This window comes from Ictalurus furcatus, chromosome 25 (genome assembly GCF_023375685.1).
Source record: "Ictalurus furcatus strain D&B chromosome 25, Billie_1.0, whole genome shotgun sequence".
NCBI classification, from domain to species: Eukaryota; Metazoa; Chordata; class Actinopteri; order Siluriformes; family Ictaluridae; genus Ictalurus; species Ictalurus furcatus.
Genome location: NC_071279.1, coordinates 13,284,681 through 13,573,038, shown reverse-complemented (window position 1 = coordinate 13,573,038; position 288,358 = coordinate 13,284,681). Strand labels below are relative to the sequence as shown.

Genomic DNA, 288,358 nt, shown 5'->3' with positions numbered 1-288,358 from the left:
GAAATCTCTAACGTAAGTAATCAATTGAGAGCCACAAGAACGATAACAAACTACTTACATTTGTAGACGAAGTTGGGTGAGAGTTCGTCCACCATTTTTTGAGCGGCTTCAGAAAATATGACGCCATTTCCAGTAAGGGAACATAGTGAGCATTGATGCTCGCTGGTTTTTGTGGTGCATTGTGGGATCTTTTTAGGGAGAAAACGTTCCAGTGGACTAGAAATATTTTGCGATTGAGACAGCACTTAAAATGTCCGACTCCCTGACTACTGAGCACTGGTTGAGACATTCCATACCCATTCCCTTTCCTGACAATCTTATTCTACATTCTCTCGTTCTTACTTAAGTTCATTTTATTTTTTAATTTTTTTCCAGTTTCATTTTTATTGAACATTTTTGCTGTACATTTCTGCTGAACATTTCTGCTGAAACTTTATTTTATTCACAGCTCAGTAGATGCGAGTGAAGAAGTTTATACTGCTGCAGTACACCAAGAGGTGTGATACCCCTCCATCACTCCATAACCCAGACCTATTTTCTACTTCACACTCAGGCTACCATCTAATAACCTCACATCCTCTATGAATGCTTTCTTAGTGTTCTTTTCCCACAAACTGTGCGCCACAATTATGTGTACATTAATCAAAATAACAACTTAAGTCTCTGCAGTCAGCAGACTGTGACTGTAACTAAAGTGCCCTGTTTAGTCGCATCACTGCCACGCCACAATCGTGCCAATCTACTTATAAAACAGACGAACAATCAGACTCTGAAATGCAGAAATCTTTGAATGCCATAACAAGTTTTCCTCATTGCAGCTACAAAAATCATTTGTTAGAGTTGAATCACACAGATAATCTACAACACACCCCTCTCTCTTTTCACTGCTCCATAAACACAGACATGGGAAAGTCTCTCTCAGCAGGAGTCAAACACACACACACACACCAGCTGTGAAATCATTTCCCCTGAAAGGTTCCGTCTATAACATTAGATTCAGGGACAAGCCCATCTTTTCAGTTCCAAAGCTTATCTGACATCAACAGCCAGACAGCAGCCAGTAACCACAGTGATCTTTTCCTTTCATTATTAAAATATCTTTGAGAACCAGAAAGCTCACTGATGGTGTGGTTGCTCTTTCCTCCAACAATCATCCAATAATATTACTACCAAGCAAATCATGGGAAGTTCCTCACCAAGTTGTTCTCATCCTGGAAGGCGTAATGTAAAGTGGTGATCCACTGGCTGTCCCCGTTCACCAGAACGTCCCGCTCCTCCCGAAAACACGCCGTCTGAGAAAGGAAGGTGAAAAACCATGTGAAAGTCCATTTTCACAGTGCATTTCTGAACCCAGAAAAAACCCAACGATTCCTTGTTTCTTCATCTGTGTAAAATGAAGTCAAAGAATGAAAACCTTTATTTATAGCTTATGTATTTATTACTGTTTTGAATACGTTCCAATAACATGAATCAAGGATAAGGATAAGTTTAGTGCTGATCTACAAGGTTGAGCAACTCCTAAACACTCCATGACCACTCCAGTCTCAGGCTAATAATGAAAAGGTCATTAGATTTAGGTCCAAAACCCCGAACCCATTGTAGTGTAGTGTGCATCGTGCTGGAAAAACGAAGCTTGGATTCTAAAGCCATGCCCACCTCAGCCCTCTTCAGCATCTTCCATTTGTTTAGGATCTTCATGGCAAACACTTTGTCTGCGTTCTTCACCTTCACAACAGCTACCTGTGAATGAGAGCATTTTCTGCATTGGCAATGATAATGACAACAATAAAGCATAGTAATCTTCATAATTAACACGTTTATCTTTTTTCACTTTGATCCGAGATTTCCTTCATTAGCCACAATACCATTTTTATTTAATATTACACAGTCCATACAGGATTTCGCAGAGTATTTTGTGATCTTTGTGGCCAAAAGTGCTTGATTTTGTTGCAGCTTTTTTTCAAAATTTGTGATGCAACTTGTGGAGTTTTTTTTATGCTTTTTTTCGCAAAAAACTTTTTGAATTGGCGAAATTGCAATCACACAAAATTCTTTCACAGTGATGTTTGTTGGTAAATGAGACCTTTTAATTGTACTCATGTTCGATGCACGTGTTGTGATTATGTCACATGATGCGTCTTGGCCCAAATCTACGGTAATTAAAAAAAAATTGCAAGCTCCTCTGAATATTGTGGAGTTTGCTTGATTTTGCATTAATTTCTGTGATAACAACATCCTGGAGGGACTGATTATCCCTCGCTTTATCTCTACAGGGAGAAATGCTTTAGTGCACCTTTGTAATCTATCCAGCTTTCTCATCTCCCCATTTGTACACTCTGCTCAAAGCTCTAAAGCTTCAAAGTTCATTCTAATACCATCTTAAACATTATCCTGCTTGTACAGTAATCTTAGTAACTAGAAATCATTAACTGAGGCTGAATCTCTGCACAACTGCAACGTATAACTTTGAGCTAACAATGAAACTTGACCATCATTCTTTATGCTTGAGATTGTTTAAAATGCACCCCCACTCAACGCCATTCTAACTACACTAGCCATGCCCCCCTGTGAGCTGCAGACAACCACTCACTTCTCACAGGAATAATCCATTGAATTAATGAATTATTAATTTAAATCATTTGAAATTAAAATCTTTCCAAAGCCCAAAGACAATTCACAAAGTTAAGTAAAAAAAGCTGTACAAGCAACTCAAGAAAATGGAAATACAGGACATATTTTTACATTTGCCTGGTACTTTTACCCAAAGCAACTTCCATCCATACATCCATTTTCTGTACCGCTTATCACAGGGCTGTGGGTAAGCCTGGAGCCTATCCCAGGAAACTTGGGGCGCAAGGCAGGGGACACCCTGGACAGGGCACAATCACACACACATACACCAAAAGCAACTTACCATTGAGAAAGGATATAATTAAGCAGTTGAGGATTAGGGGTCTTGCTCAAAGACCCAGCCATGGTGGACTGGTGGTGCAAGCATTTGAATTCATGACCTTCATGAGTGGAGAGTCCCACCACTACCCTTTTTCCCACATGTATGAAAATAAAGTATACTGAAATATTCTCAACCATACAAAAGGCCAAAGAGAGGACTTGGTGTCAGAATTTTGGCCAGGGCTTTTTAAATTTTATTTAATTTTATTTCTTCCTAAGCAGATTTAAATGACCCGAATACATTGTTTCAAAACAGAAACACATCATTTTTACTTTTAAAATGCAAGCTTCACAGAGGAATAAAAATATTTTATCCATCAATTGAAGCACCAAATTATACACTGCCCTCCACTAATTTTGGCACCCTTGGTCAGGCGCGGACTGGCCATTGGGAAGTTCGGGATTTTTTTCGGTGGGCCAGTCTTGTGCAAGCCGGTCTTTTTTTACAAACCCCAGCAGTATATAGCCTATGTACAGATATATACACAATAGATTTACACAAACAATGCAAATGAACAGATTGTGTGTGTTTTTTAAATCAATGATTCATTGATCGAGAAACATGTTGTGTCAGTTCAAATTTGGTGTAACAAATTGGGGCTGCTTGACAGCAAATTCCCGGGCTGCTTTTTGTTGCCAGTCCGCCCCTGCCCTTGGTAAATATGAGCAAATAAGGCTGTGGAAAATTGTCTTTCTTGTTTAATCTTTTGATCTTTCATTCAAAATATTCACAAAAATACTCTGCTCTCATGCATACCAAACAATTGCAAACAAAGCACAGGTTTATAAAAAAAAAACAACTTTGTTAAATATATGTGTGCAACAATTATTGGCACCTCTATGAATTCATATGAGAAAAATATATTTGAAGTATATTCCCATTTATATTTTCATTTTTAATTTTTAATAAACCTGTGTTGCGTTTGCAATTGTTTTATATCCATGAGAGCAGAGTATTTTTGAACCTTTTGAATTTTTTAAAGAAAAGATCAAAAGGTTAAACAATAAAGACAATTTTTCACAGCCCTCTCTGCTCATATTTACCATGGGTGCCAATATTAGTGGAGGTCACTGTACATTAAACAGGTTGCACACATGGATAAATGTGCACCGACTGCATCCATTTAATGAAAATGTGGGTTAAAATTGACAGGAACTATGTTAAGATACTGGAAAGAAATTCTTACCTGACTTGTAACTAAGCTTTAGAGAAATGACATGGGACCTTAAACTACAATTGACAATTTTTTTTTTTTTTTTAAAGAAAGAAAGAAAAATCTCATGAACAAAAAGGTGTGAACAAATTTTGTGATTTTTTTCTTCTTCTGACAATCAACTTTCACGCTTGCTTCTTTAGTGCACACCTCTACATCAACCAAACAACAGACCGCAGACACTAAATGTCACGTAGTGTGGGATTTCAAAAGTTGTGCAGTGCCCACTAGGCATACGGTAACACAATACTAATTCTTTGGCAGTGTTTTTGTTCCCTACATGGTGATTTGATCAGGGAGGGAACACGCTGCTCTTGGCCTCTGGCTTTACTCGTGGTGGACTAGCTTTCACAGTTCTCTTTGCTCCCTAACATTTAAAATGCCAGTTCCTCAGTCTGAGGCTTTCATCAAGCCACTCCTGTGCAACAATTAAAACATAGAAAACTTTATAAAAACAGAAAAATTACGACCACTGGTGTGTGTCAGTTCAGGATTTGCATGGCCACACTGAGCAACTTATGAACATTTTGTCTTTGTAAATGACTCCATGTTTAATCTCTATTTCACCTGTAGTTCACTCCAGGAGTCCTGTTAGTCTTGGTAGGTATTACAATTAGATGGCTTTGGATGGCTTGCTAGTAAATAAGCAGTAATATAATGTACAACACCTGCTGAAAATAGAATCCTGTTCCAAACATAGGGTCACTCAAATATCCCAATCCCACTGAATCCCCCTGGAGCATGAAGATAACTTGTCCCAAACCGTTTCCCTGTCCAATTCCCCTCAGCTTCACTTCCTTGGAAAAGGCTTCATAATATAAAACAAGTGCTGTATTTATTTTCATATGCTGCTGGTTCCAGCTGTGTCTGACAGGAAGGGCGAGATTCAGAATGCGCCTTAGCACAAATGAATAAATTGCCTTGTTAATTTGCGACAGGTTGCCAAATCATTTTGGCAGAGTCATTTTTGACTCTGGCTTAAGAATGTTTTCCATGTGTTAAAGCAATACAGGCTATTCTGGCACAGGCTGAGAGACAAAGCAGAGATACTGTGAAATAAAACCCCAATAAAAACAACCAGCCATGTGGGCTTTAATGCTGGGCCTCTCTCCAGAGCCCTCTAGTTCACAGGGCCAATGCTCAACAACCAGGTCTTGGCAAAAAAGCGTTGGCTTTCTTGGCATACCTGTCTACCACACATTCCACAGTGAACGCATCATGTTTAGTGACATTACCAGTTATTCTACAGAAGTATCGAAGAGAGCCCTTTACCCATCTTCTGAGTATAATAAACATTCTTGCATGCTTACAAGGAATCTATGATAACAAAATCTGCACCCTTTAAGTTCTTGACCAAATAGGTTTTTTGGACTCTAGAAGCTGATATTACAGTGTAAACATGCTCCATATTTCTGAATCATGATCCCACTGGCTATTGCTGAGAATTAAAAAAAAATTATATTGAAATACATTGAAGAAATTTATATGGAGGAGCAGACTGTTGCCTATCCTCTCTCCTCACCAACTTAAACAAAAAGAAAATGTGAAGACAGATACACTTTTATGTAATTAGATTTATGATTATCCTACCGCACTTTTTGCTTTTTTTTTCGCGGCATATTAAACCATCCTCTGAGGCAATTCAAAATGGTTTTATACGGACAACTCCTTCCGCTAAAATGATATGGCGGGCTTTATGGGGCAAAATGATATAACTCATTACACGAGCTACATGCGTACCTCTCCAAACGCTCCTCGACCAATCACCTTCAGGATCTCAAAGTCCTCCTTGTGCAGGCGCATCTGCTTCACTTTGGAGGTGAAGGGTTTGGCTATAGAGAGACAAGATATGATCAGATAAGCATCAATTCAAAGGGTAGAAATACCTCAGTAATAAATGCTAACACTGCAAATAATGGGAGGTAAATTTCCAAAGGCACTGATTACATGTATAAGATATACCTAATCACATATGAGGAGCTGGGATTAAAACAACCTGATCCACAGGATAACAAGGACTTCATAAATTCTGCATCAGAACTGCCGTTAATGTTCAAGCATCAGAATGGGGGAAAAAAGTCCCTTGTCCCATGACTATGGCATGGTTGATGGTGTCAGATGGGTTCATTTAAGAATTTCAGAAACTCCTTAGATTTTCACGCAACATTCTCTAGAGTTTACACACACACTCCACTAAGTGACAGTTCTGTGATTGGAAACACCTAGCTGATCAGAGAAGTCAGAGAAGAATGGCCAGACTGGTTCAATCTGACAGGAAGAATATCGTCACTTTAAGAACAACCCTTTACAATCATGGTGAGCAGAAAAGCATCTCAGAACACACAACATGTCAAACCTTGAGGCAGATGTGCCACACAAGCAAAAGATCATCATGTTCCAGTCCTGTCAGCCAAGAACAGGAATCTGAGGCACAGTACAGTGAGTATAGCAGGTTTTCCTTGTCCTATACACCGTGAGGATGATACAAAAATCAATCCTTTGAGTATCTGAGCAGCACAACGTCCAAAAGTGACACTGCATTTAAACACATTGCTCTCCAAATTGGCTGTCACACTGGTACAACAGACACAACAATTATTATTGCTGTTGAACGTTATAACTGACTTGTCTCCAGTGTTACAGTACATCTAGGATGAAGGAGCTCAACTCTCTGAGGAGCAGCAGAAACTGGAATCTGAAAAGGGCAGACGCAGGATTTCAGGCCAGCACTCTGATAAAGAAGTGGGTCGCCTTTATCCGCATCATGAACACGATCACACCACCTACACCTCTCGTTACTACTTCTGTTTAAAATAATCCTGAATATATATATATACAGTATTGTGAAAAGGTATTTGCCCCACCCTGATTTCTTCTGTTTTTGTGTATATCTCATATTAAATTGTTTCAGACAAAATCTAAGATTAAACAAAGGCTACCTGAATAAACACAAAATACACTTTTTAAATGATAATGTTATTATGTAATTTATTGAAGCAAAAAAGTTATCAATTACCAGCTGGGCCTGTGTGAAAATGTATTTGCCCCCATAGTTACTAATTCTATTTTTTTAATTTATTTTTTTAATACTAATTTGCTAAATCTATTGGAACTTTTCCACTGCATGGTACGGCTCGACTCGACTCTGGTCGCTTTTTGGGGGCTTTCCAATGTGGATAGCACCTGGTACTTTTATTATTACCACCCCGGTCGAGGTTCCAAGTGGGCCGAGCCGACACTAAATGCGAGCCACTCACTGAGGGAGTAGGGAATTCTCCTTAACGAGTGGTTCTGTATTTTGCCTGAATAAATTTGTGCCATTTAATGTATACTTTGTGTATGGTAATATTCTATTAATTGAAAATAATGTATTATTTATCTCATTACAGATAAAATTACAACAAAGGATTCTGTCTTAGATTTTTACCACGCTTTACCAGAATTTTACGCATGTTACCAATTTCCAAACAGGCGTTTATCGAAGTCACTCCTGTCACAGATGAATCTAACTTAGTCATTTCGAGCACTACATAGGGTCTAGACTGCCGTTATTTTACATCCTTAATAGGGTCCATGTTCAGTGAACAGGAAAGGCATTTGGAATACAACATTATTCCTGCGTGAAGGCGAGTGGAAAATGGCACCTACGTTGTGGCGGCACTAAACTGCAGTGGAAAAGCAAGCTCACAAAAGTAAAGCAAGCCGAGTCGAGTCGAGTCATACCGTGCAGTGGAAAAGTGGCTTATAAAACTGCATTCATAATGGGGTTTATCTGGACTAGACACAACCAGGCCTGATTACTGCAAACCCTGTTCAATGAAATCAACACTTAACTAGAACTTTTTCAACAGCATGAAGTTGGTTAAAAGGTCTTACCCTTACAAAGCTATTTCAAAGGTTCTGGGACTCCGAAGAACCACTGTGAGAGCCATTATCTCCAAATGGAAAAACTCGGCACAGTAGTGAACCTTCCCAGAGGTGGACGACCTTCCAAAATTCCTCCATAAGCACAGCAACTACTCATCCAGGAAGACACAAAAGAGCCAAGGACAACAAGAAAGGCCCTACGGTCTCTCTTGCATCAATAAAGGTCAGTGTTCATGACTCCACTATCACAAAGACACTGGGCAAAAATGACATCCATGGAAGAGTGGTGAGGTGAAAACCACTGCTAACCCAGAAGAATATTAAGTCTCATCTGAATTTTGCCAAAACACGCCTTGATGATCCTCAAACCTTTTTGGAAAATGTTCTGTAGATTGATCAGTCGAAAGTGGAACTTTTTGGAAGACAGGGGTTACATCTGGTGTAAACCAAACACAGAATTCCATAAAAAGATCATCATACCTACGGTCAAGCATGGTGGTGGAAGTGTGATGGTGTGGGGATGCTTTGCTGCTTCAGGGCCTGGGCAACTTGCAATAATTGAGGGAAACATGAATTCTGCTCTCTACCAGAAAATCCTAAAGTAGAATGTCTGGTCTTCAGTCCATAAGCTGAAACTCAAGTGCAACTGGATTATGCAGCAAGACAACGATCCCAAGCATAGGAGTAAGTCCTAGTCCTAGAAGTAAGTGGAAGTCTGATCTCCAGTTATCAGAAGCATTTGGTTGCAGTTATTTCTGCTAAAGGTGGCCCAACCAGATTTTAAATTTAAAGGAACAATTAGTTATTCACATGGGTGATAGGTGTTGGAGAACTTTTTTTTTGCTTCAAAAAGGTCAAGCTAGGCCTCTCTACACTTCCACGCTGACTCAGCTCACATGGAAGCACTTGAACAGTGGCTACATCAACACTACTTAGGCTTTTAATAATGACATGCTATGTAATTTGTTCCAGTTTGTGGCCACAGCACAATTTTTCCGAATTCACAGCTAGTCATTTAAAGTGTTTTTTGTTTTTTTCATAAAAAATGAGACATCCTAAACAGAAATATGATCACTTTAGTACCACAGATTCTTTCTTGACTTTGATATATATATATATATATATATATATATATATATATATATATATAAATGATATGATATTCTTTTGAAACAATTCTTATGTCATATGTCAAGAGACACAACTTATCCAGAAATAATTTGTTTTTTTATTATTTACATAAGAGTGGCACCGTATGTCATTATACTGGAGTACTGCCCCATCCCGACTGCAATTATCATGGACTACTGTATCCACCTCTCAACAGAATAAACACACTCAGATACATATATCAGTGTCACGATCCACATCACAGACCGTCCTGATACACAGTTTAGCATTTATGTATATTTCTCTCTTGAAGTTTATAAGACAAAGAAATTGAGCTTCTCACAAAGCGCCAAAGTCCACAGTACAGAAGACTTTCATTTTTTTAATTTGTTTATTATGAGGATTTATTATGGATATATTAGGATATATTATGAGTTCATTAATATAAACCTGGGACTCTCCTTTCAGGTGAACTACTTTTGAAGAAAATCAACACCTTCTGACCAATCAGAATAGAGAGTTCAACAGCACTGTAAATTATAGAACAGTACATGAAATGTCACTAAAACATAGGTGTAAATCATGGAAAACATAAATAAATTACTTAAGGCAAAGAGCAACCTTGATCATGTTCTTTCTTGATCAAGTTTCCCAGCCCAAATAAACCTACATTTACACTGCCACTGTTGTAGATCAATTATGTCATCTATTCTGAAAATTTGCAGTCGTAAGAAACCCAGTATATGCATTTAGGTGCCCTGATACACAGAATACTGTGATACTGGACTGATCATTCAGTCCCACCTGTATTCTGTACAAAAGTGACTTGTTGCACTGAGAGAACTTGTTGCAGTGTGAGACTGTAAAAACATGTTCATGGCTGGCTGAGAGAGTGTGAGGGGTTTGTAGGCTCATGAGAAACAGTGAGCGCTGATATAAACTTGCTTTTCTCTCAGTTCAAGATTGAGGGGTGTGCAGCAAAGGATGTAGAGAAGTCTACGTATATAAGTAGTGGTATATAAGTATATATTTGTGTGTATGTGCTCTGTGTGTGTTGTGCTGCAGATCTGGCAATGGGACATCTGGAAGCCATAAGAGAAATTATTTATGGCTGCGGTGAGGTAAAAGCACAAAAATGCCTCCTCGAGGAGAATGAAGGACCTGGGAAACGGCTTCCCCTGCCACCTTCCAAAGTGTAGAGGCATTTAGCAGTGCAAAAACATCCCAATGACTCCATGATAATATTAAGACAACATTTCACGTGATTGAGTAACATAGTGTATGTGTATATATATATATATATATATATATATATATATATATATATATATATATATATATATAGATAGATAGATAGATAGATAGATAGATAGATAAATATACGTATATATGTATATGTATATATATATATATATATATATATATATATATATATATACACACACACACACACACATATGTTACATACAGTAGCACTTCTCTGGGATCGGATCAGATGGTCTAGCCTTCACTCCCCACTTGGGCGCCCATGAACCAGTTGTCCTTCCTTGGACCACTTTTGGTAGGTACTAACCACTGCATACCGGGAACACCCCACAAGACCTTCCATTTTGGAGATACTCTGACCCGGTCATTTAACCATCACAATTTGGCCCTGTGAGAACCAGAATTCACACAGTGCTGGCACTTTTACATCTGGAACAGAAACAGGATGGAGGGAAGGACAGAAGGAAGGAAGCAAGGCCATCCATCCATCCATCCATTTTCTATACTGCTTATCCTACTGGGTCGTGGGGGGTCTGGAGCCTATCCCAGGGAGCATGGGGAACAAGGCGGGGTACACCCTGGATGGGGTGCCAATCCATCGCAGGGCACACTCACACACACGTTCACTCACCCATTCATACACTACAGACACTTTGGACATGTCAATCAGCCTACCATGCATGTCTTTGGCCTGGGGGAGGAAACCGGAGTACCCGGAGGAAACCCCTGAAGCACGGGGAGAGCACGCAAACTCTGCACACACAGGGCAGCTAACCACTAAGCCACTGTGCGCCCGGAAGCAAGGCCATGCCCACTTAAATCCGAATACTGATACCTAGATTTTTTCCCCAAATTGGCAAAATGTAAATGTAAATAGCATACATGGCTTGAGAGCAGCGACAAGGGTGATAGACTCTCCCTAGTGGTTAACATTGTCTCGAATACACTGTGGCACTGCATCGATAAATTACAGATGGAAATTGTAGCTGTGGGCTTTCATTCATGGGCAGAATGTGATCTGAAGGCGGATGGTGATATTAAAAGAGAACAGCTGGCCAAAATCAAATACAGAGTAGAAGGCCTGTAATTCATGCAGTTTGTGGGGAGTGACACACATACACACACACGCATCAGGGACAGGGGAAAGCTGTAAATCATTCACACTATCCAAACGTAGTGAAATGTGCGCGAGAATCACTTTCATACTGAATACACATGCAGTGGGGCGTTAAATTGGGTTTACAGCTACATTGAACTTCAAAAGCAATGTTCTTCTGCTTTAAAAAAGTTCCGCAGTCTTCTAAAGAACAAAAGGAGTAGCATACACACAAGGACAGGACGGTCTCAAAAAGACACAGCCATACAGAGAAGGTCTAGACAGTGTTAACACAAACACAGTCCATACCAAAGACCAGGGATGTATGATCCAGGAGTCTCAGAGCCTCAGATGAAGTGTTTTAACACAGAGCTTGTGGTAAATCCCCACTGCTATAGACATCCTTTAACAGAAATCGAAATGCAACAGTGGGATTTATTTCAGAGTGAAAAGGCGTATTTCGTTGAAAATAATGATTGGCTGCCACCTTCACAAGGAAATGACACAAATAAAGATTATGCAGACTGTTTTTTATGTGCAGTGTAATTATGTGTAACAAACTCACCAATAATGACAAACTCTCTTTTACTTACTGTTGACTTACACTCGTTGTGTTCAACACTTCAGTTTTATTATGTCAGTCTGCACTTGCTTGTTTTGTTGCTTTGTCTAGAAATATAAGTATATGGTTAAGTATTAGCATTGTTAGCAGATTAGCAGTGTGTGCTAGCTACTAGCAACGTTGATTGATTGATCGATTGATTACTAGTGAAACACAAATTAAATAACACGCTAATCGTGTGAAAATTTGGTTGTTTGTTTTTCGTGCCAGGCTTCATATAACCTATTTGCTGATTAGCAGCGGAAACTTCATGCACTTGTATTACAAACACTCTCCAAAGACACCAACAATCTCCGCTACTTCCTTCCAAGCTTTATTTTTCTTTGTAACGTCTCTAGACACCTTTAACAAGAGGTCACACACACATATATATAAAACAGGATAAGATGAAAACATGGAAGTTTTACTTCCATTTTTTGAGTCAAGAGACAAGTAGCTTTTCGCTCTCACTGGAATCACAGCTTTGCGTGTCACATATGTACATAAATAATGAATGGTCTCCTGTCACTTTGGCACTTGCTAGTGAGAACGCACATTAAAGCGATTTTTTTTTATTGCTGCAAGTCACCAGTCGCTGTACTATGAAGTCACCAGTAGGTGTTCCTACCAGTAGGTTGCCATGGTAACATTTATCAGTAGTGGCACAACTAGCATTCCACTTTTGAAAACACATCAGTTTTCTTGCCACTAAAATGAAACACTCTGGAGGGAGAGAGTTTGTATATAAAATTCACCAGTGTATATATTCACCATATCCTACGAGATGAAGGAGAAGCAGCAAAAGTGCAAGCACCAGACTGTCCACAAAATAATTCAGACTTGCAGGGAGCATGGCAGCTCACGCATCATGTGCGCTCTACTGTCTTCACTCCCATTGGTATTCGCTGCTCCAAATTTGCATAAAGTTCAACTTTTCTCAACTCTGTCATGTCGCTGGACACGGTCACATCTAGTCACCAACGGTCGCTGTCGCTCATGTCGCCGGAAGTTGCTAGCTCTTGTTAAAAATGAATTGTCTCCGGTCACTCTGTCGCTGCGAGTCACTGTATGTGTGAAAGTACCTTTAGTCTGTTCAGACTTTTTGTGCTGGTTTACTAAGGGTGTTTTCACATATGTCCCTCTTTAAAAGAACCAAACTCAATCCACTTAAAGGGGACCAGAAAGTGGGCCGATAGAAAGAAAACAGCTTTCTTTGCATTCATACTGTCTCTGGCCTTGAAAGCGCTCTCAGCTCACTTCCTGGTTCAGCTCTTATAAGGCCTCGGTCTATTTCCAATTCACACTTGTTCCTTTTTGGACTGAAGCTCTTCACAGTGTATGACCCACAAAGCAGACTTGAAACGAACCGTACTCAGACCACGTCCTGAACTGATCCCGCATTCACAATCGGTCCAGCTCAAGGGGGCAAAGTGCGTGAAAAGTCACTGCTTCAAATTCCATTGTACAAATAAACAGATTCTGATTTATTTTATAATTTTATAAATTGAAAACATATGACATACAGAGAAATACAGTAGTTTCAATGAAACAGGAAGTCCACGTATCATCTATTTGTATGTATCTCTTCTTCTATGCACCAACAAACCTATCACTATGCCACTAAACAAATCCAGATGTTAGATCAACATTTCTACTTCATTAATAAAGGCTGGGAATCTCCCTTTAGAGAGCCCGTACAAAACATTGAATCCTGGTCTAGCTGGTCATGATGTTTTCAAAGGAAAACAAACAGCAGGAAAGCATATAGAAAAACTGGCATACTTATTAACCAGATAATGAGAATGAAGAGAAACGAAAATGGATTCCAAAAAATTTTAATACTGGGATGCTCCAAAATTTGACCATGTTCTCCGGCAAAAAGTGACCATAGGTCAACTTCACGCTTTGGCTAAGAGGAAAATACTACACAGATTGATACATCAGCTGTCCAACATATCAGGACAATAGTGTTTTATTCTCCCTTGATATTCAAGCATTAGCATCATCCACTAAAATGAAAATCCCATTCTCTGCCATCATGCAGAAGACGACGGCTTCCCTTTGGAGTCTGGTTTCTTCCTTGTGCTCTCTTCGGGAGTTTTTCATGGCAATTGTCACCGTGTGTTCCCAAGAAGAAGTTTATTCATTTACGTATCGTATACCTTAAAATAAAGCTTTAGGAAGAATCACAGTAAGATCTGTGGCAATAAGGGCTGCTTGTGTTTTATATATATATATATATATATATATATATATATATATATATATATATATATATACATACATATATACATATATATGTAATGTATGTATGTATTGTGTATTTTCCCTCCACATCACAAAGTCTGTGAAAAAAATTAACTTCTGAAAGGCATATGAATAAAATAAAAAGATAAGTAATAAATATACACAAACAGCATGTAAACAGCATGTTTTCTCTGCAGTGTTCCAGAACAGACACTTTCTAGGCCACAGCTGATCCCACAGGCTGGGAAACAAAGCACTAATTATAACCTGCAGAAGAAAGGTGTCATGGCTGGGTCATAAACCCACAGCTATCCTGAAAATATGCATCATGGCAAAACATGTCCCGACGAGTGTAGAGAGAGGATCAGCTCACAAAAGAGATATTGCAAAACATCTGGCCTTGTGAACAGATAAGCAGTAGAGGATAGGAAAGAGAGCGAATCATGTACTTCCAGCACAGGAGGAGAGAGTGTATACACACACACAGCTTGATTTGTTCTGCATAACAAAGCATGATACTGTTACAGGACCAAACTGTTAACACCACAGCTCAGTTAAATTTGCCAGTTTTGTCACACTGCATGAATGACACACAGGCTGGTGGATGCTTTAATCCCCTACTACTATTAAAATTCCACCCCCCTCCATCTTCCTCCAGCAGGTCAGAGACTCACTCAGCACTCATAATGAGATGGAAGCTGTCTATGACCTTCATATCACTAATATGACAGGAGCCAAACCTGCCCTTCGCTGGTTAGCCTGCAGCCTGCAGGAGGCCAGTTAGCCTGCAGCCATCTTGAACTAAATCTGATCAAGGTGAACAGTAAATGTGGCACAATACCACTTTTTCTCACAAATATATATATCGTTATTGAAACCTTCAATATCAGCCAATACTGTTTGTTTCAATCAATCAATCCTTACATTATTGAATAAGCCATGTTCTACTACAAAAGGAATTGCCTTACCATTTAAGGTACATTTTGAGAACTTGTGATACATGATTTCTTTCATTTGTAACACCTCACAAATCAGAGATTTCAGACGTACAACTAGTTGGAAAAAAAAAACTATACCAGCTATAGTAATAGCTACGAACATTTGAAAGCGATAATGTGTTTTAGACGGCTAAAGCATGAAAAAAAAAATCTAGACACACAGTGGGGTCCAAAAGTCTGAGACCACTTTTTTTTCATTTAAAATTGGACATAAACAGAAGGTTTCAGAATTTTTAAATATTTAAAACAAAGACAGTAAATGTTCAATATCTTGAATATTTCATATTCAAGATTTTGCACTATTTCTAAGTCCTTATTTAAATGTAAGCAAATGTGTGATCTTGACCATGTTAACTGCTGTGTACAAAAGGTCAGATTTTCCTCATGTCTAATCTCTTCTATTGAAGCATATGATCAGACGACACTCTTATTAAAGCCTCTATATCTCAAATATAGAGACAAGTCTGACATTTTGCACAGTATTTACTGGGAATAGTGGCATCAAAGTATGAAGCAAATCTAAGATAGTCAGTCAGGCACATTTTTAAAAAATATGATAATTCAAATCTCTGATCATTCAAAAAAAAAAAATCTAATCTCTTTTGATGTAAACTTTTCCAAACCCAATTCCAATCTTTGCAATTTGTTACAGGATCCGATCTCTGATATGTTTTCTCTGAGGTCTGATCCACTATTTCTTGCTGGTATCGGACAACATAACACTGTTCAATATTAGAACAGTTAACAAGCCATACACACATGCACCATGCACTTCACTTTCACAAAAGACAGCTGATGAACCACAGTGATCTTCATAGTAAGTTTTTATGCAAGTGATAAGTTTACGGTGGCCAGCAAACGCAAAACACATTAACAAATCAGAAAATGCCCCAACAAGTGTGAAAATGCAACAAATTCAGAACATCAAATGAAAACGGAGAGGGTAGGTCCTTGCTTCACATCACATGCTCGTTGCTGATTGGGAACAGCGTCCAGCACTCTGAGAGATCACAGAAAACAGAGAGGTGGAGGATGTTTACAGTAGGAAGATTTCCACTCATATTTATGAGACAAAATAAATCTACCTAAGTTTTTATGCATGCCTATTTTGATCAAGGGTATTCGTATGATGTTCATTTAGATATGTTGTCAACTAGACTGAAAAAGTGCAATTTATTTTCCTTGTGATAGTCATATGGTATGTCCAATCAGCAGCGAGCAATAAAGATCTACACTTTTCATTTCGAGTTCATGTGTTGCTGAATTTGCTGTTGTGTTTTCTTATTTTCTACCAAGTTTTTTGCTTATTAATCAGTTTTGCATGTATGGGCCAGCGTAAAAATTGCTATTTGAACCCTTATTTTGCTGTTCAAAACAAACTGCTCTATAAAATGTGACGAGAAGGATCTCAGTTTGTACAGACATGAAGAAATCATTAGAAAGTTTGTTGTGCACTACTGCATCATTTTCATATTTACACCGGATTAAAAATGCTGCACAGCATGTGTTCAGCTTACTGCACACTACATGATTTTAGCTCCAATTTCCCACTCGCTGACTTATCATGGGGCTCGGTGACTAATCCCGTCACTGTGCACTTCCACTGCAACTGCTCATGTAGTGCAAACAATTCAGCGATGCGATTTTCTCAGCTTACGAGCGATGCCTGAGGCTTGAACATTTTCAATGATGTTTGATTTTCTCAGCGATGATTCACCTAGTGTGAGCGCCTCTGCAATTAGGTGCAAGTGCAAAGTGTGATAAGAGAAGAACAATGAGAGTCTGAGAGGAAATCAAATTCCTCTGAGCTCATGTGCAGCAGATCCCTGATTCCAGTTTAACATCCATCTGTTTGTGTGGAAAGGTGAGGACAAAATGTGATAACAATAATAATGCTTCTATAAGAAATCATTCAGCATGTCAGACCTAGATGGCTGTTAGAAGCAGTAAAAAATTCAAACAAACACCACATGATTCCTGGTTGTGCAGTAAAAATAAATACTTCCGGTTCTCTTTGCAGAACAGACAACCCTCACTGTCTGTGTCTCCCCAACCAATATTCCTTCTACATTTTCTTTTATGTCTCTTTTTTCTTGTTTTTGTGTAAAATGGAGACAGTCACAGGATAGACAGCTCGCAGTTTTATTTTTCTGGGAAAGTGGGATTTGGGGTCCGGGCACGCTTCGGCACAGTGAATGATTGTGTAGTGTGTGAGCCTCGCCTGCAAGCGATCATGTAGTGCACTCCCTTAAAACACCAAACAATTAATCACAAGCAATTAAAATGATGTAGAATGAAAGGGTCAGCGATTCAGAGATTTTGAGAGTTGTGTAGCGTGCACTCAGCCTTACGAGTGAGACAGATACTGAGGATGCATTAATGAGGGTGGTGCTAAGCCTTTTTTGTGTTAAAGGGGTCATATGACGCTTTTTAATGTTGTCCCTTTCCTTTAGTGTGTAATGTATCTGTTAGTGCACGTATAAGATCTGCAAAGTTACAAAGCTCATTGACTATGTTTACATGGACAGCAGTAATCTAAATATTGACCTTACTCTGAGTAAGACAATATTGTGATTCAGGTGTTTACATGAGTCGCTTTTAGAATACTCCTTTCATGTACCCGTTTTACATGTTATAAAACATAGATCGATTAACAGCACACGTCATACGTCACCACGCAGCACCGTCCGATGTTCCCTACAGAATTTCACGTATCGGCATAAAGTTCATCTTCGTTATGGTACCGTATACAGTTTTGGGTGTTTTTATTAAAAACATTTACGAACGCTTCAAGTGCATTTAATTATTTGTCATGCTATACGTGCAAATAGACGACTGCTTGAAGTCATGGGCTGCATCCCAAACCGCGTACTTACCGTCTGTATAGTAGCCAAGATACATGTATTTTTACCCACTACAGACCTATAGTAGGCAAGTACATGGTTTGGGATGCAGCCGTGCTCCCTTGTTTGCCGTCAGATGGTTGAGCACTGCCGTGTGTGTACGTGTCCTGTCGCAAAATGCGGTGAAAAATCCCACACGATGTTAATAGTGTGATTAAGGTGTGTACATGTCTGTAATGCACGTCGATAATGCGACTAAAACTGGAGTATTCCACATGTCTTAGTTCGATTTGTGTTTACGTCGAGTATGACTTTAGTCGGATTAAGGTAATTAAAAATTGCTGTTTATATGCTAGTTTCTTAATCAGAGTATTGTCTTAATCAGGTTAATATCGGATTATTGTTGTCCATGTAAAAGTTCTGATAGTCTCTAGGGATTTATTCTATCTAACAGAGAATACTGCTCTAGACCTGCCTAAAACACCTCGATTGAAGTTCAGATATTACTTCTGCAAACGTCTACGTCAGAATTTGAAAGATCAGCATAAAGCCGCATTAATTTGTTTAACTTTTAATTAATTAAATTTGTTTTAAACTGTATTTTATGTTGTCACTTCAGGACATAAAGTTGTTACAGTGAAGAAGACAACTTAAACCATTATAACATCGTATCTGAAAGGTAAGAGAGTTACAGAATAAAAACTTACCACTATGAAACGTTTTTGCTCAAGTCGTGTTTGCAAAGTTGCTTCCGATTGATCTGCTCGATCATGCACATTTTCAGAATCTGATTCGGTCTCGAACTGATACGGTAAATCCCTCGATATTATTAACTGTGCTTATAATTGCTTTAGAAGCCTTGGAAGCTGAAGCTCGCGATTATGCTAAGGGGCGTTACATTTCCGACACACCACTCGCACCAGTTTCCCAAACCCCTTGCACATAGTGGAAGTTTGTGCTTGTGCATCAGTGTCGTGTGTCCGTGCTACACAAACTCGGCTTTATAAAGTTTGCAGATTACAATGTTCTTCAATGTATTTAATATAAAATGATCCCCTGCCTTAGAGAACTTGGGTCACACGCTTTTTTTCCGTGGTCACTTGATGATTACACCTCCGTCTGATGGTGAGTGAGGTCATGTTGGGTATAAAAGGTAACGTTGACATAAAACAGTAAACTGAAGAAAGTTATTGTCGTTCATTCTAGAGATTCTGCTAAAGCTAGCGGTGTCGCATTACATGTGTTTGACATTATGCGCCATCGACTGGGAAACGGCTTATACTTCCGGTTAGTGAAAAACTGCTAGTGTTCCATTTGAGATTATATTACCTTTCTAAAATTCCTATGCTAGACAGTAGAGTACATAATGCATAATGCAAATGTATAGTACGTTATTTTGGGACACAGCTTTGTACTCTCCAACGCGTGTTTTGGGAACAGAAGTAACGTCAAGACAACGATTTTCATAATCGATTATTATGGATTTTATCGATTAGTTGTTGCAGCTCTGGTTCTAAGTCATACATATCACATGAAAGTCCAGCAGATAGGACACAGTTTGGATTTTTTTTCTCCATAGAAAAAGTCATGTCTTAATTGATAATATGGAATAATCGGGGTCACCTAAAGGTTGGTTCACACACTGATGACAACAAATCCTACACGCAGTTATGACTTCGGGAAATAGCACGCCACACTCACACGTTCATCCCCTCTTTGCTTGGCAACATGAATATGCTTCAGTGCTGAAGTATTTACCAACCCTATCAGATAAGCCTCCCTTTATGCTGCATGCTCTATGACCGCCATCTTTATCATAGACATAATGATAATACCGAGCTCTACTGCTATCTACTGATCTACAGCTATCTCAGTGACAACTGAGACATGTAATAATCCAACAGGCTGAAAATAAAACGATCACCTCATACTAGATGATAAATTGTGTCTGCCTTCAGCAAGAGGGAATTATTTAGGATGCAGCCAAGCATCGTTCTGCAAGCGGTACAGCATCCCCCAAAATAGACCGGCTGACCCTGTATTGCAGCAATGCACTAAAAAGAAGGGCATAGCACTAAGAGAACTGCAAACACGCACACACACACACACACACACACACACTCACACACAGTATTCAGATCAATCAAATGACAGCACAGCAAGCTGATCCTTTCCTGCACGATACAGCAAGTCAGCAGAATTAGAGGACATCGAACAGCACCTGCTCTTCAGTACTGTCAAGACTGCTCACTAATGTAGACCTGAGACAGTCACAAAGACAAACAGACTAAACCAAGCATATACACCCATATGAATATGAAAAGAGAGAGAGAAAAATCTAAATATATATTGATGAACATGTAGGCAAATCTGTCTATATATGATTCATATGTATATAGTTATATCTATGTAAAACTCAGCAATAGAGAGAGGGAAGCGAATCCAGCAGCTGTGTGTACCGTGCATGTCCTTATTCTGCAAACTGGAGCTCTGAGTCAGCGATTTCTTCTCCCCCACCCCCCATCCAGAGCCGCTCATGCCTGAACTGGATGCAGTGATGCTTCACCTACAGCTATGCCTGAAGGTTCAAACGCACCACCCAAACCCCAAACCAGCCCGTGTTTGTCAGAAATACTTTCAGTATTTACAACACACATGCACTTTGCACACTGTAGATAAATATGTCTGTAAAGGCACTTGAAAGAGCAAATCCACTTTAAACTATACTATTACCACCGGGCCTTGGGTGCCAAGTCCTCTGGAGGAAACTGATTGTGTCTGGTAAAGTTATGTCCAGCATGTAAAGTTAAGTCTCTAGGTATGTTTACATGCGCCCATTTTACTTAATTGAGACTCCTTCCAAATGTTAAACAAAGGTCTCTTAACTACGGAGGCCCTAAGCAGCCATGTAATATCATTTTTTTACCTTCTTGTTTTCTCGTGATTTCGACTTAATTTTCTTATGATCTCAACATAACAAGATAATTGTTTTCTCCTGATCTCGACATAACAGAAGTTGTTTTCTAACTACCTCATTTTATCCTGAGAAAATCTCGCGCCTTGTGAATGGGACTGGTGTTGCATGCACGTTGGCATCTATGCCATCACCAACATAAAAGTAATAAATGCCCACTGTAGAGATTTTATCTCCGCATTAAGAGAGATGGATGTCCCCTTCTCAAGTGCCGGACTCTAATGTGGAAGTTGTCGGTCACTGACAGACACAGAGCTATTTCAGCTTGAGGGAGTGCCTGATCAAAGTAACAAACTTATTTGTTCCTCCATAATGCTGCAGCATTCCGCTCAGCTTTTGCTGCCTCCAGAACAATAAAAACAACGTTATGTCGAGTACACAGTAGTCATCAAACAAAGTCGTCATCACGAGAAAACATGTCATGTCGAGATGAGAAAATTAAGATTCAACCTCGCTGTGGTATAAAACAGATTTAACCATGTGACTGTCTTAAAAAAATGCTAAACAGAAAAGACTATGTTATATCTGTAAACTTGCATTCGTAAACATACAGTCAAGGGTAAAAGTTTCCCAATAGCTTCACCCCATGACTTTTAAATAGTCATATGACTATTTAAAAGTCATGGGGTGAAGCCATTGGGAAACTTTTACCCTTGACTGTATGTTATATATATATATATATATATATATATATATATATATATATATATATATATATATATATGATATAAAAAATTCACACTATGATTTTGGAGATTTCATGGATATTGTGATATCTTTTCAGAATTTTTTTTTAATGATTTTTAAAAAAAAATTTTAAGACATTTAATTGCAAACTGACAGAAAGCAGCTAGTGTAAAAAATGTAAAATGAAAAAATGCTAAATGTAAATTGTTTAATATATATAAGTATTTTTATGTATTTTTGTTGACATTAAATTATTATATTATATTTTAAACAAGCTTTCTTTAAATGCATTGCATTCCTCAAAAAGGTTTGTGAGCAAATGTTTATATCATGATATAGTACTTATTTATTGTAGAAACGCCTCAGAGAATTGTGCTATGATGTTGTTACATCACCAAGCCCTAGCTCATTGTGCTTCAACTCAATCCCTTCAAAAGGGATTCAGTCAAAACAAGCACGTAAGCAATATTGGAATCTGGATGTAGATCCAACATTAAAAAGCTACACCATTCGTCCATTCATTTATTTTCAGTGGACAGGGTCGTGATGGATCCAGCCTGCATGAATTCACCCTTTCAGAAGTGAAATTAGAATCAGGACCAAAAGAGATAGCTAGAGGCTGGATTTGGTTAGCATAGAAAGGAGCAAATTGGGAATGAATCATTCATCATGCGTAGTTTAAGCCTGGGCGTCTGTTTACTGACCGTTTACAGCATTCCACAGAGTTCTTCACTTAAGCACAGAATAGTAGTCTCTTCTTTGTGTACATGTGACTCCAATTTTTCACTATGAGCGTTTCAAGATTCCACTTAACCCAGACCCTGTCCTTAACTGCACTATTATTATGTAAGGAATAAAGCATGATGGTGCAGGCTGTTATAGAAAAATAATCAGCGATGGGGTGGTGTGGTGTGGCCTGATGCGAAGCAGACTTACTCTTAACACCCTAACGTTGATTATGCTCCGATAACAGCACATCTGAAAGTGTTTAATTCCTCTTATACCACAGATATTTAATGTTGTGGAACATCCAAAAGACAAGTTAGTTCCTGTTATGCTACAGCAGCTATAAGCAGTTGTTCCCACACCAACCGCTCTTTTTGTCTCTTTCTTGGTCAATAAAAAAAAACGCACACAGAAACCGGAAAAGCTTAAATTCCTCTGTCTTACTCTTACAAAGCCCTGACATCAGAGACTCCTTATATAAACAGTATAGAAGGATCTGTACAGGATTTCACAGGGTTTTTTTGTGATTGTTGCGGCCAAAAATTTTTGATTTTGCTGCAGTTTTTTTTCAAAATTTGTGATGCACCTCGCAGAGTTTTTTTTTTTCTTTTTGTAGGAAACTACTTGAATTTGTCAAGTTTGCAATTGCACAAAATTGTTTTCTCTTTCACAGTGATGTCTGTTGGTAAATGAGACCTTTTAGCTGTACTCATGTTCGACGCTCATGAATCGAAGAGGGCTCGGGCTGAATGTGTGCTGTGATGATGTCACATGAAACTACAAGATCCTCAAAATATTGCAGAATTTCCTGATTTTGCGTTCATTTCTGCGATCGCAAAATCCTGGAAGGACTGTATAAAGGTTTAATAATTGTCTACTTACAGAAAGCTTTACCAAATCGATATTAATACGATTCTCGCTTCTGGCCAATCACAATCAAGAATGCAGCAGCACTATAGTAAACAAACACTTATTAAACGGCAAATCCACAGCAAAAAATATCTTATAGCAAGTGAAAACATCTTGAATATAGTCACATTTATCTAGTATTTCCCATTATACAACTGCAATGAACCAAATACAAGATTATTTATATTATCTATTTCTAGATTTCTTTTTTTTTTACTCATTTCAAGCTTCTTGACAGAAGCAGGGGAGTTGAGTTGGCCTTATGAGCTTGCTTCAGGAAAAGAGTGAAGCAGGATGGTGGTAAACTGGAACCAGCACCCACTGTCCACAGAAAGGACTAATAAACTGATGTCCTTTGGGAACACATGATGAGGAAGAGCAGATGTAGTACTAAGGCTTTCCTTGACTAGGGAAACCAAAACTAATCTCTGGCTTCCTTCTCTATGTTCCTGAACCCCTGAGCAGGTTGACTGAAATATTATGGATGTTAAATACATGTTGTAAATGTGGTGTTGTAAAGACACAGGACACAGAGTCCCTGGTGAAGTCACCAAACCTCCATGGCCTAAGGACATTCATTCTGGAGTGAATGGAAATGTGTGTGTGTGTGTGTGTGTGTGTGTGTGTGTGTGTGTGTGTGTGTAGGTCAGTTAATGAGCTCACGAGCAAAGGATCTATCCGGAGGCTCTTTAAATAGTCGTGCACACAAAGAGGACAAACACAAAGTGCAGCCGTTTCCCTGTATGACATCACCGTGTGTCCAGTGGCTGCTGGCTGCTTCCTGCCTCTGCCCTGGCGAGCTTCCCACAGGAAAAGGGCACACAAATACATTCAAACCCTCGTGCACACACTCTATCCTGAACTTTAGGCTGAAGAGTAGCTTTTACACCAATGTCCTTCCAGCTGGCCTCCATAATGATGTAGTTCATAAAGATATGACAGCTTTACAAACTAATCTTACTATTTAAAATGTCTTCCTATATATGTATAGATAAAGATTTCAGTTTTCTTGTCAATAACACCACTTCCTGGGAAGTAGGTACTGGTCAAACCCATTGAAGAACATCTCAACTAACTAGATCAACTAACTTTAACTTACGAGGACACAAATCCAACAACCTCACAATGTGAGACAGTGAAGAGAGCCTGCGGTACATTCTGTTTACAATCTTAAACCTCTGTTAGTAGCCTTTTTTAAATTTTCATTTCATACAGACAAAAATGCACCAATCAAACCAATCTGGCCATTTTCCTCTGATCTCTCCTATAAACAAGGCGTTTCCACCCACTGAACTGTTTCGCGCTCACTCAATGTTTTTTTGTTTATTTTCACACCATTCTGTGTAAACTCTAGAGACTGTTGTGTGCGAAATTCCCAGGACATCAGCGGTTTCTGAAATACTCAAACCAACCCATCTGGTACCAACAACCATGCCACAGTTAAAATCACAGAGATCAGACTTTTATTTAAATTTTTATGTTTGATGCGAATATTAACTGAAGCTCTTGACCTGGATCTGCATACAGCTACAACAGGCTAATGCTGCATTCGATTAAAACTCATAACTCAGAATCCCCAACCTCCAACTAGGAAAAGCAAAACATAAACTCAAGACAGTCTCCTCATCCCTGAATTCGGGAAGTGATGTCAAATCAACATGGCTGCTCACAGCATTAGCAGTAAACAAAGTAACACTTGTTTACCTTTAAATGAGTTGCACTGTTTATACAAGTATTTACTTTAGATCAATCAACATACAGACATAATAGCTTGTTCAATCTATAACACTGATTCTACAGTTTACTGTTTTGAGGAGGAAAATATACATCACTCATCAGAGTTAGCAGGCTAGGTTGTTGCTAAAAAAAAAAAAGGTGAACATTGAGGCACCCATGCTTCCCACAAAAAACACCCCCCACCCAATTTGTAGCTCGAATGCATAGAAGTAGAACATTATGTAACTTCAGGTTCTGACATCCCACTCAGTATGTCAAGGTAAGTCAAATACCACTGACACAGCAAGTTATAAAGTCAAGTCAGCTCCTCTTTACATACTTTATCTGATTTGTAGGCATCCACCATTAACTGACATCATTAAAAGCGTCTAAGGCATACATCAACAGTAATATATCTTAGAATAAGTGCTATGGTGGCTTGTGATTGGCTGTTGACGTCAGTGCTACCTGTCAGGCCCTGTTCACACCTGGTCTCAACATCCATCTCAAGTGATCCAATCTTAAATGAACAGCTGAAACACACTGCTTGTTGTGCACATTTATTACATCAGTCATATCCTATCTTAACTGTTCGAAACGTTTCAATTGCGTGATGTGCTAAAAAAAAATTGCATAAATGGACGGGAGATGAGATGTCGAAAGATATTTCGTTAGTGTCACCTTTATCCATTAGACTAGCGGTGGAGAACTCTACAGTTTCCAAACTGTCTTGCTACGTGTACGCATTTTCCAGCTAGGGCAATGACGTAGTCGATGAGGCGGTCCTTCGTTACTGTCCAGGATGCTTTTGCGTTCACACTACTAATAGTACGTGGTCATGTGCGTCCTATAGGTAGCTTGCGTGATCAGAGACATTGGACACCTGAATTCAGCGCTGTCCACTAAGGACACATGTTTAACACCATCCAGCTTTCTGTCCTTGTTTAGGGCCAAAACACTGGGAGCAGGCAGCTGGGTTAAAGAGAAGAACCTTTTACATTCCACTTTCATGCACAAACCAGCCAGTTGATGATGTCATGTCATTTTTTCCCCCTTTTCTGAAGTGGTTTGTGTTGTCTGAGCTGGGTCACACACATTTCCCTGAGGTTACCGAACATGCAAGCGTAACAAAACAGATATCACTCTACAGGAATAAAGGTTATTTACATGCTCAGCTACTGAGTTATTGTGTAACAGCTGTAAACAAAACAAAAAACATTCTGTAACAACATGAGAGATATATATATATATATATATATATATATATATATATATATATATATATATATATATATATATATATATATTTCTTTTTACCCCAGTCAAGAAATTCCAGGATGTTTTTCTCTCGTCTGAGGGGAGAGTTGTTGCACTCGTCGAAGAGACAGACGAGGACATCGAGCAGCGTCTCCACGCTGAGACACTGACCCCCCGCGCGAGCCGGTCCGGCCAGCACCAACTCCTCCAGCTGTTTTAAACGCACCTCTCCCGACATGACGCACAGCTGCTTCTGGTGTGTGTTTGGTTCAATATCCAGCTTCCAAACTCGATTGGACTACACGGGTGGCACGTCCGAGTAGCCTCGGCATTTAAGAGCTGAAGTGCTGCATAGCTAAAACAGTTCAGTCATGATCCCACACACACACACACAAACACACACACACACACACACACACACACACACAAATACACACCTTGATGTAACGTCGGTGTGGCACATAATATAATTTTCCCAACATCTATTTATACGCATTAAAGAGGATATGCTAGCCTGCCTTGGCCGGTAGATTTGACGTCTCCAGAGACTGAAGTGTCTTCTTTCCTATTTACAATCAGACCCATCCGATCCTTTTTTCTTTTGAAGGACAGTGCTTGCAACAAAAAGGCGACCTCCTCAGTTCTCGATATAGCCTATATATATATTATATATGCGCTCATCCGTCATGTACTAACACACACACACACACACACAATGAGTATGCATCAGTCCGGGATCTGCAATGCTACAAAAGCGCGTACGCCCCTCCTCTGCGAAAAGGCATAACCGGCTCGTTTAGTTTTTGTCCCCTTCAAATTGCAGCTGCAGATGAAATGTTCCTCTGTGGGACACGATTTTATTTATTCCTAGGAAATACAGCCCTGCTACAAACAGCTCCATTGAAACACGTCCTTGTTCTTGCTCTGGCTTTTTCTCCTCTCTCTCTCTCTCTCTCTCTCTTTCTCTCTCTCTCAGCAGTAGCGTCACTGCAGGATCCGGCAACATCATGGCCGACGTCATCATAATATCGCTGCCTTGACATTATGACGTAGAGGGGCCATCAGTTTTAATACATTTTCAATACATTATCAATACATTTTATTGTTTTGTTTTTTTGTTTGTTTTTTGTTTTTTGTTTTTTGTTTTTTTTTTGCTTGGTGGAGGAGGGCATGCATATAGCACAGACACCACATAATCAGTAGTAAAAAAAAACACAAAAAAAAACAAAGTTAATGCAAAGCAAAAGTATTTTGCATCGTTTTAAATCCAATAGCCTGCACATCTTGAGGGTTTCAAAGTCAGTGAATATCTATTTTATTGTTCAATCCCCCCCCCCCCTTCTATTTTTCTATTTTTCTATTTTAATTTCTGTACTCTCTATTCCACTGGTCACCAACCCTATTCCTTGAGATCGACCTTACTGCAGGTTTCATCTCCAACCAAAAATCTAACACACCTATTTTAGTTGCTCAAGAACTTCTTAAGGCGATGATTAGATGGTCAGGTGGGCACAGTTATGGTCGGAGCTAAAGTCTTCAGGAAGGTAGAGCTCCAGGAACAGGGTTGGTGACCACTGCTCTATTCTATATCCATTTCAATTCGCCTTTTCGTTTGAAACCACAGCCATCCATGGTTGGGAATCCAAGCCTTATTTAACTAAAGAGAGCAAAATTGGCTGTACTCTGTGGTTGGAAGGGATGGCATACTTTTGTCAGTCAGTAACCAATCATGGGTGTCTGTGAGATTATCCATGTGGAAGGGGGTGGATAGGCACTTGGAGCTTTCCTCCAAGGGTTTTACACAGCCTGTGGCACAGCAAGTTCGAAAAGATGATGGATGCTGGCTTCAAATGTCTCGGAGGAAGCATGAGTGCACCTTCACACTGCCAGATTGGTAGCTGTCGTATGATGGGTGGAAATTGGCCAAGACTAAATTAGGGGGAAAATCAGGGGGGTGAAATGTTTGCTATTTTCCATTTTTATATTCTGCCTAGCGTTTTCTGAGTTTTCCTTTTTTTTAAACTGCAAGCTGCAAAGGAAAAATCATTTCAAATGATGGAGACAGGCTTCACCTGTTCATCCCAGCAGATACAGTACAACACTTCTATTCACTAAAACTGCTGGGTTAAAAATAAACTGATTTGAGTCAAATTGAAAGAAAGAAAGAAAAAAAAAACAGGGCTAGGTCCAGTATGGGTCAACCCAGAGAGGGTGGGTTAAGATGCTGGCCCAGCACACTGGCTTGCATTTTGATCCCAACTTGTGGGGAAAAAATGACAAAATATTTATTAGTACAAAAGAAGCTTCAGGCAGTGCTTTCCCTCTATAGTCTAGCAGCTCCTTTTGAGCAGCACCTTTGTTCAGCTGTGTTCGCAGTAACCAGGGTTGAAAGGTTTCAGCAACATTTCCATCCCAACAACATCTCAAAAAAGACCTGAACGTAGCCCACAAAATTGGCTAAAGGAGAGATATTTTCTTCTTTTTCTCAGCCTTTCTCAGAGTGTGAAATACTTATTGTCCACTCCATAATCCCTCTTTCTCTCTCCCTTCTGTGTAAAATATCTCACAAGAGACATGGTTCTGTACATTACAGACACACTGTGTGCACATACACCGTGTTTTTTTTTTGTGAAAATTAGATTTAATATGAGATTTAATAAGATTAGATTTAATAATGATAGGCTATAAAACCAGATCTTGGCAGTCACAGAGTATTTAAACTACTCCACTGAAACGCAAGCACAGGGCAACGTGATTCTTCCCTCAATGGGCCTCTATTAGCACTTGCTGCAGTTTCCATTTTTGACCACTAGGGGCCTAATAACTCTATGGAAGCCAAGTGGCGGTGCATCTAGAAAAGAACCTAAATTAACAGAACATCGGCTTATATCTGTCAAATAGCAGCAGTTTTTTTGTTTGTTTGTTTTTTTTTTTGTTTGTTTTTTTTTAAAAAAGCCGGTGGTCACTCAAAAAAAAGATAGTATTTAATTGAAGTTTCAAATGTATGGACTTTATGGAGATTAATGTTTGAAAATATGGGGCTCTGCCCCACCTTCCCTTATAGAAATACCACCACAAGTAACAGGTCAAAATTAATTATTATCAAAATTAAAGGTGACTGTAAATATGATTATATAAGAATTAATTCTCATCTTTAAAGTTTTCCTCCAAAATATTAATTTAACTTATCTATTACCTTAACCCAACATCAGCCATATTAAAAAATAATAAAAAAAAAAAAGTTCTCTAGTATATATTTTCTCTGCAGGATAACATTTGGCTATCAAGCCAAAGTACATGTTAAAATGTTATGTTTATAGAAATATAATTATAACATACAGTATACTATATAAATAAAATACATCATAATAAATAATGTTCAACTAAATTATAAATTAAGTGTGAAGATTAAAAAAAGGTTAAATCTGAACAAAAATGTACATTTCTTACAGTTGCTGCCACTCAACAGTCACAGTGGAAATTTCCAGAAAATGAATCTTGATGTAATATTCCTGTCCCCTTAAAAGTCTGTATCACCAATCCCACATATTGGTTATCCCATTATAAACCCAATCTGGGTCATGTCAAACCTGACCCACCAAGTTAAAACCAACAACTATAAAAAAAAAACATCCTAGCTTTTTTTTATACTGGAGCTTTGCCAATAGAGACTGAGTACAGAAAGTACCATAGTACACTGTAGAAGCACAGAATTAATATGAGCGAGCTTAAGACAGGCTTTGAATGATGTTATTTACCTTTATTTAGCATTATTTAAGTGGTTGGTGGGTTGTATGTATTTTTTTGGTATTATATATAATATATTATACTTGAATAAGAACACCTGCTCATTCCTTCAGTTATTCAGTAAGCCAATCATGTAGCAGCAGCAATGTATAAATACAGATACAGGTCAAGCGCTTCGATTAATGTTCACATCAAACATTAGAATTGTATAGTTCAGTTGTTTAAATGAGCCTCAGTTGTATAAATGAGATAACTATAAGTCACTGTGGATAAGGGCGTCTGCCAAAATATCATAAATGTAGAATTGGGAAACGTGATCTGAGTGACTTTAATCACAGCACTGTTGTTGGTGCCAGACTGACTGGTTGGAGTTCAGAAAACAAAAAAGCATGCAGTGAGTGACAAGGGCAGAAATGCCTTGTGAGGTCAGAGGAGAATGGCCAGACTGGTTCATGCTGACAAGAAGGCTACAGTAAACCAAATAATGGCTCTCAGTCATTTTACAAAGAATTACAACCATGCTAAGCACAAAAGCATCTCAGAACACACAACTTGCTAAAACATGAAGTAACTGGGCTACCTCAGCAGAAGACCACATCAGGTTTCACTCCTGTCAGTAAAGAACAGGAATCTGAGGCTACAGTGGGCACAGACTCACTCACATACACTAGATGGCCAAAAGTATTTCCACACTTGACCATCACACCTGTATGTGGTTCTTCCCTAAACTGTTGCCACAAAGTCTGAAGCACACAATTGTATATCATGTATATTACAGTTTCTACTCACTGGAACTAAGAGGCCTAAACATGTTCCAGCACGACAATGCCCCTGTTCACAAAGCAAGCTCCATGAAGACATGGTTTGTCAAAGCTGGCATGGAAGAACTCGAGTGTCCTGCACAGACTCCTGACTTCAACCCCACTGTACACCTTCGGGATGAACTGGAACACCGACTGCACCCCAGACCTCCTCAATACAACATCAGTACCTGATTTCACTAATGCTCTTGTAGCTGAATGAACCCACAGCCACACCCCAAAATCTAGTGGAAAGCCTTCCCAGAAGAGTGGAGGTTATTTACAACAACAAAAGGAGGACTAAATCTGAAATGGGATGTTCAACAAGCACGTATAGGTGGCCGTATAGTGTACATAAATTGGAAAAACTGGTAAAAATGGTATTCTTAGCCCATGACCTAGTGAACCAGTAGTAGGATGTATTTATTGACAATGATGTCAAAGCACTTCTGTAAGTTGTACTGGATAAGGGTGTCTGCCAAATGCTACAAATGTAAATGTAGTGTAAATGTTAAAGAGTGCTACATAACACAGCATCACCAAAATCTCCTATATGTGCTCTCATAATCATCAAAGCATCTAGTGACCTCTCATGCCCTGTGACTAGGGACAATGTCATCCTGGAAGATGCCGATCACAAAAAAATGTATACATATAAAAGAGAATGGGGCATGGTGGATTAGTTATTAGCACGTTTGCCTCGCACCAGGGTTGGGGGTTCGCTTCCTGTCTCCACCCTGTGTGCGTGGAATTTGCATGTTCTCCCCGTGCTTCACTGGTTTTCTCTGGGTACTGCAGTTTCCTCCCCCTGTCAAAAACATGCGTTGTAGGCTGATCGGCATTTCCAAGTTGTCTGTAGTGTGTGAATGTGTGTGTGATGGTGACTGGGTCGGCACCTTGTCCAGGGTGTCCTCAGCCTCGTACCCGAGTTCCCTGGGATAGGCTCCAAGCTCCCCGCAACCCTGCATAAGGTAAGTGGTACAGAAGATGGATGGATGGATAAAAGAGAACATCATTGTTTTGTTATCCTAACATTTGCGAGTCCACAGGCCACAAACACAATCTAGTTACATGCTAGAAGTTATGGGTTATTTTACTGAAAAAATGAGCATTACTGCCATCTTCTGGTCACAGCTGGTTAATACATTTTAACATGCATAATAATAATAATAATAATAATAATAATAATAATAATAATAATAATTTGAAAAAATAACAATATATACACATAAGACCCTCTGATGCTGTGTTTTGGCTTTTGCCTTCATTTTTACATTTGTAGCACACTAATTCATAGCATCAATAAATCAAATGTCAATAATAGAATTAGAAAAAAAAATCTCCAAATCTTCTGTTCTCTGACCCCAACTTCCTAACAAGCTGGGATATGTGAAAAAAATAATGTGACAAATGAAGGCTTCTTCTTCTTCTTCTTCTTCTTCTTCTTCTTCTTCAAATTCATCATCACCATATTCTACTATTAGGCTATATGAAGACAATAGATGTTGGCCCGAGTAACATTCTCACATTTCTCACAGCAATAACAACAATAACTGGGATTGGACAATCTTTTCTAAAATTCAGTATGAACATATCACATTTAAAAAAAACAATCACTGAAGCATAAGTAACATTTTATAATTTATTTCTTGCAGTAGCAACATAATACTGGACCATAAAAAAAATTACCAACACCAATCTCTTTAACTCTATGTCTGTAATACAATAAGTAAAATATACCCATACTAAGTAGTAGGCTTGAGTAATGTTCTTTATCTCCCACACTACCTTACGCCCCTGATTATTAAGATCTTTCAAAAACACCACTGAATTAACATAAAAGTCATCAGTGTATCATTTAACCAAAACTGTGGAGTGATTTGTTCATGCAGCCATTCAGTCCCTTCCTTTCAAACCATTATGTCATTTGGGAGATCTGGAAAACGATTCAGTTCTACACGATTCACACTTTATTCCACATGACACTGTATGTTATGCCACATGACACTGTATGCATATACCTTATTTATCAACTTACAAATAAGTGTGTCTTGGGAATAGTCTGTAATGTCATGTTTTATGTCTGTCTGCTGTGACAAAACCATTTCCCTCAGGAGTCAAAAAAGTACTCTGTCTACCTGTCTATCTATCTATCTGTCTATCTATCTATCTATCTTATTTTACTAGAACATGCATATATGCATCATAAATATGTGTAAAATAAACAACAACAAAAACCCCTACATACAGTAGCACATGCACTCTAAAGCCATTTCTTGATGTTCATGTAAAGGTTCTGTGCACCATGTGAGGCAGAACCTGTGACAAGAGCTCTTTTGAACTTTTATGGAGGTATTCAAGCAAATTTAGATCAAACCCAATACCCCCCCCCCCACCCCACACACACACACAGCGATTAACAAGGTGCTAATCATGCCTTTCGTGTCAAAACATTTGATGTAAGATCCCATGTAAGAGACTAAACCGGAAGTATATTTGTTAACCTGTAATCACGTCTAAATAGTATGTACTGAAATAGTAGCTTGCGCTGAAGTTAGAGAGGCGCGTGCTACATAGTATAGTGGGATACTGTGGTGTGCTGGGGGTTTTGGGGGATAAACCACGTGAGCAGCTTGTGTTAAGGTGGGTCAGGACCGATTTGTAATCTGTTTTACGTCGTTACATTTCACTGGAGCGGCATTGTTTGTTGTTTTACGAACCAGAGGCGGGGATCCGTATAAACAGAATTGCTTTTCATATGCAATAGCTAGGTGCTAATTAGCACGTGTTTTGTTGATTGGGACTCCTCTCTGTCCTTTGATTAAGGGCTGTGGCATCCGCGAGTTCCCCCGTGTTGTGGATAATTGACAAGGGAAGGGGAGAAGACTGACATATCACACAAGGGATTCAGGCTTTCTCATTTGCTGAAGTGTGTGTGTGTGTGTGTGTGTGTGTGTGTGTGTGTGTGTGTGTGTATTGTACAACAGAGACTAAGATGTGGTTTTATTGTCAGAATTCACAACATGAAAAACATTGCTCCATTTATTCTTCATCATGTAGAATATATATATATATATATATATATATATATATATATATATATATATATATATATATATATATATAATGGAATTGTATTATATGCAACAATTTTATATGCATTTGGCCTGACCCTACAGTGTCATTCTTGAAAATCTTTTTCTTAAGCCCTTGAGGTTTGCATGTATGTATGTATGCACCAATGTGTCCTATATTTAAATATAAATAAAGTCTAACACACAAATGCCATTCCTCGGTCATGTCAATAAGCTTGTGTCTACATGTGTGTTCCATTCATTCCAAGTCATCTGCCCTTCCTTTGCTGCAAGCTACCACAGTCTGTCTGACATCTCAGAGCAAACAGAGGGGCCAATACACAAACTCAGACAGTGGCCCCTCACTACCACTAGGCCCTTTTCTTATGTTGGTGTGACCAAACAAGGCATAGCAAATTTGGCAATGGAATCAGATGATCACCAACCTGTGAAGAGCTCCCCAATCCACATCCACATGGCCTCCCTGGATTAACTGTCTGTTTGGCTAATAATTTTAATCTGGGGATGTAGAAACAGGGTGGTAGTCTTGGAATAAACATCCAATTTCCCCAACCGCCTTCAAGACTTATCAGTTGATAATGAGCCTTATGGTTAAAGTTAATCACCAGAATTGGCTGTCAGGCACATAAATTGAGATGTCCACTTGCCAGACTAGGAATGTTTTACAATGTCCAGGGGAATGTACACATGAAGAAAGAGGGTGGTACAGCGACACTCGAGCAACCTGGACAAGAAAGTGAATCCAGGGTTCACTGTGTCTGGATAAGTATGTAATCAATAATCAGAGATTAAATGGATGTTGAATAGCATTTATTTGTCAGTAATTGGTTTAGAACACATGCACCTGCTTGTGTCCTTTCGTAGTTGAAGGAGTATTTTTCATTAGTGAATTATTGTGATATCAGACTATTGGATAGGTATGTTCCAAAACCCTTGAAGACATGGAGGCAGAAATGTGTGTATATTTATATTCCTTGATTTCATTTTTGCCAGCATTTTTATAAGATCCAGGTCTGATATAACCTACTGTAGGTGCAAACATTTTAAAGGAAGATTGTGCCAATAGATCACCTTTAAATGATCATATACAGTATGTTGTTCAAGTTATGGCTGGTACTACAAAGAAACTAATAAAGGGTTACTAAGAGCTAGTAATTGGTCACAGTGGGAAACGATTAGATTTGAACTCCAGGGCATTCAGTGACTGACTGAATCCTGGGCCAATTTTAGACGTTTAATTTAAGCATTTTATATACATGGCTGCTTTTATGTCGCCAACTCTCTCCAAACACCCACCCCCCCCCCCCCCCCCCCCGATTTCAGACACACACACACACTCTCCCTTTTCACCTTTGTCAGCGCGTGCACAGTTGGGGGTCGCGGGTGCATTTAAGTGCGAAGCTCGCTGTCAAAGCGCCAGTGTTTCACTTCCAGTCTGTGCTAGAAGGACTAAGAACTTCAGAACTTCTTCGGAGCTAACCATGACTTCTGTTTTTGCCTCCTGCTTCCTCTGCGCGCTCATTCTGGCACTGACAGAAGCCTTTACGCACGACGACATGAAGGATTCCCTGCTGAAAAAACTAGGACTCAGCGAAGTTCCTCAGATTCATAAACGGGACCTGGAGAACCTGGTGGTACCGGCGCACATTAAGAACAAGTACGTGTCCATGCTGAAGCTGCACCACGAAAGGAGGCGCCGCTCTCTTCCCAGTTTGGCAGGGATTTTACGCGGCATCCCGGGTAACGCAGGTGGGTTTATTTATTATTATTATTATTATTATTATTATTATTATTATTATTATTATTATTGTTGTTGTTGTTGTTGTTGTTCCTTTAGAATAGAATACCTATAGAATATAAATATGCGCGCAATGTTTAATCTTATTGGCAACACGAAGTTGATTAGGTCGTTAAGTTAATAGGTGTTATTTCTTTTAGACATCTCTGGGGAGTTCGTGTATTCTGACACGACCCGTCAGCGCGTGGTGTTCGAGATGAACTCAAGGATTCCGGACAACAGCGAGGTGACCATGGCCGAGCTGAAGCTGTATAAGAAAGCGTCGCACAAGCGATCCATGCCCGAGAGGAAGGGTCAGAGGCCAGTAAACAACGCGCGAGTCAGCATTTACTGGGTGGATGTGCTCGGGAACGGCTCGAACCGCACTTCCCTCGTCGATTCCAGGTAGGCCAAGAGCGCACACGCCATGTGTCGCTATGAATCATTTCCTATCACTAGTGCACACGTTTTCTGTCACGCGCACCGACGCTCACTGTGCGCGCCCACGTTCTCTCCAGGTTGATTCCCATCCATGAAGCGGGCTGGAAGAGCTTCGATGTCACGCAGGCTATACATTATTGGTCCAAGAGTGAGCGGAACGCACCCATGCACCTGGAGGTGTGGATCGAGGGCGAGAGACCCGGCAGTTACGCGGCGGAAATGGCCAAGAACGTCCAGTTTACCACTCAGGAGCCGAGCGACATCCTGGGGAAACCCGAACTCGTCCTCTACACACTTAACCTTGAAGAGTTTGGGTAAGCATGGAAACATTTCTGTGTGTCAGTCTCAAGAAAATGTGTGTACTCTACCAGATTGCTTTAGTCTGAATTATAAACTGAAGTGAGCCTCTGAAAAAATAATGCTAAACTATAAACCTTTCCTTGTTGCTGGTTTGGTATCCTCACGTGTATATTCCCTCTGCCTTCCACGTAGAAGTACGCATAGGTAAAATATACAGAAGATAAAAGTACAAAAAGTGTACCTATTTACATCCACAATTTTGTTATATTTGAATGCAATTATGGTATATTACATTATTACATAACCAAACATTTAACCAACTTCATATTGCTTAAAGAATTTATATTGCCATGTGCAGCTTTTTTTTTTACGCATTTATTTACTAGAGCTCTTTACTTACATATGTAGACTACATATTCTTCATTATTATTATTATTATTATTATTATTATTATTATTATTATTATTATTAATGTCTAAAAATATGAATGCACAATGATCTATTGATCAAATATTCACTTCCCTCCTTTCTCTAGTTCACACGGCGACTGCGAGCCAAACAAACATAAGGACGTGTGCTGCCGTGAGGAGTACTTCATTAATTTCCGCGCTCTGACCTGGACGCAGTACTGGGTGATCGAGCCTGCGGGGTACCAGGCGTTCCGCTGTGCGGGGGGCTGCAGGCAGCCACAGCGAGGGCTTTACACTTACGGCCAGAGGAAATGCGCGGTGGTGGAAAGCTCCCCGCTGCCGATGATGTACCTGGTGAAGAAGGGCGATTACACCGAAATCGAAGTGGCCGAATTTCCGAACATGATCGTGGAGAAGTGCGGCTGCGCCATGGACAACACCTCCCTTGTGTGACCCCAAAACCCCCGTTCCAGACGCACAGTACTTACAGCTTCTATTAAGCTTGGACTTTTTTCTTTTCTTTCTTTCTTTCTTTTTGTATGAACATTGGCCTCTGGCCTGGCTGAATGACATCAAGCACTTTGTATTAACTTTGTATGTATTTGGTGTAATTAAACGTATTATTATTATTATTATATTTTTTAATTATTATTATTTTTTGCATTGGCAACCGGTACGACGCCGCATTAAACACTGGAATTAATTAGAAGTTATATTTTGGACTGCGTTTTCACTGTGTTGGTGTATGAAGTAAACTATTTTTCACTCTGTGTGTGTGTGTGTGTGTGTGTGTGTGTGTGTGTGTGTGTGTTCATTTGGATTACAGCTTTGGTTATTGCAGTGTTTGTGTTTGCATGGAGCGCAGACTGTTGGCACACAAGTCCATCACAGCTTTGTTTACTCTGTTTTGCATACACGACCTGCACAGCGTGCACCGGAGCACTATATTTGACATTTGAAGAGGGAAAAAAATGTCAATTGTCTTTTAAAACTCTGGCAAGAGGACTATGCTCGACGTGAGTGACGTATAACGACGTGTAACGTAAGAGTTGAAGTGAATGCACACGGGCTTCAGGGTGTAGGCTGCGCGTCAGAAGGATCCGTTCAGGCTAGTTCTCTCCAAGTGTGGTGAATTTGCGCACATACGTAGATAACTAAATGGAAACGCTAGCAGCATGCTGAAAACAGGGCCAAAAACAGCAAAGTTTTTGCGCTTGAGAAAAGTATGAAGGTTGGCAATACAGAACATAGTCTAACAGCAACTCATTTATCAAAATGAAAACCACTATTTTTAATCATACCTTAAGAGACTCGGAAAATAACATGTTATTTAATATCAGATGTGTCATATAAGATGAATTCGGGTACACTATACTGTATGGGCAAAAAGTATGTGGACACCTGATCATCACACCCATAGGCAATGTGGTTTTCCCCAAAACTTTTGCCACATAGTTGGAAGCACACAACTGTATAGAAAGTCTTTGTATGCTGTAGCTTTACAATTTCCCTTCACTGGAACTAAGAGGCCCAAACCTGTTCCAGCATCACAATGCCCCTGTGCTCAATATGTTCAACAAACACATATGGGTGTTGCTGGCCCAAATTTAGCCTATTACCCAAAGACACTTAAAATTCAACATAGAAGCAAATACTCACATCTGTAAACCCAGTTGTAGATAGAAAAAAAGACACCAGCCGTGAGTGAGAAGAAGCAAGGGTCCAGATTTTATTTCCACCTCACGAGATCCACACCAATGAGAATTCTCAGAAGTGATCTGACACCTGGAGCTCAAGCTCCAGTATTTATACTGTATTTACACAGTAAATAACCAATATAGTTTAGAAAGACTATGATATCAATACCAATAGGGTTAAAAAGAGCTCATGTACATTACCATGATGTTTAAAAAAAGGCTTATCAAATTTACCATGATGTTTTGAAAGAGGACTTTCTGACTACCATTAGGATTGAAAGTGGGAGAGAGAGAAAACAATTGAGAGAGACCTTGGTCTCATGTTGTTATCTCATAATGTTGTGTGTGTGCGTTGGGGCCTTTGGGTGTGTTATGTCTGCACGCCCACCCTTGACTGTACGAGAATGTGTGTGTTTCTCAGCCTGCACTCCTCAGCTCTTATATTTCTCTGTGACTAATAAACCATTGTGTGTTACTCTTAAAGATCTTAAAGTGTGAATCCAATTCGTCAATATCCGCCTAATACCGCTTCTGTGTGTCTAGGTGCCCGTCGTCATTTTTCCTTCTCTCCTTTACTGGAGGGGCTGGATTTGGATCTGAACACTCACTATCAGCTCACGCATCTCACTGCTGACATCATGGTGCTACTTGACGTTCTTCGCAGCACCCCCTCTGGAAATGGAAATGCGGGGTCCCCCCTCAGATACAGAGTTCACCCCGCGAATGTGTGTATTGACGCCTCTACACAAACAGACCCTCTGCCTGACCCTCCCTCCAGCTTTCAGTCTGAGGATGATATCGCCTTCTCTGATCTGGGCTCTGACCATTCTTCCCTCTTCTCACCTGTCAGTCCGCCGTACTCTCAGTATTCTCCTTATTTCACCCTTGCTGGCTATCCCATGTCCCCAGGACACCCCCCATTTTCTTCCCCCTACCACTCTCCTCAGGATTACACACCCACCAGTCCTGTGAATTTTCAATAAAATTACATACTACTCATACTAGGTCTCCCTCATGTTTATTTCATGCCATTTTTATCCACAACAGTGTGATGGTCAGGTGTCCAACATTTGGGCATATAGTGTATATTGGGAAAATTGAACTTAACTGTATGCTACTAAGCCCTTGTGGTGGAACTGATGATAGAAGTGGCATGACTTAATTCATGTAGCATCATATGAAAGGGTGTGGTCAGCATGAAACAAAGGTTAATCCTATGCTAATGACATATGTTATATGTTATTTCAAATAAGGCATGTTTTTATAATTTATTGAGTTTCAAAATGTCCTAAATTTGGCACAGCATGGTACAGTTTAATACAATAAGCGGAGAGAGCTAAAGTGAAGTGAGATGATGGGTTGCCAAATTTCAGCAAAATGTTCAGCCCAACTACATCTCAAAAACCACACAAAAGACTGAAACTAGCTCAGAAGATTCAGCCATTGGATAACGGATAAATGTTTTTCTCAGCCTATGTTCTGACATAATGAACTCCATAATCCCCCTTTCCTTCTCCTGGTCTTTGAAATATATCTTACAACAGAAATGGTTCTGTACATCATAGACAGACTGTCTGCACTTAAACTATGCCAAATGTATTATATTTGATTCCAGTCATTTGCTATAAAACAGTATCTCGGTGGCCGTCGAATATTTTTAAAGTATCCCAATTTGGCTAAAAACCCATAACCCTGTAACGAACTGTCCTGTCTACTGCTTCTCCACCGAGCATGGGGCACAGCAAGTCCTGTCCCAATGGGCCATAACATTTTAGAGACTGATGTTGATGTTTATTTTAAAATCGTTTTATGCCACTACTGTAAGAAAGAAATAACAAAATGTTACTTGTAAAACCTTACAGCGGTGGTGATTTTTAATGAGTCTGTTCATACTGAATTTAAGGGGAAAATTGCCTATAAATTAGGAAATTAGTGAAGAAACATGGGGCTTACCAGAAACACAGTGGGTATTCAGTCAGTTAGCCCTACTATCTGGGGAAGGCCAGGAGAGGAACCTGATGTGGTCACCTCAAGGTTCGATGCGTTGTGCTTTCTGATACTTTTCTGCTCACCACAGTTGTAAAAATGAGTGAGTTAATATAGACTTCAAATCAGTCTGGTCATTCTCCTCTGATGTCTCTCATCAACAAGGTATTTCAGCCTGCAGCCCCTCTGCTCACAGGATGTCTCTCACACCATTTTGTGTAAACTCTAGAGACTGTTGTGTGTGAAAATCCAAGGAGATCTGCAGTTTCTGAAATACTCAAACCAACCCATCTGGTAACAACATCCATGCCACCATTAAAGTCACAGAGATCACACTTGGTCTCTATTCTGATGTTTGATGTGAATATTAACTGACATTCTTGACCTGTATCTGCATGATTGTTCTGCATTACACTGCTGCCACAGAAGAGCATAAATGTTCCTAAGAAAGTCTATGGTGCGTGTACATGAATAGTGTTCTATTTTCCAGCAAGCAGTGATAAAGGGTTTCTCAAACATTTGGCCAGCTCCCCCAAATGCCCCCAAACTACATTTGTTAAATTTTAGATTTACAAATTTTAGCAGTACTGTAAACAGCAAGTGACAAAAACCAAAGGACAACTCCTTGCAGAGGTTTACCAGTCTAGTACAGCATGCATGCATAACTTCTCCAAGTCAAGTTGTTGTTTGAATAAATGCATCTCTTTCTGCTGTCAAATGATACATAAGGAATAAAAGGAGATCATGTTATAGGAAATCAGCCTGGCTGCAAGCAACATCGTTCACACACTTGACTGGGATTTAAAAAAAACAAACTGAAAACATTGACCGTACACACACATACAAAAATAAAAATCCAGAAGACTGTTCTTAAAACCGTATGCAAATACCATAGTGAAAACGCAGGCATGCTTAAATTAGTGTGGTGCAGAATGTGACCTTCATCCTATAGAAGGTGCTGCAAATAACTCCCATATGAACGTTTCACTATTCAACTGGTTTTGCCTAAAATGCATAAACATTTGGAAGCACAGGAGGACTGGTGAAGTAAGGCAAACAGCACCACCGGAAACCTTTTCATATGTTTATTACAGCCTTTAACTCCATGGACACTGTTGCAATATCAAACTAGAACAGGTTAACCTTGTAAGATAAATAGCACAATACAAAACTTTATAAGTAAATCAAAGGACACTTTTAATGCATCAAGCCACAATGCCTTAAACCCACTCATGTAAGATTCTCAACTCTCATGCTCTTCCAAAAGTATATTAATACAGTATTTATAGGGAAAAGGCCTAATTTAAAGGGGAAAGAAATGCCAGTGTGATATACCTGTTTAGAATGCGCAATGGTTAAGCACAAACTTGAGTATGGTGCGAGTTTTCTAATCAGTTAATAAAATAGCTGCCAAGATATTGGTGGTCTTTTTCCACCACATACCGAGAATTGCACCACTCAAAGACAAAAACATTCATACATAAAAGAACAAGGCTGCTAAGTAACAAGATCTTGGTACTGACAGACTTTTGTTCATGATAAATTTTTGAAACCAGCTGCAAAAGAAATAATATTCCATCAGTGGCTACATACTGGGCAGTTCTACATGTTCTACTCCTCCCTGTACACACTCAAAATAAAATGGTGTAATGGATCTGCACTGATATGGACACTCAATAGATCTTTATATATCAATTGGAGTGTAATGACATGCTTGACGTTTCTATAAAGCAGGTAAAACTTTGCTTGGCCAGTCAGAAGAAATTGTTTCCTACAACTAGAAGCATGTAGGCCTATAATACACTTAAGAAGTTGCAGTTTGTGTAACATATTGCAAGGTTACTAATAAAGTAGTGCTTGCACTAAAAATATCATTACGGGGCTTATGAACAGACCTGATCAATGTGGTGTGAGTATGTGACAAAAACCTCCAATATGAGTAGGATCAGTGCCTCTGTACAAGGTATCTTTCAGAGATAACCAAGTTTAATAATAAGCTCAGAATTTCTCTTAAGGTTTCATATTCTAAAGCCCAGAAGGGCTGGAGATAAGTGAAATCAACTTCTTCAAAAGACTAACTTATTTGATGTAGCTTGTAGAAGTGGAAGAAAAAACAAAACAAAACAAAAAAAAAACCACCCAAGTTGTACAAAAGCAATAACCCATTTATTGTAAACCTATGGAGTTTAACTTGTACATATTGGACTGAAACACAAAATGACAGGAAAAGTAACGAGTTATGGGTAAAATAGAATGTTTTTCTGACGAACAAATAGGCTTTCTGCTGCTAAATCACTACAACTGCCTATAATAGCCTCTAAAATGTGACCATGATATCTGCCATGATCCTTAAACGAAAACATACTTGCAAAATAATAATTTACATTGAGTAAAAATGACAATAAAATCCACAACTCTGAAATTCAAAAGCATCCCATGCAGAACAAACAAAACAATGTGGTTCTTGCATCAATATATCAAAACATGAGGTCTAAAATAAGGAGAGAGGGAGAACGTTTTTTACAAACAGGTATGGAAAAGGGAAGCCCTCACATCTACAGGGGACCTGATGTTGGGATGTGGAATGCATGTCCACGTGTAAATTATCTTAAAACACGTTTTATTCTTTTCTTTTTTTTTTTTAAAAGACAGTAAAAGTAGATAATTTGGGGCTCTGCAAGTCCTCCACATGCCACCAGTCTTTAATACAAAAGCCCGCTTAGTAATATCCTGGGTGGTACTGCTGACTCCATGGCTTCTGGTTCCAGAACTAAGGGATTAAGAAAGGGATCTAGTTAATCGTAATCATAAGAAAGAAGATCAATACAGTCAGTTATTCTTCTGGCTCGAATTGAATTTACTAGTTAAGAATCACAGAGGCTCTCATTTACAAAGCAGTCCTTACAACAGGTATGCTTTTAAATGCTTACCCCCTGCTGCCAGCTCTGATTGAAGGCTTGGGCTTTATTCATGCCAAAGTTTCCATTCCTGTTGCCAAATCCACCACGATTCTGCTGGTTTCCTCCGCGTCCACGGAATTTCTACAATCAAACAGTTACACCTTACATATGTGCACATGAAACTAGTTTACTTTAAGATAAACTACAGAATGGATCTCTGCATGTTAGCCAGACTTACCTGGTTGAAATTGCCCCTGCTGGGTCCACCACCGTGTCCACCCCCACGGTTCATGTTGCCCCTGTGCATTGGCTTTCCACGGTTCATGGCTCCACCTCTGTTCGAGATGCCACCCATGCCACCTCTTGCAGGAGCTCCTCTAGGCACCATGCTTCTGTTGGGGGGTCCTCCAGCACCTCGGCCAAAGCTGCCACGGCTTGGGTAGCCACCTCTAAAGGCAGGAGGTGGCAGAGCACCTCGGGGCGGCCGATGGAAGCCTCCACGGGGACCAGGCACTAGCAGAAAACAGTAAATCAGTATCCTGGAAGAACAAGGTATTCAGACCTTGGGTGCAAGGAGATAGCACTGGCTGAGGAACCAAAAGTCCTGGGAGTGGAGTTGGACCTGATCCTATAAACCTAACCTAACCCCTGAGATGATGCACAAACAGACTTCATCCCCTGGACATCTGGTTCTGCACTGATGGGCACCAAAGTAAAACAGCTCTGCCTCATGAAGATAACTAGAACCCTAACAAGTGTCTCATTTAAACCCAAGCGACCTCATTTGTTACTTTTGGAAAGCATTTCTCCCACCACTCATGTGACCTGAGTGTCATTATGAGAACAAAGAACACTTCTGTTTTGGGTCAATTTGACACATTTCCACATTTGAGATGTCTGAAATACTGGTGAATCTCTTTCTGGTTGAAATTCTTTGATTTCCTCATTTAGGGTCATAAACTTATATGCAAATATTTCTTCTTATGGCTTGTCTCGGACAAGCCATACAGTTTTAAGCTGTTCTTTGTGTGTATTTAAAGTGTGGAAGTAATTTTGACCCATAACATAATGGATGAACCCCCACCCCCCGACATAATAGGAGGGTTAATATTAACCCTCAGGAGTATAAGAATTTTGGAACATTTTGCAATAGATGTGCTTTTGCAGTATTATACCGCCTTAAACATGTTTTTACCTCAAGTGTTTGGTAAAGCTCAGCTTTCAGAAAGTATATTATAAAGCAAACAGCCCATGACTACACACTCATGGTGTAAGAGATGTAATGCTCCAGCAGATGTCAGTATAGAGGTCGGTATCAAATGCTTCAACTTAAGCATTGTTAATCCTAAAGTAGGGATGTCACGAGAACCGATACTTTGGTACCAAGTCGCTACCAACATTCTTAAAACGTGACAGTACTTGTTTTTCTGGAGCAACATTGGAACCGATTCTAATGGCGGTATCGTGGTTGGAATTCTTCCGGACCTGAAGGGGGCAGCAAATACGCGCAAGTGTTTTAGTCGGTCCACAAGTGGTGAAGAACACCTACAAGCACACAGGAAAAACTACAGAAGTTTAGCTCCACCACAACTCGTTGAGAAGAAAGGTGTTATGGAATATAGAAATACTTCACATTCGAGGTGGAACACAAATATAACTAGTGTTCTGAAGCCGGTGTGCAACCTATGCAATCATTCATTTAAAAAAATGCAAGGAAACACCTGAAAGACGGTCCTATATTATGTTTGTTTGAGGCAGCTGGCATTGTGGCCATGAAACCAGCTAACGTTATGCTCCATGTAATGTTTGCGATAGCCAGTTATTTGTTAACGACGCTAAAGCATTGCATTGTTATAAACTACCTCCTAATGGGCCACCATGCATCGGCATTCAGCCCGTGTCCTGTCAGCAAAATGTAGCCTAATGTCACTAATGATTATTCACATGTTCATGCTTTTAATAAATCTTTCGGCCTGCCACCATATCAGCGAATTTAAACTAATGCTTGCATTTAGAGTATAAGGGGTGTGTGCGCGCTTAGGAGTGCACCTCCACTCATTGTCAGACAGTGTTTGATAACTAAAATACCACCTCTCTCTCTCTATTTTTGCCAGTATCAGTCAGAGGAGGATGTCCTCCAGGAGAGTTTTTAATGAAATTTTTAAATTTATTTTATATTTAAACCACACCGTGGTATCGACTTTGGTATCAAGTACCGTGTACTTTTGGTGGTATCGGTACCGACTACTAGATTTTTGGTATCGTGACATCCCTATCCTAAAGTAACAGGCACATGGCAAGTAAATCATTTCCATAATATTTAAGAAATCTCCACTTCTGCATTGTATACCTACAGAGAGAGATCAAATATGCAACCGCAACTCCTGCTCTGTTTTCCACATTTGTTTCTACATAGGATTATACCTTTCTACTGCACAGAGTTAAAATATCTTCTAGATAAATCCAGCCGCCTTCACTAATGGCCATACTGTCCTTAATATTCACAAGGCTATAACTACATTCAATAAAGTGTATTAAATATCCAGATGCCAGGCCGCACATGGTCTAGTATCTACATTTAAAACATGGCTACAAATTTGATCATACATCAAGAGGAGAAATGTATGCTTAGGAGAAGGTGATGTCCTTACTTCCTCTGAAATTGCCACGATTCTGGAAACCTCCTCTGCCCCCTCGTGGAGGGCCACCACCCCTGTTGAACTGGCCTTTGCCCCCTCGGCTACGAGCACCACCTTTCTTGGGTGTGCCTTGGTTAGGCTTCTTCTCTGGAGGCAGGGCACTCTTGCTCTCCTCTTTGTATTGCTCCAAGAGCTTGGCAGCCTCCTCCTTCTGCAGCTCCACATACGTGACCTCTGAGAAACAGTCGCCCACTTCTGGCAGTGTGTATATGCCTGTATAAGATAGGCATCAAACTCAATTTCAGCTTGGGCCACATCAGCCTTTGAAGAGCCAAAAATCAAGGGCATTTTGTTAACTAGTGCTGGACACTTCTTTGTATTTTAACACTCACACACCCCCTTTTCTCAGAAAATTTAACTGTCACAGAAATATGGCATTTTTACCTTACAGTTTTAAAAACAAAAGAACACACCAATGTAAAAATTGTTATAGTGATTAAAGACCACGCCAGACTACAGCGTAACTGACTGGTGACTACTGGACATTGTAATGCCATGCACTAGGTAGATTGTTCACTGTCAACTGTTTTATTGCTGCACTGCTTGTACAGTTTTATTTGAGCCAATAAAAACAACCACAAGCCATGTCATTATAAAGGTATAATACGGTTTTATCCGAGTTAAGATTGAATGGCAGGTAGAACCTTATAATACTATGGTCACGAATGGTCAACCTGTATAGTTGTATCCCATTAGTGCAAATGCATATGGTTTTATTTCTGTTTTCCATTGCACTAATGAACATTATCGGCATATGTACGCGTCAAGTGAAGAACAAGGGTCTGCCAATGTCGACGTTATGGCTCATCTACCACCACTGGAAAATACCTATGTGAAGCATTGTTTTTTATATATATATATATATATATATATATATATATATATATATATATATATATATATATATATATATATATATATAACTGTACTGAAAATTTACAGTGCTTATTTTTGTCTATTTCAAAATAGAGGAAAAAATAAGCACTAAATTTTCAGCACAGTAACAACCATGCTTCACACAGGTATTTTCCAATGGTGGTAGTGATTGGGAATCAATAAAATTCCTGTCCTTAAACAGTTAGGTGTTTTTTCCATGATTAAGAAAACGAATCAGAGATATAGTAGCTTCTTTATTCAATAAAATTTCAAATGCAGTACCCAGAACACTCCTTGTATTCAAATTCTGTACAGCTCACCCTTCATCTTTAGCACAGCATGTTCAGGGACATCTTTGCCATCAGTTTCGGCTTTCTTCTGAGTGCGCTCCTTGTAAGCCTCATCTGTGGGCAAGAGCACAACAGCTTTGCGCTGGAAGCCAGCAAATAGGCACATCTTCCTCCTCTGGGCAGCAGCAGAAACGTTGGTCTTGCAAGGGAGAAAGGCATGGAGTGGGTGAGCAAACATTACTACGCCAATAAACACACACACACAAAAAAAAGAAACCTACACAACCCTCAAACCTCTTGCCATCCATATGGGAACAACATGCCAACAGGCTCTTACCTGATCCAAAATGTAGTTCCTCTTCTTGCGGGCAGCAATCTCAATGAACTTTCCAAGGAAGAGAGGTGCACTTTGGGAGATGGCAGTGAGTTTTGCTGTGTCTTTGTTCTGTCGCTTCAAACTGTTAATCTGTAGATGGACAGAGTTGTTTAGCCATATGCTTTACAATTAGTTCAAATAAAAAGATTGCAAAAGTTGCAGCAGTGCAATAGGAGAGATTGCTCACCATCATCTTCTCCACAATGGTGTTAGTTCCCAGAATTGTGTATTTCCCAGGGTTCTCCTCGACATGTTTCGTCACCCATGTGGTCTTCCCTGATCCAGGAAGGCCAACCATGACAATAACCTAGACGATCAAATTGAAATAATATTAATAGATACATAATGGCAGCAAACATTTCAAATTAAAAAATAAATTACATTTTTTTAACAAATTGACTTGCTGGGCTGTCGAAGTTACCTCGCAGTCTTTCTTGGTCTCGGGCCCCTTGGGTCCACGCACACGCTCATCCACAGCGATTTGCTGGAGGAAGGTGAAGCCCTCTGGCTGAGGAAAATACGGCGTCTCCTTCTGCCCAAAGTTAAACTCCACAGCACAGTTGTGGCAGAGGACATGGGGGAACAGAGCACGTCCAGCCAGAGCCTCTTTACTGGCTTTGAATGCCACGCCAAGGTCCTTCCCATTCTTAGAATATGAAATTTCGACTTCATCCCCATCAAAATTCTGCATGGAGTAAACGGATAAACGTTCAATAAAAGCATAGACAAGAGGACGGTGCATTCTCGTAGTCTATGTTTTGAAATATAAGGTACAAATCTTACAATAAGGCAGCCAACAACATCATTTTCATCAAAAGCCTCGCCGTAGTCTTCAGTCGCACAATTTGTCGTCTTCTTCCCCTTGATAGCGAATGAATAAGAATGCTCCTCCTCACCTAGTGAGGATCAAAGACATGTTTCACCAGCCAGATAAATCACACATTAAAGTGGAGTAATACACTGGGGAAAGCACAGAATGGATCTGTTCTTTTCATGGCACACAAACCTAAATACTAGGCTTGGCACGACTAACAATAGAATCGGGAATCGCCGACAGAGCCCAACTAGAGATGCACCGATGTATCGACCGATAAAGGCAATCTGTCACGCTATCTGCCAATAGTTTAAAAACAGCCGATGATCAGAGTCTGTTATATCCCGTCAATCAAAAGAGGGCGGGAAAACACATCGATTTCGTGCTGTGTGTAAAGATGACGTCTCGTGTGGAATGACGACAAAACTGCAGTTCGTAACCTCTATACTGCTAAAATTTTACGACACAGAAGTTTCAGAATCAAGACAATTCCCCCCAAATTAAAGGGCCAGTACACCATTTTGACTTAAGTTGAAGATACATTGACAAAAAAGTGTATGTATATATATCACACAAGAATATATTTGTAGAGTAGTACATTTCATATACAGTTAATGCTAATATATAAAGTTTATATTATATTTTACCAGTTTGATGTTCATTGATGAAGTAGAAACGCTTGTTTGTGCTGAGTGAGTGTGAGACTAACAGGTTTTTTTAAGAATTCAGTCAATGTTAATATGAATTAATAACATTCAATAAGTTAATAAATCTTACTTTAATCTTCAGAATTTAGTTCATGTTAATTTGAGTAATGTGTGTTCTATTTATGAGACCAGTTACTGTGAAACAACTTGTTCAAATGGAGAGAATAAAGTTATTGGAATTTCTTTCAGAATTCTTTTAAATTAATCATTATTATAAGCTGAACATATAAAGCTGTGAATGTCTTCATTTGCAAAACATGAACAGGGGATTAAATGAAGAAAAATTAGAAGTTTATCAGGATGACTTATACAAGAACTGAATAAGTATCTCTGCTACTGTTCACCACAGAGCACATGCAAGTATACATCATTTTATTCCAATTGTACAATGGCTTAGTTACAGCTAATAACTCATTAGATTTGTTTACGGTCCTTGTTTTCGCACTAATGATGCATTACACACACCTGGCTACAGTGTTCTGGTCAGCTACTTACCTAGCAGTAAACTGCCATTAGCCAGGGACCAGCCAATCTGCACATCATGGACATCCATGTTTTTACTCTTCACATGCTTCACAGGGATCTTCTCAAGAATCTGCAGGTTTCACAATTACACGTCATTCAGATGCTCAACTTACTCTACAGAGAGATCGTGCATATGCAGTGTATGAACTGATGCGATTCCCACCTTCATTTCAATGCAGACTTTGCCTTTGCTCACACCATAGGAAGCTCGGCCACCTGCCCAAAGGTAGGCAAAGCTCTCCATCGTGAGTGAAGTGGCGCTGTAGCGGTCTCGTGACACTTTGAAGTGTAGGTCACAGTTGTCTATGCAAACAAAGAGATATAAAAGTCACGAATGTGCACACACCTCTACACAAAAGGTGTTGAGTGCGCATACAGAAACATAACTCACATGGGTCCAGACACACCAGAGTATCATCAAACTCCTCATCCTCTTCCTCCAGAGGTGGCAGGGGAGATTTGGCCCTGAAACAGACGAGGCAGAACCATTAAACACATGATACAATGGGCTAACCAGCCCTGACTGGAGTGCACTGGCACAACAATCCAGGTAAAAGGACTGCCTCTGCCACAGCAGGGAGATTTAAATTATTATTATTTTTTTTTAATATGGACATCATTATGGCGGGACACAAGACTTAGCTTGGTTTTGCACAGGAAGGGGCTTTAAGGGCTAATTACACAGCATGGGTTCTTAAAAAAAAAAAAACCCTGTTGTGCTTCGTTGTTACAGAAACAAATAAAACAGATAAAGGCTTTCATCACTGATCAGCATAAACATGATTTTCAATGCCGTTACATTATTAAAAAGCCCTCTGGTATATTTATATACCCAAGCTGTGTCTCATGTAGGTCACGATGAGCCAAATACTTACACAGGACTGGACTCCTACAGAAGGTAGGTGTGAAACGAATCAATTTTAAGAACTAAGCATTGCAATGGAGGAAAATGTGTACAATTCTAATATGCCGTATAAATCAAATATCATACTCACCCGTTTAACAAGCAAGAAATAACCTACCACCTTACCTTCCTTCCTTCACGCACACAAACGCACACACCCAAATTAAAAACGAAACCAATACCAAAAAATACAAAGACAGGGAACGCAATTACAAATTTAACGTCCAGAGAAAAACATACAAACAAATTTTTTTTGAAGAAACAATCCTGCAAGAGAACATTAAGTCAGAGAACAACTAAAATGTGCAATGCATGCAAGCCACGAAGAATGAACGCGGGAACATTGCTACAACGACCCCATCCCGCTCGTTATCTCCTGCATGTGGTTCATTACCAGAACACCTCGATCGCCACAAGGCATGCGTTCGGCTACATGACACGCTGAAATCTGGACATAACGCCCCTCGTCCCTTTGAGCCAAAGGGGTGCTTTCACAAATGCGTACAACAATGTCCCTGCCAAACAATATGAGGAACAATGACATGGTTTTAAAACTTAAATCCAAATAAAGATATAGATTCTGCAGTCTTCAGACATATTACACAAAAGTACTGCAAGGTAAGGTTTTTTTTTATAAAAAAGAATAACCCTCGAATTATTTATAAGTTATTAAAGAGGGTGTTTTTTATTATTATTATTATATTATTAGGTAAGGCATTGGCTCTTAAAGCCAATACAGATTAAAAGTGGCACTTCGGGGATAATGAAGGCCATTACTCCCATCCTTACCGGCTGTATTTGCTTTCTTCAATAAATTCAAAGTAGCCCCTTCCATGTTCCTCTCGGCGTCTCTTAACACCCTTCTTATTCTTCTGATCAGCACTGATGTCTTTGTCCGCATCTCCTTTGAAAATAAAACAAACAGTGATGAAATGCTCAGGCGTGTTGGACCCTGGTTAAGGGTGGTCCACACATCCGGGAGCTCTCAGAGGCCTCCTTCCCACCCCTTTACTTAAGTATTCAGATGACCACCTCTGATGAGTTAAAACAAACAAACAAAAAAAAAAAGATAAAGAAAAAAGTGTATTCATGCTCTAGATATAGCAAGGTGAGAAGCCCATTCTGGTGAAATAAACCAGAAGAGAAGCTTGACATTACATTTCAGATCAAATGAGCAATGAGGAAGAATAGTTTCATATTTACACTTAATCTTACACTGTGTCCCCCTCCCACACAAAAGAAAGGGAGAATTATACACGTGTATGAATACACCTGTAAAAGGTTTTAGTTTCATGACCAGTTACTTACATGCTGATCATTTTTCCAGCTCAATCTGAAGAGACGCGTTACCTAACGTGACCTCGCAAAGGAAGCGGTTAGCTTTAGCTTGCTAGCTGATCTGCTTAATCAACATACCCGCATTATATAAATATACTTATACACGCACACACACAGAAAGAGAGCTAACCACTTGGAGGTAAACTCGAGGCTACAGTCCTGCACCAAAACCGAAGTAACACGTTTAAATCCTCCAAGTGGTCTATGCATAACAAAATAGCAAGTGATGCTAGACAAAAAAAAACCAACAAAAAAACCCACCATACAGGTTCCTCACCAGCACCGCCGCATAATTATGAAATAAGCGCTCTAGTGACCGAATAAATCTCTTTAAAACGATGAAAAATAACCCGTACAAGAAAGTTCATTAATAGCCTGGCCAAAAACAAGAGTCCAATGGCCGCCATTGCGTTAGCGCTCTCTCCCTCTTTCTCTCTCGGTCCATTGTCCCGGGAGCACGGCTAATAAACTAGCCTAGCATAAACCTGACCGCATCCGAGTTAACCTTACGAGGCTCGCTAATAAAGACTGCGCCAGAAACCCTGCTCAATAAGCGCAAGAAACTCACCTAATAAAATAAAACACGACACCAGTAAACTAAAGTTAAACAAAACCTCCGAGAAGCCGCCTGTCATATGCTAAGCTAAGCCTTTTTCATACACCGAGCGACAAAGCCGCTAAACCAATCATAGCGTTAATCATAGCGTTCGGTAGCAGCTTTAAACACATTTCACAGGCACTCACCCTCAGTCGGCTGCGACTCTTGCTCACCATCTTCTTCATCGATTTTGTCGGCGGCGTCGTCGTCGTCTTCCTCCTCGTCGTCGAACGCTTTGTCTATCTCAATCCCGGCGTCTCCATCTTCCTCCTCTTCGTCGGCCATTTCGTCGTCCTGCCCAAGGTCCTCCTCGCAGTTGCCCTGTGTGCTCTCCGGCACGCCGCCGCCTCCATTTTCCTCCTCGGCCTCCATGTTCTCGCCCGCAGGCTCTTCGTCCTCCTCCAACTCTTCGGCCATGCATTCTTGTTCGACCTCAGCGGCATGCCCCTCGGCGCCATTTTCCTCCTCTTCATCTTCCGCATCGAGCGCGGCGTCTCCGGCTTGGGCCTCGGCATCGAGCGCGGCCTGTAACCGGTCCATGAGCTCGGCCTTCAAGCCCTTGTCCGAAAGCTGACGCTTTTTCAGCTCATCCTTAAGCTCGTTCACCTTCAGCTTCTTCACGTTAATTGAACTCATGTTCTCCGTTGCTTTAGAAGTAGAAATGATTGTAGTGGTTCGAACGTAAAATGTTTCTTTCGCGCCTCAGGATAACAATGAACAGCCTGCTACAGTATCTACAGCGCCGAGCCGCGTTGATCCTCGACCGCGCCAATGGTCGTAAAATCCGCTCCCGCTTTGGCAGCGCTGGGCGGAGCCACACTGTTAAACACGCCCACAATTACGTCATCTCCCTCCTCAAGGCCTGAATACTGTTTGCCGTGGTCCGCTCGTGCACACGCAAATGAGAAATTACTTATTCATATGTGTAGTTTTAGGTTTTTTTCTGGGTTTTAGATACATGAAAAATATGACTAAGAAGACCTGCATATTATACACATTCATGTCGAAATTTCTGCTGCTGATGTTATATCTACTTAGCGATTTATTTTGCCTTCTGGTCTCTTTATTTGTTTGTTTGTTTGTTTGTTTGTTTATTTCTATTTTTTGCCTCGTTTTGTATCCTTAGCCTATATTACCTGTTCAGAATGTCTTATTGTCAGATTGTATGCTGCCTATTTTTGCTGTGTGTATTTGAGACGCAAACAGAGGCGAACCTAGATTATGTGGGGGCCTCAGGCAAAATAAATGCATGGGGCCCTTCTGACAGATTTTTGCTGTTATTATGTCTTCAAGTTATGCAAAGATATAATTATACAATGTACATTTAAAAGTGGTCAAAACACATCTAACAGAAAATCTAGTGTTCCTTTTTTACAGCTTCATAATGTGTTTTACAAATAGGAAATCAAACCTCAGTGAGGAAACAAAATGTCCATCATTAAACATTTAACAGTACATTATCATCTTAAAAACTCTGCTTACGAGCCTCAGCTAAAGCGAATGCTGCCACTACATCCTCGATAATCAAAACTTGCTAACCCTAGCTAACTATTAGGCCTACCAATATTTCATCTTGCAAATAATAAGGTGAAATTAAACTGAAATTGCTCAACAAGATGTGGGTTTGTTTGTCTTTAGTTATCCTTAATTCATTCATCATTATCTCCATCTATTGCCTTTGTCCTGTTTCCTCTTTTCCTCCTCTTGTTTTGTCTTGCACTTCTGGCTGCCAGATAAATAAGTCATCTTCATTTTCAGGAATAGACCCTTTTCACATGACATCACGCTACTTCCATTCTGACTCAAAGCAGTGTACGGTTACTTCCACCAGCATAGTGGAACTATGGAGTTTACCCAGTCTCTTCTACATCTGCCAGAAATACATCTAGATCATGTACAACGACTTGTAATTTTCACTTATGACACGTTCTAAACTGATATAGGATACATATTCTTCATTGAGCAGTACCTGTTTGATAATGAAAGGAAGCATTTTGGTATTGTCCAGCCCAGCTTACGTTAGCGGTGGAGTTTGGATAACGGTAGTTGTTAGCTTTCTCTTCTGCAAATAGAAAGTCTTTAAGTCCTTATTCTTGATTTAATTTACTGTAATACAGACAGCAAACTCTTGCTGCAATCAAGCAAAATCCCAGTGTAGCTCCTGTCTTGGATGAAGTGTCCGACTTGTCGCTGCTTCGGCGCCCGAGAACGAGCAGCACCGAGCCGGACACTTCACCCCGGAAACACTGCGGTCCGGCTCCTGGTCACTATTGAACATATAGTGAATGACATCCTGATGGTGATGCTGAAATAGGATTTTGCTCAGTTGCAGCAAAAAATGAGTGCTTCATTATTATTATTTTGCTTTAAACACGCTAAGACCATAAGCTAAGCTAAGCTAATTAGCGCTTGTGTTTTGCCACAGGTAGATAGCCCCGCACACACTGCTTCTCCTTCATCTTGTAGGATTTGATGCATATATACACTGGTGAATTTTATTTAAGATCATCTCCCTCCAGAATGTTTAATTTTAGCAGCAAGAAAACTGTTTTGTTGTCAAAAGTGGAATGTTAGTTGCACCACCCATGGTACTATGGCAACCTAACGTGAAACGGAAGTATGTATACACTGCTTTGCGGAAAGGTGGAGGTTTTCTGACGTCATCCTTTAGGATTTTCTGGTAGAGAGCAGAATTCATGTTTCTCGCAATTATTGCATGTTGCCCAGACCCTGAATCAGCAAAGCATCCCCACACCATCACACTTCCACCACCATGCTTGACCGTAGGTATGTTGTTCTTTTTGTGGAATTCTATGTTTGGTTTATACCAGATGTAACAGGACCCCTGTCTTCCAAACAGTTCCACATTCAATTCATCAGTCCACAGAGCATTCTCCCAAAAGGTTTGAGGATCATCAAGGCGTGCTTTGGCAAAATTCAGATGAGCCTTAATGTTCTTCTGGCTTAGCAGTAGTTTTCACCTAGCCACTCTTCCATGGATGCCATTTTTTGCCCAGTGTCTTTGTGAAAGTGGAGTCATGAACAGTGACCTTTATTGATGTAAAAGAGGCCTGTAGTTCCTTTGATGTTGTCCTTGGCTCTTTTGTGACCTGCTGGATGAGTCTTTGCTGTACTCTGAAGGAATTCTGGAAGGTTGTCCACTTCTGGGAAGGTTCACTACTGTGCCGAGTTTTTCCATTTGGAGATAATGGCTCTCATAATGGTTCTTTGGAGTCCCAGAGCCTTTGAAATAGCTTTGTAACCCTTCCCAGACTGATGTATTTCAATTACCTTCTTCCACCTAATTTCTGGATTTTTTGTTCAATTTTGGCATAGTGTGTTACTGGGTAAGACCTTTTAACCAACTTCATGCTGTTGAAAAAGTTCTATTAAAGTGTTGATTTTATTGAAGAGGGTTTGCAGTAATCAGACCTGGTTGTAAACACTCCAGCTGAACCCCATTAGGAATGCAGTTTCGTAGATTTGGGAAATTAGTAACTATGGGGCAAAAACATTTTCACACAGGCCCAGATTATTTTTTTTGCTTCAATAAATACACCATCCTTCAATTTTATATATATTTTTTATTTATCAGGGCCTAAATAACAAGTGTGTGTGGTCCTCACCAACTTCTATAAACAAACAAATAACCCCAGGTGGCTTCAAAAAAGACAAAAAGTAAACCCACATTCAGAAACCAGATGGGAAAAAACAAGTACACCCTTCCTACTTCCACAATCATTAGCAGCCAGGTGTTACTAATGAAACACACAAGATTTCAAGATTTCATTAAGAAGTGTGACTACCTCTATATGAGCTGAACCTTTGGCAGTTTGGTGTTCTGGATCATTCAAGTATGTATCTACATCATGCCAAGAAGAAAGGACATCAGCCATGACCTCAGAGAAGCAACTGTTGCTGCTCATCCATTTGGGAAGGGTTATAAGGCCATCTCCAAACAATTTGAAATTCACCATTCTACAGTGAGCAGGATGATGGAGACAAATGGACAAATGGAGAGCCACTGAGACAGTTGCCAATCTTCCCAGGAGTGAGATTCCCAGCACATTCAGTCCAAAGACAGACTGTTTAATGCTCTGAGATATAAAGAAAAACCCAACATCATGACCTACAGACCTCTGTAAGCACATTAAATGTTTATGACAGCTCAATCAGAAAAATAATAAACAAGTATGGCTTTCTTGGAATGGTGGCTAAAAAAAAGCCCCTTTTCTCCAAAAAGAATATGGAGCATGACTTAGGTTTGCAATATTGCGTTTGAATAAACCACAAAGGTTTTGGAACAATATCTTTTGGACTGATGAGACCAAGGTGGAGATGTTTGGTCTTAATGCACAGCACACAGTGAAACCCAAACACAGCATAAATGAATGCCCTTCAACCTCAATGAACTGAAGCAATGTTGTAAAGAAGAAAACTCTTACAGAAAACGTTTACTTCAAGTTATTGATGCTAAAGGTGGTTCTACATGTTCATTATTTTTTACTTATTATATCAGGCATCGAATGCTTTCTAAGCGGTAGCAATGTCTGAGACAGTGGAGACAGAGAAGCAGTAGCTTACTAGCTTGAAAGGACTAAGTTAGCCACAATGATTAATGTTATCTCACTATTTAACAATATCTCATAAACCATTTATTTAGAAGTACATGTACAACTGTGCTTGACTCTTATTTTTTGCATATATCTGTGTAGTAATGTGCCAGGAGTGGTTGCTATGTTATGTTCTCCAAGCTAGCTGCCAACAAACGGCAATTATCATTAACCAGCAAGTTCGTATTAGCTTATCCACAATCGAGCTAGCATTAATTCACTTCTGGCTTGCTCATTATGGATAAATGTATTAATTAAAATGTATATCCTGAATTTATATGTTTCTGTAAACCTGCTTTGAGACAATGTCCATTGTTAAAAGCATTGTACAAATAAAATGGACATTAAATTTGAATTAATTGGCATTCACAAATGAACGGAAATTATATTGTTTGTCACAAAGAGCAAAATTTCTCTTATATTAAATATCACACTTTTTAATGTCATGTCCACTGTGCCAGTAATGGCCAGTGTGCCAAAAAAATCACACCGAAATACTGAACCAGGGAGAACCGGTTTCCTTCGGCATGGGTTGTGATTAATGCCCATGTCTGTGGCTGTAATTTAATTGGGTACATTTTAATGAGGCTTTTGAATGTGGTAGTTTTTACTTAAAATTTTGTACTACATAATATGCAGAATGCTAAGTTTACTCGCATTTCTCAAGGGTCTTTTTATTGTAGAAAATTAGGTAACTGGTGTCGATTTTTACCCAAAATCACAGATAACTGCAGTTGATAACTATATTATTACTATTATTATTATTATTATTATTATTATTATTATTATTTTAAATAAGTTATGCAATTAATGTGTTATATATTTATCGACCCCAGAAATAATTTTTTACAATGAAGAAGAGAGGTAGCCAACGTCTCATTGTGAATGAGCATCTCATACCGCATACCATGCGGTAACCAAAACAGACAAATCCAGATATAATATATTAATTTAGTATTAATTGTTGACTAATTGTTGTTAGCTAATATTTAATTAACTTCTGATTTATAAAGTACGTGTTGTTATTTTAAGATTTAAAATTCAGAGAAATGACATTATTATTATTATCTGTTATCTATTATATCTATCTGATTGCTGAATATACAGTCAGTTGTATATAATAATGCTATAATAATATATAATAATGTAGGCTACTTGTGTGTCCTGTATGGGTGTAATGAGTTGGGCTCCAGATAGTCTGTGACCCTGACCTGTATAAAGCAGATACTGAAAATGAATGAATGAATGTTAAGAATAGATAGTATATAATAGATAGATAATAGATAATAATGTAATTTCTCTGAATTTTAACTCTTAAAAAAACCCCAATGACACGTATTATAAATCAGATGTTACTTAAATATTAGCTAACAAAGTCAACAATTAATAATAAATTAATACATTATATCTGGATTTTTCTGACAAGACTCTTACAGGAGGTTTGTTGCGATTTCAGTTTCTAATAACTTTCTTTGGAATACTTTCAACACCACAGAATCTACAAAAAGTACAACAGTAGATTTGATTGAGATTAGTCTACAACAGGTGATTGACAGCAAACTGGTATGGTGGTCATATTTTCTTACCCATATCTACCTGTCGATGGGGGGCGCTATTTCTATGTGCTAATGGTTGTAGTGAAGGGCACAAGGACTCACTGTACTGAATCGATTCTTTTGAACTACCAGTTTAAGTGAATTGAAATTTCCGACTTTGCATCATCAGAGTAGCACCTAGTGACATCGTGTATTATCTACATGATTTCCAATTCAGTAATCTACATTTAAAGCTTCATATTGTCACGTTGTGTAGGTCACATAAAATAATTGAGATGATTTATAGTATGAATCTTGCATTTATGTGATAATAGAGTGATGACAAACCAAGTTCACGCTTAAACCTGTAAAAAGGAGATTAACCAAAGTTTAATTTTTAAAAGCATGCCATATAGCCACACTGTATAAAACATAATGAAAATCACAACTTGGGCAGAACCTTTGCTTTGCAAATCGAAAAGAATCGTTTAAATGAATCGATTCTGTTTGTGAATCTCCCTTCAGTATGCTATCTCACCATGCGGTAACCAAAACAGGTCCCAAGCTTCAGGTCTCCTGACAATAACTGGGTGGCACCCTTCTTCTGTACGGACTTGGAAAAGACAATGAAGGCGGAAAAACAGCGCTTCTTCTTCTTCGTTTTGTTTTGTTCACAGATTATTCACAGCTAAACAAGCTAGTCCAGGGAAATTTATTACGCCCATCAATTTAATAATTAGCCTAACACAGTTCATTTGAGTTAAGTGAAGATAAGGCGAGTCTCCGGGACTTCTCCTGGGGGGTCATGCAAGAGACTGATCACTGGAGTCTTCGAGTGAACACTTGAGTGCTTTTTTGGAGCTGGATGGAGCGCGTGCATCAAGGCACCGAGCGCAGGTCACTTTAAACACAGTTTCCGTGTTGACGCGCGTGCGGCTGCACCCACAGCCTTCTTCACATCACTCGAACTGAATAACCTACAGGTTACTGAACGGTACTTTAAAAGGGCGTCGTTGTATACAATGGGGTCTTCGGAAATAGCTCGGAAACAAAGATACGTAAGTATAAAGCTACGTGACGGGCACACGTGAATCTAACGCACCTAGTACGATAATGCGCATAAAACGCAACCACAGGTGGTGTTTCATACGGTTTTTTGTTTGTTTGTTGGTGTTGTTTAATGACGCATAAGTGCATCCAGGCATGCACAAACATGTGGCTGTCTAACTTGGCTGGAGTGATGATGTGTCCGATCTTGTGCATGTGATTGCCTCCAGCTTGCGCAGATGACCGGCACTAAGTCGCTCTCTCAGGCTCAGTTCAGCGCTGTGTGTGTCCCGCGCGCCGAGCGACTCTCTCCAGAAGGCGCAGGAGCTTCAGGAGCTTCCGGAGACTCAAAATCCCTCACGACCAAAAGCGAGAGACCGGTAACACCAGACGTGGCTCGTTTGTGTGAAGAATGCGTCGCTCGAGTGCTTGTTTTACAGGAACAAGCTCTGCGAGTGTTAAAGGATGGTCACTTTTCCCCCAGAGTAAGGACATCCCCACTATACCTACTCTCAATCGGTGTATTTGAGACACTATAACGTGAAGACATGGCTGTGCGTCACGGCTTTGCGCACACTGACAGTCCTCATACAACAGTTTCATGTGACATGGGACTGACACACACTTTGTAATTTAATCTCCATTACACATTACACGCACAGGCTAATCTCTCTCTCTCTCTCTCTCTCTCTCTCTCTCTTTTTCTCTCCCTTGCTCTCTCTCAAACGAGTTTAAATCGATTAAGCTCTGCAATAGAGCCCGTGACTTCATGTCTCCCCCCTCTCCACCTCTCATTACACAGGGAAGATGGGAAATAATGGGCGGAATATAAAAAACCCAGTTCCTACTGAGAGGATAAAATGAAAATGTAATGTATTTAAAAGACAGCGATGCACCAGTGGGCAGCATTTGTCTCAGTCAATACAGTATGTAGTAGATTAAATGGGTTAGTGGACCACTCCTTAATGTAAGCCAGTCACACTCATAACATCTTGGACTTGTAGACTCTGCATGCTTCATATGCACTAATTAAATCTGATGTCTACATTTTCTGTAGTTGTGCAAGGAAGGATGTGACTTTACATGCAGAATTCATCTTGGTTTATGACATGAATGTATTCTCTACTACACAGAATTTGCAGTTTAATTCACATGCATAAATAATAATAATAATAATAATAATAATAATAATAATAGTAATAATAATAATAATAACATTATGCATCTATGTTAAATGACAAGTTATTTATGCCACAGCCTTGCATTCTTTCCCCTCTCCTTTTACATCAGGATCCAAAACTCTCCATCCTTCTCTATGAGAGCTTGCGAGTGCCTACTTGGATTGGCCTTGCTGGTTGCTGTGACGTCTGCTTCACTCACCTGAGCCAGCTCAAGCGGGAGGCCATCCACATGCTCCTAAAGCAAAACCGGACCATCTGGCCCAATTCTCCCCCTGCCAGCGTCTCACCCGGCTACGATGCCTTGGGTTCTCACACTCTGCCTAGAGCCATCAGTGCTCGTTCTCCAAGCCCCAATAAACGGCAGAAGTTCAGCAACCCGAGAACGGAAAGCTGGGTCAGAGAACACTCGCGCTTTGAGACCCTGTGGGGTGCAAATAATGAAACATCACCTTTTGCTGACACGGTAGGTGGCTCTGTTTAAATACATTTAATCCATTTTTTTATCATTGTAAAATGCTGACTATTCGCATTGATTGCACAAATTATTAGAATATTATTTTTTAAAAATGTAGAACCCTACAACTGAGAATTTGCCTACCAGACAAGGTTCCAAGTAGAACAAACCTTTAGTTATTTCTTTAGAACCTTTTATATATAACCTCCCAACTGAAAGAACCCAGACCCTGTTTTCTAATGTTTATCCATTGCATTTCTGTGCACTTGATATGAACTATGAACCATTAACCCCAGTGTATGATGCAATCCCCGTGCATTTCGTAATGACATGTCACTTTACTTTCATTTTATGCGTGCACTGATGATGTCCAGGGCACGTGTGTGTGATTCACAACCTGCTCTAACCAGTCTCAATTAGAAACCAAGAAATTGGCTGTGTGCCTTATATAGTTACTGGCAAAGTGCTTTAGTGATTTATTCCTATCATACAGTAGCCAGTCAGAAATAAGGACATGATCAATATCATGGTAATATTTAATGACTAGTGGAATATTCATACTCTCACTGTGCAGGGCAATAAATAAAGACGAAATGGAAAGCTTTCTACAGTAATAATGTTTCTGTATAGCACTTGCTCCTGTATTGCTGATGTGGGGTGGGCTAGAGGCTCAGCTGAAGAAGTGCATGTATGTGTAACTAAATCTCACCCCTCCCAGTGGAGAAGCTAAGCGCAAAGTGAGAGTAGACAGAGGCCAAAGGAAAGAAAAAGCGAGCAGAGGGAGTATCAGTATGATGTACAGAGACCTCAGCACATCCATTCTCCCAAATGAGTCACAGGATCCCTCTCAGCAGTAACTGGCATTACAGAATGGCATTATTTTCTTGTTCGAAAAGCATGGAGCGGGCTCCCGTTTCACATAGCTGGAATACAACATCGATGAGGCATAAAGGCAGACCTTGTTATACATAGTGTTCCCCACCACTGTGTTCATGAATGTGAGTGACCATAATCAAGATCAAGCTGATCTGAGATCTGATTTGGAGAGACGGGCCACAGACTGATGTCTGAAGGGCTGAAGAGCTGACTGAAATGAAATGAAGCTCAGAGCTTTTATAGTCTTTCAGGAACAAAGGAGGATTTTATGCAGTATGTCCATCAGACAAGGGGGTGGCTAGTAAACCGCAAAGTGCAATATGGAAAAGCACAATTTTATTGTTGTGTGTTCAAATAAAATGGCAACTGCAACCAGGATGTTACTGTTTATATTTCTGAAAAGGTCATAAAGAATCAAATAAAGGATTGGGAAACATTTATTTATTTACTTACTTTGATTTTTACCTCATTTTCTCCCAATTTGGTCATTTGCCAATTCACACTCTCATTCAACCCACTCTCCTAGCGACCAACTGGGAAGGGTGAGGGCTATTACATGCTTCCTGCAAGACACGTTAAGCCAGCCAACTGGATCTTTTCAAACTGCTGCTCATGCTAAATCACAGGGAAGCACAACACACTCTGACAGTCCTGTCAGCTCATACATGTCCATCATTGGCTAATGTTACTCTGATTTACAGAGGAGTGAGTAGTGCTCACAGATGCCCATCACTGGCTAGTGTTACTGTGATTGACAGGGGAATGAGTAGTGCTCTAAAATGCCCATCATTGGCTAGTGTTACTCTGATTGACAGGGGAGTGAGTAGTGCTCTAAGATGCCATCATTGGCTAGTGTTACTCTGATTGACAGGGGAGTGAGTAGTGCTGTCCCTCCCACCCAGTCATGCTCTAAATATAAACTGGCTCCACCCAATGAACTTGTCATTGAGTGAGTAGTGGAGATAAACATCGTTTCATATTTATTGTATGTTTCTGTTTTTTTTTTTCCATTTTTTTTTCTTCATTTTTTCATGTTCATCCATAAGTTAAAAAAATACTTAGTATACGAAGAAAAAAAAAAAAACAGCATTTGTCTCTGCTATTGGGTCAATAAAAGAGTTTCACTATTTAGAAGCTGCTTTCTTTGAGAGGAAGAATGTTTCCTAACTGAGAAATACAGTTAGGTTCACTACAACCAACACTTTTTGTGATAAACACATCTGAGGAAAGGGTGTGAGCTCCCACTGGTTTCACACATCTCTACTGGCCAATCACTTATTTATTCACACCCATCTACCAGCCAATCACAGTGGATGTGGACAGGTACTGTCGGTTGGAGACAGTCCATCCACTGTGCCTTCAGTGTGTATGATTTCTTGTATAAATGGGTCACAAATCTTCAGACAGTGTCTGTAGCCACTGGCAGCCATTTTACATTCATTCCAGCATTCATGACCTCATCTAACCATATGAATCAGGTTGTGCTCCTTCTGTGATTTTGACTCAGCTCCTCTGAATGTAAACCTACATACAAAAATAAGATGGAGTGATCAAGCCTGTACAATTGTGATCATGGGCTGCCACTGTGAAAATACAGAAAAGCATTTACTTGAATATAACATTGCTGTTGTCAAAAGATAAATTCATCTGCATAAGCCTAATGTATGACTCAGACATTGTTTAATAAAAAAGAATTAAAAGAATAACTTAATATTTGAGTAGATAAATTAAGTTATGTTATATTCTGTAGGTTTCTCAGGATGGTATGAAAAAGAAAAAAGACGATGAGGCCACGGTTCTCTGCCGCTTCAGTGGTCCTTTGACATTCAACACTTCCAAAGTTGCCGCGATGCTGCCTGCTGGAACCTCTGCAGCTTTCTCTTTCATCGTCAGGTAACACAGGTGTTCTTAGCACGAGGAGAGAGGATTGTTTTTTTTTTTTTATATCAGACAGTAAATATAATTGATGATCATTGAAAATATATTAGGATGCAGAGTTAATTATTAATAATTATAAAAAACTGTTGCTGAATCCTTTATAAATGGGAGTTTGCATTGTTTCCATTTGAAGTACACTGAAACGCGATGGACTGCTGAAGTGAACTCGCAGACAAAATAGTATTAATGTGTCAACTTCTTTTAACAACACCAAACCACATGTCCCCAGGGCTGTCCAGAAGTTGCACTTGACCTCAAGAAGGAAGAAGCAGAGCTCTGATAATGATTGCTATCCCACAAACTTCTGTGGTCTTCTCCAGAAGGACCCTCCTCCTGTACCGTTAAACCTTTTACAGACTCACAGCAAGAGCAGAGAGTTACCAGAGATGGCAAAGGTACCACTGACCTGTTTTATTTGTCGTCTAAATCGCTAAAATAGAATTAAAAATGATGAGAATTAAAACGCTTGAAACTATTTAATTAATATTTAATCTATATATGGTAATATAATATTTGATATAAGATTTGATTGGATTTGATCCTGGATTTCTCACTTGTTCACATCCACACAGCCCTTAAACCTTTTACTGTCCCTTTCTCTACTTTGTGGCTTCTCCCAAGAGTAGGAAAATCGATTCAGTTTAATTGAAGCATACGCTGCTTTCACGTCTTCTAGTTCACACCGCTGGAGGATCTTCTTGAGTTTCACAGTAGATAGCTCTCACAGTAGCACCTGCTGGTGAACAGGCACTTAGTCTGGCTGCACCAAGAAAATCTGCCCGAGCAAATGGACTTTTAAATAATTCATCTCTCATAAACGTAATGTAAAAGGACACTCAGAAGACTTTTTGCTAGTCATTGAAGAAGTGCATTCAATATCAGACTCAAGTTTAGTGAGCTAGCGATTCGATCATATAATTCCTTGAGACAGGTCATCTCAGGGCTTCAGTAATGGGTAATCAATTTTTATCATCACATAGCCACTCAGGAGATCAGGAACATTACCTTTCCAGAAATCTATGAGTGACCTTCATATTTAGCTTATGGACAAAAAACCCCCCCAAAAACCCAACAAAACAAACAAACCAAAAAAAGATTGATGTATTTGTCACAGTTGTTGATTTCTTGCTTAAAAATGGAATATCAGTTTATGCTGTGATTTTTGAAAAAAAAAAAGTAATTATTACTTAGTCCATAAGTAACAAAGTAACACTTTTTTACTCCTCATTTACTTAAATTATTATAAATGCTAATATAAATAATCATGGTAACACTTTCCATGAAGGTTATATCTACAATAAACCATGAACACATACTGTATGTACTGTTATGCTATAATGTAGTGCACACATTTTTAGAATTATCTATGAAAATGCAGTATACTTCATAGCTATCGTTATGATGCATTATGAATTGTTAACATAAGTGTGAAGTGTTAATGCATTAAGTAGTGTTTAATAAATGTTATACTGTATATATCAGCAAGCCCTACTTTCTGAAATCCATTATGAGAAGATATAATGGTGATGTAGTGTGTTATAAGCACTACTTATAAAGTATTCCTTTAAAAATGAAAAAAAAAACAGTGCTGCAAACTGCAATGCCTTTTCAAAAATAGTTATGATGATGCATACAGTATAATGCCTCATTATGAGTGCATTATAATGTGTTACAAATGTATTTGTAAGTCATTATACATGTGGCCTTCATAAAAAGTGTTAACTCTTGTATTAGAAAGTTGGACTGGTTTTTCATAAACTCCACACTGGCTGACATTTATTTATGTTTTGTCATGTTTCCAGGTCAGAGTTATGCTGAGACTCAACCCGATTCTGACGGCAGACATGTCTCAGTCCCATGCCCTTAAAGTGGACCTACATAAGAAACAGGTCACAGTGTTGGATACTGTCACACAAAACCCACAGAGATCAGCATCAGGCACCACTTTCACTCCAAAGACGTTCACATTTGATGCTACTTTTGGCCCTGAGTCATCCCAGGTACTAATCACACTGTTTTTCTTACTTCTGTCAAATCATACACCTTTACCATGCAATCTTCACAATAATCATGGTCCTAATTCCCATTCTCTATTATTTTAACATAGGTTACCAGTGTGTGTGTGTGTGTGTGTGTGTGTGTGTGTGTGTGTGTTAGATTTATACTACAATTGATTTATATTCATCTCGCATGAAAACGTGGCATCAATTAAATCTGTCAAGATGCCACACCGTAAAACCGTTGCCAGCAAAGCACTTATTTACAAAGTATTTTACAAAGTACTGGAATATCTTTACAGATAATTCCTGTAATTCTATCTACAGTATATTACTGCATGTTTCCATTTTGACAGTAAAATCAATATAAATATAATTATAGTATATAATAAAACATAATCCAGTACATTTGCTAATGTGGCTCATGTAGGACACAACCGAGCTGAAGGTTAAACCTCTTGCTCAAGGACCCAACCATGGCAGCTTTGCAGTGCTGGGATGTGAACATATGAACTCAAATTCTTAACCACTGAGCCATCATAACTAACGCACAGTGGTAAGGGACATGGACAAAATTGCATAGCATGTATCAATATATTGCTCATCAACATCAAATGGAATCTGTAGCCATGAGCTAGATATGCAAATTTCAAATACTCCAAAGGTGTTATAATACTATGGGGAGTTTTACTGTATAATAGCCTACAAGTAAATCTCTTTGGAAGAGCTTCCGCTTTGTACTTTAGTGCAATCGATTCAGACTAGGATAGAAAAGAAAAAAAAACAAACAAACCCGAATTCTTTTGCACAAACTACATTAACTCATTTAATATTTTCACTAGGCAAAGGTCTGTGAGAAGAGTTTGTATGAGGTTCTCCAGTCTGTTGTTGCTGGAGCAGATGGCTGCATCTTATGTTTTGGACAAACCAAAGTGGGTATGTGTAAATGTGTATACTACTGTATATTAAAGCCTGCTGCTGAAAGCTGTATTTAGTAGAAAAGTATTGCTCTTCTCTCTGCCTTGCATCTAGATCTTTAACTTTTTCATTTTCCCACTTAAAGCTAAATTAATAAATTATACAGAGCAAAAACACAGTATAGTGTTTTAGACCACTATGCGCCAATTACTTTATCAGCACATAGAGGCTGAGATTCAACTCTGAAAATGTCAGTGGTAGTGACTTGGAGTGATGCTTAATGGATGTGCATTAATGTTGTCCTCTCTTTAGTGGGGTCTCTATATTGGAGGTCATCGTGGTCTATCCACTTAGAGGGTTATTAATAGTTATCCACCTAAAATCATGAATACAATTCTTCCTTGCAGCAACCTTGGAGAATTACATCACTGGCTATTAACTAATTGAATTTGCAGCCTATCAGTCATGATTCCTGGCACAGAGACAGAAGTTATAAATCTTTTAAAGCAGATTGCAGTTATGTTTGGCTAATGGTGGCTTGCATTTTTATTGGAGATGACATTCTAGGAACATATTTTACATCATATGTAAATTGATATTGAATTGAATTGAATTAATAATAATTGAATTGACACAGCTGTGACACAAACATACTTGTATATTCTGTTTTCTCCTTATATCTTTCCTGATCACTCTATTTGTTATTTACAGGAACATCTTACACAATGATTGGATGTGATGATGGGACACCAAACCTTGGGATTATCCCTTGTGCCATTTCTTGGCTTTTCAAGCTCATTAACAAGAAGAAGGACAAGACATGGGCAAACATCTCGGTATCTGTGTCAGCTGTTGAGGTGTGCGGGGAGACTGAAGTGATCAAGGATTTACTGTCTGGTTTTGAGGCTGGTGATCACACCCATAAGCCAAATGTTTACCTCCAGGAGGACCCTGTTTGTGGAATACAGGTAAGGCTTGTGGAATACAGGTAAGATGCAGTTTTGAGACCCGGATATGTCAACTGAAAAGATTATTAAGAGATAACATATGGTAGAGCGGCAACAAACGGCCAAATAAATGCATTATTCATTGACTATGTCATATGTGAATATTTATAAGGAAGCAAAAATCATGTTGAATAAATCAAATCCTCATTAATATTATAATTCAGACATTATAATTGTGTTAATTAAAATTTCATGTCAAAATTTCCTTTTAGCTTTACAACAACAGGGTGGTAAGTGCTCCTACAGCAGAAAGAGCAGCCTGCCTATTGGATACCGCCTTAGCATCTCGCAACAAAGGCATGGCAGGGTGCAGAGGGACTTTTCATCATCACTGCCATATGTTCTACACTCTGCATGTCTGCCAAAAACACATAGAGAGCAGCCCCACATCTGGGAGTAAGTAGCACTGATTCTATTGATTTCTATTGATTCTATGTCTGATGTGTCTGATTCTGATATCATGCTTTCTGTGACCAAAATAATGCAATAAATGCATATCTACGCCATATATAATTTATAAAATAAAATAAATGGGTTTGGTTTTAGCCATTCTATTGTTGTTGTGTCACTCTAAACTCTTCCTCAGTGTATGTAGAACAAAGCAAGCTGAGCCTAATTGACTTAGGAAGCTGTACCAGAGAGAGAAGTAAGAACAACACAGAGGTCTGTCTTCTTGACCTGGGCAATGTTATTATGGCCAAGATAAATGGGCACAAACATGTCCCTAACAAGTACGTCAGTAAAATATTTTAGTTACACACTGACATCAAATATGTGTATGGAAAATCTGGATATGAGCATTGTCACATTGGGGTTTTTTTTTTTAACAGGGGGAGTAAACTGGCCATGCTCATGCAAGACTCTCTTGGAAATGTAAACTGCCACACAACGATTGTAGCCCATGTCTCCACCTCTCATGAAGACCTGTCTGAAACTCTGTGCACCATCCAGATTGTCTCTCGCATTCGAAGATTACAAAGGATCAGAGTGTGTCTTTTAAGCTTTTATGAGATTTAAATACAAGCATTTATTGCTTATGATAAAAGCAGTTAATTCTATGTATGATTGAGACAGTCCTCTTAAATCAACAAAAGATACTGAGTGATCTTTTTTTCCCATTATTAGAAACAAACCTGCAGCTCACCTGGATCAAGAAGCTTGGGCAAAGAAAAAAAAGCAAACGACTCCTCTAAGCTAAGAGCGTTTCGCTATGCAGGTTCATTGGAACATACTTTTTCGTTGCCTCACCTCTTTGACGATCTAGGAGACTATTCCGAGAGTGATAAGTCATGCGACACTGTGTTCTGTGTGGATCCAAAAGGTGTCCTTCATGATAATAAAGGAGTCAGAGGGAATCAAGAGTTTGTGCCAATAATTCCATCTTTGCAAAGGAACAAGGCAGACTTAAAAAGCTCTTTCTCTATAAAGCACAGTGATATCATACAGTCGAATCAAAATTCAAAAGAAATGAAAAAACTTCCTGCTCAACAAAATTCTAGTACTCCTGATTTGGAGTGTTTCAAGTGCAACACCTTTGCTGAACTACAGAATCGACTGGGATGTATTGATGAAAGTGAAATGGTGGGCTTGCATTCTTGCAAGATACAGCCTGCAAATGCTATCGTTAAATCTGAACCTCTCTCAAGCAAAGTTGTGAAGATACCAGCTGAAAAGCCAGAGATTCAACAATTTCCATGTAAAAAACAGGCTAATAACCAGGAACAAGGACAACCTACTCAGAGAGATGCCTTTATGAAGGACATTAAGGAAATACCTTGTGAGTATAGTGGTCAAGACAAAATTACTCAAAATATTCTCCCATGCTCACCCAGATTTCGCATGTCTAGTAGCTCTGTGCAATGTGAACAAGTCACTGAATCCCAAAGCCTTACTAAAACAATGGACACGACTCCTTCTGTACCTTTTCCAGTGGAAGGGCTGTCATCTGATAAGTCCACATTGCCCCCCAAGATTCGGATACCTCCTGTGGGCAAAAGCTCATCCTCCCCGTCTACTGCCCTAGGGACCCCAGTTTCTTTCCCTATTACCCGATGTGAAGTTATTCCACAGTTTCCTATAGAGAACCAAGGAGAGAAAGCAACCATCACTGTAACAGTTCAGCAGCCACTGGATTTGAATGGACATGATGAACTTATATATTCTGTGGTTAAGGAAGTGGAGGTCAATAGCCCAGTTAATAAAGGCAAGGCTGCAAAAATAGCAAATATTGCTGAGCTTGATTCTCTTAAGAACTTGCCACTAGGGTCTCAGCCTGTGAAGATCATTGGCAATATTGGAAAGGAACAAACTGCTGTTGATTCTGTATCCGAAGTTCAGGCTTTAAATACAATTGGTAAGACATCATCAGATTTATCTGCAGGCAAGACCATTTCTATGGGTCAAAACCATGCTGTCAACTTAAAGACTGATAATAATCCCTCTCAACTTGACGTTAGGTCAAAGGAATCCCAGTCTAAGACTGTCACAGAGGTGGCCAAAACTGATTTTGGCTCCACTTCCCAATATGAGGTCTCAGGGTTCGAGGAGTATGCATTTGAGATGGCAGCAGAGCAAGAACGTGTTAAGAGAAAGTGTAACCAAAGTAGTGGGCAGCTTTGTTGTGAGTTCAAAGACAAGATTTCTCCAACAAATCAGACGAAATTAGAATATTTTCCGATGAAACCAGAAGAAAATCTAGTCAGTAGTTATTCAACTTATGACACAAGCAGTCTTACAAGAGCTTGGCTTGGTACTGACAAACAGCATGCCTGTAAGGACCCCCTTTATCCCTGTACAAGCTGGAAAAATGAGACGTCATATGATCCAAAAGCAACGCTAGAAAAAAAAAATTATGTTGCGAAACCAAGTCTTGTAGAATGGGCAAAATATAGTAAATCAATGCCTTCAGTGCCAAGATCAGATAACAACAGTCCTAAGATAAACATAAAACATGTGCAGCCTACTATGACCCAGACAAACTCAGAGAATCAGCTCAAAACTGCAAGACCCAAATCCCCTATTGATGAGAGCACTAAGCTATTTAGTGCAAAATTGGAGCAGCTAACAAACAGAAGCCGATCCCTAAGTAGACCACATGTAGAGTGTGTTGCTGTACAGCCTTTTGAGCAGAGCAATGCTGTGTTCATTCAGGGTTCTTCAAGGAGTATGGAGGGCAATTGTACCCCACCAAGGGTCAACAGACATCTTGAAAAGCAAAATTGCCAGGATTTGGGTTCTAAAGGACGTTTGGAAGGACAATATGCATTAGCTCATGCCAAAAGCACTGCCTATCCTGGTTTGCTGACAGTTTCTGAAGCAGATATCCTCACTTTGTCTCAGGCTAATCATAGTCTTAGAAGAGTTCCAAGGTTTTTCCCACTTTATGATGTTGATGAACATGACACTACTCAGCCTTGCAAATATAGTCAGCCCAATATGTCAAGTGTAAACAAGGTTTTGTCTAGCCCAGCAGTTCACACGTTGTCTGGAACAGCCCCCAATACATGTGTATCACCAAAATCTAACAGACGCTCAATAAATAGAAGCTCAAGTCTGACATCTGATGGATTTTCCAGAAAACAAATCTCATGGTCATCCCAGTCTTTATCCCGAAAGCAGGTGAAAGCGTCTATCTCCTCCAAATATCCAAGCAAAATATTGAATGGACGGGTTGAGTTTCTTAGAGCAAGTGAGGACTCTCTCTCTAGCTCTAGCCAAGGTAGCTCAGATATCGACGATCTTGAGGAGTCAAAAAGAAAAATGAAACTGTTGAGCCACACCTTACCTTCCCCATACAGTAGGATTACAGCGCCACGTAAACCAAACAATTGTAGTGGACATGCCAGTGATAACACAAGTGTTCTGAGTGGGGAGCTTCCTCCTGCCATGTATAAGACTGCATTGCTGTACAATCGCAACAGTATGGTCAGCAGTGGTTATGAAAGCCTGAAGAGGGACAGTGAAACCACATATAGTAGTACTTCAATACATGACTCAATCAGCGATCAGAGCTGCTTCTACAGTACTCTAAAGGATGCCAGAATTTCCAAGAAAAGAAACAACACAGGTAAGTCATCTATCAGGCAAAATCTTTATAGATACAGTGCATCCGGAAAGTATTCCTTAACATTCTAAAAACAATACCCCATAATGACAACATGAAAGAAGTTTGTTTGAAATCTTTGCAAATTTATTAAAAATAAAAAACAAAAAAAGCACATGTACATAAGTATTCACAGCCTTTGCCATGACACTCAAAATTGAGCTCAGGTGCATCCTGTTTTCACTGATCATCCTTGAGATGTTTCTACAACTTGATTGGAGTACACCTGTGGTAAATTCAGATGATTGGACATGATTTGGAAAGGCACACACCTGACTATATAAGGTCCCAGAGTTAACAATGCATGTCAGAGCACAAACCAAGTCATGAAGTCCAAGGAATTGTCTGTAGACCTCCGAGAGAGGATTGTATCAAGGCACAGATCTGGGGAAAGGTACAGAAACATTTCTGCAGCATTGAAAGTCCCAGTGAGCACAGTGGCCTCCATCATCCGTAAATGGAAGAAGTTTGGAACCAGCAGGACTCATCCTAGAGCTGGCCGCCCGGCCAAACTGAGCGATCGGGGGAGAAGGGCCTTAGTCAGGGAGGTGACCAAAAACCCGTTGGTCACTCTGACAGAGCTCCAGCGTGTCTCTGTGGAGAGAGGAGAACCTTCCAGAAGAACAACCATCTCTGCAGCACTCCACCAATCAGGCCTGTATGGTAAAGTGGCCAGACGGAAGCCACTCAGTAAAAGGCACATGACAGCCCGCCTGGAGTTTGCCAAAAGGCACCTGAAGGACTCTCAGACCATGATGAAACAAAGATTGAACTTTTTGGCCTGAATGGCAAGCGTCATGTCTGGAGGAAACCAGGCATCAGTCATCACCTGGCCAATACCATCCCTACAGTGAAGCATGGTCGTGGCAGCGTCATGCTGTGGGGATGTTTTTCAGTGGCAGGAACTGGGAGACTAGTCAGGATCGAGGGAAAGATGAATGCAGCAATGTACAGAGACATCCTTGATGAAAACCTGCTCCAGAGCGCTCTGGACCTCAGACTGGTATGAAGGTTCATCTTCCAACAGGACAACGACCCTAAGCGCACAGCCAAGATAACAAAGGCGTGGCTACAGGACAACTCTGTGAATGTCCTTGAGTGGCCCAGCCAGAGCCCAGACTTGAATCCGACTGAACATCTCTGGAGAGATCTGAAAATGGCTGTGCACCGATGCTCCCCATCCAATCTGATGGAGCTTGAGAGGTCCTGCAAAGAAGAATGGGAGAAACTGCCCAAAAATAGGTGTGCCAAGCTTGTAGCATCATTCTCAAAAAGACTTGAGGCTGTAATTGGTGCGAAATGTGCTTCAACAAAGTATCGAGCAAAGGCTGTGAATACTTATGTACATTCTGCTTTTTTTGTTTTTTATTTTTAATAAATTTGCAAAGATTTCAAACAAACTTCTTTCATGTTGTCATTATGGGGTATTGTTTTTAGAATGTTGAGGAAAATAATGAATTTAATCCATTTTGGAATAAGGCTGTAACATAACAAAATGTGGAAAAAGTGAAGCACTGTAAATCATTTTTATTTTAAATGTTAATTAACACCTTTTTCACCACTAATTCTCAGTTATTTGTTAACACTGATATTTTTGTTTACAGTATCCCATCAAAGACATCCATCACAGGACACCCTCTCATCTTTAAGAAGGTCTGTGAGTGGGTCCAAAATACACTGGGTAGATCGTGGTACCACAGATGCATATGAAATTAAAGTTTATGAGATCGACAGTGTGGATAGTTTGCAGAGGAGAGGAAAGGCAGGGAACAAGGTAATATCTAAAAATACTGTAAATATATAAAGTTGTCATTTGGTGGATCTGTGGATCCATCCACATCCCTCCTTAGTTGTTACAGTATGTTATAATACTGGTCCCTATACCACTACCCGTGAAGGTAATAATGAATTAGCTATATGGGCACATTGGAATTTCAGTTCAAATTTGGCATACATTCATAGTCTTGGCTGTGGTTAATGGGACTTTATTTTGGCCATATTGTCAGAGTGTTGTCTGCTTCAGTGCCAAGCTGAAATTCCTGGAGCATCGACAACAAAGGATTGCAGAGATGAGGGCCAAGTACAACACCCTAAAGAGAGAGCTGGAACTAGCCAAACAGCATCTGATGGTGGATCCAGAGAAATGGACCCATGAATGTGAGTGACAAAAGTAAATTTATAATGTTTTACTTTGGTCATTGCTCTTTTACAAGTTTTGCCCAGAAACACACTGATTTTTCAAGACAGTTTGTTTCAATTAGCATTATGATGTAAAATATTTAGACATGGATCACCATTCCAGTAAAGTTCCTAATTTTTTTAAAAAAAACTCTGTCTTGGACCAGTATGTGTTTTAATATTAGTTGTATAATGATACCATGAAACAAGGCATTATAGTTTTATGACATGCTTTATGACTAATGTCTTTTTTCCCTTACATATAAAGTAGAGCACACTGATAGTTTGAAATGGGCAATATTCCATCAATTTTTCCTCAGTCCTTTGTAACAAAGTTATCATACAAACCATTTTATACCAAATTAAAGAGTCAATTTGACATGCTAAAGTATCAACAAAATGGAAATACTTTAGCACATCAAATTGACTCTTTCATTTGGTTACTAATTACTAAGTATTATAACAGACTGTTGTAGATAATATAAAAAGCAAGTGCTGTACAATTTTCAATAATTAATTTCTGCTCTGGTTATCACAGTTGACCTCTGGCAGACATTTGAAGTAGATTCTTTGGAGCACTTAGAGGCCCTTGAGCTGGTCACACGGCGTCTGGAGTGCCAAGTCTTCCGCTGCAAGGCGCATGTCATGATGGTAACCAGTTTTGATGTGTCACCAAAGCGAAGACAGAAGAAGAAGTACCGATCACCTGTCAATTATAAGGGGTTCATAGGAATGTAGCATACCAAGAGTTTAAATTAATTTGACCTTTTACTTTTAATGATGTACAAAATGCTAGTTTCATATAGTGTGTACATTAACTGTGGTTCTATGAATGCTGGATAACTGCCAACATTGAAACTATCAGGTGAGAAATACAGCTCCTTCTATGCATGTGCATGCATTCAAGGACCTTCCTGTAATGATGTATGATGTAGTATTTGCAATAAATACCTGTACCTCTGTCATGCAGCCATCTTTCCCTGAAACCTTCTCTTCAAGCCAATAACTGTATAAATAGAACCAGAGTTACGTATTGTATGTAACTGGCATGCTATTTCACCCTTCCTAACCACAGCAACAATGTCATGAGGAACTGGACTGTCAAGTCTGCCCTGAAAGGTGCTCAGAGATGGCCATCATAGTCACAGTACTGAAATGAGCAAAGATAACCTTGTTGAACCTGTTGAAGGTGTATGGTAATATCGAGTAGCAATAAGACAGACTTCCTGGAGCAGCCCACCTAATTAATGCCCATTAGAAAGGACTACAACTTTTAGAGGTGCACTTATTGGGGGGCCGGAGCATGCAGCCCAACAAGTGTTTTAGCTAAAGTGATCCCAAGCAAAATAGAGAGCAGGCCATTTCAAGACATCATGGGCTCATTAAAGATGGAGGTCTTTCACTCCTTTTCGAGACCACACTGCTGTCTTGCAGTCCCTGAAGAAAAAAGCCAGGTTCTTGGCAGTTGGGCTGGGTTCACACAATGCGGTAAACATCACTTGCAGAACAGCTCCCACCTAATGGCATAAAAAACCTGTGTGCTAGGGGCTCTTGTGTACAGGAGTGTTTCCTGGACTGCTCGGTTGCAGTCCTCAGTCGGTGATTCAGTACAAAGGCTAGACCCACAGACAAATGCCATATTTTGCTGTCTATTATTAACAGCAGATTTGCTCATGGAGGAAAATGCCAGGAAGTGCTGACCACTAGTGAGAAAAGTAGTGGAAACTAAGCTCTTGCTCAACACTTCAGGGACACAAACAGGACTCTGTGGCCTAGTTGCTGAGTTCTGAACAGAGTAACAAGAATCAGCAATTGAGGAAGAATGGCATAGGTATGTTGTGTGCAGTGGTTGGCCAAAGTATCCTATACTAGCAGGTTGTTCAGTTTTTCAGAGGAAAACCACACTCTGTAATGGTTACCTTGGTGAAGAGGTCCACCTATACCTTGCCAAAAATTTCCCAGATCTGGGCTAACACTTCTGGGTGCAGACACTACTCTCCTGGACAGTGTACCTGCTGCATTATTGTACAGTCCTGGCAGATGAATTGGTCTCAGTGAGGTTAGTTGTGGATGGACCCACCTGAGGAGATTCTCTTCAAGGTGTTGAGAGACATTTGACCTTGTGCCATCCTAATGGTTGATATAGCTGATGTCACAACATTGCCTGAGCTGACCAATATGTGGCAACATCTCAGAAGCAATAAGAACTCAAGGGCCGTATGGCTCTTCCTCAATTCCAGTTGGTTTATGTGTTTTTACTAGAGATGCACTGATACTAAATTTCTCAGCCAATACCGATAACCGATTATTCAGAGTGATATGGGTCGATACCGATAACCGATACCGATAGTTCTGCATTTTATGCCTTCTTTTAAATTATATAATAATAATAATTATTAATAATAATTAATTCCACAGTTCTGTAGGAAATGCAAATAAAAGCTTTAATCTCTCCATTTGAACAAGTTGTTTCACAGTAACTGGTCTCATAAACAGAAAACTTACTCAAATTAACATTAACACATGAACTAAATTCTCACGATTAAAGTAAGATTTCTTAATTTATTGAATGTTATTAATTCATTTTAACATTGACTGAATTCTAAAAAAAAACAACAACCTCCTATCAGTCTCACATTCACTCACCACAAACAAAAGCATTTGTGCTTCATCACTGAACATCAAACTGGTAATATATAATATCAACTTTTTTTATATATTAACATTAACTGGATATGAAACATACTACTCTACATTATATTTTTTCTGTGCAATATATACTTTTTTGTCAACTCATCTTTATTTAAATCTTTCAACAGTGTACTGGGAGTTTAATTCAGCGCGAGCAGCGTGGCAAATTTAAAAAAAAATTTTTGACTCGACGCCAAAACTCCCGCTTCACCGCTGATCACTTCCGGTATAAAATTTTAGCAGTGCAGAGATTACTGAGATTACAAACTGCAGTTTTGTCGTCATTCCACACAAGAGACATCATCTTTACACACAGCACGAAATCAATGTGTTTTCCCGCCCTCTTTTGATTGACAGGATATAATCGGCCCTGATCATCGGATGTTTTTAAACGATTGGCTGATGGCCCATAGCGTGAAAAATAGCCTTTATCAGCCGATACATCAGTGCATCTCTAGTTTTTACCTTACAAAAAGGGACCACATATCCACCATTTCCTTGTGGCACCACACCACTTCCCAGCCTATAACAAAGGCATCTGTAGCAATTATCTCTCACCAATGGGCAGACACTGCATCCTTGAGAGCATACTGTATAATAAGGCAACTTGCATAAAGTTGGTGCACAGCTTCCAGAGAAAGAAGAAAGGAAAAATGAAAGATGGCTGTATGAAGGCTGTATTAATTGCAAGTACTTCATCATAAGTATGTGACTTTATGGAACATCTCAGCATATGCGCATATGCACAAGGAAGTATCCAGGCGTTTCTTACTGCAAGTTAGGTGGGGTAAAATAGAAGAGAAATGAAACCATCTTATATGCCTCTAAGGCAGGGGTTCCCAAACTATTTATTTACAAATGGGGTCACGAGAGAAACTTATCATCTCTTCTTCCATTCAATAATTTTACAGTTTAATATTAGAAATACCAATGACCGATACTGTGTGCTAATATTTTGAAATGTTACTGGGAGTCATATTCAAACAAGACACATTAACATGAATAAGGTACATGTTATTTTAGTCTTCTTCACTATCCTGACATGCATCACTGGCGTAGTTCAGCAATAAAAATGGACAAATTTCCCTGTCCATCTATCTCTGCTAAACAAACTAACATTGGCTCTCAAATCCCATACTTACGTACTATTCTAGAGCACTTTTGAATAGTAACACTGACCAGGTTTCCTATTACAGTTTTTGAAGTTTGGATTTTAAAAACCTCACATGTGGCCTTTGAACCTACTGAAAGGTCTGTTTTATGTACCAGTATTCTGGATTTTCTAGATTAGCAAATACCTTTGAACGTAAGGTTAAGAGTTTTTGATTTGAGATGTTGATCATGATAACAGTCATGATGACAGCTGAAAATTTAAAGACACAGTGCTAGTCAGTGTGTTTAACATAGCTTTGCATGAAAACGCAAAAAGGTTTTACAGTTTTGCTTCTGCAAGTGCATGCAAAGTAATGTGCCACGTATAAACCAGAGTCCTCAGGCCATATTACATGACCCTGGCATGGATTACTTTCCTCTAACAACAATAATTCCCGCTAGAGTGGTAAGTCAGAGCAAGAAATAATCATTTGATTTTTAGTCACTTATGATACACATACGTATGTTACAAACAAAAAATGTTCAAATGTTACTATAGTCCTAAACCCTCAATCAAAGATTAAAGAAAGTCAAAGCTTGGGGTCACAGAAAATTTATAATGTCCTTTTGGGGTCATTTCACCAGCCCTCTGAAAACAAAAATGTTTGGGAACCTCTGCTCTAAAGTACCACTAATGTATGTAGCTATTACACACTGCTGCTGGTCATGTCAGACTTGAAAACAAATGGCCACTTTGGCGACAGCTAATGCTTGGATACAGGTCAAAGCAACATATTGGAGAGCAGAGATACAAATGACCCTGGCAGATGGAGGTCCTAAATCAAGCTGGCCAATAAAACCAGTTTACAAATGCCTTTGCTCCTAATTTGCTTCCCCAACCATGCAAACAACATCCCAAATGCATCACTTTGAAAATTTATCTTCATATATCATATATATGTATGTTTAAAAAAAAAAATCTAGTTTGTAGTAAGGTTTTTTATGTGGTAATACAAATGTTTTCCAACTGGTCATATTAGTTCATACATATTTATTTGCAGTGGTCTTATTTACAGTGCCCTCAACTAATATTGGCACCCTTTCTAAATATGAGCAAAGAAGGCCGTGAAAATTTGTATTATTGTTTAACCTTTTGATCTTTTGTTAAAAAAAATTCACAAAAATACATGGCAAGGGATCTGAGATCATTCCTCCATACAGAATCTCTCCAGATCCTTCAAATTTCGAGGTCCATGCTGGTGGACTCTCTTCTTCAGTTCACCCCACAGGTTTTCCATGGGGTTCATGGGACTGGGATGGCCATGGCAGGACCTTGATTTTGTGGTCAGTAAACCATTTTTGTGTTGATTTTGATGTATGTTTTGGATCATTGTCCTGCTGGAAGATCCAAACATATTTGATAGAGTCCATGATGCCATGTATCCTAAGAAAATGTCCAGGTCCTCTGGCAGAAAAACACACCCATAACATTAAAGAGCCAACATATTTTTAAAATGTGGACACGAGGTACTTTAGCATATGGCTGCCTCTCTGTGTGTGCCAAAACCACCTCTGATGTTTATTGCCAAAAAGCTCTATTTTGGTTGAACCCGATCCCCTATGAAGTTCCAGTAGTGTCTGGCAAACTGAAGATGCTTGAGTTCCAAACAACTTGTGGTGATGTTGGTGACTTCGGATTGTAGTTTTGGAGACTTTCTGACCCCAAGACTAATTAACTTCTGCAATTCTCCAGCTGTGATCCTTGGAGATTTTTTGGCCACTCAAACCATCCTGTTCACAGTGTGTTAAGACAATATAGACACACGTCCAATTCCAGGTTGATTCATAACATTTCCAGTTGACTGGAACTTCTTAATTATTGCCCTGATGGTGGAAATGGGCATTTTCAATGCTTGTACTATTTTCTTATAGCCACTTCCCATTTTGTGAAGCCCAACAACCTTTTGCTGCACATCACAGCTATATTCCATGGTCTTAAACGTTGTTATGAATGAGTAAGGGAATTAGGCCTATGTGTTACCTCATATTTATAAACATTTGAAACACCTATGTCACCCAGGTGTACTAAAAAAATTTAAAATATCTACATATATAATGTATATATGGGAATATACTCCAAATATATTTTCTCATATGAATTCATAGGGGTGCCAATAATTGTGGCACACCTATATTTAACAAAGATATTTTTGAATAATCCTGTGTTGTGTTGGCAATTGTTTGATATCTATGAGAGAAGAGTATTTTTGTGAATTGTTTTAACAAAAAATCAAAAAGTTAAACAATTTTTCACAGCTTTCTTTGTTCATATTTACCAATGGTGCCAATATTAGTGGAGGGCACTGTATATAAAAATTTAATCAGTATATAATATGGGAACTGTACTGATCCTCATGAAGTTCTCACAAATATACACTAACAAATAACCTTATACTGTTTGTAGGATACTTCACACTGTAATTAAACATACTCATTTTGCTTACTACATATAGTATTCATCATTAATTTTAATGCTTTTAATACAATTTCTTCATGCACTCATTTATTTAGCACTTTACAACAGATTTGTTCATCCATCCATCCATTTTCTATACCGCTTATCCTGCTGGGTCGCGGGGAACCTGGAGCCTGTCCCAGGGAGCATGGGGCACAAGGCGGGGTGCCAGTCCATTGCAGGGCACAATCGCATACACATTCACACACCCATTCATACACTATGGACACTTTGGACATGCCAATCAGCCTACCATGCATGTCTTTGGACTGGGGGAGGAAACTGGAATACTCGGAGGAAACCCCCGCAACACGGGGAGAACATGCAATCTCTGCACACACAGGGCCACGGTGGGAATCGAACCCCTGACCCTGGTCGACTGCTCTCAAGAAGATAAAATTGATTCATAAAGATGTCTCATAATTGTTGTCATTTCTGGCCAGTTGCTTCTTGTGTGAGGTGTGAGGCAAATGTGGTAACCACTAAGCCACCATGCGCCCCTATAATGGATTTGTGTAGTGTTTAATTATTTTTTTTAAAACAAATTTACTGTGAATTTTTTTTTAAATAATAAAACTGGAATGTCATCACATACTGTGAAAAATATATTTCAAGGTCACTGTAAACTGTAATGCACAAAGTGACTCACCTAACCAGCCCGTTATCCTGTCAGAAAGAATATGTCTCATCTAAGATAAAACAGGGAAAGCAGCTCTGTGTAGTCATACTCAGTAAGACCTCAGAATTCCTTTTTCCAGGGTAGTGTTTTGTTTCTTTTTCTGCTCCAGTTCCTACATTTGAGCTGATAACAGATTTAATTCCACTCTAAGATGTAAATGCACAGTAGATAGGGAAATGCTATCTGCATATACTATCTACTATCATACTATTTTCATTTATTTTTATTTATTTATTTTATAATCTATAGAAACAAATACTTGGAGAAAGATTATGTATTGCAGGCTTTTAACTGTTAATTGTGCACCTTTTGACTTAATTTTTTTTTGTATGTAAGTGCATAAAGCTTCATTTATTTAATTAATGTAAAACAGTGTATTATTCTTGATTTAATTATTATTATTATTATTTACATATGCATATATTTTTTTTCTTTACATACTCTTTTCTTTACATTCTTTACATACAGTCTACAGAACCCAATTGTTGCCTCTGAGTATTTTCTTGGGGTATAAATGAGGTTTCAGACATGCAATCACTAAGGGGAAAACCAAAGAACACAAAAGAGATATATAGTTGTTGACCTGCACAAATCAGGTAATGGATAATATAAATACATTTAAAAAAGTTACCAGGGAATACTATCAGGGCCATAATAAGTAAAAAAAAAAAAGAAAGTCTGGAACAGTTGGACTAAGACAAAGGAGGAGCAGTCTTCCCTATACACACTGATGAAGATGTGCAAATTTAAGAATATTATAGAGCTTGAAATGCTCTGTATGAAATCCAAGATGTCTCTACTAGTGTCTCCAACCTTAGACATTAGAAGAAGAGGCTCAGTACTGTTATTTTCAGCACCAAATAGCCTATTAATTGTAGGGTCTTGAAAATCACACCATGGTAAAACTGTGTTATCAAAAAATACAGAGTCTATAAAGTGTGTGATTCATTTTATATACTCATTTGTTTCATTCATGAGGGGGTGCCAGTATAGGTGTTTCTATATTTCTATAGAAAACATCTATAGAATATATAGATATATCTACAGAAATATCTATAGGTCTTTCTGTATTTCTCTTTTTTTATACTTATTAAAAAGAACAAAAGAATTTTATGTTACCGGTAGATGAAGACTGATTCAGAATAAGGGAGACACAATGACATAACCAGTACTTGTGGAAGGTAAGAACATTTTACTTCATTAACCTGGATATTCATATTGTTTAAAGATAATGTGGATAATGTGTTATCCAGAACGTGTTATGAGGTTCAGAACAAAGTGTGCAGCTTATCCACGCCCACTCACAAACCTGTCGTCCAACATGGTGGACGAATCTGTAATGAGTGCTCAGAAGAAGATATGGCTTTCCTGAAATTGCAGTTAGTAACCCATGTAGTTATATTCAATAATCACTTTTATAAGAAAGATGATTAGTCCCTATTTTATAATTACTGCTTCTGTAAATACTATGTAGTTTGTGAAAAGTAACTCTCCTTACAGTGCTTAAGTACATGGTTCACTGTAATGGTACTCTTTTGAGTATAATCAAATCATATTACTTTTACTTGATTTATTATTTTATTTTTTATATATATTTTTTTCCAAATAAAATATTAAACTTTGCTACAATTATTTTTGATTACTGCTACAAAGTAAAACAAGTAGAACTCAACACACCAACAGACAAGTCTAGTTCTTCTTGTTACCAAATTTTATGCCAGAAATACCCTTAAAATATAATTCAGGAAGGAAGCTATTGAAGAAAATCCAAACAGTGGCCCTGTTTGAATCAATTCCAAAATCGAATCAGTTCATCTACTGGTTACAATGATAATTCCATATAAATCCTACAGACATTCAAGCACTCGTTCTTGAGATATCGTGCTAACGGGAATCTCTGGTGGATGCACGGATGAATGGATTATTATTGTGCATTTAATAATGAATAATGCATTAATACTGCAGACTGTAAGACACTTAAGTGAGACAGTATGTGCTTTTAGTTAAATAATTAAAATTGCAAAGCCAATCAAATCAAAGCAATCGCCTGAACAAATTCTACACTTCATGTACCAAATGCTTAGTCAACAGTGAAACAGTGGAGATGCCAAATATATCAGGCTCCTTCAGTTTTTAAATGTTTATTTATTTTTTAAAAATTATTATTAAGAAAACAAAGGGGAAAGAAAAAAAGAGAAAGGAAGTTAAAAAAAAAATTATGCAGATGTACATATACTTATCCGTAAATCAAAAAGCACCCTTTTGCAACAGGAAAAAAACAAACACTTAGGAAACACACACACACACACACACACACACACACACACAAATAAACAAAAGCTATACACCTACAGTATATTCATACATATTCACAAATATTTCTAAATATATATTTACCCCTCACACTCTCAAGAACGTCTGGTTTACTCATGTAACCCTGTTCCATGAGAAGGGAACAAGACGTTGCGTGAGCTTCATGCCGTGGGAAGCGCTCTTGCGCACGAACTGTATCTGAAGCTTGTGTAACATTATGCCTATTTATAGGCCTGCTGTGATCAGGTGACATTGCAATTAAGTGAATCGCATGATATAAAACCAGCACCTGTGAACCGCGCTGTCAGCCTCTATTATTTAAAGCGAAGACACAATTCACAGACATGCATCAGTATGACAAAGCTATGCAACGTTCAGTTCCCTTTGAAAGGGAACATTTGTGTTACGCATGTAAGCCTGTTCCCTGAGAAGTGAACGAAAGCTAATTGCGTGAGCTCCACGCTGTGGGAACGAGAATACCCACTCCATCATACTGAGTACAAGGCCTGTACAAAAGGTCACTGCAAGACACTTGAGCCCGAGGTGGAACGTATATACAGGTTATAATATTGAATGAAAGTGTGTGGCATAGACCACCCTGCTGCAGCACACACATCCTGTAAGGGTACCCCTTTGGACAAAGCCTTCGAGGAGGTGACCCCCCTAGTGGAATGACCCCGTAGGCCCTGAGGCGTAGCGAGACTGCGCACCTCATATGCGATAGAGATTGCTTACACTATGCAATTAGAGATGCGCTGCTTCGACACAGCATCACCTTTACTGTCAATGCCAAAGCAGACCGGAAGCTGCTCCAACTTACACCACTGGCCGGAGCGGGTGGACATACAGATAGCCCTTACTGGATAGTATGTGCAATTTCTCTTGTTCTGGTGTGGGCAGCAGATGTAGGTACTTTAGGAATATAATCCGGCCTAGGATATAGGAAGGCCTTGGCTAATAGAGGGGGAAAGTGAAGGCAGGAAGGTGCAACAGAGAGAGCTTGTAGATCTCTTACTCACTTGAGAGATGTCAGGGCCAGCAGAAGAGCTACCTTTAGAGTCAGAAGCTTCTCTGAGACTGACTCTAAGGGCTCAAATGGGGCACCTGACAGAGTTTCCAGGACCACAGAAAGGTCCCAGGAAGGTATACATGATCTGCAGATGGGCCTCAGCCGCCTGACACCACGCATAAACCTCGAAGTTAGAGGATGTTGCCCGACAGATGCTCCATCAATAGGGGCAAACTCTAGCTAGAACTTGTGGGAGCAGAGCGATCAGTTGAAAGCATACAGATATGATCTCGTCCACGTGTGCACCGTGGTTCCCAGCCCCAATGGTGCAGGAGTGAGGGCAAATCACAGCACTGCTTGTGTGTTGTCTTGTATAAAGTCACTGGTTGACATGCAGCCTAATAATTCGTTAGTAACATGACTGAGAACAGAAGTAATGTAAACATGTCATTGGCTATGTTTATATGCAAAGATTTTTGTGAATTTGGATTAATTAATGCCAGTTCAGATCCAGAATGAACTGTTTACATGTTTCCTAAACTGGACTTCATAAAATTTGTGCTTATCTCTATGTTAGTTGTAATCCAATCCTAAATTATGCACATGTACTGAGCAAGATTTAGTGACCACTTTATCATAATAACATGGAGTGTTCGAGTCAGATCAGCTTTTTCCTTCTCACTGTAGTCATCCAAGTGTGATTATTAAACAGAGGGTGAGAAGAAGAGTTCACAACCACAGAAAAGTTAAAAAGCTTTTAATTCATTAATTCATATTTTCTGGACATGTGTATGGATGCTCTGGTGGTTGAAAGTAACAAAGTTACTCGTTGTCTAACGTTAACAATATTAACAATAGAGAAAGTAAGGCTTTATATCAGGGTTTTTCTTTCTTGTTTTACCATTTCTACATCCTCACTAAATGGCTGATGAAAACGCTGAACTTTACTTTGTCCTGCATCTGCCTCCGAATGTTAGTTGAATGTCCATCACATAACCGATCCATCCTCACAATTATTTTAAATAGATTATCTGAATGATGAACTGTGTTTTCTGGGAAGCATTTAGCCATATGGTGCACTTCTGCCAGTGAGCCAGCAAGTGGCACTAAAAACTTACTAAAACCATGGAACAAGGGCTCAAAGAATATACGCCCCTGGTCCGCATGGAAAACAACTGCACAGCTGTAAAGGCCAAACCCAAAACCTGATTCCAGATGTCTGTGTCAACCAGGCAAAGCTTTGTATACAGAAAACCACTGGACTACGAGTACAGCTGCAGGTCTTATCATGTCCACTTTGCAATACAAATGTAAGTAGACCTATACTTTACGAAACACTGTTTAGCTCTGAAATGAAACACTGAAGAGCAGGCACAGGCTGTGTGACAGAGTGAAGGGACATACCATGCAATAAATAGAGCAACGGAATATACTACATAGGCTGTCTAGATAATGTTGAGAGCTTACACATTAATTATGTACTGTATGCACAGATTTCATGTTTCATCAGGAAGCCAAAAGAGCATCTTTTTATAGGTAAAAATATCATTTTTTAAGCCTAGTACATTAAATATGTCCATAACAGGTTGCAGCATGTATAAATGGCATTTTATGGTACAATGTGAATTTGAATGTAGTTCACTCTATATATATATAGTTCATGGGACAAGCCGACTTAATTAACATTAAAACCCATTAACATTAGCTTGTGTTCAGTATGAGTGAACTGACTTCTTGTAGCCTAACATATTATTTTCAGTACTACAAAATAAAGATGTAAAAATGCTCTAGACAATACAGAAGCTATCAGGTAATTGTAAAGCAAGTAATAAAACTGCTGAATTAATATGCATTTGAAGTGAGACTTTTGAGCAGCTATAAGACGCTTTGTTTTTAACAGCATTATAAGAGCAGTAATGTGAATGATATCTTTATTCCATCAGTTAGGATCATGCTTTGGAGTGGTGTGCAACGTTGCTATATACCATAATGTACAGTATATTTAAACATAAAGTCTATATTGGTTTATATTAGCTGTGTTTACAAAAATAGTAAGTTTTTTATGATAGAGAATAAATAAATAAAAAAATTCTGATTGGCAGATTTGAACATTGAATAAGGAATAGTCACCTGCAAGAATATGGGAGACCCCAAAACAAAAGAGGACATGATCAGACATGATGAGCATATCACTCTCTGGCCCAATGGTATTGAAGCCATCATCAGCTCAGACCTCTCTGTTTCTCATCAGAACCAGCACAAGTTGATGATGAGAGGAACTATGGATTGGCCAGTGGAGAAACAACACTTGATTAATAACAACCCTGAAGAGAAATCTGAGAACGACACCATAAGGTTCTCCTTAGATGGCAGTGCATCAGGTAAACTTGTCTGTGCACTGCAGTGAACAGGCCTTAGGCTTTCCACTCCAAGCTAAAGAGCCTCTTGACGCTAACTTTCTGAAAGGTTAGGCTAGGGTCAGCTTTCATTCCTATTAATGCACATGAATGTATGGCACACATTTGCAACTGCAGTCTGTCATAACATGTCTCAAGTATGTCAGAATTTTTATGCCACGTCATATCCTATTTATAGCCTAGCAATTTTTTGTTGATGGGCTGAAACATGAAGCAGTGTTTTGTCCATTACCATGTTATACTCTCAATGTACAACATTAGAAAACTGAGTAAAATATTAGACATTTCTTATTGAAAATAAATAATGGAATTAGGTGGCATGCTGGCACAGTGAGTAGCAGTGCCATTTCACAACCCCAGGCTCCTGAAGCTTGGGTTACTCTCAGTGTGGAGTTTCGTCACCCCCCCCCCCCTAACCCCCCCCCCCCCCCACTAAGGGGAGAAGTCATGTGGTGACTATATGATGTAGTAATTTAAGTAAAATTCCATTGTTGTTGTCTATTTGTCCCTTTCATCTTCTCACTTTGTACATGGTCTTGTATGTCTTGGAGCTATCTTTGCAACAGCTTGTGGCTACAGTTGGAGCTGCAGGCAACCTGTCCTCCGAAGCTGCCAATAAATTAACTTCTTATTTTTTCAAGTGGCTTTGTGTAGAACTCGCCTCTCTATTTATTTTAATTGATATGAAAATTGAAAAGTGCCAGGGTGCCAAAATATATACTGTATATAAACCTGTAACACTGTCATATGAAAGATCTTCTGAAATATGATGTATAGTATGTTTTCTCAACGAGAATTTCCATTTAGTCTGATAGAGAAGGTCAAAAAAGTGCTTAAAATATATTTGCCATTTGATGGCTTGCTGATGTAGTGATATTAATTATGTGTTGTAGGTACTAGTGCTCCAGGGCCCAGTCCTGCCTTTTTAGACACACTGAGTTCTCTGGGTGAACACACAGATCACATGCTCTTGCCTCACTCCTTACATCAGGTGGGTTTAATTAACCGTAAAATGATTGTGCAGTCATGCGTATAGAAATAGCAGATCCAGAGATTGTCCTATGTGTGTGTTAAAAAGTCCTATGGTATATTTTATTTGAATTGACATATATATATATATATATATATATATATATATATATATATATATATATAATTGTTTTTCACTGCAACTGTTGATACATAAGCAAGAATTTAAATATTAAATTAAATATAAACCCCTTAAATATTATTATTATTATTACTCTTTTTCATTTTGTTGAATTTGTCATTAAACCTTCTAATATGTATTAGAGGTTAGATGTTTAGAATGGCAATTCAAGTCCATATGAAAGCTTTATTTTCCTGTTCATTACAGATTTTACAGGCTTAAAAGGCTTACAGGCTAGACTTAATAGTAACATGATTTTCAAGCCTGAGTGATTGCAGAACTAGCAATATTAGTAATTAAAGCCTCACTTTGGAATTGCCGAAACTGATTTCAGTACTACCAGGCTCAACAATCCTCAATGTGTGGATTTATAACAGCATGCGAGTTCTTTTGCTATGTTATCCACACTTTTTTTTTAATGTCATACCTGCTTTCAGGGCAGGACAGTGAGTTGATGGAGTTGGATGGTAGACAATAATCAATGCCCAAATTATTTGTGACTGGAATACCTGTAGTGCCCTAACTCCAACATGATATCTACAGCGATATGTTGAGATTGCAGGCTAGGTACTGTAAATACTGCTGACAATTCATTATCCATCCTCTGATACTCTGGCACAGTTTGCTCTTGGCTCTTAATAAAAATAATGCCCATAACTGCAGTCAACCTGAAATCCTACAGGGTCCAATCCAAGATTTCAAGCAACAGAGCAGTGGACTGTAGTAGATCATTAGGTTTATTAACGAAGACTATAGGGAAATATGGTTAGCTCAAATACCATTCCCAGTGTCTGGAAAAAAACCTTTCTGTGCCACCTAGACATGTCTTTGGCACACAGGCCTGGAAGGCATGAGACTGTCACCTCCTGCTTCCCAGAAACATCATGCCATTACTAGAGTTAAAATGGTTGAATTTTATCAGTTACTCTAAACTCTACACACACACACACACACACACACACACACTCACACAGACTTTTGTATGTTTGTAAAGTGGCAACATGATGTCATGGTCCAGATTCATCAGATTTTACAGGTTGAATATTGCTTCATTGCACCCAGTGTGCTCTGCAGTGGGCTTGAGTGATACCTATCCTCAATAGAGGACAGAATCAAAATGCTGCGTGATTCTTATCCTCACCACACTTGCTGTCATAGAACCGTGGTTACATTCATAACCTTCTGTTTTCAGAAACAGATAACATGATATATTGAAAAGTGTCATCTTAAAATTGAACATTTATTAGATCACAAGTTCAATTCAATTCAATTCAATTTGATTTGTATAGCACTTTTAACAATGGACATTGTCTAAAAGCAGCTTTACAGAAACATATAAACACAGGATACAGATTTTAAGTGTGTGAATTTATCCCTATTGGGCGAGCGGGTGGTGACGGTGGTGAGGGAAAAACTCCCTCAGATGATATGAGGAAGAAACCTTGAGAGGAACCAGACTCAGAAGGGAACCCATCCTCATCTGGGTAATAACAGATAGTGGGAAAGTAAAAGAAAGTTCATTATGGCAAAACTGCAGGTGGTTTTGCAGTCCCAAGGCCATAGTAGCAACTGTAGTCCCAGCAACCACAGTGAGAACGTCCATGTGGAATTGACGTCCAAAACCATTTCCATGGTACTTCAAGTGGTACCATCCTCAGCAATCTCCAGGATGTAGCCTCCAGTTACCCATGTTTGTACCCATGTACAAGTGTTACCCATGTTTGCTTTAAGATGAACACTTGCAACTGTAGGAACTCTGTAGACAAACCTAATTGTCTTAAAGTAGGAGGCTTTTATTCCTCTAACAGCTTCCTTTTCTTATAGATAGCAGAAGCTTATTTTCTTGAAGAGGACTGTATCCTTTATATGGTGTTACAAAAATATGGAGTTATGACTGTAGTCATATTGATCAGGAACCCTAATGAGGGTGGGATTTTGAGTTGAGTTTTAGCATGTCTCAAAGGGTGGTAAATCTATTTTAAAATATTTTAAGTAAAAAAAAAATGTATGCAAAGGAAATATACAATACAATACACAACTACATACTATGAATGTTACTACTAGTGTTAGCTTTAACTCGCTGACTCTGGCAGATCATTGGGCATTTCAGTTCCTGCATTTGGAGATGCTATATCATGAGAGACTGCTTTCCAACTTGGTCTCTATGCAGAAGGACTGGGGTAAGTATGCTTAAAAAAAGGCTTCAAAGCTAGCACAGTAGCAAACTCTTTGCAAAATAATTAGATCAAAAACTGAATATGGAACACTGCAGGCCTAAAATTGCTCTCCAGTAACATTACAGCACTTAAGCACTGTTCAAGATAGCAGTTATCTTGACCTCTGTTCTAATATACAAAACTGCTTTGAGATTGTAGTTAGGTTTCCTCTTTTCCTCAGTAGTATGTACGTGATTAACTTGACAGCACTCAAAGCCAATGCTACTGAATGCCTTGGTTAACTTGTGATTTTTTTTAGAGATCAATGTTTAGGTTATAAAACACCATTATTTGGATTATTTTGCTATTTGCATATGTTGGTTATCAAACATCCACATTCACAACTCTTATCTAGAAGATCTGAGGCTGGTCAGGATGTTTGGAGAAAAAAAAAGCTTGGTTAGTGATTAGTATGCAGCAAATCCTTGATTATATAATATCAGTATTGCAAAGGCCAAATATAGTAATGATGATTGTAGACATTGTTGAGTGTGAAAGTAGACTTTCATTTTGTGAGTGTGTGTATGTTTGTGTGTGTATGCGTGTGCCTTGCCATGGTTGCATTCAGAATCCCAGTGGAAGGCTGTATCTCAAGTCAATAACTGTTCTCATGTGACAATCCACTATACCGAGACTGAGGCAAAGCGCATGAACTCTCTGAAACGCATCTGTAGAACACACCAAAGGTATAAAATCATGTGGGTCAAAGGCTTGATTTTTTTTTTCACGCAATGTAAACATAGTTCTGGAGACCAGATACATATTCATTCCAAACAGACACAAACAATATTAGTTTTACACCTGAGAGCAAGGACTTATTTGAAAAAGCTAAAAGAATGTGATGGTGTACAATACTGTATGTTTTTATATGTTCTGTATACCTGCTGTAAACGAAAACCCTCATTTGGTTTTCACTGAGCAATATTAATGAGCCTTGAAACTTGTGTAGATATTTTTGGGTAATCTTGAATATAGATTTGTTTATATGGCAGGGTGAACACAGCTACCACCCCCCCCCCCCCCCCAAAAAAAACATGTCTAGACAAGAAACCACGCCTTATTAATAATGCATTCCTGAATTTATGATTTTTGGCTTTTCCTTCAGTACAATTTTCTAGTTTTATAGGAGTGTGTTTTTGTAGTCGGTCTTGTACTGCTGATCTACCACACCTACAACAGTAATTTATTATAGTAAGTCCTTTATCATAGTGCTGCAGTGTAAATGTAATCATTATTAAGTGTGCAGATAACATACCTGAACTCACACAGCTTCTTTCTCCCCAGACCTAATCACAGTGTGGATAAGGTAAGATATAAAGTTCTCCTCTGTTTTTGCACAAATTCTGAGTTGTTTTTTTTTTTTAATAACATGGCTTGTCTGAGACTGAAAAAGCAGGTAATCGAGGAGAGTGTTACAGTTCAGCAGACAAGTACAGGAAATCCTTTTCAAATGAAGGAATGGACAGAGCAGCCATGGACTGACCCAGAAGAGGAAAATGGGGATGAAGAAGAGAACACAGAGGAGGCTCTGGATGCTGAAAGTTTGCCAGAGGTGGTGCAGGAGGAGGTGGCCAGAAGACAGAAGTTATCTGGGGAGGAATTGACTGAGCTAGTTGAAGTTGAGGAGGTAAGAGGACTTGAAAAGTAGGTTTGTGCATCAAATACTTGTTAGCCTTTCAGTCTAAAAAATACCCTCAATATATACCCTTGAAGCGAGTATTTTATTTATTTATTTTTACTAATTATATGGATGACGATTTTATTTGTCAAACTGGTTCAAATGCATTGCTCTATTGCAGTTCCATTATGAATCAATTTACATTTGTACTGGTGTCACAGTAAGTCTAGATATTATCATTATATTTGGGATTTTAGACCTTTAGTTGCCTGGCTAAGGATGTAAACAGCTCTACAGTTCAGTAATCAGTGACCAAACCTCAAAGCATCTGCTTCTAGTTATCTGACTCCATTGGTCAGTCCAGTAGGTCTCAAAAAACAACATATTATAATGCGTCTGGAGGACTTACAGCAGGCAGCAGCAGAAATTTGTGGAAAACATCTTGAGGGAAAGTAATGACTTGCGGATCGGCTGGGTGTGGGCCTCTTATATAACACACAGGCCCTCAGGAGAAAAGCAGCATATATTCACTCTTTTGGACTAATCAAAGGAAACCTAGGCATTGTCTCAAATGGCATACTTATGCATATGTAACTGTCTAATGTGCTCACTCAAAAGACCAGGGTGATGTACTACATTCTCTAAACAAAGGATGTTCAGAAAAATTAAATTGTTACACAAACTGTACATTAAAGGGTACAGCAAACATTGCTGGTTATGTTAGCATTTCCCAGTTACACTTATTTAAATTGAACAAACCACTCATGTACAAATCCCCATTAATTACAGTACTATGAAAAAGCAAAGAAGCCTTTGGGAGTAATGCAGATCAGACATTTCTGGATTTAAAAAAGTCGTTTGAATTTTGCCAAAACGTACTTTGATGATCCTCAAACCAATTGGGAGAATAATCTGTGGTCGGATGAATCGAAAGTGGAACCAAACACAAAATTCCACAAAAAGAACGTCATACCTATGGTCAAGCATGGTGGTGGAAGTGTTATGGTGTGGGGATGCTTTGCTGCTTCAGGGTCTGGGCAACTTGCAATAATTGAAGGAAACATGAATTCTGCTCTCTACCAGAGAATCCTAAAGGAGATTGTCCGGTCTTCAGTCCGTAAGTTGAAACTCAAGCACAACTGGATTATGCAGCAAGACAATGATCCAAATTATAGGAGTAAATCCTAGTCCAAGAAGTAAGTGAAAGTCTGATCTCCAGTTATCAGAAGCGTTTGGTTGCAGTTATTGCTGCTAAAGGTGGCACAATAGATTTTAAGTTTATGGGGCAGTTAGTTTTTCACATGGGTGGTTTTGGATAACTTTTTTTTGCTTCAATAAAAAAACTTTGCTGTGTGTTTACTCAGGTTGCCTTTGTTTTATGTTGTATTCTAAAATCTAAAACTATTTAGTATGAGGTATACACAAGAACAGAAGAAATCGGGATGGGGAATCGGGAAAGGGGGTCACACCAGATACTGAAAGTGAAGTTACACATACTTTTGCCACTCACAGATATGTAATATTAGATCATTTTCCTCAGTAATTAAATGACCACGTATTATATATTTGTCTCATTTGTTTAATTGGGTTCTCTTTATCTACTTTTAGGACTTGTGTCATATTTATGCAGATATATAGAAAATTCTAAAGCGTTCATAAACTTTCAAGTACCATTGTAGATATATGGTCTGTATATAGTTAGATAGATAGATTACATTATATCAAATAAAATATTGTGTGCGAACAAATGCCTGAAATAACTCCTCTGTGACACTTCAGTAAGTTTCGCTACTTTGGACTGTGTGCAATTAGACAACATTTGACATTTATTCCAAGTCATGGCTCTAACATGGTTAAATGCTTAAAAGTGACAGGTGCAGGCTGAGATGATGAATTAATTGCTGTTTCTACTGACCCCATGTGGTGACTCTTTTTTATTACCACAGTAATAAAAATTGTATATGATAATTCAATCCTTTTGCAGTGCTTTTCTAATCTATGTGATTGGTGGTTGTTGAACAAACCCATGCAACACTTTCCCTCAGTGTTTTGGTCTTGAGTGATGTGTAGTATTTAATGGGTATCTGCATTTGTTATTGTAGACCTTTCCCTCCAGTGGTCTCATCTCCATCTTGAAGAAGAGAGCATGTCCCGAGGAATGCAGTCCTGTCAGTCCCTCTCCACCTAGAAGCTCCTCCAAATTCAAAGTCCGCTTCAGTGAAACAGATGCCTTACTGGAAAATGGTATGATTTTCTTGTGTGGAATTTTATTTTATACTTGGTGTGATACAACTTAGTAGTATTAATATTTGTATTATATTAATGTACAGATGAAGTGGGTGAAGACTCCTGTTTGTTCTTCCTTGTCCTGTGCCTGGTAATGGTGGTCATCAGCATGGGCAGTACCATGCTCTACTGCTTCCTGGGTGGGGCTTATTCAAATATTTGCATGGATTTCTCACACAACATGGACTTTTACTTTGGATTTCTATACCGAGTGGTGGACACTCTCACACCCTGGTTCATTCCTGCATCATCGTAGTTCTGTTGCACTGGTAACACACTCCTGTTTTTTCTTCATCCGATGTTTTCATCGTCAAACAGCAGAAACAAAGGATACCTCTTTACCTGGTGAAGACAACTGGACAACTCAATTCAAGTGTAAAAGTATTGTCAGTTATTGGAGACTCATATTCCACTATACACAGATTGTGTAGAATTCACATTATATTAACTGCTGCATCCAATTAACTAATAATTCTATGCTCTCGTGGCTTGTTTCACCAGATCTATTTTTATTTCTTTTGTGTTTCGATAGCAATAACATTCCATAATTATGTACTGTCAACTTAAAAAAAATCAATTCACTAATTAATTTCATTTCAATTCAATTCACAAATCAGCACATAATTTGCTTGCTTATAAAAATGTAACCTTGTTTTGTATTCTATAACGTCAGACAATATTTTATGCTCACAATATTTTATTACTCACAGGTGCACACATCTGGAAATTTCACTGTGCAAAATTGAAATGCATTGCTCAGTGTTACTGTGGCTGTACTTCTATTGATGCAAATGAACAGATCACTTTGATGCACCTGAGAACCAACAGCACAGGTCCACATGAAAAGCAGGGTATTATGTGCTCTAATTTTACTATTAAGACAACCTGTTTAATCATTTGTTTATACAGTAATTATGACTAGACTTGTGACCAGATTTGGGTATAATGTGTTATTTTGTAACACGTTTTGTTACTTTTTCTGATGATGCAGTAATGTAAGGCATTACATTTTAAATTGATATACTTTGATTACAGTTACTGATGTCAATAAAATTACGTTACTTGCATTACAAATTTATTGTAAAGAAAACAATATGAAGTAAAATGCATTTTTAAAATAAATCACGTTTTGCGCGGCTGCCAGGGGAGTAACCTGGTGGGCATTGGGGGCTGTTGCCCCAAAGATTTTTTCTTTAGTCCCGAATAATTATCTACTTGGAGTGGTCTGGAGCAGTTTACTGAACGTCAGTAAAAGAAGACTGTCTGTAACTTTATATCTTCAGTGAATGGAGACAAGATCAATCAGACAGGGTTTACAGGAAAATACATGGAAATACTCGTGTCTTATTGGCTGACAGCTCTCAATTCTGCCAACGCTACAGTGTGAGGAAAAATGGATATATACACCAGTAAAGTGGTTGAAATTGAAACAGTAACATCATCTGATGCTGAGCACGAAAAAAAGGTGTGTAAATGTCTATATGAGTTCCAGTTTACGTGAACATGATATGAGCAGAGCATAAGGAAAGATAATGTACTCAGCATGGTACTGTAGCAGCTAAACCCATACAGTGAGATCTTGGCTAGTGACACCAAAAGTGCCTAGTTAGAAAAGTTTTATATTTAATCAGTCTGGTAGTCCTACAAACAGTGATAACACCTGACGCAAGTTTTATTATAAATCCAACTTTTTCTGATCATGTCATACATCGATGTGCTCAAAACTTACTGAAAGATCTCTGAGTTTCACTTTGTAGTGTATTTTTGTAGGTTTCAGAGGTTTTGAAAGTAAAGTGAAAGTAAAGTAATTAGTAATCGGATTACTTTTTACATGAAGTAATCAGTAATGTAATCAGATTACAATTTTAAAGTAGTAATTAGTCATCTATAGTGGATTACTTTTTTGAATAACTTACCCAACACTGGTTGGAACAAACACCGAAATGTGTCTGTGTATTTTTTAATTATTCCGAACTTTATTTATAGCTATATTCACTGTCCTATTTTTAAAAGTCCATATGAAAAAGATGCTTTTGTTACATGTGCCCTCATTCACACAGACAGAAAAGTTCATTGTATAATGTGTATAACCCTTTATGCTAAATACATTCAACTATGAATATAAATTCAAACAAACCTGCAATTATTGGCACCCACAAATTGCAAAAAATGACATGTATAAAAGAAACATTACTTACATGTTAATTCTTAATAAATTAAAGCTGATTTAAAAGGTTTGGCATTAATGAGATTCATTTTCGTTTAAGGCACATTTATCAACTGAAAGGATATTTTTGGCTCTTATAATCAGCTGTTTGAATTAGACCTATGCTGAGTCTGACTTGTGACCTGCAGGATGTTTTGGCTGAACTTCAGCTTTCTGTCTTCATCATAGTGGTGACTGTGATCATGGAGGGAAATGGAAGTCATCTTGGCTCGGCAGAGTGAGCAGGAACGCTGGCCATTAACATCTGGCTTATTGGGGCCTACTAATAGCATTAAGGAGTCCTTTTGTCTTTTCTTCCTCCACTGGTTTTAAATTATATTATAAATTCTCTAAATTAACACTAAATATAAAGTATGACTAGATGCAGAATACATGTAGAACTAAATATCAAGTCTGTCCTGTCTGGCTGCCACCTTGATTCAATCTTGTGTGGTTTAACAGGTTAATATTATCTTCGTGAGAGGGTCCCAGTGCGATGGGAATTTGTAAAGACTGTTTTGTGAAAAACCTTCACTTGTAGGTTTTTCATTCTGTACATCGTTTTGCTTTTGCTAGTGAAAAAGTGCATTGTATAAATGCTGTGCAAACCAGCCTGCGAGGTACACTTCTTCCTAATGAGAACAGATGCAGCTCTAAAAATGCTGCTTTTCCAATGCTGCCATTATGTTATGAAAGCCGATATGAGATTTATTCAGTGCTTGCTTGCATGTGGGACCTGTGGAGGAATATTTCAGACAATATTAAACCAATGAATGAATGAATGAATAATTAAATAAATAGTAAGCTGGGAAATGGCGCCACTGTGTGGATCTAGATAATACAGTACAGTTTTTAATAGCCAGACTGATACAGCAAGATGGCTAACCATATCGTTCTGCACAGTCACTAGCATCCTGTATTAAATGTAATCTACAAGGTAGACTCTTCATTACACTCTGTTTTCATTGTAACATTAGCTGTAGCTATTACTGATCAATAAAAGGCCCACTTTCAGACATTCTGGCATCATGTCAGCAAACATAGCTGCTTGTGTCTGCTCACAGAATGTAGCAAAAGCAAAGCTGCCACCTCATAACTGTGATCCTGCTGCTCTTGCGATGCCACTGGTCTTGTGAAGGATTTAAGGAGGTGGATTCAAAGATGCTGAGTCCTTTAATGTTAGCAAATCTTAGTATTCTTATAATCTTCACTCTCAGAGAGAGTGTGTTCAGGTGCCCCGGTATCCATCCATCCATCCATCTTCTACCGCTTACTCCTTCTTCAGGGTCACGGGGAAACCTGGAGCCAATCCCAGGGAGCATTGGACACAAGGCGGGGTACACCCTGGACAGGGTGCCAGTCCATCGCAGGGCACAAGCACACACACACACTCACACACACACACACACCCATTCATACACTACAGACACTTTAGACACGCCAATCAGCCTGGTGCCCAGGTATGTGATGATAATTTCAATATTTGACATATTGTCCAGTCAGTCTGAGGCTATCATGGGCACAGGCTCACATAAACTGGACAGTTGAAAATTATTTAAAAAATCACCTGGTCTTTTTTCAGTCTTCAGCTGTCCAGTTTGGGTGAGTCTGTGTCCATGATTGCTTCAGATTCCTGTTCTCGCTGAAAGGAGTGGTACCTGATGAGGACTTCTGCAGTTGTATCCCATCCATGTCAAGGTTTGAAGTTTTGTGCTTTCTGAGATGCTTTTCTGCTTACCACGATTGTAAAGAGTGCTTATTTGAGATGCTATAGACTTCCTGTCAGCTCAGGCCAGTCTGGTCATTCTCCTCTGATCTCTCTCATCAACAAGGGGTTTTAGCCTGCAGACTCTCTGCTCACAGGATTATTATTATTTTTTACCATTCTGTGTAAACTCTAGGGACTGTTGTGTGTGAAAATCCCAGGAAATCAGCAGTTTCTGAAATGTTCAAACCCACCCAACTAGTACCAACAACCATGCCATGGTTAAAGCACAGAGATCATACTTTTCCCCCATTCTGATGTTTGATGTAAGCATTAAGTGAAGCTCTTGGCCTGTATCTTCATGATGTTTTCGCATTGTGATGCTGCCACATGATTTGCTTATTAGATAACTGCATGAATGTGTAGGTGTACGGATGTTCCTAATAAAGTCGACGTTGAGTGTAAATGATAATGAATTCTTTACTATTTTGATAAAACTTGATTCTGTTCTGTATTCTAAATGAAAATCTTCCTTCTTCATGTACCCTAATTTGTAACTTGGTATGCAAATGATGATGATGAATAAATGAATATGCAAATTAGTTGATGTCATCATCTAGCATTCTACTTGGCTCTGAAAAGAGTCGACAGCTCTCAGTTTGAAGGTACATCTAAAACCGCTACTGTTATTAAAGGATTACTTTAAACAGTTCTCTAGCGTGACAGCCTCTCAACTTCATTTTGTTTGAGGCTATGTCCTTATTTATGTATGCGTGTGAGAGAGAAAGAGAGGGAGAAAGACAGACAGACAGAGAGAGAGAGAGAGAGAGAGAGAGAGAGAGAGAGAGAGAGAGTGTATATGAGGGTGTGATTGCACTGCTGCACGATGACACAATAAATAAAACACATGAAAATTGTATTCAATTTTTTAGAACAATCTCAATGCAAAGTATGAGTTTTTTGTAGGATTTTACTAAACAAAGTTGAACAGCTTTCTCATGAAAACTGTCAGTGAGTCATTGGCGAGCTGAAAGAGTCAGAATCATTTGGTCTGACTCACTGAAAAGATCCGGAGTTCCCGTCACTATGCGGTTATGAGTCAGCCATCTTACGTGAGCGGCTCGATGCACCAATCACAGCACAGCAGATTATCCTGTCACACGTCATGTGACAGTCACCTCTGAAGTCACCTAAGCCTTTTTTCTCCCTGCATGTTCACGCTTCATGGGAAAGATGATGATGACGATGATGATATAATTTGAGGCAATGTGTATAACATGCCTACATTACTGAGGAGCTGAGAGGATGGGGAAAGAGAGAGAGGAGAGAGGAGGCAGACAGAGAGAGAGAGAGAGAGAGAGAGAATGCAGTGTGATCTGAGCCCCACCCTTATTCTCTCCATCTCTCTCTCTCCTCCACCGCTCTGTTGCATTCAGGTATTCCCATCACATACGCCCACACTTAACTCGATTTTGCAATACCGACATAGTGCTTACCAGCCGCCTCCGCTCACCCTTTTTTCTTTCGTGTCTTCTCAGCTTCCCTTGCCCTTCCCTTGAGGGCTGTCTGGAGATTCCACACCCCAGAGCAGTAAGACGCATGTGGGCACTGCAGCGTGGGCTAGGCCTTTATCAGCTCAGCCTGTCCACGTTTTCTTTGATGTAGGGCAGAAGGGAAAAAGTGATGGGATATCAGGAAAGTTATTAAGGACATGAAATTCAGATTGTGAGACAGGGAGAGAATAAAAGTGAAGGATCCAGAAAGCTAACTGTGGGCAGGTGGTGTTGAACAGGGACTGTCCCTTCATCTGTTGGTGGCTGTTTCTCCCTCATCAATTGCCATCATGTTTAATCACCACTGCAGTGGCGCAAACACAGCCAGCCGTGCCTCCTCTGTCATCCTGGTGCGGGGGAGAGAGGAAATCCTATTTACTCCAGTGCAGGAGGGGCTACGGCTCAACACGCTCGTTTTTACAAGCTCAGATAGGGGAAATAACAGAGAAAAGAGGTGTCTCTCACTGCCTTGTGTATATGTCTGGTTCAGGAACAAAACAAAGGCATGTATTATTCTCCTACACAACCTTACAGTGCCAGCATGAACAGACAGATCTGTTTGCAGAATATAACGCAACAGATGTCAGACTGTTTACAATGCAGAAAGAGACGATGAATGAAGCACTACCAGTAAGACAGCATATGTTGAACAACAGATCCATATATAATGCAACATATACAGTACCCTCTGAAAGTATTGGAACGGCAAGGCCAATTCTTTTGCTTTTGCTATACACTGAAAAAATTTGGGTTTGAGATCAAAAGATGACGACGATGAGAAAATATGATGATAGATCAGAATTCCAGCTTTCATTTCCTGATACTTAAGTACATCTAGATGTACTTAGAACATGGTATCCTTTGTTTGAACCCATCCATTTTTCATGTGATCAAAAATATTGAAACATGTGATTTATAGGTTCTTCTTGCTCTCCAGGTGTGTCCTGTTAGATTGATTGTTTAAACAATAAAAAGCTCTGAATGTCTACTCTTGGTTTGAGCCCTGGGTTTCACCTGTGAAGACTGTATTTGTTGTTAAAAAAGATAAACCAACATGAAGAAAAGAGGCACAAGCATTGGGAATAGCCAATACAACAGTTTGGAATGTCCTGAAAGAGTGCAAAACCACTGGTGTACTAGCAACCAGACATGGAACCGGTCGCCCAAGGTAAACAACAGCAGTTGATGACAGAAACATTGAGAGAGCTGTGAAGAAAAGCCCAAAAACAACAGTCAGGAACAACATCCACAGGGCAGGTGTCAAGGTATCACAATCCACCGTTCTAAGAAGACTTCGAGAGCGCAAATATAGAGGCCATACCACACAGACTGAATAGGTTTTAAAAAGCTGCTTTATTGTTTTTGCTGTGGATATTTTTGTTTATTATGCTACTAGTTAAGACCTTAGGCCTTGATCACATCTGGTATTAACACCCTTCTCGAGTGATCGGCTCACAAGTGGACGGCCGAAACGTATACACCTGGCATTTTAAACGTTAAATTGTTTGCAGGCAGAAATGTCCTATGAAATTTCATGTACCTGTACAGGCTGTTTCAAACATTTCGGTCACGTCTGTAAACGAAACTTATAAACAAATGGAAGCTGAGACGAGGAAAGAATCTAGGAAAAGCAGCTGCTTTTGTCTGTGCTGTTATAGCGTCAACTTTATCCAGTGTCTCGAAATGATTAGGTATTTTTCAGATAGGTTCGGCTTTGTTTATATTTAATTGGCCAAATTCCTGCCTCTCAACCGTTAGCCTACTCTCAGTGAACGCACGAAGATGAAGTGTTGCTGTGTACAGCATCAAACAGTTGCTTGACAATAGCAGCAAATGACAGCTGTCCTGAGTCAAAACAATGCCCATGGCCATATAAGGTAATTTTTAATTTCATGTTATCACATTGCTTCGTATTACATGGCCATTCAAATGTGTAAATGATGTCAGAAGGTATATATATATATATATATATATGTGATGCTAATAGTGTTCATAATGTGTCTTTTTCAGTGTATTATAAATCTGCATTCACAGTAACACGGTTTTGGTTTTGAACGCTTTTAAGGTGTCCTCTTTTTGGAAAACCAGAATAGGGTCACCCAAACTTTTGTGATGTAACGTTACCCACATCAGGGACAGTGATCTTTTATTTATTCATTTATTTATTTATTTTCTTTAAACAAATCTGAACATTGAACATGATCTTAAGCTCTAAAATAAGCTCTAAATAAAAGTACTTTAGATCATATTGGGTTTCACTTGACTTTATTTACACATGTGATCTTGAAGTAATCCAAAAGTAAATCAGATTGCATTAGTTTCATATTGTGATACTTGAATTACGTTACTGATTACATTTTTATGAAATAATTTCTAACTGTAACGGAATAAATTTTTAAGGTAACCCTCCCAAACCTGCTTTCGATCATATCACTCAGGACAAGTGTGAGCAGGGTTATGTTCTATGAAGTAACAATGCTGTCATTTACGCAACAGTGCATAACTGTACTTTATAGTTAAATTTGGATGAATCCATAACCCCCCCCTTAGGTTTTATCAGGGTTATCAACTATGACCACTCAGGATCTGTCCAAAAAGACAGTTCTGATAGTTTCCAGTTCAATACATCCATGCAAAACAATAATGACAACCCATACAGGAGGGGTTATATTCATTTTAATTAATTCAGCTAGCTACAAAATGTCAACCACGTCACAGACTGACAAGATACAGTGGGAGTTTTTAATATTACATGCATTGAGGATACCAGTCTCACAGTTTAACCTATGTGTCATTCAGGTAAGGTATTTATTTGTCTTTTTATACAGACTAATCAACATCGTAGCAATTTGGTGTGCATAGCTCTAAAGTACAGAAGCAACAAAAACCTCTTTTTTTTTGTCACGGATTATTTTCTTTCTTTTTTTTTTCTTTTTCTTTTTTTTTAACCAATAACAAACCACACAGGGAACAGGATAACAGGATACAGTCTTCTTATAAAAGTAAGATCTCTCAGAAATATGCATCTTTGCTTTACATTGCAAATATTTGTTTATTTATTATTTTTTTCTCAGAGCATCCAAAACCTATGATACAGAAAACAACTCTCCACCATTCAACACTTCAGTCATTATCTTTTCCAGGCTGCATAATCATTTAGAAAACAGGTCATTTTTGCAGAACCATCATTTTTGTCATGTCTGTTACAGTTCTTCTTTCGGTCATGTTGCATTATGTTACATCAATGATCACAGTCTGTAAATATATATTGACAGAAAGAGAGCACTATTGCAAACTTGCAGGAATATGGAACGTTCAACTGTGTCCTAATACTGAGCATGCTTTTGTCAATTTTTGCTACTGCCATGTTTCTTTGTTTTTTTTAATATATTTTTAAGACAAGTTTTATTTATAAGACTCTAAAATCTACTATTCGTCATGCATAATGCACAATTCACACCACTTGGAATGCAATGTCTATTACAGCTACATAATCTAGTTGCACTTTGTCTAAACAGTAACTGATTATGTTTATGATGAGGAAAATGAACCAAGGAAGGATACTGTAAGTGCTTTTGCATTGGTATCACTGTCATATAATTAATCATCTTTTACCCATTCATCATTTGCCATGACAACATCAAAATAAGGAGCATGACAGTAGCCTAATGAAATGGCACAGTTTTACTAAGACGATACTGAGATACTGAAAAGGAAAGACAGTTTGTAAAGCATTCCTATTATATATTTCATCCAGTAAAGAGGTTTATATCATATATCATATATATATATAAAATATATGTATACATATATATAAGCCTGTGTATATGTATACATATATACATATACATATATAGGTGACAAAAAAAAGAATAAAAACATCACAAGTGAGCTAGAGCCATCGAGCCAGCACTATATACAACCTTTGGAAAGAATGATACAGAGTATAAGAAATCATTTTACGAGGACTATCATTGAAAAAGCCGACAGACAGCACACAGAACAACATTTACAATGTAGGGGTGATATGTGCATGTGTGCAAACCTAGAAGGTAAATACCAAGATAAAAGCATGTTTGCGCCTTTTGACAAACTGCACGGTTAGTAAAAGCAGGCAATTCAGGCGCTTATCCGCTGCCAAGCATCTTTGTGGCCCTCTGGTTAGCTTCATCAATCCTGGTCTTGTTGGACTCAGCCTAAGAGACAACAAACAAAAGAAAATGTAAGTCATTACAGCATTTTGTTGTGTACTTTGCAGTGTACCCAAACACAAGTATGCAGTGTTAAATCTGACTCATTAGAATTATTGCCTAGCGTAAAATACCATATATCCATCACTCAATATAACAGTTTATAGTAACAGTAGCAAATGTAAGCATTTCAATATTGGGTGATTTAAAAAAGTTCCTAGCTGATGCTAGGCTAACTGTTGTATATAGCGCAAATAAACCATGTCGTTCAGGTTGTTCGCAAGCTAGCTTATGTGTAAATTTAACAAAAATTCCCTAGCCGAGTTGGCTAGCTAACTATTAGACTAACTGTTGTGTCCTTAAAACTCGTAACTAAGACCGCTAACTACTTAGCTAATGTTAGGTATTATATTGGCAGCAACTAAAGGTTCCAACATTCCTATTTTCGCCCAGGTGCAAATAGCATCTGACTGTATAAACGCATTTCATTTTGTTAAAATCATAAACGAATTTATTAATGTGATGTGAACTTTTATAGACAGAAGCATGATAAAGCTTTCCTTTAAAAATCTGAATGTTCTAATGGGACCTACCTTGTCCATGATCCTGTCAATTTGGCGATTCTGGGTGTCAATCTCATTACCCATGTCAAGAGCCATGTGGCGCAGGTTACCAATGATGCCTCCCACCTGCTCCAAGTTCTCATCCATCTCATTTTCCCGGGCATCATCTGTTACCCTGCACAGACGATCACATATAGGACTGGACATGAGTACATTGCAGGAGTATTTCATGGCTTTATGGCTCCATGGCTTCGGTTACTGTCTTTTGCATGTTCTCCAAGTGGGTTTCCTCTGGGTGCTCCGGTTTCCTCCCACATTGCAGAGACTAGCCACTAGGTGGATTGGTGATTCTAAATTATCCATAGGTGTGAATGAGTGTACAGTGTGTGTGCACGATGGACTAATGTCCTATCCTTGGTATGTCCCTGTCAACTCTTACCTGGATGGAGTGGTTACTGAAGATGAATGAGTACTTGTTCTGAGCATGCACATTATTATTCACTCATAACAACTAAGTTAGCCTCATCCCTTTCTATATAACATATATTTGACATCAATTGGTCTTATCAAAAATGGTCTCAGCAGTTTAGCTGTCTTAACCATCCCTGCATTCTCATCTCAAGTCAAGTTCTCATCCAAGGTAGCCTTACCTGCGGATGAAACCTCCACTGATGGCCATCTGTTCCCGCTCATCAACAACACGGGCAGGCTGGCTGTTCACCACACCATCCTGGTTGTTGCCCCAGGCCTTGCTTCCCCCACTCTTCATTCTGCATGAATAATGAAGAACATGAACGCCGAGGTGGCCGGAAAGCCTCCATATGACAAGTGTTTCTACCCACACACACACACTAGCAACAGTGGACAAATGCTAGACGAACAGGCAGGCACTAACAGGCATACTTAAATCTGTTCTATCTGAAATGTTAGGCCTTGCTGACATATACATGGCTTACTGGCTAAAACACATACCTGTATTTGACAAAAGAAAAAAACAAGGGTTAACTAGCTAGCAACAGAAATCTGGGTCTCAGAGGTTATCCGTGCATTACTTCCTGTTGGACTGTTTCCCCTTCCCAGTGATAATGTCTTGTTTCCCTATCTCTGATTATGACAAATAACAAATAAGACAAGCCTTGGCAGACAGACAACACAGAATAACGGGACTGCCACACTGTCAGAGACAAGTGTGAACAACTGCAAAAGAAAAGAAACTGAAAGGACGAGAACCCATTCCTTGGTCACCATTTTAATTTGGGCTCCACTGGTAAAATTATTCCCCTTAATATGTATTGTTGGTGATTATTTTGGTAAATTCCATAGGCTTGACCATTTTGGCTCGGCATATAAAAGGGAACAAATTAATTATATAAAGATTTGTCTCTACAGTAAGATATGTACAGTATTAGATGCAGCAAGTCCTTCAAAAATTTTTGCATTGATTGACAACGACAGGAGAAGAACATCACGTTTAGACTGAACCTTTATTCTCATTCTGTTCCACTCAGTATATGAACATCTGTTATCTTCCAGGAGTGCAATCTAGTTTCGCATCGTTTGTTTAAAATGACCTGGAACATTTAATTCCAGTATCGTTCACATGGATAAATACTGTTATCAGGGATCCAGATCTTGAAGCTAAGCTGAGGAAAAGCCAGACTGCCCACTGCAGTGTTATTTATATTCTCCACCATCTAACGATCTTGGCAGTGTGTTTAGTTTTATTTAATGTTGCAGACTGGTTGATGATTTAACTGCTTCACCACATTGCCTGTGATACAAATAAATGTTATACAGTATGTAATCAATAGCAATGTACTGTATGTCATGTAAAATCTATGTGACAAGGAAACAGAAGAGTTGCATAAGAGGTGATGTTGAGATATCTGAACCAAAAATGCTTTTTCTAACCCCTGAGTATATGTTTAAGCAATTTCTGTCTGAATGACGTAACCATAATTCATTTAAAAAAATAAAAAATAAAAAAAAAGCTGTTTTGAGGAACTTATCAGAGATTTATTCTTAGGAATGATATATCTCAAGGAGTAATTGAGTTTATTCTATAAATAAAAATGTTGTATTGCCCAACATCTAAGGTATAACTAACTTTAGCATGTGTTATATCACACTGCCAAAAAAATAAATAAATAAAATAAACAGGTTAGAGCTTGCTTACTAATTGTTTATTTTATGTTTTAGTAAAGTTGAAATTTGTTAAAGCTAAATGTGATATTAAATACTAAATCGTTAGGACATGTATGGCAGATGCTCCACACAAGCCAAGGCTTTGTAACAGTCAGAGGTAAAACTATTACTTTACTATTATAAGTTCTCCACCATAGGAAAGTCTTCAAGACTTTAGGACTTTGTCCTTTCTGGTCTAATTAACTTCAAATGAAAGTGAAGGAGCGATTGTTTATAGAGCTGCTATAATCTAAGTGATAACAGCTGACTAACTAATCTCTCAGGGACATTGTAAAACATTAAATGAAACCATAAATGGTTAAAAAATATGACGTCTCATTTTTTAATACTTTCAAAATTAAATTGCTGTAGTATAAGAGGAATATAACACTTCAGGATGTGCTGTTATAGAACTTCAGGGTGCTCATGATGTGGCTGCAACACAACACAGCGCTGATTATTCTTCTATAACAGCACAGCATGGTGCAGTTTATTCCTTACTTATAATCAGGGTCAGATTAGCTCTAGGCTAAAACAGAAATGGTTTATACGCTTAGATATTCTTTTATTTGACTTATACAACTAAAGGCATTGCTAACATTAGCTAATATAATCAAATGATAGCAGACATCACTGTAGTCCCCTCTGCCTGACCTAGATCTGGCCTGCTCTCCCCTTCGGGGAAACTAGTGAGAACATGGCTCTCTCCACCGCACATGCTATCTCATAATCTTCTTTTTTCCTTAACACTCTTGTGTTAAATCCTAATGTAGGCTAGCTTAATTATTGTGTTAATTAATGTGCTTAGCGAGAAACAATATGTGTTCATCTTCAGCATTGTGAATGTCATTATGCACCATTGTTTAACAAGTTTAAGAGGTAGCAGCATTAATGTCATTAATAGCAAGAGTTGCATCAACATGCATTTGGCATTCAGGGACATGCTGTTTCAGTCATTCAAGTCAGAGGCATTGATGGATGTGCTCTCAAAGTTGCATGGAAAGTAGTTTATTACTTTGGTCAGCTTATGATGTTTAATGAATTTGTTTTTTCCTAATACATTAAAGCAAGGCTAAATTTAAAAAAAAAAAATCCATGACTGATTTGATTTGTGATTGATGAATTAGCTCACCAAAAGCCCACCAAAATGACTATTGTGTCCGATTTGACACTCACACTAATAAATCTATTCCTACATTAATAATTCAACTTTGGCACATCCATACAGTTTTATGGTGGATCCTTTGACAATTCAAACGCTAAGGTTTTCTAAAGGACCATCCTATTCATCTTTGCATGCGGTTCTCAGAGCAGGTTTTATAGCAAAGTCAGACTGTAGGATCAGTGCAGCATGCCTTACTTCATATATCTGATGGATAGTCGCTCTTTCATAGAGGACTCAGAGACGAGTCTGCAGGGCAGCTGGACGTGTGTGTGTGAGAGTGTGTGCATGACCAATGGCTCATGCTTATTGCTTCCTTTGGGGCAGGTCGTGATGAAGAGCGTGGGTAGTGAGTTTGGCTACTGCTGGATGGGGCTACTAGACTTCTAGGGTGTATTATTTTATGTTCTAATATTTTTAGGCAGGCAGGCAGGCAGGCAAGCAGCACCTACTTGTTACATGGACAGGAGCAAAGACCACAGAATTTTCCTAGATCGTTCAAATTCTTTTCTGCATCCTTCATGTCCTTATTGATTTGGTCCATCCCCTCTTCGATGCGCTCCAGTTGTTCTGATTAAACAACAAGCAATTTATCCCCCACAGAACGAAGCACGTCAGAAGAAGACAGGGAGGAAAGAAAGAAAAAGAGGAAAGAGATGACAAAGAAGAGAAGACAGAAAGAAAAAAAAAAACTTCAGACAGTCACTGTGACAAAAGGAAAACAAAGGAGGAAAAAAAAACGGACGCCACCACATACGCAAAAGACCCCTCCGTCACATGATCAGTACCTACTTGTTACACGGACATATGAAAAGGCCACAGCATTTCCCTAAATCTTTTAAATTTTTCTCGGCCTCCTTCATGTCTTGGTTGATATGGTTCATGCCATCTTCAACACGATCGAGTTGTTCTGGTCAGGACAAAGGGATGACAGCAGTGGAATGAATTTTATTGGCTTTTGGAGAAATGAACACTATCAAGCTGGACGTGGCTTATCTAGAGGGGACAGCATGCATTTGAGTGCATCCACTGACAGTAACATGATACCTAGGCTTGAAAACTTTCCATATATATACAGTATATATAAAGATATTTCCATCTAAAGTATAATGGGTTTGAGAACAAAAAATGATGGATGGAAAGTTCCACAGAGTATTAAAACAGATCCCTGAGGTCAAAAGCAGTAAGTGACAAGAGCCCAGAAACATTTCAAAGCTCTTTTGACATTAATTAAACCTCAGGATAGAAATCTCTCACCCCAACCCCAAGGCTATAGCATGCTGAGTCAGAGTCTGCGAGTCTCACTAAAACAGTGTGTGTAAATCACAGTTTATTTGTCTGGGTGGGGGTAAGGCATGAACATGGCGGAGGTGGCTGCGTGATCAGTGGGAATGCAGTCTGGCACTGTTAGATATGTTGTTAGGGTAGAAAAAGAAAGGCAGACTGTGGATGGGTCTGGAAAGAAGAAAGCCCAGCACCATTGTCAGATTTGTAGAATCCCTGGCTTTGAAGCCATATTTATTGGTTTCTTGTATGTAGGTGTATTCAAAGAAATCTCAGACAAAATTTGGAGAACTTGACTGAATTAAGTGCAGGTGAAGTCATTAAAAAAAAAAAAAAACCTATCATAAAGAAACCTGTTTTCCTAACTGTAACCATTATTACCCTCATGGAGATTCTTAAACATTTGCCATCATGAGATTGTAATGGTTTTAGTGGCAATGAAATTTACTGAATCACAATTTGCCTTGCTTCACATGAAACAATTCCAATTTCCTTGAAATGTCCCAAGCCCCAAGGGCTCAAGGCACTGGACGTTGGTTGGCACTGTGGATTCATTTACTGATACCATAGACCAAACAATCACATAACATAGCTTGGTTTTGACACATGTAACCAGGGATTATACAAAAAAGATATTAGTGTTTAATGGGAAAGAGTGATGTTTGTCATCACCAGTTAAATCGATCATTTCTTTCCCCACACAGAGAAAGAAACTCACTCTTCTTTATATTTAAAATTTTCTCCACTGATGGTACAGTTTTAAACTGGCCAGATGTAGAGTCTCAGTAGCCATATTTTTTCTGTTAGTGTGCATCTTGAAGTAAAGAAGCACAAAAGGGTGGAGGACAGAGAAATAAAGGATAAAGAAATATTCAGAAAGATGTTAATTGAAAGGAAAACATTGAATAAACACTCTAAAACATAAATAAACTGAACTATCCATCAGTTTATTAATTGATTATCCATTGGTTTATTAAGTCATCAATTGGATTAAATCATCAGTTAGATTACTTAATATAATTAATACCTGATATGTATTTACAATGAAAATTACATATTTTATATAAGTAATCATGTTTTAGCAGATCATGCTTTCATTATCCATCTGTAAAGCATTTAGACTTACCTCCTTGCTCATCCAGCATAACCAAAGTCCTGATACCAGCATCTTTACTCTATGCACCAAGTGGCATGGAGAGGTTGGCATAGATGATGGTGAAAGAAAGTAGGAAAGAGTGGAAACAAAGATGAGGTACGATCACTAGGAGAAGTTACAGGATTCTTTTATGAGTTGGAGTCAAGGAAAGGTACAGGATAACGAAATGTCAGGTTACAGGGTTACAGAGCTGTTTTATGGGAAAGGTGTAGATAAATATCAGCAGTTAAGAATGTACCATTACCAAAAACACTGTCTTCTTCTTTTCCTCAGATTTAAGCAATGATGTTCTTATTGTGCTTAATTATGTACGACATGCATCAATGCTTCTGAGAAAGCTGTTAGCGGGGTGATAAGGATGATACCTATTGGCTGGGTCAGCAATGATTACAGTCTTATTGTTGTAGCTTATTTATCATGGAAACCATAAAAGGGCCGGAATGAATGTCTCAGTGGCATCCATAAGCAAGGATTCAGGAAGCCTTTAGAATGGATGAAGTTTGGAGATAGACTTCAGGATTCAGGGGTGTTGAACCCTTATGAAAATAATACAGCAAATAGTTACTGCTGGGAATTATAATACCGGGTTGGACTCTGGCCTTGGGAAGCTGAAGTGCAGGCAATCATCACTATTAAGAATGACTTAAATCAGGGTATGTTTATTCAGAATGTAATTTTTATATGATCCAGCTAATTTTTACCACATGTGCGAAATGCCATGAAGCAGGGAAACTGTTCTATAGACAAAAACATATGTCATTGCTCAATGAATCTAGTATTTATTTCTATACAAAATTAGAGCATTGTGGAGTCCTTGACTCTTGAACAAGGCACACATGGCCTTTTTCTTCTTCTTTTTTTTTTTCTTGTTTTAACAGTACTAGTTCAGTTGTACCCTTTACACTAAGAGACTATGTTGGGGTGACTCTATGAAAGACTAAGTCAAAGAAATCAATATATTGAGTACTCAGTAGTTGACTGAGTCATTGATTAGCTTTAGTGAAAAATTTACTTCTGCTGGCCTGCATACATCTCCCACCTCTCACCTTATTTTTATACAAAAGTTATTTTTAAAAAACCCTTCTTAAAAAAAAAAAAAAAAAATCAGCTGTGTTTCATGGGATGTTTTTGCTCTACTGTCCTCTTTTATGCTGTTTGGAAGTGTTAGTTGATGTGCCTGAGCTTAAATCAGAAGAGCGGCCATGTCAGCATTTGCAGGGAGGCATCATCAATGTTTTCTATAATCAAGAGGCTGCATGGTGGCATAAATCAGGCTGAGATGGAGAACAGCAGCCACCCCTGCTTCAGCAAGGAAATGAATCCTAAGGGGTGTTAATGTGTTCATGTCAGGCTATCCATCCAGCTCTGCAAAACCTGAAATAAGCTACTGACCGTCTGTTCTATGAGAATGTATGGCACATTTTGCAACCCAGATGATGAGGTCTTGTCAATAACTGAATAATCATTTGCTTAGAGCCAGTATGTCTAAATGTTCATTCAGTCTTTCCCTCCATCACCCATGGTTTGTCCTTATTCTGCACTGCTCCTTACTTTAGAGGCCATGCATTGCTGTCCTATTTTCTGCCTAAAGAGTATTATGGACACTGATTATAAACATGACCTTGAGATATACGGCATAGAGGTCATTCTCTTAAGAGTCTCTCTCTCTCTCTCTCTCTCTCTCTCTCTCTCTCACTCTCTTCTTTCCATCCATCTCCTTTCTCCATCTCACCCAACTGTCATCCTGTCTAGCCTTGTTAAGAAAGACTAAACTTGCTCCTGGCCACAAAGTCCATCTGTCAGTTGAGGTCAGCAGGCAGCAGACAGAAATGCAACAGAGGCTATGAAACCCAACTGATATACCACAACAATTCTTATTCAGATATCAGTTTGTGGTTTTCATTTTCATTCCCGTATTGTAATTTGTCTTCCCCCCTTCCCACAATACAATCTCAAGTTTACTCAAAATAATTTTCTTTAACATGTCTAACAAAATAAATTGTGCTGGTAAGGGCCAGTTAATGGAGTCTCAGCCTCTAATGGGGTTCTTTTGTTTTCCATTACATTTCAAACTGTTACTGTTATTATTATAGATAGCATTTTTGTATTAAAGTACTCCTTTAAAATTGCATCGTCCATATTTAATTCCCCTTATTGGATAGCATTATATATATATATATATATATATATATATATATATATATATATATATATATATATATATATATATATAGTTGTTATATAGTATATCCTATATACTGTGTACATGACTTACCTCTTCCACCAGCTGCAGCATGCGACGAGTGCTTTCCAGTGACTGTGGAAAGGGAGAGAAGACATTATAAACAGAAGTAAGTTAGACAATAAAGAGCTTTAAGACCTGAGATATGTGGGAGAAGCAGGGTAGAGAACAGAAGTACATGGTAATTAATGAGTGAGCAGTTAATATTTATTGACAGAACTAAGTTACTGATATTCTTCTTTTTTAACTTTCACTCTAGCATATACAACATACAAAAAATTTCCAGGAGGCAAATATTACATTTTTGGAACAATTATTATTTCTAAACTGTACATTTAATCCAAAACTACACATCAATACTAAACTCTGTGTCATTACTGTTTGTCCAGCAAGCATGAGATCACAGAGGCCCATGATTGGCCAATGTCGGAGAATATGTCACCTCTCCCTCACTGAGAGCATGGCCAATTGCTCTCTTGGACTTCTGGACATGGATGACCTTGGCATTTGAACTAGCGATCTTTGGAGGATAGGGTGATGAGGTTGGAGGATTCCAACCTTATCACCCTAGTTCATTTGAATTGGTACAAATTTCTCATGAGATCAAGCTTTGCTCCTCACATTGCTCATAAATATATCACATGAATTTTAGCAAATGGAGGCAGAAATATCTGCAATGTCTACATTCCAACCAGTTTTTCCCCCCTGTAGCAACACAACAAACAGCCTGAAGCATTCTAGAGGCAAAGGAAAGAACTGCCACATCAGCTACATATTCAAAAACTACAAAAGTTCACCTCACCACACAATTACCATTTAACGATCACTGAAATGAATCATAACTGAACCCTTGCATGAAACATTATAACAGACATTAATGGAAAGTAATTTAAGATCTGGCACTCGTCCTCACCTCATCGCCCAGCTGGTCGGCACGCTGCTGCATGTCCGAGAGCTCATTGCGCATGTCTGAGTCATCTGCCATGGCTGTTGGGGTGGAGTTGGTGGAGCTGGCCTCCAACTGGGAAGTGTGGGTCTTACAGGGAGAATGGGGAGAGCTGGAAGAAAATGGGACAAAGAGTGAGGAAATACATGAGTGAGACTATTCACATCATATGTCTGTTTATTAATCCTGCACTGCCCTTGAGTCAACAGTTCAAGATGCTCCTACATAACAGTACATCAGTTAACCATGCAAGTCTCCTAAATAGGGGCCAGTGTTGGGGGAGGATTTGTGTCAGTCTGGGTCAGATTTAAAATGTTCCTCCGATCCATTTCCATCGAAGATTTATCCACCATGACAGCGTTCGCAATTGTAGAGGTCAGCTGGATTTATAGTCACAGTAAAGCCATTTCATTTACCCAGGCTATTTTCAATGGCATCAATAAACACCTCGGAAAAAGAAGCCTGGTTCCTTATACGATTACTTTGCCAGTTCCATAACCTAGTGGCTCTGTGTTATGTATTGGATGAGTTTTTAGGGAATTGTATAATGATGACGCAGCAGGGAATTGCATAACAATGAAGGCAGAGCAACCTTTATGAGTGGGAATGTAACAAGCATCTTCATGGCTGTTGAACTCAGCCTATAAAAATTCAACCCCAAGGAGTTTGGTGAACCATCACTTTTTTCTCATGTGCATTACTAGATAACTATATACTTTCTCTGCTGGCAGCTAGCAAGATCCCCAGGGTTCTGGAAGAACATTTTGGTGGAATTCTTTGTTTGCTCCCAAAGAAAACTATCACTCTTAAAAATATTAGAATTAAACAGTTTGCAGTACAGGAACAAAGGTATGCTACATCATATTCATTTGTCAAATATGAAGAGTGGCTATAGAGTTCACACATATTCTCCCTTCAGACATTGCATTTACAATTAAAATTCAGTTAGGTCTGAACAGACATTAAATGTGCTATAAAATCAGAACATGGGCTTCGTTCATTACATGAACCAAACTTGAGCACTTAGATTTAATGTGACAGTCTGACCTTATACTGCAATGGAAAATGGAGACACTGAAACTTACTTCATCACGACTTTACCTGACCAAGGCACCAGGTCAATATACAGTACAAAGCCTCTTTATCAATGGCAGAACAGGAAATAGATGTGGATTTCTATCTTTTATCATATTATTTGTCTGGATCATGTGTTAATGGTTAATGTCTAAAATGATCTCTAGAAATTTCCCCAACAAAATGTTAATGAACAAGCCATATTCACCACGGACAGCCTGTCAAACAAGGACATGTTAAAACAAACATCAGTCGACAGCAGCCGTAAAATAACCAGACAATCCAAGCAGCACCAGGGCTGAACTTTATCTTTATCTTTATCTTTATCTTCATGCAGTGGAGGGAATTTCTGAAGTAAACCAAACTGAAGTCCCATGGCACTTGACAGCTGGAAGAGAAAATCAATATTAAGCCTAAACCCAGTACTATTAAACTACAAGTTACTTTACTGTCCGTCCTGCCACCCAGCCTTTCCTTTTTCACCCTTCACAAGCTTTGGATATGTAACTCTGCAATAAGGCATAGCACTGAAAGAATGCTAACTCTAACACATTACTGAGACAAGCCATAGGCTCAGCCTTGCCATAAAACTTAATTCTTTTGAAACACATTTGTAATAGATCATAGCAATGCTGATTTCACTTAATGGTATGGATTTCAAATAAACACTTTTAGGAGAAAACCCAAAGCTCTTGCTATGAAAAACAATCAAGGCCACGCCCACTTAAATGCACAATAAATACTATGTTTTCATTAAAGTACTGCAGTGTGAAGTTCCATCTATGCTAAAAATGCCAAGCATTTTTTGACATTTAAACAAATGCAGATATGTATTTGCTTAACTAGTGTCATCCTTTTGTATTGTTCATCTTGTCATTTTGGCCTTTTCTTCTGTTCTGTTATTTTTTAATCCTCCTGCTCCTTTAGTGCATCATTTACCCCATTTCTAGCAGTCTGTCATTCGCTCTCGGCTTGTGCTTTGCTGAGTGAATAAAACAAGCCTTTGTAAACTGTTTGACCAGTGATTTCCTCGACTGGTCAAGGTTAACTGAACGGCAGTGTATAGAAACACGGAACGACAACCACAACAATGTAGCGGAGATCCAAACAACAGAGCATGACAAAAGACATTACTCAATAACAAGGAGAATGCACAGACCGCTGCTAAAAAATAAAAATAAATAATAAAAAATGTAAAAATTAAAAAAAAAAAAAAAAAAACCTCAGCATAGACCATTAAAGTACTGCACTGCAAAAAATGACATCGTATTGAAAATATCTTGAATATACTCAAACTTATAGTCTATAAATAGGTTTAATAATCTTATATTTGGTTTCTTATCATTAGATCATTTTGACTATGTTTAAGATATTTTAACTTGCTAAGATGTCATTTTTTTGCATTATTGTACAAAACAATCAACAATCAATGGCATCCCTTAATTGTTGTTGTGTTGTGTAAGTCATTCGAAGTGATAGATTTATCAGATATTTAGAAGAATGCTCTTAATAATTACTTGAAATGAAATTTTGCAATTCTGTCCACCTTCTAGAGTTTGCATTGAGAGAGACAAATTTGTTTGGACTCGGACACTATTGTGACCTCATATCCTGTTTTCCCTATATTTCAGTGAAGGTAAGAGAGCCTACTGTATGTCCAGAGATGAAATCCCTGACTCAAAGATCTCCCCCAGAGCACAGTGACTATTCTCTCTAGAGCACCTTAGAGGGCAAAACACACGCATAAAAAAAAGCATAAAAATCTGACTATGTCAGAGAACAGTGCAGCGGTGCATATTATTACAATTTCTTTAGGTTGTAACAATTTTTCTACCAGGTTTATTAATCCTGTTTTCACTCGACAGATCACAGTAATGTAACACATTTATACTCAATCAGCATCATGTCTTGGCTTTATTAGGCATGAATTATTTAGCTTTTGTTACCATCAATATTTCATTACACTGTAAAGGCACTGGTTTGTGAAATGTCCTCAGCAACATAATCAACTATTGCTGTGTAATGAAAAAGATTAAAAAAAAAAAAAATGGAGTGCCTCATTTCCAGTCCCCTGAAAGCTGTCATTATTTTCACTTTCTCTACAGTAAACCTAAAGCACCCCACTCTGCTAACGACTTGCGTCTGGCCAATAGCCTGAATGAGTTTTACTGTTGCTTTGAAAGACAATGAGTCAGTCCTGATACCATCCCCGTGATACCAGACATCAGTTTCAGCTCTAGCCCACCAGCTTCACCACCTCCACCACAGTAGAGGTTGGGGCCTCTCAACAGCTGCACACCTCACCTCGACCTCCTCTCCCACCACAAGTATGACTCTCTCCATCCTGGAGACAGACGTTAGCAGAGTCTTCAAGAGACAGAACCCCCGCAAAGCAGTCCATAAAGACCAAAACATCACTGCACAAATACAGTTTCTTTCCAACTTCAACTGGCCTCATTAACAATACTCAGGACCCACCAAGGTCTCTTATCTGCCTCCATGGACATTATACATTACATTAACCAACAACCCCACATTGCTGTTTCATATGCGTGTCATTAACGCAAACAATTCACAAAAAAACTGTGAGCATTTGCACTGGCCAATTTTTGCACATCCGGCACTAATGTACAGATGATGTCTTTATTTCTAGTTTCCTAAATTATTTATATTAATTCTTTTCACAGTTTACATAACTTTATAGTTTTTAATGCTTCTAATTTTCATAACTTTCTCTCTTGTTTATCTTATTAATATTATTTTATTTCTTGTATTTTATTGTCATTGTTAAGCACCAGTACACCAAGACAAATTCTTTGTACATGTAAACCCTGTACTTGACAATAAAGCTGATTCTGATTTCACATCTGTACTCATGCAGGCATGAGCATGAGCATCTTTGCTAGATCTGTGTACCTACGAATTAACATGTGATGTTCATTTCATAGCTCTATGGGTTAGTTCACATAATTGTTCACACAAGCATTTCTCAGATATAGAACATTTTCGGATTAGTTTTGTTAGTTGTAGACGTGCACAAAAAAAGTCATTTGTAAAGTAATTACTCACCACTTGACCTCTTATTTGCTCTTGCTTGAGTCATTGTCTTGATTGCTACTTTTCTGTTTACTCAAGTAACCCATTACCATAGTAGCAGCAATTTTACTCTAGTCAGTGTTTTGTAATATTTCCCCCACTGCATATGATGCTTGAACTTGAACTCATATGAGAATCTGCAAGCCCCCCCTCCCCACCTGCCCCCCCCAAAAAAAATAGCGAGAGGTGTGAAAATTTGGAACACCTTCCTACACAGGCCTAATCAGAGCAGCTTGTCTTTGTGCCAGTCTGGCTGCCATTTTGTTTTTGCAGCCTCTGTTTCTCCTGTAGCCATTCTAATAGCATTTCTGTCCCCTGAAAGGGGAAAAACGTATTACATTCGACCTTGAATTTTAGAGTTAAGGAAATAGAACTGTCCTGTGAAATCTGGTCATGGTATGAGGATTCTGGATATGTTAAATACAGGGCTCTGACAGTTGTTCATTTCTCACTATTCATTATTTTCTCAGTGATGTATCCACATTTGTGGATTTATCTGACTGTCGTGAAATGTTTTATATTATTTATAGAGTAGCAACTTGAATAGAGCCTTTTCAAACCATTCTTTAGATGGTGGCTTGACGGTTGAGGCTCTGGGATACTGATCAGATGGTTGGGGGTTCAAGTCCCAACACAGCTGAGGTGGCACATGAGCAAGGCCCTTAACACTCTCTTCTCCAGGGGCACTGTATCATGGCTGACCCCAACTTTCTAACAAGCTGGGATATGCAAAGAAAAGAATTTCCCTGTGCTGTAATGTATATGTGACCAATAAAGGCTTCTTCTTCAAAACTTGTTTATTTAACATACACCACTTGCAACCTCAACACACCACTTGTACATTTAAAGTACACGGTTAAATGCTATGTATACTTGAAATGCCAGTGAGATATACTTTAAGTAATGTGAGCTAGCCTTTTAATGAGATAAATTAGGGAATGTACGTATCTATAACATACTCTATCCACAGAAGCCCAGAACACCAGAAGAAAAGCCAAATAAACCCCCACAAAACATGAAAAAATCATGCAAAAGTAGGTATTACTGCTCAGTCCCTATAGTACAATGCTGTGGGCTTATACTGCTGACAGTGCCATGCTACTAATTTACATGATATTTCTTTTTACTGATGTAAACTAGCCCACTGTATTTCTAATCATCAGGCAAGATAATGCATTTATTTCTGTGTGGACGCAATAGGAAACCTTGGAATGATAAGGTTACAAGGGTCGTTATGGCTGGAGTACGTTCCCTGTGCCCAATGCTGAAAGCTGGAGATATAATGAGAATCTTTACGTCTTTGCAGTTGATCTAACACTGGTGCATTTCACAAGCCCATCTGTGATCCTTCTGCAGTAAAAGTGCTAGATTCCACTGCAGACTTCTGCAGAAACCCCTCCCAACCCCGACATCTAACAGTCCAACTGCAGTCTATCCACATACCGAGCCAGACTTATGATGTTTGTCCTTAATAAGATGGATTGTGCACACACATGAACCCTTTTAGTCCTTGCATCCACTGTAATCTCTGTCACGTGATTCAAATAATAATAATAATAATAATAATAATAATAATAATTTTTTTTTTCAATTTGCTGATCAACAGACAGTTTTGGTTAAAGTATATAAAGAATGCAAATACAAATAGAAAAGTTATGCAGATATGAGAAGAAAAAAAATTTAAAAAGTGGATATGAAAATAAAAAAACAAAAAACAAATATAAAAACCCCTGCATATGAAATAAGGCAAAATATGAAACAATAACAAACATTAAAAGGTGAACAGGAAAATATAAATCAATATAAAAAAATATGAAAAGCATAGATGTGAAAACAAACACATGAACATTTTTTGAAGTATGTAAAAAGCAGGACTGAAAGGGTTAAAAGCACACTAGTAGTCTTATTCTTCACTCTTCTCTTACTTCTCCTTACTCCTTGAAGTTGCAGTAAATTCCAGAAATATGGGCATGCTTCATGAAAATGACCAAAAATCAACATGGTAAACAACATGATGATATTTTAAGCATTATGCTATATATTTAAACATTAAAACTTTTTTCTTAAGTATTGGCATCCACAACTAATATTTGTTGAAGCCTCATTCTGTAATTCTTCCTCTTCTTCTAATGTCCACACTCGTACACTCTAAAAAATGCCTTTCGGGTCATTTAATTAGGTTATTTTCTTAGTGTTGAGTAGTTTTTGGGTAGTTTTGTGTAACCCAACCGATGGGTTAGTGGCTGGGTCATTTTCACTGACAGTTGAATCACTGCACCCCTCCCCCACCCGACGCCTCAGCCCAGCTCCTTGGGTCAAATCAAATCAGCTCAGACTGTTCGAATTTGGCCTCAGGTGGAGGTAGCGCTTTTCTCATGGACAGACTGTTAGACTTATTTGGAGAAACAAGGTTCGTATCAATATATTTATCTATAAAACCATTACTGTACACTAGAAAAGCAAAAAATACGACAACAGTCCAGTTTACATGACACTATGCCCACTGGATCATAAGTTGGTTACTCTGTTTTAAATGTCTCCTTTTATCAAAATCTGTCATTTTCGTCTTAAATATATGACCTATTAGAGTCATTTATTTCAAAGTCTATATATAAACACCACTTTAGCAGCTCTAGCAATGCATTTGTGAACGCCTTCTTGTGTATAAATAAAGGAGATACCATGTTGACGTATTTGTTTATGATGTGGTATATTAGACATTCTCAAAGGGTAAAAAAATAATCCTGAAAATATTAACCCATTTATGAAATAAAATTAACCCAGCGTTTTTGTAAAAATGAAACCATCCTTTAGGCTCAAAAACAACCCATTTGCTGGGTCAAAATTAACAACCCAACTTGATGGGTTAGTTTAGCCCAAAATGTGTTCTGTCCTATATTTACCCAGCTGTTGGGCTAAAAATAACCCGATTTGGGTTGTTTTTAGTGCAGTATTTTGTAGCGTGTAGATGGATCTTGGACAAGTCTTCCATGCAGAACATTTCAAGCTCATGCTATTCTTGGGTTTGCACATGTGGACTGCACTCTGTAATTCACAACACTGTTCAAATCTGGGGTTGAGACTGAGTTGGCTGTTGATAAACACTGATTTTGTGTTCCTGTAACATATTTGTGCTGATGGTGTTCATGACCAAAACCGTTTTGGTCTCATCTGATCACAACACATGAAGTTCTAATGACACTTTCCAAACAATCTACTTGTAATGGTTTAACCCTAACAATACCATCCATCCATCCATCCATCCATCTTCTACCGCTTACTCCTTTTCAGGGTCATGGGGGAACCTGGAGCCTATCCCAGGGAGCAACGGGCACAAGGCGGGGTACACCCTGGACAGGGTACCTTAACAATACCAGTAATCCAATTAACATTGCATTTTTGTTTAAATGTAAGTGTTTTTTTTATGTGGATGTTTTGGGTATAAGTTTGTTGTCATGGCAAATGTAACAAAAGAATGATAAAAAAGAGTAAAAAATTTAATATTTTAAAATGGTTATTTATTTTGCTTGATTGTATTAACTGCTTATGCAGTTACATAACAAAGTTCTTGTTACTGATTTAAAAAAAAACAAACAAAAAAAACAACCTTTTTTTAGAGAAAATCTAAGCAAGAAATTCTAAATCTAAGCAAACATTTTTGCCAGATCTCTTTAGGGTGCCAAACTGATCAACTGTATTTTATGACAGACAATTAGCACTGCAAGGATGGTCCAGAAGGGACTGAATTGGCTTTGAAAATGGAGCTTTCTCATTACACATCCTCACCATCAATCAGCCTCATCTACAAAATGAGCATCACTATTTCATTTGCTCATCAGATATCTTAAATACAAGCAGTGTACTTGTTGCATGTACACATGTTCATACCTATTATTAGGCTTATTATTATACAGTATTTCACATTTGCATCTCAAAAACCAGGCTGTGTGTACGATGATGAGGATCAGGGCCTGACTATATGCACTGAGAAGAAGAGTAAAGCTCAGAAGCTTTTCAACTGAAAGCAGCAGGTCTTGGCATCAGTGACTGATAAATATTTAAAGAGCAGCAAAAAAAAAAAAAGACATTAAAAAGCAATTAGGGAGCCAAAAGCCAGAACACATGAACAATACCTTCACTTAGGTTCTCGAAATTATAAGATTTGCTGTAACCAGGCCATACAGTATAATATACTTTCATAAGAAAAAACACTGCAGACACCTTCTACTCCAAGAAAACACCCTTTTTTGGAACAAATGTAACAAGAACAATCTTTGCATTTGTGCTTCTGTGATTAATAATAGTCCTACATCATGATGATTTAAATTGGCACATTCAAATCAATGCATATAATATTCAGAAAAATAATCTAGGCTTGAACAGCAAATAGAGAATATAGATTCCAAACTAATGAAAGCTATGTTAAGAAAGAATTAAGTATTTTCCAATCATACTTACTCTAATATCATTTTCCATTAACTAAAAGAATGTGAAGGACCTTTTGCTGGAGTGATTGGATACAAGTGTAAAAGTAAAGAAGTTAAGAGACTATAAATGCCTAACATACGCATTGAGAAAGGGATTAGTGTGTGGCATAATAATTCCAGATGCTCAGGCTCATGCTGTGACCTGTGACAGACCTCAGTCAAATGGATTTGCACTTGCATATAAACACGAACTTATGACTTGCAGCCATGTGCTGCAAAATCAAAAGACATCAATTCCTGTATCTTTTGAAATGTTGTTTTTAAACATATCAGAAGGTTTGAATACCATCAGATGACACCCTCATCCCAATCCCACCCCAAGCCCCTGCACCCTCTACAGTCATTAATTAAGAGAAGGACTAATTATGCTGGGCATCTTGTCTTTTTTCCCCCCTTAATGGTCTTTATATGATCTCCTATATCCATCCATCCTCTCTAATCTGTCCATCCTCAGAAGCTTGTATGTCAGATATCTCTCAAACTGGTTTGTAAAAAGCATTGCCAGGCTCTGGGTTACTGATCGTAAGGTTGGGGGTTCAAGCCGTAGCACTGCCAAGCTGCCACTGTTGGGCCCTTGAGCAAGGCCCTTAACCCTCTCTGCTCCTGGGACGCTGTATCATGGCTGACCCTGCACTCTAACCCCAACCTCCTAACATGCTGGGATATGTGAAGAAAAAAGAATTTGTCTGTAATGTATATGTGACCAATAAGACACATTATCATTATCATTATTCATTATACAATACTTGTTTTTAATGCCATGTTTGTGTATCCTTACATTCTTTATAAAAAAAAAAAAGCAGAAATAAGAAAAACTCATTCAGTTCCCTTCGCACTACATTTGCGATTCCACTGGCTTTCAACTTACCAACACGTCATTATGAGCAGGTTCAACTTTTTATTGGTCTGGTGGTCTTTTTAAATCTCAAATTCTATTCATCCACACTTTGTGCTCTCTGTAAGCTAACCAATAATCTCAGCAGTGTCACTGAAGAAAAAGAAAATAAAGAGCAGGTGAGGAGATCATTATTCAGACCCCCTCGGCTACAGTAAGTGCAGCCAGAGGATTCTGCAGCAGGAGACAGGCATCCCTAATAAATAAGAGGACAGGGGGAGATATATATGGCATCAACATCCAGTGCATTGCAGCTGTTCCAACATGAAAAATACAGCAGTAGGGATCTGCCATTTATAAACTGTAATACAGCCTGAATGAACAGGTCTAAAAACAACTTGGAGCACTTAACCTTTTCAACAGCAACAATTTTTTTTTTTTACCCTTTTATCAACAGAGTCAACAATTATAGACAGTCAGCCATTAGAGTAGTTTGACAAAAACCATTAACTTGATTTCTGTTGCTTTCTACACAAAATCTAAAATTCATTAAACCATATTTTTATGCTTCAAAGAATTAACACCTTATCTTATTTAAACTATTTTTTATTGAAAATAGTCCCTCCCCCTTATGATAATCTAAAATGAATGTGTAAAATTGCTCCAGAATACTGCTATATTTTTTGTTCAATATCCTTTTGGTCAACATGAAATATTTCCGGCTTAAATGTTAACAGTTTTTGTTCACACGTTGAAAGAATATTCATTATTTCTTCACGTTGGTATTCCTACACATGGTCAATCCATTTACTTTTGAATTTAAGTCATATTTTAGCCATACGTGTAAAAAACAAACAAACAAAAAAAAACCCAAAACTATCCTAGATATATTTGTAAATAATTTATGCATGAAAGATGGTTAAGAAAAAGAAAAATATCTGCTTCTTCAGAGAATGATGGAGAACTACATCTTTCCCATATTTCTCCGATATCACAACAGGATTTAAACAGGAGCTAAAGCTGTTATGACGATACGATGTGATAATAATTCCTTATGCATTAAATCTCGTATGATGTTCACTACGTAATACATTGGACTACTGATCGGAAAGTTGTGCGTTCAAATCCCAGCACCATCAAGCTGCCACTGCTGGGCCCTTGAACAAGTCTCTCTGGACAAGGGTGTCTGCCAAATACCATGAATGCAAATGTTTTAACTAATGATGCATTATTTTGCTGTACTACAAACTGTAAAGTCCAACAACATAAATAATGATTTGCCTTTACAACATCAACTTGTATAAAAGGGCTATGTAACGACACAATGGAGTGACACATACAGTGTATAAAGATTATTATAAAAGCATTCTTTTGGTGTTATTGAATAGTTTTATGTATTGCACTGCATGCATCACAAGCATGCTGATATGTTTGATTGCCTGCATATATGTGTAATGTTAACATTCAATTAAAATGTTAACATTTGTAACAGGCAGCTGATATAAAGGCCCACAAAATTGCCTACACATTTGTCAGGCTAAACTAAAACTGGATTAAAATGGGGTTCATACATGTATAAGGAAAACTCCCCAGAATGTTGCTACGAGGACAAATATCCTTTTGTGATGTTGCATTCCCTCGACTCTGAAACAATGCCATGATGCCCAAACTAAACAACCTAACCCAAAAAAATAAGCCAAATATTCACTCAAATCCTTTAATATCTAGTCTATATACAGTAAATGCACTACCTATAGTCAGGAATTCACACTTTCCAAACATTCAAGTGTTAATTATACGCTACACAGTGCAAAATGTGGATAGTGGATTTGGTCTGTAAAACGGCATACAAAACACAGTTATCAGAATTTAGGATAAATAGTGCCATTTTAAGCTTTTACTCTATTTTTGTTTTTAAATATGTTCACATTTTGCATGCTAAGCCTGGAATATGTGGCTGTGTATAGCGTATTAAACCCTTTCATGCACAATAGTTATGGACAGTCAATTTTAAGGATGTTTTTAGGAAAATATATATTTTTTAAATCACCACCAAATAATTTGATATCATTTCTACAGTTTAAAATATGAATAATTGTCTTGATTTCTGTCTTGCTTTCGACGGTCCAGTTTATTCCCAGTGCAGGATGGCTCTGATATATATTTACATATTTTCCGCACAAAATACTAAATGAAAAATAGAATAACAATGAAGTGCCATACTCCATCGAATGTCTTAGCCTCGTTTTGTTTTTCTTTCTTCTTCTTTTTTTTGTGTGTGTGTGGAAACGCAACACCGACATTTTTACCTCTGAAATCCAACCCTAAACAGTGTAAATGTTATAGATGTCAATATTACCTTTTTTTTTTTTTTTTTTGGTCAGAAATGACGTGGTAGGCTAATATATCTAAATGATATAATGATGATAATGATGCATGAAAAAACATATAGCCTATATTTTCTATCATTTTGGTGATGAACATTAAATATTTTAGGCCATACATTTGAACAATCATGTTTTAATTATTAAAAAAAAAAAAAAAAAAACAACTCATGGTATTCTTACACATGGACAATGCATTTGGTTTTTTAATATTATAGATATTTGGGGGGAGGAGGGAAGTCTTACGAAAAAGAATCTGGATGTTGAAAACATTGATGGGGAAAACATGAAAGGGTTAAAACGACATTTAAAAATGCAGTCAGTGTATCAGCACTCGTCCGTGTCTATCAACAAATTGTTCCATCTCGACAACATCGCGTTTTATTAATGAAAAGCAGCACCATGGTGTGAATAGCCTATTGGTGCAGATTGGTGAACGTGGTCGGCGTCGTGAGTCACCATTTCAGGGAGAGAAGCAGCAGAAGCAGAAGCAGAAGCAGCTCTGCAGTCCAACAGCCGCATTAACAGTCGTGCCCTGATCAAGCCCACCTGCCTCTCACAAAGGCACACACAACCACACAATGTAGGCCTACACAATAGATGCCTTTCTACTACGGGTGTCTGGTTTGAAAAAAAAAAAAAAAAAGAAGCCTTTATCAATATTTCAGGTCACTGAGAAGAGCTCTCGGGATTTTCCAGCCTCTCTCCCAGAAAGCACGACATGAAGATGTTATTCTCTCTCTCTCTCTCTCGCTCTCTCTCCCTCTCTCTCCTGCATCACGAGTGTGCAATGACTAATCAGTGGTAGGGAGATGGCGTAAACATAATATGGCTTAAACAAAAACAAAAACAAAAACATCAATAACAGCCTAAATTAAAAAAAATAAAATAAAAGAAGATAAATTGAAACACACACACAAAACGAAACAGGCACGTGACAGAGACAGATCTGCATGCAGCAAGCCAAAATACCTGCTCTCGTTTAATGATGTTGATTATGACTGTGTTACGCTGAAATGAATAAATACTGCGTTAGAACGTGAACAGCAGCGATCCCGCAGATGCGCCTTCAGTGCGGGTCTCTCCCATCTCCGCCCCCGCACCGCACACCAGCCAGGCCCCGCCCATCACCCACCGACCATCACTGACACGACACGGGCGGTAATTAGTGCCCCTGTCACGTAAATACACACAGGATATGGCCGTTTCTTTCTTTTTTCCCCTTCTTTCTTTTAGGAAATAATAATGTCTTTCCGTCTTGTCCCCAACACCCAATCTCTCTCTCTCTCTCTCTCTCTCTCTCTCTCATGTTATGTCGCAGTTTATCACGCCATCTGACACCAATTCCACCCCTTTCCGTGATCTCGTCGATCTGTTTCCGCGATCATAAAGGCTATATATGATACATAGCCTATATATGATTTTTTTTCTCGACGTCACGTCAGTTTATCAATGCCATTTGAATCCTTTCCTTTGCTTTCCTCCTCTCCTAGTATTTTGGCTAAAATCCAAAGGCACACGCGGTGCGTAAAAACCCCGCAGCAAGGCGTGTGTTTAAATACGACGTGTTAACTCAGCGACCAGATAAACACGACGTTAGTTTACATTTTACATTGTAGTGATCGACGGAAGAGAGAATATGACTGATGGTCAAATCGAATTTGAAGGGGAAAAAAATCTAGTGGAATATAGATAAACAAGGCACAAAACCCCCCAAAACCTTACCCTTGTACCAGACAAAGGTGCAGTTCGTTTCGACGTTATAATCTATAATCTATAATCTAGCTAAATATGATTCAGTGCCAGAAACCAGATGAAACAGAAGGTGTTTAAAGCGCTGTCGCTGTCCAAGGTGCTGAAGCGCAGAATCCGCCCACCTCGTGCGCACCGGCCCGCGGCATCCAGTACAGAACCCTCTGACAGCACCATCCTAATCATATCACACCACATCCACCTTTCTAATCACAACACTAACACTGACCACATACACACATTAGCTCAGTGCTCTAAGGGAAAACATTGTCAATCTGCACAAATCTCTCTTGGGGTTTCATTCTATAGCATTCTAAAAAAAAAGAGAGCGAGAGAAAGAGAGCGAGGGAAAAAGAGAGAAAAAGAAAGAGAGCCTTTTTTCTTTTACATTGTCTTACAGTTCTAAAAAGAATAGACCCTTACCTGATGATGTGCACTATTCAGCAGCTGACCGCTTTGAAACCCGCTCCTGTTGGTACTGCCTGGCTTTACTGCAGCTTCTTCTTCAATGGAGACCCGCTCTGCCCGCGCCAAACATGGCCGCCGCTTTGACGTCAGCGCCTTTTAATAGTAGTCTGGCGCGGGGGGGAAGAGGAGGCCAAAACCGAAATCGGTGTTTGCACACGCTACAGGGACAACAAAACACGTGAATGAATGAATGAATGGATGGATGGATGGATGAATGAATGAATGAATGAATGAAATAGATTTTCTTTAACCGTCAATAATTTTCCAACCCAAAAGTTTATAAGAACAAGAAAGCTTAGTGATGTAGTTAGTGATGGTGTAAGAGCTGTTCATATGTCATCATGTCATCATGCCATTGTGGTGTGAAGCATTTATTTTGAAGCAAAAATGTGGGATTTTTGTTTGTTTATTTGTTTGTTTGTTTGCAGGGGGATCATTTTTTGAGTGGGGATTATGATAGATAATGAACTGAAAATCTGTTTTCGTCTTCTTTTTGCTTTGTTTTCTTTAATATTGCATAATTTACCAATTATTTTGTATATAATAATAATTTATAAATAATTCAGCTTTATATAATTCTTCTATGGTTTTCTGAATCTTCTGTAATTATGTAGAAGTATTTCAGTATTTGCATATGTCTGAGGCAACAAATAATCCATCCATCCATCCATTTTCTGTACCGCTTATCCTACACAAGGTCTCGGGGGAGCCTGGAGTCTATCCCAGGTAACTCGAGACACAAGGCATGGGACATCCTGGAAAGGGTGCCAATCCACCTCAGGGCACAATCGCACACACGTTCACACACTACGGACAATTTGGAAATACCAGCCTACAGCACATTTTTGGACCGGGGGAGGAAACCGGTGTACCTGAAGGAAAACCCTAAAGTATGGGGAGAGCATGCAAACTCCCTGTACACACAGGACAGAGGTGGGAATGAAACCCCTAACCCCCGTAATAATAGTAATGAAAAAAAAAGAAAAAGGCACCGAGTGTTTCTCATATTTCCCGGAATTCTTTTAAAGCACAAAATCCCTTGGTATGTCCTGCTTTATTTATGTTGCTTGCCAGCAGGCTCGCTAATTATTGCTTTAGTTCAGGTTTTGCATGCTCTAACATAAAATACAGGGTTTCTAATAAAAAATGTCATGTTGATATTTTTCTTTGGTAGGACGAGACTGAAAAATGAGCCACTATAGGCCTACCTTAGCAATGGAGTGAATGCATTTGTATCCACTGTCTTGTATTTTCCCCTTCTCTCTCTCTCTCTCTCTCTCTCTCTCTCTCACACACACACACACACCCACCCACACACACACACCACTTTAAAGATCTAGAAAAAGATAGAATGGAGGGATAGAAATAACACTGTTCACTTCTTTCTCGCTTCTCGCTGAGTTTTGTCAGTCATCTCTGCATCTATGAAATATTTTTTATCCGACAGTGAAGTTCAGCTTTAGCTTCTGACAGCCCTTTATTCTGGAAATGGTACAAAGGCAGAAGGATGTAAACAATTCGACAGTTTGCATAAAAAAGCACCAATGACTTGCAAAATTTTGAAATAGGTCAAAAGGTCCTCCTCACACACAATCTGATCAGATACTCAAAGTATCTCATTACTACATTCTATAAAGCAACCAAATATTACCAAAAAGCCATCAAGCTGTGTTTACATTTTAATACGATTGGTATAAAGACACATTTTGGAATGTGAGCGGTGCCATGACTGTGCAAATGAGAGTCCTCTCTTACGCTCTGAATAGCCTGTCTGCTCTGTTTACTTATATGGTGCTGATAGCTGAATCTTTTATCAGTTCTTTAATATGGTGTCTGTTTTTAATGCTAAATCAGAGACAGCTAGTCCAAATGAAGATTTGTATACTATGTATTATTGACTCTGTGTGTGCTTGATCAGTGACCTCTGACCCTACTCTTACTGCCTGGTTCTTCCTAATTAAATGGCAGAGAGAGGGAGAGAGAAATAGAGAGACAGACAGACAGACAGAGAGAGAGAGAGAGAGTGATGTTAGGAGGGGGTAGTAGGGAGATATTGTACAGGCATGAGTGGGAGATGAGATGAAACAGAGCGAGAGAGAGAGAGAGAGAGAGAGAGAGAGAGAGCGATTGAGTGGGAGGGAGCGAGTGGGAGGAGGTGTGCAGGCCAGAGAGAAAGGACTGGATGGAGTAGGAGAGCTGTTGAAAAGCAAGAGAGGGAGGGGTGAGCGTGGTGCTTCTGCAAAAGGACTCTACCCATGACTCAGCAGTCTCCCCCGATAAACATGTCTCTACCCTGCTGCTCCAGAGAAACAGGCCACCGAGATGACTCAAGGGAATGTGTGCCTTGCCACATCACTGTCATTTCATTGGAACTGATTATTGTAGTTATTGTTATTATAGTTATTGCCTTGATTTGACTTCATTATTTATGGCATTTTGTTTGTCACTTCTGGTTCAAAGCTTTGTCACATGCGTGTACAGGAAAACAGGAACAAACACAAACTACCCAAAGGTACATAAATAATACAGTTACTGTCTTATTTAATGCTATCTTATTTGCTATGAGAGATGTGATATCTACATTTATACCAGTGCAGAATTCATGAATCTGATTGGTGAGAAGGTATGCATTATTTCTGTATAACAGCATGGCTCGGAGAGTAGTTCCTGCTGTAACCTGAATGGCAGGTTTATACACTCAGCAAAAAAAAGAAACATCCACTCACATTCAACTGCTTTTAATTCCAGCAAATTTCTTAATGTGTAAGTATTTGTATTAACATAAATAGATTCAACAGCTGAGACATAAACTGAACAAGTTTCACAGACATTTGATAAATAGAAATGGAATAACGAGTCCCTGAACGGGGGTGGGGGTGGGGGGGCAATATTAAAAGTAACAGTTACTATGTGGTGTTTCCACCAGCTGCTTTAAGTACTACAGTGCATCTCATCCTCATGGACTGCGCAAGATTTGTCAGTTCTTGCTGTGAGATGTTACCCCACTCTTCCACCAAGGCATTTGCAAGTTCTCAATCACGTCTGGGGGGACACATGGTTACATGTAATTTTCCACCGCAAGGACGATCAGCTGTTCTTCCTGTCTCCCTGTAGCACTGTCTCAGGCGTCTTACATTACAGACATTGCAGTTTATTGCTCTGGTCACATGTGCAGTCCTCATGCCTCCCTGCAGCAGGTCTATGGCATGTTCACGCAGGTGAGCAGGAACCCTAGATATCTTTCTTCTGGTGTTTTACAGGGTCAGTAGAAAGGTCTCTTTAGTGTCCTATCTTATTGTAACTGTGACCTTATTCGCCTACCGCCTGTAAATTGTTAGTGTCTTAATGACTGTTCCACACGTGCAGGTGAAATAATTGTTTATGGTTCATTGAAGAAGCATGAAAAACATAGTTTAAAACCTTTCCAATAAAGATCTGTAAAGCTTATTTGGATTTTACAAAATTTTCTTTATAATACAGTCTCCTGAAAAAGGGACGTTTCTTTTTTTGCTGAGTTTATTTATGTGCTTGGTCTAATACATTATTGTTTCTATAGTAACAGCTCATACACAGAGATTTATATGACGGACACTGTACATAAACATAAGAGTAATATAAAGCAGATTTAATTTTTATAAAACATGTTATTGTTTAACAAAGTGAAACATATAATCATTGATATGCTGATGATTTTTTTTGTTAATAGGCGTTTATTTAACATTTATGGATGGAGTCTCACATGCCAGCACTTTGTAACAGTCATTGTGCTTTGCAAAGTTTCCCAGCAGAGGAAAGTCTTCAGGAGTGATGAGTTTACAGTTTCTGGTTTGTCTATAATATGACAAGCTGTGTTTTTTTTTTGTTTTGTTTTTTTGAGACAGAAAAAGTGATAACAGGGACTAACTTCTCTCTTGGACATTCCACAACATTAAATCTAACTCTAAACCATTAAAAATATGTGATGCGTCATTCATTAATAGATTAAACATCGTAATCTTTCAAAAATTGCTGTTGTAAAAGCAGATTAACACACTCCAGATATTAACACACTCCAACCTGCAAAATATTAAACACTTACACTCCATGTAAAACGTTCATTTGAAATGACTCATTCCAAACTGAAGCACCTATTATTTTTTTCTGATGCTGTAATTCAATCACTTCAGCTCCAAGGATTTGTTCTTGGGTCCAGATATAGAATCCTGCTTCCTGTGACTACATGCTATAAATGTTTACTATAGTTAATGAATAATTACCATATCATTTACAATATATGTCAAATAACTGAATAATTTCCTGTGAATTTTTTTATGTTGAAGGTGAATATTTTACTCAGGGACACGGGGTGATCAGGGTCACTCTTACATTGGGAACGCAGGAGTTTTAAGCTGCATACATTTGGAGGTGGAGTGAGCTATGGCCTCATGACTTATTGATAATCAAATCAATTTTCTTTAAGCAGAGATTGTAAATGGTAAATAGTCTACGCTTATTTATAAATGGTCACCTTTTAACCTTAGCGGTTCTACAAAGCACTTTACACTGTGTCTCACTCACCCATTCACACACAAACTCACACACCAATAGTAGCAGAGCTGCCATGCAAGGCGCTAATTTGCCATCAGGAGCAACTTGGGGTTCAGTGTCCTACCCAAGGACACTTCAGCATGTGGAGTCATGTGTGCCTGGACTCAAACTGCCAACCCTGCGATTACTGGACAACCCTCTCTACCACCTGAGTCACAGCCGCCCTTTGTGTATTGATTACAATAATTATACAACAGCGTAGATAAATTCTCAAATCAAAAGGATTAATTCATTATTTTAGCTACAGTTACAGATGTATTGAAAGGAAAGTCAGGAATGCACTCTCATCACAGCTAAATGCTGTGTCCATGATAGGATTATCATGTTGGTGATACAGATGCAGGTCCTATTTACAGAATAAACTATGTTTATATAAGTATTTATAAGTATCTGGTTTTTATAAGTATTTATAAGTATTTGGTCTTAATGGCAATGTTGAAAGGACAAGTGTGATGCTGAAGCTTTTGAATGCAGGGCCTGGTTTAGTCTGTCTAGATTGGGGGTGAAGTCAAAATGTTTGACTGGACATCTTTGACAATCATCATACTTACCAATGAAATATAAGATTTGTGTCATAATGAAGAACTGCAGGCTGTCTGCAGTATGTTTTCTTTACCTTTTATTTTACCTTATAATTAACATTTTTATCTTCATATGTGATAAGACAGATAATTAACACATCCATCCATTTTCTGTGCCACTTATCCTACAAAGGATCACAGGAGCCTGGAGCCTATCCCAGGGGACTCAGGGCACAAGGCAGGGGACACCCTGGATGGAGTGCCAATCCATCGCAGGGCACATTCGCACACTACAGATAATATGAAAATGCCAATCAGCCTACAACACATGTGATTGGACTGGTGGAGGAAAAAGGGAGTACCTGGAGGAAACCCCTGAAGCACAGGGAGGACATGCAAACTCCACACACATAGGGCAGAGACGGGATTTGAACCCACATCACCAGAGGTTTGAGACAAACGTGCTAAACACTAAGCCACCATGCCCCACTAAATAATTAATATTTTATATAATAAATATCTGTACTTTACAATATCATTTGTGGGCCCAAACCTTCAACAGGAGAAGCAGATGTACAGTCGCAATCAAAATTATTCACACCCCATTCAGGTTTATTGTCAAAATTGACAGACTTTCAGCTGTTTGCAATGAAGTAATCAAACAAAAGCAGTTGAAATAGGTCAACACAATGAATTCTTCAAGTGGTTTCCCCAAATTCAACTGAAATGCAAGTTATAATGATTTCTCCAGTTTCAAAATTATTCAACCCCCTGAATAGAATCCCTCACAACAGCACAAATATGCAAAACAGGTGTTATAATCTAATCTAGGGCACCAGGTGTGCTTGAGCTGGAACACATGAACTGGCAAGGGGCAGAAAAGGGAAGCTATTAACGGCTGCAAGCAGATTTCTGAGAAGGCAGGTTGTGAAAAACCCTCGAGTGACTGCAAAAGACCTGCAGCAAGACTTGGTGGCAACAGGCACTGAGGTTTCAGTGAGCACAGTAAGGCACGTACTAAACACAGAAGGTTTCCATGCCTGAACTCCAAGTTGTACACCACTACTGACCCAAAAGCACAAGAAAAGTCGCTCAAAATCATATAAATAAGCCACAGAAGTTTTGGGATTCTGTTCTGTGGAGTGATGAAACAAAACTGGAACTTTTCTGCACGATGGATCAGCGGTATGTCTGGAGGAAGAAGAATGAACAAAGAACACTCTGTCCACAGTCAAGAATGGTGGTGGCTCGGTGATGCTCTGGGGCTGCTTTGCATCCTCTTGCTCTGGAAACCTGCAGCGTGTGGAAGGCAAGATGGATTCATTGAAGTATCAGGAGAAAACGTCATGCCATCTGGGAGGAAGCTGAAGCTTGGGCGTCACTGGACCATACAGCAGGACAATTATCCCAAGCATACCTCAAATTCCACTAAGGCTTGGTTGCAGAAGAAGTCATGGAAGATTCTACAGGATCACCTCCATTACAGTCACCTGACTTGAACCCCATAGAAAATCTCCGGTGGGATTTGAAGAAGGTGGTTGCAGCACGCAAACCCAAGAATATTACTGAACTGGAGGCCAATCCTCATGAGGAATGGGCTAAGAATCCTCAGGAATGCTGCCAGAAGCTATGCATCTCATTTGCAGCAGGTAATAACAGCAAAAGGGTGCTCTACTAAGTAAAAAAGATGCTTGCCATGCAGGTGCTGAATAATTTTGAAACTGGAGAAATCATTATAACTTGCATTTGTAGTTGAATTTGGGGAAACCACTTGAAGTATTCATTGTGTTGAGCTGTTTCAATTGCGTTTGATTGATTTGTTCATTGCAAACAGCTGAAAGTCTGTACATTTTGACAATAAACCTGATTTGCAGTACGGGGCGAATAATTTTGATTGCAACTGTACATATGTGTCTAGCTTTATGGAGTGTTCTAGCCATGGACGAACTTTGATACCAACTTGGGTTAAATGCCCTAGGACTTTGGCTAAACATGCACATAGTATATACAAATCCCATAGCTGGGATTTGTATTTAAACCATGGTCAACACTAGCAGAGATGCAACTGGAGGAGTATTGTCCCAGGAAGTGTTTAGTCTCCCCATGAAAGAACCACCTGACCAGGCTACTGAATATGAATGTATTAATGAAACAGGTTTTTGTAGAGAATATACAGAAGCAAAGAGACGATTTGTAGAGAAGATTTTGTTAAATACTCATGACAGTAATAACAATGTCACATAACAATAGTGAGTGCAGGTTTGAACAAAGCAAAAGGTTTGAAATGCACATACATACACAACACAAACCAGTTCAGGCAGAGGTTAAGTAGAAAACAGATTGTTTGATATAACTCTCCAGTAATCACCTGAGGACCTGGTTGTAAAATCACTTGGAATTCCAACTGACAACTTGATACTTGATATTTATCCTCTGAGAAACTCTGTTTGATGGAATTTGCACATTAATAGGTGCTTCTTGTGTGCAACTAAGTCTATATCAGATCTGTGTGGTAGTCGTAGCATACTGTGTGTGTGCGTGTATGCGTGTGTGCGTGCGTGCGTGCATGTGTGCAATGGTCCAGAATGCACTGTCCCTTCTGGCCAGCTCACAGGAAGCCAACAAAATGTGTGTTTCTCCTGCAGTGCTTCATTTCTTCTTCTTTTGCATGAGTGTTTATTTGCGTGTGTATTCAGGCTATGTGATCATTGCTGCATGAGCATATCTAATGTGTGAATATCTCTGAGCAGATGTACTATAACTCTTAAATTTTATGAGGGCCTAATAAATAAAAATAGGACTGAGATATCACACTCTCAGCCAGCCATTTTGCTACAGAGTCTGCTTTATAAGGAAGGGAGGTGTTGTGGAGTTGTGGGTGAGTGTGCCATTTGGAAAATAGATGGAGAGCGGGATGAGTGGAATGTGTCACCAAAACCATCAATCCTCCTACACACAGCTACTGTGCTTTTTTTTGGTGCCAACCCCCCCCCCCCCTTCTCTCTCCGTTGTGGAGGTCATTGTTCCGGTTGATGACTCAAGGCTTGTGTTGCTAATTGTTAGCACTGAAAGCTTAATGCAAGACTTCAGGGAAGAGAAAAACATGCATGTGTGGGTGTATGAGAGAGAAATTGAGAGTGTGGATGTGTATTTGTGTATAAGGGAGCGGGACAATACCACAGATGGAGCACCTGATTAGCCCTCTGCACCTTCACCTGTGCATTGCCATGGAAACGCAGGGTACCTCTCTAGACCGTCTGCATCACCTGCAGCCTTGATTTGTCGTCTCTTTCCGACTTTCGTTCGAGACACAATTCTCTGTAGAGGAAGAATACGCCACACACTTGGTGCTGCCTGTGCTTGTGAAAAAAGAAAGCGTGGGAACTAATCTGTACACACACACACACACACACACACACACACACACACACACACACAGACACACTGCAAGAACTTTGAGCATAGTGCAAAAGTGACTGACAATAAATATCTGTCCTTATGGATTTCCTCAAGGTTTCTTCACGCCTTCTTGTGTTTGTGTGTGTGTATGTGTGCGCGTGTGTGAGAGAGAGAGACAGTGTGTACGTGATGGCCTCAAGGTAGAATGGTACATGACTCCACTGCAGTGAAACCACTGCCACTTCGCTGGATCGATGGAAGGACTGCACCTCCGTACTGTTGTCTCTGCCCCGACACTGATTTATTGTCCACAAACCCTAGCACACAGCTACACACACTAATGTTTTGCCATGGACTGCAATGTGATTGCTTTAAGCTACACTATGAAACAAAGTCCTCGCTCTGTCTGCTGCCATTACTTCTAAAGCATCTATGATTAGAGTTACTAATCTTGATGGTGTATTTGAGATCAATAATGCTGCACACTGAGGAATATGACACTCCTGAAGCTTTATGAGCCCAGAAAGAGACTGTATTTAAAAAAAAGAAAAGAAAAGATAATTGCATAATTTATCATGGCACAGTAGCATGTCATTACTGTATGTTAACAGTGAGCTGATACTCGTCTGTGTACTGTGGGACTTTATTAAAAGCTTATCACGAACCAACACTTCATCAGTCTACACTGCCAGGGCTGAATAACAGAAAGGGATATGGCAAAAGACAAACACTGTTTATATATTCCTGTTTGCCTACTGAATACAAACGCACATCCTATCCTTGCACTATTTTTACTCCTTGCTCAATGCCCTCCTCCAACTCCACTTATGTAATTTTTCAAGATTTAGTTCATTCATCTTTATAGCTCCTCACCGTCAGTGCATGCATAGAGTTTACTGCTCTCCGGTTTCTGCTCACTGTTCTGACTCGGCAAAGTAGGAGGAAAAGAGCAGAGGAGGGAGGCGAAGGCTCTGAGTGAGTGTGCCAAGCGCAGACGCTGTGCAGCACTAGTCGAAGAAAGATGGCCAGCAGCAGGGAACTCTAAAGGCATCCATCTGCCCTCAACTACTGAAATTCCACACAAGCATTGGTCACTTCAGGGCAGTAAGAGCAGGTGGATATTACCAGAGTGTTTATTACACAACTGAATTGTAGAAAAGAGTGTTGAATGAATGTGTTTACAGAATATGTGGTAGATAAGGAGGTTATCTTAGACATGCAGGTACCAGAATGTATAAAATATTTTTAAGAACTAAATACAACAAAACAAATCTCATTAGCATTTGATTTTACAGCACTTAATATTTAAAAAGACACAAAGTGTAATAATTTTTAGGTTTTCTACATGGACAGTGCCTTGTATGAGTATTCACCCACTTGAACTTTTTCACATTAAAGACCAAAGAGCAGAACAATTCACAGAACACTATTACATTTATTATTTTAAAAAATAGAAAGAATATGACACAGCCATGGAAATGGCTGCCTGCAAATGTCAGTAATCGGGTGGGGGGGGGGGTCGGGATTAGTTAATGATGCAACCAAGAGAAATGCTAGACATCATGCTACCACCATCATGCTTCACAGCCTGCCATGATGCTGTTTTCAGGGTGATGAGCAGTGTTGGGTTTCCATAGCTCTTTGTGCCAACGCCACAAAGGTGTAGATAAACTTTTTCTACATTTAGAAAATTTATGTCTTAGTAAACACGGCTTTTCATAAGCAACAAACTGTAGGGCTCACAACTCTCCATAAAACCCAGCTTTGGAGAGTGTCTGCCTATGATTGTTTCTCTCATGTGATTCGTGGATCTCTCCAGCTCCTTCAGAGCTGCTCTTGACCATTTTTTGCTTCTCTAACTAATACCCTCCTTACCCAGTCACTGAAGTCTGGTGTATGGACTCCTCTAGGTAGAGCCATAGTCGTGCCATGTTCTTTACATTTTAAATAATGGATTTATTGGTGCTCAGTAGGACTTTTAAATTTTTTTTTTAAATAACCAATCCCTGATTGATACATTTCTAGAACTTTGTCCTGGACTTGTTTTGATAGCTCATTGGTCTTCATGCTGTTTGTTTAGTTGTGTTCTCTGTTCATGAGGCCTTCCAGCAACTGGTGTGTTTATACTGAAATCATATGACACTTTATTTGCACATTATCATTCACAAATTCAAAATTACCTCATTTTTCCCCTAAAATGGTTCATTTCCTCAGTTTAAACATTTGATATGTTTTCTATGTTCTATTGTGAATAACATATGGGTTACTGAGATTTGCCAATCACTGTGTTCTGTTTTTATTTACATTTTACACAGCGTCCCAACTTTTTTGGAATTGGGGTTGTACGAGAGATTGTTGTCACATGCAGCATGTTACCTGTACTTGCGAAATATTCCTGCAGCTCCTTGGGGGCATTGCAGTAGGTCTCCCAAACTTCCCAGATCTGTTTTCTTCATTTTCTACATTTTTGGAGGGACATTACGTTCTTGGTGATGTCACAGTGATGCCACATTTTCAACGCTTGTTGTAGAAAATGTGTTCCGTGGTTCACCTAATGTTTTGGTAATTCTTTTGTACCCCTCTCCTTATCAATACTATTCAACAATGAGATCCATTACATTCTTTGTAAGCACTTTGACTTCAGCAGGCTTCAGATGTGAAGAAATTTTGTTGGTTGCTACCACATGAAAGGAAATAAAACTGACATCACAAAAACTTGCAATTTTAACAGGAGTATGCAGACTTTTATACCCGTTGTACTCGCTAAGCACTGAATTTTCAGATGGTAAGTATTACCACACTTCAGTAAACACAGGTTTATCTATAAACAGTATACAAGTAGAGGCCACAAATGTGTGCTAATGCTTAGCATTATGTAATTATTTAATATTAAGCTGAATATCATAACATTGGTTTTGATAGTTTTATGTCCAAATATGGATTTTAGCACAAGCACTGCCACATTTCTGGTATTTCTGGTATTTCTGGTATACTGCTCACATTAGTATGTATGTACTTCTGAATTTTAAACTTCAAGTTATGTTAAGTTAATTTCATTAACTTCAAGTTATGCCTCCATGTTTTACTTTTTGTTATATGATTGTAAGGATTACAAACTTTATTGATATATATTTATATACATATACATATACATATACATACATAAAATAGTGAACACTGTAGCACAATTCACTGCTGGACATAAATAGTAGTTTTCACCTGAGTTACTATAATTGAATAATTGAATATACAACATGCAAAATATAGAACAGATTTTACTTAGTAATTACTACATATTTACCTAATAATTAATAATAAATAAATAAATGAATAAATAAATAATTCATATGGAGTCACACTTTAGTATGCAATTAAATTGTAAAATAAAGTACTGCCGATGTTTCTCTATACTGGCTCTTAGAGGCTGTTGTATCAGGAATGTAAATATTTGTATAATATTGCAAATATGGACACTGGATCCATCAAGATCATTTGCACAAGTGAACATAATCTGTATCTGTAGTTTCCAGCTGGAAAATAATCAAATGAAGACTCCATTCATTATACATTTTGGCCATTAAATTATTCAATTCAAAAACAAACACTACTAACTTTTTTTAGTGCCACATAGTTCTTAGTTTATAAGTGAGACAAGCCCTCAATGCACTCATTTAACCTTACGATGTATAAAAAGCTTCAATACCCATATGTGGTCTATCCCATCATGCTATCCAAACCTTTTACATGTATAGTCCATTGTTTCTTTGAGGAGTAATATGGCTCTACAGCCTTTTATTTACTATTTGTAACGGACACCAATACTAGACGAACAATTGATTTTCTTTGTTTTGCCCATACCTGGAAGCCTACCGGTTTAATGGCCGTTGCTCTGCTCGTAAGGTTCATGTCAGGTCTGTGAACTACTGTCCCCAGTGGCAGACAAATATAAGCAAACAATGAATAATTTAAATCTGTGACAAAAAGCAGGCTGAAAATAGTGCACATTTGTTCAGATAGTATTGTAGTGTTTACCGCTGCTCTCAGTCTGCTTAGTTTAGATTACATTACAGATATCAGGTCAGTCATGGTGATGTAATGAGCCTGAGGGGACGCCGTCTGATTGTTCTCATAACTGTGGGGCTTGGTAGTAGGACAGAGCTGCCTGTAAAGTGTGTGTGTGTGTGTGTGTGAGAGAGAGAGAGAGAGAGAGAGAGAGGGAGGAGGGAGAGAGAGCAGGACTGCTGAATAAGCTTGCAATACTGTAGGTGTGGATGCGTGTGAGTGTGTAAGTGCGTGTGTGTGGGGGGGGTGCTGATGGTGGGATGGGGGGGGGTGAATGGGGGCGTGAAGGGGGGGTGCTGAGGCACTGCAGTACTGCAAGAAAAAACTCCTCAGAAGGCAGAGTGCACACAGGCAGATCTTATCAACTAAACACAGCCTGAATATGAACAACATGGTGAGACCTTCTTCGACATGCAACATTCTTCCAACCATAGAAACGACTCAGGTACTGTTTTATCCCTGCTCACAGCTGGTGTTTACACTAAAGCAGCATTGCATTGATTTCATTAAAAAAAAAAAAAACTTCTCCTCCTTCTCTTCTACTATTCTCCTTTCCCCAATCTCCTTCTCTTTTCTCTCCTCTTTCTATCCCCGACTCACCCTGCCCAGCTCTCTGTGTCTCATTACACCCATCCACAGAGATGAATGTCACCATGGGCTCACTCTGACACTGGGCTGCCCTTCGCTTTTTCTCTCTGATGCACTCTGTCCTCTTGGCCACCTCATATTTTTCTATCCCTCTTTTATTATTTGTATTCTGCCACTTCTCTAAACCAATCTCTCTAATACACATCCACTCCAAATAGCTTTGTCCACTCTCACACATACATATATTTCACCAAACAATAAACATTTACTGTAAACGCAATTCTGCCTGTGTGTGTGTGTGTGTGTGTGTGTGTGTGTGTGTGTGTGTGTGTGTGTGTGTGTGTGTGTGTGTGTGTGTGTGTGTGTGTGTGTGTGTGTGTGTGTGTGTGTGTGTGTGTGTGTGTGTGTGTGTGTGTGTGTGTGTGTGTGTGTGTGTGTGTGTGTGTGTGTGTGTGTGTGTGTACACATGTGCATTTAGGGGTGGCTGTGGCTCAGGTGGTAGAGAGGGGTGTCCACTAATCGTAGAGTTGGCGGTTCGATTCCCGGCCCGCATGACTCCACATGCCGAAGTGTCCTTGTGTAAGACACTGAACCCCAAGTTGCTCCCAATGGCAAGTTAGCGCCTTTCATGGCAGCTCTGCTACCATTGGTGTGTGAATGGGTGAATGAGACACAGTGTAAAGCGCCTTGGATAAAAGCGCTATATAAGTGCGCCATTTACCATTTAGATTAGCTGGGCTGATTAAACACTTTGAAGGAAGCAGTGTGAAGGCCATTGGTTTTGCTTGCTTGGTTATGTAACTCTACCCAGTAGACCTCGAAGAGCCTCGAATCTAACAATCTAATTCAGCAGTAATTACGTATCAGCAGACAGGAGTGAGTTTAATCTGGGTCTTGCTCTGCAGTCTTATTGCCTCTGTTCCTCGACTTTTCAGACACAGCTTCTGTAACCTATTCTGCTTGTTACTTAGTAATGGATGTACTCTTCAGGGGTCATATTAACTTTGAGCAGCTGTGACAAAATGACATTTAAAATGACCAGCGTCTGTTTATGGGGAAGAGGAAAACCACTTCTCATGCTTGGGGACCTGCAGGTGTGTGTAATCAGGTGTGTGTGCCACTAAGACATGGAGGAAATGCAACATAATGTGAATTAAACTATTTTGGGTTTTGTCAATTAATATCTGCCCAGTCTGTTTTATACCACAGAGCAGCTGAACATTCAATCTGATTGGTCAGAAATTGTGCATTATTTCTGTATAACAGCACAGCTTTGACAGTAGTGCCTGCTGTAACATGAAGGACAGATTTATATTAATGCACTCATTCTAATACTGTATTGTTTCTATACGAACAGCTCGTACACAGTGACTACAATCAATTGTTGATGTGATGACTTTTTGTTAGGAGATATTTATGTAACATTTATGAAAGGAGTCTAGGGTGTCTAAGCACAAAGAGAGAGAGAGAGAGAGAGAGAGAGAGAGAGAGAGAGAGAGAGAGAGACTGTTTATCATGGCTATAATACAACTAACAGGAGATAACAGGAACTTGTCTCATGGATGTTCCACAACATTAAATCTAACTCTAAACCATTAAAAAGTGCGACATGTCATTCATTATAAATAAAAAAAATTGTAATCATTAGCAAATCACTTTGATTTAAGCAGAATAACATACTCCAGACCATGCGGTTATGCAAAAATAATGTACTTAGGGGTGCTAACAGTAAAGCCCCGAACTGGATTATCTTTGTAGAACAATATAACGTAATATAAAATGGTCTCATGCCACAGTACCTGAGCAAACTTTGGTCTTTTATGATCTTCCACGCCTACTTCGATCAAAAGGTGCAGTCTCTTTGCTGGTACCTCGAATAGTGAAGGCTACAGCAGGGGACAGAGCTTTCTCTTACAAAGCCCCACAGTTATCGTCTTCTAATTAGTTTTCGGGACTCAGACACAGTCTAAGTGTTTAAGTCCAGGCTGAAAACATATTTGTTTATTCAAACTTTTTGTGAATAGTTTTTTATTTAGGTAAAGGAGCAGATCTAGAGGCTCACAGTCATAGAGTGTTGTGGTCCACTTATGTCCCAGGGCGCCTTCATGTCTGTGTTACCTTCTGGCTCTCCCTTTTAGTTATGCAGTCATAGCTAGTCTTGCTGGAATCCCTGTTTGCATTGAAGCACAACACATTGTCCTTAACCATTACGGGGCAATAAGCATACCTAATAATCTCTACCTCTCTTTCCCTCTCTCTTTCTGTCGAGCTACACATGATACTCCTGAGATACCAGTGATTCTGACTCCTTCTGATCTCCGGACCTGCCTGATCCATCCTGATGCCCTACTTCTGGTTGGAGTTCTCATCAATTGGAAGTCACATGCTGCTGCTGTGGATGGCCCCACATTGTGCAGCCTAAAGATCATTGAGATTACTGAGGATGATACCGCTTAAAAACCACTTTGGACCTTGAGTCATATGAACAGTTATGCTGTGATGGCTAGGACTACAATTTCTATGATAGCTTTAGCACTGCAATTGCCACAAACCATTTTGCACTCAAGTCTCCATCAGTGAACAGTGGAGAAGTTCAACAAAACAGACTTCATGCAAAAACTGTAATGAAGTTTCCTGGTTACAGAACTACACTATTTGGCCATGTAGTATTAGCACATTTATAGAAGGGATTTATTTATTTACAATTGCACTGTCCGGTGTCACCCAGATAAGGATGGTTCCTCTCAAGGTTTCTTCCTCATATCGTCTCAGGGAGTTTTTCCTCACCACTGTCGCCTCTGGCTTGCTCATTAGGGATAAATTCATACATTTAATATCTATATCCTGAATTTATATAAACATTGTCCATTGTTAAAAGTGCTATACAAATAAAACTGAATTGACCAAAAGTCAAAACCGCATCTTATCATGTTCATTAGGGGAAAAAAGTCAATATTGAGGGAAAACAATACCAGTCCCGATTATTGTGGCTGCCATTTTGCTATAAGACTCTGAAAGCACCTAGCCAGCTCTCCAAACAAGATTTTTCTTTCTTTCTTTCTTTCTTTCTTTTTTTTAACATATGTAAACATTGTGCCCCTGCTTCACCCTCTGCTGGTCACTCACAAGAACTGCGAGGAATAAAGAGGAAGAGTGCTGCAGGAATAGTGCTGCAGTATGGCGCATTTCCCCCTGTGTGACCTGCGAAGCAAAAAAACAGGCCTATTACATGCAGTCCATGTAGTACATCTAGTCAACGAATCCAGCAGATCTTGCAGCTACAAGTCAACCAATGAGCTCAACTAACTGTCACTCTTCTTTCACTTTGAATGATTTAACAATTTTAGCTGGAAATATGTGTGGACAGTGCTGCTGAGTTAGCTTTCAGACTCCTCCTCGGTCACAAAACACCAATGTTATGTTGTGTATGTCTTCTTCTGAGATTTGAGGAAGGGGTGATAGAGCCAGTGCTCTAGGGGTATGAGCAGCATGCAGATACGTAGGATTCTCAGATAAACAAGATAAAGGAGGAGGTGTGGAGAAATGCCAGCATAGAGTGGCCCAGCCCTGAAAGCAGGCAGGACACACACACACACACACACACACACACACACACACAAAGAGAGAGAGAGAGAGAGCGATCTCTTCCCCCATCTCTTTCTGAGGAGAGTACAGATGATGCATGCATTATTTGCTATATGTAAATACGTACAGTACATTTACTGAGATCCTTATATGGTACATGCTATCATATTTACACATCTAAACAAACAAACAAAAATATAAATCCATAATTGCATATGGTAAGTTCAGTCCTGGCTTTTTCATAGATTTTTTTAATGAATTGAGGCTGGAGTTTAGTTTAAGTCAGACGATTCGCCCTTCGTCAATTATGCTCAAAGATCTGTGATAGCTCCAGTGCGTTCTTCTCAATATTCTTGTTGAAAGGCATCTCGAGGTCATCAAAATCCACTTCATGAGTAAACCGTTGTCTCCTTTTCTCCTTCTTCTCCATCAGCTGGCAGGTAGTGAGTTGTTTGCACCAAACCTTCAATACAGATCCAAATTATTATAATATTTATATATAATATTGGAAGCTCCAAAATGCATAAATGGTGAATATGGGAAACAGTTCACTAACATTCCGTCAGCAATGGATGTCCTATTGACATTGATTTCTTTTGTTTACACAACCATACCAAAACACTGATCAGTGTATGCATACAGTTTCAGTGCAAATGTGTGTGTGTGTGTGTGTGTGTGTGTGTAAAACAATATATACATATATTATTTATTTATTTATTTAAAATTTATACCATGAATTTATATATTTATGTAAAGCTGCTTTGTGAAAATTTAGATGGTTAAAAAAAAAAAAACACTATACAAATAAAATCGAATTCAATTGAATTAATTTCCATAATTTTTTTTTAAAAGAAAAGGGTCATTACACTGACTATTGGCTTTGTTTAATTTTTTTTTTACTGTTTACTGCTCTTTATAGTATTTTTTATGTAAATGTAGAAACATTTATTTTCATTATTTTGTGTGCGTATATGTGTGTGTGCATATAGATAGATAGATAGATAGATAGATAGATAGATTATTAAAGTTTATAAAAGAAACTGACTAAAGCATATACATTTTTGGATTTCCATTTGTGTTTGTTTTTGACCCAAATCGAATTTAGGAATCATTGTTTCCTTTACACATTACTAAAAAGGACCACAAATGAACACAACAGGAAAATATAAGATATAATCAAGATATATCAATATAATCAAGTATGTCTTATCTCCAGGATCATATGTTTTTCAGCTAACCAACGTACTGTTTTTGGCACAAAGCTGATGTCCACTTTTTTCAGTGCTCCACTGGTGATCCGAGTGCTGTGAAGGATCACACTGTTGGCCTGCGCTTCTGTTTTCAATGTCGAGGTTGCAAAGTACTCTGAGGCCTGCGGTGTGGGAACAGCCCCCTGCTAGAGATACGCAGAATAAAGATGGCATCAGGCCACAAAACCAAAGGCAAGGCCAAAAACAATGCTGGTGGATTAACTTTTCAAAGGGACTCGATGATCATCACTTTCTGTTACAAGTCAAATATAATACCTCTTGTTGTTTGTGAGATTTCTGAAAGTGAGTGTCTCATTGGCCTGGTTATGAGGAGCATGTAGACAAAGCTGTTTGTTCTGTCAAGTAAAGGATGAAGGTGGGGAGTGTGTGTACTGCTGCCTGTAGCACCTAGCAGTCCCGACAGATGATAAACATGGCAGACGTGACACAAACCAAATACCTTCACACACACACACACACACACACACACACACACACACACACACACACAGAGCCGTAGCCAGGATTTGTTAAAATACCGAGGTCATGAGTCCCAGCACCCCTTTACTTTGTTAAGACTATAGTATAAATAAAGTATAAAATGCATTTTAGTGCATGATGAGAGCAACAATAATCACTTTCAGTGATACCACAGATGAAAATTATACTAGAAGTGAGACTAGAATCCAGCATTGGCATTAATGGGCTAAAAGTTATGGTCAAATTGACACCATGCCTGCATTGGAATATGTGTGGTAATCTTTATTGTTTTGAATTTGTTTCGCATCTATAAATACTGAGCACCTTTTAAGATCGTTTGAGATAGATACCCAGACACATTATAAAACCACAAGATAAAACACAAGACAAAAGCCTATATGCAGCACATAGCGTGGACAAAAAAAAAAAAAACAGCTAAAAAGTTTGTTGCGGATTATTGTTGCTCAGTATCATGATTTACTTGTGAAAGTTCTTGTCTGGTATAGTCACACAGCAGCTTACCGCCTAAATTCAATTTCAGCATTGTTTCTTTCTCCATCTGAAAACATTTTGTATCACTCACTTGTTTCTATAAGTTGTAGCTGTGTGCTTCATGCGAGGAATAATGGATTGTGGTCATTGGAGTTTTTGTGAACTGTGAGAAAGTTCTATTGAGTGTGCTGAGCACCTACACTGTAATTACCTACACTTTTATTATATGACTACTTCATCAATGAAAACAGAGAAGGAACATGCATTACGTGCATGTTTATGCGAGTACTATCCCTGATGGTAATTACAGTGGTGAGTGACAGACACCACAGACATGGCATAGTACATGCTTTCTCTGGCAGCAGTAACACAGCCTGTTGAAGCAGACGTAATCCGACACATACACTCTTATTTGCTTACACTTTGCCAAGGCCTACTCCTGTCTTTCTGCTATCAGGTTCAATGTTTCAGTACAGATCAGTTACAGTGTGCATATTAAATAACTAACGGCTTGTATTCAAGATTTCATTCATGATGAATACTGTATTTGTAAAGTACATATATCGCTATATATGTTGTTAAACCCCTACTATGCCATCCGTCACCGGCACCATTAAAAGGAACGAATAATAGACCACCGCTGGACACTTTATTAGACACATCTACCTTTTTGGTCAACTTTGTAGATAGACTGTTAGAGACTGTAGCTCATCTTTTTCTGGGCATAATTTGTGTTAATCAAGGCTCTCATCAGCGCTCAGTTTCTCACCACAGGACCACTTCTGTCTGGATATTTTGGTTCAATGGTTGGTTGGTTTTCAATCCAGCAGTTATGCTCGAAACATTAATAACAATCTAACACACACACACACCCTTGTCAGAACTGTACAAGGGAGTAATTTTTCACTAATGGATAGGGTAGAAGGAGGCTGTGCATACTAAGACTTAAAACTGTGCAAGAGATGTAAAAGATGTACTATAGTAAGTAATTGTAAACCTAAATCAATATGTTAAAATGGCAAATAAGTGTAGCTATAAGTTTTGTGTACCTTCTCCTCAGAAGTGCCAGTGGCTGGTCTCGGTTTGGCCTGAGGTTTGATTGGCTTATCCTTTTTGTGGTCCTTTGGCTTCCAAAGGCTGTCAATCTTGGCCTGGATCAGCTCTACAATCCTAAAGTCTGCATACGCATGGGCAATGTCCAAGCAGCTTTGCTCTGCATTTAAAAGATTGAATGTCCTTGATTCCAGTGACAGCTGGATCCAACAGTTAATCACTCTTAATTATTTAATACATCACAGTTCAGTAAATCAGAGTAGCTTCTTTTCCTCTGATGAGGTAGCACTGATCTAACAGCAAAAAAAATGTGATATATGCTTTGATCATGCAAAGATATTGTTTGTTTAGAGGAATTTTCATGCTGTCTCACGGCGGTCAAGGTGGAGAGATGGTAGGGGGTAACGTAGTGATGCAGTTATTTTAAAAAAAACAGTGTTACGTCATAGTAGCAGGTATAAAAGGCTTTTCGACGTACTTTTTTTTAGTAAATAAATTTCATTTCTACAATAAAAAAGTCTGACATGTTATGTAGCCAGAGAACCAAGTGATTCTGAACTGCTAAAGGTTGGCCTGGAAATATTTGACTATGTTTTTATGACTGTACAGATGACTGTACATGATGGAGGCTGCATCCGTACCTGACTTGTTTGCTGCTGTAACTGTTGCGCCAGCCTTGATAAGGTAGTCCACACAGCAGGGCCTGGAACTCTCAATGGCCCTCATTAGGGGTGTGGCTCCACTGAAAGTGGGTGTGTTCACTGCTGCCCCTGCCTCCACTAATTGTTTAATGATGTCAAGTTGTCCAGCATGGCAGGCATGGTGTAATGGAGTCCAGCAGAACTGATCACAAGCATTCACATCAGCCCTGCACATAGATTTACACTGCATGAACTTCTTTTAATTAAAACAACAATAGTGTACAGTATATGTATTAGAGCTGTCAAAATTAATGCACTGATAATGATTTAAAGCAAATTTGAATTTAACACCATTATTTTTATGATGCCTAATGCACTGATAATGATTTAAAGCAAATTTGAATTTAACACCATTATTTTTATGATGCCATTAATTCAGGGTTTTTTTTTTGTTTGTTTGTTTTGTTTTTTTTAACCTGTGAACCTGTAGTGCATAGTGTAGATTAGACTAGGTGCACATGTACAAGAACTGGCTGTGAATGGTGAAATCAGCAACAGGAAAAGGCATTCACATGGTCAGACCATAATGTAAACAGAAAATTTCATGAATGTAGCAATGCAGGAATAGAAGGAATATAACTGTGGTTGCCTTTTAGTTTTGAATGCCTCCAATTTTCAATGTGTTGTACTTTAAGGCTTTCTTTAATTTATTTGACCAGTTACTTAGATAGATAGATAGATAGATAGATAGATAGATAAAGAGATAGGTGACTAATTACAATTAATTCTTTTAATCATTTGACAGCCCAGCCCAAATATGAATAAACACATTGAATTAGAACAATTTCTATATAAAAATATCTGTAATGTTAAATAGAAAAGATGAGAAATATTCAAGTGTTTGTTCTAACGTGCCTGGCATGGTTTGATTTGAAAGTTAGTTGTTATGTGTACATAAATAACATAAAATAAATATCATGAATAACCTTACCCAAGATTGAGTAGAAAATTGACCACTTCATAATTCCCACTTGCACAAGCGGTCATGAGTGGTGTCTTGTAAAAGCGATCCTTCACATCAACTGGGACCTTCCGACTAAAGGCCATCTTCAGGGATTCAATGTCTCCAGTCTTAACGCAGTAGTTTATGTTTATGTATGTCTTTTCTGGTTCATCTTTATACCAGGCTGAGTCATCCTCTATCGGGTGCCTAGGTGGATGGTCCTGATTAAATCGGTTTGTGTCTGTAAAAAGCTGGTACTTCTCAATCATGAAATGTGGTGGCCCTCTGTCATCTTGTCGGTAAACATTTTCTGGTGAGATGACGCAAATTGGCATTGGAAGGTTCAACTTGCTTTTCTTCTTGCCCTTCCCTGACTTGCCAACCCTTTTCTTTGTCCTATTTAGTTCATAGGAGGTCATAACAAGAGTCCTGGGCAGATATCTGACTCCTTTGAAAAAGTCGTTGATGTTAATTAAACCCTGCCTACGCTTGTCATGAGCGAGCTGTATTTTCCGGACATGGTCATCATTTATCGGTGCCTGGAAGTCTTGGAGAACAGAGATGAAATTCTCAAAAGACACCATCTCTGAGTTGGTAATTCCACATGAAGTGAATTCAAAGGCCTTTCGCAGTTCAGCTTCATTTTCATGAGACCAATCATAAAGGGTCAGTGCCCATGATTCATTAGTGCAGCTCTTTAAAAGCTTCCCATTCAAACGTTCAGCCTTCTTAAGCTCTTTCACTGAGGCCTTGTGATCCAAGTCCTTAGCAATTTGACGTGGTAACAGGCCTTCCATGTTTTTCTGTTTGGGATTGCATCCTGAAATTATCAGAATAAAACATGTCACAATAAAACCTATAGCAAGTGCAGATGTTCAAAATTAGGTTCTAGATAGGATGTAGTAACAACATTGCTGGTGCTATGCATTGTGTATGAATCTGCTCACACACACGGTGGCTATAATTATGACTAAAGGACCCACATCATGTTCTCAACTCTCAGTCCAGCAGGTCTGCCCCAACACACTTAATTTAATATCAATTACCCAATAATTAAACCTTACATCAATTAAGTCAGATGTGAGCTGTTAAAAAGCAATGTTGTAGCAGAGTGTCACATCTGAACCTGCCATGAACTCAACTCCCATAATCCTCAGATGGTTCTCACATTACATGTCACTCAAAGCAAAACCTATCCACAGTCCCTTGAACTATGAACTCTGATCCAGACTTCTGTAATCCTGCTTTTAATATGTGGAAGCCTTCCATCATGTCGCTTTTTTTTTTAATGAAAAAAATATGTAGAATGCCCAAGGTGATCCGGCCTTAAAAACAAGCATTTACCATGGCACATTTGTTTGGTTTTTTCAATCTTTCAGCGACCATAATCTCACATTGTCACTGATTTGCCTTCCTCCCAAGAAATGATGACCACTTGAGACTTCCTTTCTCTCCACCCACTAGATTTTGAAAGTATTGTTTCAGTATGTTTTCCAGTACTTTGGCCTCACTGCAGACACAGAGTCAGACAGGCGACCCCATTTCACATCACACCTATGGTCAGTGTTCATTGAAAAGGTGGGAGTCAGTTCAAGTTCTGGTCAAGCTGAGAGAATGAACCAAGATACTGGAATAGGAGAGAGGTGCTCACATTTCCTACTGTGGACCTTGTACACCCTGAATTCCCTACATCACTCTGCTATACTGTTCACTTTTCCTGTGTGACTAAATTCCCTCTGTTTCCCCAGAACACCACACCCACTGACGTAGATAAATGGGTCCAAAATGGCCCATGGGAAATTGGCCATAGATGCCCTAGATTTGGATCAAGCTATTCAACAACATAAAAAATTTGCTCAGAGACAGAACTTGGAAACACTCATGTATGAACCTGGAGCTTGAGTCCGGCTGTCATGTCTGTACCTGCCAAAAACTCTCCTCAGCCTGTTCCGATGACACATGCCACTGAAAGCGAAACTTATCCATAGTCCCAATCTCCAGATTTCTAATGAGACTCACCAGTTTGCAATTGTACACACTCCTTAAATAACTCAGACATTCAGTAAATCACTGACATCTCACATGCAAAATTCACATTTGCATGGCTTATTATGTCTAGTTGTTTCATTCACCTTGCCTGTTGCAGTTCATGCCTGCTTGGTGATCACCTAAACTTTTGCCTGTGTATAGTTTTGAGAATTGCCTAGCTCCTTTGGGATGTTTACTTACTAAGTCGATTATAATAAAGACTGAACCTGCACCTGTTTCCATCTGTCCACCATTCATGACATATTCACGAGACAATAAAGAAAACTCCTACTAAACTCCACCCTTTCAACATTGTTTTTACTGTCATTCTCAAAAAAAATAAAATAAAATAATAATACAGCCCGAAATTAGAAGACTGTTTCTTGGAAATATTACCTCTCTGTGCCAAAAATCTGCAGCAGTCAGCAAAGCCCCCTTGGGCAGCATAGTGCAGAGCCGTGTTTCCTTCTGCTGTCATTACGCCCATATCCGCCACATATGCAGACAACACCTGAAGGATCTGGAGAGGAGACCAGGTGAAGTTGAAAGATTTTCTTCACCCAAAAATGCTAAGATTGCTAATAACGAACAAGAAATATATAATAACAGACAGTTAGTGTGATGCAAATGCTGCCCACTTGTTTCACTGGGTTTTAGACGGTACTGTATATTGCATCTTCTAACACACAGACCCACAACACACAACCATTCTACATAGATCTTTAGAATGGCAAAATCAGCGAGCTTGATTTAGTGTTTAAATGTGACTTCGAATTATGAAAGATATTTTGTAGTCACTTCAAAGTAGCCTCCTTCAGCAGCGAAGTGAACTGCGTTGAACCGCTTGCTGTCCAGCGTGTTGACATTTGCCCCTCTTTTAAGGATGGCTCTCACCAGCCCCACCGCTCCTGCTCTCACCGCCTCCATTAGAGCAGTGCGACCTGTCACCTGCAAGTGCAAATATGAATAACTCATCGCACACCTGCTATCAAAGTACATTTGGCTTGTGTCTCCTCATATCATGTTGCAGCTGACAGGAATTTGACAGACACATGCTGTCAGCACAATTTGACAACACTGTATTTCATGCAATGTGTCAGAGTGGATAAACTTCATACACTGATCTAGTATGGATATCTAACACAAGATGTTCTCTTCGAGTAACGGTACAATATATCCTGAGCTTGGATTTGTTTAGTCGCAGACATAGTTACTTGCAGGACTAAATCTTCTGCTTCATGGTGGAAGTTCAACACAGTCAATGACATCAGAACTGGGGTCTTAACTTTAGGATAACTCCAGTCATGATTAACTTGTGTTTTTCTATGGTTTACTGTCTACTGTTAGCCATTGCACTGAAGATAGCTGACAATGTACCATAATATTAGTTTGTTTACTAACATCAGCTACTGTAGCATAATGGTGTGACATTCATTTATATTGTACATGGTGAAAATAGGTACCATATTACTGAAATGCTTGTAACAGTGTAATAACTGAAATTATATATGAGGCAATAACAAAAGGTTTATTAGCAACTCCGGCGGTTGAATGTTTATTTTTACAGCAAGCTGTGTTTATACGAATACGCATAGAGCACTATGTGACTTGAAATAATGGCTTTTACATCATTTATAGTGGACTATATTTGTAATGAGGAGGATTAACCATCTACATTTGTAGTGTTCTGTTTATGTGTAACAGCTCCATGGGGTCATCAGTTTCTAGGTAACAGGTGTGATCATTGATTATTGACTATAGTTTAGGATTTCTTTACATGAGATTAAATGTTGCAAAATAAGATATTCTTAAATTAAGATAATATTATTTTCTGTAATATGAATTTGTGATCAGATTTTTCTTAGGACCTTCAGACCTCTGTAATATGGCCTCTGGTGTCTAAAGCTGTAAATTATGCTATTATGGGGATTTATTATTTTTTTCAAACAGTATTGTTAATTATTTGATTATTCTTATGATCACATTGATAAAGTGTTCTTGTTCATGCCACCAAAATAAAACAGATATACTATAGATATACTATAATTGATGCGTCTTATGTTATTTGAGTAGTAGCCACCAACTAATCACTGCACTGAAGCTAACTGTTGTCGATGTTCAGTCATGATAGTCACTTTTCCGGTCCTTTGTAAGGAAACAGTGTTTTTTTTTTTTTCATGGAACTGGACCTTTAATTTAATTGAATACCTTTGCCCTACATTGGTCACAGTTTGTTAAGTAACTGAACTGGAGTTAAGGGATAAAACACACCAACAAGGTTTGGTCTAGTTTAAACTAATATTATTTGAGTAATTAAGCTTGAGTCTTATGAGTTGTTCTTACTTAAAATTCTTCCAACAATGTTCAGTTACTAAGATCACATAATGTAATTCAAATGAAGTGAATATGACATTTAAACACATCTGAGTAGTCATTACTCATATTTAGTCATTTCCACTGTTAGGTTTTACAGAATGAGCTAGGTTTTGACATTCTTGTGATAATTAATGCTATTAAGAAGCTAGTTAGTTTTATCACAGTAACTAACCAACCAATGTTGGGCTATTTTTTGTTGTTGTTGTTGTTTTACTTATCTATTTTTTTTTTTGCATTGTTTATTGAAAATAAGTGTCACAAAATGTGACAATGAAATGTGAAATCTTATATTTATATGCAAAAAATAAATAAATAAATAAAATGGAGAATGGTCAAGAATAAAGTACCTGGAGACTGAAATTTGAGACTGGGAATTTGTTTGCATGTATTTCCATTATTTTTAATGAATTTTCCACATATGCTTTTGAAAGAGATTATTTTTCCTAATTGTTTGAATAAAATACAGTTGTTTTTGTGTCTACTTTCAGTTTGCTTGGTAAAATTATGTGATCAAGATGTTGCCTAGGTCCACAGGCATCAAGTCATTTTTGTAGAACTGGTTGATTTGTTATCCTTAAACTGAAATGCTGCATTGCACAGTAAATGAATAATTTACACACAACTACAAACCGCACTGTGACAGGTGTTAGATAATAAGAATCTCAAACACACACACACACACACACACACACACACACACACACACACATATAAGCCATCTCTTTGCCTTTTTTGCCTACTCACACTTGGCACACACACGACACACTCCTCAGCACACCATACCTGATTGACAGAATTGGGGTCGGCCCCCTTCTCCAACAGGCTGAGGCACATGTCCTCACATTCCCGAGCGTTCTCACAGGCCTGCAGGAACAGCGGGATGCCCGCATGTGACACGTTGTTTACGTCTGCCATGTTGTTCAGCGCCACCTGCAGGCAGCGCGCGTGTCTTTTGGTGGGACAGAGGCAGTAGAATAGCACGCCTAGTAGAGCAGACAGAGGCAGATCACATTACAAACAAGATTTAGCTGGCCCTACTCTGATCTGTAATTAGACAGACCCACAAAAAGGAGGATTCTGCACTCTGCTGTGTTTGATCACCAGAGAGGACCTACCGATTGTTAACTTGAATTAATATGAGTGATGAAATGTCACTTAGCATGTGGAGTTACTGTACCATGAAGTGTGCTTGAAACCTCATCAATATATTAGCAGTGGGAGAGAGCAGTGCATCAAATGGCCATCTAGATACTTCATGTACTTTATCACTTGTAGCAGCACTTGTGTAACTCAAGTAGTTGAGCTGGAAATGCAATAAATATAGCACTGTAGAGGCTTGATTTAGGGCACTAGATGAAGCATCAATAACACATCAAAATCTAAATGTAAAAAGAAAGATAAACTATTCAAAACAAGTTATATAGCTAGAGTTTCAGTGGCTTTGGAAAGTACTCACACCCCTTCACTTTTAGATAAGTATTTAGACGCTTTATTCAATACTTTGAAGAAGCATCTTTGGCAGCCGGGGGAGTGAAACTGACCCAATTAAGGACATTCAGAGACTTGTTATAAAGCCACTCCAGCATTGTCATGGCTGCATGCTTTAGGTCAGGTGTCTTGCCAAAAGGTGAACCTTTGCCCACACTTATATGATCATGTACACTCTAGAGCAGGTTTTCTTCAAGGAACTCTCTCTATTTAGCTGCATTCATCCTTCTCTTAAATCTCACCAGTCTCCCTGTCCTTGACGATGAGAAGCACTCCCATAGCATGATGCTGCCACCACCATGCTTCATGGTAGGGATTGTATTACCCAGTTGATGAGCATTACCTGGTTTTCAACATTAGTAGCACTTGGAGTTCAGCCCAAGGAGGTCACTTTTTTGTCTCATCAGACCAGAGAATCTATTTCCTTTTGCTCTCAGAATTCTTTAAATGTCTGACATATGCCTTTTACTCAAGAGTGGATTCTGTCTAGCTACTCTGAGCTCTGCTAGAGTTGCCATTTGGCTCTTGGTCACGTCCCTGACCAAGGCCTTTTAAGCCCAGTTACTAAATTTGGTCAGATCAACCAGCTCTAGAAAGATTGTTGGTGTTTCTAAACCTGCAGTTTCTTATCTTTTATCATTTCACACTGATGGATCCCACTGTGCTCATTCAAAGCTTTAGAAATAGGTTTATACTATTGCTCAGAACTATGTCTTGACACAATTTGCAAATTGTGGAAGTCTACAGAGAGCTCCTTGGGTTGGATTGGCTTGGATTTTGTTCTGAAGTGCACTGTGAAATGTAGGACACATGTGTGTGCCTTTCTAAATCATGTTCCATCAGTGAGATTTGCCACATTTTCCTTTCTACTATGTTTTTCTTTCACTCACCTTTCCCTTCTATGTCTGTCAACTTCATATCTGCGTGTTTCTCGGCCAGCAGAGCCACCACACCGTCATGTCCGAGTTCGGCTGCCAACATCACCGGCGTGCGTCCCTGCTTGTCCTGGACATCTGGACAAGCGCCATGAAGCAACAGAAATTCGATCATGTCGGTGTTGTTAGCTACCGCAGCCACGTGCAGGACGCCTTTGCCCTCATGTGGCTCCGTGAGGTTGACAAGGTCATGAACGCCAACACGCAACAACTTCTTGACCTGTGCGGTGTCTCGCGCCTGCACACAATGCAGTAGCCGGTAAATTTGCAGCTCCTGCAGGCGGCACGCAGCTACCGAGCTCATCAGGAGCCTGCAAATAATAAACAAAAATGATGATGAAGACCATGTCAGTGGTGGCTTAGTGGTTATGGCTGGTTATGGCTCTGTGTTACTAATCAGAAGGTCAGGGGTTCAGGCCCCAGCACTGCCAACTGCCACTCTTGGGTCCTTGAGCAAGGCCCTTAATCCCCCCTGCTCCAGGGGTGCTGTATCATGGCCGAAACTGTGCTCTCACCTTCCTAACATGATGGGCTATGCAACGAAAAACTTTTCACTTTGCTGTAATGTATATGTGACCAATAAAGATTCATTATGTCAAATATACTGATAGTAGAAGGCGAATATTCTCATATAGGCCTACTATTTGGTATCAAATGTAGTCACATGCTGTTTTAAATTTATTTTTTTTATTATTTTAGTTACAGACTGTGGAGATCACTAGCAGCTACTATCCTCATAAATGAACATGTGATTTTTTGGACTTGCACATTTTAGACTTCACATATAATGGACTTTCTACATGTAGAGCATGTGTTTTTATTTCATGTGATTTTTTTTTACGCATGATTTGTTTGCTGTCATGTTAATCTTTTAGATTAGATTTCTTCACATAATTATGTGGGACACATGGGACAAATTTATGCACATGTATATGCAACAGTGAAAAGCACTCTCATGTTAAGTAATGAAACCAATACACATATTCAAAGTATAGCCTATATATACTACTGTACATTCTCCTATTTTTTACTAGTCGAATACGCTCATACACATATAACTCATGTGTTCTTAAATCTGCTACAAAAAAAGCATGAAGTACTCTAATGTAGATTATCTAAACACACACACACACACACACACACACACACACACACACACACACACAGACACACACATCGCCTATAGAAACTTTTGTAACAATTGTTGTTATTATTATTATTAATAATAATAATAACAATAATAATGATGATAATAATTATAATACTAATACTACTACTACTACTACTACTACTACTACCAATGATAATAATAACAAACCTAAATTCATAATGACAACATTGAAAGAGGTCAAATAAGCTTCATCAAACTTATCCACTTGTATTCTAAAAAAGGCTATCAACAGTCATGTTAACCATGTTCAGACATCATGTGGACTCATGGTGAGGACTGAAGCCACTGGCTACATCTACTAAAGATACCGCATATTAGTCCTCAAGAGGGTATTTTTTTTATTACAAATATATCATATTTCCTACCTTCAACTGGAACTGGAAAAGAGCTGCAGCTGTAGAGTACTTTCTCAGTGAGAGCAGCTCTGAGTAACTGAGTGCTGGACACATACTTTCCTAACTCATTGTTTCTTTTAGTGCCAGCCCGCCTCCATAGCAACAGGAACGCACGAGCGCTTCTTAAGTCTGAGCTAACGGAGAAGTGAAGCTCCCACTCCAGTTTCAGCTGACACCATCTTTCTCCTTTCATTAGTTAAAGCTACAGTGTGTAGAAAATAAAGAGTCAGGGGAGGGGAAAAAACACCCTAATATTGTAATGGAAGGGGCAGGGGCATGAATTTTGGTACCTAAATTTCATATGGACCTGAAGAACTTTAAAATAGTAAGGCTTATATTGTGTCAGTACTTCGGTAAGATGGAGGAAGATGCCCCATCTTAAAAACAATGTCCATTTACTGGTAAAGTTTTGCATGTAGAGGACCATTATGCATCACCCAACATACTATTATGGGAATCAAATGGAAGCAATTAACAATTTAGTTGTAACAGCAGAGAAATTAAAATTATGAAATGGGACCACCTTGCCCCACCATCTTTATCAGAAAATCCTAAAGGAGAATGCCCGGTCTTGAGTCCATAAGTTAAAACTCAAGCGCAACTGGATTATCAGCAGGACAATGATCCAAAGCATAGGAGTAAGTTAAGTACTAGGGTCCTAGAAGTCAGTGAAAAACTGATCTCCGGTTGTCAGAAGTGTTTGGTTGCAGTTATTGCTGCTAAAGGTGGCAGATTTTAAGTTTAAATGGGCAATTAGTTTTCACATGGGTGATATGTGTTGGATAACGTTTTTTTTTTTTCCTTAATAAAAAATAATAAATAAAAACTGTATTGTTAAACAACAACAACAACAACAACAACAACAACAACAAGCCTTTGCCGTTCCAATAGTTTCGTATGGGATGGTATATGATACAGAGATCCAGGTCATGAACTGAGTGAGAGTCTTGAAACCTGTAGTTCACGCTGCAAACTTCCACTTTTGACACAAGAGGTCCCCAGCACTAAACACATCCCACATTAATGTACTGTCTATATCAGCAGTTCTCCAACTTTTTGTAGCCAGGGACACTTTTTACTGGAAAATACATTTCACAGACCTCTTCAGCACAGATTTATTTTCTGAACATAACTCAACAATTTGAATATCTGGCTAATTATTCAAATGTGTAAAGTAATATTTGTTTATTAGAGCCATGGAGCTTTTATACCTAAATTGTCCATAGGCAGAACACAAGTTGACATTATTTGCTTGTTTTTGAATGATTGAGGTTTGGATTAAAACCATTCGATTCAAGCAACAGGTCAATCAGGATAATAAATAAAACTTAATAATTAATATAATAACTTTGTTAATGATGATTGGATTTCCATCACTGTAACACAATTTTTAAAAATAATAATAATCACATATCCGCTGGCTTTGCTTCATTGACCCCTGTGGTCCCCAGAACCTTCTCAAAGAACCACTGGTCTACTGTGTATAACCCATCCTTAGCAAATTAGCCTACTGTCCTTCACTATAATATTATTGACTCCCAGCATCCAAGACTTCACATATATTTATTTTAGAAAATGAGGACACACACACACACATACTCACACAAAACAATAAATGTCTATAAAGGTGTATTTTTTTCCAAAAAGTTTTTTTTTTTTTTTTAAGTTGGAAATGGTAACATACACAAAAAAAGCAAAAACAACAACAACAAAAAAGCATTTTCAAAGATTATCTTCAGACAACTGTGTGAAAAAATAATTGCTTAGAATGTATTTGATGCACATTAATACTGTATATAAACTATGGGCATTTAGAGTATTAAACAAAATATATGTGGCACATACATAATGATTCAAACTGATGAAAGTTCAATGGTCAAATAGCAAGGAACTAGCAATAACTTGAAAAATTATTCTTTAATAAAAGAAGTCCAGTGGCTTTAAAGGGTCTGGTTTCTTTTCTTGTATTTTGGGATCAAGAGATCAGTGTTTGTTCTCACAACAGTCAAGTTGAAAAGTACAATCCCTTGCATTAAGGTTTCCACTGGTCTCAGATCCACTGTTCCACCAAGATGCTCCTTATTTTCCTCTCATGAACTCATTAAAACAATGTGAACTTCAAAGCCGCAGTATATGTAAGCTATTTATCTTGTTTGTATTGTAAAAGTTCATTGCTGAGGAAACCAACAGTATCACACTGACAATTCTGTGGTTTACAAAAGCATGCTTTCTCATAGCTTCTGCCATTTATGATCTGAAATGTCTGGTTCAAAGTTGTTTTTTTTTGTTGTTTTTGCTCATTGAACTGCAGTCACACGGAAGTGAATTCTTTCACCCCAAATATGGAATTTTGAAGGCATAAAATAATTATGACTGCTTTATTATGGCCATTTCAGGAAAAATTTAGCCTTGAGCAAACACACACTGCTTTGTTCACCCTCTCTCTCTCTCTCTCTCTCTCTCTCTCTCTCTTTGCTAATTCAATTTAAACTCCAACGTGCATGTCTACAAACATTTTTTTTAAAAGAAAGAAAGAAAGAAAGAAAGAAAATGTAACCGCAGTGGTTTGGGGGTGTTGTACAGATGCCACAACTGGATGTTGAGTGTCAAGAAAAGAGAGCTTCCTGGTTAAAATTTCCAGATGAAGCCACTGAGGCAGTACAAACTTCTTTTTGTGTAAAGACCTTGTTAACACTGTGATAAATTTTACTGAAACAGAAATGTTAGTCAAAATGCACAGTCTAAAGTGGATAAGGCCAGGTTTTCATTTCACTGCAAGTTATATCCTGTGTATAAATGTGTATGTGACAAATAAAATCTTGAATCTTGATCTGAAAAGAAAAAAAAAAACACTCTCCTACACCAAGTATTAACAGGTGGCACAACAAATATGATTTTAAGAAATAACGCATATTGCGTCACCCAACAGTGCTGCAGCCACTTGGCAATGTAAATTATTTTTCAAAAGTACTTCATCATCAAGTCTGCACATCTCCGGTTTTCCTTTTCTAAGTAGAACATTTCACTCTTATAACACAGCGTCCACATTGTCATACAGCAGCATCCCAGAGAACATGGTAAGAGGTTCGACGGAATCAGCCAGTTTCCCTGTGACCAGGTCAATGCACACTGTGTCTCCCTCCTCTAGGGGAAGTATGATGTTGAAAATGACCAGAGATCCTGGAGCGTTTCTTGTTTCAGCCAAAGGTTTCTCCAAACCCTCTGGCTGGTATCCAGTTGAGTCTCCACGCACAATACCGTAGTCAGACTTGGACAACACTGCCTCTATCTTCATGTTCTTCTGACCAGTCAGGACTGCACTGAAGAAATAACGTCCACTCACCGGTGCTGTGAATATGCCTGTTAAAATATCCGCATATATCATTCATAAATGACATCATTTAATCAGTTACAGTTAAGCCTATTTAAAGTCAAATGGTTGACTCCTAAAATCATTAACAACATGCGTGCATACCTGTGTGCGGACTGTATGACATCCCTTCGTTGACAAAGACCTCGTTGAAGACAATGGTGCCTGAACTAACTTGTGGTTTTGTAAGAGCTGCTGAAAAGGACAGCCGTGGTACTTTTGCATCATCTCCTGGAGGACCTGTTGGGTGAAAATGGCACATTCGTTATAAAGAGGACTGTCATGCCAGTGTCCCTGGCAGTGTATTTAGCCTCACTTGAGTACTATGAATATGTTTACATGCACATCAAATTCCATTTAAGGTCTGTATTCGGGTTGCAGCCATATTCCAAATATGATGTTTATATGCGTACAGGCATCAGAATATTCCTGTATACATGGTTGTTGTAATTATGCCTGAGTTGCCATTCCTAAATGCCTAGCCTACAGCTAAGCATCCGTTAGCACCCACAATTCCTTGCGGACTGAGCATGCGCATGTATCTCCTTTCAGTGGATTTTCTGAATAAGGTGTTTACATTCAACAAATTTCCGATTAAAGCAGGCATATTCCAGGGGTGGGAATCAGAATTTGGGGAATATTGTCTTAATCATGACACAATACTAATCAGAATATTGCCCAAATTCCGATTAATATCGGAATATTGATGTGCATGTAAACATAGTCTATGGCCCATTTCCAATACGTCTGCTTGTTAACCAGTATATTTATATTTCCTGGTTTGCACTGTGAGGTAGTGAATTCTTTTAGAGCATTTTCTTTGTTCCTTGTAAGTTTTCATTAAGCACTTCATCTGTGTGTCTGAGCAGGGTAATGTGTCATAAAGATTAAAACACTAACCTTTTTCACCCCTTGAGCCTGCAAAGCAAAACAAAGACATTTAATGATTTAATTAATTAAAGCTTGTAAAACAGTTATGGAGTTTCTGGTTTCATCAGGGTTTTCTGCACCTGGCTGTCCAATTGGTCCCTCCTTCCCTGGTATGCCCTGGCGACCTTCTCTCCCCGGTGGTCCCATTGGACCTAGTAAACCTTGGTCACCTCTCTCTCCTTGTGGTCCAGGAGGTCCTGGAATAAAACAGACAAACAACTTCTTCCATTAGAAATTCTTTAAATATAATTGTAATTGTTTAAAATTTCCTGCATATCAAAAATGGTAACTGGTTTAAGTACAATATTAATATAATTTTTTTTAAATGGTAAAAACTTGATTTGAGACTGTACAGGATTTGCATCTGTTTTAATATAGTTGTTTAACAATAGTGATTTTTAATAGAAAGAGAAATACTATAGGAATATTAGAATGTCAATAGGGTGGTAAGAAATGCTTTATCTTGGTTCATTTATTTGTTCATTTTAAATAACTAATTAATCCATGTCAGGGTTGTAGATGTATAGCCTATCACAGGGTTCCTCAAACTTCAAACTAAAAATCTTATTATATATTGAGATGACTCATAATTAAGTAGCTGCACAATACGCTATCATTTAATTTTTGATCAGGTTTATGTGTATAAAGGACAGCCAAATTAACTCATTAATGTGAACTTACTATTTGCAAAGTTCTTAAGATTTCTATATATTGTTCATTCATCACAGGTTTCTGTCAGAGGTACTAGTCTACAATGTAACACATACAGAGTACATATATACAGTTATTATACAGTAGGATGCATTAGTATATTTCCAGCTATTATCAGTTAAAGTATTTTGCTTCTTGTGCTCCAGAATGTTTTGTTTATGTATCAAATGTCATAGCCACTATTATCACGATTTGTCTTTTTATTATTTCTCGGTACGTACCAATAAAGTCCTGCTCAGTGAAGGTCTGGAATTCTTTCAGGATGTCCAATAGTGTTGAGTTGAGATTGTTCATCTTGACATGGATATTCTCCAAATTCACACTCTCAATGTTGTGTATGGCCTCTCCCTGAGTAATGATGGTAGTGTTGAGCCCATTAACACAGGTCCAAAGTCCAGAAATATGTTCGCTTATTATATTCTGGATCTGCTGCAGATTCTCTGAAAGTGAGTCCAGTCTGCCACAAACATTCTCCATTTTCAAAAGCCTCTTCTCCAGCCCCTCACTAGCATGTTTGCATTCACTCGTCTCCACCAACAGACTGCTATTGAATTTCTGAATGTCATCGCTAATGTTCTTGAACTGTTCCTGACTATCCTCTATGTGCTCGTCCAGCCCGCCCTGGATCTTGTCGATCTGTGAAAAGATTTTATTCTTTGAAGTATCCAGGTCAGTTATAGTGCTGCCATGTGTCTGAACAGTATGATCTAGTCCCCTCAGGGTGTCATTGATGGAGCTGAAGGTCAGCTTGATTCCTGAGAGCTCACCTTGAATGGACCTGAGTTCCTTTCCCAGTGTGCTAGTTATGATATTCTGACCATTGATGTATTTCTGGTGTTCAGTCGTACTAATATGGTATTGGTCCTGGCATTTCTCCACTTCCTCTTTAAGCTTGCCCACTTCCTCCTGCAAGTTGGAGCAGATCTGAGAGCATTCACTTTCACCAGAGGTCAGTTTTCTGTGCAAGTTGGTGAATTCACCTTGATATTTCTCAAATGTGCTGATGGTTGTGTTTCTCAAGGTTCTGAGTTCATTCTCTATTTCACTGAAAGCAGAACTGCAAGCACGGCAGTTAATCCTTAACATCTCCACTTCTGAGACTGTCTTATTAAAGTTCTCACCATTCTCACCCATCGAAGCCATGATGTCCTGAACGTTATAGCTTAGGTCTGAAATGCGGTCCATCATGGAGTCACCAGACACAGAGAGATCTTTCAGCCTGGTGTCAAACCTCTGGATGTCTTCCTTGTTGGCAATGATTTTCCACTCCAATTTTTTCACAGCATCCTCAATCTTATTTTCTTGGTCTTGTGCTGCACATGTCTCTGCACACAAAACAACTGCTGACGTCAACTTGTTCTCAAAGACAGATGTCTTGTTTTCCAACTTAGTTATGCGATCCTTGTGGTCATAAATGGAATCCTCTACGTCCCTCATGTCGCGTTCAATGTTTGAAATTCTTAAGTTATGATCAGGAATTTGATTAAGGACAGAGGTCCGTATCTTGCTGATTTCTCTTTGCAGTAGCTCCTTCATACTGCTCTCCGTGTGAAAGCATTTTTGCTCAGCTTTCCTCACCGTTCCATTCAGTCGACGCTCCAAGTCTCTCAGGCGGCTGTTCAGCTTCTCCTCTGATACCTTTCCTTGTCCTGTATTCCCAGTGGTTTCTTTTAATTCTTTCTCAATGCGCCCATGTAGGATCTCATATGATTCTGCAGTAGAACTAACCTTCTTTTCAAGTACTCCAACCCGCCTTTCCAGCTCCACACTGGAGTCACAGCAGCTCTGTGAGCGGGCCAGCTCCCTCTGCAAGACCTCCACTGTCTGCCTGTTGTGCTGCTCCATGACACTTACGTGCTTTTCCAATGCACGGATTCTCTCCCTGTCCTCCTGCAGCTGCCGCTGAATGCTCTCTACTCCACTCTGGCAGGAAGAGCAGGACAGTGTGATGCGAAGTTCTAGCTCCTGTAGAATCTCATCCTTCAGCGTGCTGTACTGACCTCCTCTGTCTACATCATTGCCTGCACTATTGCCACCGACCAGATGGTTGTTTATACTGATGAGGGTCCTGTCATGTACTTGCGTCATGTTGTCAAGCAGATCCAGCTTGGTCTGAATGCTGTTAATGGTTTCCCTCATTTCGGGTCGGGCTGCATCAGCAGGCTCGTTTATTCTTTGATTCACTCCCTGTAAGGTGGACTGCATGTCACGGAGTTCTTTAGTCAGACTCTGAATCTTCTCCTCAAGCTGTATGATTTTTTCACTCTCTCCTCTTCCTAAGGAAGGGGAAAAAAGTCACTAAATATGTGAACGCTATTATTTATATTGTGTCATGATTTCTGTGGATTGGTTCTGTATTCCAACAGAATGGAATTGATATGAAACAATGACAATGGGCCATATTCATATTTGCAAAATTAAATGGGAAACAGAGTTACAGTTTGTAGGATTATTATGTTAAAAATAAAAAACAAACCATGAATGTGTCATGAAAGAAAAGCTATAATTTGTTGCTCCTTAGTCTGTAAATCACCCTGACAGCTCTGTAATAGTAACTTGCACTCAACACTGTCAGGGGCTGTAAACACATCATACATACGCCAGCGCCAATATGTAAAATATCATCCAACCTAAGCGGATAGAAGTATGACTAGGTGGTGAATGGAGAGAGAAGGAAAAAAGAGAGAGAGAGAGAGAGAGAGAGAGAGAGAGAATTTAAACAAAGCAACAAACCATGAATGTCCAACACTAAATTCTCGTTGAATGTGTACTACTTGCAACTGTCAGATTAATCCATATGGTGGAGAAAAATGTTATTCATGGTGGAGAAAAGATGCAGAAAAGATGCCAGTCATGATTATGTTAATCGCACAGTTACTACAAGTTTCTCATTTTAACAATATAGGCTCCACCCACATTGATTGGCACCAAGCTTATAAAATAGCACTTGATACAGCACAGCTTATTTTTTACAGGCTGAGCTAGACATGGCCGATGTTTTGTTCCAACAACAGCAGAAAATTAAAAGCATAGGCAGAACTGCAAATGCAAAAATGAGTGAACCAGCCACAAAAAAAGAGTTATCCTTTCATTTTATGTTCATTACATGTTCTGACAGTAAATTGGATGCACAGCTTTAATATGACAATGGGATACTTCTTTAATTGTCTTACTTTTCAAATTAGTATGTGTTAATGGAGCAACTGTCAAGTTCCTTACAAGTGAAATCTTACTTGGCCAGTAAGGGCTTTCTCATTCTGAGATAAAAAAAAAAAAAACAACAACAACAACAAAACAAACAACTAAACCCCTAAAATAGTAGAAGAGTATAAAAGCCAGTTCACCCACTACATACATACCCCAAAACACTGACATTCTATGCTTTCATTTTAAAATCAATCTTTAAATCCTATATACTAAAGTAAAGAGGTAAAAACGTAACATAAACACAAGAAGATATATAGAACCATATATGGAACTAGGTACACTGTTAGAAATAAAGGGTCTATATTATATTATAATACTATATATACATGTTCAGCAGTATAATTTCTTTACCTTCTCCACCCTTCTGTTCATTTTCAACATTAGATCCAGATGTAGAAGATCCACTACTGCTGTTCTGTGAGTCGAGATTGGGGCCATTACTGCAGTCTTCACCTGAGTAACCATTGCAACACTTCCATTCCATCTCTGTCACCATTTTGTACGAAATCTTGTACTTTGGTCTTCTGAATGTCCGATATCTATTGAGTAAGAAAGTTATAGAAAAGTGCTGTTCAGTAAATGTTTGAGTGGCTTAGCAAACATACTGTAAAATATTATAAAAATGCTTATATAAAGCCAGTTGTCATAAGATTAGACATCTTGTACTGTATGTTGCAATGAGCAAAAGAAAAAACCTATAAAACTACTAGAATTCTTAGACCAGTCTGAGAACTGTGAAAATGGTCATAATATTCTAATTAAGATGCATCTCTCCTATCCCTTAGGATCGTTCAACACTACCTCTACTAACTCATTTTATACTTACTAGTAAATTTCGCTTGTTAGGTTACTCAGATACAAACTGACTTTTCAAACAGGAACGCCGTTTAAAAAAACTAACTATAAATGGTTAGTTTAAAAGCTTCAGAAGGACAGATAATCTAGCAACGTACAGGCAGACATTAGAAACTCACCAATTATGCATATATAGGGAATAATGAATAGCTTCAAATACCAGTCAACTTTGGCACAAAACCTTAAAAACGTAAGATGAAGAGGAAGCAAACCTTCAGATCAACAAAGGAATGGCTTGACCAAAACAAGTTCAAGGTTTTGGAATAGCCCAGCCAGAGTCCAGACCTAAATCCAATAAAAAATGTGTGGGATGACCTGAAGAGGGCTGTGTACAGGAGATTGCCAGCCAATCTGACAGAGTTAGAATGATTTTGCAAGGAAACTTAGCTTATTGCTAAGTAAAGATGTGCCAAACTGACTGAGTCTTACCCAAAAATATTGAATGCTGTGATAAAAACTAAAGGGTACTTAATATTAGCTAAATATTAGTTTAGGGGTGTGCACACTTTTGCAACCGGGTTATTGTACATTTTTTTATTTTTCATGTTTTCCCCTAAAATGATTCTAATTGTTTTTAACTTTAATTAATAGCTTAAAATTTCACAATGAAGGTAGAAAAGGTTCATACATCACAAAAACCATTTTAACAGGGGTGTGTAGACTTTTTAGATCCACTGTAAATAGGGTTAGGAATACATGACAGATTTTCTTAATATAAATAAAGGAAACATATTTTTTAGATATTATGTTTTAATTAGAAGAGATTAGAATCATATTTTCATATTGAATGCGTTTTTAATTTCTATCTTCAAATTTAAATGGATGGAGGCACCACTCCAATCCTTTAGAAAGTTCATTATATGTTTATAAGCCCTCAGAGGGATGCCATCCATGATGCTGTAGCACACTACAGTGGTTTTAAAAATGGGTCAGATTTGACCCTGAACACTTTGCTTTCTTTTTTTTTCTTGAGCTCTATAGTCTGTTTTTTCTTCTAACTTCCTCTCAGTAAAGATACTAAAGATTATGTAAACCACAGCAACTCAGTAAAACTTATTCCATGATTAATAGAGATATGGATTTAAACACTAATTAATTTTAAATGCTTCAGTACATGGTCCATTCGATGCTGCTGAATACAGACGAGTGGAAACACTTCAGAAATGCTTTCAATGAGAACCCACTTCACTGAGAAGGTTCATTTTTTTCCCTTGCACTTTTCAAAACAAAGTTACACCCATGTCTAATTTTTTTTATTCCTACAGAACATGGGATGTCTCCTTTGCTTTTTATCTTCTGAGACTTTCTTGCTGATTCGTTCTGTACATTCTGGTTCATTCAACACTACCTCCTAGTGGACATGCCCATGTTCTGTTCAAGTATGAAGACTTCACCCTGTGTGGGCATCAGAGCACGGCACACTGGTGTGCTCCATTATCAGCCCAGAACAAAAAATCTCTCAAATGCAACTATGAAATGTAAACAATGTAAGAAATGAACTTGATCAGGTCAATACTGAATACACAATTTAAATATGTGCAATTTATGTTTGTGTGTTAAGTCATTGCTTTATGAGGACATTGACCTGACCATGAGAGAGGCATAATAGTCAGTGGGGACAAGCTCCATATTTCTAACAAACAGAGCAATACTTACACCACAACCTGCGAGCACTGGCCCCAACCACATGGCTGGTAATCAGGCTTGACGTAGGTCTCCACTCCATCCTCCATAACACAGCTAACAGATTTCATAACCACATAGGCACACCAATTCCTGTTGAAAGACACGGCACAAATAGAGAAATGCATCAAGTAACTGTTATTGTTGAATATATGCACAGATACTGTACACACCCACCAACACAACAACATCCTGTTCCTTTCGTCTATTCCCCAACTCTGATGAGAGATGGCTGGCATAAAGGTCAGAGCAGCCATTTTGTGTTTTTTCCCAGAGAACACACACAGCAAGCCGATGCAAAGATCACCCCCAGGGGTGAGCTTGAGCCCCTGCCCTTTATCCCTCAGACAGGACAAGTGCCTCTTGGTCAACATGTATAATAATTATTATAGTTAATACGGCAAAGAAGCACGCCTGGAGTGAAGTCATGAAAGTTGCAACAAGGGTCTCGGCTTGGCCGTGCCATTATCCAAGATCTGCTTCACTGAGGAACAACTGTTATACATAATAGTTAGTGGATTATGTTTGGTCCATCACTCTTGTGATCTTTTCACTCCTACTGCATCCCCTACTATGGTGTGTGGTGTGGAGAGGGGTTTGGGCTACAGGGGAAAAAAAAAAGAATGACTGTCTGTAGGGTTTTCAGGGAATCTGTTTACAAAAAGTCCCTTCAACGATGAACTAGATGAAACTTTGGGTGTAAGTGCTGGTGCCACTTGAGAGAGGAAGTGTTGATCTGCTAAGTGATGAAGAATGAGGTAAGGCTATAATGCTGTGAGAGAACTAATGAAGTTTTAAAATCAAAGGGAAGTCACAACATAGTTTATTGATTTGATTTAGTTCATTACTGTTTACTGCTCTTTACATACACCTGCTCGTTTACGCAGTCATCTAATCAGCCAATCATGTGGTAGCAGTACAAATGCAAAAAATCATGCCATTACAGGTCAAGAGCTTCAGCTAGTGTTCACATCAAACATCAGAATGGTTTGAGTGATTCAGCCACCGCTGTGAGTGACAGCTTTGTGGGCAGAAATGCCTTGTTGATGAGAGAGGTCAGAGGGGAATGACCAGACTGGTTCGAGCTGACAGGAAAGGCAACGGTCAAACAAATAAATAACTACACGTTACAGTACAAGCATGGTGAGCAGAAAAGCATCTCAGACCAGACGACATGTCACACCTTGAGGCTGAACACCGTGTGTGTGTGTGTGTGTGTGTGTGTGTGTGTGTGTGTGTGTGTGTGTGTGTGTGTACAGCTGGTATAGGGTGTGGTGGAATGGTAATGGTGCTATTAATTTTTCCCCCTGAGCCCCTGCCCACCAAAATATCTGTTCTCAGCATGACGCACAAAGATCCATAAATATCTTTTCTATCACTCATTGTCCTCCCTTTCCCCTCAACAATGACTAAGCACAGGTTACTCTTACTCCAGCAGCAAATCTCTCTCTGGTGACCACACAGGAATAACATTTTCACACAGTCATAGTTTTGGGTTTGCCAACAAATGTTTGCAGTTATCATCAAATTTATTTGTGGTTCAGGTAGCCACACATCCTGTTTAAGCACTACACTTTCTCAGCTATTTTAACCTACCGTTTACCCTACATCAAACATTTTAATGTTTGATTGATCAAATAAGCACTGTGCGAAGGTAAACTATGATTAATTACCTTTGTTATAGTTTTCAACATCAGCCATTTGCTTGCTAGAGTGGTTCCTTGCTAAAGCTTAGTCTAAGAAACCATTATGTCTGTGTCGCCCCAAGGGAAATCAGACCGAGTGGGACGACAGTCAATCGCAGGGCACCATGCACACACACACACACACACACACACACACACACATAGGGGCCATTTATCCTAGCCCATACAGCAGGCAACACCTGTCAGCATACTGCTTTTATACACAAGCAAATGACATCTTATGACAAAACCTGGCCACACCAACACAATACTGCAAATGTTAAATTAGTGATGGACAGCAGTATATTGAATTCACACACTTTTGTGCCAAAAAAAGAAGCATAGTCATGGGCTAACTAAACCACATAAACAGCTACTTAAGAGCTACATACTATGTGATCTGTTAATTTACCATAAAGCTCTTTGTGATTAGTCTTCAATACATAGTCTTCAAAGGCCTGTCAAAAGTTTTATTTTCCCATTTGTTTTGTTTAGAAGAAAGCTAAGGTCTAGAGGTCAGCAAAAGGCATACAGGTCAGACTTAAGACCTCTTTGATGGTCTCTTGTCCGGTTCTGCCTCTCCCACCCTACTGAGCAAGACAGTGGCAGCCTCTTTGAAAGACAAAATCAGGCCAGTGCCCCTGCTCTTTAGGGCCATCAATGCATGGAACTCACCATTGAAATCACCCTTGAAATGAAGCCTGTTACAAAGCAGCTTAGGCTTTGTGTAGGGGCTACTGGTTTGGAGTCAGCTTTCTTCTTTACTCCATAGTAAAAAATATCTGTCAATTAAGCACAAGATCTCATCCAAAATCAGCACTCATATTCTGAGCTACTTTGTCAATCCAGGTCTACATTTGGACAAATTTGCAGAACAGTTCTATCTCAGTTGGGTCTTCACATCCAAAATCAGAGGTTACTCAATTTTTATAAACTATAACATCATGAAGGTTATTCAGTTGTTATAAAACATAAAAATATAATCAGTGGTTAAAAGGGAGAGAATAAGTGAAAGCACTGAGGATCTTTTGCGAGATCTTGCAATATTACAGAAGCAATTCATTAGCTATGAAACAGCTGTGGACACCTCTTTGGAGGAGCTGATAAAAAACTCTCTCCTAGCAGTGGGACACCTAAGTCAGTACAAGAGACAGCTCTTCACCAGTTACAGTTACATTTACATAGAGCTTTTCTAGACACTCAAAGCGCTTTACATAGTATGGGGGGGTATCCTCAACAACCACCTGGATAATGTGACGGCAGCCATAGTGTGTCAGAACGCCCACCACACACCAGCTATTAGTGGAGAGGAGAGAGTGATGTAGCTAATTCAGAGATGGGGATTGTTAGGGGGCCATGATAGAGAAGGGCCAATTGAGGAATTTTTGCCAGGACACCAGGGGGACCCAAGGGGGGTGTGGAGTCCACAGATTGAAACAACCAGCAGGAACTGAGGGCAAATGGTTCTGAGACATTGAAGCAAGCTGGTCTATCACACAATATTGTGAATGTCAGATACATCAATCACAGGGGTGGCACAAGGTCAGATGGCACTCTCTGTCACCAAGAGCCATCTTCACTGACAACAACTCATGGGACAGCACAATTGGGGAGCAGACATGTCAATGTCAATGCAACACATATGGACTGGAGAATATGGGACCACCTCTACCAACTCTACCACTGTTTCTGCAGAATACAAAGAATACAGTAATTAGGCCACAGAGTCGTGTGATCACAAAATGGCAGGTTTCACTAGTACCTGGACTGCTAAGGTATATCTGTTGTCCCCAATTAACAGAGAGGTCCACTGACTTCACAGAGTCAATGTCCTATATGTGCCTTCTAGTTCTATGTGTATAAAACTGCAGCTTAGAGTACACATCTTAAAGAGATACTAAATTGTTCATGAAATCATAATGTGTGCACAGATATAGGCTATTTTATCACATTTTATTTTAATTTGCTATGTTGAATTCTTGACTTAATAAAATAAGCCCAGTGTTTTTAATAATTTGATGCATTGTGCTTTAAAGAAAAAATCAGCTCATAAAGCTCATAAAGCCGAACAGGAAAACTCATCTACTACTGCCTCTTTGCGTTTATACTCACACTCTTACAAACTATTCCAACTTAAACTTTCCGACTTGTAGATTTATCAGTTTATAGTATTTTCTACTTGTAGTGTTTTTTAAATAAAGATTGAAAGAGTCGTCGGAGGCTTTGTGGTGGTGACAGTGAAGTCATGTGACCGTGGTGTAGTTCATTTATAGCCTAACTTTAGCTTTTTATTTTTGCCGATTGTATTTAGGCTTCAAAATTGCCATACAGTGGCACTGGATTTAATATTGCTCCTCACTCCTGACGTACATGCTTAACTGAACTCTGAATATGGCCAAATGAAACAATTCTTAAGTTTCATAATGATGCTTTCCTGTCATACTCCTCCCCACAGTATTAATGTATTTTTAGTCAAGACCACTTCTGAGAAAGAAGATTTCTTCACAAAGTTTCTACGTTGCCAGTGCTTTACCATCAAATGAATTCTTCACTAGACGTTCAGGATTGGTCAGGTTTAAAACTATGTAAGTGTTTTTACATGGTTTTAAACTCCCTGCTCCTAACAAACATCATTCAACTTTTAACAAACCCTTAAAGGGGGCCAGAGACTGTATAGAGTAATAGAGAGAATTTGGAAACCACTGGACTACTAAGTGTCAGACCGCCAGATGTCTGATTGTCTACCGCTACAGACTAGAGATTGTCTAAACTCTGTGACTGGCACACAACCCAGTGATAAACCTAACCTCTTGCCAGATGTTCTTTCTGCCAAAGAAGACAGTTGCATTGTATTCAAATGTAGTTATAGGATTAAAGAGTTGGTTTTACACATGCTTCTACCACGCATGGTGAATTAGCAAAATATGAACACAGTACATCCACTGGAAACACAAACCCAGGCCCAAGCACTTAAAATGCCAAAGGAGAGAGGAAGGAATTAAGAGCTACTGATATTGCTAGCCATGTAATATTTCACACATCTGTTCAAATAAAATGGAGATCCAACAAGCACTCTGAAGTGGCATTCTTTCTCAAAAAGAACAGTACATCTCTGCTCGTGGGTGCAGCTAAGGACTCTGACAGTAATCCCACTGAATACTGTGCTCTTTCAGACAACAAAAGCCAAAAAAGGCCAGGTTTTACAAATTGCTCTGTCATGTTGATGGAGACGCTGATAACTTTAATGCTTTTGCTACAGATTTCAAATGTGCTCATTTATGGTCAAGGTTGGGTGGTATTTACAACTGATTACTGAATACACTGCCAGTGTTGTTTACTTAGTGAGATTTGGTGACTTTTTAAACCACTCAAGTGATTATTGAGTAGACATTGTGTGTGACTGTTACACACTAGATATGGCTCTCCAGATCACAGCCGCTTCCACTGCTTCATTTTGTCTACATTCTTGATAGAAATAATGACATTTTGAAATCTAGCTCGCTCTTAAACTTTTGTTTATTGTACGTAAATGTATCTTGATTAACTGAATTGAGGACAAACCACCTACAACTAACCTCTGGGACAAGGAAATTATATAAAAAAAAAATCTTTCCCCTTGAGTGTCTGAGTGCTAGAATTAAAGGTAATGATTCAACCAAAGTTTGATCATATTTGGTCTCCCTTCCTTTCCAGTCTCCCCTTTCATGTCTAGTCAGTTCCATAAGTATTTGGATAGTGACACAATTTTTGTAATTTGGCTTCTGTACACCACCATAATGGATTTGAAATGACTGAAGTGTAGACGTTCAGCTTTAAGTCAAGGGGTTTAACAAAAATATTGCATTAAGATATTGCATTTAGGAATTACAGCCATTTTTTTTACAGAGCCCCTCCATTTAAACTGGCTCAAAAGTAATTGGACAATTGACTGATAAGCCATTTCATGGTCAAGTGTGGCTTGTTTCCTCATTATTTTATGACAAATTAAGGAGATAAAAGCTCTAGAGTTGATTCCAAGTGTTGACTGCATTTGGTAGCTGTACATGGGAACTCTCAATATGAAGCCCATCGCGGTTTTGATGCAAGTGAGAGAGACCATTATTAGGCTGAAAAAAAAACAAAACAGACCTATCAGAGAGATAGCAGAAACTTTAGGAGTGGCCAAGTCAACAATTTTGGTACATTCTTAAAAAGAAGGAATGCACTGGTGCGCTCAGCAACACCAAAAGGCCTGGAAGTCCACGGAAGACAACTAAAGTGGATGATCGTACAAATTCTTTCCTTGTTGAAGAAAAACCACTTCACAACATCTCGCCAAGTCAAAAACACTCTGGAGGAGGGAGGTGTATCATTGTCAAAGTCTACAATCAAGAGACACCTTCATGAATGTAAATACAGACAGTTTACCTCAAGATGCAAGCCGCTGGAAACACTCAAAAGCAGAAAGTCCAGATTAGACCTCTAAAACCTCTTTTTTTTTTTAAATCCTGACCAGTTCTGACATGGACATGTATGGCTGCCAATGGAACTGGGTTACTGGTGTTTATTGATGATGTGCCTGCTGATAGAAGGAGCAAGATGAATTCTGAAAGTATAGAGCTATACTTTCTGCTCAGATTCAGACAAATACTGCAAAACATATAGGATGGGGCCTCACAGTACAGACGGTCAATGACCCAAAACTTACCGCAAAAGCAACCCAAGATCTACTTAACGCAAAGAAATTGTTGTTATGATTGTTATGTTACCTTATTAACAAAATTTTAAAAAATTGATATGGTATCTTCCAAATGCATAGTTTATATATATATATATATATATATATATATATATATATATATATATATATATATATATATTCTATTTAATTCTTTAATCCTGATCAAGTTATCACTGAATATTAAAAATAATCGATGACGCCAACTTCCTGCTACGTTCTAAACATGCATTAGTTACTTTCCTCTAAAAGGAGTTAGTAGCAACAGTTAGCAACACTGTTAGTAACATATTTTGTCAAAGTACATCTTTTGTTTTAAAATATGCACTCACATTCTTTCATATCGCCATAACTTATTAAAACTCTGTGTTACCATGTTGTGAATTTCAATTGTTTCAAGAGAGTATATACTTATAAAGCTTCCTTCCACTCTGGCAATGGCCCATAATCTGCCCAGTAAATATCATGGGTGTTTTGTAACGAGTGGAGATTGAGGCACACAGGCACAAAACCTGGGTCAGGAAAATCTGCCTACAAGTCACACTGCCTATTCAATCATTAGAGAAGGAAAAATCCATCCATCCATCTTCTACCGCTTACTCCTTTTCAGGGTCACGGGGAACCTGCAGCCTATCCCAGGGAGCATGGGGCACAAGGCGGGGTACACCCTGGACAGGGTGCCAGTCCATCGCAGGGCACAATCACATACACACTCACACACCCATTCATACACTACGGACACTTTGGACACGCCAATCAGCCTACCATGCATGTCTTTGGACTTGGGGAGGAAACCGGAGCACCCGGAGGAAACCCCCGCAGCACGGGGAGAACATGCAAACTCCGTACACACATGGCCCCGGCGGGACTCGAACCCCAGACCCTGGAGGGGTGAGGCGAACGTGAGAGAAGGAATAATAAATTCTGTAAATGAATTCTGTCCATGTGCATCTGACTTTTTTCAGTAAACTGAAGTAATATTTAATTACAGTCACAGTGCCTAGTAATGATAATGGGTCTTTATTAATCACATCTACATTACAGCATAGTGAAATTCTTTTCTTCGCATACCCCAGCATGTCAGGAAGTTGGGGTCAGAGCGCAGGGTCAGCCATGATACAGTGCCCCTGGAGCAGAGAGGGTCAAGGGCCTTGCTCAAGAGCCCAACAGTGACAGGGGCTTGGGGGCTTGAACCCCTGACCTTCCGATCAGTAACCCAGAGCCTTAAACACTAAGCTACCACTGCCCCCTTATGTAAATTATGTAAACATAATAATTATTATTATTATAAACTGCACACCAGTTCTCATCAGATTTTTAGCAGTGCTGAAGTGGTTGTCATATAGGCTACAGTATAGGTTCCTTATACTGTATGAGACGTAGTTATTTATAACTCAGACCATACACAGTGCACGTTAACATACAGAGATTGGAGTGTGTCCCACTTGAGCAGTATTCCCTCTATACAGTGTGTATGCTCAGTTTGGGTGTAGGTCTCCTCACCTGTGTCTGCTGACGGCGCGCGCGTGCTGAGTGCGTGTTGGTGGTGTGTAAGATCCCGCTGCCCAATCACATCTGTTCAACAGCAGTGCAACAAAACACAGGAGAAAACTGCGCGCCATGATTTACAGAATAAAGGATCAGATCTAAACAGAGTTACATTCGATTCAGTATGCAGGTACACCCCCTAAAAACAACAACAAAAACAGCTCAAGGTATATATAAAAAAAAGTCCGCGTTACGCACAGGACCGCAAAGTTCTAATCCGATCTCTCTCTCTGTTCCTTTGAAAAGTCTCATAACCTCTGGTTTAAGTTGATTTCCGTCATTCTGTAAGAAGCTCGCGAGCCAAAGCTGAGGATCCGTTCAGTGTCCACATGATGATCCACTCTGAGAAGCGTCATGAGGAAATACAACTACTGCTGAGTGTTCAGGGGCGCACAGAATACTGCTCTCTCTCTCTCTCTCTCTCTCTCTCTCTCTCACTCTCTCACCCACCTCTCTCTCTCTCTCTCTCTCACACACACACACACACACACCCATCTCTTTCTCTCACCCACCTCTCTCTCTCACACACACATCCACCTCTCTCTCACACACCCATCTCTTTCTCTCACCCACCTCACTCTCTCACTCTCTCTCTCTATCTCTCTCTCCCTCTCTCACCCATCTCTTCTCTCACCCACCTCACTCTCTCACTCTCTCTCTCTCTCTCTCTCACACACACACACACACACACACCCATCTCTCTCACCCTCTGTCTCTCTCTCCCCCCTCTCAAACAAGTCATATACAGACAGGTGATAAGTATAAAATATTTGAGTGAATTTTTGGGCCACCACAAGCCTCTAGAACAGCTTCAATGAACCTTGGCACTTATTCTACAAATCTCTGGAACTGCACTTAAAGGTGCATTAGGTTTGTCCAGATTAGGTCTTTACCAGTTAAGTAGGTAGAGCTGAATGTTGGTAGAGCTGAATAAGATTTGAAGTTCAACTAGTGTTAGCATTAGCAAGGACTGTCATGACATCACTTTCGAGCACACAATATAACAATATAAACACACAAAATCGGGCTCATAATGACTTGTGAGAATGGTAATAAGCAGTATTAGCATGTTAGCAGAGCGTGGAGTGAAGAAGTGTGGCTGACAGGTTCGCCATGTAAACACAAACACACATTCCGGCCCAGAACGCAGTTTTGGTCTCAGTCTCTCCTGAGGTCACGGGCAGAGTCATCCTAGAAGAGAGCACTCCTGTACTAGGATAAAGGATAAAGGTGATCAGCCAGAATAACTTTACATTGATTTTGGAATGACTTTCACCTCTAAGAGGAAAAGTAGACCCAAGCCAATGACAATCAGACATGTCTTTGGACTGAGGGAGGAAACCAGGAGGAAAACCCCGAAGCACGTGGAGAACATGCAAACTCCATGCACACAGAGGCAGTATTCGAACCCCCAACCCCGGAGGCAGGAAAAAGTATTTTTAAAAAGCATAAAAAGAAGGGAATCAAGCAACTATGTCTCAGTGTTAATGTGTCCCAAACAGATCCTTTAACATCCCTGCGGGAGACATTTGTTGACACAGCAGGCGTTTTAGTACTTATATACATTATTTATATTCCAGAACTGATAGATCATGGTCTGCGTAAGCCAGTTCTCTCTACTCACTTGGCATCTCCGTTGCAAGAGTGTGACCAAAAATAGTTTCTAAAAATCCAGTGGGATCTAGCAGTTAATCCGAGAGGTATTTGGAATTCTGGGAGAAAAAGTCAGGCCACTGGCTTTGGATGAAAATCTAGTTGGATGGGTTTAGGATTAGCAGCTAAGCAAAGTTGACGATGGATTATTATTTTTTTTTTTTTAAAGTGTGGAATTTGTGTATCCTCCTTCAGTGCTTTCATAGCGAACACAACTTGACCTCAAAAGACAGGCATTTATTTAACTTGAAAATACAATCTCTTTAATCATTTGATAACAGAAATATCATATTTGTTTGCATCGAGTGTGTTATTCATTCATGTGTTTCTGTCAGCATCTCAGGCTCAGATAAATATTTTGTTTTTCAAATCCAAACCATAAATATCACCACTGTACAATATATTTATTATAGCATTACCACAGTGAGTATAGTTCATCAAATCTGATCTGTAGCATTATGACCCTGCTTTTCCTGCATCCTTTCCACTTTCATTTCGTATTTTTACAAAGCACTGTTAAGACTCTGGAATTTCTGGGAGGTATTAAAATTCCAGTTTATAACCAGCAATGCTAAATATATTCTATTTAATTTATTCTAAAGTCCTGCTGTAACACAGACACAACCTGCAGTTTTTTAATCCAAGATCCTGAGGCAAACTGTACTCTAATAGACTAATTACTTTTATTTTTATTTTTTATTATTATTATTTTTTGTTAAGCTATTGTTATTTTGCACTTTCAGACACCCACAGGATGCATGTCACTTTCATATAGTTTTACTAGATCACAGCAGTGGTGCTATTAAGAAAAAGCACCAACTTAGCAGGAGCTGTACTGGAGCAATAAAGCTCAGTCAAGTTTAACACAGGTCATTAAACTACAGTGCACTGTCCCACACGCCGCTTCAGACAGGGCTTTTGCGTGACCACACACAAACTCTTTATGTTTATATAAATACGCTCAATCAAATGCAGTGACAGCTGCCTTCCTCTGCAAAACACACCCACACTCTCTCAGGAAGATACTTCCAACATTAGCCTAAACTCAAATCCTCAGTTTGTACTAGACTGGATAAACTGTTTAATGTAAAGTGCCCTCCACTAATATTGGCACCCCTGGTACATATGAGCAAGGAAGGCTGTGAAAAATTGTCCTTATTGTTTAACCTTTGAATGTTTTGTTTAAAAAAAAAAATCAAACAATATGGATATTGGATATCAAACAATTGCAAACACAACACAGGTGTATTAAAAAAAAGTTAAATATAGGTGTGTAACAATTAATGGCACCCCTATGGATTCATATGAGAAAAATATATTTAAAGTATATTCCCATTGATATTTGACTTTTTTTTTTTAGCACGCCTGAGTGACTAGGAACAGGAAATTATTCAACCATGACTTCCCGTTTCACAGGGGTATAAATATGAGGTAACACATAGGCCAAATTCCCTTAGTCATTCATAACAACGGGTAAGACCAAGGAATATAGCTGTGATGTGCGGCAAAAGGTTGTTGAGCTTCACAAAATGGGAAGTGGCTATAAGAAAATAACACAAGCATTGAAAATGCCCATTTCCACCATCAGGGCAATAATTAAGAAGTTCCAGTCAACTGGAGATGTTATGAATCAACCTGGAATTGGACGTGTGTCTATATTGTCTATGCACACTGTGAAGAGGATGGTTCGAGTGGCCAAAAAATCTCCAAAGATCACAGCTGGAAAATTAAAGAAGTTTTATTGCTTTTTGACAATAAACACCAGAGGTGATTTTGGCGTACACAGAGAGATAGCCATATGGAAAAGTACCTCACGCCCACGGTTAAATATGGTGGTGGCTCTTTAATGTTTTGGGGATGTTTTTCTGCCAGAGGACCTGGACATTTTGTTAGGATATGGACTCTATCAAATATCAACAGATATTAAATGAAAACCTGACTGCCTCTGCCAGAAAGCTTAAAATGGGCTGTGGTAGGATCTTCAGGCAAGATAATGATCCAAAACATACATCAAAATCAACACAAAAATGGTTTCTGTCCACAAAATCAGGGGCAGTGGTGGCTTGGCGGTTAAGGCTCTGGGTCAGAAGGTCGGGGGTTCAAGCCGCAGCACTGCCAAGTGCTGGTTGGCCCTTAACCCTCTCTGCTCCAGGGGCTCTGTATCCTGGCTGACCCTGCGCTCTGACCCCAGCTTCCTGACATGTTGGGGTATGCGAAGCAAAGAATTTCACTGTGCTGTAATGTATATGTGATTAATAAAGACTCATTATCATTATCATTATCATTAAAATCATGGTCCTGCCATGGCCATCCCAGTCCCCTGACTTGAAACCAATAGAAAACCTGTGGGGTGAACTGAAGAGGAGAGTCCACCAGCGTGGACCTCGACATTTGAAGGATCTGGAGAGATTCTGTATGGAGGAATGGTCTCAGATCCCTTGCCAAGTATTCTCCAACCTCATCAGGCATTATAGGAGAAGACACAAAGCTGTTATCTTGGCAAAGGGAGGTAGCACAAAATTTTGACTAAAAGGGTGCCAATAATGGTTGCACAACTATATTTAACAAAGATGGTTTTTTTTGGTTTTTTTTTAATATATAAAACTGTGTTTGTTTTGTTTGCAATTGTTTGATATCCATGAGAGCAGAGTATTTTGGGGAATTTTCAGGTTAAACAATAAGACAGATTTTCACAGCATTCTTTGCTCATATTTACCAAGGGTGCCAATATTTAGTGGAGGGCATTGTATGTGTATTAGATATATCTAGGCTCTTCATTTTAAACTTTTAGACCATAAAGCGCTGCTTTGTCTGTACACATTTGGCATTTTAGATATGTCTGAGAGTGGTCAGGTCAGCATTTCTGACAGAAGGTACATTTGAACACACTGGTTAGCTAACCTCAGTGACGAATGATGGTCCATCCATTCTGACCAGTAGAATATCTTCTTGTGGCCAATAACCTAACCAACACATTATGCTGGTTTTATTTCCTATACTTTGTCACCTTTATTTATTTATTCCATTACTTTTCAATCACCAACCAGTTAAATTGTGTTAAAATGTAAAGTTGAAATTTTTGGTGTCATACATGTTTTTTTTTCTGTTTCTATTCCCCCCGCCCGAATTGTTCTCTCTCTATCAGGTAAGATGATCTTAACTAATTTACCTGAAATTCTTTTGGGAAACTGGTGCAATGGTTGCTGTGCCATTGGTGGAAAGCTCAGGCCATTTGTCTGCTGCCTAGTGACATAGCTAATATTTACTCTGCTGGCTTAATCGTGGAAATGGTATGCCGTTGCAGTCTAGAAAAACTGATCGATTTCTCTCCTTAAAGATACTCAGCCCTTTGTTATTTTTGCATGTTGTGTCAGTAATGCACATCATTATGTAGAAAAGCAAAGATGAATTAGAAAGGTGCTAAGGCACAGATTTGACTAGCCTAACTTTACTTGTGTGCTTGACAAATCCATCCATCCATCCATTTTGTATACCGCTTATCCTACTTGGTCGCAGAGAACCTGGAACATATCCCAGGGAGCATTGGGCACAAGGCAGGGTACACCCTGGACAGGGTGCCAATCCATCACAATGCACAATCACACATACATTCACACACTCATTCATACACTATGGACACGGCAATCAGCCTACCATGCATGTCTTTGGATTGGAGGAGGAAACCAGAGTACCCGGAGGAAAGGGCCGTGGCGGGAATCAAACCTGAAGGTGTGAGGGGAACGTGCTAACCACTATGCCACCGTGCACCCTGCTTGACAAATGACTTTAAAAGGGTTTATTAACCCATCTGTATATTATACCGCAACACTGTGGAATCCTCAATTCTGACTGTCAGAAGGTGTTGATTCATTTTCTATAACAGCACGTCTCTCACAATAGTGCCAGCTGCAGGCTTTATATTAATGCACATGTATGCACATGTACTATTACATTATTGTTTCTATAGTAACAGCTCAATCACAGGGAGTGAACTAATGCCAATAATAAAGGCATTAGAAAATATGTTATTTAATGAAAAGAAATGATAATTGTTCATATGGTAAAGCTTTCTGTGTGGAGAGGTTTATTTAACATTCTTCAGCATCAGCACTCTGTAATGGTCAGTAAGTTTCCAGTTTCTGTGTATCATGACAAGCTGTGTTTTACTTGCTTCAAGAAAGAGGGGGAAAAAAGGATATACTGTTTATAATGTAAGTAATAACAGGAACTAACTTGTTTCTGGGATGTTCCGTAATGTTACATATAGCTGTAAACGGTTAAATGTACACTGCATGTTATACATACATTCGTTTTTTTTAATGCATTCTTTGGCAAATTACTGTAGCATGAGATGAATTAAAAGTTTCAGGATGTGTTGTGTTGCAACCTAATGAAATTTGGTGTGGTAACAAATCACACCAATCTGTCGTTGATTTTTCCTTATGACAGCAACCCCTGCCATGTTTTATTCCTTATATATTCTGCAACTACTATGAATATCCATGGGATGCACATCCAGCTACATAGAGTGAATGAACAACGTGACAGAATTCATATACATGTAAGCATACAATCATCATATATGATGCCATACTCACCAACTTGAATGTTGTGAAGGTTATTTTGAAACTTGCTCTATATTTGCAACTTATTATGTTGTATTTTTTCGCATCTTAGAATCATCACTGATGTCTGTTTGCACTGTGTGTCGTTTGTTAATACACTATATGGCCAAAAGTATGTGGACACCTGATCATCACACCAAAATGTGGTTCTTCCCAAACAGATGCCACAAAGTTGGAATTGTATAGGATGTCTCTGTATACTGTAACATTACAATTTCTCTTCACTGGAACTAAGAGGCCCAAACATGTTCCAGCATGACTGTGCACAAAGCATGAAGACATGTTAATGTTGTACTGGAAGAACTCGAGAGTCCTGACTTCAACCCCACTGAACACCTTTGGAATCAACTGGAACACCTACCCCAGACCTCCTCACACAACATCAGTGCCATTAGTACTTCACTAATGCTCTTGTCGCTGAATGAACACAAATCCACACAGCCACCTTCCAAAATCTAGTGGAAAGCCTTCTCAGAAGAGTGGAGCTTATTATAGCAGCAGAGAGGGACTAAATATGGAATGGGATGTTCAACAAGCACATATGAGTGTGATGGTATTTTAACCTTTGGGGTCAGTGCAGTGGTGATTGATTTTCCATTGCCAACATTGTTTTTCAATAACTAGAGGTCTGAATGTTTCATGGATGGAATAACAGACTTCTGTTTAGTTCATGAGTTTTCTTTGGTTTTTATTTCATAGGTGTGGCTCTGTCAGGTTTTCCTAGTGGCATAAGCTGCATTGGAGACCTACATCTAAAATGTACGGCACTGGCCTGGAGTTCAGGCCAAAAAAAAAACCAAAGTTCTTCTTCTCAATACTTGGATGCCAGTTAGGAATATCAGTAAGAACTACATATACAAGCAACAGTTCCACAACTTTATCATGATAGGATTTTCTACCTTAGTTGCTACTAATCAAATCAGCAAACACCTGTACTCTATGCGTGCAAGACCTAACCACACAATGTTTGGGGTCCTTAACCAATAAAATAAAAGTGGCTATTTAGGCACAGTGTATGTAACACATGCAAGAGACTAATGACTACTGTGGAAAAAAGTAAACAACTTTTGTTGGTTAATCCCTTTTCATTTATGAGGCAGCTCTGTTGCTGTTAATGTTTACCATCTGCACCTTGCTTTTTTCTCAGTAGGCATCACACAGTTTGTGGTCACAAATGGCACTCATGAGCTGGCATTGTTTGCCGGTGGGAAAAAGTAATTCTGTTTGAAAAATTTAAGCCGGTTGCCATCATTTTTGACTTGTTTCGCATTCTCCAATGAAATGTGTTATACAACACATACCTAATTAATAAACAAGAAATAAACAAGAAGATAGAAGAAATCTGTAAGAATTTGCAAACCCTCTGGTAAGAATTAGGGTTACTAACTATGTTCCTGCCCCAAGAAAGTTAAAGATTCTGGTCTGGAGGGCACCAGATCCAGGGTGTGGTCCTCTGGACAGTAAGGCAGAGCAGAGCTCTGTTCCGGTGAATCGTCATTCTGACACCGGTGTCCCATACAAGGAAAGAGGGATTTTAATGGGAGCAGAAGTTAAGAAAGCAAAGAGACAGGGTAAAGAAAGCCCTTCTTTGTGTGTGTGGTCGACGGTTGAACCCATCCTCTCTTTCCTCCACACCCTCCCCCTTTCCTTTGACTTCCGTTCAGCCATAACCCCAGGAGCTATGAGGGAGTCAGCAGCGAAATCACATACACATACACATACACATCAAAAATGCTATTCCACTTCTGCTTTCACTTTGACTGCAAGGGGTTTCTGTGAATATAAGATACTGAGAAAACAGAGTAAAAATAACATGATGTTTGATAGCTGCTTTAAACCAAAAGTCTAATGGAGAAATGACGCCCTTGGGAAGTATAAGCAATCTAATCAAACTGAAACACAGAGCTCAAGGGTCTCATTCGATGCACTTCCTTATGGTCTAAATGCAGGGTATGAAGACGTATTCTGCTTTCAGTGTATGGAGGCCCATCTATATGGAGTCTGAAAAGCAAGTCAAGAAACTTCCTCTTTGGTGACAAATAGCCTTCAGGCACAAGAACCTGCAGCACGTTCTCCCTCCTCCATGAATTGGCCTACTGCTTGGTAGGGACAAAGGCATCATTCATAATATACAACACATAGGTTAACCAGCCAGGTGGGTTTAAATGATAGCTATTTCATGGATTGGTTGTGTATTAAACGTGAAAAAAATCTGCAATGCATTTCATGAAATTGTGCTTATTAGCTTTGTGTTGCTACCTCAAAATCACAAAACAATTCCTACAAATTTGCACCATTTATATTTTTTCTTTTTTTTAAAGGCCAGTTTGAAACTTTCCATTCTCAAGTTAAGACACTTTTAATTACTATCAGTGAAGATTAAAGTCAATAAACTTTCCAACCCATGTGTGGAGTGGATTTATCGGATCTAATCAGGCTGCCAAACCAAACCAGTAAAGGAGTCTTGCATCTCTATTTCCGAGACGAGACATTCCAGACAGGAACACTATCAGACCGCATAACATATTAATTTCTCAAACAGGAAAGTTAAATGCAGCTGTACCCGAAATCGCTAGGCAAGGCTACAAATAATACAAACAAAAACAGTGTATTGGATAGCATTTGGATTGCATATTACTTTATAAAGAATGCATAAGAATTTGGAGGTTATCCTTTATGTTGGCTGACCATGCCAAAGCAGAGAACCTGGCTGATATCAGTGGTGACACTGGAGGAGTAGATGGAATGTGTAGCATCCCAAAACATTCCAGGCTATCAGTAGCATTCCCTCACAACTGGGCAGTTTAAGCAGAGGAATAATATTCTCACACACAAACACATATCCCTGTCAAGGGTGTACCCTGCCATGTGCCCGATGCTCCCTGGGATAGGCTCCAGGTTTCCCCGTGACCCTGAAGGAGGATAAGCGGTATAGAAGATGGATGGATGGACAAACACATATTTTTTTCTGATACAGGCCACATCAACATTTGGAGTGCACTTACAGTACAATCACACACAACTGCAGAAGACCACATCTGCTGTAAACATGGACAGTTAAAGATAAGAAAAGCATCTCCTGGTCTTTTTGTGATCTTCAGAAGTGTGGTTTCCAGTAAGCCTGTGTCCACGGTAGCCTCAGGTTTCCATTCTTGGCTGACAGGAGTGGAACACGATGTGGTCTTCTGCTGGTATAGCCCATCCACATCAAGGTTTGACATATCGTATTGTGCATTCTGAGATGCTTTTATGCTCACCTCATTTGTAAAGAGGAGCTATTTGAGTTTCTGTAGTTTTCTTGAGCTCTAGAGCTCTGGCCATTCTCCGCTGATCTCTCAAGAGACTGTTGTGTTTGTGAAAATCCCAGCAGATCAGCCATTTCTGAAATACTCAAACCAGCCCATCTGGCACCAATAAGCATGCCACATTTAAAGTCATAGAGATCACACATCTCTTGATGTGCATCTGCATGGTTTTATATATTGTGCTGCAGCTATATAATGGCTGATTGGATAATGCATGAATGAGCAGATGTATAGATGTTTCTATTCAAGTGGATGGACTCACCGTCCACTTTATTAGGAACATGTGTACACCTTCATATTCATGTAGTTAACCTTTTCCAGTCTTTAGCTGTCCAGTTTGGGTGAGTCTGTGCCCATGATAGCCTCAGATTCTTGTTCTTGGCAGACAGGAGTGAAACCTGAGGCATGAATTTTTATTTTTTATTTTTTTGTTGTTGTTGTTGCATTGTGATGCTGCCACATTATTGGTTGATTAGATAATTGCATGTGTGGCTGGTATGTTTTAACATAGAGATTTAGTTTTACTATAAAGGTTTTATTAATGCCACGTATTAAAAAAAGAAGCCCGTTGTGTAGCAATAGAATGGCTAGACACGTAGCAGCACTGGTGATTCTTTTGATGGTGTTAGGATGCTTCGGGATGAATTCACACAACAACTGTAATGTGGCTACATGGGTCCCAGACCACCTGTGTCTGAATGAAAGGATCACAAGAGCCATTTGACACTGTTTACTGCAGATCACCCGAGATGGATGTTAATACCATCTGAATGGGGTGTCAGTAAAGTTAGTTGCTAGTCCAGAATGCGAACCACATAATCTACATTCCATGCCAAGTTCACAGACTCTCACACTGATCATTAAATGATTGGCATGTTAACTGGCACTCATTTGGGACACACGCTGTGCTCTGTGTTTTGAAGTCATGCATACCTTATCTTATCTTACCTTATCACATTTTAGTTGTGCTTAGTCCCAATTAGGAACAAGCCAAAGACGTCTGCTCAATAGGAAAGAAATCTATCTCTCTTATCAAAGATGAACATTTCACTTCTGACTTCTTACAAACATCAGTTGACTGCATTCTCTGTTGCTGATGTTGTTATACCTTGAATCTTGCTCACATAAACAAATCAGAGTCCAGGCAGGATCCTCAAGCTGAGGGCCTTTGAAGTATGGACAGTGGTCTGACATCTGACCAAGCCAAAACTTATATTAAGTACACCCAAAACATACTACACCCTGTTCCATCCTCCCCCCACCCCACCCCACCCAAACTCAAACTAAAGCAATTTCTCTCCTATAATGCAAATCACAACTTGCTTAACATTGCTGCATCAGTGTTTATTGATTGTTTGCCATGTTAGTCTGTTGGATACATTTTTCATTAATGTAATTTGTACCATTATGATTCAGTATGTGGACACCAGTGCAGATAATTAGCTGATAAATAACAGAAAATGAATTATAATTAGTTTTATGTGAACATAACTAAAGGTGTGTGCCAATGTAATATTATTACTATTACTATTACTATAGTTTGTGTGAGGATTATTTTAGGGGATTTGTATTTTACCTGAGTATAACTGTAAATTTATAAACTACTTTACACACCTTTGCCACTGGAAGGCTAGCTAACAAGCAAGCCTACATTTATAGCTAGCTAGCAGTCTGGGTGTCTGTGGTCTGCTGTGCTACTGTACATCAGCTTGTTAACAAGCATTCAATTTACCAGTGGGTGATAAGCTTACACATTGTATCACTGAGGCAAATTGTCAAAAGTTCATTATACTTATTTATTTATTTATTTATATTACATTTCACAGTTTGTCTATGCATATTTTACTACATTACCTTAATGTCCTGAATTTCAATTCAATTATATTTGTCACATTTATGTGTGGATTTTAACAAAATAGTCATACTTTCAAGTGTACTTTATTATTTTGTATTCAAAGATGGACAGCCTGTACCAGACACAAAATCACACGAGTGTGGCTTTTTGTAAGTGATAACAGTCAAGTAGAACGTTTTTCACTTTTGCATTGGACATCAGACTCCCTCGTGTTTATACTTAAATGCTAAGTGGTGAAGTTAATGCACTGTACCACTCTAAAAATGTCAGTCCAGTGAGTATGTCATGTCCCACTGCACTTTTGTTTATAACTCACCTTCTGTTATGACCAACGTTAACTCCATTAGGTCCTTAATGTAAGATAGTGGAGGTAAATCAATAAGTTGTCCCTAAACTGGAAAAAATTATCACCACAAACCACTTCATTCTCCTTCAATCATTTCTCTCTAGACATAAGGAGAATTTATCCCAGCCTTGTGCAAATGTCAGAGCTAAAGGGTTTTATGGCCTCCTTGCACCTCTCTAGTTCCCTGCAGAGCAATTTAGCTGAAGAGCTAATGCCTGGAATGCTGTAGTGAACCATAGGCTGTGCTTCCTCTGCTTTTGTGCAGCTCTAAACCAGGTTTAAAACATTGCTGGGTGATGAACTGGAAACGTTTTTTTTCTTTTTCACAGAGGAAGACAATCAGAGCTTTTATCCAGGCCAGGGTTGTTCACAGGGGCACCTTTTCTCAAAAGAGCAGACTCTCTTCCTTATAAATAACCTGAACTAATCATGGATAATCAGTTTAGCATGGTTCCATCTGCCACTTTGATGCATAAAACAAGAAATGGCATCTAAATGGCTACTCACTAAATGCCTACTCACTTAGTGACTACTCGTGTCCCTCCTTGTCTGACCTGTAGCACTTATTAAACCCAAGAACTCACCACTTGTGTCTCACCATGTAAACACTAGGATGTTGAAAACATATTCATTTTCCCTTAGAAATGCATCTAAGATGCCTCTAAGAAATAGCTCTAATTATCTAAAACAAGATATTATTGCATTCCTGACTGTATATTTTATTGCTGACTAAAGGCCTGTACATCTTGCTAACATGATATCCAAAGCATCCCACATGTGAAATGAAAGAGTGAAAGCTTGATAGTATTTGGGGGGAAACAGCCAACAAATTATTATATGGTTTAGTGTTCATCTGTAATCTAAAAAAAAAAAAGCATAATACACCAATGAATGAAAAACAAACCTGATGCGCATGAAGTAAAACCAAAGAATAACGTACAAAGAAATGGTCCCTTTTTATCACTTTAAATGACATTCACAATATAAGCATCATTAATGTGGACAACATTCAACATGAAACATATAGGGCAAAATAACTATGCTGGTCATATCAGCAAATTCTCTCGCTTTAACACTGTTAGTATGAAATGAAGACCTTCTTCTGTAATCCTCAATGTAATCCGAATCCTCAAACAAATATGCAAAAGCTGTTCATAGTGAATCTGTCTTTGCTGTAGAATTATTATTGTTAGAATTAGCTCTATCATGTAGTGATAATTAGTCTTGGATAGAAAAAAGATCAAGATTCATATAAGTTAGAGAGATTATGACTAACATATACAAAATGAGCAGCGAACTTCATGACTGTCCAATGCTGGCAATGATACTTTACTGAGCAATATTCAAAAACATTAAGCATACATATAAAATCCAAAAAAGCTTTTACTTTACTGGCTTCTTGCACAATGTCAGTGTCTCACAAAAAAAATTTCAGAGTTTGCTTCATTTCAAAAACACAACGAGAATGAAATCTGTGTTTTATCATTCATAGATTTTTTTTTTTTTAATCCTTACTCTGGTTTATTTGAGTCGGTCATGAAGATAGCACAGCATGTAGAAAAGTGGTCAAAGGTTGTGCTTTTAATGTTTCCTTCACTGTGGAGTATCAATACTGACCTTTTAACCACCGTGTGCTGCATATTATGAAGATGCACAAAGGGACCAATGTATGTCCATGCTTCCTTTTCTGCGTAGTAAGGATCGAGGAGGGATTGGGATTAGAGGGATATTTGTTACACTGCTTAAACAGACTGCAACTCCTAGCTATTTTAACAGCTTATTGTGAAATACAGGTTTCCTTCAAAATTACATCACATATTTTTAAATAATGGAAATAGGCAAGGCAAAAATACAGTTCCTTTTTATCAGAAAATGAGAAAAGGAAATATAAAGGAAATGGCACATCGAAGAAAATAGAGAGAGTAACAATCCTGAAAAAAAAAACAGTTATTGTGTGTTGTGCATTTCAGAGCAGTGTAGGCCATCATGTTTCAAGTTTCAAGTCTATTTAAGTTATGTGCACAAAATTGTACATTATATTTGCTTGTGTTATGAGGCTCAGGTACTCTACAGCTGACAGCTGTGTGATACAATATATATATATATATATATATATATATATATATATATATATATATATATATATATATATATATATACACCCTGTGCAGGGTGTACCCCGCCTTGTGCCCGATGCTCCCTGGGATAGGCTCCAGGTTCCCCGTGACCCTGAAAAGGAGTAAATGGTATATATATATATATATATATATATATATATATATATATATATATATATATATATATATATACACACACATACACACACACACACACACACTCACAGCAGAAGTTAAAAAGGGGGAGGAGAGAGGAGAATAAGGAAAAGAGATTATTTACAAATACCATATATATATATATATATATATATATATATATATATATAAAATATGCAGAATTTATTATTATGTATTGTATGTGAGCCTTGATAGTATGTAGTGCTGATCCTAACAGTAGAGACAGGAATTTGTGCAGTCAAAAATGCAAAAGGTAGTAAAATAACTAGTAGCTGTGTGCAGTTGTAGTGTCCGAGCAGTCCTCTATAGACATAGGAGAGTATAAAAAGTAGATGAAGCAGCAGTACAAAGTAACATTTAAAAATGTTAAAACAATGACATTTAAATTAGATGTAGCAGTAAATGAGGCATGTGGATTCCTTCATACTCTTGCTTGGTCAGGTCAAACCAGTGGACCTAGGAATGGGAAAGCTGCTTGCTCTGAGAACTTACAGGTTCTGAGGGATGTTTATCTCTTGACAGTTGCTGAAGTTGCTGAAATGGGAGCAGGTTCAGAGATGGACAAGAAGATGGCTGATCCCCAATCAGTACTTAGTTCATAAATATGCTATATGAAATAACACAGTGTGCAGTGCAAAGCAGTCAGGCCATCTTTACTCACCACTTACTGCCTTAAATCAGTATGATGGAGCGCACACTTGGGGGCCAAACCTGCTGCAGATAGCACAAGAGGAGTACAGACACATGTTAACCTGTGATAATGTAAACACTGAAAAATATGGACATTCATAAAATAGGCAGATTTATGGCTTAGTAGAAAGTGAAGTTTTTCTTTCAGTCTGCACATGAGTGGGTCTGGTGTGAGCCAAGCCTGTGGTAAATTTGGATAATATCTACATGTTTGTTTTTTTTTTCAGCAGTTGTGCCAAATTGTGCTGTTGACCTCATACCACAAACATCCAGTTAAATGACTAATAAAGCACAGTAAGCAAAACCTTAACACTCTTTTCAGAAAGTAAAAGACTGTCAGGCAGTGTAAACCATGCTAAGATTACTGAGAGGAAATGTATCCAAAATGTCTTCCAATTCAAGAGGTGTTTCCTTATAAAGCATGTTTTTGTCTGGTTTCTGCACAACTATTTAAAAAAAACAGTGTTATTCACAGTGCTGACAAAGAGCATGCTTATGGCACTAACGGTCATACAACACTTACTGTCACACAACACTCGAACGCTCTCTCTGAGTGACTGCCAGACCTTGAGAGGCGTACACAATTTTACTGTACATGCACTGATCCTGTTTTACTCAATACTCAAACACTGACCTGAATCACACCAAAGCCTAATAGTAGGGGAAGTTAAAGTGAAGCCTGATAAAAACCATGTAAAGCACTGCAATGCATAATGAGCTCTGCACGGGATTTGATTCCTGAAGTTTCCATCTTATTCATCAGAGCCAAGGACCTTGTCCTCCAATGACTGGCTCTCTGTGTTTAAACAGTTGACCTGTCCAAATCTGCAGGAGGCTTTCTTATCCCTGCTGACATGTGGTTTTGGGAAGGAAAGGCATAGACAAGGTTCTCACCATATGCCAATGGTGCCAACTCCCAGAAACGTCATAGGCCATAAACAGACCAACGGCTGAGAGAGGAGAATGTCTAGATGGAAAAAGGTTTCAGTGACTTGGGTGGAGTATGTCTGTCAACTTCAGAGGTGCACATAAAAGACCCTCTTTGTTGGACTCCTTGGAAAAACTGGCAAAGCACATGATTAATCTGAAATTCCTTCACCACCAGTCATATGTAAACTTAAAGAGGGCTTTATACATAGGCATGCTTACCTTCCAGGGCCATTATCTCAAAGTGGGGCCTCTTGTTGATAACTAAAGTAGAACACAATGTATTAATATGTATGATCCAGTCTAAAACTAGTGAATTTGGCACTTGTTTTATACTACTACAGGTACAAATACCTGTTTATTTATACATGTTTAGTAGACATGTACTGCTTTTTGGGAATCTAGCATAGTTTTATTATTTTTCTGCTCTAACACACCTCCTTAAACTGTAAATTAACTGAGGAGTGTGCTTAGAGGCACTGTGCTGGACTCCCCACACACATCAATGAGTCTTGGGCAACCATGACCCTGTTGCTGGTTCAGTGGTTGTCCTTCTTTGGACCACTTTTGGTAGGTACTAACCACTGCATACCGGGAACACCCCACAAGACCTGCTGTTTTGGAGATGTTCTGACCCAGTCGTTCAGTCATCACAATTTGGTCCTTGTCAAAGCTGCTCAGATCTTTACGCTTTTCCATTTTTCCTGCATCCAACACATCAACTTTGAGAACTGACTGTTCACTTCCTCCCTAATATATCCCGCCCCTTTACAGATGCCCCTGTACCAAGATAATCAATGTCATTCACTTCACCTGTCAGTGGTTTTAATCTTACAGCTGATCAGTATGTTATGACTACTATAGGGAAAAAAGGGAAAATGGAATTTCAGTCGCATTCCAATCTTCCAATCTTCTTCAAATGTGTGTTTGTTGGGGGAAAACATAAAATAAAAAGTGAGACAATTGTCACACCAGTCATAGCCAATTCACCACCACACCACCAAATGGTACCTTCCTCTAAATTTTGAACGTTCCTTTGTTGATCAACAATTCATTTCCTTAATTTCCATCTATGAACATATAAAAAGCGTATGGACAATATCCTAGACACGAAGTCTTTCCATTTGCTAAGTTTGGAGCTGTTGTTATCCTGACTGATTCTTGCATATGATTGTGCCTGTCTAGTTTTTTCCCATCTTATATTATTCCAGGGTCTAGTTTATTCTTATATACTGCGTGCCTACCGTTGCCTGTGGTTACTGATTATGATTTTGCATGTGACTTCTGGATTAATTTACTCTGAGATTAAACTGTGTATGATGATATTTGGATTCTGGATATTTGTTATATTTAACCTCTTATTAAAGCACTCTTATGATTAGCAGATAACAGTACAGTACTGTGCAGTTATTTGTTTGTTAGCAATATTGTCCAAGTTCCTAGGATCACCTCTTCTTCCGTAAAATGCAGGTATTAATCCGCTTTCTGCCTTGCATCTACAGTATCTCTTGTAGTCCTGATGTGATCATATTGCACCACATCTGGTGTAGAAGGTTCAGGCTATATTTAAGGGAAAGTAGGCATTTCATGATCAGGATTCTGTAAAGTACAATTTGCCATTTAGAGAGATTTAGAAAGTTTATCCTTTCATAAGTATTGGCCTGCTAGACTGTAGGACATCTGTTACTCAAATGGATGTCCGACTGTGCTGTTATCTCCAGCTAGTCCTAATGCAGGAAGAACACACTCAGTGGCATTTCATAGTTATGAGCAAATAGTTGAAACTGATAGAGGAGTAAGCGTACTCAAAAGAAAGATTAAAAAATATATACATATATGCAACATCTGCAAATGTTGATTCTTATCTAACGTGACAGTGAGAATGTAGCTATGCTCTTCCTGTCCATCCCTCTGAAGATGATACACAGCTTTGCTCTCAAATGCTGAGAGAGGAAAGCCTTCCATGACAGCCTGGGTGGACTGTAACGTGCTCACCATTTGACAGCTGGTTTACATGTTCCCGATAAGACATTTCCTGCCTTAACTCCCTTTTAACATACGATGAAACATCAATAAATCTGAGAATGGAAGACCCCATTCCCTGGAAAAAACATCATGATTACAGCAGGGTTTGTTGAATATGCATGCTGTGGGCTCCTGGGTTCCTGTTTGCTGAATATGCTCCTGTTTTATTTAAGCCTTTGCATTCATCCAGGTAGTGGTAACAATTTGAAAGATTGCTTGTCTGCTAATTTGACCCAGGACTGTCTTAAATGAGGCATAGTTCTGACATAGTTCTTAAAAGTGTATTTTCAATTTGCTGAAAGAGCAGATTTATCAGTTTATTTCCTTCCTTCCATGTACTGTGCCCTAAATAAAGTCTCTCTGACGTCTGCCACATCATAAAAGGATGTGCATAGCACGGGTACGTGTTCTCCTCACACAGCTACAAAGCTTCCCTTTTCATAACTGCACATTCCTGGAAGTGAACCATAAGACCATAAGATCTGCTTCCTATTAACCCTGATAAAGAGGGCAGACAGCACTATTTGATCCTCAAAAGGAGTCTCTTGTGTCAACTAACATTGTGCTTTTCCTGTTTGAGTGCCAGAGGCCATTCTGAAAATCATATAAACTAAATATAAATAAAGCAGCGTTGTACAACCGCAGTTTTGGGGGACCAAACTTGTTTTCATGTAAAAAATCAGCAGCTTTTCTAGCGTCCTCTTTCTTAACCTCTTAAAGTGTCAGGCTCTGATGAACTAAAACGGGGTATTGACGCATAGCCCGCTATAACAGTGTAAGTGCATTGTGTGTTTCATATGAATGTTTTGTAGTTTGCATGTTTCCTTAAATGAACAGGGAATTAAGAGTGTTTCTAAGTGCAGAACACAGTGAGGTGTCCATGCAGATTAATTAATCGTACCACAACAATGTGATTTACTAAATCTGAAAGCCACTTTGCATGCACAATTTCATATGTCAGAAGGGTAGGTATTAAATTTGTGTATGCCCATTTCCACCGTTTATTTAAAAATAAAGCTATTATTATATAATGTTTCGCAAAAGGTATGTCCTAGAATATTGAATTATTGAAAAGAGGTCTTGTAATTATCACAATATTACCAAACACTGCATAGGCACACCTTTGCTGCCAATCACATTCAAAGAGACCCTGTCAATAGGTTTTAATTCAAATGTACCTTAAGAACAGAACACACGATCATGTCTACTGTACACACATGATACAAAGTGTATCATGATATTAATATATCATATTGACATACTTGTTTAGAGAGACTGTAACTACTGTATAATGTCCTGTGTATTTGCATCCATTTGACTCTGTTTCAGCTGATTACAAAGCTGAAATCTTTTTCACCTAACGTGTTGCTTTATTTAAGTGAGGTGACGGTTATCACTGTTTTGTGCATTCCTTTCAACGTTCTCTACAGACATCCTGGCATGCATTTGGAAACACAGTGTAATAAGCCCTGACAGCTATTACTGTAGGAGTCATTTTATGTCATGAAAGGTGAGTGTTGTTCTCTGAACAGTGCAGCCCAAAGGCAGTAATGAGCCTTGTTTCAATCCCTGCTAATGAGAGTCTCTGCACTTTTTCAAACAAGTAGGATGAGCTTCATAATAGAACGAACTATCACTATGGAATCCTGTAATGACATGATCAGTAGCGTTATAAACACATACACGTCCAGTAGTTTTGAGTCAAACTGTTTCTACTTTTATTGGCCACAATGAGGGTTAGATTTCATGTATACAGCAAAATCACCAGTGTTGATTTAACACCCAGAGTGTTGAATTCACACCCTACAGTGTTTATATGAGTCCATTGGACTCATATAAACACTGTGGGTGTTAATTCAACACTAGGGATTTTACTGTGAGGATCGAAGGTTATACAAATGCACTATACAGAATAGACGGATAATGTGTTCTACACATATGGAAATACAGATACAAATCAGGCCCTTCTTCAGCTTTGTCTTTTTGTTTTATTCTGTGTTTTTGCTTTATAATGAATGTGAATTTAAACAGACAAGAATGCAAGAATGAAGGAGCATAAGAATGATATTATTTAACTATTTAATCCAAATATTTAATGTCACAATATTCAGGTTGTTTTTTTTGTTTGTTTGTTTTTTATTATTATTGTTTCTATGGTACCCTGCATTGAATCTGATCTTGTGTTTGTTTTTCCCAAAAAGTGGGGTTGACCTACATAGGAAGTCAACCCCAGGTGGGCCAGTTTTGTTTTTGGGTGGGCCAGGCCAACCCCTAGGCCCTCCTGTTGACTTGGGCTGATAAGAATAAGAGACGCACTATTTGTTTTATTTTAGAAAGCTTTACAGAAAGGTTTACAGGGTATCTTTAAGACTAAAGGTGTGCCTCAGGCCTGGGATCTTACATAACACAGCATAAAAGTCATGCAGGTGTGGGCGAGCAGTCAGATATGAAGGAGGCAGGACAAACAACAAGGAAGAACAAACAGCAATCCACTTAGATAATCTGTTCATTCAACCTTAGGTACTGCCTGGTTTAAATTAGGCTGTTAGTTTGTTTTATATTTTGGGAAATCGACCTAAATAATTCATTGTAAATGATCAAAAGCAAGTACAAAGAAAAAATAATAACTGCACTAGTGGGATAAAACGAAACAGTCCCACACATATCACTAGCTGAGACCAATTATAAACAGGAGTGTTGCAGCTGAGGTTGAAGAACTGGCGCACCAACAGAAAATCATTCAACCTATCACGTGGAGATCGTGAGTTCAAATCCCAAGGATGGATCCCACAGCAATCCACAAAGCCAAAGGAGCAAAACTTTGCCCATCCTCTCTGGTGGGAGGGGCATACACTCTCTGCCCTGTCAATCACAGTTACACTAGCCAATCATGGGTGTCTGTGAGCACATGTCTGCAGAAGAAGGTGGATAGAGCTTTTCTTTGAGTCCGTTACACTGCCCTGTGAGCAGCAGTTTGAAAAGAAATGATTGGCTAGCTTTATGTGTCTGAAAGGCTCACATATTAGACTTCACCCTATCCGGTTGATAGCGGTCATATGATAGGAATCTGTCCTCACTTGTAATGAGCATAATGTGTATGATTATATAGAAAAACTCTATTGGATATACTTTATATTTGTACTCTAATTATGAACTGCCTCAAACATGTGCATCTGCATGTGAGGGTCTGAATGAACAAGAAGACATGGAATGCCATGGTTGTGGCTCTCAGATATAACACTTAAGATATCCTCAAACCGTTTTAATGGAGTATCACTTTAAGGATTGTTGCATTGTCTAGGCAGTTAGAAGCACATGTTCACCACAAGAGGGAGTGCACAACAACACCTTAGGGTGTAAGTAATGCTCACTGCAGTTACCCTAGTCATTTAAATAAATAAATAAATAAATAAATAAATAAATAAATAAATAAAGGGCAAGTTTTCTCTAGTAGCAGATTGTATCTCACCTCCCAGGATGTGAGGAAAAGTCATACCCGCCTCAGAAGCAGTGATTCAGACCATCTCATGAGGTAGAAGGAGACCAGCTGTGGGAAAGGTAGAAAGATGAGGATGTGAGTTTTTGTGTAGCCTTCAAAAACAATCTCTAAAGTGCATGACAAAGCTGAAATACTTTAATGTGACACCAATAATGAGATATTAAATTAGAAAAATGTTTGCACAGTAATCAGTAAAAGTAAACCCCAATATTAATAATACTAGATTTAAGCCAGTTTTTTTTTTGTTTTTTTTTCAAATGTATTTCTAAGTAGCTATTAAGTCAGTGTTCAGCACACTGGCCTATTTAGCATTTTAAGGTTGATAAAGTGCTCTTCATGCTCATTCTCACCCAGACAAATCTTGCAAATGAAAGCGAGTGTGCCTGGTTAAATAAAGATTTCACTTAATAAGAATGAACCTATGAGCTACAGAGTACTAATAATGAAATCTGCTAATGAAATCATACACAATAGAAGTAAACATAATGAAAAAGTGAGTTTGCAGTCTGCACATCTGTCTTTATTACTCAGACATACACTAAACAGTCACTTTAATAGGAACACCTTATACATCTGCTCATTTATGCAGTTTTCCAATCATTCAATAATATGGCATCAGCACAATGCATAAAATCATGCAGATACAAGTCAAGAGCTTCAGATCATGCTCATATCAAACATCAGCATTGAGAATATTTTTTTTTACATTATTTGTACATTAACATATCAACAAATGTTGTATATTATATTTTGTATGTTAACATATCTCTATATAAGCAAAGTCACTGTCCCAGTTGTCATCACTACATCACTACATCATTACTTGTCTGAATGAATGCTAATAAGAGCTATCAAATGCTAGCATTTATTATACATCAATATTTCCGTTTATGTTTCCATTCAGCCTTTTGTAAAAAAAAAATAATAATAATAATAAAAAAATCTTGTTAGTTTATGCATTACATTATTTTATTGTATAAATTGAGCCATTTTCCTACTTTTAGTATTGCATCCTATGTTTTCACTGCGATCTATGCAATTACCCACAATGCAACAGGTTTGTAACTGTGTGGCCATTTTGATTCCCTAATGGATTGGTCCTTTCATGCAGATAGGCCTTCTTACATGAAATTCGAACTATTTTTATTTAATTTCTTTTTTAAAAAAAAACAACAACAACAACATTCCAGTCCTACATGTAACTCATTCACCCCAGGTGACAAATGACTGTACCTGCATGTATGTGCATGTAGGATGGGGGTTGAGATCGCTCCTGGAAGATCTTTATGGTTTGTCAATATTGTTGAGAATTTTTAGAATTAAAATTGTCTAATTAAGTTGTACGTTTCAAATCCATTCTCTATATCTGTGGAGTTGTGGAGGACGAATGAGTTAAACAGATCAACCTGGGTGAGGTAATGTAATCAAGGATTGGGAGTCTGGACTTCACAGTGCAAATAAATTGTAAAACAGCATTTTACTTTGTCATGACTGCAGAAAGCAAATATTGAAAGAGCAAAACAATTTAAACAGAAGATCGTTCGATCCCACTTCTCCTTAATATCTGAGTCTTGGGGTCCTGATTCATCACAACTTTCTTTGTCCAACTGGTCAACTGGAACATACCACAAATTGGCATATTTACTACACAGTGTTTGAGATGTGGTGTTTGTGTAGGGAATCAAAATGGCAGACAGATTTTTTTGTGACATCACGTGAATAAAAACAATTGCGCTGGCATGCCTAGTTTGAGTGTCATGAATTAGTCTTTGATAACCCTTTGAGTATTTCAAAGTCAAAACAAAGCAACTATGCACATTTATAGTATTGTATACAACGGCCTTATTACAAATATCACTGTGACCATCAGAGCAGGAAAAAAATCCCACAGAGAAATAATAGAGGAAAATATCTAAGAAAACTTTTCAACTGGAAGAACCGAGAATCCCCCTGAAACAGGAGCATAGCATACTGTAAGTACTAATGTGGATGAAGGAGAGCAGTGTGTTCCCTCCCCAACACATTATCTTCAAGTGCAATCCACTTCATCCATGAATGCTATATTCCCAGAAGGGAGTCCTACCAGGCCCACATTCCAGCATATATATCGTATATATTATTCCTGTTACCTCAGAGGTCATGTCATCCACCTGAACTCCGGGCTCTCATTCTATTTTTCCAGTCATGTTTAAAGGAAGTCACACAGAACATCTGGGGAAAGTGATTATTATTTACTTCCTCTAGTAAATTATAATGTTGAGGTGAAAAAGCTGTAGCTCAGAGCTCAAGGGCACAAGAGCCTCATCACTACTAGCATATCGATATATCATGCTATGTGCTAATGAGCTCTGTAGCAGGTTTTGCATATGTGTGATGAATTGCTCTGTAACAGAACTGGGATGTGGTTTTTCTCATTGCATGCAGATGAGACAGACCAAACCAGCCTACAGTTCAGAAAGAAATCGTGCCCTGATCATTAGAGCTAAACATATTCTTGGTATGTGAATGATAATCACAGTGCTTGCAACAGCATATGATGAGGATGAGGCCTTTTAAGGCAATTCAGGCTCGGAAAAATAATAATGAAACATCAGTAAGTATAACTAAGGATCATTTGCTCCAATACTCTTTTACTCATAATCATGCATTCCTTATTCAGTCACATTGCGAAGAAAAAAATTGACATCAAGGGAAAATATCTCGAATATAGTCAGATGTGTCTAGTAATTTTTGGTATATGATTGAAAATCTCAAATTATAAGATTATTAAACCTTATGTATTGTGTTTCTTTCTTGGACATCAGTGAATGTTTGCACCTTTTGTAATAGTCGTGTACGAGTCCCTCAGTTGTCCTCAGTGTGATAATGAGTCTTTACTGGTCACATATACATTACATAGCATGTAATAGGAAGTTGGGGTCAGAGTGCAGGGTCAGCCATGATACAGCACCCCTGGAGCAGAGAGGGTTAAGGGCCTTGCTCAAGGGCCAAATAGTGGCAGCTTGGCAGTGCCGGGGCTTGAACCCTCGACCTTACAATCAGTAACCTAGAGCCTTAACCTCTAAGCCACTACTGCCCCCCAAAGATGGTGAAAAGATGGTGAAAAGATGGATCTCAACATAGCCACTGTTGGAAAGAAGTGAAATATGCAGAAGATGCTGGAAAAGCAAAGAATGTGCAGGACCTGGGAGATTTTTATGAAGAACAGTGGACAGTTTAACTACTAAACATCTGTTATGAATGGAAACCCCTGAACCACAGGGAGAACATGCAAACTCCACGAACACACAGGGTGGAGGTATGAGGCAAACGTGCTAACCACTAAGCCAATGTGATGACCCCCCAGACCCAACCCCCCCCCCCCCCCCCCCCCCGTTTATTATAAACATATCATTATCATTATTAGGAATTACAAATTTAAAAATAACTATGTGGTTTTCTGAACTAAAGAGTTGGAGTGATTCTGAGAAAACATAAAATATTCCCTTCATCAGTGACAAAGTCTCTCCTTATGTATACACTCTATATAAAATCACAGTTTGCCTTGCACCTCCAGGGTTGGGGGCTCAATTTCCACCTCTGCCCTGTGTGCACGGAGTTTACATGTTCCCCCCCGTGCTTCAGGGGTTTCCTCCATGTGCTCCGGTTTCCTCCTCCAGTCCAAAGACATGCGTTGTAGGCAGATTGGCATTTCCAATTGTCCTTAGTGTGTGAATGTGTGTGTGATTGTGTGTGTGACTGTGTCCTGCGATGGGTTGGCACCCCATCCAGATCACCTGATCGTGTCACATGATTATCTGCACCTGATTCATGTTTGGGGTTAATTAGCTCTTGTGTATAAGGCACGTTTTGCACTGCACACATTGTCTTCATTTGTCTCATGTTGTCATTTTGTACTCTATGCTTTCATGTCCATGTGTCTTTTCTTAGTATCACGAGTTCATAGTTTATGTTTGGTGTTTTGTTTGCTCTTTATTACATTATATCTACTAAATTATATCTGTCATGACAAGCTTATTAAATATATGCTTCTCACCTATATTCTATATGAACAATCCACTGATGGTGCTTTATTTTCACATACTATACTATTTACTATTATTTACTCTATTTAACACGAGCAACAATACTCAAATTGAGAGCTCCAAAGTGGCAAAAAAAATCATTTATTTATTCCATACACTAATATCTCAATACTCAATTAACTCAATACTCTCAGTACTATTTTTTTTTTTACCATAATTTATCCATGGTAGTCACACATAGACAAAATGCCATGGTTCAGTACAATAGTTACCAAACACAGAACATAACAATTTTTTTTTAAACAAGACAATCCTACTGAAACGGTTTCTATATTTACAGACAGCTCAAAATCTGATAATGGGATCAAGATCATTTTCTCAGACTACATCAGCGTATGAAAAAAGGCAACAGTAAACAGCAGTGAATCAGCATATATTCTGACTAGGTTTGAAAAAGCTGAATAAGTTGTTGATCTCTGAAAGAAGACGTCTGATTATATTGGCATGCAAAATGTTTGCTCTATCATTGAGAAAGCTTAGCAATCCAATGAATATTAACGAACATGGGGGGGTGTCAAGGAAAGGGGGACGAGAGGCTGAAAAGGCATTCTACAACAATCAGGAATAAAACAGAACTGCCTGAAAGTAATATAAGTTCTAGGACATTTATTTTCAAGGTGGCCAAGATCCAAAGTCTGATCAGGAAGGCGACACATATTTCTGTAAAAATAAATAAATAAATAAATAAATAAATAAATAAATAAACAACAACAACAAGAACAAAAAAGAAATTTAAAAGAAAGCTTCAAGAAGGGATGTGTGTTTTTGCTGTTTCTGTGTACTGACTGCAAGGAAAGCAGCACTGAGCATTCTTTAAGATGCCTTGAATTAATTACAAATCTCAGTGGAATAGAAATCCATTTTCTGCCCTTTAGTCCTCTCTCTCTCTATCTCTCTCTCTCTATCTCTCTCTCTCTCTCTCTCAGTAGAACAATTTGACCCAATGGAATAACAGGAATTATCTCACATCTGTAATAAAGACTAAACTAATACTTATTCAGACAAAGGGAAACACGAACGAGGAATAGGGAACAAATGATTTACTTACTGTGTGTTTATTCAGGAATTATACACTGTCACCTTTTAATGCATGACTTAGGCATCATTTTAACTGAATTCAAATATGCAATCTAATTTGCTACACCGGATCGATAAGGCAAGAGAGTGAAGTCATTGAGAAGAGGGAGTCGATGTCAGATTGCACTTCCTCCCTCTCACTTGCCCTACCTGAGTGAGTCATGTTTGGCATCTGTGCAAATCCTGAAGTCTGCCACGAGAAGCTTTTCAGGTTTAAGTCATAGTCCTAGTGGAGCACTATAACTGAGAGTAAATAGAAACAGAGAGGGTTGACACAGGCTTTGTGTGTATGATGTCATTGGAAGTTTATAATTTTTTACAGGATATAAGTGTGAGTTAATAGCTCTGAATCTTTCATGTAAGAGAGTGATATCCTCTCTTAGATATCCTTATGTGTAGTGGGGAGACAACGACATAAGGACACACCGTCAACTTGGCTACATTTCTCTAAACCTAACATCCCTTCTTGTATTGTTCTGAGTTCCTTTATTTCCTCCTATTTCATTCTACACCCTCTTTTGTGATCTTCTCTCTCTCTCTCTCTCTCTCTCTCTCTCTCTCTCTCTCTCTTTCTTCACTACCGATAAAAGTCATTTGGATGACATCATCTAGATTATGGGAATATAGCTGCTGTAATATATCAGATCAACAGGGCTGGGTTTCTAAAAAATGTCATCTTAGCAGGTGAAAATATCTTGAATTGAGTCAAATTTATCTAGTATTTTTTATCATTAGCACAATATTCAATTCAATTCAATTTGCTTTTATTTGTATATTTGCTTTTAACAATGGGCATTGTCCCAAAGCAGCTGTACAGAAATATATAAATTCAGGATATAGATTTTAAATGTACGAATTTATCCCTAATGAGCAAGCCAGAGGCGACGGTGGTGAGGAAAAACTCCCTGAGAGATATGAGGAAGAAACCTTGAGAGGAACCAGACTCAAAAGGGAGCCCATCCTCATCTGGGTGACACTGGATAGTGCGATTATATATCATTCCCTTCTATAACTGTGCACTAAACTGTCAATTTACTATACATTTATTAAACCTTTTTATAGACATTTGTACTCATTTCAAGCTTTAAATTTTCTTATTCTATTGTCAGATCCTTTTGCTTGTTTCTAGAAATAAAAGCTAAAAAAAAAAAATGCTAAAGCTAGAACTAAAAAATGATAGGAATAGGTTTAATAATCTCATATTTAGTTTATTGTAATCTTTTAATAGGAAACACTAGATACATTTGATTATATTCAAGATATTGTATTTCCACTTGCTAAGATGTAAGTTTTTGCAGTGTGCACCACATGCATGAAGGAGTGACATGTTCTAAACAACATTGAAATTACAGTAGCAACTAAATGTTATGGGGTTTTTTGCTGAATGAAATATTACATGTGACACAAGATATAAACAGGCAGCTGATTATTTCTCCTGTTCAGCCACAACACTGACTCCATGCTTCCTAAAGCAAAACGTAACATCATCATAAAAACTCAATTCTCTTGTCAGTGACAGTGATTTTTTTTTTTACTTCCATGCTGACTAGGTTTGTCACTCTACGTCTTTTCTTCTCCTTTTTTTCTCTGCATTTTAGCACAGCGACAGCCTTCGACATTGTCTCACACCTCTCAAAGAGACAACTCTCTTTGGCAGCGACAACCAAACAGCAAAGTCTGACACATGAACACTTGTAAAACTGAAATAGATGTTGTTTTAAGCCAGTATCTCACATATTAAAGAATTTTCAGATGTCATCTAATGATAATTAAGGCTGTCATAAACAGCTTTTTTTAAGTTATTTTTTATTTTCAGATATGTATCTTACAAATATCTTACAAAGTAACAAGCAGGTTTTTCTTAATTGGCATGAAAAAGTATCAGAAACTGAATAGTGGAGATGTTATTGTCTATTTGCTTTTTCTAGAGAAATTGAAATGGCATAAATGAGTTTAAGAATAAGAATTTCCTTATTAAATTTGTGCAGTACAAAGCAGGCTTAGAGCCATTTCCAGCACTACAAAGGCAGTTCTAGTAAATTATTGAAATAAATAACCCAGTGGCTTGAGAGGCTAAAAGAACCCAAAGAACGATGCAAAAAAGTAAGTCGTCACCCCGTCCCTCTTTTCCACACACACACACACACACACACACACATATATATATATATATATATATATATATATATATATATATATATCCCTCTATTGCTCTATTGCTGCCCCTCCTTTCCCTCCATCCTCTGAAAGCACTGTGCTCCTCAGCCAATAGCAGCCTTAGCTGGTGATGTCATGCATTAGGAGTGGTAGTGCTGCTGATGCTGCTGAGCTCTTGTATCCGAGGACGTGCAGACTCCGAGAAAAAGCAGGAGAGAGGGGGACGACCATTACGGACATTATTAAGGAGACAGGGTAAGTGTGCACTGTCCAGAAACAAACCACCCAGTGACTTTTTTGAGCATTTATCTAAAGGAGTTCTAACCTTTCAAAATGTTCGGATTCGACTGATTGAACAAAGGACTGATTGTGCTGCATCAGACATCACTAATGAAGATTGTTCACTAATGTAATGTCTGTGCTAATGCAACATTTTTGTTTAGTCATTAATAATGTACGTGATGCAGCTTGTGTGTATATGTGAAAGTCAATGCTGATGTTTATTGGTGAATGAGGATGTTTGTTGTTGTACCCACTGATTGATATTTTATGGTCTAGGAAGAGCATGATACTAACTACAGACTGGCATCATGCCTGTGTGCCATTTTGGCCTCAGAAGCCGATTGTTATGTAATACATTTAAAGTGGGATTTACAGGGAAAAGTTGCATGTGTAACAATTATGCTCAAAATTTCAATAATATCAGTGTATGATATCTGGTAGAGATGGAACCCAGTATCGGTATCGGGTCTGATAGCAGCAAATCATGGTGGATTTGATATCAGATCTTTTAACAAATGGCAAAGATTGAATTTGGATTTTTTGAGAGAGTGTGGAAAAAAAAAGAAAAGTAAATACATAAATACATTCTAAAGCTTAGTAGTTTGCGGATTCAATTTCAATATAATTCAATTTGATTTGTGTAGCACTTTTAACAATGGACATTGTCTCAAAGCAGCTTTACAGAAATATATAAACACAGGATACAGATTTTAAGTGTGTGAATTTATCCCTATTGAGTGAGCGGGTGGTGACGGTGGCGAGGAAAAACTCCCTCAGATGATATGAGGAAGAAACCTTGAGAGGATCCAGACTCAGAAGGGAACCCATCCTCATCTGGGCAAAGAGAACAATATCAGATGGGTATCGATATCGGCTCATACTTAAGGTTTCAGTATCATTATTGGTATCGGAAAAAGTAAAAGTGGTATTGTAACATGTCTAGTAACCTCCAAGCGCAGCCGTGGCTCTTCTCTCCATTCCACTGACAAGCTGTAAATAAACAGCCACGTCTGCAGGAAGTGGATATTGATCAGCACTCAGTGTATATGGGAGGTTGCACAAGGTTAGCGTGTGTGTGTGTGTGTGTGTGTGTGTGTGTGTGGGATGGGGTGGGGGGGATGGGGGGTTGTCTCCCACTTTCAAAGGCATGTGTCACTATTATGCATAATCATATGCCAAGACAGGTGCATGAGAATTTTTTTCTGCATGTTATATGGGTCATATCATGTGTTTATGTAATTATGAAATGAAACCCAGAGCACATATCACTGACCTGAACCCTTTTGCTGACGTAGCTGTGATCCTCATCTGAATTCACATTATTCCCTCAGCAGGTGTCAGGACAAAATCACAGTGTAGTCAGTCATCCTCATCATTACACTCATTACACAATGAGATGTGGATGTGCTGTTACCATGGATTTGGGGCAAAGTAGCAAACATAACATCAATATTCCATATAGATCAATTGATTCATTGATTTATTGATTGGTCAGTGTGTTGATAGATGTCTTGAAATGAAATATTGAATAAAATTCAAAAAAGTGTGGGGAAAACAATATGCAAAACACTAGCATTAATTAGGATCAACATTTTGGATTATAATATCTTTATATCATTAGTCAGAAGTATTGGGGAAAAGATATATTTAACATAATCAACAGCCAACAAGTTTTGCTCATGAGGTTATTTGATGCTTACTGTAAGTGCAGTTGATGAAGAAAGAAACATAATCCCCTCTCTCTCTCTCTCTCTCTCTCTCTCTCTCTCTCTCTCTCTCAGTGAAAAGAGCAGATTAAACTTCCTTGCTAGCTACGTGAAGAAAGAAAACGAACAGTATGACCCTGGCAGGTATGTTGACTGGTTGCATTATTCCACAGGTCATGTTCATTACAGTTGTACTCCACATGGCCTAAAGATAAATGACCAAGTTGTTCCTAATGCTGTTTGTAGTTCCTCTGAAGTGAAGGAACCACTTTGTAGACGCTTTGTTGACATGACTGTTCTCCCTTAAGCATATCGAGACAAGCTGAAGGAGCTCCCTCTAGTGTCACTATTCTGCTCCTGCATCAAGGAAGACATTACAGAGAAGCCGACCTACAAAGCTGAAGGTAAATGGCCTCCTGTGTAGCCTGGCAACTCTTAGCTCATTTTACCATCACTCAATACATTTACTCACTTGGTTACAGTTCATTATATTCATACTAACCACAAAGTCTTTAGTTTTTCCCTATCACTATAAATAAGCATTGTCTAGCTCGTCATGCTTTTAAAAATACTAGTTATTGTATTTTTGGTATGTTGCTTTACAGTGATTTTAAGATATTTATCTGCCTGCATTGTTTGACTTTCTTTTCATTTTAAAGTTATGGTACTCTGACACCTGTTACCTTCCTTCTAATTTGGGGTGGGAGGGACCACTTGTCCCTGTCTCATTTGTAATATTATAAATAAGATTTGAATCATTCTCTGATAGATGCAGTGGACCTGAACTGGTGTGAGATCAAGGACGTTGAAGTGATCGAGCTGAACAAGCGTGCATCGGGCCAGGCGTTTGAAGTGATCTTGAAACCCCCGTCATTCGATGGCGTGCCAGAGCTGAATGCCACCATGCCACATCGCAAGGACCCCTCACTGGAGGAGATCCAGAAGAAGCTGGAGGCTGCTGAGGAGAGACGGAAGGTTAGAATGCACACACACATACACACTGTCTTTGTCTCACACACATGATCTCCAGACAATAAGATATTAACACACATAAGCCTCCGCTCAGTTCCAGGAGGCAGAGCTGTTGAAGCACCTGGCTGAGAAGAGAGAGCACGAGAGGGAGGTCATCCAGAAGGCCTTTGAGGAGAACAACAACTTCATCAAGAACGCAAAGGAGAAGCTGGAACAGAAGATGGAGACCAACAAAGAGAACCGTGAGGCCCTGCTGGCCGCAATGCTGGAGAGACTTCAGGAAAAGGTATTGTGCAACGAAAATAGCCGCCATGTCTGAATTTCACCATATTCACCATATAGTGCACTATTTGGGGTGTGGCCATTTTGTAGTGTCGTCCAAATGTGAATATTCCCTGGACAGTGCACTATATTATTTCCCATAATGCACCATAAAATTTGTAGCAATTTCTTTTTCAGGATGGATTCTCTAGCCTAAAGATACACATTTAAAGCCACTTGTTAGTGGTGTATTTAATCCAGAAAATCACTTTTAATACATGTATTTCTTGTTATGTCATTTATTTAAGGTCTAAATTAGAGATGCACCGATACTAAATTTCTCAGCGGATACGATAACCGATTATTCAGAGTGATATCCACTGATACCGATAACCGATACAGATAGTCCTGCCTTTTAAACCTTCTTATGAATTAATAATAATCAATTTATTAAATATATTTATATATAATAATATTTATTTATTAATTCTGAAGGAACTGTAAATAGAAACTTTATTCTCTCCATTTGAACAATTTATTTCACAGTAACTGGTTTCATAAACAGAAAACACATTACTCACATTAACATTAACACATGACCTAAATTCTGAAGATTAAAGTAAGATTTCTTAACTTATTGAATGTTATTAATTCATATTAACATTGACTGAATTCTAAAACACCTCCTGTTAGACTTCACATTCACTCACCACAACAAAAGCATTTCTACTTCATCACTGAACATCAAATTGGTAATATATAATATAAACTTTATATATAATAACATTAACTGGATATGAAATATACTACTGTACAAATATATTTTTCTGTGCAATATATACTTTTTTGTCAACTCATCTTCATTTAAATCTTTCAACGGTGTACTGGCCCTTTAATTCAGTGCGAGGGCGAGTGAGCAGTGTGTGTGTGTGGGGGGGGGGGGGGGGGGTTGGGTTATTTGATATAGTTATTTGATACATACAAGCGATTTTTGTTGATTTGCTCACATTTCTAGATGTGCATCAACCATGAGGCAGCGTGCTCACTGCCACACTACCACACTGCCACCTCATGAGTTATTATTGCACCTAGTGGTCTAAATTGGAATTGCAACAAGCCCTAAGAGAGATTTGTAGGGGCAGGATATTATGTTTTACTTCAAATCTTCACTGACTAACACCCTGTTGTAGGGCTGTAAATAGAAGGTTGGGAACAAACTAAAGAGCTGTAGGTTTAACCTTCTTTTCTAATATAAATGATGCCAGATAACTTTGAAACATTAGACCTTTACATTGGACTACTGATCAGAAGTTCAAACCCCAGCACCGTCAAGCTGCCACTGTTGGGCCCTTGAGCAAGGTTCTTAAATGAAATAAATGTAAGTCGCTTTGGATAAGAGTGTCTGCCGAATGCCATAAATGTAAATATGTCCTCCCTTCAGCAGTGGCATAACTGTAATGTTATATAATGTATAATAATGTAAATAATGTTTTATTGCCTAGAAATGTTCTTTCTCTTGAATATGAGAAGTTTTGTAGCCCAATACTGAGGCTTATATTTTTTTTCAGCTGTCCTTAATTACTTTAATGAGGACTGTTTTTGATGCTTTTAGGACAAGCACGCAGAAGAAGTGAGGAAGAATAAGGAGTTGAAGGAGGAAGCATGCCGATAGAGTGGTGGAGGAAAAGCGGACTGTGTTTGGGATGGTTTAAAAAAAAAAGTAGGACAAGAGGGAGATCAGTAAAAGAAGACATCACTTCTCATTAAAGTATTGGAGGCGAATAGTGGACATCGCTAATGGCAATTTAAAACTCAACAAAGCTTTTTTTTTTTTCATGGGGTTAAAATGTCAAAACTAATAACTGTCTGGACAACAATGCAAGGTGTGCCGAATTTCTAGTGTCAAACGTTCAGGTGGCAGATATCAGCAACCGTTTAGAAAATCAATCCTTTGTACGTACTGAGGTGATGATGTAGAAGACAGAAGAGAAACAAGAAATAGCTAATAAATAATGCAAACGTACAGACGTTGAAAGTTAAGATCAGTACTTTGGGGACAAGACAACCAGATATTGCACTTCATAAATGTCTATACACATTGCAAAAAAATAATTAAAAAAAAATAATAATAATAATAATCTGCTTTTTCTTAAATGTATGCCATCTAGCAAAGCAAAGCGCAAGCTATGCATGTTTATTCACTTACCATTTATTTATTATAGAGGCACATGTGATTTCTCAATAAAAAACATTTATAAAGGAGTTTATTCACATTGCCTTTGTTCTCTACGCAGATTTTTCTCTAAACTAAGATTATGCATTTTCATGAGATTTGATGACAAAAAAAAAATGATAAGCTCATAACTGTTATCCTCTTCAGAATGATATTCCTTACTAAATGTTTAAGCACAATTCAAAGGCACATATAAGCTAAAGGACTTTTGTTTGTATCATGCTCAAATGATAGCTAAGAAAAGAGATATCAAGAGAGCAGAGCAGGGACACAATGAGAAAACAAGATGGAGAGAGAGAGATAGAGAGATAGAGAGAGAGACAGAGAGAGAGAGAATGAAGAAACACTTAGATGCTGTACTTATATTTTAATGAAGTGGCAATCAGAGAAGGTGCTTTAGCATTAGTTGTGAATGCTGTGATTTGTTTGGGAACGTCTATGTGTTTTTCTTTGTGTTGTCATGCCACCTTGTGTTGTCATTGAACCTGTTAATGGCAGTTAGGCCGAAGACAAAATGACAATATTGATGTGAATTGTTGAGGTAAACCCATTTGCTCTTTTTGTGGTTGTCATAAAGATCGTATTTCTGATTTGGCATGACAGTCAGTAAAACATATCTTTACTAAATGACTAATTTGTGCTTTGTCTTTTTGTTGGTCCTTTATTGTTGTTAATGAGACTCAGAACAAAAAACAGCTTAGAGTTGAGGAGACAACACTAATGTTTGTGAAAACAGTTCAAATGTTTAGCCCCTTGACAGTGTTCTTCATGTCAAGCCCTTTATGTTTGATAGTTTCCTGAGTTGAAAAGCAAGTGATAATAGAGCAACATATGACCTTGTATAGCCTATACAGGGGGTCTTGAAGGTGTAGGCACTTTTTTTTTCAGTCAAATATGGCACTGCAGCACTACATGTGAGAGATGATGTAAGGTAAAACACATGTGCAGCCCACTCTGGTGGTATATTTCTCCAGACGGAAGGAATATTTCTTCTTTTTGCCCTTTACTCTTCTGAGCACCAGGATTTGGTAGAAGATGGGTTTCGATTCCAGACCAGCGTCTTCACTTCCATCTTTATTCATGCAGCCAGTCCTTTCACACTTCGCCTCGAAGATATGGCTCGGGATGCGGGATTCGTCGTAAGAGACCCTGGGATGAGGCAGTACGTTCAAAGAGGTTAATTTCCATTTTACACCTTAACCCACAGAGCTTATTTTCTTGCCTATTACATAGTGTTTTGTGGTTATGATAGTGTTTAGTAAGAAATGTATAACTTTATGTAAATCCTGACAATACAATAACTACACACAACAAAACTGACATCTAACAAGTACGAACATCTAGAATACAATCCCATTTATCTAGTATTTCCTATAAGGTTACAAACAAACTATATATAAGATTATTAAACCTTTCACATTTCAAGCTTGAAGTAGTCTTGTTCTGTTGGCAGAATTTGAAAAAAATATTTACAGTATTTACATATTTCTAGAAATAAGCAAAATTATCAATAGAATAAAAAATGTAACGCTTCTAAAAAATTTAAAACATTTTTTAAACTAAAAACAGACTGAGAAAGCTTATATTTGATTTACAATAATTTATATTAATCTCATAATAAGAAATATTAGATACATTTGCCCATATTCTATAGTGCACCTCAATGCACGGTCTCTGATAATGCAGATTTAAAGCTTAGCAAAAGTCAAAGAGTTACAGCAATATACTGAGTGTATTTGAATACAGTTCCTCAACTGCTACAAGACAAGAATGATAAATAGGACGTGTGTGATGTAGCAGACTTTTAAAGGTTCCCCATGTGTGAAAAATGGGCAAATGCCATTAGTTTGGAAGAAAAGTGTCCTGACAATAGGAAGTTGTTGCTCTATGGGATCATGCATAACCACTAGGGTTCTTTCTCCTTTTGAATAGGCACAACCAACAGGACAGGATTGCGATATAAAAGTAGTGTTTGTTGCAAACACTGTATTAAAATGTCACTGCATGACTTTGTAAAACATTCTTGTTTGAGTACACACACACAAAAGCTGTTTCTCTTTCACAGCCCCCGGAAAATCAGAGCTCATATACTGTAACCACAATTGTATGCGTAAGCAGCCCACTGACTCATAACAGCAAACTAGAGAGTTTATGATTGTTTGACTATTTACTGTCTTAAATAAAACTCAAGTAAACCTGTCTTGGCTGTTTTAATTTATTAGATACCTTCAGGAGATGTATTTGAATAGATTAACTTGAGACTATCAGTGAGAATGCAAACAATTAAGCGTTTTAATAAAGTAATTTACTGACTGTGCGTTCACTGCTTTAATATTCAGGTCATGTTACGGTATAACAGGAATTTTAAAAGAAAACCCTGTTATGCATGTCAGAGATTACGATCTGCTCTGTGCTGAGTAAAAGGTTAACAGCAGGTCAATACCACAAGACTGCAGTCATGCTCCCAAAATAACCATGTACAGTTTACCCCCATTTTATGTGGACTTTTACTGTATACAGGCCACTGCCATTAGGGAATACTGTTGCCATGAAGGGGTGTACTTGGTCTGCAACAATGTTTAAGTAGGTGGTACATGTCAAAGTAACATCCACATGAATGCCAGGACCCAAGGTTTCCCAGCAGAACATTACCCAGAGCATCACACTGCCTCTGCTGGCTCGCCTTCTTCCCATAGTGTATCCTGGTGCCACCTTTTCCCCAGGTAAGCAGCATAAAAGAAAATGATGTAAAAGTTAACATGATTCATCAGACCAGGCCACTTTCTTTCATTGCTCCACGGTCCTGTTCTGATGCTCATGTGCCCATTTTAGGTGCTTTCAGCAGTGGCCAGGGGTCAGTATGGGCACTCTGACCAGTCTGCAGCTGCGCAGCCCCATACTCAGTGAGCTGTGATCCATTGTGTGTTCTGACACCTTTCTATCAGAGCCAGCATGAACTTCTTCAGAAATTTGTGTTACAGTAACTCTTCTGTGAGATCAGACCAGATGGGCTAGCCTTCACTCCCCACACGCATCAGTGAGCCTTGGGAGTTCCTTCCTTAGACCAATTTTGGTAGGTACTAACCACTGTTTCCCGGGAACAACCCACAAGACCTGTCGTTTTAGAGATGTCGTCTAGTCATCACAATCTGGCCCTTGACAAAGTCACTCAGACCCTTACACTTGCCCATTTTTCCTGCTTCCAACACGTCAACTTCGAGAACTGCCTGTTCACTTGCTGCCTAATATATCCCACCCCTTGTTATGATATTCACTTCACCTGTCAGTGGTTTTAATGATATGACTGATCGGTGTAAGGTTACAATCAACCAAATTGTATTAAACCTAATTCTAGACATTTTTACTCATTTCAAGTGCTAAACTTTATTATTCTACTGGCAGATAATTATGTGTCTATCTATAAATAAATGCTTAGATTTAGCATAGTGACAGTAAAACAATTCAATTTCAAGTTTGAAATTAGTAAAAAAAAATGTGTAGAAAGACTATTAATTATCTTATATTTGTTATATTGTAGTCTTATAACAGGAAATACTAGTTAAATCTGACTAGATGTTCTGAAAGAATATTAAATACCAAAAACAAAAGTGTCTGAACACTAATTTCTCCTCACTGTATGTATATAACACCGTGTATAAATTTTTAAACAGACTCACTCATAAGTCCATGGTGATATTGACTGGTTTGGAGAGATTTGGTAGGTATCTAGTTGGTTTTCTACTGCAGAATCAAAACTTATCCGCAGTTCTGGGGCCTTTCCTTTGGAGCCCCTTTTAGCTGGACCATTTTTCCAGTCCTTCTTTCCTCTGCGTCCTGCAGGAGAACGATCTGCTCCGAGCAACAGGACACCCAACGCCAACAACAGTACGACCTTGAAAAGCTTGGAGGACAGGAGAGGAGAGGAGAGGAGATTTTATTTAGTAAAGAAATGTCTTCTAAGGCTTGTAATCAATGTTTCAGGGAAACGCACCAGTTTCTATGCATATCAGTCAACATTTCTACAAACATCGTGCTCATGACAGTTTCAACGATTACATTACAGCACTCGTTAACAGAGTTTTACAGCAGTGATACTACAGCAAAATTACAGGAAAAAAGTAGATATGATAACTAACCACTGAAATGTGCATCTTGAGACAAACAGGCGCACTGTCAGTATTGTAGACCGTCCTCAGTGTGGAACTGGTCCATTCAGCGAATAATGAGAGTGTGTGAATTCCCCCCCTTTATATAGCTATACATGTCATGCTTTTCTTGTGTTGTGTTTCCTTCCCATGACACACTTTTTTTTTTTTTAAATGTTGATGAGCTGTTGAATATGTTCCAGTCTGGGCCCGTGCAAAGGAACAACCTAAAAGCGATATGTGTAAAAATGTCTTTTCAGTTTCATTTCTAAACCATAATTGTACTCAGTGTAAAGCTTTGTTTTTTGTTTGTTTGTTTAATCCAAGATATAATAATGAAGAAAAACCATTTAACGTTGTTGGGGTTTTTTTTTGTTGTTGTTGTAATCAAGCATGTAAGCATAATTTATCTGTCGATGTCTTTTCTAAAATGTATGAATATAATTTTGACCCGTTTGATTCTATTGTGTTAATTCCTCCTCATCAGATACACTGATAATGCAACACAATTGTATGTGAAATCATGCAGTTTCCCTAGATGTGTGCTCGACCGCACCCCCAGACACTAAAAGTGTTATTTGGCATGTGTTAGGGGTAAAATATCAAAGTGAACAAGGGAACAACCTGCCAAAACCTGAACCATGGTTCTATACTGCCTATACAGATATGGAAGTTGGCAAATTATTATTATTATTATTATTATTATTTTTAAGGGGGGGGGGGGGGTTATGTGAGGTAACACCACAGAAAACACAGAACATGTCTTTCTGATTGCCTGACTAAAATTACAATGATCTATCATACTAAACACAGCTCTAAGATTCATGTCAGCATTTTATTTTAACTTCACTAACACTTGGATGGATATTTTGCCATTACTGTTCAGAAGGTTAGTTCAACCGTTCAAGATGTTTGAATTGTATTTGTCACTACACTGACTTTGAAAGAACCGTAGATAATGTTTCTTTTAAACTGTGTTAATTAAAAACACCTTGGACAAAGAATGCTGTAGAGGATTGTACCTGAGTGTTGTATGTTAGAGCTAAGTAAATCCATGTCACTGAGACCTATTTTACATTACCATGTATTGTAAAATGTCACTGAGACCTATTTTACATTACCAGCATTTGGCAGACACCCTTATCTCATTTATATAACTGAGCAATTGAGCATTAAGGGCCTTGCCCAAGGGCCCAGTATTGGTAGCTTGGCAGTGCTGGGGCTTGAACTCCTGACCTTCTGATCAGTAACCCAGAGCCTTTAACCACTGAGCCACCACTGCCCCATTTGTCTATGTGTCCCATTTGCCCCATTTTCCCATTTGCCCCAGAGACCAATTTGTACTACTTACAAACTAAAAGACTTTGGCAGTTACTTTTTAGGCTCACTGTTGACTTGAGAGCATACTGATGAAAGTCCAAATTAAGGAAAAGATATTTTACCCTGGTTTCTCATGTTTAGAGGCCCAAGACTAGGGCCATAAAAAGTTCAGATTTAAGGTGAGTAACCATTTTCTTACCCTGTAAATGCTTGATTTGATTCCTGTTCTGAGCTATTCACAAAAGTCTATCATCTAGTTTAACCGAGTAATGAGTATCACCGCTGATATACTGAACACCATGTACTATTGTACACGCTAAACGCAAACATCATGAATGGAGCGATGTATCAAGACATTCGTATTAGAGGAGAATTTAATCTCAATGGCCAAGAAACTGAATCTGGGGAGATTCTGGGTGATTCAACAACACAACGACCCTAAACATTGGGTTAAACACAAACATAATATATTTTCTGGGGTTATATGATCCAGAAAAACTGTTCTCCTAGAGGAAGTGTTTCTCCAAGCATTGTAGTTATCAAGGTTATGTGTAAGTGACAGGATTGTGCACATTTAGGTCTACAGTTTCCTCCAGCACAAGCAGCTTCTAGCAGACATGATGTCGCCCACTTTGCATGAATGTAGGTCACTAAAATGCTGATTGACTTCTTATAACACAGCTGGCAACGAATACTAAAACCACAACAGGAGATACGATCACATGAGTCATTCTCGGACGATAATAATAATCGTAAATTTATCGTAATAAAAATAATAATGCTTTTGGTAAGTATTCAGATCTCTTCTGTTTTCTGCAAACTTTATTGTGTTATAGATTTAATTTAAAATGGATTAAATAGACATTTTTTTCCTATCCATGTAGACATAATAATCTATAATGGAAAAGCAAAAACAATGTTTTTGTTTGTTTTGTTTTGTTTGTTTGTTTGTTTTAGAAATTGGTGCAAATCTATTAAAAATGAAAAACTTAAATCTCTCATTTAAATAAGTATTTAGACCCTTGACTAAGGAACTCAAATTGAGCTCATGTGCATCCTATTTGCTTTAATTGTCTTGAGTTGTCTTCAGAACTGTGGCAAATTCATCTGATACGACATGATTTCGAAAGGCACACACTTGTGTGTAAAAGGTCCCATAATTCACAGTGCATGCCAAGCCATGAAGCCAAGCTCTGTAGAACTCCATGATCAAATTGTGTCAAGACATAGATCTGGGCAAGGGTATAAAACCATTTATAAAGCTTTGAATGTTCCCAGGAGCATCGTTGTGAAATGGAAGAAGTTAGGAACCACCAGACTCTTCTTAGAGCTGGCCTTCTGGCCAAACTCAGTAGCCGGGCTCAAAGGTCATGGAGGTGACCAGCTTCAGAAGACCTCTGCAAAGGTTCATCCAATTGGCTTATGATGGCAACAAGCTTTCCAGTTCCTCCTGCTGAAAAGCAGCCCCAAAGTATGATACCACCACCATGCTTGATCATATGAATGGTGTTACCTGGGTGTAGAGCTGTATTTGGGTTGTGCTTAGAGTTCTGCTCAAAGAGTTGAATTTTTTGAATTCAACTCTTTGAGCAGAACTTCAAGCGCAACCCAAATACAGTCCTACACCCAGGTAACACCATTCATATGATCAAGCATGGTGGTGGTAGCATCATGCTTTGGGGCTGCTTTTCAGCAGGAGGAACTGGAAAGCTTGTTGCCATCATAAGCAAATTGGATGGAGCAAAATAGAAGTAAACTGTTCAGGAGAACCTGTTCCAGTCAGCCAGAAATCTGCATTTAGGTTAAAAATATATGGTCCAACTGCACAATGAGTTAAAGCAAAGGGGGAAAACTGCAAAGGAGTGGCTTGTTGAATCAAAGCCCAGATTTAAATCCAGTGGAAAATGTGTAACATGACCTGAAAATTGCTGTCGACCAAAATTCTCGATCTAATTTGTTATAGAGTTGTTATAGAGAAAATTTCTATTGAGAAATCTAAAGGCGCAAAGCTCACAGACGCACATCCGAGACAACTCAAGTCTGTAATTCACACTGAGGAGGTGAACACTTATCAAGTCTTATAAGTCAATTCATGTTTAGATTTTTTATTATTATTATTTTATTTTTCAAATAGACAATGTCTGAGGACATGTAAATACTTTCATTTTATTTCTGAGACACTTGAAAAGCAGCAGGGGGAAAAATCCCATTCGGATACAATTCAATTTGATGTTGCAGTACATCAAAAAGAGAAATAATCCTTGAGTGGGTGAAAACTGCATCTCAGTTATATCTGATAGTAATAGTGTACCGTTTATGATGTTAGTATACTGAGGTGATACCCATAAGTGACCCTGCCGTTTAAACAAGACCCCCATGCATAAGAAACTGCATACTCTGTGGAGATGCACATAATCTTGTTAAGGTGGTGTGTGAGTGTGTGTGAGTGAGTGTGTGCGAGTGCTTGGGAAGTACTGCATTACTTATAACACAGCAGAGTTCCAAGCACTGATACACATCAGCTACACTTTCACTATGACACACCAGTCTGTTTCTACCCCCAGTGCTTACCGCTTCAGTCTGAGGCCAGTGGAGGAAAGGTGACAGTGACAGTGGGCAACTCCCCAGCAAAAACTCATATCTGGAATTAAAGTTACGTGACTGCTCTTGCGTCTCACAGACATTCATGATTTACATTCAGAAACAGGATTTCTGTTTGTACAGTTTTTAAGAAAGATTGTAATGCATATGTTGAAACTGTCCATTTTGCCCAGCAACAAAAGCCACAAAACCACAGGTATGCTTCTGGAGTTTGATTTTTTTGTTTGTTTGTTTGTACGTTTTTGCTTCTTTTTTTAATTATCTGGGTCACTGAATTACACTCTAAACCTGGTAAGAAACAAAACAGTCAATCAAGCCTAAAATCAGGTGACAGCTAATTTATTTTTTCCATTGAACTGAAACATTACCTTCTTTTGAGTAACAGACAATACACACACACACACACACACACATTCGTCACCACTTACTTAATTCAAAAACTGAATTTTAAAAAAAGGTCAACTAAATGAAATACATACATTTTACATACAAAAAAACAACCACAGATAAAACAATGTAAATCACCATTTAAAAGAAATAAAAGAATGAATATAGATGAGCATGTGAATTACAACAAATTAAACCTTGCATATCCAAATACATATCTGCAATAAAAACAAGTCCACACTCTGCAGTGTTATCACTTTCTCCCTTTTCTCTTTCCATCCTTAGTTTTTTTCCCCTCATTAGATGAGGAAGATGATGTCATCAGCTACCATGACCTGGTTGTCGTCCTGCATGCGTGCGAGAGCTGCTCGGACCTCGGCCTGCTCGAACGGAGCGGATCGGTTCTTGTTGATGTCTCCCATCAGAGCGTTCATGCCCACGGACTGAGCGTGTGCGGTGCGGAAGACCTCCAGCAATGCGGCTTTGAACTCCTTCAGCCTGCAAAACACACACGTCAGATTCTATGGCACAAGAATACACACACACACACGCCCCCGTTTCATTACGGGGGGACAGACACACTTTTTGTGTGAACTGTCTGGGGGTGGAGCATGCCACATGCCCCTTGAGAGGGCTGTCTGTCTGCACTATGAACACCACAATTAGGCAGCTCTGCTCACGGCTCGCTCTCTTCTCAGCTGAATCAGGGGACATGAGGTTGTTAGGGCAGTTAGCCCCCAGTGTTATTGTAGGACCTCCCCTAGCCAATGTCGTCCCAAGTTTTCAGTCTTCTCTGATCAGCGATCTGTCACAGTGCAATGACAATCTGACGCGAGATGGTCTACGCCGCACACATTCATTCGATATTACAGTTTTGACATGCATTCCACCCTGGGTTCGAGTGTCTTGCAGTGACCCTCAGGCTCGGATCTTTTGAACAGGCAATACCATCAGTATGATGGAGTGGGTATTCTCGTTCCTATAGCGTGAAGCACATGCAACGTTGAGTCCCCTTTGAAAGGGACTGTCTGGGTTACACATGTAACCCTGTTCCCTGTGTGTAGCTTTGTCATACTGGGGCATGCCTGTGAATTGTGTCTTCGCTTCAGATAATAGAGGCTGATGACGTGGTTCACAGGTGCCATTTTATAGTCATGCGATGCGTGAAATTGACACGTCACCTGACCACGGCAGGCCTATAAATAGGCGTGATTTCACACAGACTTCAGATACCAGTCACGCGTGAGGGCGTTTCCCACAGCATGAAGCTCACGCAACGTCTCGTTCCCTTCTCAGGGAACAGGGTTACATGCGTAACCCAGATGTTTTCTCTATAAAGGACATTTGCATAAAAACGTGAAGAAAACATCTGACAAAACTGTCTAAGTCTAGAGTAATCTGTGGCTACTGGGACTGTTAAAATAGAGTTTGCTGTTCAAATACAATTACAACTTTCTAATAGCTTGTAATTGAAGGCAATCCTGTGTTCTATTTTTAGTTGTATATTGAAGTCTATTGAAACATGTGTTCCCTTTGTGAATGACCCACGTGTACCTTTATGGAGGTAATTTGCTGTTTATTTTCTATTTATTTGTATTTGGTTGCTGCGACTCTTCTTCATTGTGCTTTGCAACCCACCTGTCCACTGATAGCTCTGCGTGGCCATTTTGCTCAGGCGTCTCCATGGGCTCCTCACTGGGCCTTGCAGAAGCTGGAGATTGGACTGAACACAAGAAAAAATAACAATGTAAATATATTAGCATATAAAAAAAGTAATGTCATCACATGCGTTCAAGCCACTATGATAATGAGATGGTGCAACTCTGCTCACTCTGAGGTACATCTGCCGAGGTGGTGAAGTCATACGGGTCATACGGTTCACTGCTTTGTGACGGCCTGCGCTCAGTCGAACGTCGCCTCCTAGAGGACAGAAAGCACATTCAAAACTTAATGCTTCAAAATGAGGGTAAATATCTGCTTCCTAATAACAGATTAAACGTAGATTTAAGTGTTCTGACCTCTTCCTTTGTTGTCTGGGGGTGCCCTGATCTTCCTCCTCTTCTTCCTCATCCCCAGAGGTCACATCATGCTCTCCCTGTCTGGCACGCTTCTTCTCCTTCTCCAGAACCTAGAGGATCAGAAGGAATGATTACTATCTAACGAATCACTAGGCATACCGGTTTTCTTCACTAAGTGTTACTGACATTCTGATTACACTATCCTTTTTTTTAATGGTTTATAAGGCGCTTATAAAATGTGGACATTATGCTAAAATGTAAAGCTTTTCATCAGCAATCATGTTTCAGTTTCCTCCCAAACCTGTAACGGTTATAGAGATATAAAGCCTACTTAATGGGACATTAACACCACTCATTATTACACGTTAATGGTGTGTGCAGGTGCAAGGAAAACCTGCTAACCTTTTTAAAGTAGGCGAACTGAACCAGCTCCACAGCCACCTCTGTGTCCTCGAGCTCCACAGCTTTGCTCATGCGGGCCTTGGCATGGGCCGTGGCCAGACGGATCAAAGTCTCCAGAGTCCTGACGGTCACCGGGGAGGTCTGGTGGAGGGAGAAAAGGTCACATATTAAACCCACGAAGGCAAATTAACAGCAAAAACAATGTCACTGCCAGAGGCATAGCTTGTTCTGGTGTCCTTAAAAAAAAAAAAAAAAAACAGGTAAAACCTGCAATAATTAATTGCTATAACTCAAAAATTAAATTGGAAGATCTTGTGGCTTATAAGAATTAACATCGAACTGACAAGAAAGAAAGAGATAGAGCGTGTGCGCTTTGCTTTCCTCACCCGAGCAATGTCCGAGCCCAGCTGCTCCTGGTTCCGCAGTCGTGTATACTCCTCTGCGATGTGATCGGCTGCTTCTTGGGTCAATACGGGAGAAATCACCTTGGCGACGTGGATGTACTTCCTCATGAACTCTTTGCTTACCACTCGTCCCCTAAAAAATGAAAAATAAAAAACAGAAGCCCTATGTATCACACACTTTCTTCTTCTTCGTGGTGTCGTAATTAACTCATTTAATTTCATGCACAATAAGAAACTCAATCAGCTTGTGGACTACAAACACTATAAACACATGGATATGGATATGGGATAGAACACAGGAAGCACTAATAATATATTAATATAACACCACATGACATCACTAACATTTAAACACTCGTGTAAACTTGTTAAACTGGTCTCAACGCTGCGTCACTTTGTCCAGACCAGATTTCAACAATGTTTACCTCTGTCTCCGGTTGCCATGGAGAAGATGGTTGTGTTTCTCATACACCTGTAGCTCCTCCTCTTCCTCATGTGCCATATCGGGGTCCTCAGTGGCCAACACATCCACTGTACCACCCAGAGCCCATGCTAGAACACATCAAGGGAGCGCAGGAGAGGGTGTAATTATACAAGACTTGCTGTGTGACTTCACGCAAAATTAACTAACAAATATCATGGTGCTTGACTCAGCCAAGGTAGATTTACTGAGTAAGGACACATCTAAATCTGGTCTTAATTTAATTGCTAAGTTTTGCAACCCAAGGTCTCTACTGAATAGTTGAAGTGAATGAGTACCTGCTCCTTCTTGCTCGCGAGGGTCACGGTAGCGGTGCATGCGCAGAACGTGGTCAGAGATCTCACGATCCTGCTCGGCATCCATCTGATCCAGCACGATGAAAAGCAAGTCGAAACGAGACAGCAGAGAGTCCTGCAGCCCGATGTTCTCCATGGGAGTCTTATACTGGTCATACTGCAGAGAGACAGCAAGACAGAGACACTCACACTAACTGTTGTGGATCCATAACCAAGAGGTCTTTACAGCCGTACTAGATGATCCATATACTGTAGGAATGGTAGTTTTGTTTATATGAGCGGGTGAGCATACCAGTCATTTTTATAAAGGACTCACCCGGCCATAGACAGGGTTGGCTGCTGCCAGGACGCTGCAGCGGGCATTCAGACGAGCATGAATGCCCGCCTTGGCGATAGTGACACGCCCCTGCTCCATGACTTCGTGAATCGCAGTGCGGTCCATGTCCGACATTTTGTCAAATTCGTCAATGCAGACCACGCCTCGATCAGCCAGCACCATGGCACCAGCCTCCAGCCGCCGCTCACCTATAAGACAGAGCGTACAACACAGAGTGAGATTTCCATTGGGTTTCCATAATTACAACACTGACTGTTTTACTGTAAAAATGATAACGGTCCATGAAGATGTGGTTTGCGAACACCTCTGAGATGAACTGGAACACCGACTGATCAAAGACCTCCTCATCTCACTAATGCTCTTGTAGCTGAATGAACATAAATCCCCACAGCCACGCCCCAAAATCTAATGAAAAGCCTTCCTAGAAGAGTGGCGCTTATCATAACGGCAAAGGGGAATACATCTGGAATGGGATGTTCAACAAGCACAACTGGCTGTGATGGTCAGGTGCCCACATACTTTTGGCCATATAGTGCAGATATACAGGCCCATTAGGTATGTTTGCCTTGTTTTGTTTTTTTCGACTGATATTGATTTTTTATAACTGACACCGATTATTTGCATGTTTATGTTCCAGATAACAGATATGCAGAACCGATATTTATTTACTGTTTTACTTCTGTTTGACACACCGATAAAAACATCACTCAACTGAACAAACTGTTTTATTTATAACAATTTAAGTGATTCTCACTTCCTTATTTATACATCAATATATAGAGGGGTCTGAAAGAGAGCAAAAAATGAAAAAATTAAGTGCACTGTTACTAAAGTGTCCTTTTTTTCTTTTTTAAATAAAAGCTTTGATGAGGTAAACAGTTTATGTGACTCTGTGAGTTTGCCTATATTTCATAGTATCAAGCATTTATGCAACACAACTCATTTGTGCATTAATGTCCGGAGGTCCTGTATGCAATTCTCGAAACACCCACGAGAACCATGTATCGGTGGAGCCGATATTACAAAATTGATATCCGATTATCGAAAAATGCTTAAATATCGCGAAAAATATCGGTAAAAAACAATTATCAGACGATCTCTTTTTTTTGCTGCAGAACCCAGATTATGCAAACCTTAGCACTCAAGTTATACCCACCAGCCACTTTAATAGGAACACCTGAACACCTGAACATTTATGCTATTACTCAAGCAGCCAATCATGCTGTAGCAGCAGCACAATACATAAAAGCATGCAGATTCAGTTAATGTTCATGCTGCAGTACCTGTCTCCTGGTCTGTGGTGACAGCTGCAGTGAGACCAACACCTGATGAGCCACGGCCTGTGGTGGGAATGGCGCGAGGGGCTGTTTGCAGCACATAGCGCAGCAGCTGTGACTTTGCTACAGACGGATCCCCTGGCAAAGGAAAAAGAACCGTTTACGTTACATCACACTGCCAATACGCAGTCGTTCCAAACCTTTAATTAAATCATTCAAGACTAGAGTGCGATTTTTCTCGCTAGGTTCAAACAGCATGTGCAAACTTCATTTTACGATATCTAGGCTCTTCCAAGCTTAATTTCTAAGGTTCGAAAACATGAGTTTCTGTGAATTGTAATATCCCATTTGTAATACAGACCTATGAGGAGGACATTGATGTCTCCACGGATGCGTGATCCATTTTCTAGGACCTTCTCTACTCCACCCAGCAGCATACACAGAATAGCCTTCTTAATGTACTCATGACCGTGGATACTGGGAGCCAAAGAGCGGGCCAACTGGTCAAACACATTCTGTACAAGAACATGAGGGACAGCCATAAATTTATAACATTATTAATGATTTTACTGTGAACAGTAGTGTCACATGTGTACAACATATATATATATTCAGGCATTTTAGCCGACTTTGGAGCTCTATTTCTGCTATGGAGCTCATTATGTTAGGTCAGACACTTTGTTAATTCAATCAACACTTTGAGAGAATTTCTCAATTTATTTATTTATTTTTAAGATATGTTGAACCTGTAGTACAACACCAATTCCGCAAAAGTTGGGACAGCATGGACAATGCAAAAAAACAAACAAAAAGAGTCGTTTGAAAATTCCGTTCACCCTGTACTATAACGAAAACACATTATTAACACATTATTTGATGTTTTATTTTGTGAATTTAATTTATTTTTGAAAATATGCACATTTCAAATCTGATGACTGCAACACACTCCAAAACAGTTGGGACAGTTGACACTGTGTAACATCACTTTTTCTTTTAATAACACTTTTTATGCGTTTGGGCGCTGAGTGAAGACACCAGTTGGTTAAGTTTAGCAAGCGGAATTTTACCCCATTCATCCATTATGCATTTCTTCAGCTGCGCAAGTGTACGAGGCCTTTGTTGCCTTATTTTTGCGCTTCATAATGCGCCACACATTCTCAATCAGAGACAGGTCAGGACTGCAGACAGGCCATGCTAGCAGCCGCGCTCTCTGCTTACGCAACCATGCGCTTGTAATCCGGGCAGAATGTGCTTGGCGTTGTCCTGCTCTGGATGGCAGCATATGTTGGCAGCAAAGGTTTACTAAAGTATTCCCAAGCCCATGTCAGGATATCCATTACAGACCCATGACAGTTTTTAAGACAGTGATGTCTGAGGGATCGGAGATCACGCGCCTTCAGAAGTGGTTTTCGGCCTTGCCCTTTACACACCAAGATTTGGCCGGATTCCTTGAATCTTTTAATTATATTGTGCACTGTAGAAGGTGAAATGCCCCAAATCCTACCGATTTATCTTTGGGGAATGTTGTTCTCAAAGTGTTGGATCATTCGCCGACGCATCTGTTGGCAGATTGGCGAGCCTCGACCCCTCCTTGCTCTTGAAGAACTAGGGCTTTTTTGGAGGCTCCTTATATACTATGATTAGACGATTGCCTCACCTGTTTCACATCACCTCCTTATTTCAACTCGTCACATCGCTATTAGTCCTAAATTGCCCCTGTCCCAACTTTTTTGAAACGTGTTGCATGCATCAATTTCAAAATAAATGTTTACCTTCAAAAAACTGTGCAGTTGATTAGATAAAACATCACATACGTTGTCTTTATACGTTTTTTGTTTAAATTCAAGTCAAAGTACATTTACAAATCACTCCTATGTTTTTAATAGCATTTTCCATACTGTCCCAACTTTTTCTGAATTGGGGTTTCACATTTTGTTTACAATATTAAACCTCATTGTGCATTTGTGTCTGTATAAAATGAAATAAATCATTGTTTTGCATTGTTTATGTTTATGAAATTAAAAAGGAGTCTTTTCGGTCAGAGTTTTTCAAAAATGGTGACATCAGCATCGTGAATCAAATCGAACCATGACCAAAGTGTATTGTTACACCCTTAGTCATAACCCATCACAGGCTCTCCAGTCTAAATTGTGCACAGTGTTTCCCACACCTATGTGATACTTTTGTGCTGTGCCCAGGTATTCTGCACGCCTTGCTTCCAGTCTGGCAGTGACAGAGCTGAGGATCCAGGTAGATGACCCAATTAAATTAAATATTCTTAGTCTTTATTTATCTAACATGTCAGATCTATTGGTCACATGCGTTGCACATGAAATATCTGTAATGAGCATAAATCTACAACGAGATAGCCAGGAAATTGGCAAACTCTACACCAGGAAATAGGTCTTGACTTCCTGAACATGAATGTGACCATAACATCAGGAAGGAAGCTACTGATAATATTTCAGACAAATGACCTCGACTCTGTCTTGATCAATTACAAAAATGTAATCAGTTCATCTGCTGGTTACGTTGAAACTTGTTCTTGAGATTACATGCTGATGAGAATATCAGTCAGAGTAAGGACAACCATAAAACAGAACATCTCCGCCACCTAGTGGCAGAAAAATTTACATTAAATATACCAGGACATGATCTCCGATCTCCACCCAATGTGTTGCAATGTCCACATCCTCACCTTGGTTCGAGATTTGCTGAAGTTCTTGATCTTCACCACGTCATCGGCGGAGAAGTACTGAATGACCTCTTTGCTCATCTGCTTCACTTGGCAAGCTATCATAATGGTCCTAAATGTAGGAGAAACAAAGGGAGAAATAAGCATGCTCAGAAACTAGTGGCTGTTGATTAGACACCCAGTCCCTACATATCAACGTCAATATTCTAACTCTACTACTGATAATATCGGTGTTAAAATCAATGAGGACTGATGGACTAGCCAATACTCCCCACAGTGTGTACATAAAGTGTTCAGTGGTCATGTTCCAAATCTAACAAATATTGAAAGAGTTCTTGTGGTACCTGAAGGTGCCAGAGGTGAAGCCTCCTTTCTTGCCTGGCAGGCAGCGGTAGGTGCCAATTATCTGCACACGGTCTCCTGGCTTGGCAGTGTCCACCAAGTCGTTGTCCAGGATGATGTCCACCGAACGGGGCAGCTGGCCGGCCGGAGCCTTCTCAGGCATCTCCTGCACTGTGATGGTCTGATGGTCTTTATAGATGGACAGACCAAACTCTGTCTCCAGGGGGTTGTTCTCCTCATCCTAGAAAGAAAATCAAACTGGTTATGTTTGGAGTAGATGCAATATAGTAGGGATGGGCGATATCTTATCGTTTGTGATATACCGGTAGAAATTCTCCCCACAATAAGTATTAGTCTTCCTACGATAATAACAATAAAGCCTAGTTGATGAAGTATTTCTGTGTGCAACGATGTGCTACCCGTTCGCAGCTCACATGCAGAGTGAAAACGAGTACGCTGGAAGGTGGACGTGAAGCCGAGGAGGAGTTTATCGCTAAACGAGGAGCTACCTCTACAATCAGGAACTCGATCGGTTACAGAAAATCACTTTTACTTTTAGATCAATGTTTATGTTTCTGAGGCTCTCAAGATCACAGCTATCACTTGTAGCCAAAAACAGTGGTGAATGGTACTATATTTATATCATCACTGATATCATTATCACAATAAATACCAGAAAATATTGTGATATAGTTTTAAGTCCATATTGCCCATCCCTACCATATAGTTTATCTTTTTTCTGTAGGACCAAATTCACTAGTGCTAGCCTTTTCTCTTGCAAATCAAATGTCACATGTGTAACAGATGTACACAAACGAGGAATACCTTAGTGGGGTAGATGGCGCTAGAAGGGAAGGCATCCAGTGAGGTCATGTCTGTGTATTTGCGCTCCAAAGTCTTCTTGGTGGCCGGGCAATAATGGACACTTCGTACTACCTTGGGGCGCACAAGAGAGCCTAGAATACAAAGAACAAAAAGGGTTTTTTTTGTTCTGTAACTGCACTGTTATAACATGTTTCCACATTACTATGCATACAACTGCTTAATCTGACAATGTTTCCAGTCTTGTTTCTGTCTTATAATTTAACAAGCTGTGACATACATTTGGTGACGATGCCCTCCACACACACCATGGAGCCCAGCAGGCGGGAGGTGAGGGTACGAGGTGTGACGTGTTTGCTCCCAAAGCTGCCCTCCAGTCCAATAAAAAACTCCTCGAACTGCTTGGCGTAGGTGGCATCGACAGAGGCAACCAAATCCTTCAGAGCACGCTGGAACGCCAGGAGCTCCTCGAAAGCGTTGTTCAACAGTCTGTAAACAGAGGACTGTTATAAAACCCATAAACTCTCAACTTCTTTAGTTTTTTTTACCTTGAATCCTGTTATTCAGCACACAAACCAACATAGTAAGCGTCCACTTTTATTTTGCCCTCTCATCATGTTTGCCAACATATATCAAAACAGCATAGAATAGTGCACAAGTAAGCGAAGTGGGACGTACCTTATGCTATGAATATGCAAATTATTTTGTGACGCCATAAGTTGCATAACCAACAACATAGGAAACATTCACGAGGAAAGTTCACACTTTTGCATTAAGATGTCTGACATATGTTGGCAAAAAAAGCCAACATGATGAGAGGGAGAAATAAAAGTGGACATAATTTGGCTTGTGTGCAGAATAAAAGAAAAGCTAAAGGACAGAAAAACCTACTTAGCAGCGCGTGCTTCGTTGCGTCTCCGCAGGTCGTTGATGTTGACGATGAGGCGGACTTTATTCTCACTTATCATGTCGCGCACTTTACTCTGATAGATCCCCTGATCCTGCTGTAGAGCATAATTAAAATAAAATAAAAAGCTATATTATGCACATATGCGTTGATGTAAGAGAGCAGCTTCTCCTTCCCAAGGCCCAGCCTCAAGTGTGCTGAGCGCACGTGCAAACAAAAAGAATATCATATCTAGACACACTTTCATCTGCTCAGTCAACTGACTCTACAATACATTTCCAAATGTGAAAAGACACAAAGCATGGCAAAGTAAAACAATATCCTCCATCATGGCTACCAGCGACAGCGAGGAGACTTTTTTGTTCTAAAAGCCGAAACAATGGTGTAGAAGAATACTTACATCATCATCGAGGAAATCAAGGTAATCTCTCTGAGCTTCCCTCATCTCATGATCATCCACAACTTCGGCAGCCATCTTATATAATCCGGCTAATAAAAATTATAATATACTTCTACCAAAAAAGAAACAGAAGCACCGAGTGAGTATCCTGCTCTGCTCTGCTCCGCGCTGACTTTTTCGCGCCACACGGAGTTCTGACGCTACACCGATCTGCGCTCTGATTGGTCAACGTGCCGTCGACCTGTTTTAATATTCCGAGTTCTGAATCAGGCGCCCAATCAAAAACAGCGCGCGCTTGCATCCGCTTTCAGGATTTCGCGCGAAAAGTTGAGAGTGGTGCGCATGCGCTGAACGACCCGGAAGCCTTTGTGTTGTGTTAAAAGGCTTCATCTTGTGAACCACGACAGTTACAAGTTGAACAAACGTTACGTTAACGTTAACATCTCGTCTTCTTTATTACTTACCTTGTATTAAACCTTGTATGAGCAAAACTCTTTGTTAAAAGAAAAAGACAAGAAATAGTACTCATTAGTCATGTTAGACTGTTTTGTTATTAGGAAATAACAAAATACAGTACACTACATGGACAGTTGACCATCACATCCATATGTGGTTCTCCCACAAACTGTTACCACAAAGTTGGAAGTAAACAATGGTATATGATGTCTTTGTATGCTTTAGTATTACAATTTCCCTTCCCTGGATTTAAAAGGCCCAAACCTGTTCCTGCATGACGATGATCCTGTGCACAAAGCGAGCTCCATGAAGACATTGTGTGTTACGCTTGGAGTGAAAGAACTCGAGTGTCCTACACAGAGTCCTGACCTCAACCCCACTGAACACCTTTGGGATGAACTGGAACTGGAGCCTCCTCATCCAACATCAGTACCTGATCTAATTAATGCTCTTGTAGCTACATGAACACAAATCCCCACAGCCACACTCCAAAATCTAGTGGAAAGCCTTCCCAGAAGAGTGGAGCTTATTATAACAGCAAAGGTGGAACAACTCCGTAGTAACGCCCATGGTTTAAGAATGGGATGTTCAATACTCTCTTGTCCACATACTTTTGGCCATATAGTGTAATTCTGCACACATTGTATTGTAATATTTGAGACCCAAAGAAAAGTTTGTCATGATATAACACTGTAATTACAGTGAATCATATCAAATAGTAATGTCATCCAAGCAGTATGGGTAGCATTTAGCCTTTAGATAATTGTGGCATTAATTTCACTCTTTATTACTTTTTTAAACGAGTCACTTCTTTACTACACCTTTTAATTAAACAGACTGCACTATCAGATGTCACTTGGTATATGTTGCAAAGGCAAAACCTGTCAGGAATGTGTATTTAAAGTATGCACTCCCTCTCCTAAACACAGTCCATAGTGTAGTGCATAGAAAGAATTCGTATATATATATATATATATATATATATATATATATATATATATATATATATATATATATATATATATGGGTAGAGGTAGTAATAGTTCATAGTAGTACAGTATGCAAAGTTTGCAAAGTATGTAAAGTTTTCAGAGAAACAGTTTGTTTTGGACAAAAGTCCTTCTTCGGCTGTGTACAATGCAGTGTAAAACCGAATAAGTTCATTTAACTCAAAAAATTTGAGGAAACTAATTACCTCAAAATTTTTAAGTTCATATATCAATTTCTTTATACACTTAAATATAACAAAAAAAATTACTCAAACTTGTTACATTTAAGTGTATTTGGCTTAAAGAAATTGATTTATCAACGTAAAAATTTTGAGGTAATTAGTTTCCTCAAATATTTTGAGTTAAATGAACTTATTCGGTTTTACAGTGTGAGTGCTTCTGAGGCTGTAGTGATACCACTGGATATTCTGATTTTCAAAAGTTAAAAAATACAAATTTCCCACAGCACAGTTGAATGAAATGTGTTAGAGCTCTGTGAAGCAGGACATAAATTTGGATTAAAAAAAAAAGAAGAAGAAAATAGTAGTAGGGGTTCTTGAAAAATTCATGAAAAGAAGAATAAACAAATCCACAATACTAATCTCTTAACAATGGTTTCCAATTTCAGATTCCATTTACTGTTTATAGATCTCCATATTTAGATATTTAAATATAAAATATATCTCTATGTATATTCTATAGATATTTAAAGTGTCATTTTTTGCACTGTAGCACTTTTGTACTTCCATGTAGATTAACTGATGTTCATGGGTGGTGAAACTTGTTACTCCTCCCAGCTCCCGAAACTGCTCAGCTTTCAGCTTGCCTCACCAGTTCAGCTGTGGACTCGCCTGAGGCCGAATCCCTCCATCGCTGGGGATATGTGTACACTTACAAACGCTGGACATAACCCAGAAAGGAGGTCAGTTTATTATTTTTTTATCCATGAGTGAACAGTGGCTGTCCAACAGTGTCAGCAAACACAGGTGAGGTCCTATATATGAGATATCAATCATTTTACTTAGAAGCTAGAATGTTAGTTAAAATAACATTTTCCATACTGTATTTTATTTATTTGTTTATTTATTTCTTTAAAAAAATGTGCACATTTATTTAGTAGAAGCCTTAAATCTAGCTCAGAGTGGGATGTTTGATTGTGTCTTTTTAAGTCTTTTGGTATTGAAGTTTGGTTGTGAGACAAAAAGTCTAACAATAAATAGCCTGTATACAGTATATCTTATTAGTGAAGTGTACTGTAATACGAGGTACTCTAGTTACCCATTGAAACAGTACAAGCAGCACTTAAGGCTAGATGTTTCTTGTCATGAAAAGACATTTCCATTGTGCAAGCTAGGTGGGGCAACCAGGCAATGCCTATTATCTACATAAGCATGGAGAGCTGGTGTGTGTTCATGCTAGTGTGATGGATAAGACAAAGGGAGTGTTTATGGACACTTCAGCTGTTTCTGGTTTACCTGACAACCGATTTATACAAGTAGCTATATGCTTAAAACCATGGATCTGCAAGAGTTTTTTTTTTTAAATTCTTGAAATTTAACTTGAATTCATTGGCAACGAATAGGAATACAAAATAGCCACAAAGCAGTCACTTGAACTACAAATTATCTGATTCAAATGTGTAAATGTGCTGCCTCTGATGTTTGGTGTACACAAGCCGCAGGTGTATGCACAGTCCTAACTGGCATTTTGCTTTCCATCTAAATATTACCTACCCTCATACCTCCCTTTTCTCAACACCACCTCTTACTCTGTTTTTGATCCTGGTATTTTTTTTTCCTCTCCAGCTGATCACTATGTCAAGTGGAGTTTTAGGCCGTCTGAGCACCCTGACACTCAACATTAAGCAGGTAGTTGGCCTGCCTCATCTTTCCCCCTCCCTTCATTCCTTGCCCTCCCTTCAGGCTACAGTGGAAGTCTCAAACGTGCCCAGCCTGTTCCGTGAGCCCTACATTCAATCAGGCTACCGTCCAGTAGGCCAGCCATGGCACTGCTATGCACTCAGCCTCTTTCAACGCCACAATGAGCTGCTGAATGTCTGGTCACATCTTCTGGCGGTACCTGCTGTGCTACTACGCTTCTGGCTCTTTGCCGCCACAAGAAGCTTGACTCTAGACGCCTCATCGCTGCCCCTCTTCCTCTACACCCTTTCGGCTCTGACCTACCTCACCTGTAGCACGCTAGCCCACTTGCTCCAGTCTCACTCAGAGCTATCCCACTACTCCCTCTTCTTCTTGGATTATGTCGGCGTGGCTGTGTATCAGTATGGATCGGCGTTGGCTCATTATTTCTACTGCGCTGAGCAGGAGTGGAAGCAGAGCCTGGTGGGGGCACTGTTCCTGCCTGGCGCTGCTCTACTGGGCTGGTTATCATGTGCCAGCTGCTGCTTCGCCAAGTTGCACTATCGCCGTCCATACCCGCTGCGCAGGAAGATCTTCCAGATTGTGCCCACTAGCCTGGCGTACATGTTGGATATCAGCCCTGTGGCACTCCGACTAGCCACGAGACCCTGCCATGAGCCTGTGCTAGTGCTGCACGCCCTGCAAGTGGCCTTCTTCCTGATGGCTGCCTTCTTCTTCTCGTGCCCGGTGCCTGAGCGTTTTTTTCCAGGAAAGTGTGATATTGTAGGTCACGGGCACCAGATCTTTCACATCTTTCTGGTCATGTGCACCATGTGCCAAATGGAGGCTGTTTTTAAGGACTTCTTAGTGCAGAGGAGCTTGGTAGTGCATGTGCATGGAGAGTGGAGCCTCTGGCTGGCTGTAGGCTCTTTCTTTGTCCTGGTGCTGTGCAGTATTCTGACGGCAGCTCGAATGAGGCAGAGAGTCCAAAGGCAGCTGCAAAAAGAAAGAATGAAGAGCAAATGAAATAAAATTTGGTTTTAGGGAGTTTACCTCCAGTTCTGGAGGGCTACTAAACTGTGCTGTTCTCTAACACACACCAGATTCAATATACAAAGGACATCGGTGAACATTAATAATGTTACACCCTTTTTTAATAATAGGTAATATATGAATGATCAGAACATGAAGTCCCCTTCTGAGTATTTTATGTTATTGGGATACTGTGAAAGTTATGCACAACAAGAGTAAGAATATGCCTTGTGACAATCTGTCATAGAGAACAGATCTATACCAGGCCATGCTGTATGTTGTGACCTTAGTGCTATCTAGTTTGAGAATGAATGGGAACCATAATGTGTGTTTGCATATGTTTCTAATGCTTACATGTGTTTGATTGAAGTATGGACACATCATCACATTTAACTGTACAAGTACTTGATAATGCAAAAATCATAGCAAATCACAACTTTGGGGACATAACACCACCCTACACATATGTGATTCTTATATTAGATATTTATTTATGGTATTTGGCAGAGTGATTTACAATTATCTCAATAATACAACTGAGCAGTTGAGGGTTAAGGATCTTGTTCAAGGACCCAGCATTAGCAGTGCTTGTCAGCACTGTGATTTGAACTCACAATCTTCTGATCAGAAGGCCAACACCTTAACCGCTGAGGTACCACTTCCCTAAATAGCCCTAAACTGTGGCCACAAAGTTGGAAGTGCAGTATTGTGCAGCATGTCTTTATATGCTGTAGCATTACAATTTCCTTTCACTGGAAATAAGAGGGCCAAACATGTTCCAAGGTTGTAGTGGAAAAACTTGAGTGTCTTGAACAGAGCCCTGTCCTCAATCTGGAACGCTGACTGTACCCCAGACCTCCTCACCCAACATCAGTGCCTGATCTCACTAATTCTCTTCTAGCTGAATAATCACAAATCCCCACAGCCACGCCCCATAATCTAGTGGAAAGCTTTCCCAGAAGAGTGGAGGTTATCATAACAGTAAAGGGGGAATGAATCTGGAATGGGATGTTCAACAAACACATATGAGTGTGATGGTCAGATGTCCACATACTTTTGACCTCAGAGTGTATGTAACTTATCATTATTCAGTAACATTTATTCAAGGGCAATTATGTTAATTGGACTCACAATGAGCCATCATGTACTGAAATGTATTTTAAAACTAATGTACAAGAGTCCTCATAATAATCAGTTTCAGTTGCTTTTGGTCAGTTTACAATAATTTAAAGTAGTTGACTCACATGTCTCGCATTATGTGTTTATGGGTCTGTGTGTGGCCTATTTTCTCCTAATCCTTTTCAGCCTGGGTCCAATTAATCACTTAAAAAGAACACAGGAATCAAGTTAGATTTGGCTTTAGTGCTATCGGGAGGAGGAATGTTTGAACAAAGAAATGAATTTTATTTTGTGAGACTGGTTTTTACCAAAGAGCCTTTCAGATGCTGGCTCGAGAAATTACCAGATCAGATTTAATCAGATTTACCTCAGACCGCAAGAATGTTCCCCTGTTCTCTGTACAACTGTTAACCGAGGCAGGAAACATATCCACCAAAATATGTGTACACAGGTTTGGGGTTGGTTGAACATGACATGATTTGTTTGTAAGTTTGTTCTTTATTTCTAGTTATAATGTACTGTATTTAATTAAAGAATTATTATTAACTCAGCCAGTTGGTAAAGATAGAAGACTATATGAACTTTTTTTAGTTATAATGTACTGTATTCAGCTGACAGCGTGTTTTCCATGTGATGCAGAGTATTGATTTTGAAATAGGTTTTCAATTCTGCTAATGGGGTCCTAATGAAGCTCAAAACCATCTCCACTGTGAACCCAAGATGAAACTGTAAACAACACTTAAATAAAGTAGATCATTTCATGATATTAAACAGTGCATTGTCATGGCATGATGTTGACACAGCAGTATGAAAATAATATTGTTATTATTGTATTGTACATTATTCATGCTTATAATCATATTATGCAAACTGCAAGAGTATGTAACAGCCACAGTGAGGGGTGAATCTCAGAGAGTCTCTGCAACACTGCAGACAGGGTCCAGTTACCCAGTAACACAAAATAAACCCTGTGGCCAATATGAATTCAATGGCAGTTAATTGGGTACGTGCCCTTACCAGTTACAGACACAATCTATGGTCGAACTTTTGTATGACACCTGACCAATACACACATTTGGGGTTCTTCCCTAAACTGTTGCCAGAAAGTTAGAAGCACACAATTGTATAGGATGTTTCTGTACGCTGGAGCATTAGAGTTTCCCTTCACTGTAACTAAGAGGCCCAAACCTGTTCCAGCATGACAATGCCCCTGTGACCAAAGCGAGCTCCATGAAGACATGGTGTGTTAAGTTTGGTGTAGAAGAACTCGAGTGTCCTGTGCAGAGCCCTGACCTCAACCCCACTGAACGACTTTGGGAGGAAATGGAGCACTAATTGCACCCCAGGCAGGGGCGTAGTTTCCATAACCCCGCCCAATAATCAGAACTAGCAGTAACAACCATTTCCCCCACACACATTCCCCACCCCCCAATTATTATAGCATGATCACCTGAAACATATGTAGAAACAATTTATTTTGTAACGTTATTGTGCAAGTTGGTATCGCCCAACTATTGTCTCGCAACAGATGATTGATGGATGCATGGGTAGATACAAAGAAAGATAGATAAGCAGAGGATAATTATGCAAAGACACTGCAGGTATAAAAGCTGATTTTTTTTCAGCAATTTATACAGTTTTTTAATTCAATTAAAAATGATCAGGAAGGATACCCATTCACACTTCACTACGCCCATGACCCCAGACCTCCTCACCCAACATCAGAGCCTGACCTCACTAATGCTCTTGTAGCTGAATGAACACAAATGGTAAATGGTCTGCACTTATATAACAATTTTTTAATCTTAGAGGTTCCAAAGCTCTTTACTCTGTGTCTCATTCACCCATTCATACACACACCAATGGTAGCAGAGCTGCCATGCAAGGCGCTAACTTGCCATCGGCTAAATCCCCACAGCCCTGCTCCAAAATCTAGTGGAAAGTCTTCCCAGTAGAGTGCAGCTTATTATAACAGTAAAGTGCGATTACATCTGCAATGGACTGTTCAACAAGTGCATATGGGTGTGATGGTCAGGTGTCCACATACTTTTGGCCATAAGTGTACAGTGCATCCGCAAAGTATTCACAGCGCTTCGCTTTTTCTACATTTTGTTATGTTACAGCCTTATTCCAACACAGGTTAATTGGGCAGTGGTAGCTCAGTGGTTAAGGTGTTGGACTACTCCTCTGAAGGTTGTGAGTTGAAACCCCTGCACCACCAAACTGCCACTGTTGGGCCCTTGAGCAAGGCCCTTAACCCTCAACTGCTTAGATGTCTAAATGAAATAAAAATGTAAGTTGCTCTGGATAAAAGTGTCTGCCAAATGATGTAAATTAAACTTGTTATTTTCCTCAAAATCCTACAAACAATACCCCATAATGACAACATGAAAGAAGTTTGTTTGAAATCTTTGCAAATTTATTAAAAATAAAAAACAAAAAAAGCACTTAACACCACAGTTTTGCCCTCACTCTCAAATCTGAACACACACTAAAGACTTTATTAATAACTCATTTTAAATAGTGTGGACACACAATACTTTCCTTGCGGAAATTCATTTGCTTAATTTGTCCGCATGTTTAAAATTAGTAATTAATTTAGATTAAGGAATGTAGACAAGATTTCACTCTATCCATCCTTTCAAACAGATCTAATATGCTGCAGTCATAATTACCTCAACTCAGAATTCCTACTCTGGAACTCGGGGTGGTCTCCTCAACTCCGAGCTCCTCCATGTTCCACGAGTGATGTGGCTGCTCACAGCATAAACAGTAAACAAAGTAGCACTTCTTAGCTTCAAATGAGTTGTGCTGTATATGCAAGTATTTGCTTTAGATCAATCAACATACAGATATATTTGCATGTTAAATCTATAACACTGATTCTTTAACATTGATTTTTTTAGTCATTGATTTTGATGAGGAAAATGTACATCACATGGGTTTTATATTCATACTGCTATAGCTTCAGATACCTGTCCATGATCACATGGGTTTTATATTCATACTGCTATATCTACAGATACCTGTCCATGATCACATGGGTTATATATTCATACTGCTATATCTTCAGATACCTGTACATGGTCACATGGGTTATATATTCATACTGCTATATCTTCAGATACCTGTCCATGATCACATAGGTTTCATGTTTGGAAAATACTATTCTTATGAAATGCTTGTTTTACTTAAATAAGCTCATTCTTACTGACATGTTTGGTGACCTGTAATTTTTTTGTAAGGGGGTGTCTTCGCCACACCTCCAGAAAAGCCCATTTTACGTCACAGTACTGAAACCCCTGGAATTTAGTGAATGCCGCCGAAATGGTCTATTAAAGGTGGCGTGTAACAACATGGTATATGTGTCTGATCCACTAGAGGGTGTCATGATTGCATTTAAACTATGATCTCATAATGACTGGTTTAATGATATCCAGAAAGAACCTTGGCATGCACGAGAAACAAAGGAAATGAAATGAATTAATGTATTCATTATTATTTTGTATTGTTTATTTTCATGTTTACCATTTCAGTGTTAGTCATGAATAGATTAATATGATGAGTTGATGAGTTGAAGCAGGTATGTTAGGAGCAGGAAATATATGTGTAGTTCATGAAGAGTTGGGTTTTTCCCATAACTGTGAAACACTGTTTTAAGTCAAAGTGAAGAGAAACTGTAACACATTTTTCTAACACCTGTCTCGATCAATATCGAATCAAGTGATGGTATCTCTGAAGGGTTACACAACAAACAGGTAGGAGTGGCGAGGTATGACTGACTCTGCAGTCTGGGAACAGTAAGTATGCAGCAAAAACATTGACAGACGAGTCACGCAGGGTGGTGGCAGTGACAGGCGAAGCTAATCCTGATGTCACTGAGGCTACAGGTAAGACACAATTGTAGTATATTGTTTTAAACAGGGCAAAATGATCTGTGCAGTTCAGTGTTGTATGTTGCCATTCAGTAGTATGTACATCAAGCCTAACCAAGAAATGTTAAATGTGTAAGACATGCCCTGGGAGCTATCTTTTGGTAGGTTACAGTGGAAACAGCTTAATATAATTTGTGATAAATGGCCGTTTCTGTTAACTAACACACGTGTATCCTAATACACAACTATTGTATATGAATGCTTCTCAAATGTGAAAGTTGAGTGAGTAGCCCAAACAGAGGCACATTGAAATTGGCTTTCTTACTGCAATTATTACTGCTTGTTGTTTTCTGTGAACACACCTGATGTACGTCTTTCCCTTTGTGTTGACATAAATCAGAGGCGTGACATGGAATGTGAGAGGGTTACCTTCCTGTTAAAAAAAACTGGTTTAAATCCTATTTTACTGACCGTCCTCAGTTTATTTCTATGGGTGGTTACAGGTCTGACATTAACTCTGTACTCAATGGTGTTCCTCAGGGATCAGTTTTAGGCCCTTTACTTTTCAATATTTATTCATCTCCAATTGGGCATCTGCTGCGATCGCTCGGCCTCCATTATCACTTTTATGCTGACGATACCCAAATCTGCACTCATAGATGCTTATAGGTTCCTGTCATCAAATTCTCAAAGCTCTCAAAGTCTCTGTTTGTTCATGGCTCTGTTTTGGAAACTCAAAGTAATATGAGGAACCTTGGAATCATTTTTGCTACCAGTCTTACATTTGATTCTTTTGTTCAGAGAACTGTTAAAGCATCCTTTTTTCACCTCAGAGATATAGTGAGACTGTTCCCTGTGCTAAACTTCTCTGTAGCTGAAAAACTGATTAACTCATTCGTTGTCTCTCAGATAGTTTATTGTAACGCCTTTTTAACCGGAGTTTCTAAATCCACACTCAATAAGCTCTAATATGTACAAAACTCTGCCGCCAGGATCCTGACTGGGACCAGGAAATGGTCCTTGCACTGGCTCCCGTTCAGGTTCCGTGTCGATTTTAAAATTATGATCCTGACATACAAAGCATTACATGGCTTGGCGCCTCATTATTTATCTGCATTGTTAATCACTTACACCTCAAATCGCAGACTGCTCTCCTCACTAATCTCGCTAATTTGTTGACTGTTCCACAAACCAGCTTAAAAATCTACGGCTGACAGGGCTTTTTCTGTCTATGCTCCTTCCCTTTGGAACTCTCTTCCTCTTGAACTTAGGGAAGCTCAGACCTATGACATTTGTAAAGCCCAACTCAAGACATACTTTTTTAAACTAGCATTTGCTTGCTGATTACTTTTATTTATTTATTTATTTCTATGTACTGCTTATTTTGTGCACAGCGCTTTGAGAAGCTGCTTTTAAAGGCACTCTATAAAATAAACTGTATTATTATTATTATTTGTAATACTATGGATGCTAAAAAATAAAATCTCTTTATACATAATTTTTTATTAAAAAATCACTTTATACGAATGTTCCCTGAACTGATATTATTTAATACATTAGTTAACATGAACAAACCATGAAAAGAAAGTGGAAAGTCAAGTCGAGTCAAGTAGGGTTTTTCCTCATTCCTTTCATCACACACAGTTGTAACATTAGGGAAAATGAAACATGAGGCAACATGAAATATCCAACACAAGGATAAGTACCACTGTGACAGTACAATAACTACAGATGACAGACTCTACAATAGACTTCAAACTATACAATGGACAATATTGTCAACAAACTATAAAGTAATCATTCAACACAACATAAAAACAAAACTCTAAACTAATGTCCATCAAAACTATTTCCATAATGACCCATATGAACCATATTAACATTCTTGCAGTTACTATGCGGCAAAATTCAGAGCTGAGGCTGAAGCAAGATCCAGTCTTCACACCTGGAAACCAGGTGACATTTAGGAAAATGCTGTTTATTTCTTTATTTATTTTCTAATTTGTGTAGACTTAGTTTTACCTCTAAAAGTACATTTTCTTAACGTTCATGTTAACTAATGCAGTAAATCATGTTAGTTAAGGAAACCTTACTGTAAAACATTACCATACTGTAAGTGAGTCAGTAAGTATGAACTGCACCAGCACATGATGTGTATAGAAATTAACACTATTAAATTCAAGTGGTCGCAAATCCCAGTACAATTCACCATTCATAGAAATCACTGAGAAATATGCACAGTAGTAGCTTGGCAGTTAAGGCTCTGGGTTACTGATCAGAAGGTCGGGGGTTCAAGCCCCAGCACTGCCAAGCTGCCACTGTTTGGCCCTTGAGCAAGGCCCCTAACCCTCTCTGCTCCAGGGGTGCTGTGTCATGGCAGACCCTGTGCTCTGACCCCAGCTTCCTAACATGCTGGGGTATGTGAAGAAAATAATTTCACTGTACATATCTATATGTGACCAATAAAGTCTCATTATTACATGAAGATAAAGCCATACTTTTCAACCGAATTAGCATTACGGTTCACATATTGTTCACATATACAGTGTACTTATGGACATATTCTCTTCAGTGTTTGACTGCTTTTGTTTTTGTTATAGTTTTTTTCATACCTAGCCTGTTTCTAACATGAAATTGCTTAACAGAGCAATAAATATTCTGTATCCTGTTATATTATCCTATTATCCAGTATCCAGCAACTTTCTATCTGCATGGAGTTCTAGCTTACTTTATTCTTCTTTTCCATCCAAAGATCTTTACTAGATCCTCATATTACTGTAGATCCTATTTATGCGCTTTATATTGGTTCCCCTAGAACAGTTTTCATGTGTGCTATATAGTTTTTAACAGCGTGACCTTCAGCTCTGATTTCTTTGACTGACTGTAAAATGTATTTTGATTTTGTTAGTACGTAGTCATATCAGGAGCTGCATGGAGTGCTATGGCTGCAGACTTGGGTTGGATGTCAGGCCACACTTCCTCCTTAGACATAACCATTATCTCCATCTTCTTCCTTGTTGTCTACATCACACTCTACACGCTCTGCACCACCTGTTATAGGTAATGTTTCCCTCACTGCAGTTATACCAATTTATAGTAGCCTATAACACTGAGCAACTTGTGTGAAAGTTGGCTTATGACAAAAATTTGCAATTTTTTTATACCAAGGGTTTGTGAGACTGTGATGGAAATGTCAATTTTATTAATATGTTTTACAAGTAACCCCGAAAAAAAAGTAATAATAATAATAATAATAATTTAACGGAAGCTAATTAGAAAAAAAGCTTTGCCCAATAAATTTTAAATAATTTTGCTTGCATTTCCTCATTTGTAGGTCGCTTTGGATAAAAACGTCTGCTAAATGAATAAATGGAAATGTGAAAAGCGATAAGCTCTGAATTACTCATAATTCATTCTTTTGCTAATTCTTTAATTCAGTTAAATTCCGTTTTAAAAAATCATAAGAGGAGGAACATTTTTCCAAAGCAGTAAGTGTTTTAAAGCTATGGCGTGGATTATTTAAAATTTGGATTTACTTGCACTGACAGTAACAAGACCAAACCCCTCCCCACATCTGTGGAAGGTTTTCAGCAATTTCTATTGAAAGCATGAAGCCAGTTTTCCTACAAAGACATTTGAAAGCAAAACAATGGAAACCTGGCACCAAAACCAGTTGAATGTTTCAAGGTGAGTTTGTGAAGCTTAGTACAGAAACTGTAAAGAGTAAAAATGTTTTCAACAAGCAAAAATTTGAAATTTGAAATGTCAGATTATCATTGTACGTAAGGCAAATAATTTAGCTTGAAAGGGTTCAGCTGACATAAAAAGGTGGGACGCCCTTGTTTATAGTAATAATTTTGTAATAATGATTAGTGAGTAGAGCTCTCGAACCCTGAAAAAAACCCAGATCTGCTTCCAAAGTAAGGAAAAGAAGTGTAATACAGAAATGGCCTACACTTATGTATACTTTATGAGTTGTAGGTTATGTGCTTGCAACTTATGTGAAGGGTTGTTCAAACTTTTCTCAGAATGAGCCATATTAGACCTCATCAAAATACCAGAGGGCCAATCATATATCTATACAGTGCCCTCCACTAATATTGGCAATATGAGCAAAGAAGGCTGTGAAAAATTGTCGTTATTGTTTAACCTTTTGATCTTTTGTTGAGAATAATCCAAAAAATAGGCTGCTTTCATGGATATCAAACAATTGCAAACACAACAAAGGTTTGTTTATATATATATATATATATATATATATATATATATATATATATATATATATATATATATATATATATATATAAAGCCAACAATTTCCATGGGGTGTACTTATTTATTTCACATGACTATATATATATAGTTCCCTGGTGGTAAATCCAATGTCTGTGATTAAAATTATATCACAGAAGTATACAATGTTTTAAAATTAAATAAAAATAGTAAATCTTTTATTTACTTTATTTTCCATGAATGGTTATATTTTATATTTATAGTTATTAATATTACTATTTTCAGTTTTATGTAATGTTTTTTTCATCTGTCCCAAGTTGTATTTTCCTTCCTGTTAGGCTTTTTCCCCCAGTCCTGTTAAGAAATGAATCAAACGTACTGTATACTGGCATCAATTTGCAATTTTTTGAGTGACTTGCTAAGCTGTCCTAAGTCATAACACGACTCTTCATTTTTTTTAACATGACAGCATATTTAAGTAATGCACATTCCACCCTGTTAGGCAAAATTACACAGGAAATTGAATTCATTTGATAATTTTTCAATTATCAAATGAATTACAATTTCAATTGTAATAAGATGTAGCCATTCAAAGTGAACCATTTTACCACAATCTACTGCAATGGCTAATTCTTGGGTGCACTATAGATAATCGTGCCTCCATCCTGCGCTTCCTATAAGGGTGAAAATATTCTCATAATATTCTTCCTACATCACTATTTTATTTTGAAGTATAGAATATATGTATGTATTTAAAGTACATGGTATAAGTTCAGGTTAAATGCTCGCACCGTAAAAGCTTGTAATATGATGTTTAAGTTAATTAGCGAACAGTTAAACAGCAGTTTTATTTGTCAAGAATGTAAGCGTTTTAGTTCCAGACACTCTTTAAACATTGCATTTTGTTAGTACAATTGCTGAAACTGTCTGTTTTAATTACACATCCATTCTAGTGGGACTCCAGAGTGTCCAGAGGAGAAAGAATTACCCTCATCTCTCTCACTGAGTGTAAGTGAACAATTAAATACTGTAGATCCTGTGTTTATATAATGGATAACATATCTTCATGATATGGCCTTCATAGAAAATGCTACCCCTATGGGATATCTATAATAAAGCTAACATTAAAGACTCCATTAAAAGTAGGCAAGTAAGGCCTTTTTTTGATACGCAACTATTTATGGACAAAAGTATGTGGACACCTGACCATGACGCCCATATATGGTTCTTCCTCAAACTGCTGCTTCACTGGAACTAAGAGGCCCAAACCTGTTCCAGCATGATGATGCACCTGTGCACAAAGCGAGCTCCATGAAGACATGATGTGTTAAGATTGAAGTGGAAGAACTTGAGTGTCCTGCACAGAGTCCTGACCTCACTAATGTCCTCACTGTCCTCAGTAATGCTCTTGTAGCTGAATGAACACAAATCCCCACAGCCACGCTCCAAAATCTAGTGGAAAGCCTTCCCAGTAGAGTGGAGCTTATTATAACAGTAAAGGTGGAATAATTCTAAAATTAGATGTTCAATAAAGCCATATGGGTGTTATGGTCAGGTGTCCAGTGTACTTTATTTGTAATAACAGGAAGTAACCAGAATGCATATAATGTAGTAAATTGCTAAGCATCACAATTATGTACAGGAAATGTCTGAGTCACTGCTTCATAAATTACCTCAAGCAGTGTGTGGCATATTGCATAATGCAGGAAATTCAAATTGTCCATATTACACTGTCCATATTACAACTGATTAGAAGATAAGGCCAAAGTCATAAACATGTCTGTTCATCTTTGTGCAGGTGAATCTAGAAGATCAGTGGAGCACACATAGAACTATGAACAATGTGGATGGTTTGTTTTTCTGGTTTTTATCTATTTTTATATGTGATATGCTCTACATTAAAGATGCACTGTTCAATGTTGTTCTTACTAATAATGTGGAAATATCTGGTGAAAATTAAATTAAATGAAATTAAATATAATGAAATATAATTTGAGCAAAGCCAATGAAAAGACAAAGAAAGTGGAGTTTCCATTTAGTCTCTTTGGTTGTGTTTACATCCTTCCTGTCAGTCACGTTTAACACGTGCATCTATCTTGACTTCTCAGAAATGCAAACATGGGAGAGTTCTGTGCTAAAACTGCTCCAGTCATACAGGAGATCCAATGTCATATGGAACTTGCCTGCTTTATCCACATATTCATTCATTCATCATTCATTCAGCTTCAGTACCTGCTTTATGTTGGTCAGGATCATGGATGGGGCACTCCATTGCAGGGCATCACATACAATCACCCCCACACTCATTCACACCTAGAAACAATTTAGGATGGCCAATTCACCTACTGGCATGTTTTTGGGAGGTGGGAGGAAACTTGTGAACCCAGAAGAAACCCAAAGGTTGATCAACAGAATTAGAAACATTAGAAGTTTACATTAAATGTTAATTAAACAGTTTAAAGGCATTTTAATACCATTCTTATATTCTTATGTACGTTTTTTTTGATGATAGATAAAATTGTCATATCTTCCCAAGTAGAATGAAATCAAACAAATCAAGCTATCAAACTAATATGCATTATTCTTGGAGGTGGGTTATCATGTTCATGTGCGTAGATAAAAGATGAAAGAGTGAAGCATTAAATCAGTCATTAGAACCTAAATTCTACTCCATAAACTGATAGAGATGCAAATGGTCGTGTTTTTATGGTGGAGTAAAATATTTTTTTCTCCCCCCAAATTTCTGTCCATTAATCAATGAACTTTGTAAAGCAATAATAACCAACTTAATTTAATGGAAAGTATTGATGAATTGAAACAAGGGCAGGTGATGTGATTAGAGTTTTGTTGAATTAGTTAGAAAATGACATAAAAGCAAAGTATTAACAATGCATGAATGTCACAGCCATGGTTACTATGTTGTTTAATATGATGACATTGCAGGATATTTTCTTATCAATATTCTTCTTGTAGTTCTAAGCTCTATGGCACACAGCAATATACTACAGGTTTCTGCTGGGCCAATATACTGGGTTTCTGCTAGGAACATTTCCTATTATCTTTTCTAGCTTTCAGAAATCACCTCAATCTCTGATATATGTTTTTTAAATACAGATTCTCAGGCCATACTTGCATATGTAAAAAAAAAAAAAACAAAAAAAAAAACATCATAACAAAATAATATGCAAACTGATATATTAGCAGTGTTTATGGCAAATTACTTACATTATTTGCCAGTTTACTATCACTTACAAGTGGCATTTTTTATTTTGTCTATGCAAATTAGTACAACCAAAAAACATGTATTAAATTTGTGGAAACAAATTTTTCAGTTGAGTAAAAATATTATACAATTCATATTCAAATGTTATACAAAACAAAGCCTTTTGTTTCCCCCATCTCAAATTTTTTGAAACATGTTGCGGCCATCAAATTCAAAATTTGTTTACATTTATTTACATTTTACACAGCATCCCAACTTTTTTGGAATTGGGGTTATATATCCACATATTTGCATAGCTGATGCCAACAGATTTAAATAGAGCCTATTAAGGTTTTTGATTCATGCATTCCTTGTAAATGGAACCGTTTACATTCATGTTATATTATTAACTGTTTATTTGATGCAACTTGATGCTCATTAATGGAGATCTTACTAAACAAGGCCCTCTTCCTTTACAGCTAAATCGGACAGTTATTTTAGCCAGCAAATGACACCTAGGATTCCAGATACGCCTACATTCTCTGTCAAATCCACAGGTTCATTGTCTGCAAGACTTCCTTCTCTTCCACCAATTCCACCAGTTTTCTATTTGACCACACTCCAGGTGGAACCGCCAATGGTGTCTTCTTCAGGACAGCAACCTAGAACAGTCAAAACTGTGTGGGACGGCGCCACACCTCCACCTGAAGATCAGCCAAATATGAACAGTGGGTCTACTGAGACAGTCAGTGAGGGGTATCCCTATGCCTTTATAGATAATGTAAGAGTCAGTGGACCTTCATCACCCTCCGCCTTTGATGAAGCTTATGAGGACCAATGGGAGCGCGAGAGCCCCTACTACAGTGTGAAGGAATGGACAGAGCATGCTACTACTTATGACCTAACCTCTGTGACAGACAGCCAAAAGCCAGAGGAGTTGAAATTTAATTTCCCGCCTCTCCCAGGTGTCCCGGATGACCAGGCGTTAATAAGCACAGACAGAACTGCCATCTATGCAGTAGTGAACAGGAAGAACAAAAGCATCAAAGAAGCCCCTGTTGTACAAGACATGATGGTGTTGGATGAGGACGAGGCACCGCCCATTCCAGAAAAAAATATTTGACTAGCAAATAGAAATTAGAGGTAATATATGTTAATGTATGTATATTTGCAATAAATAAATACTTTTCACTTCTCAGAAATAATTTGACATTACATTACATTACTGTGTCAAAATGTTTTACTGCTTATGCAGTTTTGAATGAGTGTATTAGAAAACACAAAACAGATTTATTCTTTTATCTTCTTACTCTTTGCCTATGTAGAGACAACAGTGGGATGAATAAAAGTAATGCACATTAAACAACTACATTTCTAAGCCCTAGATTTATCCAAGAAGGAAAACACCTTTAGCAGTAATAACTGCAACCAAACGCTCCTGATAACTAGAGATCAGTCTGTCACTTACTTCTAGGACTAGGACTTACTCCTGTGTTTTGGATCATTGTCTTGCTGCATAATCCAGTTGTGCTTGAGTGTCAATTTACGGCTTGAAGACCGGACATTCTCCTTTAGGATTTTCTGGTAGAGAGCAGAATTCATGTTTCCCTCAATTACAGCAAGTTGCCCAGACCCTGAAGCAGCGACACATCCCCACACCATCACACTTCCACCACCATGCTTGACCATAGGTATAATGTTCTTTTTGTGGAATTCTGTGTTTGGTTTACGCCAGATGTAACGGGACCCCTGTCTTCCAAACAGTTCCACTTTCGTCTCATCAGTCCACAGAACATTCTCCCAAAAGGTTTGAGGATCATCAAGGCGTGTTTTGGCAAAATTCCATTTGGAGATAATGTCTCTCACTCTGGTTCTTTGGAGTCCCAGAGCTTTTGAAATAGCTTTGTAACCCTTCCCAGACTGATGTATTTCAATCACCTTCTTCCTCATCATTTCTGGGATTTCTTTCAACTTTGGCATCGTGTGTTACTGGGTAAAACCTTTTAACCAACTTCATGCTGTTGAAAAAGTTCTATTAAAGTGTTGATTTGATTGAACAGGGTTTGCAGTAATCAGACCTGGTTGTGTCTAGTCCAGCTGAACCCTATTATGAATGCAATTTCATAGATTTGCGGAATTAATAACTATGGGGGGCAAATACATTTTCACACAGGCCCAGTTAATATTGGTTAACTTTTTTTTTGCTTCAATATATAACATTATCATTTAAAAACTGTATTTTGTGTTTACTCAGGTCGCAGGTCGCCATTGTTTTATCTTAGATTTTGTTTTAATTTCTGAAACAATTTAGTATGAGATATACACAAAAACAGAAGGAATCAGGATGTGGGTAATACTTTTTCACAGCACTGTAGCAACTAGCTAGAATAAAGAAATAAAGAAATAAAGGAGTACTATGCTCCTAAAGAGGTGGTAAACATATATATTATACTGAATGCCTTTTAATGATAGCGTGTATTATGTATGCCCTACCCCTTTCTCCAAATGGCCCATTTTTCATGTTGTGGCCCTCTGAGCATGACAGCAAGGTCTTTGAATGTGTAGTGTGTCCCATGCTTCGTTTTAGGGCTCATGAGTACCTTCTATAAACCTTTATGTGCCCTTTGGTGAAATCTTCACCAATCCTGACTGTTCTCTAACCCAAAACCTCTTGCAATTATTAATGAGGACCAATCACAGTGGATACAGTGAAAAGAGCATCATGCAGCTAAATAAATGAAGAGATAGATAATCAATTTTGTCTTAAATGTTTTGTTCATTTAGCATCGATGGATTCACCAATGACCCAATGAATCCGTAGACACCATCGATCATAATTTTCTGTCAAAGTATTCAGAAGTTATGAACAAAAACTGTCATTTTTCAATCTCATGACCTGTAGGTGGCACTGTTCTCGAATTCGGCATGGACCCTCAGATCATGCTGCTGATGAAGCTTATCAAGTTTCATTACGATTGATCACAGTACAGCCGAGATACATCCTCTTATCCAATTTTGGGTCAACATTGTTAAATTTTAAAAAAGTTTAATCATGAATCAAACTCAATCATAACAGACAACAGAAAACGAAACAAAGTGCAGCATTCTATTAATTAGGCATTTAATGGAATTTCACTGTTTGAACACCAGAGGGCATAATCTGCACGACCCATAGAGTTAAAGTATACTGTGCAGAGAACATGCGAGTCACATGATTGCGTTCTTTCATGGAGAGCCTGCAGCATCACTACGAATCATCTGCACTTATAAAGTTATGGAACTCAAAGAGCAATACCCATTATAGGTAATATGGTTGCATAACCATGTTATAAAAAGAGCTCTTCAGTAGCTTTCAAATGACATGAACCCTGGGCTGCTGTGATCTACAGTTCCTGAGAAAGAGGTCGCAGAGTTGGGCATTTTAGCCAACTTTGGAGCTCTATTTTCAATTAAAATGATGCCTCAGGAAGTGATACGAAGCTGACTATTTTTCAATTGATCATTTTCTTCAGGTCAGATATTTAAATTTTTTGGAAGAATTCATAAATGTATTTTTTTTAAAGATATGGTGAATTTGTCCATTTTGAATTTGTCAGATTTTTTTTCTTGTGGACTCAACTGGGGGGCCGGGGGCACATACACCAAATTGCAATTATTTACATGCATATAATTTCATATTCTCTCTCTCTCTCTCTCTCTCTCTCTCTCTCTCTATATATATATATATATATATATATATATATACACACACACACATATAGTATTAACTGTTAATTTTGTATCTGTTTTTATATCTCTTCCAATAAACATTATGTATAGAAAATATGAAAAATATTTCAATGGTCTAGTTGTTATCTTAATCATTTGGAACCCCTCAGGGCACTCACCCAATCCCACATATGGATAATCCAGCCTTGATATTAACCCTTAGTTGGCTTACCAGTTGGGTTGTTCTTTCGACCCAACAGTATTTAGAGTGTGCCGACCTGATGTCCAGTCATACGCCACTAATTAGTATACTAATTCTTATTTTAAACATATGTGAATATGTCTAAGTGCAGTATTTGTGGATCGGATATCGTTAAGAAAGTTTTTTTCAAATGTCACAGGTGATCAGTGTGTTAGAATTAACATTAATGGTTGTTTAATCTGCTTCTGAAGGACTGCAGAAAAAAAAGATGAAGTCTCCGACATGTATTCGGAAATAACTTCAACAAGGGCCTGTGTGAGACCTGTGTGAGACTAGGCCTATGTGTAGACTCTCTGGGTTGCCCATTAAACACAAAAAAGTCAAGTCGTAGCTAAAAAAATGACACGTGGCAAAATAATACAAGGCGTGTATAGCATACCCAGCTGTCATAGCGGCACTGCTGACCACACACACACACACACACACACACAGCCTTGTGTAGAGGAGGCGCGCGCTCCCAGAGAGCCAATGTGGCTCCTCTACCGGGGAAAACACATTCCAGGTAAAAACTCGCTTTAAATTAATATTTTTTTTTATTAGTTTTTATTTTTAATTTAATTTTGTAATGATTTTGCACCGGCTTGTGCACGTGCTGTGTTATGCATGTATGCAGACAGGTCAGATCTTTAATCCAACCGTGATTCTCGGCTAGAACACTTCTCTTTGGTCAGGGATTAGTGATTAGATTAGATTACTCACACTCGTACCTTGGTGTTAATTGTGCGCTTCATGCAGAACGGGTTTGTTAATTATGTTCATTTACTGCACTCTTTAATTGGATTGCACGCTTTTTGCCGATCAGCACAGAGCCCCAGTCTGAAACTCGTGTCTGTACACGTCAAGTGTTGGTAAGCGAGGGCGTGTACGCGTGCGGAAAGCCGCTCAGCCAATCAGCGCGCCGGACACGCCCATTATAGGCGGGTTGTTTACAGGTCGGTGTTAAACGCCCAGTAGAAAGCGGCTCGGGGAAAAGTGCGGAGGCTGATCCGCGGACTCTGTGCACGGAGTCGGTCTGCGCGGACACCCTGAAACCGCCAGGTTACGTCACATGTCGGACAACGCATACATCCAAAGAGAATAAAGACGATTTGTTTTCAGTTTTTTTTTTTTAATTTACGCGTATACACAGATGGAGGTGTGAGTCTGATCCGGTGTCTGATCCGGTGTCTGATCGGTTCTTCTCCCGAGCTCGTGCCTGAGTCCATCAGAGGCTCACTGAGGGGGTGTGTTGCCCTAAAAAAAAAAATAAAAAAAAAAAACAGTCTCGTGCAGTTTGCGAAGACCTAGTTGTCTCTTTTTATAACACAAAAACCCCACGGATTTAATCCACGTGAATTATATTTGCAGGTTTGGGCGAATCCTTCCTATTTGATAAAATCTGACTTGTATACTTATTAGTATGAGCTGCAGAATTGATCCTGAGTCATCCAGCTGGCATTACATGAGTGTAGTGTGTACTGTGTAGTGTGCACTGTTTAGTCATGTAGGCTGTACCAGTGCTTGTAATGAGCCTATTGTATTATCAGCCATTTTGTGTCTCTCAGCACGTGTTTCATGTATAATAATACTTCTCTGGTTTCAGATTTTTGGAGCGCCTGAGACTACTGTTTGGTCCGGCCCGTTAGGAGAGAGCGAGAGAGGGTAGGGCACAACATGGCAGCTGTGAAGTCCCAGGCAGGACTCAGGGCCATGCATTCGGCAACAGGGCGAAAAAAGGGAGGCCTGGTACATATCAGCATTCCAACTTAACACTATCATCATTTTCCATTTTGATGCCATGAGTCATTTGCTGTGTCCTAATTTGGGACCCCAGAGCAAAAATGATCTCTTTCAACTCTCTGCAGGTCAGACATTGTGTTCAAGAGAACGCAGACGTACGGAAAGACCGGCAGAACTCCATCTTGCAGTCCTCTCCGGATCTTGGGGAAGTGTGGTCTGCCAATTCAGAGCGATCAAACACCCTGTTTTTCTTACACTCTTCCAGTGACCTGCCGTACCGGTAACTTTCAGAATCCGAGCTGGTTTATATCTTACTCCATTTTATTTGGCACACATGTGAATGTTCTGTGTGTTAACACTAAACCCAATAAATCATCCAAGACACACTGATTGTGAATGCTCCATTCAATGTTATCTATTGCCTTGCTTGTGCACTGATGCCATTGTACGTAGTTGAGGTCCCGTGTTCGACAGCTCTTGTATAGTGCCTGAATTCTTCCTTGGAGATCAAGAAAGTACTTTTGTTCAAGATATCATATTAAGGGAATGTAATTTTGCACTTGCTCCTGTTTCATGGAAACTTTATAACCCTGTTGTACCCATCATTTAAGGAAAGAAACACCATTATAGGAAAAGAATCAATAATAGGGTGCTGTGATGCCACGCCAAAGTGTTTTATTCCTTTTTTACCACAGCAATTTATCAACTTTTACAATTTGTAATTGATTAAAGAATGACATGTTGCACTATTAACTACTTATAGCTCAATTTAATGTTGTGGAATATTCAGAAGACAAGTTAGTTTCTATTATCACTTACATTTTAGCAGCTATAAACAGTACTGCCCGTACCACTTTATCTTGTCCTTTTCTCTCTAGAAGTTAATAATAAAATTTAAAAAACAGGCAGTGGAACGTCCTCTATCCTGATCAATTTCCTGTGGCAGAAAATGAAACTGCTACAAAGCACCAGAAACACCCAAGATTCCTTCCATAAATGTTAAAAAACAAAACAAAAAAGAAGTCTCTTTTCAGAAATCTTCATCATATCAATTATTACATGTCTTTATGAAATACCATTTTTTAAATCTGTTTACTATTAGTCTTAGAATATGTGGAGCTTCCACCATGAATGAGACGCTAGTATAGAAATGACACCTTGTTACAACAAGCGCGTTTATATAACCCTGTGATGTGAACCATGGCCAACACTACTGACAGAGCTGTGTTGTTCTGCAACGGTAAGCAACACCTTCTGACCAATCACAATTGATCATTTAACAGCGTTGTGTTATAAGATAAACCATTTTTTATTATGTAAGTTGGGATACTCATCAGGAATACTCTTGAAATTCAGATCTATTTGTAGATTCATTTATTTATATCTTTTTATTGCTCTCTGTTGTCACTTCTCCTATGTTACAGGAGTCCTGAATCAGTAGAAATGGATGAGATGATGGCTGCGATGGTCCTCACTAGTCTGGCCAGTAGGCCAGTGATCCAGAGCCCCACACAGAGAGATCCCCTATCACGTAAGTCATCAAAAAAAAAAAAGGGCAAGCTGGCAGAACAGCAGACATATGAATGATTTTATTCAATGGGTTTGTATGATGATTTGTTGGGACGTATATAAATGTATATAAAGATTGAGCCAAGAGAAATCCAGCACTGCAGGCCTAACCCTACTCATTAATACTCTCTATATGCCCAATTTCTTGCTGACTTGTGCCTGTAGCCAAAAAAAATATCTCAATGTCTCAGTCTCTCCATATGTACTGTCCAGATGGCCCACTGGATATGGAGTGTGGTGGAGGGGAACTGTCGGACAGTGGCAGCAGCGGCTACTGGAGCTGGGAGCATGGCAGTGTGAGTCCTGCTCCATCGCCATCCATTACAGAGACAGACAGCAGCATGGGACAACTGGCAGACGAGGGTCTGCACATGGAGCTGGAGCTGGGAGCACGTAACGAGCCAGAGACCAGGCGGTGCAAGGTGAGAGTGATGACGTTTTGCAGCAAATTGTGCGAAAATGCTTAGCAGGTTGACTCAGCTCTTTTTCTCCGTCTGGGACAGATTTCGAGCAGGGGAGCGTATAAGTGCTTGTGGCCTGGCTGCGGCAAAGTGCTGACGTCACGAGTTGCGATGAAACGTCACATTCGCATTCTCCATCTGGGGTGAGCTTTTCTGTGCAGGAAGAAGTGTACAGAGTACTTCATATATTTAGTATATACCAGAGGATGTTAACTGGTGGACCGCAGTCCGGACATAGACCTGGAAAAGTATTTAGAATTTTTTAAATACTTTAACAGAGCTGATAAATATATGAAAAAACTAACTGTAATTCAGAGACTATGGTTTTCTAAACATGAACCTGCTCCATAGCTGTAGCAGATCCTTGTCTTATTTATAAGCAGGAGCCAGTCTTTAATGTAGTCATGATTCATTCGTGTTACTTGCTTATCCAGACATTTTGAAGGAAGGAATTTATGTAACTGGACCTACAGATTTTTAATTTATAGCTGTACCTTTGGTGTATACTGTAATCTGTAAGGTCTTAAATATAAAGTACACAGTAATCAGGATTTGTGCTTTTTTCTCATACACAGTGGACCAGAGCAATCTCATAGAGAAGAAGATTTTTATTATACCGAGGTTTCCTCAGTGGAAGAGGGACCGATGTCTCCATCTCCTTCTGTGTCATTCACCAGTGGGCCCTGGTCCTCATGCAGCTCCACTCTCAGCCAGCCCACTTCCAGAGAGGCCCCGTCCTCTTCCAGCACTCTCAGCCAGTCTGCCCCCAGCAGTGTGTGGCAGATTCACACTGAGCATCTCTACCAGGTGATACACGTGCTGTACCTCTTATGTTTGAACTCACTTTGTTGAACATACAATATTGCAATATGGCAGCTTTTAACAGTGCATTTACATGAGTGCAGACCAAATAGAAGTGTTTTGTTTTTTTTAAACAAAGCATGGCTCTATTACTCTACACATAGGTTAAAACTCTGTTGTAGGATCCTAAACAGAATTGTTAAAGGATCCCTAACAGGGACAAAAATTCTAATTTTTATACTTCATTTCTCTAGGCTTGTGCCCCCGATGAGGTGACCATATCCCCAGACTCTCCTTCCTCCTGTGACTGGACTTCAGCTGGACTCCAGCTCAGACCTCAGGTAGACACAGACGTACTTAGACATCTAGGAGTTTTGCTAGGCCAGGGTAGTGATATTTTAGATCATGGATAAACTATGCAAAACCTAAATTTGCTGGTGCATGCTTCTTAGGCCTTAGAGCTCATGAAATGTCACTGGGGGATCACATGCTGGGAGCAGAAGCACCAATACGCCAATCAAAACATAGTGGACTTTTCTCCTCGTTTCTCAATTTAAAAAAATTAACACACCTTGTAGAATAATATCTAAAAAAAAAAATGATACATTGTGGATACTGACATCAGCATGTTCTCATAACTGACACTGAGGATCATGAAGTGATGGATCTCAGCAATATCCTATATAGTTAAGGGGAGAGTCAGGGCAGCTGTTGCCTCACTGTTTACACACGTCATTAACATTGCTTGTTGATATATGCAAAAAAAAATTGGCAGTCAGGAAGCATTTGTGACTCACAGCTCCAGGGTCTGGGGATCAATTGTACGCTTTGGTTGGTACTGGAGTGGAAGTTCTCATGGGTTTCCTCCAGGTACTTCAGTTTCCTCCTACAAATTTAGGTAGATGGCTAATTTGCCACCTGAATGCGTGTGCGAGGTGCACTGTCATGGCCTGGCATATCATCTAGGGTGTATTCTTACCTTGTGCCCAGCATTCCAGAGACTAGCTCCAAATCCACCCCAACTCTTACCTGGATAAAGCTAAATGAAGATAAATGTAGATGAATGAATTATCTGCTAGTTTCTGTTACACTTCATGACATTTATTTCATTTCAGCATTTGTATGTGGCCATCAATCAGCGAAATATAACCAGTTCAGATATGCAACAAAAAGTCATAGTGTCGATAAGCTACTGTCCGCTTATTCTGGGAAGTGATGAAGGAAATGGAAATGAAAAATCAACCAGCCCCAGTGGAAGTGCTTATTGCTGCAGGGTTTGTCAAAACTTTCCACCGTCTCTTTATTCACAGATCAGCATGTCACGAAGCCGTTCCGTCAGCGTGGGTGAGCAGTGGCTACAGCTGAACAGCGTTCCCACCAGATCACATACCATGAGTGTATCACCATCCAGAGGCTACTGCTCCATCCGGTTTGTGCTCTCCATTCTGAAATGTTGTTTGTATGTGCATAACTATTCATTGTGTTAACTAATACAAAAAAAACACTAATGTTTAGTCATTGTTTTTCAGTCTTCTATCCATCCAGCCATCCATCTATCTTATAGTTAATATGAATAACAATTAAAACCCCAATAAAGAATCAGTGCAAGCAGCACACCAGTGTTTGCTAATGCAAAACAGTCATATACGTGTTTCAGACTCGCCAGCCATGATGTCATTTCAGCAATTTCTGACTGTGGTTATAATCTTTTAATGGTTTAATCCATTCTCCCTATGCGTGTCTGTTCAGGAAAGGTCGAGGCGAGGCCAAAAAGTGCCGCAAGGTGTATGGTGTGGAGCGCAGGGATCAGTGGTGCACCGCGTGTTGCTGGAAGAAAGCCTGTCAGCGCTTCCCTGATTGAAAAAAAAATACAACGTTTTGAGGCAAGCAAGAATCTCCGTCTTTCCTTTCTTACATTGGACTACTCCTGGCACTGTAGAGGATGGTGGGAATCCCTCTTTTTACCTTTTGTATCTGTTTTCCAAAAGGAGTTGAAGTGTATTTTTTATGATCTTTTTCTGTGACGCGAGTTCTGGTGATAGCTGTGTGACGTGGTGTAGTCCTGATCCCTCTGTCTTTCTTGTCAACCTATAAAGCAAGAATTTTTTTTTCCATTCCCCTGCAGTTGTGCACTTCAATCGCTCTTGAGATTTTTCTCTTTTGGTATATAGTCAGTTTTGGTATATTTGTATTATGTTTTTTTTTTCTCTTGCTGTTTTTATAGCCTGAAATGTGTTTAAAAATGTTGTTCATTGTGTTTCTATCTATTAGGTTTTTCTTCAACAGTTTTTTGTGGTTGACTTATGTCCAAGTAACAGCGTTTCCGAATCAAGTAATAATAATAATAATTATTATAATGCATTTTATTTATTTAAGGCGCCTTTCAAATCACTCAAGATCACCACACATCAAGAACAAGAAGTAGCCATAATAACAATGTCAGAGTAGTAAATAAGAATAAATAACAATGTCAATAAAACCATAAAAGAGGAGCGCGACAATTACAAACATGACAACCGTAAGAGTAATAAAAACAAAAAGTGCTGGATTTGAGTGCAGACAGTAATCATGAAGGCTAAGCTATTCTGAATAAGTGAGTTTGTTTGATTTTAAATTGGGATAACGAGTCTGAATTACAGATGTTAACTGACCCTGTGTCCCATGGTGGTTAGATGAGCAGAGGGTGGTATGGAGGAGACCCAATGAAGAGGATCGGACAGTTCGAGAAGGGCTGTAGGGCTGTAAGAGATCTGCAACGTAAGGTAGAGCAAGGTGATGAAGAGATTTGTAAGTGAGGAGGAGAATTTCGAATTCAATTTCGGAGTTTGTAGGGAGCCAGTGGTGCTGTTGAAGGGTTGGGGTAATGTTGTATAGAAGGTTATGATACGAGAAGCAGAACTCTGAATCCGCTGGAGTTTATTGAGAAGCTTGTGTGGCAAACCAGATAAAAGAGAATTACAGTAGTCAATGCGAGAGGTGACGAGCGAATGAACAAGAATAGCAGTACTACGAGCGGTGAGAAATGGACGGAGGCGAGCAATAGTACGAAGATGAAAATAGCAAGACCTGGTTATGCTGTTGATGTGTGCTTCAAAAGAAAGAGTGCTGTCGAATATGACCCCCAAGTTCCTAACCTGGCGGGAAGGAAAAATGGAAGAACCATCAGTGGATAATGAGAAACTGCAGGACCTAGAAAGAATAGAATTAGTGCCTATAAGTAGTACTTCAGTCTTACTGTCATTGAGTTTAAGAAAGTCGGAGGAAAACCAAACTTTTAGTTCGTGAAAGCAGTTAGTAAGACAGGCAGGTGGGAGAATGGAATCAGGATTTGGAGATGCATAAAACATCAGCGTAACAGTGACATTTCATACCAAATTTAGAGAAGATATTACCAAGTGAAAGGAAATAAAAAAGTGGCGAGCAGCTATAACTTATGATTGATTACCAAAGTGCTATTGCAAGTCCCAAGTTTTTGTTTGTTTACTTTGGTTTTTAATCTGATGAAGTCAAAACCTTGGACAGATTTCAAGAATTTGTTGTTATACCCACATACTATGGATCAAGAACAGGAAATTGTTTAATTGTTCAAAATGATTCAAATACAACTTACAATATACACACACACCTTATACAATATGCACAATGGAGACGCTGATAGTTGCATGACAAACCACAAGAGAAATAGTAAACTATTTTATTGATATTTTATCTGCATTCTATGTACAATTCAGACAGCTGGAAAAGAAAAGATCACTTTTGAATACCTGAAAGATGTGTTCGAATCCTTTCACAAAGTCACAATGTAATGTGTTTTGCAGTATACATTTTCCACAAAGCTAAAAATGACATAAACAAAGAATACTGTAATGGACACATGAGATCTGTATGCCAGTTCCTTGTTTGTTTTTTTTGTTTGTTTTTTCCTATTAACAGACCACTTTCCCGAAAAATTATCAAATAATATATATTTTATTATTTAAAAAAAAAAAAAAAGATAGAAAAGGAATACTTGAATGAGAATTTTATATATAAGGGTATCTCAAAAATCTCCATACATACATGTAGGGGAAATTAACACTACAGCAAAATTATCTCCAAATGTCTTAGTTTATATTATGTATATATTTTTTCAGATAGGCTTTAAGAACGCCTTTGACAAAAGAAGAACGTATGGAAATCATTCTCACAGCTGGATCGGGAAGCTGTCGCAAGGTTGCGATGGACTTTAACAGGAAACATGGCGAGCACATCACACACGACGAAGGCAAACATAGTCATCTGTCAGGCAAACATGTATGAAGAATTTTGGTACACCATATATATATATATATATATATATATATATATATATATATATATATATATATATATATATATATATATATATATATAACAGCATAGAAGTGTAGAGAAGGCAATTCATCTCTTTATTGTTCCCATGAGCTTTATTTTCTAATGTACTGGGACCAGTACATTAGAAAATAAAGCTCATGGGAAGAATAAAGAGATGAATTATTCACCTCAGAGATCATCTATTATATGTCCCCTGTTTATGATCATACTCACAAAATCGATCTATATCAGGGCTGGTTTAAATCTAAAATCTGTGTGTGGGGGGGGGCCCTCTAGAGGGCAGCAATGCTCCATTGATATAATGTAAGCTCAACTAGATTCCAAGGAGTAGTATTCTAGATGGGGATCTAAAATGGCTCCCTATCCAACACATAGTGCTGAACAGATGGTTATAAATTGGTAACGTGTAATATCTTGATTACACCTCGGCTCACCTTAATAGCAGTGTTAATTACATGTTAGTAAGTTTTATTATAACCCGTTAACATGTACAATTTGATGATAGAAACATTTATTTCTGGGGAATTTAGTACACATGAAGCATGTGTGGTGCACCATATCTGATGATAATGACTCATTTTGATTTCAGCAAGCAACCCAAAAGTTCTTGGTGAGTAGTAATGAGACTTAAATCAAAAATAGGATTAAAAAAAAAAAAAACATCTTGAGTCATTCCTTGTTTGCAATTAACCCTTATTGAATGTGATCAACAGTGTGCAAGACAGGATGATAAAATAGATAAAGTGCTTTTCCATTCATGACATTCAACTCTTCAGAGGACAGACAAACGACCACAGTGCTCTGCGATTCCTCCTACATCCAGAGCTGATATTGATGGACATGCTCAATGTAAGTTTCAGTGCATCGCTTTTATTTCTGCCAAGGTTAAAACTCAGCCAGCGGCTGAAATTCCAAACCAACAGCCTGTTGATTACTGAATTAATGAGCACAATGAGCTCGAAATATCAATAGTGGAAACAACCAAACAAACAAACAAAAGAAAAGAAAACATTCCTTGTTGGATGCAATTTTGTTAATATCTTTTAGCTCATCTTGGATGTGGTACATGATGGAGGTTAGAGGAGAGATCAGCACCTGCTGGAGGGTGGTTAAACCTCATTCTTTTGTCGAACTGCAGCTGCAGACAGGTTGGAGAAACGGCCCGAGCGGCCCGTGCGTGCGGTGAGACTCAGGTACTGCCTCAACAGCTGGCTCACCCGCTTCTGGTTGTTCCATTTGCGGGCTGACTTACGGATCCCGATGAAGCCACCGTAGCGCTTCTGCAGGGGTCTCCCAGAGCTCACCAGCTTACGGAAGCCGTGGCGGCCTTTCATAAAGCCACCAAAGCGTTTGGACAGATTGATGGCGGTATCGCCATCTTGGTCCTGCTCTTCCCCCTTGTCAACTCTGTCTTGCTCCTCCTCGTCCTCCATACCGGAGTCGAGCCCCAGGTCGTAGGTTTCCCCAAACTGATCCGATTTTTGTGCCTCCCCGGAGGGTTCGTGACTGCTGAGCACCTGAGCCATGTGGCGGAATCGCTCCAAAGCTTCTGAGTATTCCATGCCCTCGTCCTCCATCTTCACTACGGCCAGAGGCTTTTCTTCGTCTTCTGTACGCTTCAATAAATCATGTGTAGGCAATGCGGCTGGGTTTAGACTCACCACTTGGTAGCAGAGATCCCAGGTATGAGCTGGGAACGTCTGGGCCTCACATTCCAGCAAACACACCTGCCGACACATCATGTCACGGGCTGGTTAGACAAATGTGACTTTACTAGAATAGCCCTATTAGTGCAATGATAAGAACTAAAAGGTACAGAGCATAAAATTCCTCATTTTGTCCCTGATTATAAGCCATACTGTGATACCGTATCACTCCACATAGTGGCTGTGACACTGTTCATGGGTGTAGGAAAGGGTTCTAATGTGCCAAATGAGGCAAACTGTCTATTACTTAAGAAATAGAAATCGTCACTTGTGTTGGGAAAGGCTATTTAAAAAATTTAGCTCCATACAGCGGAAAGCTCTGACCACAAATTAATTACCCATTGCAAATTAAATACAGGCTACAGAGGATTCTCAGTGCCAGGTGGGAATGTGTGTTGGATGGAAGAATTTGTACATACAGTATGTCTGGTATATATATATATATATATATATATATATATATATATATATATATATATATATATATATATATATATATATATATATATATATATATACACACACACACACACAGATGCGTACACATATATATATATATATATATATATATATATATATATATATATATATACACACACACACACACAGATGCGTACACACATTTTTGTACGCATTCATGTATTCAGCAGGTAGTCCAATGTGAGCATGTGTGTAGCTGAGAAATGAAAGAATGATAACGTGATGTCTTCCCAGCCTGAGAAAATCCCTGTTGCCACTCACTAAACACCGTCCACATAAGTGGCAGACTTTTCTCCAGCCAATTATGTACATATATTAACTAAATTGACTCAGGCGCAGTTTTTTGCATCTTCGAACCCATTAGGAATTTGATTAAAGAGCATTTAAGCAAGAGTAATTTAATTTACATGAAACAGCCCAGGATTTTGTTGAGTAACAAAACTAGACCTTTTGCTCGGTGCTTACACAGACAGTGTGTGAAATGTAAAACGTGATGTGAGACAGAGAGAGAGAGAGAGAGAGAGAGAGAGCGCGAGAGAGAGAATAACTCATCACTCACAAGGGTGTTGAAAGTTTGCTGTGGAGGCAGGAGAAGTGCGCAGGTTAAACAATCTCCCTGGCAATCGCTGCGACTAGGGACACACAAACTCAACAACAGCAGGACCCAAAGTGGTGTCTTCATGGCTTCTTCACGGAAAAACCCCAGAATGGAGTTTTGAGCTGGAGTGCAGTGTAAAAGGTCGCAGGATTCGCTAAGTAAAAAAGTGAGCAAATAGAAGTGTAAATAGGAGTCAAGTCAAAAATGAGTCATTAAAAAGCTAATTTGTTCTAGCACTTACATGAAAAATCAGTTTTATTCGGCTCAGTATCTCTAATGAACACACGCAAAAAAAAAACTTTTTGCAAATATTTTTACAAATACAATGCCCTCCACTAATACTGGCACCCATGGTAAATATGAGCAAAGAAGGTTGTGAAAAATTGTCTTTATTGTTTAACTTTTTGATCTTTTTTTAAAAAAAAATTCACAAAAATACTCTGCTCTCATGGATATCAAACAATTGCAAACACAACACAGGTTTATCCAACAAATATATTTGTTAAATATAGGTGTGCAACAATTATAGGCACCCCTATGGATTCATATGAGAAAAATATATTTGAAGTATATTCCCATTGATATTAAAAAAAAAAAAAAAAATTGTACACCTTGCTGACTTGATCAACCATGACTTCCTGTTTCATAGGTTTATAAATTTGAGGTAAGAGATAGGCCTAATTCCCTTACTCATTCATAACAATGTGTAAGACCATGGAATATAGCTTCAATTCGAAGTCACCTACATCAACGCAAGTTGTTTGGAAGGGTTTCCAGAAAAAAGCCTCTACTCTCATCCAAAAACAAACTCAAGCATCTTCAGTTTGCCAGACACTACTGGAACTACTGGAACTGGAACAAATGGGATCAGGTTCTATGGTCAGATGAAACCAAAATAGAGCTTTTTGACAATAAACACCAGAGGTGGTTTTGGCGCACATAGAGAGGTAGCCATATGGAAAGGTACCTCATGTTCACGGTTAAATGTGGTGGTGGTTCTTTAATGCTTTGGGGCTGTTTTTCTGCCAGACGACCTGGACATTTTGTTAGGATACGCGGCATCATGGACTCTATCAAATCTCAACAGATATTAAATGAAAACCTGACTCCCTGTGAGAGAAAGCTGAAAATGAGCCGTGACTGGATCTTCCAGCAGGACAATGATCCAAAACATACATCAAAATCAACACAAAAATGGTTTACTGACCACAAAATCGAGGCCATCCCTGCCATGGCCATCCCAGTCCCCTGACCTGAAACCAATAGAAAACCTGTGGGGTGAACTGAAGAGGAGAGTCCACCAGCATGGACCTCAAAATTTGAAGGATCTGGAGAGATTCTGTATGGAGGAACGGTCTCAGAGCCGTTGCCATGTATTCTCCAACCTCATCAGGCATTATAGGAGAAGACTCAGAGCTGTTATCTTGGCAAAGGGAGCTAGCACAAAGTATTGACCAAAAGGGTGCCACCTTGCACACCTATATTTAACAATTTATTTATTTTTTTTGGTTAAACCAGTGTTTTGTTTGATATCAATGAGAGCAGAGTATTTTTGTGAACTTTAAGGTTAAATTATAAAGACAATTTTTCACAGCCTTCTTCGCTCATATTTACCAAGGATGCCAATATTAGTGGAGGGCACTGTATACATAGTATACCTCTAGGTCATTTTAAATAAAATCTGGTTAAAAATATCAAACAAAAAAGTAATTTTAGTCCCTGTTCACATCTAGCCATTCTTATTTAGAATCAAACCTGTGCACACATTTGCCTTGGGAGAATACAGAAGAAAAATAAGAATCCTAATATTGTATCATTACACAACAATCATATAACACATTTAAAACTATCTCTACGGCTGGTCAAATGCCAAAGAAAAGAAATCAGTTTTTAACTTAATAGTTAAGGTAGGAGCTGTTCTAATATGTAGAAGCAGGCTATTCCAAAGCTTAGGGTCAGCCACAGCAAAAGCACAATCACCCCTAAGCTTCAATCTAGATCTGGGAACCATTAGTAGTGCTTGAGCACATGACCTTAGAGTTCTAGAGAGGTTACGAAAGGATAGGAGCTCCGTAAGGTATAAAGGAGCAAGATTGTTAAGAGTAGGAGTGTTTGGAGGATACTGCACATACAATACAATTGGGTATGTGCAATACATTAGGTATTTCAAAATATAAACAGTAAAAAGAGATGTTGTGTGTTGTTAGAACATTCATTTTTAAGTTATAGATGATGAGGGTTAAACAATGCATGACACATCAGACTTAATGTTTTTCACACACAGGTATCATGACCATGTAATATAATGTGATAATATCCTGCTCATATATTATTCATTGGTGTTTCCCTGAACCCCTACACTGAAATAGGATAGTTCCTTACTTGTTAATTAGGGATTACATGCAAAAAAAAAAAAAATCTGTTTTACAGTACACTCTAATCATGAGCCTGTATTGTTTACCACCTGAGATGATACTCTATATGAGAAATCCAAAATGCTGTACTTCACTTCTGAATCTAATACCCATGCTTGCGTTTGGATTCATTTGAAGTACGTGCTTGCATTAGAGACGAATGGCATGATAATTTCACGGTGCGATAACTGTTGAAGCCAATTTCATGGGTTTTTGATAGTATCTGCCCAAAACCTCATGGTGTTACTGAAGGACCACAGCGCTGCAGCAGTGTCAGTATTAAATTACTTGCTTACGGAAGCTAGAAGAGGATCACGTCTAGCCTTTCTTATTTAAAACAAAATAACATAGAAATAAAAATCAAAGCAGTCAGTGTCGTAGTAAGTTTTGAGGAAAGGTTTTATACCAGTATAGTAAAATATCTATAGTGTTTGTATTATTTCATTGTATATGGATATACAGTCACTCCTCAGCTTAAATATACATCAGCATTGATGTATATAAATGACAGCGCATACTGTGTAAAAGTAATTATTTATATTATAATCCACATGCTGCTATTTATTTTCAATTATCTACCCACAACCACAACCACAGCACTGCCACTGAGGACAAATCTGATCAAATGAGGCACTGAAGAGGACATTGTATGCCATATGCCATTTAATTGTGCATATCTCCAGCCTGGAGCAGACGAGCTATCAAGTGAAGTGTCTTGCCCAAGGTCAACGTGTTAGAATTAGAAGGACATTGATGTAGGATTTTAGAACTTGAGCTTTAATTGCACACCTTCTTGCCCCTGGTTCAAATCTTTAACCATGAAGAAACTCGGAGATTATCAGTCTTCACTCCTTTTTATTTTTATAACCCTATAGCACAGGCTGATTACTCTTTCTTAGCACATTATGTTATAGAAGGCAAAATTAAACATTCACCATCTGTTTTTCCCCCGTTCTAATGTTCATTAACGAAACTCATCATAGGCCTTAATTGATGTCTGAATTAGCATGTATGGCATAATGAAGAGGAAATGAAAGAGAGCGAGAGAGACTGGGAGCAACAACGACTCTGAGTCACTGTGCCAGCACACATTAGTCACGATGAGATTAGGGCTTCACACACTTCTTATCGACCTTTAACCAAAAATCAACCTCTGAACTGTAATAAAGTCGGATAAAAAGGAAAAAAATTACAATCTTTCCTCTTAAACTTTCTATTGAGTGAACAGAAGTAAAGCAGTGATTACAGGCCTATAATATACTGTACGAGGTGAGGCCATTTATGATGGGAGAGTGATCAAAAACATTTTTCAGCCAATTTAACCTCACGCACGATTAATGCAGCTCAATTAATTTTCTAAAAGTTGCATGATGGAAATTCTTTTTTCTTTTTTAATCGCCCTCACTATAACTCTTCTCGGAGCAGGTTTTTAGAGATAATACGGGAAATTAAAAGCAGGCCGTGTGAGACCAATGATTGCAGCCAAAGAGACGAAAGACCATCAAATGTTTCTCTCAGTACTTAACTACTTTAATGATATTTTTTTTTATTATTATTGTTCTGTAGTTATTATACATATATGTTCTAATAACACTTTCATATTACAGTTTACAAGAGATCTCTACAGTACAGAAGATAGCTATCAGAAAAGTATCTATGGTCTTTACTTTCAAAATATCATGAATATAGTCCAGTGTATCTAGTATTTCCGATTATGATTACAATAAAGCAAATATAAGATTTATAAACCCATTTGGATTAATTCCTACTCGTTTCAAGCTTTAAAAGTTCAAATTCTACTGGCAAATAATACTTTCTATAAAAATTTGCAAAATTATCTGCCAATAGAATAAGACAGTCTAAAGCCTAAAATTAGTAAACATGTCTAGAAATAGGTTTAATAATCATATATGTGGTGTATTTTAACTGTACGTCTGTAATGGGAAATACTATATAAATTAACTATATATATTTTCACTTGCTAGGATCTGAATATTTTTGCAGTGTATAATCCAAATTTCCAGTAGGATGAGGCCACTGACTACATATACTGCAGCTGACCTCAGTGTACAGCCCATGGTTATAGTTTTAAAATTGGGTGCATTCTATAGGGTTTTGACACCATTCCTCATTAATGTAGTGGTGTGTTTGTATGGGGCTGCATGCTGCAGTGAGAGATTGCGAGTCTCCACTCACATACCCTCAGGGAAGAGCCGTGAAATGATAAATCTGAGGCAATTCTAATCCGATTAAAGCAGTCCACTGCCGTTCTCCCATCGAGGAGCCACCTGATGCTATCAACTCCACGGTAAACAGCTAGATCCATTTTTCATTCCTGAGGCTACAATCCATCTGCCCATCCAATTTGATTGCACTATGTTGCAGGCTGGGGACAGATAAGCAAATCTGGATGTCCTCACTATGATGTCTGACGCTGTATACGTAGAAGTACGGGTAGCTCTCTAATTGTCCATGTCCCCCGCCACCACCCCAAATCCAACCCCTCATCACCATCCCGCCCACGAGAAGATTAAATAAAACACACCTCATTCCAACTTTATTACATAGTAATGAAATAGCCCACATGTTTTGCTGCATTCAGCAATTTCATTTTACCCTTCGCAATGGCGTTATATGCTAATCATCAGGACTCTCGTCATGTCATCACCATTTTCAGTCAGATGCGGACGCACGAGCTCAGTCACTTTAATTGCCAATGCATTGATACCCCAAAGCTATGGCGTCTGTGGAGATGATTTTACTCTGCCTCCACTAGGAAAGTAGCAATTATTGTATTATCTCCCAGTGCCCATGAGGGACTTTATCGTAAAGCAATCCAAGGCAGTGAATGGATGCTTAAGGAATGGAGTTTGGTGGAGACATTTACAAAAAAACGCTTACAAACTCAATGAAATTACCACCACCCTCTCTACAGGCTCAACTTTAGTGGAAAATGGATATGAACTCAATCTGTCTCGTCGTGAGAAATTTCTCATCTTATTGCTGCTTTTGAACCGAAATGAAGGGCCAGTGTAGTTCAAGTTTTATATCCAAATGCAGATAAGCGACGACTAATGGCACATTTCAAATTCTTCGCTTCAGTACAGCACATGCTCTTGAAAAAACTCACGATGGTGTAAGTTCAGAAAAGGCTAACCTCATGGTCAGAGGTGTAATATGTGACCGTTTCTTTACGGTGATTTAAAATGTAAAATACTCAGGAATTATTTGATTATGTGATATAGCACCAGTACTTGAGCACATCAAATGCTTAAACATTTGATCATGAATATTTGCCATTATGAATGGATCTAAGGAGAGATTTTCCTCTTGCTGTCTGTGTGCACTTCCTTTCACTTACAATTTGCATGTTGCATATTTTAAAACTCACACTTTAATAAACACACACTTTGATTTCATATTGACTACATGAGCAGGAAAGAGGAACATCATTGTGCACATTAAGCAGTTCATTTGATTCGTGGCTTACTTGCAGTACAAGCATTAATTTCCTGACAGATGTAACCAATTATAAGATGTTAAAAGCAACCACTGTAAGAAATTGCACTCCTATTGGAAAGGAGAATTGGAATATGAGGCAAAACATGACTGTGGTATTAAAATCAAATCATTTTCAGAATAGAGCCTTTTACTTGTATTCAGTATTACTTCCTAAGCATTTTTATGAAATAATATCTAGATAAATGTATGTATATGAAGGTTAAACTGAATACAATTAAAGATGGCTAGTCATGCTTAGAGATATTACGTTGGTTTCATGGAACATTTAATAAATGACACCAAATTAGGAGTACCGAGACCACGACAAACACTGCAGTCCCAGAACACTCTTGATTGGCGCAAGACGATATGCATGCTTAGACTTCTGATGAGGAAGAAATTACAGCTGGGCATTTCAGTTCAGTCGAATGGAAAATAAAATGTTGCTTGCGTCAGGATTATGACAAAAGCAATAATAAAAGATCGAACAAACTTTAAAGTACCCTAGATTTTGGTCCATTTTTCGTCTGTAAGTACTTTCAGTTCTCAAAGTTCAGGTTTTAAAATGTAATTCATTGTCTTCTGGATAATTGAAATGTAATTGCTGATAATTCATCAGCAAATAATTAAACACACATAAATTATTTACACAGTTGTGGGCATTATTTTGGATTCATATTATTACGGTTAAGATCCTCTAACTATTTTGTAGTGATTGTGTAGTATTTCTGTAGTATTTTATAGTAAAGGCAGGTGTTACTTGTTGGGTAAAAATGTTCATTTGGAATGTAAATAGAGAAAATGATACAAAAGTTGCACGATGGAAACTGAAGCACTGAAGAATTCATTCTATGTTGTTAGGTTGATGCTAGTCAAACGGTTCCCATCAGAGCATTTGCGTTATGTCTCATCAGTCATAGCTTCAGCAGAACACTTACTGGTAAACCTGTCTGTAAAATTAGACATGATTGAAGGTAAAATAAATAAATAAATATATATATATATATATATATGATATATGTGATATATGTGTGTATGTGTGTGTGTGTGTGTGTGTGTGTATATATATATATATATATATATATATATATATATATATATGATATATGTGATATATGTGTGTATGTGTGTGTGTGTGTGTGTGTGTATATATATATATATATATATATATATATATATAAAATCAAGCTCCGTTAACCTGCATCTTCAAAGCCACTAAGGTGTTTTAGATGAAAGCTTGGGCCAGTGTGTCCTATCAAACCATGGAGGGAGAGAGCAAAGTTCTTGATCCCTGCATGGTTTTAGTAATTTTTCTTCACCATTCCAAAGAAACTTTATGAGTAAATGTAAAATAAAACTGAGCCAGTCATAAGTTTTAAACCGCTTCTGTGAACTCCATAAAATCCATGTAAGAAATTATATATATATATATATATATATATATATATATATATATATATATATATAAGGTATTAAGAAAAGGTATACTGATAAAACAGATTGTGATAACTAAAATAACTAATATATTCTTTATTAAGAAGTGAGAATTAAGAATTAAGAATTGCTTAGTCATTATAAATTGTCACATGGGATTTGAAAAGCACTGCAATGATCATGAATTTCCTTTGACTAAAAAAACAGTCAACATGCCTGTAAATATCAATTACAATGCTTTCTTTGGTGTTGATGATAATGATGAGTAAACTAAAGCAAAATAAACAATAAACAATATTGGGCAATATATAACCACTTTGGAAAGCCTGTTTAAAACTAGATCTTGTCCACACACACACACACACATACACACACAAGGAAAGAGGACAAAGACGTGCCAAGCCTTACCTGCGCTCCGGTGCTGAGGAAGTCGTTGTGTTCTCGCTCACACACACTGACTCTTCAAGTGAGGCAGCAGTGTCCAACCCACAGCCTTGTTCAACTGCTCGCCTTGACGCTCTCTCCTCTCTTATAACAACCCGCCTCTTCCTCTGGTTCACCCCCCCCCCCAACATCCCCCTTCCCTCAACACACCCTCTGGCTCTTCCGCTTCATAGACAGGGACATAGTAAGGTGTGTAATTGTGCATAACTTGAACTAGCAACCCTTAGTCAACGCTGACGTATATACTTTCACCAATAACGTCACTTCTGCTCCTAAGCTCCCAAAAAAGGGACTTGTGCTAAAAATAAATGAATACACATCTTCTGCTTAGGTGCGATAATACATGCGTATGAATGACTGTCATTTTGCATAAAATGGAAGCCAATGGAAAGGAGGATCATTTGTAGCTAACGGGTGCATCCAAGGAAAAAACAACAACAAATGCTCTCAGGGGCAAAGAATCTTCTCAGTGGACTGCTGAGGCATCACAGCTCAGAGCAAATGGAGAAGGAGAAAAAGATCAAGAGTATCATTTGTCAATTAAGAAAAATGTAAGGATCCATGGATCATTCAACAGTCTTGATTTTGTGTATTTAAATCCCTGTTTTCCTGTTTCCTGTACAGAAAATCTATCGTTTACAATATGACTATGTCACCAGTGCGAGAGGGCAAATGCTCCCTGTATTGAACCTGTAGCTTGTGGACTGTTGCTCATGACACAGACTGGACCCAAACCGTAATTCTGTGCTGCACCTGTGTGTGGTAGTTTCTTTTTGTCAGGTATACCCATGGGGTCAACAGTGACCCGTTACCAAGCAACGTGATGTTGAAAGAACAAGTGGATATAAAAAGTCTACACACCCCTGTTATAATCGCAGGTTTTCGTGATGTAAAAAGAAAAAAAAATAACCTGAGATAAATCATGTCAGATCTTTATCCACCTTTAATGTGATGTAGCAACCAACAAAATTCAAGTGGAAAACAAATAGAAAGATTATAATAACTTATACATAACTAATACATTAATAAATCACCTTTTGCCTGTAATACAACACTAAGTCTTTTTTTGGATAAGAGTCTAATAACTTAGCACATCTTGATCTGGTGAATTCATCTCATTCTTCCTTGAAAAATGCTCCAGATCTCTCAGATTGTGACTGGATCTCCTGTGCACAGCCCTCCTTAAGTTATTCTCCAGGATTTTATGATAAGATTTAGCTCTGGGCTCTGACAGGGCCATTCCTAAATGTTGATCTTCTTCTTCTGAAGCTGTTCTTTTTTTGACTGGGATTTGTGCTTTGGGTCATTATTGTCATTATAAGTTTTCTTCATGTTCAGCTGTCTAACAGAAGCATGTGCCTAGATAGATTGGAATAATTGCTCAGAGAAGCAATTATTGCTGCTCATCAATCTTCGAAGAGTTATAAGGCCATCTACAAACAATTTGAAATTCACCATTCTACAGTGAGAAGGATTGTTTACAAATTGAGAGCCTTCAAGACAGTTGCTAATCTTCCCAGGAGTGGGAGTCCCAGCAAATTCAGTCCAAAGTCAGACTGTTTAATGATCAGAGATGTAAAGGCCTAGGCCTCTGTAATCACATAAAAATGTTCATGTTCATGACAGACCAATCAGAAAAAGACTGAACAAGTACAGAACGGTGGCTAGGAAAAAACCCCTTCTCTCCAAAAAGAATATGGCACCATCACTAAGGATTCCAAAATTGCATCTGAACAAACCACAAAAGTTCCTGAACTATATTCTTTGACCTGATGAGACCAAGGTGGAAATGTTTGGTCATCATGCACAGCACATCACGACAAACATGTTTTGCAGCCACAGGACCTGAAAAACATGCAGTCAACAATGAACTCCACTTTATCCATCTATTCAGTCCAGTAGTTGGGTCATGCAAGAGGACAATGATCCCAAGGACAGCAGCAAATAGACATCTGAGTGGCTAAAGAAGAAAAAAAAATCAAGGTGCTGGAATTACCAAGTCAAAGTCCGGACTTCAAACCCATTGAGATGTTGTGGAGGGATCTTAAGAGAGCTGTGCATAAACATATGCCCTCAAACAACATGAGATACTGATAAAGTTTTGAATAAATTAAAATTGTTACCATTTGTAAATTGCTGTGTTATAAGAGGAATAAAACACTAATGAGTCAGAATTCTAGCACTAACGATAGCAGAATTTTCACAAATAAAGGGAGCATTTTTTAGTTAATGCATTTTTTTATATATAACCTGATGAGACACACTGATCAAGAGTATATGTGAAAAACAAATAATGTCAGGGTAATTAGGTGTGCCTAATATTTTTACTGCAAAACCTGGAAAATCTGTTAAACCCAATAAAACTATTTCAATCAGTTATGGCTATGTGGTTTTGCTAAGCCCATGTAAAATATGCTGTTAGAGATTTTTGATCTTAATGATAATACCTTGGTGAAAATATTACATACAAAAAAAAAACAACAACACAAATCCTAATTTAAATCAGTTTTAATCCAATGTAATTTGAATCAGTTCCTGAATATGGATAAGGTTAACAACATACAATGTACCAAATATTTATCTTTCTTTACTAAATGACTAATAGCGTATGTGTGGATTTGAGCTTTTTTGAATAGAATCCCTCAAGATACCAGGACTAGTTTTCCACTCAGGCTGATTTTTCGCAATATTTGCATACCACACCTTGTCACACCTTACATTTGGACTTATATTTTGAACATAGCAAAGGCCCAAATAAATATCTTCAAGATTTCTACAGATGAAATTCATCAGCTGCTGTGTCACATCATATTACTGGGGTCTATGAATCCCAGGCACTGCATCAAGGTCCAAATACATGATGGAATAAAGCTACCTCCCCCCACTCACTCACTCGCCCAGCACCAAAGTGAAATTGAAAAGTCAATTCCCCACAAAATATGTAATTAGGTGAGCAGGCATATTCACCTGTGTGACGCATTGTGCTCAGCCGACTCTGCTTGAAAAGCCATTTCGCTGCCTTTCATCATTCCTAGCACAAGTTTTATTGTCTTATGAAGCGATGAAAGCACCGATGCATGCCCAAGCCATTGGAGAAGACACGGCTTTGGTTTATGGGAAGCACAAGGCAATCAGCTGCCAAGACCTTGATGATGGTTATTACAACTGGTCCTTTAATTTCATCAGCCAAAAAGGGGGAAAAAATGCAAGCAAGTATTTAATGACGTAGATCAAATAATCATTTTTCTGGGAAAAACAAAGCAGGAGCAACTGATACTTTTTAAACTAAAAAGGCCCAGGAGATGTCTTTTGAATTAATGAAATTAATGAGATATACTGTGTGTGTGTGTGTGTGTGTGTGTTAAATGATATACAGTCCCCTCTGTAAGTATTGGAAGAGCAAGGCCAATCCATTTGTTTTTGCTAGGCATTTGGGTTTCAGATCAAAATCTGACTATGAGATGATAGATCAGAATTTCAGCTTTCATGTCCTCATATTGACATCTAGGTGTGTTAAACAAATTACAGTGGTGCGTGAAAGTTTTTGAACCCTTTAGAATTTTCTATATTTCTGCATAAATATGACCTAAAACATCATCAGATTTTCACACAAGTCCTCAAAGTAGCTAAAGAGAACTCAATTAAACAAATGAGACAAAAATATTATACTTTGTCATTTATTTATTGAGGAAAATGATCTAATATTACATATCTGTGAGAGGCAAAAAGTATGTGAACCTTTGCTTTCAGTATCTGGTGTGAACCTCTTGTGCAGCAATAACTGCAACTAAACGTTTGGGGTAACTGTTGATCAGTCCTGCACATCGACTTGGAGGAATTTTAGCCGTTCCTCAGTACAGAACAGCTTCAACTTCTTCTTTACTGATGATGTAACTCATGATGGAAGCAGAAGAATGAATTCAGAAATCTCTAGAAACAATCTATCTTCTATCTATATAATCTATCTATATAATCTATTATATATTCAAGATATTGAACATTTACTTTCTTTGTTTAAAATATTTTTTAAATTCTAAAAGCTTCTGTGTATTTACAACTTTAATGAAAAAATATCCCAGATTTTCAGTGTGGTCGCAGACTTTTGGACCCCAATATAGATATTATGATCCATAATGAGCAAGCGAGAGGTGATGATGGCAAGGAAAAACTCCATCAGAAGACATGAGGAAGAAACCTTGAGAGGAAACCCATCCTCATCTGGGTGACGCTGGATAGTGAGAATATAAATCATTACTCTTCTACAACTATATACTATACAGTCAAGCAGTGCTAGGTGTTTAGGAAAGATCTTCAGTATAAGCACCATGGTCATTTTATATTTTGGCAGAGCTTTAGCTTTAAGTCTATGATATCCAGGTGAAATCATCCACTGAATAATGAATGAGACTTAGTTGAGAATAGTTTTTTTAGCAAATCCAGAGTGCAGAGAACATCCACAATCATCTTTAGACTATCCATGTGATACCATCCATAGCAAACTCACAGCAAACTTTAGGCTATCCATGCGGGGCCATCCTTAGCAGAAGCAAGTGATTCTCAGGTGAAGGAAGTTCTAAGCAGAATGGGCCAGGCGTCAGAAGTCAGACATCTCATCAGCTGAGAGGAAGAGAACACAGAGTATTAAATATGTTGATCCTGTAGTGCTTTAAGTGGATGTACAGTATATTGTGCACAGAGTGCAAGCAGGAGCTCCTGAAAGACTAGATGTGGCAGCATAATTAAAAGGGACAGCCAGAAGGTAACATAAGTATGAGGGTGCTCTGAGACACACAGCAGCCAGTCACTCCACCATCAACAAACCTGAGTGAAAGCATGAGTAGTGAGGTTACGGCATTCAAACATCCCAGTTTACTAAAGCACTATTCTGACAAACCCTCCAGCTCTGCACCTTTACCCAAGAGAAAAATTATTTCCGGCCTAGACTTAAAGACTGTGTCCGCATCCCAAACACTAATTGGAAGGCTGCTCCACAAATATGGGCTTTGTACTGTAAAAAAAAAAAAAAAAAGAATCTATGGCCCCTACTGTAATCCTCATTATTCTAGGTACCAACAAAAAGCCTGCACCTTTTAATCAAAGTATGCAGCACATCATCACATTTAGTGCTTTATAGATCACGTAGTATTTTATATTCATGCAAAAGTTCACTGGGAGACAGTGCAGTGTGGATAAGATAGGCGTGATGTAGTCATATTTTCTGGTTCTAGTAAGGACTGTAGCTGCTGCATCCTGTACTAACTGAAGCCTGTTTATGCTCCTACTGGAACATCCAGACAGTCAGGCACAAAGGCAGTATTCCAAACTAGAGGTAACAAAAGCATGAACTTCTTATTACTTATCTTGACAATATTTCTGAGATAAATTAAGGCTATCCTAGTAATATTATCTACATGAGCTTCAAATGAAAGACTGGAGTCAATAATCACACCAAGGTCTTTTACTGCTGCACATGATGTAACTGAAAGGCCATCCAGAGTTACTAGATAACCACTAAGCTTTCTTCTAGCTGCATGTGGTCCTAGTAGAAGTACTTCTGTCTTGTCACGATTAAGTAGGAGGAAGTTACTCAGCACACAGTGTCTAATGTCCTTTACACATGCCTCAGTGTTGTTAAGCTGGTGCCTCCCACCTGGCTTTGGTGAAACATACAACTGGGTGTCATCAGCATAACACTGGAAGCTAATGAATAATTGTTTCTAGAGATAGCATATACAGTGAAAAAAGCACTTTACCTAAAACATTAACTGTTATTTTAGTATACATAGAGACGTCACTATTTACATCTACAAACTGATAGTGAGCAGTCAAATAAGACCTGAGCAAGAAGAGAGCTGTTCCCTTACCTCGAACTTCTAGTCTATTTAGAAATATAGGATTAACTATGGTATCAAAATCTTCACTGAGATTAAGCAACCCTAGCAAGGAGATGCAAACCTGATTGGAGGCCAGTAGTAGGTCATTTAAAGTGCATACATTGTGATTAAGTCACATTTTAAATGAGATGAGGTAATAATCTGAGATAGCATCAGACTGGGGTTGTGTGATGAAGTTTTCTATATCAAATCCAAATGTCAGTATTAAGCTGTGATCATCTTTTAGATGATCAAAATGAACATTTAAGTCCCCAACGTAATTGCTTTGCCTACAGAAACAACCAGGATTGTAATGAAGCCTTCAAATTCATAATTCAAAATATGTAAATATGTAAATATATTCATAATTCAAAATATGTAAAGAGTAATTGTTGGATATGACTTAGTAGACTTTTTTGTGGGTTTGCTACCTCTGTCTAAGGCACCCAGACTTTCCTCTACAGAAGCTATGCTGCTCTCACTCTCGCTAACCCTCTCTAGCGCACCTCTAATGCTGCAATCTTCTCTGTCAGAGAGCTAACTAATATGCACTTATCACAAATAAAGCTATTACTGATGAAGGAGAAAGAATGACTGACCTCCTGCACTCGATACAGCGAACAAGCTCAATGTTGGCCATGGTGAATGTTACATGTGCCTTAGTCATAGCTTTTTGGTGATGATTTTAGGCAGATCCTACATTGATGGCCTTCATTTGCTGTCTTTAGATGGGGAAAAAAAACCCAGCAAAAGAAAAAGTGTTTTTCCAAAAACAATTAATAAGCAACAAAAGTGAAAAATGCAACAGATGAAAGGGCTGAAATTAATAATGAAAAATTTCTTTTTGTTTAAACGCAGACACAGGTGAGAATCTCCTGGCAAAGGTTTTGATTACAGGAACTATGTAGAAGTGTGAGCAGGCATTTTCTTGACACAGCTTTTCAACAAGTCAGGAGGTGTGTCTGAAAGGGCGCATCTCTTTCCACTCTCGCATCCAGATTTGAATGATACATAAGCATGACGGGGTATGTTATTGTAGGAAAATACCAGGCCGGGGTAATGTGATGTGGCCCAATGTGAAGCAGAGAGGTCTGGTTTATACTTGACGGATGACGTTGCGTGCACTTGCAGAAGCAGCTGCAGCACAAGTGGCATTGTTCACATCATCTTATGTACATCTGGAGGATTAAATGCGACATTAAGTCGATATTCACTATACAGCACATCAGAGCCAAAATATCCCTGTTTCCATGTTGAACTCTAAAATCTTTAGTAATTTCATGCACAGTGATTTTAAACAGACTGACAAGCTTTGTCTCTCTTTAAAATCTTCCACAGTTGCTGTGACTGTTGTCATGAACTGCGTCTCAAACCTAAAACTCTGACCTCAAAAGTATTTATTAAAATGGAAAATCTAGAAGACTGGTACGTGAAATCGACCTTTCGGTAGGTTTGAAGGCTACAGTTATGAAACACATAAACTTCCAGATTACCGTCCTCTTACGTAAAATCAGCTCACCCATAGAAGACCTAGATGCCACATTGACTTGGCTGTAATGCGCTTAGGGAGTTTAGCATTGGTGCCTTATTGGAGCAGTTCACAGTGGCCTTTACAGACCCAGCAGCAAGGCATTACATTTCACAAGTAGGCATTCCACCCATTCATTTTCTGTACCCCATGTCCTACACAGGGTTGTGAGGCAGTCAGTCTAGACTCTCTCTAAACTGAATAACACATACGTCTGCAAATTAACAATTCTGTGTGGGTTTCTTCCGATTTACTCCCACCTTCCAAAAAACAGGAAGAAACTAGGTGTACTGGCAAGGCTAAATTGCCCCTAGGTGTCAATGAGTGTGTGAAAGTGTGGGTATGGTGCCCTGCGTGGACTGCGTGGACTCATCTGGGATGTCTTACCACCTTGTGCCCAGTGTCTCTGAGATATGCTCCAGACCCACTGCAACCATGAGCATGATAAAGTGAGTACTCAAGGCAAAAGAATGAATAAATAAAGTGGATTGGCAATGAATCTGTCTACAGAATCCTCCTAAGTCCTCTGCTTTGTGGCTAATGTGCAACAGATGGGCATTTATTGAGCAATGCATTAAACATCACACTACATCATACTGTGTATTAGATTTTTTAGATAGTTCATTAATATTTACTACGTTCAGCACATTTGCTTCACACCTCTGGTGCTGGGGGCTCAATTCCCACCTTTTCGATGTGTATGTGGACTTGCATGTTCTCCCCATGTTTCAGAGGGTTCCTCTGGGTACTCTGGTTTTCTCCCCAAGTCCAAAGATGTGCATTGTAGGCTGATTGGCATTTCCAAATTGTCTGTACTTTGTGAATGGGTGTGTGCGATTGTGACCTGCGATGGATTGGTACCCCGTCCAAGGTGTACCCCACCTTGTGCCCCATGTCCCCTGGGATAGGCTCTGGGCTCCCCACGACCCTGTGTAGGATCAGCGATACAGAAAATGGATGGATGGATAGATTTTTACTGTTCATTGTCCCTCAATTTTAACGTGTTTAGCGCTTAGTCCTATGTGATTTCTACACTGCCTTCCCTAGCTTTCATGCCTATACCACCATCAGCTCTATTGTACTCGTCATCTCATAAATCACTAAATAGGCGACCTGAGTCTAACGTATAACTGCAATGCATTCTGGAACATTTTGGAGTCCAATGTATGTCTCACCTATGATGGATTTCTCATTACTATGATGAAATGTGAAATGGAAAATGGTAAGTGAGGAAAAAAAAGCCTTTGCTCTTTTGGGGTTATCCCTTATGATTCATTAAGTTATGTTTGTTAATTTTTTTCTCCTATTAAACACCATTGTAACTGTGCTAGCAGTGGCAGTAACCTCCTGTGATGTCAGCATGGCACTTAACTTCTCACAAGAATAATGAAAATGCAGCAACAAATTAACAGCAAATTAACAACAAAATCAGTAATCACATCACAAACATAGGGGGCATAGTGGCTTAGTGGTTAGCACGTTTGCCTTGCACCGCCAGGATTGGAGGCTTGAATCCTGCCTCCACCCTCCTGTGCAGAACTTGCATGTTCCTCCTGTGCTTTAGGGTTTTTGATCCCAAGTCCAAAGGCATGCCTTGTAGGCTGATTGGCATTTCCAAATTGTTCATAGCATGTGATTGGCACCCTGTCCAGGGTGTCCCCTGTGATAGGCTCCAGGCTCACCGCAACCCTGTGTAAGATAAGCTGTACAGAAAATTAATGGATGGATGGACATCACAAACATTTCAATACAGACATATTTAATGTGTTTCAGGGTGGCATTTTCTCCTTAAAAATTCTTCTTCTTCTTTTTAAATCAGAAACCTAGCTGTCACCTGCATGACATCAACTATAGGCTAAATATAAACTGGACATAGTTTAATCATAATGGCCTGGTTTCTGTAATTCCCTGCCTCCAACCAATAAAAGCCAATGGTGGATTTAGTGATTGGCAAAATAGGCAAACATAGGAATGGGGCCTCTCATTTCAGTATTTTAACATTGATGTTTAAATTTTCAGCATATGTTATTTAGCATTAATAATTTAAAATATTTTAATATTCACTTTGGCTTCTGGGGGCCCAAGGCAGTTGCCTACCTTTGCCTAAGTAATTTGAATAAATATGAATAATTCATCATAATTATATGATGTGAAAAGGTTAAATAATTTTAGTGCACGTTTACTTTAAAAAAAAAAGACAATTCTTTGAGGTAAATGAAGTAATTTGAATAAATATGGATAATTCATAATAATTATACGATGTAAAAAGGTTTAAACAATTTTAGTGCACAACACTCTCTCAACTTGAAATTTCATCTCATCAACCTGGAGTAATCTTCTCAACTACATGTTCCTCACCACAACATACTGACTCTAGCCAAATTCATCATTCATACATATAGATTCTTAAAATCTCCACCAAACTTCACTATTTACCTCAAAGAATTGTCTTTGTAAACATGCACTAAAATTGTTTCACCTTTTTATTTCATATCATGATTATGAATTATTCATATTTATTCAAATGACTTCATGTCATTATTGTGAATTATTCATATTTATTCAGATGACTTCATATCATTATTATGCAGGCCTACGTATATAAGTTTTTCAAATCTCATATTTGTTTGGCTAATTACTCGGGTTAATTTTGTTATTTCAAACTAAATCGATACACAATGCTGTTGTATCTGGTGTACATGCATATATGTGAAAAGGTTTCAACTAAAAAAACAAACAAAAGCAACAACTACCACCAGTCTGTAGATATTTATAAAAACCTAAATATTTGTATCGTTCCTTCATTTCATTGGTCGGTTTGAATCCTTAGTGACAACATCAGCGCTTATTGGTCACACGGGTACCGGAAACACCCTGTGACCAATAGGAGCGCAGATTCGGTTTAAGGCGGGAAGCTCTGAAAGGCCGGAACTTCCGCTGAGTTTTTGTGTACATTTTATTTGGATTAAGCGCTTTGCTTGCACACGTCAGATACATGTACTTGTTTTATGTGGGTTTTTAATACGAGTTGTGACACTGGTCACTTGATTTGTTTTCATGGGTGAGTAAAGTGACAAGACTATTATTCAACAAGGCTCTGACTTTTCCTTCCTCAAAATGGTTGAAAAGCAGCAGCATGATCTGTAGCGTACACTTTTAATTGTCGAGAGGTAATAGTGTGTGTTAAACTTGGTGAGTTAAAGTGAGTAGAGCAAATTATCCTTACATACAAGTGTTGTTTCTGTCCCTGAAGAAAAACCTCTTCTTTACACAGTAATACCTAAAAATGTCAAGCATAGTTTCAGACTGCTTTTAAACATTTTACTCATACAGGACTGTGCAAAAGTAACACTAGACACGTTAAAGAACAATAATCAGTACTAATCTAAACAAGGGCAGGGTTTGGTGTGATAACCCTTTGGTTTTTATTTTAAATAAATAAATAAATAAATAAACACTATCAGTAGTCTCGGGTATCATTTTTATCAAGTTTTATGAGGAAATGAGATGCAAGTTCCTCTGACTCTGTCTCTACGACTACTACTTTTCGTCGTCGTCTTCTTCTTCGTCTGTGCATTGTCCTAGTAGGTGAAAGCCCACCCACATGTCTGCCACTGTCGTTCCCGTATAAGTATTAGGTAGATAACGATAATGTATTGAACAGATTGCATTAGTATAAACCTGTGGTTTGCCTTGTAGCTGAACTGCTGGGAGAGCATCTTCTGACCAATCAGAATGGAGAATTCTGTGGTATGACTTCAAACATTTCATTTTATTTTATGGTTGAATTTCCCTTACCAGTGGAAAACTACACAACTAAACATTGCAGTTAGTTGATTAGTTAAAGACCCAAACCTTAATATAAAAGTAGTTAAAGCAATACAGTCTATGATATTTTTACTTATTGCACAAACAAACACATCACGTACATGTTCATCTGAAATCAAAAATGGAAGTTTTGGTATGAATGTTAGACTTAAGGTTATCTATAAGCTAGTGCGCTCCAAAACAATGACATGATTCACATTTAGAATATATACGCATTCAAAATTTAGTCCCGCTCTCTACCACCGATACGAAGCAACAATTTTGATGACCTCATTCTGGACTTTAGCTTCTCATCAGATTTTCTGTCCAATCAAATGCTCTCTAGAATCGTCGTTGTCGTCTTTGCGTTTATAATGCCCCGACATTATAAAAATCACCCTGTCGAAGTACTGTCAAATATGGCTTAGCCCGGGCTGTGAGGTAAGCTAAATGCTATTGGCTATTTAAAAAGGGGGTGGAGTCACTCAATATGTCCCGCCCTGATTTCCTGCTTCAGTGGAAATTTTCAACACATTGGATAATGCAGCGGGTTTCAGGCGCTTCACGGGGACTTTAAACGTAGAATTTAGTTTATAGTGTGCCTTTCAATGCAAAAACAGCTCAAACTTTTGGTGACATTAATATTACCCCAGGTCTATTTGGAAAGCTAAATTCAGTGTTGAAATTATTTATTGTGGTTTGAGGTATAAAAAAAGTTTTCCTGTCTTTGCAGCTCAAACAAACAAAATGTTCATCGTCCATGACACTGGTGTATCGAATATAATCCAGTGAGGGTAGAACCATCCGTCATGGAGCAGGTGTACAGGCTGCAGCGGGAAGTGGGTCGAGGCAGCTATGGCGTGGTGTTTGAGGGCCATGTGATGGAGACAGGCTGGTGGGGCTGCAGAGGAGACACGGTGGCCATCAAACGTCTGCCCTGCTGCAGCCCAGAAAGCATTGAACTCTACTTGCAGGAGCTTTGGGCCATGAGAGCCACTGCCAGTATTCACCCGAATGTCATCGCCCTCCACAACTGCCTGCTGCAGACCGGCCCTAAAACGCTGCAGCCACTGAAATCCAACAAGCTACCGCTGGACCTCGTGGAGAGTGCCCTCAAAGGAAGGGTCGTGGACAAGGACTCTAAAAGTCAAGCGAGAAACCCAGACAGGTCGAGGAGGAGACTGGCGTTCGAGGGGAAGTTGCCGAAACGGTGCTTGGCTTTGTGGCTGGTGATGGAATATTGTGATGGTGGAGACCTGAACCAGTACATGCTGTCTAGGTGTCCAGACATCCAGAGGAATCATGAGGTGGTTCGGCAGCTCAGTAGTGCCATGACTTTCCTGCATGGATTGGGTATAGTGCACCGAGATCTGAAACCGGCCAATGTGCTCGTCTGCCTAACTAAAACTGGCCCAGTGATCAAGGTAATGCATGGGTAAAACGCCACTAGAGTGGGTCTTTAAAAGCTCAAACTTTCTTGTATTTGCTTCACTGGTTCCACCCACACAGCAAATCAGCAAAGCAGAACTTGTGTTGTATTTAAACAGTGTGACAGACTGGTTTCAATCCAGGCTTTCCAAACCTCACAGAAGTTCATAATGCAAAATTTATACAGTCCGTACAGGATGTTGTGGAGTGTTTTTTTTTTTGTGTTTTTTTTTTGTTTTGTTTTGTTTTGTTTTTTTGTCTTTTTTGTGATCGTTGCGGTCAAAAATGCTCGGTTTTGCTGCGGCTTTTTTCAAAATCTGTGATGCAACTCGCAGTTGTTTGTGCTTTTTCTAAAAATGTTATTTATTTATTTATTTTATTTTTTGTGGAATTTTTTTTTAAATTTATTTTATTTTTTGCCCTTTCACAGTGATGTTTGTTGGTAAATGAGATCTTTTAGCTGTACTCATGTTCGATGCACATGAATCGAAGAGGGCTTGGGCTGAATGCGTGTTGTGGTGATGTCACACAAATCTGCAGAAAATCTGTGGTAATTTAGAAAAATCGTAAACTTCTCGTTTTTGTGTTATTCAGTACGTTTACATGGACAACAATAATCGGATATTAAGACGATACTCTGATTAAGAAACTAGCATGTAAACAGCAATTTTATATTACCTTAATCCGATTAAAGTCATACTCGAAGTAAACACAAATGGAATTAAGACATGTGGAGTATTCCTGTTTTAGTTGCACTATCGAAGTGCATTACAGACATGTACACACCTTAATCACACTATTAACCTCGTGTGGGAGTTTTCACCGCATTCTGCGACAGGACACGTACACACACGGCAGTGCTCAACCGTTTGATGGCAAACAAGAGAGCACGGCTGCGTCCCAAACCACGTACTTACCTACCTACTGTATACTAGGATAACTACACGTATCTCAGCTGATATATATAGTAGGTAAGTACGCGGTTTGGGACGCAGCCCACTGCTTCAAGCAGTCGTCTATTTGCAGGTACAGCATGACAAATAATTAACTGCACTTGAAGCGTTCGTAAAATTTAAAAATAAAAACACTCAAAATTGTATACGGTACCATAACGAAGACGTAATGACGTGTGCTGTTAATTGATCTATGTTCTATAATATGTAAAATGGGAACATGAAAGGAATATTCTAAAAGTGACTCATGTAAACACCTTAATCAGAATATTGTCTTATTCAGAATAAGGTCAATAATTAGATTACTGCTGTCCATGTAAACGTATCAATTTCTGCGACCACAAAATCCTAGAGGGACTGATTTAAATTTGTACTGTTGCATTTACATTGGCAGATGCCCTGATCCAGAGCGACTTACAGTAGTGCTTTGAAGTCTCTATCAATAAATAATATATCCTGAATGTATCGTGTTGGTTCGTGTTTTCTGCTACTGAGCGATGGGGGCGTTTTCAGGTTGTCCGTCTGTCTGAGATTCTGCAATATCTCAAGAACGAGTGGTTGAACGTTTGTCGGATTTATATGGGATTATCATTGTAACCAGCAGATTAACGAATTAGGTTTTAGAATTGATCCACACAGGATAAAGTTCTCAAATGAATTAACGTCTAAAATTTTTTTTGTTATTGTTTTTTCTTCAACTGCTTCCTTCTTGTTTGTCATACAGAGATGGTACTTACATGTTGATGTTAAGGAATTTAAATTTTTTTTTTTTTGGCTAGCTACGTGCATCTCTCCGGTATATCTCAAGAATGTGTGTTTGAATGTTTGTAGGGTTGATTTGGAACTGATTCAATTAGAAATTCATAGCAAAGTCAAATGTCTGAAATAGTTCTAATAGTTTAATATTTTAAGGGTATTAAGTAGTAAGAAGAAGGACTAGACTTGTTGGTGGCAGAGGCGTCCCCACTGACACTGAGTGGTCAACTGAACCAGACTTACTCTTGCTGTATTGAAAAAATTGATTATATGTAGATGCCATCGTATCTAATCTAATTCTGATTTACGTGTATCGTTACACTCCCTGTATTGATGTTTGTGTTTTGGGGCTGACGATTTGCCTTGATTTTTGTTCCAGGTGGCCGACTTTGGGCTGAGCAAGACCGTAGAAGGCCCAACGGAAGGGCAACGGAGGAGACTGGCCCTCTCCTCCACGTGTGGTTCAGACTTCTACATGGCCCCTGAGGTGTGGGCTGGACACAGCTACACAGCCCAAGCAGACATTTTCTCTCTAGGTGTTCTCTTCTGGGCCGTGCTGGAGAGGATCACCTTCCTGGAGGACGGCTCCAACGAGGAGCAGCTGGGTGAGTGCTCAGTCTCATGAATATGTTCCAAACCTAGTTTTGCTAACCAGTAAGGCGGAGATGTGGATTTGTAATGTTTGGTAAGTCATTTAAAAACAACAAAAAAAAGGAAGCATATAAACAAATGACTTTACTTGGAAGTGCAAAGAAGGCTATTTTTTTTCTGAGATGCAATACATTGTTTTAGTTTTTAGGTAAGTGGGTGCAACAAAGATCAAAATGTAATGGGATTAGTATGTGTGGATGGTATAACGGTTGATCTATTATTATGGTTTTAGGGATTTTTTTGGTATGGAGACAAGGTGTGGATTTTTACATTACATAGTACATTATACCATGATGTAACCCAATACCTTGATCATTTTAAACCAATGCTGAGATTTTTGTCCATACCGCCCACTACTACATGCCATCCTTTAAAACCCATTAATCCTTAATTCATAACAAGGATGTTTTAAAGAATGAAAGGAATCAGTCCTGGGTCACTGGGGCGTTTTATTCTAATTTCACATCTCAGTGACTACACTGCTTATATCAGAACTGTACTGATTCTCCATGCATACCTCCACAGTGTCATTTGCTCATCTTTAACCATGCTTTGGACTTTGGACACCACTATGTTAACTACAAGATTAGTCTCTTTCTCGTAACTGATAGAGCCCTTGTTTATTGAGATCATCAGCACTCATCGGAGCCCATTTTGGCTGCGTGTGACCCCAAACTCACCCTCGCTAATGCCAACCAGTGCATTGGAGCTACATCAGGATGGTAGCTGTGCTTAATTTTATGTATCGTGGCATTTGTGTGCCTGACTTAAGGGCCCATTGACATGGTGTATTATTGGTGATGGACTAAATTGGATTGAGCAAAGAGGCTTTGGATGGAGTGGCCAGCCAATTCAAGCAGGACTGTAATTACTCACAGCTGGCTACCACAAAGGTCAGGTGTCTCAGCCTATTTATTAAAGGCGGTTAAGAGCTTTCAGTGTTGTTTTTTCTTCTCTCATCCATCAAAGTTACGGGGTGTGTTTTTGCTTCCTTTGTGCTGTAGTGAATACTAATGAATGGTGCCTTGTGCCACAGCTTTAAAGCATTAAACTTTGCTTTTGCTAATTTATATTCATTGAATGCCCTTGAATTTAGATGTTAATAATTTGGTGGTCAAACAGAAAATTTCCTCTTTTTTTTTTTTTTTTTTGAGTTTGTCATATACTTTCATCCATCTGCAGGAGCGTATGCGGAGAAAGGCCGCTGGCTCACACCGCTTGGAGAGGCTTTATGTGAGAATCCAGCTCTGCAGTTGGTAATCCCCATGCGGGCACGACGGGCACCGCCATTGCCTCCAACTCCAAGCCCTGACTTGTGTGCCCTGCTTTTGGACATGCTGGCATTTGACCCTGATGCTCGTCCCACTGCTCTACAGCTGCAGGAGAGAGTTTATAGGGCCACAGACACTCACTGATCTCAAAAAATTTTATTTGTTTACTTGGACACAATTAGACCGCCTCCTCTTTCTGCCCATTCTGAGAACTTTATGCTGAATATTACTGCTTGCCTTGTGGGATGTGTATTCTCTGTATTTACTCGTGTGCCTGAGTTCACATGCTGTCACTTTACAAATATTTTAAAATAAACGCTTGAAATATCTCTGCAGTATGAAACAATGCAATTCTGAACAGAAGTGCAGAAGTTTGCTGAGCCATAATGTCTACAGTGGAAAAAAGTTTATGCACCCCTCTTAAAACGAAGAGTTTTGGTGATGTAAAAAAAAAAATGAACGCAATATCCTTGTCATGTCAGATCTTGTTTCCGCCATTAGTGTCGTATAGCAACCATCAGAATTCATCAGCTGTTTCTGGAGGATTTTCCTGACATCTTGGTTTCATCCGGCTGCCTAAGCCACGGACTGAAGAGCTTACAAAGCATGTGCAGGATCTCCCTGTCAAAATGTATTGATCAGGAGAAGGGTATAAAAGAATTTCCTAAACATAAGATGTACCATGGAACACTGTGAAGGCAATCGTTAATAAGTAGAGAAAATGGGGGCACCACAGTGACCTCACCAAAAACAGGACCTGCCTTTTGAATTGAGTGAAAGCACGAGATGAAAACTTATCAGGGAGGCTGCCAAGAAACCTACCGCTACACTAAAGGAGCTGCAGGAATATCTGCAATTACTGCTCAATCCCTGCATGTGACAACAATCTTGCCTACTCGGCGTGCCTCAAGGTCCCATTCCAGAACCTTCACACTATCTGTTCCTCAGCGGTGGAATGAACCTCAATCCAGACCGCAGAATCTGTCACCATCTTCAAGAAACAGCTAAAGACCCCTTAACACTTAACCAACCCCTAAAAAAAACAAACAAAAAAAACTCTGCTCTGCGCACTTTGCTTCTTCTAGAACTCAATTAACAGATCTTGTATGGTAGCACTACTTGTATTGTTCTCTGCTTGATACATCACTTTGCTTGTATTTGCTCATTTGTAAGTCGCTTTGGATAAATGCGTCTGCTAAATGAATAAATGTAAACGATCTCTCGTATTCTTCACATCAGGGATATAGATTAGGGTGGCTAGACGGAATCCCTTCCCCTCATGGGGGGGGAACCCCACCCAGGCCCATCTAAACCATCCCAAACCATGTGGGGAAATTGTGTTGTGTGTTCTAATGAGGTCGATGTACAATGTCACGGGTATAATTCTAAAATACATGTCTGGCGCAAAACCAAGTCAGTTGATCACTCAAAGAACACCATATCCATGGGGCAGCATGGTGGTGGCAGCATTACGCTATGAGGCTGCTTCTGTTCAGCTGGGACTGGGGCTGTAGTCAAGACAGAGGGAATCATGGATAACTCCAAATACCAGTGTAGATTGGCACAAAACCTGCAGGCCTCTGTCATACAGCTGAAGATGAAGAAAAAGTTCACCTTCCAACGCAATAACGATCCAAAGCACAAATCCAAGTCAACAAAGGAACGGCTTCAGAAGAAGGTCTGTGTTTTGAAATGACCCAGTCAGATCTAAATCCTATGGGAAAACCTGTGGAATGGTTTGAAAAGCGATGTGCACAGGAGTTTTTAACCCTCAGTTTGATAGATTTGGAGTACAGTAAATCTGTGTACACTTACGCAACCAAGTTAGTGCAAGTTTAGTCGTCTTTCACTCGAAAGTTTAGTTGCTGTATCACATTAAAGGTGGAAAAACGTGATGTTTTCTTTCAGTTTAATTCATTTTACTTCACAAAAACATGCCATTTTAACAGGGGTGTGTAGACTTCATTTTATATCCATTGTATATTGCACTAGATGTTTTTGTTTATGTATTTGCCGAAGAAAAAAATAAAAAAGTGACCGAACGTAAATGTTTGCTGTATTTGTTTTGGAAGTGTACTTTGTGGATATGTGACACACAGTCAGAGACAGTGATGAGGTTAATGGTGAATCCTGCAGCTACTATAAGATTAGAACGAATCACTTCACACTGATGGAGCAGTGTAATTTCAGGCAAAGTGAGTGCAGGCTGTAGTAGTTGCTCTGCTGAATGGAGCGTTCAACACTCAGGCAGAGGAAAGGAGATGGAGTTCTCTTGAGGACTGCCACAACGTAGCTACTGGTGGAGGGGTTGGGGTTGGGGAAGACTTCTATATCCTTCAAAATGATCGCCTATGTATTTTCCATAGCTTTGAAGTAGCTGCTGAGCTTTTACCTCAGAGTTATTGCCCTTTTTTTTTTTTTTTTTTTT

General features: G+C 38.8%; 16 protein-coding genes across 33 annotated transcripts in view; 8 read left to right on the top strand and 8 right to left on the bottom strand.

Annotated features, from left to right (window-relative positions):
• cdc42bpab (CDC42 binding protein kinase alpha (DMPK-like) b) overlaps positions 1-26,784 on the bottom strand; it is a 75,242-nt gene extending 48,458 nt beyond the window's left edge. For all 5 annotated transcript variants that reach the window (XM_053613616.1, XM_053613621.1, XM_053613618.1 and 2 more), the window contains exons 1-4: positions 26,524-26,784; positions 5,907-5,998; positions 1,657-1,740; positions 1,197-1,292 (exon numbers count right to left, since the gene is read on the bottom strand). In XM_053613616.1, coding sequence (XP_053469591.1) covers positions 1,197-1,292; positions 1,657-1,740; positions 5,907-5,998; positions 26,524-26,701 — 450 coding nt within the window. In that variant the 5' untranslated portion in view covers positions 26,702-26,784. The remainder of the gene's footprint in view (positions 1-1,196; positions 1,293-1,656; positions 1,741-5,906; positions 5,999-26,523) is intronic.
• Positions 26,785-35,586: 8,802 nt separating this feature from the next.
• Positions 35,587-38,422, top strand: lft1 (lefty1). The gene is made up of 4 exons (XM_053614237.1): positions 35,587-35,854; positions 36,044-36,287; positions 36,401-36,637; positions 37,159-38,422. The coding sequence occupies exons 1-4, from the start codon at positions 35,587-35,589 to the stop codon at positions 37,484-37,486; spliced, it is 1,077 nt and encodes a 358-aa protein (XP_053470212.1). The 3' UTR covers positions 37,487-38,422.
• Positions 38,423-41,787: 3,365 nt separating this feature from the next.
• On the bottom strand, positions 41,788-53,534 carry hnrnpub (heterogeneous nuclear ribonucleoprotein Ub). Its single transcript, XM_053614335.1, has 14 exons — positions 52,890-53,534; positions 51,597-51,711; positions 50,295-50,368; positions 50,067-50,206; positions 49,874-49,973; positions 48,641-48,753; positions 48,279-48,542; positions 48,045-48,164; positions 47,819-47,947; positions 47,512-47,680; positions 46,268-46,528; positions 43,855-44,129; positions 43,647-43,757; positions 41,788-43,486 (listed from the first exon to the last, which is right to left on the bottom strand). Exons 1-14 carry the CDS (start codon positions 53,377-53,379, stop codon positions 43,436-43,438), a joined length of 2,412 nt encoding a protein of 803 aa, XP_053470310.1. The 5' UTR covers positions 53,380-53,534; the 3' UTR covers positions 41,788-43,435.
• A 5,645-nt stretch (positions 53,535-59,179) lies between these two features.
• Positions 59,180-75,493, top strand: kif26bb (kinesin family member 26Bb). Its single transcript, XM_053614904.1, has 15 exons — positions 59,180-59,949; positions 60,169-60,423; positions 61,229-61,582; positions 64,200-64,342; positions 64,560-64,807; positions 66,143-66,387; positions 67,227-67,320; positions 68,014-68,270; positions 68,522-68,705; positions 68,896-69,040; positions 69,140-69,296; positions 69,435-72,375; positions 74,016-74,185; positions 74,418-74,568; positions 75,128-75,493. The coding sequence occupies exons 1-15, from the start codon at positions 59,914-59,916 to the stop codon at positions 75,325-75,327; spliced, it is 5,580 nt and encodes a 1,859-aa protein (XP_053470879.1). The 5' UTR covers positions 59,180-59,913; the 3' UTR covers positions 75,328-75,493.
• A 10,548-nt stretch (positions 75,494-86,041) lies between these two features.
• cnstb (consortin, connexin sorting protein b) lies at positions 86,042-94,903 on the top strand. Of its 6 annotated transcripts, none has more exons than XM_053614789.1 (10): positions 86,042-86,198; positions 86,991-87,269; positions 88,199-88,296; positions 90,280-90,310; positions 90,549-90,635; positions 91,240-91,357; positions 91,956-91,977; positions 92,068-92,298; positions 94,392-94,533; positions 94,620-94,903. In XM_053614789.1, exons 2-10 carry the CDS (start codon positions 87,029-87,031, stop codon positions 94,829-94,831), a joined length of 1,182 nt encoding a protein of 393 aa, XP_053470764.1. In that variant the 5' UTR covers positions 86,042-86,198; positions 86,991-87,028; the 3' UTR covers positions 94,832-94,903. The 6 variants fall into 6 exon arrangements, with proteins under 6 accessions (XP_053470764.1, XP_053470763.1, XP_053470766.1 ...); XM_053614788.1 differs by having other exon boundaries at positions 92,065-92,298; XM_053614791.1 differs by adding an exon at positions 86,382-86,424 and having other exon boundaries at positions 87,140-87,269; positions 91,956-92,298.
• An 8,155-nt stretch (positions 94,904-103,058) lies between these two features.
• snap25a (synaptosome associated protein 25a) lies at positions 103,059-127,941 on the bottom strand. Its single transcript, XM_053614299.1, has 8 exons — positions 127,818-127,941; positions 113,734-113,878; positions 112,854-112,895; positions 110,549-110,597; positions 108,591-108,708; positions 105,443-105,562; positions 104,823-104,967; positions 103,059-104,235 (listed from the first exon to the last, which is right to left on the bottom strand). Exons 2-8 carry the CDS (start codon positions 113,803-113,805, stop codon positions 104,167-104,169), a joined length of 615 nt encoding a protein of 204 aa, XP_053470274.1. The 5' UTR covers positions 113,806-113,878; positions 127,818-127,941; the 3' UTR covers positions 103,059-104,166.
• Positions 127,942-144,510: 16,569 nt separating this feature from the next.
• Positions 144,511-159,382, bottom strand: ankef1a (ankyrin repeat and EF-hand domain containing 1a). 3 transcript variants are annotated; one of them, XM_053613703.1, is made up of 10 exons: positions 157,887-159,382; positions 156,306-156,661; positions 154,711-154,910; positions 152,350-152,499; positions 151,948-152,071; positions 149,512-150,343; positions 148,521-148,747; positions 147,876-148,039; positions 145,851-146,000; positions 144,511-145,067 (listed from the first exon to the last, which is right to left on the bottom strand). In XM_053613703.1, the coding sequence occupies exons 2-10, from the start codon at positions 156,652-156,654 to the stop codon at positions 144,906-144,908; spliced, it is 2,358 nt and encodes a 785-aa protein (XP_053469678.1). In that variant the 5' UTR covers positions 156,655-156,661; positions 157,887-159,382; the 3' UTR covers positions 144,511-144,905. The 3 variants fall into 3 exon arrangements, with proteins under 3 accessions (XP_053469678.1, XP_053469677.1, XP_053469679.1); XM_053613702.1 differs by lacking the exon at positions 157,887-159,382 and having other exon boundaries at positions 156,306-156,803; XM_053613704.1 differs by lacking the exon at positions 157,887-159,382 and having other exon boundaries at positions 145,851-145,997; positions 156,306-156,803.
• Positions 159,383-159,462: 80 nt separating this feature from the next.
• Positions 159,463-177,027, bottom strand: emilin1a (elastin microfibril interfacer 1a). The gene is made up of 9 exons (XM_053613701.1): positions 176,821-177,027; positions 176,578-176,720; positions 168,646-168,765; positions 166,486-166,673; positions 163,149-165,203; positions 162,297-162,413; positions 162,187-162,204; positions 161,392-161,526; positions 159,463-161,276 (listed from the first exon to the last, which is right to left on the bottom strand). Exons 2-9 carry the CDS (start codon positions 176,694-176,696, stop codon positions 160,945-160,947), a joined length of 3,084 nt encoding a protein of 1,027 aa, XP_053469676.1. The 5' UTR covers positions 176,697-176,720; positions 176,821-177,027; the 3' UTR covers positions 159,463-160,944.
• Positions 177,028-179,693: 2,666 nt separating this feature from the next.
• Positions 179,694-210,643, top strand: stmn4 (stathmin-like 4). Of its 5 annotated transcripts, XM_053613706.1 has the most exons (8): positions 205,257-205,415; positions 206,181-206,303; positions 206,386-206,505; positions 207,224-207,292; positions 207,457-207,552; positions 207,918-208,123; positions 208,215-208,406; positions 209,994-210,643. In XM_053613706.1, exons 4-8 carry the CDS (start codon positions 207,280-207,282, stop codon positions 210,051-210,053), a joined length of 567 nt encoding a protein of 188 aa, XP_053469681.1. In that variant the 5' UTR covers positions 205,257-205,415; positions 206,181-206,303; positions 206,386-206,505; positions 207,224-207,279; the 3' UTR covers positions 210,054-210,643. The 5 variants fall into 5 exon arrangements, with proteins under 5 accessions (XP_053469684.1, XP_053469681.1, XP_053469682.1 ...); XM_053613707.1 differs by lacking the exon at positions 206,386-206,505; XM_053613705.1 differs by lacking the exon at positions 206,386-206,505 and having other exon boundaries at positions 206,181-206,328.
• An 80-nt stretch (positions 210,644-210,723) lies between these two features.
• On the bottom strand, positions 210,724-214,814 carry il17a/f3 (interleukin 17a/f3). The gene is made up of 3 exons (XM_053613710.1): positions 214,751-214,814; positions 214,292-214,515; positions 210,724-211,763 (listed from the first exon to the last, which is right to left on the bottom strand). The coding sequence occupies exons 1-3, from the start codon at positions 214,763-214,765 to the stop codon at positions 211,523-211,525; spliced, it is 480 nt and encodes a 159-aa protein (XP_053469685.1). The 5' UTR covers positions 214,766-214,814; the 3' UTR covers positions 210,724-211,522.
• A 4,189-nt stretch (positions 214,815-219,003) lies between these two features.
• mcm3 (minichromosome maintenance complex component 3) lies at positions 219,004-229,907 on the bottom strand. The gene is made up of 17 exons (XM_053614654.1): positions 229,449-229,907; positions 229,033-229,145; positions 228,422-228,630; positions 228,145-228,275; positions 227,322-227,560; positions 226,981-227,089; positions 224,644-224,797; positions 224,289-224,420; positions 222,985-223,193; positions 222,651-222,825; positions 222,317-222,443; positions 221,874-222,024; positions 221,488-221,628; positions 221,086-221,195; positions 220,899-220,987; positions 220,706-220,790; positions 219,004-219,565 (listed from the first exon to the last, which is right to left on the bottom strand). The coding sequence occupies exons 1-17, from the start codon at positions 229,521-229,523 to the stop codon at positions 219,367-219,369; spliced, it is 2,448 nt and encodes an 815-aa protein (XP_053470629.1). The 5' UTR covers positions 229,524-229,907; the 3' UTR covers positions 219,004-219,366.
• A 1,819-nt stretch (positions 229,908-231,726) lies between these two features.
• On the top strand, positions 231,727-235,720 carry paqr8 (progestin and adipoQ receptor family member VIII). 2 transcript variants are annotated; one of them, XM_053614141.1, is made up of 2 exons: positions 231,727-231,815; positions 232,699-235,720. In XM_053614141.1, the coding sequence occupies exon 2, from the start codon at positions 232,708-232,710 to the stop codon at positions 233,776-233,778; it is 1,071 nt and encodes a 356-aa protein (XP_053470116.1). In that variant the 5' UTR covers positions 231,727-231,815; positions 232,699-232,707; the 3' UTR covers positions 233,779-235,720. The 2 variants fall into 2 exon arrangements, with proteins under 2 accessions (XP_053470116.1, XP_053470117.1); XM_053614142.1 differs by having other exon boundaries at positions 231,727-231,879.
• A 2,982-nt stretch (positions 235,721-238,702) lies between these two features.
• Positions 238,703-247,336, top strand: LOC128601598 (uncharacterized). Its single transcript, XM_053614903.1, has 6 exons — positions 238,703-238,793; positions 240,670-240,734; positions 241,687-241,838; positions 243,965-244,019; positions 244,810-244,861; positions 246,693-247,336. Exons 2-6 carry the CDS (start codon positions 240,675-240,677, stop codon positions 247,334-247,336), a joined length of 963 nt encoding a protein of 320 aa, XP_053470878.1. The 5' UTR covers positions 238,703-238,793; positions 240,670-240,674.
• A 2,974-nt stretch (positions 247,337-250,310) lies between these two features.
• znf395b (zinc finger protein 395b) lies at positions 250,311-258,747 on the top strand. The gene is made up of 10 exons (XM_053614473.1): positions 250,311-251,530; positions 251,766-251,908; positions 252,028-252,182; positions 253,327-253,433; positions 253,685-253,893; positions 253,975-254,075; positions 254,508-254,739; positions 254,988-255,074; positions 256,044-256,162; positions 256,483-258,747. The coding sequence occupies exons 2-10, from the start codon at positions 251,837-251,839 to the stop codon at positions 256,592-256,594; spliced, it is 1,194 nt and encodes a 397-aa protein (XP_053470448.1). The 5' UTR covers positions 250,311-251,530; positions 251,766-251,836; the 3' UTR covers positions 256,595-258,747.
• A 475-nt stretch (positions 258,748-259,222) lies between these two features.
• Positions 259,223-269,763, bottom strand: pnocb (prepronociceptin b). Its single transcript, XM_053614474.1, has 3 exons — positions 269,628-269,763; positions 261,832-262,024; positions 259,223-260,813 (listed from the first exon to the last, which is right to left on the bottom strand). The coding sequence occupies exons 2-3, from the start codon at positions 261,952-261,954 to the stop codon at positions 260,196-260,198; spliced, it is 741 nt and encodes a 246-aa protein (XP_053470449.1). The 5' UTR covers positions 261,955-262,024; positions 269,628-269,763; the 3' UTR covers positions 259,223-260,195.
• A 9,825-nt stretch (positions 269,764-279,588) lies between these two features.
• Positions 279,589-288,001, top strand: si:ch211-63o20.7 (Serine/threonine-protein kinase pdik1l-B-like). Of its 2 annotated transcripts, XM_053614620.1 has the most exons (5): positions 279,589-280,125; positions 280,764-280,814; positions 281,605-282,295; positions 284,388-284,613; positions 285,842-288,001. In XM_053614620.1, exons 3-5 carry the CDS (start codon positions 281,681-281,683, stop codon positions 286,072-286,074), a joined length of 1,074 nt encoding a protein of 357 aa, XP_053470595.1. In that variant the 5' UTR covers positions 279,589-280,125; positions 280,764-280,814; positions 281,605-281,680; the 3' UTR covers positions 286,075-288,001. The 2 variants fall into 2 exon arrangements, with proteins under 2 accessions (XP_053470595.1, XP_053470594.1); XM_053614619.1 differs by lacking the exon at positions 280,764-280,814.
• Positions 288,002-288,358: the final 357 nt, after the last annotated feature.

Excerpts from the sequence above, each read along its gene's own strand:
- lft1 (XM_053614237.1), top strand. The coding sequence starts at position 35,587 with ATGACTTCTGTTTTTGCCTCCTGCTTCCTCTGCGCGCTCATTCTGGCA. Across the intron at positions 36,288-36,400 it reads ACTTCCCTCGTCGATTCCAG|GTTGATTCCCATCCATGAAG; the intron begins GTAGGCCAAGAG and ends CGTTCTCTCCAG. Across the intron at positions 36,638-37,158 it reads CTTAACCTTGAAGAGTTTGG|TTCACACGGCGACTGCGAGC; the intron begins GTAAGCATGGAA and ends TCCTTTCTCTAG.
- hnrnpub (XM_053614335.1), bottom strand. The coding sequence starts at position 53,379 with ATGAGTTCAATTAACGTGAAGAAGCTGAAGGTGAACGAGCTTAAGGAT. Across the intron at positions 47,948-48,044 it reads CCATTGTGGAGAAGATGATG|ATTAACAGTTTGAAGCGACA; the intron begins GTGAGCAATCTC and ends GTCCATCTACAG. Across the intron at positions 46,529-47,511 it reads TGCTGTGCTAAAGATGAAGG|GCATATACACACTGCCAGAA; the intron begins GTGAGCTGTACA and ends TATCTTATACAG.
- kif26bb (XM_053614904.1), top strand. The coding sequence starts at position 59,914 with ATGGGGTCTTCGGAAATAGCTCGGAAACAAAGATAC. Across the intron at positions 64,343-64,559 it reads GCTTTCTCTTTCATCGTCAG|ACAAAATAGTATTAATGTGT; the intron begins GTAACACAGGTG and ends GTGAACTCGCAG. Across the intron at positions 64,808-66,142 it reads ACTGACCTGTTTTATTTGTC|AAACTCCACACTGGCTGACA; the intron begins GTCTAAATCGCT and ends CTGGTTTTTCAT.
- cnstb (XM_053614787.1), top strand. The coding sequence starts at position 87,029 with ATGGGAGACCCCAAAACAAAAGAGGACATGATCAGACATGATGAGCAT. Across the intron at positions 88,297-90,279 it reads TGCCTCACTCCTTACATCAG|ATAGCAGAAGCTTATTTTCT; the intron begins GTGGGTTTAATT and ends CTTTTCTTATAG. Across the intron at positions 90,636-91,239 it reads CTCTATGCAGAAGGACTGGG|AATCCCAGTGGAAGGCTGTA; the intron begins GTAAGTATGCTT and ends GGTTGCATTCAG.
- snap25a (XM_053614299.1), bottom strand. The coding sequence starts at position 113,805 with ATGGCAGATGACTCAGACATGCGCAATGAGCTCTCGGACATGCAGCAG. Across the intron at positions 104,968-105,442 it reads AGTGGAGGTTTCATCCGCAG|GGTAACAGATGATGCCCGGG; the intron begins GTAAGGCTACCT and ends TCGTCTGTGCAG. Across the intron at positions 104,236-104,822 it reads TTGACAGGATCATGGACAAG|GCTGAGTCCAACAAGACCAG; the intron begins GTAGGTCCCATT and ends GTTGTCTCTTAG.
- ankef1a (XM_053613703.1), bottom strand. The coding sequence starts at position 156,654 with ATGAGCTCGGTAGCTGCGTGCCGCCTGCAGGAGCTGCAAATTTACCGG. Across the intron at positions 152,072-152,349 it reads CTGAAGGAGGCTACTTTGAA|ATCCTTCAGGTGTTGTCTGC; the intron begins GTGACTACAAAA and ends TCTCCTCTCCAG. Across the intron at positions 148,040-148,520 it reads TACAGCAGCAAACAAGTCAG|AGCAAAGCTGCTTGGACATT; the intron begins GTACGGATGCAG and ends TTTTAAATGCAG.
- emilin1a (XM_053613701.1), bottom strand. The coding sequence starts at position 176,696 with ATGGCGCGCAGTTTTCTCCTGTGTTTTGTTGCACTGCTGTTGAACAGA. Across the intron at positions 166,674-168,645 it reads CAGTGCTCGCAGGTTGTGGT|ATATCGGACATTCAGAAGAC; the intron begins GTAAGTATTGCT and ends CTTACTCAATAG. Across the intron at positions 162,414-163,148 it reads CACTGAGCAGGACTTTATTG|GACCTCCTGGACCACAAGGA; the intron begins GTACGTACCGAG and ends GTTTTATTCCAG.
- stmn4 (XM_053613709.1), top strand. Across the intron at positions 207,553-207,917 it reads GCCGACCTACAAAGCTGAAG|ATGCAGTGGACCTGAACTGG; the intron begins GTAAATGGCCTC and ends ATTCTCTGATAG. Across the intron at positions 208,407-209,993 it reads TGGAGAGACTTCAGGAAAAG|GACAAGCACGCAGAAGAAGT; the intron begins GTATTGTGCAAC and ends TGATGCTTTTAG.
- il17a/f3 (XM_053613710.1), bottom strand. Across the intron at positions 211,764-214,291 it reads ATATCACCATGGACTTATGA|GGTCTCTTACGACGAATCCC; the intron begins GTGAGTCTGTTT and ends GCCTCATCCCAG.
- mcm3 (XM_053614654.1), bottom strand. The coding sequence starts at position 229,523 with ATGGCTGCCGAAGTTGTGGATGATCATGAGATGAGGGAAGCTCAGAGA. Across the intron at positions 229,146-229,448 it reads TTGATTTCCTCGATGATGAT|CAGGATCAGGGGATCTATCA; the intron begins GTAAGTATTCTT and ends TATGCTCTACAG. Across the intron at positions 220,988-221,085 it reads CCCAGACAACAAAGGAAGAG|GAGGCGACGTTCGACTGAGC; the intron begins GTCAGAACACTT and ends TCTGTCCTCTAG.
- paqr8 (XM_053614141.1), top strand. The coding sequence starts at position 232,708 with ATGTCAAGTGGAGTTTTAGGCCGTCTGAGCACCCTGACACTCAACATT.
- LOC128601598 (XM_053614903.1), top strand. The coding sequence starts at position 240,675 with ATGCGGCAAAATTCAGAGCTGAGGCTGAAGCAAGATCCAGTCTTCACA. Across the intron at positions 241,839-243,964 it reads CTCTGCACCACCTGTTATAG|TGGGACTCCAGAGTGTCCAG; the intron begins GTAATGTTTCCC and ends CATCCATTCTAG. Across the intron at positions 244,862-246,692 it reads AACTATGAACAATGTGGATG|CTAAATCGGACAGTTATTTT; the intron begins GTTTGTTTTTCT and ends CTTCCTTTACAG.
- znf395b (XM_053614473.1), top strand. The coding sequence starts at position 251,837 with ATGGCAGCTGTGAAGTCCCAGGCAGGACTCAGGGCCATGCATTCGGCA. Across the intron at positions 253,894-253,974 it reads CAGAGACCAGGCGGTGCAAG|ATTTCGAGCAGGGGAGCGTA; the intron begins GTGAGAGTGATG and ends CGTCTGGGACAG. Across the intron at positions 254,076-254,507 it reads ATTCGCATTCTCCATCTGGG|TGGACCAGAGCAATCTCATA; the intron begins GTGAGCTTTTCT and ends TCTCATACACAG.
- pnocb (XM_053614474.1), bottom strand. The coding sequence starts at position 261,954 with ATGAAGACACCACTTTGGGTCCTGCTGTTGTTGAGTTTGTGTGTCCCT. Across the intron at positions 260,814-261,831 it reads AGCAAACTTTCAACACCCTT|GTGTGTTTGCTGGAATGTGA; the intron begins GTGAGTGATGAG and ends ATGTGTCGGCAG.
- si:ch211-63o20.7 (XM_053614619.1), top strand. The coding sequence starts at position 281,681 with ATGGAGCAGGTGTACAGGCTGCAGCGGGAAGTGGGTCGAGGCAGCTAT. Across the intron at positions 282,296-284,387 it reads AAACTGGCCCAGTGATCAAG|GTGGCCGACTTTGGGCTGAG; the intron begins GTAATGCATGGG and ends TTTTTGTTCCAG. Across the intron at positions 284,614-285,841 it reads CTCCAACGAGGAGCAGCTGG|GAGCGTATGCGGAGAAAGGC; the intron begins GTGAGTGCTCAG and ends ATCCATCTGCAG.